The 279,159-nt window shown below is 43.7% G+C and overlaps 25 protein-coding genes and 1 long non-coding RNA gene across 73 annotated transcripts in view; 12 read left to right on the plus strand and 14 right to left on the minus strand.

The window, feature by feature from the left end:
• Positions 1–858, minus strand: part of elavl3 (ELAV like neuron-specific RNA binding protein 3) — a 17,979-nt gene extending 17,121 nt beyond the window's left edge. For 3 of the 11 annotated variants that reach the window (XM_035616501.2, XM_035616497.2, XM_035616495.2), the window contains exon 1: positions 344–854. In XM_035616501.2, the coding sequence (XP_035472394.1) occupies positions 344–352 (9 nt within the window). In that variant the 5' untranslated portion in view covers positions 353–854. Of the gene's footprint in view, positions 1–343 lie in introns of all 11 variants that reach the window. The other 8 variants (XM_035616503.2, XM_035616500.2, XM_035616506.2 and 5 more) reach the window with 4 other exon arrangements.
• A 7,931-nt stretch (positions 859–8,789) lies between these two features.
• LOC118289408 (dedicator of cytokinesis protein 7) lies at positions 8,790–33,706 on the plus strand. 7 transcript variants are annotated; one of them, XM_035616390.2, is made up of 50 exons: positions 8,790–9,028; positions 11,295–11,382; positions 12,285–12,463; positions 12,710–12,778; positions 12,931–13,057; positions 13,517–13,729; positions 14,468–14,553; positions 14,671–14,737; positions 15,006–15,155; positions 15,252–15,332; positions 15,560–15,716; positions 16,157–16,287; positions 16,524–16,617; positions 16,740–16,902; positions 20,081–20,198; positions 20,801–20,871; positions 20,955–21,093; positions 21,232–21,333; positions 21,442–21,528; positions 21,979–22,210; positions 22,304–22,468; positions 22,687–22,859; positions 23,588–23,689; positions 24,040–24,126; positions 24,551–24,646; positions 24,786–24,926; positions 25,134–25,247; positions 25,370–25,540; positions 25,765–25,904; positions 26,031–26,200; positions 26,304–26,455; positions 26,757–26,939; positions 27,139–27,265; positions 27,371–27,455; positions 27,584–27,680; positions 27,786–27,920; positions 28,069–28,221; positions 28,371–28,529; positions 28,622–28,722; positions 28,809–29,001; positions 29,188–29,331; positions 29,474–29,605; positions 29,703–29,717; positions 30,185–30,310; positions 30,401–30,490; positions 30,588–30,824; positions 30,913–31,056; positions 31,229–31,335; positions 31,434–31,607; positions 32,338–33,706. In XM_035616390.2, the coding sequence occupies exons 1-50, from the start codon at positions 8,979–8,981 to the stop codon at positions 32,378–32,380; spliced, it is 6,360 nt and encodes a 2,119-aa protein (XP_035472283.2). In that variant the 5' UTR covers positions 8,790–8,978; the 3' UTR covers positions 32,381–33,706. The 7 variants fall into 7 exon arrangements, with proteins under 7 accessions (XP_035472283.2, XP_035472280.2, XP_035472284.2 ...); XM_035616387.2 differs by having other exon boundaries at positions 27,139–27,455; XM_035616391.2 differs by lacking the exon at positions 24,040–24,126.
• On the minus strand, positions 17,333–19,293 carry angptl8 (angiopoietin like 8). Of its 2 annotated transcripts, none has more exons than XM_035616413.2 (4): positions 18,791–19,293; positions 18,119–18,268; positions 17,824–17,934; positions 17,333–17,722 (listed from the first exon to the last, which is right to left on the minus strand). In XM_035616413.2, exons 1-4 carry the CDS (start codon positions 19,094–19,096, stop codon positions 17,705–17,707), a joined length of 585 nt encoding a protein of 194 aa, XP_035472306.1. In that variant the 5' UTR covers positions 19,097–19,293; the 3' UTR covers positions 17,333–17,704. The 2 variants fall into 2 exon arrangements, 1 of the variants encoding a protein (XP_035472306.1); XR_004786064.2 differs by having other exon boundaries at positions 17,694–17,722; positions 18,096–18,268.
• Positions 33,707–35,104: 1,398 nt separating the features above from the next.
• Positions 35,105–52,550, plus strand: kank2 (KN motif and ankyrin repeat domains 2). 5 transcript variants are annotated; one of them, XM_035616396.2, is made up of 14 exons: positions 35,488–35,614; positions 36,568–36,664; positions 42,070–42,156; positions 45,098–45,180; positions 45,475–46,860; positions 47,067–47,276; positions 47,368–47,473; positions 48,054–48,635; positions 48,723–48,810; positions 49,178–49,397; positions 49,856–49,998; positions 50,150–50,350; positions 50,452–50,550; positions 50,937–52,550. In XM_035616396.2, the coding sequence occupies exons 4-14, from the start codon at positions 45,144–45,146 to the stop codon at positions 50,991–50,993; spliced, it is 3,129 nt and encodes a 1,042-aa protein (XP_035472289.2). In that variant the 5' UTR covers positions 35,488–35,614; positions 36,568–36,664; positions 42,070–42,156; positions 45,098–45,143; the 3' UTR covers positions 50,994–52,550. The 5 variants fall into 5 exon arrangements, with proteins under 5 accessions (XP_035472290.2, XP_035472289.2, XP_035472288.2 ...); XM_035616397.2 differs by lacking the exons at positions 35,488–35,614; positions 36,568–36,664 and adding an exon at positions 35,105–35,391; XM_035616395.2 differs by lacking the exon at positions 36,568–36,664 and having other exon boundaries at positions 35,492–35,614.
• Positions 52,551–54,487: 1,937 nt separating this feature from the next.
• LOC118289420 (hemoglobin embryonic subunit alpha) lies at positions 54,488–55,327 on the plus strand. Its single transcript, XM_035616419.2, has 3 exons — positions 54,488–54,648; positions 54,748–54,955; positions 55,111–55,327. Exons 1-3 carry the CDS (start codon positions 54,551–54,553, stop codon positions 55,237–55,239), a joined length of 435 nt encoding a protein of 144 aa, XP_035472312.1. The 5' UTR covers positions 54,488–54,550; the 3' UTR covers positions 55,240–55,327.
• Positions 55,328–56,498: 1,171 nt separating this feature from the next.
• LOC118289421 (hemoglobin embryonic subunit alpha) lies at positions 56,499–57,359 on the minus strand. The gene is made up of 3 exons (XM_035616420.2): positions 57,208–57,359; positions 56,902–57,109; positions 56,499–56,715 (listed from the first exon to the last, which is right to left on the minus strand). Exons 1-3 carry the CDS (start codon positions 57,303–57,305, stop codon positions 56,587–56,589), a joined length of 435 nt encoding a protein of 144 aa, XP_035472313.1. The 5' UTR covers positions 57,306–57,359; the 3' UTR covers positions 56,499–56,586.
• A 1,612-nt stretch (positions 57,360–58,971) lies between these two features.
• LOC118289418 (hemoglobin subunit beta-2) lies at positions 58,972–59,803 on the minus strand. Its single transcript, XM_035616417.2, has 3 exons — positions 59,644–59,803; positions 59,329–59,551; positions 58,972–59,218 (listed from the first exon to the last, which is right to left on the minus strand). Exons 1-3 carry the CDS (start codon positions 59,733–59,735, stop codon positions 59,090–59,092), a joined length of 444 nt encoding a protein of 147 aa, XP_035472310.2. The 5' UTR covers positions 59,736–59,803; the 3' UTR covers positions 58,972–59,089.
• A 2,916-nt stretch (positions 59,804–62,719) lies between these two features.
• Positions 62,720–63,521, minus strand: LOC118289417 (hemoglobin subunit beta-2). The gene is made up of 3 exons (XM_035616416.2): positions 63,366–63,521; positions 63,051–63,273; positions 62,720–62,939 (listed from the first exon to the last, which is right to left on the minus strand). Exons 1-3 carry the CDS (start codon positions 63,455–63,457, stop codon positions 62,811–62,813), a joined length of 444 nt encoding a protein of 147 aa, XP_035472309.1. The 5' UTR covers positions 63,458–63,521; the 3' UTR covers positions 62,720–62,810.
• A 5,695-nt stretch (positions 63,522–69,216) lies between these two features.
• LOC118289419 (hemoglobin embryonic subunit alpha) lies at positions 69,217–70,375 on the plus strand. Its single transcript, XM_035616418.2, has 3 exons — positions 69,217–69,379; positions 69,462–69,669; positions 70,141–70,375. The coding sequence occupies exons 1-3, from the start codon at positions 69,282–69,284 to the stop codon at positions 70,267–70,269; spliced, it is 435 nt and encodes a 144-aa protein (XP_035472311.1). The 5' UTR covers positions 69,217–69,281; the 3' UTR covers positions 70,270–70,375.
• Positions 70,376–72,389: 2,014 nt separating this feature from the next.
• On the minus strand, positions 72,390–73,252 carry LOC118289416 (hemoglobin subunit beta-2). The gene is made up of 3 exons (XM_035616414.2): positions 73,092–73,252; positions 72,767–72,989; positions 72,390–72,660 (listed from the first exon to the last, which is right to left on the minus strand). Exons 1-3 carry the CDS (start codon positions 73,181–73,183, stop codon positions 72,532–72,534), a joined length of 444 nt encoding a protein of 147 aa, XP_035472307.2. The 5' UTR covers positions 73,184–73,252; the 3' UTR covers positions 72,390–72,531.
• A 1,029-nt stretch (positions 73,253–74,281) lies between these two features.
• On the plus strand, positions 74,282–86,907 carry nprl3 (NPR3-like, GATOR1 complex subunit). 7 transcript variants are annotated; one of them, XM_035616404.2, is made up of 16 exons: positions 74,282–74,392; positions 75,904–76,019; positions 76,667–76,901; positions 77,719–77,788; positions 78,972–79,010; positions 79,750–79,882; positions 81,075–81,149; positions 82,145–82,298; positions 82,451–82,532; positions 82,889–83,026; positions 83,849–84,005; positions 84,569–84,675; positions 84,864–84,993; positions 85,671–85,860; positions 85,955–86,147; positions 86,526–86,907. In XM_035616404.2, exons 2-16 carry the CDS (start codon positions 76,017–76,019, stop codon positions 86,689–86,691), a joined length of 1,872 nt encoding a protein of 623 aa, XP_035472297.1. In that variant the 5' UTR covers positions 74,282–74,392; positions 75,904–76,016; the 3' UTR covers positions 86,692–86,907. The 7 variants fall into 7 exon arrangements, with proteins under 7 accessions (XP_035472297.1, XP_035472296.1, XP_035472295.1 ...); XM_035616403.2 differs by having other exon boundaries at positions 74,291–74,426; XM_035616402.2 differs by having other exon boundaries at positions 74,316–75,679.
• Positions 86,908–87,155: 248 nt separating this feature from the next.
• Positions 87,156–89,478, minus strand: mpg (N-methylpurine DNA glycosylase). The gene is made up of 3 exons (XM_035616410.1): positions 89,120–89,478; positions 88,322–88,526; positions 87,156–88,048 (listed from the first exon to the last, which is right to left on the minus strand). Exons 1-3 carry the CDS (start codon positions 89,378–89,380, stop codon positions 87,594–87,596), a joined length of 921 nt encoding a protein of 306 aa, XP_035472303.1. The 5' UTR covers positions 89,381–89,478; the 3' UTR covers positions 87,156–87,593.
• A 181-nt stretch (positions 89,479–89,659) lies between these two features.
• On the plus strand, positions 89,660–96,811 carry LOC118289422. Its single transcript, XR_004786065.2, has 4 exons — positions 89,660–90,252; positions 93,107–93,318; positions 93,415–93,456; positions 95,600–96,811. It is a non-coding gene; the product is annotated as an uncharacterized LOC118289422 (long non-coding RNA).
• A 267-nt stretch (positions 96,812–97,078) lies between these two features.
• Positions 97,079–123,772, plus strand: rhbdf1a (rhomboid 5 homolog 1a (Drosophila)). Of its 2 annotated transcripts, XM_035616400.2 has the most exons (19): positions 97,079–97,586; positions 114,920–115,064; positions 115,172–115,311; positions 115,939–116,046; positions 117,437–117,650; positions 117,740–117,946; positions 118,041–118,163; positions 118,266–118,429; positions 118,794–119,045; positions 119,141–119,252; positions 119,373–119,447; positions 119,740–119,901; positions 120,029–120,129; positions 120,238–120,301; positions 120,800–120,894; positions 120,985–121,060; positions 121,283–121,383; positions 122,396–122,549; positions 122,710–123,772. In XM_035616400.2, exons 2-19 carry the CDS (start codon positions 114,948–114,950, stop codon positions 123,127–123,129), a joined length of 2,685 nt encoding a protein of 894 aa, XP_035472293.1. In that variant the 5' UTR covers positions 97,079–97,586; positions 114,920–114,947; the 3' UTR covers positions 123,130–123,772. The 2 variants fall into 2 exon arrangements, with proteins under 2 accessions (XP_035472293.1, XP_035472294.1); XM_035616401.2 differs by lacking the exon at positions 115,939–116,046 and having other exon boundaries at positions 97,084–97,586.
• A 52-nt stretch (positions 123,773–123,824) lies between these two features.
• On the minus strand, positions 123,825–129,877 carry aanat2 (arylalkylamine N-acetyltransferase 2). The gene is made up of 3 exons (XM_035616412.2): positions 125,263–129,877; positions 124,878–125,032; positions 123,825–124,780 (listed from the first exon to the last, which is right to left on the minus strand). The coding sequence occupies exons 1-3, from the start codon at positions 125,426–125,428 to the stop codon at positions 124,475–124,477; spliced, it is 627 nt and encodes a 208-aa protein (XP_035472305.1). The 5' UTR covers positions 125,429–129,877; the 3' UTR covers positions 123,825–124,474.
• Positions 129,878–129,921: 44 nt separating this feature from the next.
• mgrn1b (mahogunin, ring finger 1b) lies at positions 129,922–137,341 on the minus strand. Of its 2 annotated transcripts, XM_035616434.2 has the most exons (17): positions 136,957–137,341; positions 135,857–135,975; positions 135,610–135,698; positions 135,333–135,479; positions 134,608–134,725; positions 134,297–134,363; positions 134,067–134,110; positions 133,923–133,970; positions 133,364–133,432; positions 133,099–133,258; positions 132,895–133,004; positions 132,121–132,335; positions 131,899–132,010; positions 131,758–131,803; positions 131,552–131,656; positions 131,160–131,205; positions 129,922–130,896 (listed from the first exon to the last, which is right to left on the minus strand). In XM_035616434.2, exons 1-16 carry the CDS (start codon positions 137,042–137,044, stop codon positions 131,165–131,167), a joined length of 1,578 nt encoding a protein of 525 aa, XP_035472327.2. In that variant the 5' UTR covers positions 137,045–137,341; the 3' UTR covers positions 129,922–130,896; positions 131,160–131,164. The 2 variants fall into 2 exon arrangements, with proteins under 2 accessions (XP_035472327.2, XP_035472326.2); XM_035616433.2 differs by lacking the exon at positions 131,160–131,205 and having other exon boundaries at positions 136,957–137,340.
• Positions 137,342–138,967: 1,626 nt separating this feature from the next.
• cdip1 (cell death-inducing p53 target 1) lies at positions 138,968–145,099 on the plus strand. Of its 3 annotated transcripts, none has more exons than XM_035616445.2 (6): positions 138,968–139,106; positions 139,993–140,037; positions 140,907–141,061; positions 141,861–142,010; positions 142,224–142,500; positions 143,034–145,099. In XM_035616445.2, the coding sequence occupies exons 3-6, from the start codon at positions 140,986–140,988 to the stop codon at positions 143,143–143,145; spliced, it is 615 nt and encodes a 204-aa protein (XP_035472338.1). In that variant the 5' UTR covers positions 138,968–139,106; positions 139,993–140,037; positions 140,907–140,985; the 3' UTR covers positions 143,146–145,099. The 3 variants fall into 3 exon arrangements, with proteins under 3 accessions (XP_035472338.1, XP_035472340.1, XP_035472339.1); XM_035616447.2 differs by having other exon boundaries at positions 138,971–139,106; positions 141,864–142,010; XM_035616446.2 differs by lacking the exon at positions 138,968–139,106 and adding an exon at positions 139,407–139,512.
• On the minus strand, positions 144,944–146,916 carry polr3k (polymerase (RNA) III (DNA directed) polypeptide K). The gene is made up of 3 exons (XM_035616448.2): positions 146,648–146,916; positions 146,466–146,553; positions 144,944–145,401 (listed from the first exon to the last, which is right to left on the minus strand). Exons 1-3 carry the CDS (start codon positions 146,756–146,758, stop codon positions 145,274–145,276), a joined length of 327 nt encoding a protein of 108 aa, XP_035472341.1. The 5' UTR covers positions 146,759–146,916; the 3' UTR covers positions 144,944–145,273.
• Positions 146,917–147,099: 183 nt separating this feature from the next.
• Positions 147,100–148,832, plus strand: snrnp25 (small nuclear ribonucleoprotein 25). The gene is made up of 5 exons (XM_035616439.2): positions 147,100–147,460; positions 147,839–147,929; positions 148,027–148,132; positions 148,266–148,340; positions 148,440–148,832. The coding sequence occupies exons 1-5, from the start codon at positions 147,116–147,118 to the stop codon at positions 148,495–148,497; spliced, it is 675 nt and encodes a 224-aa protein (XP_035472332.2). The 5' UTR covers positions 147,100–147,115; the 3' UTR covers positions 148,498–148,832.
• An 80-nt stretch (positions 148,833–148,912) lies between these two features.
• On the plus strand, positions 148,913–151,431 carry litaf (lipopolysaccharide-induced TNF factor). 4 transcript variants are annotated; one of them, XM_035616442.2, is made up of 6 exons: positions 148,913–149,020; positions 149,274–149,445; positions 149,618–149,752; positions 150,317–150,412; positions 150,893–151,085; positions 151,191–151,431. In XM_035616442.2, the coding sequence occupies exons 2-5, from the start codon at positions 149,304–149,306 to the stop codon at positions 151,069–151,071; spliced, it is 552 nt and encodes a 183-aa protein (XP_035472335.1). In that variant the 5' UTR covers positions 148,913–149,020; positions 149,274–149,303; the 3' UTR covers positions 151,072–151,085; positions 151,191–151,431. The 4 variants fall into 4 exon arrangements, with proteins under 4 accessions (XP_035472335.1, XP_035472333.1, XP_035472336.1 ...); XM_035616440.2 differs by having other exon boundaries at positions 150,893–151,040; XM_035616443.2 differs by lacking the exon at positions 150,317–150,412 and having other exon boundaries at positions 150,893–151,040.
• A 244-nt stretch (positions 151,432–151,675) lies between these two features.
• mrtfbb (myocardin related transcription factor Bb) lies at positions 151,676–215,951 on the minus strand. Of its 10 annotated transcripts, XM_035616423.2 has the most exons (19): positions 215,833–215,938; positions 215,576–215,621; positions 209,860–209,901; positions 208,867–208,924; positions 175,143–175,312; positions 165,366–165,489; positions 162,450–162,515; positions 159,099–159,154; positions 158,924–158,999; positions 158,569–158,742; positions 158,075–158,250; positions 157,696–157,842; positions 156,583–156,839; positions 156,054–156,186; positions 155,058–155,957; positions 154,142–154,249; positions 153,865–153,987; positions 153,705–153,765; positions 151,676–153,619 (listed from the first exon to the last, which is right to left on the minus strand). In XM_035616423.2, exons 5-19 carry the CDS (start codon positions 175,260–175,262, stop codon positions 153,171–153,173), a joined length of 2,970 nt encoding a protein of 989 aa, XP_035472316.2. In that variant the 5' UTR covers positions 175,263–175,312; positions 208,867–208,924; positions 209,860–209,901; positions 215,576–215,621; positions 215,833–215,938; the 3' UTR covers positions 151,676–153,170. The 10 variants fall into 10 exon arrangements, with proteins under 10 accessions (XP_035472316.2, XP_035472318.2, XP_035472317.2 ...); XM_035616425.2 differs by having other exon boundaries at positions 165,381–165,489; positions 215,576–215,951; XM_035616424.2 differs by having other exon boundaries at positions 158,569–158,730; positions 215,576–215,951.
• Positions 185,884–201,851, plus strand: shisa9b (shisa family member 9b). 2 transcript variants are annotated; one of them, XM_035616438.2, is made up of 4 exons: positions 185,884–188,944; positions 190,380–190,486; positions 197,445–197,585; positions 199,174–201,851. In XM_035616438.2, exons 1-4 carry the CDS (start codon positions 188,361–188,363, stop codon positions 199,551–199,553), a joined length of 1,212 nt encoding a protein of 403 aa, XP_035472331.1. In that variant the 5' UTR covers positions 185,884–188,360; the 3' UTR covers positions 199,554–201,851. The 2 variants fall into 2 exon arrangements, with proteins under 2 accessions (XP_035472331.1, XP_035472329.1); XM_035616436.2 differs by having other exon boundaries at positions 186,653–188,944; positions 199,171–201,851.
• On the plus strand, positions 212,535–214,994 carry igfals (insulin-like growth factor binding protein, acid labile subunit). The gene is made up of 2 exons (XM_035616432.2): positions 212,535–212,683; positions 212,814–214,994. Exon 2 carries the CDS (start codon positions 212,819–212,821, stop codon positions 214,550–214,552), a length of 1,734 nt encoding a protein of 577 aa, XP_035472325.1. The 5' UTR covers positions 212,535–212,683; positions 212,814–212,818; the 3' UTR covers positions 214,553–214,994.
• A 2,801-nt stretch (positions 215,952–218,752) lies between the features above and the next one.
• unkl (unk like zinc finger) lies at positions 218,753–234,072 on the minus strand. Of its 3 annotated transcripts, XM_035614910.2 has the most exons (16): positions 233,916–234,072; positions 233,027–233,236; positions 230,551–230,727; positions 229,862–229,995; positions 229,588–229,723; positions 229,374–229,491; positions 229,093–229,177; positions 228,548–228,714; positions 227,927–228,115; positions 226,763–226,813; positions 226,467–226,644; positions 226,277–226,366; positions 225,924–226,160; positions 225,545–225,732; positions 224,904–225,161; positions 218,753–224,718 (listed from the first exon to the last, which is right to left on the minus strand). In XM_035614910.2, exons 1-16 carry the CDS (start codon positions 233,978–233,980, stop codon positions 224,563–224,565), a joined length of 2,439 nt encoding a protein of 812 aa, XP_035470803.1. In that variant the 5' UTR covers positions 233,981–234,072; the 3' UTR covers positions 218,753–224,562. The 3 variants fall into 3 exon arrangements, with proteins under 3 accessions (XP_035470803.1, XP_035470805.1, XP_035470804.1); XM_035614912.2 differs by lacking the exon at positions 227,927–228,115; XM_035614911.1 differs by having other exon boundaries at positions 224,622–225,161.
• Positions 234,073–237,535: 3,463 nt separating this feature from the next.
• gper1 (G protein-coupled estrogen receptor 1) lies at positions 237,536–240,130 on the minus strand. Its single transcript, XM_035615300.2, has one exon. The coding sequence runs from the start codon at positions 239,597–239,599 to the stop codon at positions 238,493–238,495; it is 1,107 nt and encodes a 368-aa protein (XP_035471193.1). The 5' UTR covers positions 239,600–240,130; the 3' UTR covers positions 237,536–238,492.
• A 7,727-nt stretch (positions 240,131–247,857) lies between these two features.
• Positions 247,858–259,156, minus strand: gpr146 (G protein-coupled receptor 146). 2 transcript variants are annotated; one of them, XM_035615641.2, is made up of 3 exons: positions 258,985–259,133; positions 258,737–258,829; positions 247,858–252,263 (listed from the first exon to the last, which is right to left on the minus strand). In XM_035615641.2, exon 3 carries the CDS (start codon positions 252,220–252,222, stop codon positions 251,221–251,223), a length of 1,002 nt encoding a protein of 333 aa, XP_035471534.2. In that variant the 5' UTR covers positions 252,223–252,263; positions 258,737–258,829; positions 258,985–259,133; the 3' UTR covers positions 247,858–251,220. The 2 variants fall into 2 exon arrangements, 1 of the variants encoding a protein (XP_035471534.2); XR_004785983.2 differs by lacking the exon at positions 247,858–252,263 and adding an exon at positions 255,411–257,508 and having other exon boundaries at positions 258,737–259,156.
• Between the last annotated feature and the right edge of the window lie 20,003 nt (positions 259,157–279,159).

Consider the following 279,159-nt stretch of genomic DNA (forward strand, 5'->3'; position numbering starts at 1 on the left):
AGCACAGCCGGCATGGCGCATCACTCAGTATGAGATTGCTAATTGCCACTATTGATCGTTAATCTCATCATAATAATATGGCATTGCATGTTTGGATACTGATCCCCAAAGCTCCTGTATGTTTTGGTATGTGGTCACAGCCACGGAGCTTTTATTTAAAAAATACATTCATCTCCACCAAAGGTATATCAGTCAGGATGATGTGAAATAAATCTGTGTGTGACAGTACCACACATGTCATTTACAACACATCCCTCACAAAAGGACTGATGTACAGTGTGGGCATACTGCTGCTACAACATCCTCCTCCTCTCACACATAAGAGAAATAGAGTCATACGTACAGTAACCATTCTTGACGTACAATGTAAGAAATCTAGGTCCTTCCTTGAACTGGTCTCGAAGCTCGTACGGCGGCGGCGCTCTCGGTGCTCTTCGGCCTTTTATATGTTACACGGCCCCTTGTCTTCTGACAGGAGTCCAAATGAAAAGGGGGGGAAAAAAAAAAGAAAAAAAGGAAAAAAATACAATCTTTGTCAGGGAATCTCAGCCCACTGAGATTGTAGGTGTCCTCTATAGGATGAAAATGAGGAGAAAGGGGGTTTTCTGCTGGCTGACGGTGAGGGAGAGCGTTCTCTCCGAGTGGCGTGGGCGACGGTTCAGAAAAAAAGAGAAGCAGTGATCCTCAGCAGGGTGTGTCCAGGGGAGGGTGTTCTGGTTCTGCTGTTTGTGTGTGTAATTCCCTGCTCCTCTCGCAGTCTCCTTCTGTGCCTCTGCTGCAATGTTCTTCTTTTATGCGTCCTCCTGGCTGGCAGAGCACGCCGCTGATTGGCTAATTGTGCAGGGAGGGTACTACATGGCAGCCATTGCAATGCGCTGCTCTCCCATTATCCCCTTCAGGAGAGATCACCCAGAGCCCCCCCCCCCCCCCCCCCCCCCTCCTCCTCCTTTCCCTTTTCCATCCCTGCCCTTCCATGTCTCCACTCCCTCCTTCTCGCTGCCCTTCCTTTCTTCCTGCCCCCCTCTTCACACACACATGCAGAGCAGAGTGAATAGGGCTCCACCTGCACTCTCAGAACAGATGGGTGCAGCAGAAGACAGTGGACTTGTCTCTTATTCCCCACTCTTTGCACTCACTTCTCCCTTCCTTTCTATGACATTCTCCTTTTTAGGGCCAGGTTTGAAACCATAGCAAACAACTTCACTCCCTCGGTCTTTTGTCTTTGAGAATAAAAGCGTTTTTTATGAGCGTAGGCCTTTCTGAGTCCACGTCCTTCGCCAGTAATCACAGAATGATGATTATTGTCAGTGTGGTAAAAAGGGCCCATAACTTGGTGTGAATTGTGACTAAATCCAAAGTATCAAATGCATAATAATAAGACCAATGGGGGGGTTGATTTCTGGACCTCTCGTGTGCAAGGCAGATGGCTAGCCATATAGGGTCAGGTGCAGACATGAGAATAACAAATTAGATGCCCCCTGAATAAATTCATGTCCATTCAATGAAAAGTTGAGAGAGGTTGTAGCTGTAAGCAGGCCATGCTGAACGACGACTCCTCCCGGTTTCATGAACAGAAACCACGGCAGTGATTTTTGTCTCACTTTACGACATCCCAGTATCCTCTTCCCGAGGAGTTTCTCTTCCCTGCCTGCCCACTTCCTGCTGCTGCCTCCTGTGTCCATAGCTGTGTGGTGAGTGCTCACTGAGACATGCTGTTTGGGCTCATCTATAATGCATCCCCTGCCCCGGGACATCATGTGTGACAAATGACCTATTTCTGCGCAGACCCCCATAGGGCCCTTGACCTGGGGGGGTGGGGGTGCATGCAAGTATACGTAAATCAGTGTACGTTTGTTTATTTGTGTGTCTGTCTGTCTGGGGTTGCTGCTCATGTGAGGAAGCGAGTTGGCGAAAAAAGGGACATGCTCTGTGTCGGATTAAATGATGTGTGTGTGTGTTGTTTTCTTCTTTATTGTCGGTGAGTGGACAAATGGTGCTGATGTGAGCCCTCCTGCTAATACTGTCAGCTCCTCTGCTCTGCTCTCCCCAACTGACCTTGACGAGTCCTCAGACGTCTCTGGCTGTAAGGGATAATGGTGCGAGTGAGGAAACTGTTTGCATTATTGACACTGGTCCCTTGCCTCTGATGGATGTTATTGTATAATCAGATGAAGATATAGTGCAGGACACAAAAGTAACACATTTCCTCCATTCTGTCTTTTATTGTTTCTCCCACCCGATCACTCTTGTGTGCCCTCTCTTCCTCGCCGTCGTTGTCCTGCAGCTCTGCTCCAGTCAGATTCTGATCGTGGGCCCTGTCTGATATTTTACATAATTGCCTTACATAAGTAGCAAGCTCGACTCAGAGCTTGGATGATATTAGCGGGGATGAATATTGCATGAGGAAAGCACTCGTTAAGCGTTAATAAGAGGATAGAGATGGAGCCCCACTGTCAGTCTGTCTTAACCCCGCCCCCACCGTTCTGTCGAGCAGTGACTCAACGCAGCCTGGACACGTTGGAGCCTTTGAGTCAGTTTGTTAGAGAGGGAGGACGAGTGTTTCCGTGTGCGTGCCCATGTGTGTGTGCGCGCGTGTATGTGTACGAGATTCGGTCATTAGGTGCTTGTGTTTTTTCCTGCTTTGTTTGCCGAATAAAAGCGGCTCTCCTAACACAAAGGCGCCCAGGTCTGTCAACTGACTGCAGCCCCACTTACAGTTCACACTTAATGTGAATAAATGGGCTTAATTGTGGCCCCTCATTAAAGCCCCGGTTAGTGGCACCGCAGCTGAATCCTCCCTGTGGGTAAGAGGGCATTTGAAGCGCCTACTGCACGTTACTGAATCAAAAGGATCAAGCATTTGGTTGTTGCTTAAAAGCCTTTTTGTTATTCTATTGATTGTTTTCCTATTCTTAAGGGTTCCTCCACGACTTGTGATTAGGAGTCTTGGTGCAAGGGACCTTTTGTCTTGGCATATCGTGGAATGCTCCTTGATGCCAGAGGGATGAACTGCCAGAGGCGACACCGTGCACTGCTACCTGTACAATTATCCCAGGAAAATATTTCAAAAGGATGCTAGATGGTGCACATATTTTAGACATCAAACCTTCAATTTTATCCATTGAGTTCCCATAAAATCCACATGCCAGCAGTGTTTGTATTTCCAATTTATTATTTATTTGATTCAAAATCTCGTAAATTGCAAAAAACCTTTAGGTCTGAATTCCTCAGCCTCATCTCTATTATATCCGTAGTCTTACGTCAAAGTGAATGCCTGTTGCCATTGCCCTGCGGTAAGGTAGTGGCCTGTGAGTGTGGCAGAGAGAGAGAGGGAGGGAGGGAGGGAGAAGGAAAGAGAAGGAAAGAGAGAGAGTGTGTGACACTATGACAGTGTATCTGGGGGATGGGCAGGATGAATCAGCCTCAGGTCTGGTTAATTCAGTGGTCTCTCCACCGGGCCTGGCTCTTGGCACTTCAGGGTTTCGTGGTGGCGGCGGCAGCGAAGCAGTTATTGCTTTCAGGAAAGCATCCAAGATTAAATCAGACTCTTTTTAAAGGGACATTTGTTGATAAAGGCAACTGGCCTAATTCAACCCTTTTATGTACGATTTTGGCAATTTTTCTTGAGGTCTTCCTCATGGGTTCACTCTTGCACTCTCTTTTTTTCTCTATATCGTTCTCCTCTCCCTCCGCCTGTCTGGATGTGTTGTCTCTTGGCTATTATTAGAGTAGACAGGCTGGTGGGAGGAAGTCTCTGAAGTAGACGGTCTTGTCATCTTTTTATTTATGGATTATATTCTGCTTCCCGTGTGCCTGTTTAATTCTTTGTGTGCGATTATCTGTATCTGTTTGTATTTGTTTATCGCAGAACAGAATATTTCGAAACCTCTCGGTCAGCATCTTGATCCCCGCCTTGTTTTTTGATTAAAGGTTATTACGTTGTCACAGAATAATATTGATAATATTATCTGGGGCGTCACCGGGTCCTGTGGCATTGAAGTGGGGTGAAGCAGGACTAGCGTCCCTTGCAGAGACCATGTTTTTACTCCATACCTTTTTAAATATAAAGCTGTGGTTATTAATCTTTCATTTTGTCCTGTCTGAGTTGGTATCAAGGGACAGACCTTAAATACACAAAGCTCTTAGACATTCTCTTTGTTTTTCTCTCGCTCCTTCTCCTGCCGCTTTCTTTCTATCCGACACGACAGAAACACACACAAGTGACAGACACAAAACGAAGAGATGAGGTGCATTCACTTCATGAGATGATGTACTGTATGACTGTTCCCGTAACGCTGAGCTGTTTTTAGCTTTATGAACCGTGCCTGACTTTTAATGAACAGTTTTTAAAAAAAGAAACAAGCACACACGCACCAACCTGAAATGTTCTCACTGTACTTTGATGTAGATTGTTCTGTATTCACTTGACAGAGGAAAAACTGGATTATTAGATAGATAACATTGGCTCTCCAAAGGGAATATAATAATGTTTCCCTGAAAAAAACTAGGTTTAGGCATTGCACTCTATATTCTCCCCCTCCATCTTCCTCCATCCTCCTCTCCTCTTTCAATCTCTTGCTCTCTCTCCCTGTAGTCCAGCTCTCTCCCCCGTCACGGCCCTCCCCAGTTTCAGTAATAGGAGACTTGAAATCAATAGCACATTAGTCTGGCCGGAAACTCTTGTGGAATTAAATATGAATGACTGAGATTGCAGCTCTACCTGCTGCTGAGAGAGATGCATGATGGCTCTTGGGGATGTGGGATTTTTTTTATTTCATTTAAAAAAAAATTCATTCCTCCCTCCAGTAAACAGTCAGGCCATTTTGTGCTGTTCCTACAGCTGACCGGATCACTGGACTACCTTGTTTTGCCAGCGATTAGCGTGCAGCTCTGTGGACTTTGATGGGCATTGTTCGGGTTTGTCATTTCGTCCTCGGCACTGAACAGTGACCAGTCCGATAACATAATTTGATGGAGCAAATGTGATCGTGGACGTCACAAAGCCGCGACAGCTCAGGAGGCAAGAAGAATCAACCGGCCACACCCAATCCACCAAACGGAGCAGCAGCAACATTTGAATATGAAAGAGCCCTCTGGTTATTAGCAGATTGAATCTGACTTTTTCCCCCCAACATTTCCTCCAAATACAATATGTGCCTTTCTCTTTCATTAAGCGCTCATGCTGGAACTTTTTACATGCAAATTTCGTGACTTGGTCGGCTTCCATTTTCATTAACTGGTTCACCGTGTACAGTGGAAAATTTTCTTTTACAATACTGTGTGGCTTAAAAGCATAATCTGCAAGGTGGTTGGAAAGTGCTGGCTGGTGGGAGGAATGTAACATGAGACAGAAAGCCACTGTGTGTGCTTCTGGGAATTGGTAGAGGCCTGGGCACCAGTAAGCTAATACACATGGATGATATAGAGGTAGATGTATTTGCGAGCTATATTTCATCCCATCAGAGATGAAACGGTTTGTGACAGATGGAGTGATATTGTTCCCCTGCACGGCCCATGAGTGCGGCCCCTCCTGTTTTCCCTCCCTGACAGATGTAGGGGGAGGACCACAGTGCACTCTTCTTTCTTTCAATTGATTTGGGTGCTTGAACCCTTAGGGACTGCAGGTTGGTGTTGGGGTGGGGGTGGTCGTAATGGCGATGGGGGTTTTAGTAATTTCCTGCAGCAAAGAACGTGTAAAAAAAAGTGTAAAGTAAGTGCTATAAAGATGTCATAAACATATTATATGAATATATCTGCATTTCATTTTTTCTAAACGGTGGTTACGGCACTGATCGGAGCTCGGAGGGAATATTTCCATAAATCCGGGTTAGTGAGTTGCAGCAACGCAGTAATCCATGCATGAAATGTAGGCAAAGGAGAAAGTGTGGCTGTTTTTTTTGTTTTGTTTGATTAGCTGAAATCGTTTCAAGGGCAGTGGAGAGGTGGACACTTTGAGCTGCAGGTTGGTGTGTTTTGGCACAATTAAGCAGATTTTGAGTGACTCAGCAGTCATATACCCCCCTCCCCCCGCCGCACACACACACACACACACCTGCCAAACCTCTGACTGTAGGATCAACACTGTAGCAGATGTGGCCTGTTGCTGCAACTCACTCTCTGTCCCTGGAGGGTAAAGGTCAAACCAGGGGTTGAGGTCGAAGCAGACATCCTCTTGAAGATGCTACATGTGGATGCTTTGAGGGAAACAAACAAATGAGCATCTGCCTGCCCCTTGTGTCGGACACCGCAACAGGACAGACAGGAGAATTGGCGTTATTGATTACAATGTTCGGTCTGGTGTAATTCCTTGACAAGCAAGATTTTTAAAAACCTATGCATTTATTTTTATACACAAACTTTTGTATCATATTAAATAACTCATAAAAGCTTCATGTTTCATCTCTCTTTTTTCTTCCCCTTTTAAATGATTATCCCATATGACATTGCCCCCCTTACCCCTCTTTTTGGTAATTGTTTTTCCTTTATCTGAAAGACAGATTGTCCTTCCTTTTTAGGACTTAATGTTGTTAAAGTTTGTTCTGCTGGCGGGGTAATGTCCTGGAAGCAGACCCCGGTAAAAAAAAAAAAAAAAAGTGGTTAATGATTTTAATAGGACTCCCTGGTGGGGTGGGATAGAGAGGGGATGTGCCCTGGCCACGGGCGCGTGGCGGCGAAGCAGGTGGATGACGGGCAGCTGAGTAGTGGGCTCAGGGGGGAGGGGGCATCCATTTTGGAGGACTCTTGGGGTTGAGAGAAACCCTGAAAAAAAGGCAACCCCATCTGGAACTGAGGTGGGGGTTCTTGTGTGAAAGAGATCTAGTGGGTGGTGTCTGACACTCTCTCTTTTGTTCTTTGGTAACACAGCAGTGATGGTGGTGGTGGTGGGGGCTCTGGGTGCCGTGGGGGCTGGGCGCTCAAACAATAGTGCCGATCTAGGAATTGAAAGCCTTCGATGAACAGAAAGGCAAGGAAGCAGGCAGGGAAGGTGCGGACAGAAGGATAAAGCCGGCATGGGTTCAGCCCACTTCTAGTACGTGGGCTTTCCAACTATGCAAGGACACTTCAATGTCACTCAAACGTTTACACAGTATGTCTGCTCAATAAAAATGTATTTTGAAATGTCTGTAGTAGATATTTAGAAACATATTTCTACAGGTTAGCGTGATTGGATATGTCTGAGATGTATGTAAATATGAACGTCGGGAGGAGAACGATTTTTATTTTTCATTTCTAAACAAATCAATTATGGAGAGCACCGCTGTGCAATGAATTAGAATTTACTGAACCTTGGAGCAGCAGCGAAAGAACAATGAGGTTTTCTGGCTTGGTGGTGGTGATGGTGGTGGTTTGCGTATATAGGGGGAAAGAGCTGGAGAGCGTGAGCTTCATTTATTTTCATTAGCAGTGTCTACGGGCCAGACCCTTGCCTGCTGCGAGCTCCGATGCTACTCTGACTGCTGCTCCATGCATAAACATACATCCCCGAGACGTCTGTCCTTGCTCCGGCTACAGCCAAGCCTCTGTCATTCAAGGTTAATTTTTCCTCCATCTCCCCTCGCTCTCCATTTTTCAACACCCCTCCTATACTATTCACGCCATTCATCAGCCATCTCGCAGAGGACGCCCCGCGTACCTGCAGCAGCTCTCCAGGGTGCTGAATAGGATGACAGTGGGCTAGAAGGAGTGAGCGGTGGGAGGGAGGGAGGGAGGGCTGCAGCAGCAGCTAGAATGGCCGTATTAATTCTCCTTGGTAGGCATGGGGGATGATTGCAGGCAGGGAGGTGTGGAACAATAAAATAAACTGAAGTCCTCCTTTAGTGTCATTGACGTTGTCGTTCTACATCTAACCCTTACTGGACAGAGAGTGGACCATGTCAAATGTACTGTTATTTGCTTGATTCCTCCTTAAAAAATAATCCATAGCAGCCCCTTTTTTAGTTAGTTTGTTTGACAAATATATCATATTTAATGTATCAATGGGCTCACTGATGTGGCCCGGCATAGACGGCTGTAGCTATTTCTCATCTCCTTGTGGAGGTCAAATTTGAAGACTGAATTTCAAACAATCACTGATGAGCCAAGGCTTTTCTTCCTTTTTCCAATCGTGGTGAACAGCCCCACCTGCTGGTGCAGTCTCAGTGCAGCATGCTAACTAAGAGATTCGATATTGTGCCTGCAGACCCTGCCCCCCCCCCCCCCCCCCCCCCCCCCAAAAAAGACAATAAACTTGGCATTAACATCAGCAACGTCCTTGTGAAATGAAAAACGTGGACCTGAGAGATTTAAAATCATGTCCCACTCGAATAGTTTTCATGCAAATTGTGTATAAAGAAGTGAACTCTTAATCCAAGATGTGTTAAGGGAATGAAACTTCTTGGGCCTGCTTCCTAAATTTTTACACAGAAGTGAAACCCTAAACTGAAGTGGATGTGCCGCTGTTATCGAGCCGCTGTGAACCGGTCAGGTGAGTTTTTTTTTTCCGTGAACAGATGGTGGAAGTGGCCACTTATAGCGGGGGGGGGCAAAAGAAAGACCGGAAGTAGAGCGATCTTCATCTAAATTAAATCGAAAAACAACACCACCATCTTTGTTTGAAACTATTAAAACATCTATAATATGTCACAGTGGATTATATTATTGAGTTCCATGTTGTACCGTTACGTATAATCTAAGAGATGAATTATATGGAAAACAAACTGGTGGTTTTATTTTGAAGTTTAACCGGATGCAGTACAAGGCCTCGTGACCAGCTCGTGACCGCCTTGACGCTCACCGAAAGGCTAGGTTCCAACAGCAGCTCCCGGCCGCTAGGAGGAACAAGGAGGGATCCGTGCCCGGTCCCAGCGTGGAGAAGGAAGCGGCGTCCGCATCAATACACACACACACACACACACAAGACGGGACGGAGCCGCGGCACAGCGGGGGGAGAGAGTGCTTTCACTTGACATCGAAGACTTTCCTCACATGGGGGACGAGAAATGACATCGACCGCCAGCGAGAGGAGGGCGTTTGCCCACAAAATCAACCGGTGAGAAGTTATTGTTTAACGGCTGCACTTGTGTAAGTGTGTGTGTGTGTGTGTGAGTGACCGACCGGACGCTTGGTGGTGCGTGTGTGTATACTTGTATGTATTTAGCCTGTTAGCTAGGTCTCCTATCGTACGGTAACGATAAACCGGTTCGTGTAAACACACTGTGATGCGCGGCGGGAGCGGAACAAAAGTTTTCCGAAGCACTCTCTCTTCTTCTTCGTCGTCTCTCTCCTCCTTCTTCTTCTTCTTCTTCTTCTTCTCTCTCTTTACACGTTGACGAGTTCGTTGGCCTGTTTGTGTTTTTGTTTGCCTCATGGTAGCGTCGAGAGAGAGAGAGAGAGAGAGAGAGAGAGAGAGAGAGCGCTTCGTCGTCACCGACAATGATTGAGCAGCAGCTACTTTTAGGATAACACCGAGGCTTAGTGGCTAACCCCGCCCGGCCGAGGCGAGGTGTGTGACAGCGAGTCAAAAAGACGCCAGTGACTCAAAGTGACACGCGGGATGTTTCTGTTCCTGTGCGAACGCCTCGCAGCATGAAGGTAGTAACCTGTCGCCACATGTTCCAAACTGGTTCTCCCTCTCCCTGCACGAACAGGTGCACAAAGCAGTGGCGTGGACTCGAAATCCGGGACAAAATAGGATTCTTATGAGATTCCTGATGGAATCGTCGAAGCAGGTGACGTCCGTCAACCTGAACTGGCTCCTGGAATAACGCTCTCACTGCGCGTGCGCGCGTGTGTCTGCGTGTGTTTGTGTTTCCAAGAGCCAGTTCAGGTTGGTGAATCTATTTCGTCCCAGATTTCAGTTTATTATTATACATTATTTTAAGAATTTATTTTATCCAAACTGGCGAATCTATTTCGTCCCAGATTTCAGTTTATTATTATACATTATTTTAAGAATTTATTTTATCCAAACCACAATTATTATTACTATTATTTTTTTTTTTTAAACAGTTCATTTTGATTTTCAGGAATCAGCTTAGCCTTGCGACTCCAGAGGCGTGTGAGAAAACAAACAGAGATTCTCATCATGGACCTACGAGTGGATATGTTGCCACCTCGGTCAAAACTTTTGCTTGAAACATATCAACATTGGGGTTATTATGAACCCGGTCGGGGGTGGCTTTGTTTTTGTTGTTTCATTAATAACCAATAGCATCTCCACTCGCTTCATTAAACAGCTGCTGCCTTCCCCAAGTCCTGTCTTTCCTCTCTTTAGTGGGACCCAGGCCATTGTTTAGTGCCGGATGCAGGAAAAGGGTGGGAAGTGGTGTTCTGGCCGTTGCGCCTGCAGTCGATAGCCTTTTCCTGTTTTAAATGGGAGGTATGCAGATCTGCAAAAAAAACTCCACCATCTTCGGTGACTGTACCGTTGGCTCATAGATTAAACATGCAACGCTTTTCAAAGAAGGTTGTGTCATCCTGAGGAACCTGAGAAGTCTCGCTATATTTCACAGAGATGGGAAGAAGAGAGCAGAGGTTTTCTCTGAATTACAGTCTTCAGGCATGAACCATAGCTATGTAATCATAAGTACCATGGTTTGAGGAATGCTTAAGCCTTTGCAGCTGTGTATATGAGAGAAACTGACATTTTGTGGTACAAGAGGAGCAGCTGCTGGCTGTGTGGGGATTGTATAGTTTTTTTCCCCCTGCATTGTCTGTCTTTAAGCCTCCCATTTGCCGTTAGTCCATAATGGCCATGGACATAGCTCTGGCTCCGTGCCTGCTCCATGGAGCCAGCTCGCCACCACCTCTCTGTGAGATCCGCTCACGCTCAAGTCCCTATTCAGAGCAGCTGCCGGCCGTTAGCATCGCTAACCAGCTCTAGAAGCTGAACGCTGTATTGTAGGAGGAGGAAGAGGAGGGATTCGTAGATTGTATAGGCATCTCTCTAGGTTGAGCCTTGTGCAGACGGAGCAAGGATGCATCAACTCTGAATCTGAGAAATGTAAATGAGTGAGCGAGCGGCTGAGTGTAGAACTGAAAAAGTGTTTCGTTTATACAAATTCCTCTTGTATTATATTAATTAAAATTTGCCCTCGTGTTTCTGCCAGCGATTTTAGTCCTGGGAATCCGTACTTAAATGGAGTATGCAGATCATGGCATGATATCAGATTCATCAAATGAGACCATTATATTTTGAATCTGAAACATACCCCATCTTGACATTAGTTTAACAGCTATTTGCCATGTGTCTTATATGTGCTGTTGTTCTGTTTCACCATCTCACCTATCTTTTTTTGTGTCTCTCTCTTGCTCAGGACGGTTGCTGCAGAGGTCAGAAAACAAGTGTCCAGAGACTACGGCTCTCCTCAGCTGTCCAAGAAACGAGGCGGCGCACACCACCCTGTGAGTCACCCTGTGTTTAACTGGCCTGAGTTTCAGTCAAGCCAGCAGGTTCAAAGCGCCAATTAGCGAGGACAGGAGTGGATGGGTGGTACCTCCTGTGGGTTAGGTTTACGTTTTAGATGCAAGTAATGCAGTTGAGTGCAGCTTAGCAACATGATATACCTGCTGGTGCTCACCTGTGCTGTTTTCCTGCCAGGTCGCGTTTCTGCATGGATGCCCACCCAAAATAGATTAACGGATAGTTAAAAAAGATGCTGTGTTTGGGAAAAAATTCTGTTGTCACGATGCAATAATGGCGGACAGCCTTTTAATTAGTCCAGCGATGTATGAATACGGTTATGGAGTCTGCTGTGACCCAAGAACCCCCGAGAAACCAGACACATGCTGGGGAATGGACTGTGTTTACTCAATTGTCTTTACTATCGACTATGTCATTTGTTAAACTATTATTTATGTAGATGCTTCAGTGGCCTCATGTACAGCATGTGACTGATTATTAATGGTGGGGGCAGATATTGGTTTGGCTGCCTATAAACCCAAAAAGGGAAGGTACATCTATTTATTAGAACAGGAACCTCAAAACAAATTATTATCAACCTAACACATCGTTCAAACACAAAATTAATTTTATCCATCGGTATCTGGTGAATATGTAGCTGTAGATTGTGAACGTTTTGTAAAAAAAAAAAAAATTGTGAGCGTTATAATCCCTAATTAAAATACTTGACAAAGAAAAGATTTGTGTATTTAGTTTTGACACAAATACCTTTTCACACTATGTGTTTTACATCAAATAGAAATACCATGAATTCTTTATCGGTCTATCCCAACAGCGTCTTGTCTCCTCTCATTCCGGCCATGTCACAGTCAGTGGTACATAATATTTTAATGTTGATTGACAGTTGCCGCTGACAGAGGTGGCCGAGCCTGTGGACTTTGAGGAGTATGTGAGCAGCCATGCTCCCGGGGTGGAGCCTGGCCCCCTCCGACAGCTAATGGAGTTCCCTCAGGACGACCTGGAGCTCCTCCAGCTGGACAAAGAGTGCACTACACTGGAGCCCCCACTGCCTGAGGAGGAGGAGTAAGTCCAGCTGCCGACGGCCGACAAAACCCCTCGCACTGTAACACACACACACACACACACACACACACACACATCCCTTCTATGCTCTTTACACTACCACACAGACACAGAGGACTAATATTACTGTAATGGAGGACAAACATCCCTACAGATAGGAACAAAGCCTTTCCTCTCTGTGACACTGAATGAACATAAATATTAAAGGCATGCTTTGCTCAATTATTAATGTGTTTTTCTGTGTAGCTCCCTGGATCCCAGAGTGAGAGATGCCTTGGCAGTCTACACAGATGACTGGCTCGTCATCCAAAGAAAGTAAGTGGTGTCAGTTGTGATACCAGTTGAATTAACCCAGTTTTTCATCTATTATTGAATTATGTGCACCAGTTTTCCCTGTTCACTAATCACATGATTTACAGTTACATTATTACTGTGACGATGTTTTTTCAAAAACTTTTTTCTTGTAGGTATCAGCGCTACAGCACCACATACAGCCCTCAAAACTCTGAGCGACAGAGGGAGAGGCAGCGAGGGCTGGTCAAACAGACCTTTGAACTGGACGAGGCTGCCGCCACCGAGCGCCAGGATGACCAGGTAGCTGACGGTGGTATTCAAAGCGCTCGTTGTGGCCATTCAGTCATTTTAGGTTTCTTTATATTTTCCTGATCTGCTTTACAAACAGTCGCCAGGAGTAAAAGTTTTACATTTTTTTCACATGGCCTGAAGTTCCAATCATTTAATACCTGCACAAAGATATGGATGCAATAGCCAGTCAATGAAGCATGTGTCTCATCATGATGGGGGAAGGCAGTCTGACTCATGTAGTATATTATGAGTATAATCTTAAATTGGTCATATGGAGAATGAGTAATGGAATAATGGATATTCCTAGTCCATTATCCATTGCACATTCTCCACATGAGTCATATTAAATATGTAATGGTAGTAAGGTAATGGCATCTGGAACAATTTGTTCTCATCTTTCAAAACATCTTTGCATAGAGATGGGGAAAAAAAGTAATGATCTCATCCCCCCCCTCGTATGTGTTTCAGGATGACGCAAAGCGGCGGTCAGTTAGCCTTGACGAGACCCCTCGGGGCAGCTGGGCCTCCAGCATCTTTGACCTGAAGAACTCCTCCCCCGACGCCCTCCTGCCGTCCGTGCTGGAGCGCGCAGCCGCTGAGGACATGGACCGCCGCAACACGGAGGCGCGCCTGCAGGGGCGCCACAGCGACCTGCTCGGCCTCTACCCTCCCCCCGATGAGGTTCGTGGTGAAACATCTGTATTGGGCTCTTTTGTGGAACAGTGTTGAAGTAATAAACCTGTGACTTTATGGTGTCAGTTACTGCTTTTTGTGATTCTTGATAATTTGTTTGTATTAGAAAATACAGTTACGCCACTTATTAGGTGAGTCAGGTAATTGTCTTGCCCATAATCTATTAATAATGATAATGAACATTTGCATTTCCTCTAAAGCCCTGATGTGTAAGCTTTTATCAAAATCAAGGGGAAAGTATGTTTTTAATAGGAACATATTCTGGTACACCGGCAGTGACGCATTTAAAAATAATTGTTTTAAATAAGTTTTTTTTATTGTAGTTTATGTTTGCAGCAATAACCATTATGGTTTAAACTACTAAAATATGAGTATGAATATGAGTTTTCAATAAATCGTTTGCAACTTAATCTCAGAGCTCACTGCTTAATTCTGCAACCAGTGGAACACTGGTGGACATGTAGGTAGATTCAGTTGCCATTAGCTTCCGCTCTGAGTCGCATCATTGAATTTCCCGTGAAGTGAATTGTCCTTTATTGTGTGGAAAACCAGCCCCTTTTGAAATGTTTGCCTTTCTTTCCTCTTTTCATCACTCCATCCTTCTTTATATCTATGCGCGCACACACACACACACCATTGCTTCCTCTGCTGCCACGTTGCCATGGCATCTGTGTAAATGTTATGCTTGTGTATGTGTTGTACATGGCCTTGGTGTCTGTGTTGCAGGATGAAGCTGTGGAGAGATGCTCTGTTCCTGAAGTGCCCAAGGAACATTGTGGCCAGAGGATCATGGTCAAGTGTCTGTCTCTGAAGTGAGTAACACTTGGATCATAACGAACATTTATGTCTTCATGCTCTGCTTGATTGTCAGAAGACGCTCCTGATGCTTTCCATGTCTGACATCCACTGTGTATTTTGTATTTTTTCAGGTTTGAAATAGAAATCGAGCCAATATTTGGAACACTTGCCCTCTATGATGTCAAGGAAAAGAAAAAGGTATTTCAAACGTTAATAGGGCAAATTTTTTTTATTTGGTACAATGAGTATTCCTCCAAAGGCTTTCATCCTGTAAAAACCACTTACGTTATGCTGAGCTCATGCTTGGCTAATTGAATTTCTCCTCATCTCAAAATGGCCTAAGTGGTCTTGCGGTTTAGATCACTGAGTCATAACTGAATCAAAATCCCTTAACGTGCATTTCCATTATTGTCTTTCCTTCCCCTCCCTCTGTTGCTTCCCGCTTATCTCAATCTCCCTCCTACAGATCTCCGAGAATTTCTACTTTGACCTGAACTCGGATCAGATGAAAGGGCTGCTCAAAACCCACACACCTCACACAGCCATATCTACACTGGCCCGCTCTGCCATTTTCTCCATCACATATCCTTCTGCCGATATCTTCTTGGTCATCAAGGTACAGAATAATCTCACAACGTTGATGGTGATTCACTTTCCCTGCTTATAGTTAATATAATGTCTGCGCAACCATGTGCTATGTACTATATTTCAGCTCGAGAAAGTCCTTCAGCAAGGAGACATCGGAGAGTGCTGTGAACCCTACATGGTCATGAAAGAATCCGATTCCACCAAGGTAATGGAGCCAACATTTGTTTGAAATTGTTGCAATGGTCAGGGTCTGCAGCCCGTGTGCACGTGGGACCTTTTTACTTGTCTAGTCACAAGCATTTCTCAATCCTGTCTGTTTAGCTGCAATATTTACCATCCCCTTTCACCCCTCTTTTGGCTACTGCAGATATTTCAAACTGTAATCTGTGATTTTGATTTCATCACATCTTGTTCACCCTTGTCCCACTCCAGCACAAGGAGAAGCTGGACAAGCTGCGTCTGCAGGCGGAGCAGTCTTGCAGTCGTCTCGGTTGCTTTCGCATGCCTTTCGCCTGGACCGCCATTCACCTTCTCAACATCGTCAGCAGTGTGGGGGGGCTGGATCGGTCAGACCCGGACTCAGACTCTGGTACCGCTGACACAACGTGTTCTCTGTATCATGCAATCCCACACGTGCACATACACGCTGAGGCCTGGCTGATACTGGATTTTTTGGGGCGATGCCAATATCAGTTTTAGGGAGTAAAAAAAGAAAAAAATCACCTGATATATTTTATATTATATAAACAGTGAGCTGGTCGGTTGTTGGTCCATTTGTAGTAGAGATGATCGGTTTTGTCTTTTGCAAATGAACTTTAAATTTGATACAATTTTTTTTTTACCATATCTAACTGATCCCAAAAATATTTTTCTGGATAAATTTTTTTTTTCCCATATCAGTGAATATCGGATGTCACACTGATATGTCTGTGATAGGCAGCTCTTGTACACACTGTTTTCTATTATTAAAGTGAGAAAAGTATTGAATAATACAGGCCTCTCTAATATTAAGATATTTCTTGTTACCAGAGCGAAAAGGTCATGGAACATGGAATGAGAGGAAGAAGAAGGGGTTCGAGCGGATGAGTGTCGGGGATGACATGTGTAACTTTGCCACTTTCCGACCAGCTACGCTCACTGTCACCAACTTCTTCAAGCAGGTCAGTCTCTGTCGAAATAATCTGGGGACACAACTGACTGACATATTTATTGAATGATTTATAAATCTAGGATGGACTTCTTAAAAACAACAGCTGTGAACACAAATCACAGCAACAAAAATTCAACCGCTGCCATTATGATGTTGTGTATTTTACTAGAGACAGTAGTTATATTATTCTCTATTGAAAGTTTTGTTATCCCATTGCAAACTCTGCTCCGACTTGTGTGCATGAAGGAGGGGGACAGACTAAGCGATGAGGACCTTTACAAGTACCTGGCAGATATGCGGCGACCGTCGTCCGTTCTGCGGAGACTGAGACCTGTCACAGGTGAGCATGACGTTATCGTGTCAGTAAAGAAAAAAGAATATATACAAATGTGTATGGATGATTACCCTTAATCCTTTGTGTTGGTTTCTTGTTGTGTGCCCTTGACTGATTTTGTCCCTCAGCCCAGTTGAAGATCGACATCTCTCCAGCTCCGGACTTGCCTCATTACTGCCTGTCACCGGAGCTGCTTCATGTCAAACCTTACCCTGACCTGCGCGTTCGCCCGACCAAAGAGGTGCAGGAGTTCCCTGCTCGCTACGTGTACACTCCACACACCACCTACAGGTGAGCGTTCTCCTATCAAAGGCACACGCACGCACGCACGCACACACAATGTAAGTGGGCCCATAGATCAAATATATATCCACCCTGTCACTGCATTACTGACTCACAGTGTTTATTTTGTCTAAAGGTTCTAAATTCCTAATTCAAACACATCTTCATTGTTTTTGTAAAATGTTTAAAATCTAAAAATACAAAAGCAAGCCATTATAGGTCTAATAATTTAATATGTTTATTTGAATGGCATTTTCATAAAATAAGTTTACCAAATACAACAAAAAGACAGGAAAAAATATTGCAGTGGGTACAGCTAAAACCAATACAGTCTAATGAAGCAGTTCAAAATAAAAAGTAAATCTGTCCTTGGTGAAGGTCGTGATCTTCAGTTTTTTGCTAGAATTGTTTGAGAGGTGTTGATTAAGCTGTGTGGTCCTTTTTGAGAATGTAATATGCGGTGTTATTTAGTTTTTTTTTTCATTGTAGATAGACCCGTGAATATAACGCAATACAAAAAGTTGACTCCCAAACACTAGCTGAATATTAAAATATTTTATATTAACTTTTGTGGAAGAACTGCTGTATTATACTGGAAGAGTGATATGATCCTTATCAACTGCCTGCTGAGTGTACATGGCAGCAATGAAAACAAGGACATAATCATAGCAAAAAACAATATTTTCTTGTCATACAGTATATATAGCAGGGTTGAAGGGAGTGCAGTGAAGTTCCAGAGTTGAGATCCATGTGGTCTTGTCTCATTCAGAGCTGCATAGAGTGGGAGACCTCAGTGGTGAATCTCAGAAAACTATGTCATAGCTTCACTCTGGAAAAAGGAGATGAAATTGTAAATTTGAAATTGTAAACGTAAAAAAAACAAAAACTCAAAAGGTTAAAACAACCAAAGTTTGTAGCAAGTTTTCTCACCATGCTCTGCAGTTTGGAGAGCTGCTCATTCTGCGTCTCAATATTCTCTTTGTGGAACTGGGTCAAATAGTGTAAACCTTTCAAGACGTCGGAGTGCTCCTCCGCTCGCTCCTAAAAAATAACAAAAGAACAGGAAGTTAAAGTAAGTTTAAGTAACCTATTTATTGCGTAAATCAGCGACCGCTGTTCAGATATGCAAAGTTTGTCTAGGTGCCTCTGCAGTAACCAAAAGCGAACGTTGGCAGGCTGGTGTGACAGCGACGGTGACGGACCTTGAAGTTCAGCTTTCAGTTACCTGCAGCTCTTTGATGCTGGTGGGTACGGCGTTGTTGAGATGCATCTCCAACCTCCTCACTTTTGTTTTGAGCTCCGCCTCTTCCTGCTCCACGCTGGCCAGCCAGTCCTTAGTCATCATGGTCTGAGCTTGTTGCTTGGCCATCTGGGCCTGTCAAAAGAGCATGTGCCAAGATTATCCTCCTTCCCCTCCACCAATGATCCCCAGTGCAGCTGGCAGCTGTCTGCCCCAAGAGTGTAACACGCGGCCTTTTAACGACACTCTCGCTCTCTCTCAGATAAAAGAGTTTGATTAATCCATATACATCAGAAAAAATGAATCAAAGGGATAATACGATGTTCGTAGGTCTCAGGAAAGTGTGAGGTCCCTAAGCACTGAATAGTTACTTAGGCATTTATGTAGATATGTTACAGGCATTGCTTTGTTGTTGTGTTTTTTTCAAATCAACAAAGACCTGTTTGACCTCATGTCTGTTCAGCTGTATTCACAGATAAACACAGGAGTTTAATCTCAGAGGGACACAGGGGCAGCGTGTCCCTCTGAGATTAAACTCGCCCCTGCCTGTTGTGGATTCAGTTTTGTAGTTTGACTGGATTTCTCAGCAGTTATCTCTCTCGTAAAGGCACACAGGAGTGAAGTCAGTTGTTTACATATTTTCTCGCTTTTTCTTACCTGAAGCAGCCGTATCACGTCTTTCATCTGTTTCTCCACCTCGGCAGCCTGCTCAGTCTGCTTCCCAAGTGTTTGCAGAGTCCCCTCGTGGCTCTTCAGCATTTTGCTGATTTTCGCCATCTTTGCCGCAGTCGTTTCATAAGCGTAATTGAGGGATTCGCTGAACTGTACAACGCCGAACATCAGCACGTTGACCTCTTCCTGTGGTGCAGCCTTGTCCTGTGTCTTGCCGGTCTTCGGAAGCGGACCTGCATGGGCTGCTCTCAAACCCCCCGCGACACAAAGCAAGCACAGGCTCCAGTTCATCTTGATAACACTTGACGCTTAGAAGCTGACTGAAGTCGAGTGATCCGTTTCACTCGGTTATTTGATTGCTTTTCCAGCAATTTAGTTTGTTGAGGAAAGAAGGTTTGTTTGATCTAAAATGTCCCAAATGAGAAAGGAAAGTCGTAAAATAGTTATTTGTCTATCACAGCTGTGCAGAAGTTAGCATCATCAGAATAGCCCCGGGATGATGAAATTGTCGGTGGTCACTGTGCCTTTATATTGGATGTGTACATGCAACACCTTGGTAAAACATTAGCTCAGCTGTGGTTCGATCTCAGGTCTCGTCTGTGGCCTTAGTCTCAGTGACCTTGCCTTGAAGTTTAACCCCTGAGATGTGTCATGTAGGTCACATGTGACATGCAAAACAATATTTGTAGCACTCTCGTCTTTGGTACAGAGAACGTACGCTTTCCATCGAGCATTATAACAATATGTGCATTTAATGCCATTTCAAATATGTGTGATTTTTGTCGTGGGCTCTTGCCATGTGGGTACAATCAGCTGTTTCAAAATATGATCAAAGTTACCTCGAATGTTTGACTTGGAAACAAGTAAAGGTGATAGTTCAGAACTGGGCCACACGCTTCCCATCCGCAAACACTAAATTCAATATATTTTCTTTCCGAGCAATGAAAATTTTATATTTTTTGTGTAGACTTTCAGGAATGATGTGTGAAACCTTCAAAGAGACCCCCAAATGTTGTTCCTTTAGCTCCTCCATGGCGTTGCAGTTTTTTTTTCTTATTACCAATTAAGCCAACTTTGGTTACAGATTAAAACATGACATAGTACAGCCGCAGTAAAAAAAACATGACTGGTGGAGGAAGCAACTGACATGAAGCTGTTGAAGAAAAAGCAACATTTTCTAAATGAATCATTCAGTGCAAGGCTCACATGCAGTTTGGCACCAAAAGGCCTATGAATGGGACGTTAATCTGCTCCTTGCATCTTTTTGCCTTTCAGGAATCTGCTATATGTTTACCCGCAAACTCTGAACTTCAGCAGTCGCCAGGGTTCAGTGAGGAACATCGCTGTGAAGGTTCAGTTCATGGCAGCAGAGGACCCCAGTCAAGCTTTGCCGGTGAGTCACAGTCAGTGATAATCAGGCGACGAGACTGCGGCACTCTCAGGAAAATGAAATTCCAGTCACAAAGACGCAGCTTGAGGCAGTGAAATACTATATGACATCTTCTTGGAAGAATGAACTTCTTCAGAGCGGCATATTATGTGAGCTACAGAGTTGGCGAGGCAAGTCTTGTTACATTTGGGGGGATCCACAGTAAATCTCTTGTGTCCAAACTCTGATTTATTTTCATTCACTGACTCACAAATTGTTGATGCAGAGTATCTGCTATTTGCGTAACATGTACCTCAAAGGAACAGATGAAATATGCCTGTGTAAAAAGCTTTTTTGGTTTATGTTAGATTTTATTAAGGTAAGAATTAATTGCACATTTTTAAAAGCAAAAGGTCTTTGGAGATTCTTTTAGTCTGAAAATGGACAATAACAAAGTGCAAAGTGGTTTATTTACAAAGTGAACAACACTCAGCAAAGTGCTGAAAACATTGACGCAAGTGAAACTCCTTAAATGATTGATCAGACTGCTGCAGTAATGTGTTGATGACATCCTCCTCTTGGTCCTGGTACAACTGTGTTTATTCTATGTATGTCATTTTGACCAGGTCATCTTCGGAAAGTCGAGCTGCGCCGAGTTCATGAACGAGGCGTACACGCCCGTCATCTACCATAACAAGTAAGCCTCGGTCATCTGCTGACCCTCCACTGGTCTTTCTTTCACAGTGTCTTCTGTGTAAACATTGTGTTTAACTCCCGAAGGTCCCCCGAGTTCTACGAGGAGATGAAGATGAAGATTCCTGCCAATCTGACAGACAACCACCATCTGCTGTTCACCTTCTACCACATCAGCTGCCAGCCCAAACAGAACACTCCTCTGGAGACCCCTGTGGGCTACACTGTAAGCACGTTCCCTTAGCCGGCCCACTTTTAACACGTCCGCCCACACACACACGCACACACACACTCTCACTTGTTTGAATGCTCCTTCTGTTGTGTTGCCGTCGGTAAGTGAACCCGTGTCTCTTTCTGCCTGCAGTGGATCCCTCTGATGCAGCATGGCCGACTGCGCACAGGCTCCTTCAGTCTTCCCGTCTCCGTGGAGAAGCCTCCACCTAGCTACTCTGTTCTCACTCCTGACGTAAGTGTTTCTTCAAAAGCGACTGTGTGTATATAAATGTGCCTGCCATCACCCTCTACCTGTGATGTGACTGAGTGTTAAATGAGTTGGATTGTCACTCCATGGCAGGTTCAGCTCCCGGGCATGAAGTGGGTGGATAATCACAAAGGAGTGTTCAATGTCGAGGTGACAGCGGCCTCCTCGGTTCACACTCAGGTACGTGAGTATGTTTTTCACACACTGAGAACCATTGTAATGAGGCTGGTGTTACTTGGAGAGGTCTGATAATTAGAATAATAAGCATCGGCATTTATAGTTTTCATAATGTCAATGCCCATAGTTTTTCCTGAGGATAGAACACTGACAACTAAGAGTTCCTTAGATACCTTTTAGTTTCTCCATAGTCTGCAATATGCACGACAGCTTTGTATTCTTTATATACAGGTTATACGTATACATATACACTCGTATATCCTTATTTTTCATGATTTAAAAGTGTATTACAGTGTCTGCAGGTTCACATATACTATGAGCAGTGCCTGGATATCATTTCTCACGCTATATTCAATAAAACCCCTGGGTCTTTGTCCTAAAAGTCTTCTGGAGTATGAAAACCAGTGCTGCCAAACTGAAATTCACCGAGCTCACTTTGGTTGCACCGTCTAGGACCCACACCTGGACAAGTTCTTCACTCTCGTGTACGTTCTGGAGGAGTACTCCTTCCCCTTCCGCCTGAAGGACGTCATCATCACCGAGGCAAACATGGAGGGAGAGTTGAAGGCCAGCATGGCCGCGCTCAGAGGGGCTCTGTTGGACACTTGTGTCAGGTTTTTACACCAGCTGCTCAACAAGCTCATTCAGCTCATCGTGTACCCGCCGGTCATCGCGGGCCAAATTGGTGAGTGAGTTAATTGCTAATAGCTAATGCTATGATGGTTATTCGTTGAGACTGAAGTTTAAATTCCCGCCTAATGCTACTCCCGATCTGCAGTGAACCTGGGCCGCGCTGCCTTCGAAACTATGGCCTTGTTGGTCAACCAGATGCACAAAAACCTGGAGGGGATCCAGGATCAGCACGGCCGCAACAACCTGCTGGTGTCCTACATCCACTACTGCTTCCGCCTGCCCACCGCCGAACCTACAATTTCCCCGACAGGTGAGTCCCCAGATTAAACTGTACAACATGTACACAATGCTAAAACTAAGATTTTACAGTGGTTTGATTTTGGCCAAATTATTTACATTTAATTTTATGCAAGCGGCATAACATTTGTGTTTAACCCCCGCGATTGTTGTGGTGACAAGGTTATCATTAGACCACTTGGCAGTCAGTTTGATTTACTAACATCTCTTTTCCTTCCCTCTCATGAGTAGGAGGCCCCCAGTCGTACGAGATGCCTATGCAGTACGCCACCTTATCGAGGGCAACAGCCCGCCCGAGCAGTCTCCATCTGTCCCGCTCCAAGAGTATCAGCAACTCCAACCCCGACCTGGCCAGCACGCCAGTTTCACCCGATGAAGAGGTGCAAAGGATCATTGGCAACAAGGTCAGTTGACTTTGGAAATGTGTGGAATGTATTACAGCTATATACAGCAGTTACTGCAGTTAGTGTGTACGCACCAATTTATTGGATCTAACTTGTATTCAAATCAGTTGTTGAATTTGTGAAAGTAATGGAGATCGATGTTGCTTGTTATGGGGATTGGGATTCATTTTCTTCCTTATCACATAAAGAAGAGACAGTTGCCCAAATTTTATGTTATAACGCTTTACAGTAGTCCTTGTTTATCCAATATCAATCTATTATGTTGTTGTAATGAACCCGCTGCCCTGCCTTGTTTCATCTCTTGACTGAAAATTGTGCCAACAGCTAATGATGCTGCTGAGGTCAAAGATGCAATTATGCTTTGTTCCGCTGTCCCTTGTGATTCGTACAAAACTCCCCGCCCTTCCTTTATTCTCCCCCCACTGCTGCTGTAGCTTCACTTTTCACATCCCTTAATTTCGTTTCCTCCCCAAAAATTTCGCTCCCAAGTAATCTCCTGTATGGTAATTATCTTCCCTTTACTCACTGTGCCCTTGGCTCCTCCCGCTCTATGTCTGCTTGTGTGTGTGTGTGTGTGTGTGTGTGTGTGTGTGTGTGTGTGTGTGTGTGTGTGTGTGTGTGTGTGTGTGTGTGTGTGTGTGTGTGTGTGTGTGTGTGTGTGTGTGTGTGTGTGTGTGTGTGTGTGTGTGTGTGTGTTTTGTGTGTGTGTTTCCGGTGGCTTATGGCAGGGCATTGACCGCTCCCACTCCTGGGTAAACTCTGCTTATGCCCCTGGGGGCTCCAGATCTGTGCTACGTCGGAACCCCAACTCCAGCTGTGAGCTCAAGCAGGTGCCAAATCCCTCTTCCTCCTCCTCTACCTCCTCACCTTCATCAGCTCCACCTCTATCCCGAACCTTCTCTGATTAACTCTTGGTGCATCTTGGTCTGCCTGTCACTCTGCGAGCCATATCCAACCTCCAACCTTTTTATGACACGTTGTTCGTCCGTCGTTTGCCATTCATCTTCTCACCGCCGCTTAACAGAACATCTGTTTTGTTTAAAATGACACAATCATTTGCCCGGGGCTCTGCAGATTTCGCAGAGAGTTCTCTCGCCACCCGTCCTTTTCCATTCATCCATTTTCACGTCACTTTGTCCTCCATGTCTTGTGTGTTCACCTCACCATCACTCCGTGTCAGGCAAACGACCGCGGCTGCAATCGCATGTCTGCCTATCTGGACAGCGTGGCCTTGTTTTCAGTTCCCACAAGGCAGATTATCAAGAAGGTAAAACTGGCATCTACTATAACAAACCGTAAAAACTGGTCATCTTAATGAACTAACATGTTTCAGTGTCCTAACATTCATCAGTTTTCAATATCATCAACATAATCAACATTCTTAACATCATAACATTTGTGTCAATGAGTAGTTTAACACTGAATTTCTTGATACCCTTACACTGAATAGATTGTAATGTGTTATAATGTGTTAAATTGATTTTTACTATCAGTTCTTAAACTTATTTTAATTCAGTTTGTATCTTGGGCCTCAATAACTATCAAAGAACTGCACAATGATCTTTACAAACCTCAATTGCGGATCACAGCTTTCACCCTGCAACAACAAACACAATTTTAATCTTAATAGCTCATATAGACATTGTTTCCTCGTATTACCTAAAACTCGGTCGGTGTTGGTTCCTGTCTAGCTGCTCCACGAGGAGCTGGCGTTGCAGTGGGTGGTCAGCACCAGCACAGTGAGGGAAGCGGCGCTGCAGCAGGCCTGGTTTTTCTTCCAGCTTATGGTCAGTATACCACACACTCTCAACAGTCAAAATTCTACATATCACACAAAATCCAAAGCAACTACCATTATCATTGCAGCAAATGCAACATTTTCCTGTGTGACCACCAACCTTTTTTTTGTTGGATCCTCTCCTGCAGACAAAGAGCATGACCCATCACTTATTCCTGACCTCGAAACTGGACATTCCCAGGCGTCAGCGTTTCCCTGACCGCTTCGTGGATGATATTGCTGCACTTGTGTGTGCCATCAGCGCAGACATTGCCAGCCGACACCAGAAGGTGCGCAGCCCACAAGACTGGCAGGAGTTGATTTGTTTTGTATTGGCCAATAAAAGATGACTGTGTTTTTAAATGTTTCTCAAAAACAAAGTTGCCTGACCTTTTCCTCAATGCTTGACCCGTATTACAATAGTAGTACTAAAGTCAGTGATTTCCTTTTTGTCTGATTATATTTCTGTCACATGAACGCCTCATCCTCTCTCTCAGGATGTGGAACTTGTGGAGAGGTTAAACAGCAGTCTGGCCTTCTTCCTGAATGACCTGCTGTCTCTGGTGGACCGGGGCTTTGTGTTCAACCTCATCCGTTCCTACCACAAACAGGTGCCCTAATATTCCTCTCCATGTTTTCCTGTAACATCAAATGCTTTAAATCCCAGTGTGAATCCCACACGTATTTCAAAACCACTTTTCGCAGACTCAAAACAAACTTGTGTGCTCTGCAGATTGCCAACAAGCTCCACACGGCGCAAAACCCCAGCTCTCTGAACGCACTGAGGATGGACTTCACTCGCATCGTCTGCAGCCACGAGCACTACGTCGTCCTCAACCTGCCGTGCTCAACTCTCAGCCCTCCGGCCTCCCCCTCCCCCTCAACTTCCTCCACCACCTCACAGGTGAAAACCCCCCACAAATTCATCTTTGAAGCTGTGTTAATGAACTTTATTTTCATGTGTCATATCATAGGGAGGATATACCTGTTGTTTTCTTTCCTGCTGTTTCTTTTGGTTATTTAGGGAAAGATCATCTGGCAAGGCACAAAAATGTAATTTTACTGACTTTATTCCAATCTTCTGTTACCCCCCTGTTATTCTTTCATCCCTCCGCTCTCCATCTGTAGAGTTCAGCATTTTCCAGTATGGTGCAAGACCAAGGTGTGGCCACCATGTTTGAGCTCTCCGTCCCTTTCCGCCAGCAGCACTTCCTGTCTGGCTTGCTGCTTAGTGAACTCTCTCTAATCCTCGACCCGGAAGGAGAAGGGTGCGTTGTTATTGGCTTATATCCCCCTAGGGATCGTCAGACATGACCTCTGTAATACTGTTTAGCAGAAAGTTGAAGTGCACAGGCCAAAAGCACACTGATATATTTTTCTTTTTTCCCCCGCAGGGTATTCTTCCTCCACAAAAAGGCCATTTGCGCCATTCACTCCCTGCTCTGCAGCCACGATGCAGACTCTCGCTACAGTGACCCTCAGGTCCGAGCCCACATAGCTCAACTCTACTTGCCCCTCCTCCCCATCGTCATGGAGACGTTACATCAGCTCCACGACTTCTTAGGTATGATAGTCCACTAACATTTACTATCCACCTCCTCGAGATCCTCTGTGTTTTATTTCCAACATTATTGCACCTGAGAGAACTTTTCATTACTTCTTTGTAGACTCTTCGCCTGCTCGGGCCCGCCATGCCTCAGCCCACGCTGATGATGCTGACCCAGACGGTAGCAACACTATCAGTCAGTCTGTTGCCATGGCGATTGCCGGCTCCCCTTTGCCGCATGCCAAAGCCAACGCATTTGCGCTTCCCACAGTGGTGAGTGATAGCGGCAGGGGTCAGGCTGTTTCCCCCCCTGGGCCCTACAGATTGACAGGTTGCAGATCCGCCTCTGTGTGGGAGACTGCTGCCGCGGTTTGACAGACGGCCGCTCTCGCCTTTCTGTAACTCCACACCAACGCTCATTCAAAGACTATTTGCATTCTTCCTGTGTTTTTCTTATTTCCTCAAGTACAACTGCTAATCTCAGCCTGTAGGTGGCCCTCTGTTCATTTTCTCAACAACAGCCATTAATCAGTCTTGAAGACTGGCACTGAGTTCGTATGTTTGTCTTTATAAGGCCGGGCGTCAGTCCAGCTCGCTGTCCGCCGAGTGTAGCAGGACTTTGCTGGTGTGTTTCCTGTGGGTACTGAAGAATGCCGATGCAGCTCTCCTGGAGCGCTGGGTTTCTGATTTGTCTGTGTTGCAAATCAACCGCCTGCTGGATTTGCTGCATCTCTGTCTGTCCTGCTTTGAATACAAGGTACTGCCACTACTGTGTATATGTCATCACTGATATTTAATGGACTTGTGAGTACATCTTCACGAATTTGTCAGGTCTTGTTTCAAAAACATTTACAGTCTCTGATTATCAGTACTCCTTTACAGTTCACTGGACATTTTCGATGACTTGGCATTTGCTTTAATTATCCCTAACCTGTAATGTTTGATAATCACTGTAGGGAAAGAAGTCTCTGGAGAGGATCAACAGCCTAACATTTAAAAAGTCACAGGACATGAAGGCCCGACTGGAAGAGGCCATACTGGGCACCATCGGGGCTCGTCAGGAGATGGTCCGCCGCTGCAGAGGTATGTTGTATGAGAGCATATCAGTGTGTGTGTCAGTAGCTCAGTCTTTGTTCGAGGTGTTTACTCATCTGTGTTCATGGAAATTTCATCGGTTTACTCTTCCAGAAAGAAGTCCCTATGGCAGCCAAGAGAACGTTAGGTGGAGGAAGAACGTCACTCACTGGAGACAAAACACAGACAGAGTCGATAAGTATGTAATTAACATTAGTTGCATTAGTTATATAGGATACTCAGAATCTCAGACCTGAAGAAAAATAACAAAGAACTGGTTAAAACCAGTGCTAAGATGCGATATTTGTAAAATACCATATATTACAGGACTAAAGCTGAGGTGGAGCAGGAGTCCGTGGTGGATGGAAACTTGGCTACTGAGGCCTCTCTGATCGTTCTGGACACACTGGAGATCGTAGTGAAGGTAAAACGCTGGAAGAAAAAACATCAGTGTGCAAAATGAAAAGTCACTTGACAAAGTGTTCGCCCCCTGTAATGTGTTTATTTTTTCTACTCTGTCCTCTTTCAGACTGTGGTGGCATCAGAGCTGAAGGAAAGTGTTCTAGGTGGGGTGTTGAGAGTGCTGCTCCACAGCATGGCAGGCAACCAGAGCGCCCTCTTCCTGCAGCACTGCTTCATTACACAGAGGGCTCTGGTTTTCAAGGCAAGTACAGTTTGAAATGAGTGTCTCCATTAAAGTTTCCTCTTGTGTTATTACCCTTTTTAAACATTGTGCAAAAAATACAATAAAGGGTACTTAAAATATATTTGTAAAGAGTATACAATGTGAGACACAGTGTTTTTGTAAGTAGTTCCCAGAGATGCTGTTTGAAGAAGACACCGAGCTTTGTGCGGACCTGTGCCTGCGTCTCCTTCGTCACTGCAGCAGTAGCGTCGGCTCAGTCAGAAGTCATGCCTCCGCCTCGCTTTACCTGCTCATGAGGCAAAACTTTGAGATCGGAAATGTGAGTTTAGACATTGTTTTGAATTACAAATGCTTCTGGCATTGATAGGGACATTCCATAACAATGATGGATCAACAGAACACACACATGATGTTTATAGCGTGGATAGAATTGGCCACAATCTGTCCCGTTTCTCTCCTTTGCACCAGAACTTTGCACGGGTGAAGATGCAGGTCACCATGTCTCTGTCTTCCCTGGTGGGAACATCGCAGAACTTCAATGAAGAGCATCTTCGCCGGTCACTCAAGACTATCCTAACATACGCCGAAGAGGACTTGGAGCTGCGTGACACGCCCTTCCCAGAGCAGGTACGCAACAGCCATCACGCTGCCTGCACATCGTCCAGGTGTGGAACTGCCAGGTTCTACTAATGTGCTGTGTTCCACTTTTGAAACCGCAGGTCCAGGATCTGGTGTTCAACCTGCACATGATTCTTACCGACACTGTGAAGATGAAAGAGCATCAGCAGGATCCAGAGATGCTCATTGACTTAATGTACAGGTACGGGGACGCCCCAGACTGGCATATTAAAAAAAAAAATGATAAAGATTCATGACTGAAACCTAACCTTTCATTTTGAACTTCAGGATCGCTAAGGGCTACCAGAACTCACCGGACCTGCGTCTCACGTGGCTCCAGAACATGGCAGGGAAACACTCTGAGAGAGGTAACCATGCCGAGGCCGCCCACTGTCTGGTCCACAGCGCCGCACTGGTGGCAGAATATCTCAACATGCTGGAGGATTGTCGCTACCTGCCAATTGGTTGTGTCACATTTCAGGTCAGTGCCTGCATGTTTAATTTGGTGACTCATGTTACTATAAACTACACTTGTGGGCTGCAGTTTGGCAGAATGAGATGAGGTTGTCCCAAATCTGTGGCACCGAGACTCAAGTCTGCGATCGTTCGAAAGAAGCACATACAAAGGTTGTTCTGATTATTCTGATTCCTCCGTTTTTCCACTCAGAACATTTCGTCCAACGTGCTGGAGGAGTCGGCAGTATCTGACGACGTCCTGTCTCCAGAGGAGGAGGGGATCTGCGCTGGCAAGTACTTCAGCGAGTCTGGCCTGGTGGGCCTCCTGGAGCAGGCAGCTGCGTCTTTTAACATGGTACGACTCACATTCTCCAACCGCACGCTCACAGGCTGCATGTTAACACGGCGCAAAGTTACAGCATTACTGTGGCTGAGGGAGTGTTGTGTGATCGAGTGGTATGTGTCGAACTGGCCTTCCATTGTGCTGTGAACCCCAGGCAGCCATGTACGAGGCCATAAATGAAGTGTACAAGATTCTGCTGCCCATCCACGAAGCCAACAGGGACTTCAAAAAGCTGGCAACTGTCCACGGAAAGCTGCAGGACGCCTTCAACAAAGTCTACAACCAAGTGAGTTAACGGCGTGATCTTAAAACCAGCAGCAATTATCTGCGCTGTTAAAAAATAACCTTTATCCTAATTCCTTTCTCGTGTGCTTCTCTTCCAGAGTTCAGGATGGGAGGTAACGCACTCATTTGTCAAATTTACTATGTTTACTGTAAAAGTGTATCCAGCGATTCCTTTTATTTTGTATTTACAATGTTTTCTTTCCTCCCCGCTGCCTGTTCTCTTCTGCCCTCCTGTGTGAATGACATATCCCTGGTGAGTGAATCAAAACTTTCTTGAGTTGAACCGCTGTTACAAAACTTTCCTTTTTTCCACCCTACTACTGAGAATCAACAGCCTAAATACAGTATATATTTTTCTTTTCCTACAAAATGTGTTCTTTTGTTGCTAAACCATTTTAACAGAGTAAAATCTCAGAAAAAAAATCTATGAAGTCCACAACCTTAAAAGACAAGTTATCACAAGCTGTTCATCTGCATTATTTTTTTTGTCCTGTTCTTCTGTTAACACATGAGTTGTGTCACCATTTTGCCCCTGCACTCTTTACTAATCTCACCTTTTCATCCCTTTTTCAGTGTTCAGAGAATGTTCGGTACCTACTTCCGTGTTGGTTTCTACGGCTGCCGTTTCGGAGACCTGGACGAGCAAGAGTTTGTGTACAAAGAGCCATCAATCACCAAATTAGCCGAGATCTCCCACAGACTCGAGGCACGTGAACGCGTCTCGATGCCAACAAATGGTTTAATGAGTGATTTATGAGAAGCGCACGTTTGAAGATGATCTGTTTTTTCTGCTCAGGAGTTTTACTCTGAGAAGTTCGGGGATGAGGTGGTTGAAATTATCAAGGACTCCAGCCCGGTTGACAGAACCAAACTGGATCCCAACAAGGTAACTTCATACAAATATATGTGACTCAATAACAATTTAACTGTACAAATCTTTCAACAGGCATAACTACGTACTGACATGTCTGCATTTGTTTAAGGCCTACCTCCAGATCACCTACGTCGAGCCGTACTTTGACACATACGAGCTGAAGGAAAGAATCACCTACTTTGACAAGAACTACAACCTGCGTACCTTCATGTACTGTACGCCCTTCACCCTGGACGGCCGAGCCCACGGTGACCTGCACGATCAGTACAAGCGCAAAACCACTCTGACGACGTCTCATGCCTTCCCTTACATCAAGACTCGCATCAATGTTATGCACAAGGAGGAGGTGGGTGTTGTGTTGGTTTTTTTGTTGGTCAGTTACCATAACAAATGTAGGAGGTCAAGAAGATACGACTTTCTGTTTTGTTCTCCAGATCATTCTCGTCCCCATGGAGGTGGCGATTGAGGACATGCAGAAAAAGACTCAGGAGCTCGCCTTTGCAACAAACCAAGACCCTCCGGACTCCAAAATGCTGCAGATGGTGTTGCAGGGCTCTGTGGGAACCACAGTCAACCAGGTGTCTGTTTTAATGTGTTTATATCCTTTAAACAAACACAGGGTGGACACCTATACTTCCTCCCCCTCGCTGGAATATTAACCCCATCAGAAGGGGGTGAAAGTCTGGATCAGTGTTTTGAGTAGTGACTGACATTCCTGAGCAGATGTGTAACAGGTTCTCTCCCCTGCAGGGCCCCCTTGAGGTGGCGCAGGTCTTTCTTTCTGACATTCCCAATGACCCAAAGCTGTTCCGACATCACAACAAACTGCGCCTCTGCTTTAAAGACTTCACCAAGAGGTGACGACACACGCCACAGCCCAGACGCCGACTGCCATGTGACTAATAAAAACAAATCCCCCAACCGCTCGGTGTCTCCTCTTCTCTTTGTCGTGCAGGTGTGAGGATGCCCTGAGGAAGAATAAAGCCCTGATTGGCCCAGATCAGAAGGAGTACCACAGGGAGCTGGAGAGGAACTACAATAAGCTGAAAGAAGCTCTGGGTCCTCTCATCAACCGCAAGATCCCCCAGCTATACAGAACCCTGCCAGCTCAGACTACGCAAACACAACGGTAACATGAGACACACACACACACACACGCCTACGCACAGAGACACACAAAATGAGCTCATGCTGCTTCTCAAAGGCCATCAAACCAACACAAAAGAAACATTAAACCGAACGTCATTTCCCTTCAAGTCATAGATTCATACAATCTGCGGCTCATCGTTAATGTCTGTCATGTTTCTCAGTCGTTTTTACATTAATTGATTAAAGAAAGTTGGTGCACTTGGAAGTGTTTCATCCTGTTCGACAATGGAAACCATCATCATCTGTTTTTTTGTTTTCGTCCGCTTTTGGCACCAGCTCCGTTTGAATCTCAGTGTCTGTGAACCGCTGGTTCCTAATCAGAAACAGTGCCACAGTTGGCTGCACCTGCCACAGCAGTGATTCAATACTAAGAAAGAATAACTTTGATCTTCTGAAAGAATTGAAAGTATTCAAGTTCAGTTGCTTTTTGAGCTCATGAAAATTGACACTGAATCAGATGGACAGACGGTTTGACCTCATTCTTACTCTTTTAAAGAAAATACAAGAAAAAAATACATTATTCACTGTAACTCCTTCCCTCCCTGGGTCAAGTAAATTTGGAATTGTCAAATTATTGATAAATCAAAAAAATGGATGCTTAAACTCACTGCACCTCAGTTAGTTTTGCAGATTTGCTAACACACTTATGAAAAATCAACCAAACCAAAGCACTTCAAAGTTTATCATCGTCTCGCTTCTGTCTCCTTCAGGAACTCCTACAGTAGGTCCAGTCTCCGGAGGGTCGACTGCTGATGCGCAGGAAACTGGAAAACAACACAGAATAACAAGCTTTGGAAACTAGTACCATCTCCCCCCGTCTGTCCCCCCTCCCCCCACTGCACTGTGCACCAATTGTCGCACTCACCGTCCTCTTCCTCGTAGATCCCGTAATTTTACCCACCCACCGACCCCGGCCACCCAGTCATGCCATAATCCCCCCACCAAACACACACAGACTTGTCACTTCTCTCCCATCTCCCCACTCTCACACCTCTGTAGGAGAAGACCCCGGCTGTTTATGCAGGGAGGTTATCTGCACTGTAAACATGGTCTTTTTAGAGCAAAGCTCTGACCAAGTCTCCTCACTGACGACCCAAAGTAATCGCTCTGAGCCTGAGCTGGTTTTAACTTAAGTTTTTTTTTTTACAGGACTAGACCTGCCAAACACATTCTGCATCCAAATCTTTAGCGGGTTTGTTCGTGCGTTTATGTGTTTCTCTGTTTCTTCTAGTCTAATTTCCTTTTGCATTGTCTGTTTTGTGTCCTGGCCTTATTTAAATTTAGAGATTAAGAGATTCTTCTTCTTCTTCTTCTTCTTCTTCTTCCAAACTCAGCCTGGTAGCCGTCACTGCCAGACTTATTAAAAAAGTCCCAGGGAGTTTTCTTATGTTATCAACAGACCAAATAACTGACATTCCTCCTTCCTCAAGTCGTCACATTAATCTTCCCATCTCTCGTTATAAGAATTCATTATAGAGAGGAGGTGGGATCATCGTGTCCAGACTCAGGTCTCAGTTTCAGCCTGAGTCCGAGGGGGGGAATTCCTCTAACAGTAGCAAAAGAGGAAAGCAAGAAAAGGCATTTACAGATGTTTAAATGTATTGGGGTTTTGTTTTTTTAAACTGTGAAATTCTCTTGTAATGCACTGCAGTCACATCAGATGTTTGTCACAGAAGCACTGCCCCTCAGCCAGGCCACTGTCTCCTCACTGTCTCCCTGCAGTACAGTCTGATTACTGCACACATACTGTGTCTGTGGAGTTTAAGGCAGGCCGCGTTCCAACATCCTGTCAAAAAACACTCCACACGTCTTACATACGTGTCCACCCCCCTGGATCTGGAAGATTTATATTCATTGTAGCCATTTCTAACTACTGTATATTATATTGCACTATTGTAGTACTACGAACTGCGGCACATTTAACACTGTAACTACTAGAAAATCTGTGCTTTTGTTATTTTTTACGAATGCTGGAAATTGTTTTTTTTAACCAGTTAAATGAGAATTTTTTTTTATTTATTTTACACTGTCCCCCTTTATTTTTTATTACAGCATTCTATTAAATTTCTCTTCCTACGACTCTGGTCAGCTTTTGTTTCGTGGGGCTACGGATCTAAAGGTGAGACGCCGCAAACACGTGGTCTCTTGTTATTGCTGATGGAAGAAGATTAGAGACGATGTGTAATGGTTCCATTATGGCTTCAGTCTATTCTCAACAGTGATTTTATACTGTATCACATGATATGGTAAGTCAGTGTTTAATATTATAATGGTTTATTATGACTACATAATATTGTAGTTATCTTTTCAGCAGAGACAAGTCTAGTCTTGGAAATATTTTTGTGAGTATCATATATTTCAACACAAAACAAAGATGCAACAACAACAAATAACTCGGTCTTATAGTAAAGATATTTGAAGCAAAGATTTTTGCCTCTAGTCATATTTTCAAGTGCAGCTCATTGTATTATTTTTAATCCTGCAGTTAACTATGTGAAGGAACCGGTGACTTGTGATTTCACTGATCACTTCACCGTTAACTTATCGCCTTTAGCGAAACGTGACAACACGCAGCTTAAATAACCTCTGCACTTTGATACTTGATGTTCGATCACATTCGCCTCCTACATTTTTTCACAGACCCGAACCGTTCACTATTGGATCTATTCGATCCAGATGTCTTCCAACCTCCGTATCGTCCGTCCAATTTCCTGTGGTGGCAGTGGGATGATCCACGCTGTAGCCCTGCAGTGTTTATGTAATTTACCAGAATGAATCCCCTTGTGTTTTACAATTGGGTACTTTTCACAACTACTTGCAGCTTTTCAGAGCTGAAGACGTTGTCAGTTAGCAACAATTGCTAAATAACAGTTTCTCTGCAGATGAAATTGCACAACAAACTGCTCTACGGTCACAGCAGCTCCACACTGGTGAGAATATGAACGAAAAAACACAAAGCAGAAACTTTTGTCTGTATGAAACAAAGATTTTGAAACGGTACAGAATGTTCCATGAAATATGTGGATATTCTGGCCAGAATGACAAGGTATGTAGTTAAAGGGGCAGTTAGTGATTTTGGAGAAAGCTTGTCACTCTTTTCCTTTTGCAAATTTACAGCTCTGGCTCGGCTGCGAACCCGCAACCTCCTTCATGGGAAGTCCGCCGCACTAACCACTAGGCCCAAACCGCGGAGTTGCAATGCCAACACGTTTCTTAAGGTGTGGACGAGGGATTTTTACAAACTCACATTGTTGCTTGGTGCGGTCCGCACCATTTTCTGTTGTTTTCAATTTACAGAACCTGGGCTGCACACACAAAAGCGACAGTTTACGGACGGTAAGGAAATATTCTCAGATTTTTTTTTACAAAACGTGTATTTCTTTAGAATTATTATAGAACTTATTCCCCCTTTAATGTCTGTGTTTGAGCTCTTCTCTGTTGTTTTTCCTTGAAAGTTCCTGAAGGTCCTTAAATGTCCTTTGAGTTCTACTCGGTATGTGGAAGAATCTTTGAATGCTCCTTTTGAAAGACCTTATCATTTCTGGTAGGGTCTATGGTCCTTGCAGGCTATTCCCTTGGAAGTCCTTGAAGGTCATTCGCAGGCCTTGAATTGAGAACATGGATGTCCACAAGGACCAACCTCGCACAAATGGTCGGCCTTTGGTTCAACATCCCCTGGGCAGCACCAGGAACTTGTGTGGAACCACAAGTCCTCTGTCAGCACTGGGTCCTTGAATGGCCTTGAAGAAGGCCCCGTGTTGCAGGTCAGTGGAGAAGCAGGGTCCTGACGTGTGTGTGTGTGTGTATAGAGTGGTGTGTGTGTAGAGTGGTGTGTGTGTGATCCCGGCCGGGCCTCGTGGCCGCTGGCCCTTTAAGAGGAGCGGGAGGAGGCGCGGAGCGGAGCATCTCGGCTGCGGTGTGTTTTTGTGTCTCTGTCAGTGAGCGCTCCTGGGGCCGAGGCGGCTGAACGGATTTTCCAGAGGGCAGGTAAGAACGGCTTTAAAAAAAAAAAGAAGAAATTTAAAAAAAAAAAAAAAAGAGGGAGAAGAAAGTCGCAGCTCCTCCGTGTCGGACGAGGCGCCTTCTTCTCGTGAGTGGGACTTCTTTTGTGAGGCGTCGGTCCTGCCCATTCCCCCTCCTCCTCCTCCCGGTCCTCTCCCTCCGAAGTAACGGCTCCCCTATCCCCCCCCGAACCGACCCCATCTCCGGCTCATGTTCATATTTCTGCTTATTAGTCGCGTTTTCTTCTCGTCCCTCCTGTATTCCTTTGCGTCCAGGGGGGATGTCGCGTGTCCGAGGCTCACGGTCGCTCCCCCGGTGCGTGTCTTTTTGTTTTTTTTGTTCAGAGCATCATCGGAGGCTCAGGGAGCGACGATAACGGAAAAACACCCTTTTGTTATTACAGCAATAATAATACTCAGACTAATTCTATTGCATCTCAAATTGTCTCTGTCCTGCTGCAGGGTGCGAATTCATTACGATTATTGTGAAGCCTTTATTTCCCTGGCTTTTAATTCTCATCACACAGGGACATTGCTGTGCAAGTATTCCTGTACAATTCATAGCTTGCAGTTATTTTCCTCATTTATTTGGCTGTTTTCTTCACGATCTAAACTTTTACTTGACAAAAGCTGCACTTTCAGTGTCACAGGTTGCATTGCCACATTTCTAAACTCTGCCTCTGTTTGCCCTTTATTTATGAAAACTTTCCCATAAACATATAAATCTATTACAGCAATGCAACCATTTTGAATTTAATGAAAGCAAGAAAAGAGAGCAATCGAGTGAAAAGCTCTGCTGAGGACTGTGTGAGGACTCCGGGGAGAGGGTGGGTCTGTGTGCATTCTGCAAGTTTTCATTAGTTCCAGATGTTCATCAGCCTTTTTTTCTGCTCTGCTGCTCTTTGCCCCCTTCACGTTTGCTCGCCTCGCCGCTCGGAGCTGGTCAGTGGTCACTCGGGGTGGAGTTTAATGTCCCCAGATGAGGATGGATGAGGTCTGACGGAGTTGTGTGTCAGCAGGGCAGATCAGGAGGAAGGTAAACAAAACTAAAATTCACATAAAGCACCCTTTTTTTTTATTGGCAATACTGATTTTCTTTAATAGAACATATTAGTGGGGTCCTAATAGGGGGGAAATATAGGGATAAATGAATGTTTGTTTCTTCCTCCCTGGAATGTTTTTGACTCTGCGTGACAGGACGTCTCATGATGTGTGTGTGTGTGTGTGTGGCAGACTCATCCAGATTCATCAGTAAACACATCAGATGTTCTTTTGCTGAGGGGACGGGCAGAACTTGGCAGGATGTGGGGGGGTCGGGGGGTGTAGTCATCGGCCCGTTTGCACCGCATCGTACAATACACCACTGTCCTGCTGTTGTGTAATGGGGCTGCTGCTGCTGCTGCTGCTCGTGTATTAAATCACCTCTTCAGCCGAATGGCCAGAGATTGTAGCAGCTGCATGGCACTAAATATGGGCTCATGTCATTGCCCGTTGCCTGGGCGGCCTGGAGTCTGTGGCTCCAGTTATTCGTCCCCCCGGGCTTTTTAAAGTATGTCCTCATATTTAATCCTCCAGTTGCAACCATAACTGCCGCGGCTGTAAAGTTACACCTGCACCTCTCAACAATGGTTTTTGAGAACAGAAACTCAACATTACGACCTAAGGAGGAGTCATGGCGGGGCTCGCTGTAATCGTTTTTTTCCGGGTGGATCTCACAAACTGGCGACTGTATAACTCCTCGCTGTTTTTGAGATCTGGCGATTGTCGGTGTAATAACAGTGAAAGCCGACTCTTCCTCTTTGGGACCCCTGGAATCCCATCACAGACCCCTGGGAGCCCCCCCCCCAATGGGCTGCAAGCTTTTTGGGAATTCCTAATCAGGTTTGTCTGCAGCTGGACCCTTTTTTTTTCTTCTTTTTTTTTTACAATTTAGTTTTTTTTCTTCTCTCCCCTGAGCTGGAATGTGATTTGTCTCATCACACCCCTGCATTTGGACGCAGGGGTGCTGCGGTGGAATGCGAGGGGTTATAAACCCCATTTGCACACTGGGCCACACGCCGGGGCATTTAAATGGTTCAGCGAGGCTAATGAAATTACACCCTGAAGCCTGCATGAGACTGTCTGTCACTGTCCAACTCCAGATTAGCTATTTGGGACAGTTTCACTGCACGATGAATTATCTGTTCTGTTCAAAACAATCATTCTGATTTAATTAAAACGACAACAAAGACATTAGGGGTTTCATTAGTTGAAATGAGGGACGATTAGCGATCAAAGCATCTGCCCCCCAAAACGTCGCTAATGAGCTTTTTTCACTGTACATGCACGCAGGGTTGTGTTTCTTCTCATTGTGTAAACACATTCCGGTCATACAGGAGCAAAAGCCTGAATATTTTGTTGTTGTTTTTCCCAAATCGGGCCGTAAACACACACTTTTCACACAATCACAACAGCATTTTAAGATAATTAAACAAAAAGGCTTTGAATGAGACGGGGATTCGTCTGTAGGGCAGGGATGCACATATGGCTAAGTATTATTGTATTGTACAGTATTATCAGCCTGATTTGGTCGGAACAGTGGGGGTTAATTATCTGGGGTTAATTCTCCAGCTTAACCATATTGAAGGGGGAACCAGTGAAGTAATGGTTTCAGTGAACATATGGTCTAATCAAGTTTTTGGAGTTCTAGAGACAGTAATTCATTATCTGCCTGAATAATCTGACTTGATCTCCTTTAATAGATTATTCACTCAGAAAGAGCAAGGCGGACTGTTCCCTCTAGAAACGCAACACAAACAAAGTTGGAGCAGTCCGTGATATGGACGTTTTTCTCCGCCTGTGTTGTTGTCTTTTTTGATCATCTGCTCTCCTCGAATCAGGAAGTAATTGGTGAGACCCCCAGAGAGGGAACCACTTAACTAGATCGCCGCCGCCTCAGTGGGATTACTTCCTCTGTTCCGCCGCTCCGCCGGCCGCTCGGCACCACAACACAGCACACACACGCTGACCCCGGGCCTTTGACCCCGACACCGCTGCCCCGACCACGGGCTCTCAAACCAGCACATCTGACTGGATGTCTGGACTTCGTCTTCCTCCCCTCGCAGACCCCGGAGTCTCCTCTTCAAACTGTGCAGCAGTTCGGCCTCTCAGCTTGGCATCACTCTTAATCCCCACCTCCACAAGCGAACAGGAATTTTCTCCCAAATGCCCCCCTCCCTTCTTTTTTTTTGTCTCTTTTTTTCCGGTGCCGCTCCTTGCCGCTCGGTCCCACCCTCGCTCAGTTTCCTGTCGGAGGTCAGCACAATGACCAATAGCAGACCGGCGAGTGTTTACTCTGCTCCTGTTCCAGGGGTAATGTGAGCTCCCCGGCCCCTCCCTTTGGCCGTACTCTAGGCTGCTCCGGCCCAGAGCCGTCCGCTCCTCCATACCACCGCTCCTTAATGTAAAAAACAGGGCTTTTTTTCCCTGATGTGCCGCGAACCCTGTGAGGAGACGTCCCGTTGGGTTAAGATTGGTCCTGACGTTTAAAACCCCAAATTAGTGAAAAACCACACGTCCCGCCCGCAACACAAGAACTCACTGTGTTTACCATGTTGATGTGAGGTCATCTGGCATCTCGCTACACACGATGATGAAGGGCCCCCCCCCCCCCCGTCTGTCTCATCGCGCGATGACGTGCACAGCCCAGCCACTTTACGCTCGGTGACAAATGGCCGTTGTTACATCTACACTTAGCGTTGTGAAGCTCTTCAGAAGAGAAAATTCGGTGTAATTTTTGCCTGATATATTATTCATTCAGGACCAGTTGGCTGAATGAAGCCATCTGTGTGCTGCAGAGTGAGGAGGAGGAGGAGGAGGACAAAGAAGTCTTCGTAGAAAGAGCAACAACAGTGTCTCCTGTCGTGATCTTAATGTAACATTTCAAACTCTTGTGCACGTCTATATATAAGGCTTTTGTGGCTTGTCACTCCCAGGGAGGAAAAAAAACGAAACCCTCTGAACAACAATCGGCCTTTTTTTAAGTTGGACACAGTGCTGCTCCTCGATTGTCGGCCTATTTTTGGGGGGAGTGGAATGCACAAATGATGGTAATCTTCGAGGTGGAGCCCTTTGAGATTATGAGAAAAGGTCCTTTTTGAAACTCGATTCACTCATTTTCTGGTTTCCTTCCAGCTCTGACAGGAGCAGACTCCGCTCTGATGTCAGCGGCAGGATTCGCGGTGATTCATAACTGGTCGCAGTTCAAAATCGGAGAACAGTCACGGTCCTCTCATTCGAGAAGTTTCCATCTAAAACTCTCAGCAGCATTTATTTTTTTCTTCTCCCCCCCTCCACTTGGAGTTTTGCCTTTCTTTCCTCACATTCCCACTCTTTTTTGCCCCCTCCCACCCCCAGCCCCCCTCATACTGTACTGCTCTCCGCTGCTCTATCCTTCTCCCCCTGCTCCCTTTATTTCTTCCTCATTTACGCTCTCCCTTCTCCCTGTTACTCTTTCTCCTGGGCTGGGAGGAAGTGACCGGGTTGTTTCTGGATCCCCGGGGAATAGAGAGATGGAGCTCCCTTTCCTGTAACCCTTTCTTCGTCAGACCACCGCCACATATATCATCTCTGTTTTGCAACGTCACTTAGCCTGGTTTGATGTGAGTAGCACATGCGCCGGCAACGCTGCATGATTTCTTTTGGCGGCTTTTGTTTGCTCAGAGCTTACATCAGAAAAAGATGCAGTTCGTCATCGGACCGTTAAGTTGACTCTGCTAACGAATCCAGAAAGTGTTTCATCACACTGTCAAGATTTATCATCGCGAAGACAGACTATTTAATAACGGCTAAATCGCTCGTCTTTCACATCATCGGTGCCCTCGCCTCAATAAATCAACTTAAAAGCTACAGCTATGTTTGTTGATCCAGTGGGAGTCTTCGGGCCCGGGACAGTGTGTTGGCGCGTTGCGGGATCCGTGTGTTTTCATCTGCGCCGTGTGGGAGTCGGCGGGAGTTCAAGTTGTCTCCTGTAATGTTTGGCATTTGTCTTGCACAAGTATTCGCCTTCTGCAGCGACACAGTGCTCGGCTCACCGTCTTTAATCCCGTCCCGTCCTTTCGAGAGGGATTTCGTGGCATCGATGTGTACGTTTTCGATAATCTGACAGGCCTGTCTTTCGTGTTGTATATGTTTTTGTTCTGTATCTTGCATCATTAGTTGCGCAGATAACAAGTCGTTCCGGAGCCTCGGGCACTTGAGGAATCTGTAGACATCAACGCTGCTCCTTGTGTTTCCAGGTTCCGTCAGTGTGCGGGTCCTTAACAGCACTTCGTCAACTGTTTGTTTGTTTTGAGGCAAATTTCCTTGCCACACAGTCACACACACACCGCCCCCCCCCCCCCCCCCCCCCCTCTCTCTCTCTCTCTCTCTGAGATGCCCCTCCTTGCTTTATATATTAGAACCAGCTGTGGAGCTGGAGGCTGAATGAATGGCTCTTTGTGATTTGGCTATCGTTCCAGTCTAAAAGGTCTGTTCCCCCAACCCCCCACCCCGCTCGCCCCTCCACACTCTGTGATATTGGCATGACAACAATATGAAACAATGCACCGAAGCAACAGCACGTCTTGTTATGATTTTATGCAAAGGTTACAGTGTTGTTGCTCTCTTAAGAATGCGAGACCCTCCCAACAAAATGTCCTCCGCGCTCCACGAGTCAGCCTGACTCTGATCAGCCGGAGCTGAGGCATGAGAATCGGCAGACGCCGTCACACAGCTTGTCTGGCCGACGTGTAGTACAGTGCAGTGCACACTGCACAAGCTGCGAGTGTGCGTCGTCCATGGAGGGAACACATTATAAGGCTCATCAAATCAGTCTAGCCTCAAGTCTTAACAGGTGATGTGTGCAAATTGTGGCTGTTCCCACCAAACTGGCGGGCGTGTGTCAGTGTGTGCCAATTTACTTGGGAGGCAAGACAAACACAAAACATTGCCCAATCAAACGACAGGGAGGCTCCCGCAGCCTTGGGTTGATTAGAGAGCCTCGAATTAGAGAAAGGAACGACTCGAAGGGAAAGTCTGCGGGAAAGCTGGGAGAGGAGGAGCATTGGGTTGGTCTTCGCCCAGGTCGCACTACGAGGAGGTCAGAGAGTCACTGGCATCGCGTGGGGGTATATTCTTCACATCCGGTCCGTCAGTCAAAACCATGGAATGTTTTTGAAATGTTTTTCTCCGGCTCTTGCAGCCGGTGTTTATAGTCTCGCGGGGGGCCGCCCTTTCGCAAACCTGTCATAAGTCCGTCTTTGTCAACAGACCTACACACCTCTCACCAATGGATTTTACCGACGCCCCCCGGATGACTACATGTCTAGATGTCTTCCTTTGTTGTCACGCGATTTGCTTTTTTTTCTTCTGTGCTGCAAACTGTGACAGTCAAAGTTTGAGTTTCCTTTTGTTTCCCCACAGGTGCTGCCTGTAACCGTGCAAGAAAAGGAAGGCAGAGAGCGAGGAGCCCGGGGAGGAGAGATCCCGTCCTCGCAGGGCAAGCAGCTGGTATGAAGCGGAAAATAAAACCCATCTTTTCCTAATTCACAAACCATTCCCAACCTCGAGCAGGATAGCAATCACCGAAGGCTGAGAGAGCGTCAGTAAGCCAGCGGTGGAAAAATATCCATAAATATCGTCTCTGGCTGGTGGGGATGAATGGTATTTCTGACTTGAGCAATGCCGCGGTCTAATCCTTTGTAATGGCAATAATAATTAGGTGACCCAATGAATTGTAGCAATGAGTTTGATGAACGCGGGTGAACCGACCTCGAAATGAAGCCGGGCAATTTAAAATCAATCTCCGGGGGTGGTCTCCATCCTCTGATGCGCCAAAGACACAGGAATCTACAGTGTATACACGCTGTAAATCCACATTTTTAATCCCTCCAGATACCATCGTGCAAAAGTGAAGGCTGTACATGAAATGAACCTGAAGCTTTATCTGTTTATCAGCTGCCGCCAGAGGTCAAAGGAGCTGCTGTCTAGTGCAGTTTTTCTCTTGTGACATCTTAACAGGACATACTGCAGACGTGTAATTTGTGCTGGATGACCTGCATCTTACCCCCCGAGGGTTGTCTTAGTCTTAATGGCAGGGAACGGAGGGAGTAGGCCAGGCGATGTTAACTTCCCTTAGTATGGTATGCAGCTGTATCTGGACGTGGGGAAGGAAGGGGGGGGGGGGCGGGCAGCAGCCGAAATGGGTGCAAGGCATTTGTCTCGGATGAGGCTGCGGCCAGGGAGAGTTCGAACGGAAGAATGGCGGCGTGGCGCTGGGTGAAGGGCGCACACTGGTCTCTGTTCAGACGTCGTCTCAAAGGCACTCTGTTTGCGAGCGAGCGAGGTCGACCCACTCCACCACACACTCACATGCTCACTTGCTAACACATCTGAAACACGCAGTGAGCCGCCGTCGGGAGAAGCAGATGTTGAGGCCTGGTGGCGAGGGTGTTTTCGGGGGGGGGGGGGGGGGGGGGAGGAATGGCGCGCTGAGCGGCAACAAGGAGGGAAAGAGGCATTACACAGTAGAGAATAATGCGCGAGGTTGAGAGTGAGGATTTTATTTGAAGAAGTAGAAAAGAGGAAATCGAGTGGACCGTGACATCCGTCATGTCTGCGTTTGCTGGGAAGGTCGGCTGCCAGACTGCAGACTCTAATTATATCTCATCAACTGTCCCCTGTCAGCGCTGTCCTCCACCCTCCTGTGTGCACACACATACACACACACACACACACACACACACACACCCCCACCCACCCATCGCTGTCCCTGCTCTCACTTTCTCACACATGAAGTCATACCCACGCGGCACTGTACGGCACATAATCAGTCTCACACTTTCATTCCGTACTGGAAATAAACAGGCTCTCACACTGTGCCATGACGGCAGCGAGCCAAAAGTTGCTCGAGTTGCTGTTAATTCTTTCTTTCATGAAATTAATCCATATAAACGTCGCGATGACAGAGCGCTCTTCACATCTTCAAGATTCACGCAGCTCTCCCTTTCTTTCTTTCTTTCTTTCTTTCTTTTTTAATTTAATGTAATTGTTCTAATCTCTTGTGTTTAGCCTCCATGTAAATTTGTCATACAATTGACTTCTTGGACATCTGATAAATTCCGTCTGTGTCAGCTGCAATATATTTTGGCCTCTATCAGATTAAATTTAACATTGGAATCCTTTCATTCTATCTCCGAGCAATGATGCATTTCAATTTGGTTAATTTTGATGTGGCAGGGTCAGTGAGTGTGTGGTAATCTTGGTATGAGAGGGTGACGAAGGGACACAGATAAGGGGAAGTCACACAGAGACCTTAAACTGACTCCAGTACTTCAGAAATACCAAGTCAATTTAGTCAGTGTTTCCAAATGTCCTACTTTTCACAAATGAGCAAGCAGTGACCAGGGTCACAAGATGGAGAGAGAGAGAGAGAGAGAGAGAAGAGGAAGCAGCCTCGGACCAAAGAGGACTGCGTATGTCCCAAATAAAAGGCAAAGTTTGAGGTTTGCAGTCCAGACTTCTGATCTCAGGCCTTTAAAGTCCCTGACGATGCTCAACTGGCCAAAATCTGTGGACGGCTTAAACATTACGTCCCCGAGTTCCCACAAAGTGATGACCTAGAAAGTTAATCTTTTCCAAGCAGACACAAACGCCGCCGTTGTGGGCTCGACGACATCACTGGTTTCTCTCTGTGGGAGGAGGGAGAAGAACAATCTTTTTGTTTTTTGAATAGTTCAAATTGAAGTATTTTGTCGGCGGCTCACTGCGCTTTCTCTGTCGAAGTAACGAGCAAGTGAGTGTGGAGAGAAAGAGAGAGACAGTGACCCGCTGAAACCTCCTGATCGTCAGCTGATGTCGGGAGGGGGGAGAAAGCCCCAGAATAAAGCATAAAGAGAGAACAAATGGAGGAGGGGGGGAAGTGAGATGTTGAGAAAGCGAGGGAGAGAGAGTGTGTCTGTAAAAACCAGATTCGAGAGGCGAAGTCGACGTGCACAGATGATTCCTAATAAGGTTGTAACTGGCAGTCTCAAACCTCTGTCCTGGAGTTAGCTGCCAGGAAACTTCTTCTCTCAAGGCTAAGAAAAGAAACAAACACACAATTGACTGTGACCCGCTACACGCCGAAAAATGAGCGGATAAAATTAGAAAAGGGAAGGCGGGCGGGCGGGTGAAAGTAGTGAAAGAAATATTAAAACTATTTCTGATCCGTGATACGAGAAGTACAATATGGACAACAAGAGCGATAGTTTATGGCTCGGGTAGGAGCTCCCGTCTGTCCTTACAGTATGTCCACATGAACGCTGATCTTATCAGGATTCTGGTGGCTTTTCACAATCATGTGTTAGTAACTTCAGTCTTTTTATAGCCGCAAGAAAATCTACTTGTTGTTCTTTTTAGAAAATCTTTTGTATGCTCGTTCATAATTTCAAAAATGAATCTGTCTCCACAGGTGAGAGTTGGTGGATGACTGTTTGAGAACCCGCCGCAGGCTCATCATGGCTCAGGTGCTGCATATGGACCCCGGCTTCCCAGGTGCAGCAACTTCACATTCTCCCTATTAATGCAGTTATTCTAAAACAATTCATTGTTTGGATTTAAACTGTCAAGACAACTCGTAAAATAACGCCACAGTTGTGATATCCCAACGCTCACAAAGTCGGGTTATAGTGAACTGCACTGGTCCACTTTGGGCCTAATTTGGAGATTGTTTCAGAGCACAAACATAAATACACAGTGGCCCAGAGTTAATGCCATTTTCTAAAGTCTGAGCCCAAGATTAGACGCAGATTTCCGTTTGTTTAAAGTTGATTTCCTTCCCCCCCTCAGGGAAACTCAACCCACCTGCTCCCGCTTCCCTGCACGGCAAAGAACAGGAGGCGCCCTACTCAGTGGAGACCCCCTATGGCTACCGGCTGGACCTAGACTTCCTCAAATATGTTAACGACATAGAGAAGGGAAATACTATAAAGCGGGTGCCTATCCAGCGTCGGCCACGCTATGGCTCCCTGCCCCGTGGCTATGGCTATGCCGGCTCCTGGTGGACGTCCACGGAGTCCCTGTGTTCCAACACCAGCATGGACAGCCGGCACTCCTCCTTCTCCTACTGTGCTCCGGGCTTCCACACGTCTCAGAGGCCCAGCTTCAGCACGGCCCGGGTGGAGAAGACCCTGTTGGATGCACGCAGGAAGCTGGAAGAGGAGAAAGAGGGGCGTCGATTCTCCAACCTGGGCAGCATGCACAGCAGCGTGGCAGGCTCCAACACCTCCATCAGCAGTGCACACAGCTACAACCGGGCCCATGGTGGAGGTGGATCCTTTACCCCAATGAGTTCTGGCCTCTCCACCCCGGTGACCCCAACCCCAGCCCACTTGCAGCATGTCAGGGAGCAGATGGCGTCAGCCCTGAGGAAGATTAGGGAGCTTGAGGAGCAGGTGAAGACCATACCTGTGCTCCAGGTGAAAATCTCTGTGCTGCAGGAGGAGAAACGGCAGCTCAGCGTCCAGCTGAAGAGCCAAAAGTTCCTGGGCCACACTCTTGGTTTCAACCGCGGCCGCTCCCGAGGGGAGCTTTATATCGACATCCCCGAAGAAGAACTGAGCAGTGGAGCTAAAGGCAGCAACAAGCCAGCAGGGCCACTGTCCCCCACCACGCCCGAGGGCTCCAAACAAGACTCGGGGTGTGAGATTGAGGACACGGTAATTGTGGGTGGAACCCGACCGGATGCGAAGCGGGAGGTGCGCACCATCGGAGTGGGACCGGAGAACTCGAGGGGCAGTCGTCAGGTGGGAGTCGGGGTTCGGGAGGAGGACCTGGGGCTGCTGCCGGAGACGGAGGCGCTCAAGAATCAAGTGGGTCAACTTGAGGGCAAGCTAAAGTGGACAACGCAGGAGCTGGAGGCTGCGCAGCAGCAGCAGCAGCAGCAGGCAGCAGCAGTCCAGAAAACTCCTCAGGCAGAGCATCCGGTCATGGCCACCAGCGTGGGCTGGCAGGGGCCGCAAGGCTGCAGCCTGCACACTCTGGTCAGCTTCACGCAGCAGCCCCAACAGAGGGAACAGAGAACTGTGGGAATCCAGGTGTACACACTGGAGCAGCCGACTGTTGTGGAGGTGGGGACTCTGCTCCGGGCAGAGACCTGCAGCTCCCCCGCCCTTCAACCCGCCGGTGGAGTTTCGGAGGGCTACCACACAGGACAAGCTGAAGGTCTGGATTCAGGTGATAGTCTATGACCAAGTATACAGAGTTAACAGTTTGTTACTTAAAGCTGGGCAGTCTAATGCAGCCCAACGCATTTATGAAACATCTTTATTGACTGTGTCAATTTGGACCCGATGTTGTCTGTCCTCTTGAAAGTAAATTTGAACGAACAAAACCTTAGAAACGATTCTTGATTTATCTTGTGTCTTCTTTCTGTCTCGCAGACGTTCCGGTTGAGTTGCCGATCGCCGTCAGCTCCAAGCAGGTGCGCGATGTCCTGAAGAGCGAGTTGTCCACCTCGGTACCTGTGGCTAATCCGGCCATCGCGGTTGGCACGTCCATTAATCAGATCGGCTTGATGCATTCTCAAGGAGGAGAGACGCACCTGCACACAAACACAGTGGCCGTCCAGTCACAAGAAGGCCCCAAGACGGGTAACTGGAATTGTTACTATCATTCTAACTTGTTTTAATGACATGACATTGTTCCGGCTGTATGTGTGATTACTGGTGTTCTTTTTTCCAGCCTCGTCCCCTCAGTCCCTGAGGTCCATTATGAAGCGGAAGGCAGAAGGGGAACCAGGTTCTCCCTCCACGAAGAAAAACCTACAATTCATTGGCGTCAATGGAGGGTAAGTGTCAGTGATTGCAGACCACCAGTCAGTCATTTCCATCCACTTAGTGCTGTGGCAGGCAGGCACCCGTCCCTGGTAATAGTGTTTCACACATAAGCCGCTTTCAGACATGCACGGAAGTCCGGACACTTTCCTGAACTTTACCAACACATTTTCCGACACAAATGTCCGAAAAAAAGGCTCCTTTTCTTGAGCTTTTCCCGCCAGCACCCTAGTAAAACTTCTGAGTGAGCCCGTGTGAGAATACAGCAGGAAAATCTCCCTGGAAGATTCCCGGCAAGTGAGTTGGCGCTCTGCCCAGCCGCCACCCCTCGCCAGGATATTCCAGAAGTGTTCCTGCTGTTTTGAACGCGGCTGACCTGGACAATCTTCCACTGTGTTCTTCATATGAAAAAGGAAAAGTGCGGACCCAATTTTCCTGACATTTTTTGAAGGAGTTCTTGTCTGAAGACAGCGACACAGTCTGTTCTACCTAAGCGTGAGAGTTAAAAAGCAGAAATGTATTTCCTGCTTAAAATACAAGTCTGAGTTGCAAAGAGTTTTGAGTTCGACTTTGAAACGTATTCTTTCCTTGCAGTTACGAATCCACGTCGTCGGACGACAGCAGCAGCGAGAGCTCCGACGAGGCGAGTGACTCTAGTGAATATCACGAAGCCAGAGAAAAACTACCCGAATCTTCGGCCCTGCACCAGCAAGCGGCCCTCGCCAGGGTCTCACTGCCCCAAGAAAGCAACAGCGTACCTCAGCAGGCCGCCGCCAATCTGCCAGCCGTCGTGACAGGAACGCAGCACACTCCCAGCCAGTCTGCGACCGTGGACGCGAGTCTGCCGGACAAAGTCCCCCAGTCACCAGCAACGGATTCTGTTGTGCAAAAATGTGCCTCGCATGAGCCGCCAGCAAACTCCTCTGCCCCTGGAGAGGAAAAGCACACAGTCACACTGGAGATCACCTCCGCACCATCAAGCGCCGGATCCTCGTCTGAGCAAAGCTCCACAAAGTCGCTGGTGTCCTGCTCGCCGTCGCCGTGTGTCACTAACACCGCTGAGCAGCAACACGTCGTCCAGGCGGAAACAACCGCCCTCTCCGGCCAGTCGCAGTCGAAGCCAGCGGCTGAGAGCAGCACGAGCGACACTGCCACCGCGTCAGGCAAACAAGTCAGGTAAGCATACACACAGTTTAAACGCACAGTCTCAAGCTATCTGGGAGCGACAGTCTCTGACTGCGTTTGTTTCCTCGTCTCCCTCAGACTGGAGCTGAGCGACGCCCTGATGTCGGCGCTGAGCGCCCTGCAGAAAGCCCTCGGGGAGCCCAACGCCTTCAGTCAACAGGGAGCAGTGGGTGTTTCAATTTATTTATAACTTCATTTCACCGAGACAACTCACTATCAGAATCAATGCTCTCAATCCATATGAATGTCCTCCTTTAAAAGAACAACAAGGAGCAGGACTAAACAGAAACAGTACTGATCGATTTATCTTCCGGTGCACATCAATCATCATGAACTCTGCCCTGACTCGAACAACAGGGGGGATTGTTTTGAACCATGTGACCTTTGAACTGGAGGTTCTAGGTATCTGTCAGATGTGTGCAGTCCTAGAAGAGCAACTAGCACGTTTCCTGCATGATTCTTCCTCCGTGTCTTTATGAGTGTCTCCAGTGTTCGTGTGTCTCTTAAGTGTCCTCATTGTGTCTGTATCCCAGAGGGCGGCCTACACCACCGTGCTGCAGGAGTGGCTGCGCGTGTCCTGTCACAAAGCTGCGGACACGGCCGCGGTCAAGGCCCACATGGACGCCTTCACCTCGACCTCCCCTCAGCTGCTGCAGTTCGTGATCAACATGGCGGACGGCAACGGCAACACGGCGCTCCACTACACCGTCTCCCACTCCAACTTCCCCGTGGTGAAGCTGTTGCTGGAAACCGGTGAGCTGTGTGTGTGTGTGTGTGTGTGTGTGTGTGTGTGTGTGTGTGTGTGTGTGTGTGTGTGTGTGTGTGTGTGTGTGTGTGTGTGTGTGTGTGTGTGTGTGTGTGTGTGTGTGTGTGTGTGTGTGTGTGTGTGTGTGTGTGTGTGTGTGTGTGTGTGTGTGTGTGTGTGTGTGTGTGTGTGTGTGTTGTGTGCACAAGAAAATAAGTATTTAGGGAGAAATCGGAATGATAGAAATTAGAAAACAAAAGACTGATTGAAAGAGGCAACAGGCCGAAAAGTTGTCTATTTCCCTAAGACCATAAAGGTGACTAAGTTGTGGTATGTTGTCTTTGTTTTCCTACATTTAAAAAAACAATACAACTTTTCATAATTAATGATAAATTATCAGCCAGCTCTAAATAAGATCAGATCTGTTGTGTCATCTATCACACCGATCTCCCTGTGCACCTGACAGGCCTGTGTAATGCTGACAAGCAGAACAAGGCGGGCTACACCGCCATCATGCTGACGGCTCTGGCCGCCTTCCACTCTGACAGTGACCTCCAAACCGTCCTGCAGCTGCTGCGCACGGGGGACGTCAACGCCAAGGCCAGCCAGGTGTGTGTGCGCCCTCTACTGCTCACTGGTGTTAACTGCACCTCTACACACAAAAAAATCTAAACCCGTTTCAGAGCTGGAATGATGCTCACGGCAGCGTGTGAATAAATGACGGTTGATCATTTTTGTTTTCAATGATGGGCGCCTGTAGGCCGGACAGACCGCACTGATGCTAGCGGTCAGCCACGGCCGAGGGGACATGGTGCGGGCACTGCTGTCCTGCGGGGCACAGGTCAACATCCGCGACGACGACGGCTCCACGGCGCTCATGTGTGCGTGCGAACACGGCCATGTGGACATTGTGCGTCAGCTGCTGTCTGTGCCGGGCTGTGATGCCACTCTCACCGATAACGTAAGCATAGTATTATCCCCTGTCTATGTTTCCTTGTCTTTTTTTTTTTTTTTTGGACACCATCATCTGACTACAGTCATTTTGTTGTTGTTTTTCTACAGGACGGCAGCACCGCGCTGTCCATTGCCCTGGAGGCCAGCCAGAATGACATCGCTGTGCTTCTGTACGCTCACCTCAACTTTGCAAAGCCTCCTTCCCCTGTGAGTTTTCCTCGTACACACTTATCAAAAGTGACATTTTTTATCATTTAAACTAGCCACTTTGTGCCAACATTCAACAGTGAGGGGAATGTTTTAAGGAAGAGGAAGAGAGAGTCTCCACAAATGTGTCCATGTTACAATGTAATGCAGCCAAATTACTTCTTTTGCTTTAAAGGTAGTGGGAGGGAGGGTTATTCTAGGAAATGTAGGAAATCACAAACTGTAGAAGAGAGTGTAGATGATGCAAAGTAAAAGAAAATAGATAATCTGCGCAAATTGCTGGAAGAGACTTAACATCCGAAATGTAATGCATAAATGTATCTGCACGTGGAACAGTTCATTCTAACACCTTGGTTTTTCCTTTTTCTTTTTAAAACTTTGTTTAGGTTTCACCTAAGTCTCCTCTCTTGGGTTCCTCGCCGCCTTCCGGTGAAACAAAATAAGCCACGCCCCCTTCTGTGGCTGACAGTCGTTCCACAGCCAACCACTGCAACTGCTCATATTACAGTGTGATCTTTCTCTCCCATTGTGTAATTAAGAAAGACATTGTGTGCGTGCGCGTGTTTCCACCCTCCATAATTTAAGTTCAAGATAACGTGCAGATCATTTCGTGACAGCTTGCACCATTATTATCTGTTGGGGGTTTTTTTGTACACCGTGATCTTTTTTGTTTGGATGAAACACAGTGCTGGATGAAAACATGGTTTTCTTGTGTGGTACAATCTGAAAAGTAAACGTGTAAAGTTCATATGTAAACATCAGCGCAGTCCGGCAACAATCCAGTTGTCAACACTGCTTTTAGTGGCACTTACCAGTCGAAACTGTTCACCAAAATCACACTATACAGTTCATTATACACTCGTTTTTTAATTCATACAAATCTCACATCCGTTGCTTTAAAAGAGCAATATTTTGTCATTGTAATATCGACAATGGTTGTTTCACAGTAGCATCGTTATGTGTGTGTGTGTGTGTGTGTGTGTGTGTGTGTGTGACCTTCACTGTCATTTGGAATAGCAAGCCACCCCTCTCATAGATAAGTGTCCTTGCATCAACTAGCTCATTGGTGCTTCAAAAATATCATACGGGAAAACACCAATTCAACAATATATCAATATTTATACACAAGATTTATTCACGCAAGAGTATTTTTGATATAGATTTTGTTTTTAGTCCGACTCAATTCGGGACCTCCGACGATCAAGATTTTTTATTTCCCAAGCAATAGTTTACTTATGACACATTTTTTATGACAAAATTTATTTTCTGTGTCCACCACATTTTTCCAAAGATGTTTCTCTCCTACCAGCTCTGTGACACTGTATGTTGTGGTAATAACGTTAACGCAGGCCGAGAACGATGTAGAAGAAGAAGAGACATAGTCAAGTGTTAATCTCTGAAGGCTAGGGTACTATGGTCTTTGTAGTTTTTTAATGAGTGAAGGTTTATAGGATGGTTGTAAAGAAAGGTTTGGGGTGTATCTGTGTTAATAATATTCTGTTCTTAAAAGATTTAGCGAGACTTTGTCGAGAAGCGACTGAAAGGCGCCGGGGAAGCCACCTCTGGCGTGGTGAAATTTGTCAGGGAAACAGAAAGTGACTGATTGGGGTCTTAATAAGGATGTTCTGTGTAAGATATGAATTTCAAAAATAATATATGTCAATATTAACTGCCTAAAAATCAAATTCTTTGAACTAAAGTGCGTAGGCTATTGATGTCAAAAATTTCTATTACTTTTTAAAGTTTTTTTTCTCTCCACAATTTTCATATTCACTTTGAAGGAAATCAATTTTTTTATATAAACTTTCAAGTTTTTTTAATTTAAGTATATATCTTTTTTTATACATATAGAATTTCTAAGCGCACGCCTACTCAATGTAATCACACAGCTCTTCAGTTTATGTTTTTATGAAGGTTTATCAAAAAATTTGCATTTGTGTTTCTTCTCTTCTAATTGGTGCGTGTTCTTTTGGAAAAAATAATAAATGTGGACCACACTGTTTCTATTGCATTTATTCAGTGATGCTTTTGATTGCATGAAAATTGCCACTGGTAATGGAAAAACATGGTAAAAAAGAATAATAATTATATATATGTACACACATTTCCACAGCTTTTAAAGTATTTGAAGTATACTTTGCAGTGCATGTTGGAGAAAGTCCTCTAGAGGGCGCTCCAACACAAACTGTTGGCTATATGTTCTTCATTCTCCAGCACATCCCTGGTTGTGGAGCAACACTGAGCACTGTTGTATTACTAGTTAAGATCCATCAGAATCATCATTGGGCCTAAAACCATCCAAACGGTCTTAGCTGTAGTAGCCTGTTTAACTCTGTCTGCACTTAATGTACTCCATGTGTTCCCATGACATTGAGAATAGGCGTCACATGGTGGTAGTTTGTTATTGTCCGTATTTTTTTAAAGTGTCTCAACAGGTCGATGTCTCCTCGTGAGGTTTGTGGCCGGATGCGATCATAGATGCAAACAAGCCGGTTCGATGTCTCTCAAGCGACTTCTACTGGAAGAGTAAGTAACATCTTGAAGGCTTCACGTGGGATTTTTGGTCACACACAATAAAAACAGTCATTAACTAACCTTGGTTGTGTATGGGGCTTGTAAAATATTGTGTATGGGGCTAAAATCTCCATCCATTTGGATCCACACCAATTTAACCTAAACAAACTGAACTTAGTGTGGTATTGTGCATATCTGTCAGTCAAACATTAAATAAAACAAGTAAGACTGACATTTATGTAATAGTTCTAATGAACTCAATGTGTTTTAAATACATAAGAACCAGATTTATATATTTATAATCAATAAATCCAATTTGTTAAAAGATGATTAAGTTTAAAATCACCTGAGTTTATTAGTTCATATATATATATATGTATTGTGTGTGTGTGTGTGTGTGTGTGTGTGTGTGTGTGTGTGTGTGTGTGTGTGTGTGTGTGTGTGTAAGTGTAATAATCACTTTGAACAATCTCTAAGAAACAAAAAACGTGTGACAGCTCCAGCTGCAGTCCTCAGACAGCTGCTTGTCTTCGGGAGGAGTCGGTGAGATAACATACCTCTGTAAGACGTGACATCAGCTGTAGGTTACACCCACCAGCAGCCAATCAAAACTGAGATGGTTATTTTCAATTTTCTATCATACACAAAAAAAAGTTCCACTCGCTGCAGCTCTGACCGTCACTCACACAAATCTGACAGTGTCTCCAAGTGTTGAATCATCATTTCACTCATTTTCCCCTCACATTAGCTCTTATTGTCTACCCCGATCATGACCACTGTGGAGCGGGTAAATTCAAACCACATGGACGACGAAATGAAATGGTCATAACTGACAGTCGGTTTATTTTCATGTGGAATAATGAGCTCTGCATCCAGTGTGTGAATGAACCTCATGAGAAGTTCAGCAGCTTAATTACACTCGACAGATCAGATAAACTGGAAGAAAGAAAGAAAAAAGAACAAACTTATCTGTCCCTTCGTGGATCCAGCTCACAGCTGCAGTGCAGTGGCTCAGATAAGCCCTATAGAAACTCACCATGCGTTAGCAGAAAACTGAAAATAACTTTACTCATCTCAAGAGGAAATTCCTAACTTATATCATGTCTATTATTATTACAGAGCTTTAAACTTTTCTTGAATTAGGCCTGCTTGGTCTCGATATAGATGCTAGTTTTAGATATATATGGGTTCTTTTAAATTTGTCATACCTGATAATAAACTACAATCATTAAAATAACCTATATGCCAGTTATTGCAATTTTTTTTTTTTGCCTGTAATCATACTGTCAAAAGGTTTTGAGGTTTTGTCCCAGGGCCATCTTGGTAAGATTTTTTTCTTATCTCATGCGAGCTGCAAGCCATCACTCGGACCGCCTCGTGCAGCCCATCCTGGAGGTGGTCCCGGGTGTGCCTGCGCTCTGTCTCCAGTATAAAACCCCCTCGCGGTTTGAGCTCATCACAGCAAACAAGTCAAACCACAGGCAAGATGACCAGTCTCACCGTCAAGGACAAGGAAACAGTCAAGGCCTTCTGGGCCAAAGTGTCTGGAAAGTCGGAGGACATCGGCAAAGATGCTCTGGCCAGGTAAGGCACACACATCTCAGAACATCGTGTCCGACCTGCTCCAACAATGACTGTTTGAATTTCATTTAATTCATTCACTTGTGTTTTTCTCACCCACAGGATGCTGATCGTGTACCCGCAGACCAAGACTTACTTCGCCCACTGGAAGGACATGAGCCCCAACTCTGCCTCAGCGAAGAAGCACGGCATCACCGTCATGGGTGGCGTCGCTGACGCTGTGACCAAAATCGACGACCTGAAGGCAGGTCTGCTGAACCTGAGTGAGCTGCACGCCTTCACCCTGAGAGTGGACCCGGCCAACTTCAAGGTGCACAGCCAAAGCCTGTAGTTTATGTGGAGCACAGTTTGACTCTGTATACTTAACTGAAGTTCCTACATGGAGCATAGGAATACGTTAGCTGTGATCCAAAATCCCCATACATGCTACAAATGTGTCATTATTCTTCTGTTTCTTTTCCACAGATCCTCTCCCACAACATCCTTGTGGTCATGGCCATCATGTTCCCCAAGGACTTCACCCCTGAGGTCCACGTGTCTATGGACAAGTTCCTTGCTGCTCTGGCTCTGGCCCTGGCCGAGAAATACAGATAAACATCAGGGAGAAGATGACGGAGACTGCAGCATGAGCTTCATTTGCACAATGAATAATAAAATGCATGAATGCAGAAACGCAAAAAAACCTGTCTTTTCCTCTGATTCTTTTGGGATGATTTGTGTCATATGAGGGTTAGGGTTAGAACAGTCATATAGTGACAATATCCTAATCGGTTAATAGCTCCACAGAAGCCGTTACGGAAAAAATTAACAGACTATTTTTCTACTTCTTATATATATATATATATATATATATATATATAATTATATTTGTGTATATATTAGTATTTCTTTTTTTCTTAGTTTGATAAGAATCAAGTTTACACTGGTACCTCACCTGTAGCCAAGGAAACAAACAAATATTTACGTACACTGGAGGACAAAATCTATCAGCTTCTCCCACCTACTAGTCTTTTATATGTTGTTTTGCCTTTGACAATATTATTCTTAATAACATTAGTAGTAGTAGTAGTAGTAGGAGTAGGCTATTATTATTAATAATAAAATTATTAATATAATTAGGGCCTTAGCTCCACTGACAAAGTCAGAGCGAAGACCCATTGTATTTGAAGGAAATATAATTGTTGTTATTATTAGTTGTAGTAGTAGTTGTACAATTATGAATTCAAAATCCTAATTCCTGGCTGGATACAATTGTCACTTTCTGCTCATGAGTTACTGGCGTTTTTGATGAAACAAATGACTGACGCCTCATTTATTAATATTCTGCTGAAAATATCTCATTAAACCTTGTTTTTGTGTTTCAGATCAAGATGTGTACTCAGAAAAAGATGAAAAGGTTCTATGTTTTCAATCGCTTCTGTTTTCCAAAGTCTTCAAAAATATTGTGAGGGGAAACTGCAAAAAATTATTCAGTGATTCATCTGCCAATTATTTTGTCACTTAATGTTTTTTTTTAATGAAGTGTCCGTCATACATTTCCCATTTCCGATGACGTCTTCAAATGTATTTTTTGTTGGACCAGCTGTTCAGTTTACAATGATATCAAACAGAGAAAACCAGATTGTTCTAATACTGAAGAAACTTGCAACCAAAGAATGTTTTTAATAGTTGACAGTTAGTCTTTTGCCTATTGACTAATGGATTTACTGCAAAGAAGTTGCAGTTCTGTTTAGTGTAAAATTTGATTGGCTTGTTTTAAAGTCTTTGTGGTACTATATGACTGTTCTGACACGTCATCTGTCGGCTACTCATATGACACAAATCATCCCAAAAGAATCAGAGGAAAAGACAGGTTTTTTTGCGTTTCTGCATTCATGCATTTTATTATTCATTGTGCAAATGAAGCTCATGCTGCAGTCTCCGTCATCTTCTCCCTGATGTTTATCTGTATTTCTCGGCCAGGGCCAGAGCCAGAGCAGCAAGGAACTTGTCCATAGACACGTGGACCTCAGGGGTGAAGTCGTTGGGGAACATGATGGCCATGACCACAAGGATGTTGTGGGAGAGGATCTGTGGAAAAGAAACAGAAGAATAATGACACATTTGTAGCATGTATGGTGATTTTAGATCACAGCTAACGTATTCCAATGCTCCATGTAGGACCTTCAGTTAAGTATACAGAGGAACAGTGTTTTGTACAATCATGGTAAACTGTCAAACTGTGCTCCACATAAACTACAGGCTTTGGCTGTGCACCTTGAAGTTGGCCGGGTCCACTCTCAGGGTGAAGGCGTGCAGCTCACTCAGGTTCAGCAGACCTGCCTTCAGGTCGTCGATTTTGGTCACAGCGTCAGCGACGCCACCCATGACGGTGATGCCGTGCTTCTTCGCTGAGGCAGAGTTGGGGCTCATGTCCTTCCAGTGGGCGAAGTAAGTCTTGGTCTGCGGGTACACGATCAGCATCCTGTGGGTGAGAAAAACACAAGTGAATGAATAAATGAAATTCAAGCCGTCATTGTTGGAGCAGGTCGGACACGATGTTCTGAGATGTGTGTGCCTTACCTGGCCAGAGCATCTTTGCCGATGTCCTCTGACTTTCCAGACACTTTGGCCCAGAAGGCCTTGACTGTTTCCTTGTCCTTGACGGTGAGACTGGTCATCTTGCCTGTGGTTTGACTTGTTTGCTGTGATGAGCTCAAACCGCGAGGGGGTTTTATACTGGAGACAGAGCGCAGGCACACCCGGGACCACCTCCAGGATGGGCTGCACGAGGCGGTCCGAGTGATGGCTTGCAGCTCGCATGAGATAAGAAAAAAACAATCTTCCCAAGATGGCCCTGGGACAAAATCTCACATTATTATACATTATACATTATAGGCTATTTTAATGACTGTAGTTTATTATCAGAGGTGACAGACTTTAAAAATAATTCAAACAAGCAGAGACCATGTGACGAGTGAAGTTATTTTCTGTTTTCATGCTAACGCATGGTGAGTTTCTATAGGGCTTATCTGAGCCGCTGCACTGCAGCTGTGAGGTGGATCCACCGAGGAACAGATAAGCGTTGTCTTTCTTCTTCTTCTCCCAGTTTATCTGATGTCTATTTTAAATAGGCTGGTGTACTTCGCTGGAAACACTCAGAATCTGTTCTTTGTGTTGAAACACATTAAAACCACACAAAAAATATAGAAAATGTTTAAATAAAGATACACTTCTTATTGATTATGATCGTAGGCTTAAGTGCAGAGTCTTTAACCATAACTTCACCGAAACAATGTTGAAGATCTTTTCTGTTATTTCAGCATCATGGGAAAATTAATCTCTAACATATTTGCTGTTCAATTTAAGTGTAGTAAAAATGAACACCAGTTTACACTGGTACATCACCTATTGCCTAGGAAACAGCCACATAATCACACTGGAGTCAGAAACTGACAAAACTTTCACGTACTTTATATATGTTGTTTAATAAGTAATAATAACAACAAAAACAACATTATTGCTGTTATTATTATCATTATTATCAGTAGAAGTAGTAGATAGAAGATAGATAAAAAGCCTTTATTGTCATTGTACAATAGAAAAACAGTACAACTAAACTATAGGTGCTCCTCTTCTTTTATTTTTATTTTAGTTAAAAATCTGACAAAAGATACAACTAATAATACAAAACAGAATAAATAATTTCAAATAGAAGAGTGGTTTCTGATAAGTTACTGCACAAAATGAATATTGCTATTTAAATTATGTGATTATGTATGTCAATATATCATTGTAGTAATAGAAGTTGGCCATTATTATTATTTTTTTATTGTTATTAATATTACATAATCATGTCATGGAGGGATACAGTTGTCAATTGTTCCTGTACTCCTGCGTTATTGGCATTCTGAATGCAACAAATGTCTGATGACTAAAAGGGAGTTAATTTATTAATATCCTATTCATTAATTCATCCGCCGATTATTTTGTGGATCAGTCTTTTATTATGAAGTGTCAGGAGAGATCTTCAAATGTGAGGTTTTGTTGGACCAGCTCTTCAGTTAACAATGATATAAAACAGAAAGAAACAGGTAGTTCTCACACTGGTGAACCTGGAACCAAAGAATGTTTGGAATCAAAAAAAAACCCCAAAACGATTAAGTAATGATCGACAACCATAGTCTAATATCGATTAACCGTATAGTTGCAGTTCTGTTGAGTGTAAAGTCTCTGTTCATCAGCCCTGATGTACCTGACATTCAGTCTTTTATGGTTTTAATCTCGAATGCATTATTTCTCATGCTCACAATTATTTTGAGTATAATCACAAGACAGACAAAAACGTTTTCATGTGCTTATTGTTTTATTTGCTTCTGAGACAAGGAACAACGAGCCTCTGAACAAATGATCAGCATGTGATGTTCTTCTCTTCTTCTTCTTCTGCAGCAGCAGCAGCAGCTCTCTAGTGGTACTGTCTTCCCAGGGAGGAGACCACCACGGCCAGGAACTTCTGGAAAGCAGCCTGCACATCACCGGTGAAGTCTGAACCCATGCGAGAGGCGACCACGATGGTCAGGCAGTCGGCCAGCAGCTGCAACACAAACACAACCACAAGAGGAGGAATCAGAACGAGGGAGTGAGGCGTTCACAGAAAAAAAAAAACCCAGAGTCCTCAGCTCCAGCATCTCCACGGCCTCGCACCTTGAAGTTGTCGGGGTCCACGTGCAGTTTCTCGGAGTGCAGCACGCTCAGCTCGGCGTAGGTGTCCTTGATGTTGTCGATGTTCTTCACGGCCCGGTCCAGACCGTGGACGATCGTCTTCCCGTGAACCGCGACCATCGGGTTCTGGATGATGGCGGAGGCGTTGTAGAGGTTTCCGAAGTTTCCGAAGTACCTCTGGGTCCAGGGGTAGACGACCAGACACCTGAGGGGAACACGTCAAACGCAACAGTGTCACGGAGAGACTAGTACTAGGACTCGGAGTGGAAACAGTGCAGGATGAGAAGTAAGCCTCACCTGGCGAGAGTAGCGGGGCCCACGTCTTCATAGTCCAACTTGGCGAAGATGTCCTGGATGGTGGCCCGCTCGAAGTCTGTCCATTCAACCATCTTGTCGGCTCTGGGTTTGTGCGTGTCAGTGACTCTGGTGATCACCGAGAGCAGAAGGCAACTTATAAAGCAACCCCGCCACCGGGCCCAGAGGCGGGCGGTGGGATGGGCGGTGGGCCGGACAATGTGTTGTGTCGTGGATTTGAAACAGTGAAAAGATAAGGGTCTCTCTGCACCTCTTAGATTGTTTTCGAGGAAAGAGTCGTCGTAGCCATGCGGGCCCCCCAACGCAGCCACGCCATCCAGCAAAGTCACTGCAAAAAGACCCACAATGGTTTCTATACACATCAGTGGGGAAACCCACGTGTGTGCTTCAAGGGAATTTATTGCGTAACATGATCACAATAGTTCCTGCAGCTTATCAAAAGGCGATCAATTCAAATGATCACAATATGACACGTCCACATTTGTCATCAGTCCTCTGTAAAAACTGAATCCTGTCCATCATTGTGATGGACAGCCAAGTGCTCCCACATCCCGGGACGTCCCAGGTTCGGCACCTCAGACAGCGGCCTGTTTATTGATCACAGAAGATAAATAATTAAGGCTATGATCAGCTGGCCTGGACAGAGAGCTAAATGCAGCACTTGGCTCCACTGACAGTCTTCAGTTTTTATCTCTTCTCAGCATGCAGCCTATTTTTAGCTGCAGCTTCAAATACACTCACACATGAATGGAGAGAAAATACAACAAAAAAAACAATAGAGGAAACGTTGCCCCGTTGTGAAAGTCAACATGATGCACATTGCTCTCCTTAATACTGTAATATTGGCCTGTATCAAAATGCTTTGTTTTCACAGCGGCTCAAAAGATGTCCATTGTGAAATAGATACAATAGTTTGACTTTTTTTTTTGTGGTGCAATCAACTTGTATGGAGGAGATGCTGAATTAAGAGATAAAATGTTGACCATAGACATCTTGAAGTCTGCGTTACACCAATGATCAAATTAGAAATCTGTCTTTAAACTTTTTTATACTTCTCTCGAATTCCCACAAGACATTCCAAAATGTACAATATTAAAGACAACTGACAAATCTAATTGATAATAGCAATGTAGAAAGCATAAGTGAATAACATAAAATGATCAATGGAATAGATAAATAAAATATGGCAGCCTCAGGACCAGGAGGCTGAGGGGACTATCTCTTCTACACTGTAAATCCCAACTTTCTTACTCACTTTGACAGTTTATTGGAAACGGCCTGAACACAAATCTTTTAGTTTAGCAGTAACATTAAAGTTCACCTGACAAAAAAAATATATATATTTAATATGTTCAGCACAACTCTACCACACTTGTTGCAAATATCTTCTTTCTCATTTAAAGTGAACCCAAATGTGTCATATCAGTAAAAAAGAAAGTGAGTACTTGTCATATGGACAGAAAAGCATTGAGTATGAACATTTACAACCCTTTTTTTCTTGTTTATTCAGCTATTGAAATATATGAAAAAGTGCACAATGTATATGTTAACACAGTGTCTTATTAATTGGACTTTATTCACCTAATGAATTTAATAAACTTAACTAAAAGAAATCTGAAATTGTTGACTCAACATGACAAAAATGTGTCAAGCTCATTTTGGGTCGAGTTCACATAAAGTTTGAGTCATTTTGACAAGTCCAGATCATTTGTGTGCACTTATCAATAACATGTAATGTCATGGATGGATCAGGGTTTACAGTGATATGTTCAACTCCCAGGAGGCTGCAGGGTCACTCTTTTTAATGTGACTCCAGAATTTGATGGATCTTTTTTGAAAACTTAGATGTAAAGAATATTGGCCCATAGTTCAGAGCCCTGCATGCAGAGTTTGCGCAGATGTTTCTCTCTCTCTCTCTCTCTCTCTCTCTTACTCTCTCTCACTCTCACACACACACACACACACACACCCCCAAAATACTCATGTTCCAATACAGTGTTGAGATCAGCTGATTGAATGGAACACAGAGGACCCAACCCACAGATGAGATGTCAGAACAGTCCTGATACCACAAAGACTTCAAAAACAAGCACGTCACATTTTACAATTGAACAGAATTGCAGAACTAGACAGAATTACTATGGTTTATCGATTATTTTTGATTGTTAATCATCACATAAACGTATCAAGTAATTCTCTATTAAGTCAAAACTAGCTTATAAGAAAACAATACAAATTAAAATGATAATCTCTCCGGACTATTTCGGATATATCTGTATCACACATCATTTGATAAATTAACATAATTTACAATTGTTTATTTTATATATATATATATATATATATATATATATATATATATATATATATATACATATATATTATATTTTCCCAATATTTTTATAATTTAACAAGAAATGGGATATACACGTATTAGAAACGTATTAGTTTTAAAATAAAAATATTTATAGAGGATACTAGGCTATATACGTTGTGATTAATGTAATTATTTTTTTTAATCACAGTTATTAGGACCAACCGGTGACAAAGCGACTGTTCCATTAATTTAGGAACAAGGTGTTTGAAGATGTGTCGATGTCTCCGCAAGTAAGATGATACAGGAGAAACTGTGTATTATTAATTATTGTATACCTTGTTTTATAATAAATACACCATATTATTATTTATTTTTGTGTTTAACTGTTTTGCTAATTTCTACTAAAAATATGTTTAAATCCGGTCGATACATGAATAAACAATATCTCGTTTTGTGTTTTTTTGTTGTGTTTCCGTCGTTATTTGAAACAATTTTATTTGAATACCTTTTGATAATATTGTTATTCGATACTCTAATGCTATGCATTGCATGTTATGCAATGTTATACTCTAATGTTACGCAATATTGTTATTCGATACTCTAATGTCATGCATTCGTTTTTACATTTCATAAACAATCTAGTTCACAGTTATCTTTTCTTTTCTTTCTTTTTTGGTTATTATTATTCCAGTATTGTGATTTAGCAGCACAGCGTAGTTGAACACCATCACAGACAACATGTTTAATGTGGTTATTGTTTCTTTTTTATTTCTGAGTCAGAAACAAAGAGCCTGTGATCTTCTTCTTCTTCTTCTGCAGCAGCAGCAGCTCTCTAGTGGTACTGTCTTCCCAGGGAGGAGACCACCACGGCCAGGAACTTCTGGAAAGCAGCCTGCACATCACCGGTGAAGTCTGAACCCATGCGAGAGGCGACCACGATGGTCAGGCAGTCGGCCAGCAGCTGCAACACAAACACAACCACAAGAGGAGGAATCAGAACGAGGGAGTGAGGCGTTCACAGAAAAAAAAACAACCCAGAGTCCTCAGCTCCAGCATCTCCACGGCCTCGCACCTTGAAGTTGTCGGGGTCCACGTGCAGTTTCTCGGAGTGCAGCACGCTCAGCTCGGCGTAGGTGTCCTTGATGTTGTCGATGTTCTTCACGGCCCGGTCCAGACCGTGGACGATCGTCTTCCCGTGAACCGCGACCATCGGGTTCTGGATGATGGCGGAGGCGTTGTAGAGGTTTCCGAAGTTTCCGAAGTACCTCTGGGTCCAGGGGTAGACGACCAGACACCTGAGGGGAACACGTCAAACGCAACAGTGTCACGGAGAGACTAGTACTAGGACTCGGAGTGGAAACAGTGCAGGATGAGAAGTAAGCCTCACCTGGCGAGAGTAGCGGGGCCCACGTCTTCATAGTCCAACTTGGCGAAGATGTCCTGGATGGTGGCGCGCTCGAAGTCTGTCCATTCAACCATCTTGTCGGCTCTGGGTTTGTGCGTGTCAGTGACTCTGGTGATCACCGAGAGCAGAGGCAACTTATAAAGCAACCCCGCCACGGGTGGGATGGGCGGTGGGCCGGACAATGGGTTGTGTTATCTGCACAGCTGCACGGTCCTGTCTGAGAAAGATCTTCTGGAACATCAGAGTCGACAAATGTAACCACTTATTCCGCAGTTTGTAGCACACTGCGCACAATTCTCTTGTTGTCTCATTCGAATTATAAGTCAATGCCTTTATTTTAATACTTTTTTTGTCTTTTCTGGCTCATGTCGCTCCTGACGTGGCCAAACATCTGTGTGGTGCGTAAATGTTTTTTTTTTATTGGCCCCGTGATTATTTCAGCGTATGTGACATCTCCCCTCGTGAATTCTAATTTCTCTCCGTCTCATGTGCTGCCTTATTGTCCATCGGCAAAAGCAGCAGATAAATCAAAAGCAGCTACATCTCTGTGCAAGACCAGGTTGCCAGAGTGTTGTCCCAAACCCCCTTTGGGAGTTTATGAACTAATTTCATTTGTTTGGGAATATTCACCTCCAAAGCAGTATCGTTTGAAATAAGGGGCATTAGCGTTCTTGTCACGGTCTTGTGTCAAAATTTACAAGGTGCATGCATCGCTGGATATATATTTGTGTTTAACTAAATTGCAATTATACTATAAGAGATTAACAACACGATGTTAATCTCTTGCACATGCATAGTATTGAAACAGTACATAATTGAATCGTACAGAGAGCATATATATATATATATATATATATATATATATATATATATATATATATATATATATATATATATATATATATATATATATATATATGTAGCGTGGCATTGTTATAGTTTATGATGGTTATAGTCCATTAACTCTGGAGGTGGGAGAGGGGTTGAGCGGACTGCACCGCCCCCTGCTGACAAGCGGCCGTAACTGCAAGAAAGTTTCCACATCTGGGTGTGGCGCTGTTGTATGGTAAAATAGTGTAAAATATGGATTTTTAAAAAATCAACGTTGCTTCTGCACAACATTTTAACATAACGTCATCATGTAGGCTTTTCTCTCAGCAGCCCCAACTTTGACTGACTTCCAATGTGCCTGTTATAATCTGTGGCTCAAAAACGACCAATAAAAATAGACCCTCCACGACCTAAACAGATCCAAACTGTTCATCCATACTTACCAGACTTTAAAAAAACAGGGTGGAGCCTCGAAGGCTGCATAAAAGCATCATGGCTACAATTGAATAGCTTTGGGAAAAATAGTTTTTTTGACAGATGTGACCAAGAGAAACTTTGATGTTTACTTTTTAATGGTTTTTATTGTATACATCCACTTAATATCCAATGCAGCCATCCTTGGAAACCCAAAGGTTGCCCATGCAGCTTGGTTCAACAGTAAAGGGTGGGCTGGAAAATGCTGTGAAGAACATGGATAACTTCAAAAACACTTATACTTGATGTGTGATGCACCCCAAGAAGGCTCTGACTCTGCCTGTTCTCAGTCTTCATGGATGTGCATGATTTGTTCCCTTAATACAACCCTGTCTGTCTTTTTGCATGTTTTTTTAGCTTCTTGCTGAATGTTTGGCTGCCTGCTTTGGCCCGTCTGTCTTCATCGCTGACTTCCAGGAGGCCTGTCAGAAGTTTCCTGGCAGTGGTCGCCGTCTCCATCCTGGGCAAACAGTACCAGTGAGTCTCTGGAGACATAGTTCCTCAAATAAGTGCAGCGTGTCCAACAAGTGAAATTCTGCCTTGTCACTATTGCCAAATCCACGGAATAAAACTTAACTTGAATGCATCTTTGTGTGTGTGTGTGTGTGTGTGTGTGTGTGTGTGTGTGTGTGTGTGTGTGTGTGTGTGTGTGTGTGTGTGTGTGTGTGTGTGTGTGTGTGTGTGTGTGTGTGTGTGTGTGTGTGTGTGTCTGTGTCTGTGTGTAAAAGTTAGAAACAATTTTTTAGATTTTTCTTGTAAAAATATACATTAATCACTACAAAAAATTTTGTACTCAATTTTGTGTTTGTAGGTTTGAAGATCCAGGTAATAACTGACCTGTCTGCAGTACTTCCCACATGAGTGACCCTTTCATGTACTTCAGGAAGTAAAAATGTAGCCTACCTGTGTGTTTCTTTCATAACTAATTTATTATTCACAACTTCTCTGTTGATGTTTTCTATTGAGTCTCATACCAGGCCAGGAGACCAACAGATCCATTGAGGATGTCATACATAAAGCAGCACGGTGTCACATCAGGTCTTTCAGCTGGTGGATGCAGAGACCTCCTCAGCTCAGGTGAGTCATTTCACAGGTATAACTCTAATGCACCAGTAGTGTACCACTATATTATACTGGCTGAGTACAATTGTCTTTGGTTTCCAATGCAAACTCATCATGATGTTTTGCTCAGAAGACTTGTCACTTCACACCCCTTCCAGTCAGTGGGATGCGTGTCCCGCTTCAGCCTTAATTGACCATCATATCCACTGAGGAAACACTGGTTACGCGGTTCTGAGACATTTACACGGAGGAAAAATCTATGAAAGCACTTGACACACTGATGGCCAACACTGTTTGTTACAATAGACGATGTTAAAAAACACACACAAGTTGGAGCTTTTGATACAAGTACATCTCCCATCCAGAGATTTATTAAAGTGTGTCCTTATATGATCTGATACTCAGCAAAAGGTCCAAACAAACTACAAAAATTTCCCTTAACACCAATAATTTGGTGAATTTGTGACATCGGGCTGAGATTCAGTTGTTGTATTACTTAATATACAGTACAGCAGTACTCTTTACTTTAAGTTAGTTAAGGACAGATGAGAAGCAGTGTCAGGTGTATGGATGCAGTAAAAGGCTGGAGACAAGCGGTGGGTTCACAGTTTTATTGTCTTGGGGGTAGATGATAAGGAGGCAGGTTTGTAGGTGCAGATTATAAAAGGAACACGATGACAAAGGAGCCTTTTTTCCCTTTGGAAAAAATCAACACAACTTTCCATTAAATATTTTTTCAGTCATGTGCTGGAGTTGCAGTATGAGGCCACTGCTGCTTCTTCCATCTTTTCTTTTATTCCCAGTAATGGTTCATCATGCTGTTGCCTTATGTAACCTGAATCATTATACCGCCATGGAAGAGCAGAACACACCGTCGGACAAATGATGGTGGGTGAAGACGCAGGCGTTTTGCAGCTCCACTAGGGGGCGCTCCAACACCATCATTTGATCGTGTTCCTTTCCTGTCTTGAGATTGCTTTTAGCAATGAAAAGTGCTCTATAAATATAATGTATTATTATTATTATTATTATTATTATTATTATCATATGAGGCCAAGTAGCCTGTGGTTTGTTCTCGTGATCCATGGGGGTTTAAAACTGAACACTGTCAACATGCAATAACTTCTTGTCATATAAATTACACGTAAAAAAAAAAATTGTTTCTGTTTCATACTTTAAACGTATAAGCAATTGACAGCGTGATGAAAACAAAAAAAAAACTACATCTAACTTCATATGGCAGCAGCCTCTGTATCATAGCTCCAACTCTGATCTGTTTGTCGATTTCATTGGGTCCCAGCCCGACAAACAGTTGTTTCTGAATTCTCACTGATCGCTGCCAAAATGCAAATCTGGGTGCGAGGCTCGACAGCGTCCCTGCCAGCAGTGCTGTCGTCATAAAGCAGAGAAATCATATGCACATTTGACGATAGGCAGCAGAAATCACACTTTCACGTCAAGGAAATAGGAAATTTAGTTCAAAAAGAAACACAGTCCACTTCGCAAAACACAACAATATTCCAAAACGAAACTTGGAAACATAATTTGGTAAATATATGTTTTGTTATATTTGTCAGCAACGGTGTGGCTTTAAGTGGGAGGTTTAAAAAAAAACGTCTGAGGGTATAATTTCAATGTGTTGTGAGGGGATATGTACAAATACACCGGTAAATGAAAATATATCTCTTGGAGACATGTAAATAACTTAGTAGCATGATTGCGTAAAAATGTCTTTTGTATTTTACCTGGCAACGCTGAGAGCTCCATTGAACATCTGCAGTGACGCGTCTCTCCTTGCAACGTGGTTGTTTTTCTTTCTTGTGTGTGTGTGTATGTGTCTGTGTGTGTGTGTGTGTGTGTGTGTGTGTGTGTGTGTCTGTGTCTGTGTGTGTGTGTGTGTGTGTGTGTCCAGATGTGAACCCTGCTCGTTTCTCGCCCTCGTCCCTTCAGTCTCCACCCGAGTGGCTGCCGACCCGAAGTGACACTGTGTGTGAGCACAAGGCGGCAGCACCTGAAACTTCTCTTATTTGTACTTTTCATCTATTAATATATGTGACTTATGGATCAGACATCAACACCCCAGTGGTCCCCAGCCATTATAGATGGCTCCGATGAAGTGACACAGTCAGCTGGCCACAATTTCAACCACACGACATCAGCCATTTCGCAACTCTCTTGCTGCACATACAGTATATTGTCCTAAAAACGACCTCGTCCCCCTCCGGGGGGGTCCGCCCTCCGAGGGCGCCTGTCCTCGTCCTGATAAGCCCCACACACACCCAGCGTGTATTGGCTGCGAGCTTCACCGCAGATGACCCTGCTGCTCGTCAGGTCGCTGTTGAACCAAATCCATCAGTATTAATCCCCCGAGCCTATAGATTTTAAAAATCAGAAAGAATGGACCGTCACACATTGTTCTCATTGAGTAGATTCAGTGTTTCATTTACACGTATGCTCGTCACATTTGTGCATAATTTTGTTTTGCTGTGAATGTGGGTTTATTATATTTTGGTGCTGTAAACAATGAAAAGGCTTCTACTGTAAAGGAAAAGTCCAAAATAAGATCATTTTCAAAAAACACTTTTTAATCTGTGGGTTGGAGTTGAGGCATTAAACTGTATTTTTTTGCAAACACTAGTTTAGGGTCTTGTCAAAAAGCTCACAAAGCCTGTGGAAACAAATCTGAAACAGTTGTTGGGTATACAGGAGCCCATATTGTTTACTATGTTGTCATATGAAAGAGGGAAAGAATCTGTGGTCGTAAGTGTGTGAAAAGAATAAAAAATATTGACTGAATTTGAAAAATTCATAATATTTCGAGAAAAAGAAAAGAAACACCTGCCTCCACAAAAGAGACACTTTCCTCCAAGTCAGCGTTTATCTGTCCGCGAAAATGTCTGACACTCATGGTAACGTGGTGCTGATGAGCCAACGGATTAAATCTTTAGTTACTTGTGGAACCATATACTAAAATACAACGTAACAAGATGCTCCAACAACCCTCGTTTAACGCAAGCGACAGGCTGATCCTCTAAAACGACACGTAGCTAAAAAATAAAAATTCTTGTAATATTTTGGCCCTTTTTTTTCGAAGTCACAGGTTGGTTTTCCCCTCGTTGTTTACTGACCGGTTAATACAAAATAAAAAAAATAAACTATTTTAACTTTCATATTGTCTAATGTTCATTTTTACAATTTGTCATGATGCCTTTCATATCTTATAAAAAAAGGGAATGTTTAAGTTTGAAACCTTCATTTTATTCACTCCACGAGTTGGATACAAATTATTTGCAAATTACTTACGTAGAACCATGTGTGTGTGTGTGTGTGTGTGTGTGTGTGTGTGTGTTATCTCATGCGAGCTGCACCGCATCATTTTTTGGATCACGTCCAAGGTCTGAATGCCACGCAGCCTATCACGGAGGTGGGCCGGGTGTGCCCCATGTCGCGTATCATATATAAAAACCCCTGCGCGGTCTGGGCTGATCACGGAATTCAACTTCCACCAAACAACCACCCGAACCAGACAAGATGACCAGTCTCACCGCCAAGGACAAGGACGCCGTCAGGGCCTTCTGGTCCAAAGTGGCCCCCAAGGCGGAGGACATCGGCAGCGATGCTCTGTCCAGGTAATCCAGGCGTATTCTATCCATTTTCTATCGCATTTTTTTTTTTTATTGCCTCCACTCACTAACACTTATTACCCCGCAGGATGCTGGTGGTGTACCCGCAGACCAAGACCTACTTCACCCACTGGAAGGACCTGAGCCCCGGCTCAGCCCCGGTGAGGAAGCACGGGAAAACCGTGATGCGCGGCGTCGCCGAGGCTGTGGCCAAAATCGACGACCTGAAGGCAGGTCTGCTGGAACTGAGCGAGCTGCACGCCTTCACCCTGAGAGTGGACCCGGCCAACTTCAAGGTAGCCGTCGCTAAAGAGGATTATAGTGTCTCTCTTTTTTTTATGTTAGGTTTCTGCAGTAGATGCAACTGTAGCAGACTTCATTTGAAGTGTTGGACCCAAACTAAAAGTGTTTCCAGTCCAGTCTTCATCCACATGACCTGTATGTAACGATGCTGTGTAAACTAGATGATAATGTTAGGTTCGTATTGCAGAAAAACCGGCGCCATAACAGTCAGATATTATGCTGAACTTCAGGCGTTTCTCAAAACATCTGAACATCCAGTGCGCCTGCGCAGACGCACCCAAGCGTCTTCACGTTCACTGTCCATGGTGCTGAAATGATCTTGAGCCAATTTGAGCGAAGTGAACCTTGTCACAAATTTAAAAATACGCAGGGGGGCCTTTTATGATTCATTTATTGAAAAGAACATCACTTGTGGATCTGCATTGTAAGGAACATGTCATCATTATTTCCCTTTTTCTTCGCAGATTCTCTCCCACAACATCCTCGTGGTCTTAGCCATCATGTTCCCCAAGGACTTCAGCCCTGAGGTCCATGTGGCCATGGACAAGTTCCTGGCTGCCCTGGCCCGTGCCCTGTCTGAGAAGTACCGGTAAACTGCTGGCGAACAAGTGCAGGATGACGGATGACGGATGGCGAACAGCAGCGTGGTCGTGGATAATCTCTGTCAATCTGATCAAATGAATAAATGATCAAAAACTATCAATCTGTCTGTGTGTGTGTTGGGGTGAATTTCTCTCTCTTGCCGAGATGGTGTCATGTCAGGTTAACAGCAAGTTTAGAGTAATTCAATTTAAAAATACAATTTCAAAACTATTCACCAAAGAAAAAAAGAAAATAACTGTTTTTTTCAAACAATGTTTTAAATGTTTCAAAAACACACTGCAGTTATAAACGTGGTTGGTAACATTTTATCTATACAGAAGACAGTTAAAGAATCCACATAAAACACACTCATCTACATAAAAAACACATTAATTCACATAAAACACATTCATCCACATAAAACACATTTATTCACATAAAACACATTCATCCACATAAAGCAAGATGAATCTAATGAACTGTGCCCCTGCGACACATCATAACACAACAAATACACTAATGCATAACAATATATTGTAGCTAACACACTTTATAAGTTCTATGTTCTGTAGTTTGTAGCCTCAATACTCAAGTCAAATATCAAATATCACAATATATTCAACGTTTCATTTGAGTAACATAATCAACATTACATTCTTCTCATTATACACAATGGCCACCAAACAATTATTTAAATTATTATTATTATATTATTATTGTTATGAAAATAATAATTGCAAGTTCATGTCAGGTAACGTGAGGTAAAGATGAGTTGAAATTTAAACAACACATGTCAGCAATATTTGAACATCAATATTGTTAAAACATTATATTATAATAACCATTACAACAACAAAATAATATAAAAATTAAATAATAATAATAATAACTCTGCACGGTGGTGTAGTGGTTAGCACCTTCGCCTCACAGCAAGAAGGTTCTGGGTTCGAAGGTGTGAATGTGAGAGTGAATGGTTGTCCGTCTCTGTATGTGGCCCTGTGATAGGCTGGCGTCCTGTCCAGGGTGTACCCCGCCTCTCGCCCAATGTTAGCTGGGATTGGCTCCAGCGCCCCCCGCGACCCTTAAATGGATAAAGCGGTAGACGATGAATGAATGAATGAATAATAATAATAATAATAATAACAATGTCAGGTTAACAGCTGTTAAGTGGAATAAAAATTTGAACACCACATATCAACAATATTTGAACAACAATACTACTATTACTACTACTACTGCTACTATTACAACTACTACTATAAAAATAATAATAATGTCAGGTTAACAGCTGTTAAGTGGAATAAAAATTTGAACACCACATATCAACAATATTTGAACAACAATACTACTATTACTACTACTACTGCTACTATTACAACTACTACTATAAAAATAATAATAATGTCAGGTTAACAGCTGTTAAGTGTAATAAAAATTGAACAACCCACATCAACAATATTTGAACATCAATACTACTACTACTACTAATAATAATAATAATAATAATAATATATTGGTTGTGAATGTGCAATGTCAGATGTGAAAAATTAAAACGTTTAGTTTCGGTCAACAACTCTTCATATTCTGAATGATCTCAAATTCAGATGTAACCAAGCAGATTTCTATTGGACAATATCATCCACCAGTGTTACCATTATTATATCATCCTGAGCTGTTTGTGGTCTCTGTGCTAAATTCCATCTTTTTGCAATGAATGTTTAGGGTGAAAATTAAGTAAATAAACGGTTGTGTTGTATATCAACACAAGGAAGTCATAAAACCCAGTAACCAAAACTTGTGTATATTTCATTTTAACTTTAAGTACTAGTTCTTCTTCTGTATTTCAAATGGAGTTGCCAGAAATATCACAATAATGGCTTAAATTAATGAAACATCATATTATAATATTGTGAAATTGGACATTCTGCATAATGAGTCCTCATGAGCCCCTATTTCGACCATTCATACTGATGATGACACTAATCCTCAACGTCCTTTGGCTTAAGTGATATTTTCAATGTAAGAATTTTACTTCAAATCTTCCGCACGAGAACAAGACTTTCACAATATCATTCTCATGAGTTCAGTCCGATTTGACCATATGCACAAACTGGGAACAACAAACAACATGTTGACGATGCCCTTGATTTGTTTTATTCAGTAGCACTTTAGAGGCATGAGGTTTAAAGAAAAATGAAAGGAGATAAAAAGGAGAACATCCTGTGATCTTCTTCTTCTTCTTCTTCTTCTTCTTCTTCTGCAGCAGCAGCTCTCTAGTGGTACTGTCTTCCCAGGGAGGAGACCACCACGGCCAGGAACTTCTGGAAAGCAGCCTGCACATCACCGGTGAAGTCTGAACCCATGCGAGAGGCGACCACGATGGTCAGGCAGTCGGCCAGCAGCTGCAACACAAACACAACATAGGAATTAGAAAAGCCAACGCAAAAAACCAATGGTGCGGCGTTATGGGGATTATCACTGAGGACTATATATATTTATTTTTTTTACCCTGAAGTTGTCGGGGTCCACGTGCAGTTTCTCGGAGTGCAGCAGGCTCAGCTCGGCGTAGGTGTCCTTGATGTTGTCCATGTTCTTCACGGCCCGGTCCAGACCGTGCAGCACGACCTTCCCGTGATTGATCACGTTCTCGTTGGAGGTGATGGCCTCGGCGTTGTAGAGGTTGCCAAAGTTGCCGAAATACCTCTGAGTCCAGGGGTAGACGACCAGGCACCTGCAGGAAACATGGAGAAACATGCAAAAGTGTGTCACAGAAATGCACGATTTTTTCAATTTTTTTTTTTTAAATCAAGGAGAATTGGCCTTCATGTCTCACCGGGAAAGAGCCGCGGGCCCCACGAGCTCATAGTCCATCTTGGAGAACAAGTTCTGGATGGTGGCGCGCTCGAAGTCTGTCCATTCAACCATGTTGCCGGTTCAAAGGTTTGTTCCACTTGTCATGCGTGTTTCGGTGCCGGGTGCAACTTTTTAAAGAACCGCTTCACCCCTCCCTTAAAATGTACGATTGGATGGGTCATGGAAGTGGGCTGAACCGTAATTATTGCTGCACGGATTTGCGTAAACGATAAGGGGAGGAAGAACCTGCACTGCGTAGATTGCGCCTGAAACTGACTATTACGATGACGGACTGTTCAAATTTCCAATGAGCAGCTGGTCTGATATGATAAATTAATGATTTGAAGTTTGAAAAAGACCCGCGGGTTGACAGTGCAACGAATAACGGGGACAGATGTGAATTGAACACACACACACACACACACACACACACACACACACACAAATTAACCCATTTTGAATTTTCCCTTTTACTCAGTTAAGACGCAGTATTCAGATTTATCTCAAATTTAGATTCGATCACAAGAAACTTTATTTGACAGTATTATCCATCAGCATTATTACCCAACGTGAGCTGTTCGTTGGTCTCTGTGCTAAATCTACCTTTTTGCAATAAACAAATTAGGCCGGAACTAAAGTAATTAAGCGGTGGTGTGGTTAGTCTAACCACATCAAAAACCCAGAGTGTTCACCATAGACTGCAGTGTTCACCCAATAAAGTCGTTAACCCAATAGAGGGCGCTCATATACATCAGGGAGCTCCTGGTCTCACCAAGGTTCTGTATCATCCAAATTAAAATCACAACAGATAGACAGATGCCTTTGTTCGAGCTCAATTTAGCCAATGCATTTATCAGAAAGTTCTCTGACTGCAGATATATAGTGAAGCCATACACATTTCTACTAAAATGCGTGAATTGGTCATTTGAAGTCATTGTAATCACTCATAATAAAGGTCCCGTTTTATGGCCCTGCTACATCTGTATTTAACATTACGCAAGCATTGGAGGGATTCCGCCGCCCTGACATCAATACGGAGCTCGTTGCACCATTGAGGTGCCAGGACAGAAAACAGGCGGGATTTAGAAGAGCGGTGGCTGCCAGCATTTCGCAGTGAGGGAGTGGCAAGGCGTTTGGCAGTGGTAGAATGAGTGGGCGGGCTGGGGCGGGCGAAGTTTGACCATGTTCTGGTTGTAGGAAGGGCCTTAACCATTCGCAGCATGGTAGGCGAGTACCAGTGCCTCGAATCGGATTCGAGCTGCCACCGGCAGCCAGTGCAGGGTGAGGAGGAATGGTGCGGTGTGGGAGAATTTGGGTAGGTTGAAGACCAAACGAGCCGCTGCGTTCTGGATGAGCTGCAGAGGTCGGATGGCACATGCCGGCAGACCAGCTAGGAGTGAGTTGCAGTAGTCCAGGCGAGAGATGACAAGAGCCTGCACCAGTACCTGCGTCACACAGGGAGAGTGCCTTGCCTGAGACTCCCAGTTGTTGGAGGGTGGAGAGGAGGATCTGGTCGTTCACAGTGTCAAAAGCTGCTGAGAGGTCGAGCAGGATGACCACAGAGGAGAGGGAGGCTGCCCTAGCTGTGTGGAGTTCCTCTGTGACAGCTAGGAGGGCAGTCTCTGTTGAGTGTCCTGCCTTGAATCATGACTGGTGGGGGTCAAGAAGGTTGTTCTGGTGGAGATATGTAGAAAGTTGAAACAAGACAGCACGTTCCAGAGTTTTGGAAAGAAATGGAAGAAGAGAGACAGGTCTAAAGTTTCTCATGTCAGAAGGGTCGAGTGTAGGTTTCTTTAAGAGAGGGTTCACTCTTGCTGCTTTGAGAGCACTTGGGAAGGGACCTGTTGACAGAGAGGTGTTGAATAGACGGGTGAGGAAGGGAAGGAGATCAGGAGCAATAGACTGAAGAAGGTGGGAGGGAAAAGGGTCAAGAGGGCCTGTGGTGGGGCGGTGGGAGGTGAGCAAGGATAGAACCTCACTGGGAGGTAGTGGTGAAAAAGCAACTAGAGAAGGAGATGAGGAGGGTGAAGGAGAGGCAGTGTCAGTAAGGGGGTCGGGAAATGAGGAGCGAATGGTGTCTATCTTTTCTGCAAAGCAGTTTACAAAGTCGCTTGGGCAGAGGGAGGAGGGAGGTGGGAGAGCGGGAGGGTCGAGGAGGGAGGAGAAGATGGAAAAAAAATGTTGGGGTTGGAGAAGGAGGACTGAATTTTAGATTCAAAGAAAGATTTTTTTAGCAGCTGATCAGGAAGTAGAGAAGGAGGAAAGAAGATATTTTCTAGGCAAGAAGATCCTCGTGGCATTTGGAGTTTTGCCATTGTCGCTCAGCTGCTCGCAGGGAGGTTCTGTGAGACCGTACTGACTCAGATAACCACGGAGCTGGAGGGGTGAGGCGAGCCCGCCGAGAGGTGAATGGACAGAGGGAGTCCAGGGAAGAGGCCAAGGTGGAGAGAAGAGTGTCTGTGGCAGAGTCAGGGGAAAGGAGTGAGAAGGAGTCGGCTGAGGGGAGAGCAGATGGGAAAGATGAGGCGAGAGAGGAGCGAGAGAGGGAACGAAGGTTGCTGCGGACAGGTACAGTATGAGTGGAAGAGGGAGGGTCAGGAGTTAGAGAGAGGGGAAGAGAGTAAGTTATGAAGAAGTGGTCATAGAGATTTAACATTTACATCAACATTTAAGGTTTGACTTTGACTTTCCTCTTTGATAAAGCTTGTTCAGGTGAGTCCCGAACCATCTCTTTGCTGCAAGTGGAACTCCCATCATCTCTCTCTCTCTCTCTCTCTCAAATTCAAATTCAGCATTATTGGCATGGGAAACAGAACAGAACATCACAAGGACTGGACCAGACTTTCACTGACATTGCACTTTCTGAAGGCAGGGAAGATGTGGCCTGAATGTCAAGGGTCGGGATATGGTTAGTATTGAATTTAATTTTTTATTTTTTATGTATCACTGCATATTGGTCCTCTGATGGGCTGGGGACATGACAGGTCACCCGGGATTGGCTCCAGCCTCCCGGTATAGATAATTGATGAATGGATGATGGATTATTATTCAACAGTGCAGGTATATGATACCAAACACATGCCGAAAGCCTCCATGTCCAAATCACATCGACAAGTAGCTCTACAGGCTCAAGGTTCGCAACCAGCCGACGCGCCATCTAGCGGATATAATGCAACACGGGTATTTATCAGAAAGTGTTAAAACTCTGAACTAAACTCATCTTTTTCAACATGAGCCAAAATACAAGATATTTACTTTTAATTTATTGGCAATTTAAATGCAAAAAAGCTGAGATAAACAGATAGAAAGCACTGACTGTTGTTGCAGCTGGGGGGAGGAACGTTGTAGCTGCCGCCTCTGTTCCAGTCGAACATTTTCCAATGTGACACACAACAACTGTATTGGTACATTAACGAGTGTTAGGGAGGAATTCATTGCCAGACCTCTGAGTTAAAACCAGTTATTGTGTATTTTGTCAGTGTCCGGTTCCTGAGAGTGGTAAATATTAATACAAGTTCCACTTACAACACGCTAACTTCCACTGTTCGATCGCAGACGCCGCCTGCGGCCGACTTCGCCGTGTCGGATGCTAAGATGATGCTAAACCCGTCCGCCCGGCTGCCGGACGACCGACGGTCCATGTACAGCCAGTCCCACCACAGCGTGTACAGGAGCGGCGACAGAACCAGCCCCATCAGCGTCATCCTGGTGAGCTCCGGCAGCCGCGGGAACAAGCTGCTCTTCCGGTACCCCTTCCAGAGGGCGGCGGACTGTCCGGCGTCTGTCACGGGTAGGTCGCAGCGTCCCCCCCAGAGTCCCTCAGTCAGTCACAAGTTGGGAAGTCATCCAGGCGTTGTTCAGCGGAGCCAGATCGTACAGCGGCTGAACATCATAGTAAACACCTCACACCGATGCATATTGTCTTTATAAAGTATACAAGTGGCATATTTTGAATGGGACTATAGTCAATTTGGGGGATTTGAAGCAACTATGGCGATTCTAATCAGTATGTGCTCGTTCCTTTTTGCACATGTTGTGATTTTTGTGAGTTCAGTATGACCTACTACAGTGCTGTGCAAAAGTTTGATGCACTAAAAGTTAAGCAGAACGAATCAAATAAGAAACTTGTTCTTGTGCGGTATTGTGTGACCGATCAGATTCTGTCTGTGCCTTAAACCTTTGGATAGTGCTGCTGCGTGAATTCATTCAATTTGACTGTTACTTCAAAATTAGCGTCTTTCCTCGTGTCCTTTTTTTTGTCCGCCCGATATGAAACAAACAAACAACTCTCTGTGTGCCTGAGGCTTGACAATGACCAATTGAAGTCTCATGACTCACAAGATAACTTGGAGTCGTGCACAGTGTGGCTGACAGTGGTTGCTCGAATCTCTGTACATCAACAACAACAACCTTGTAAAACCACATAAGCAAAGAGCAACAGTAGCAGACCCCCCCTACCAACCCCGACAAAGACCCTTAATGACAACAAACGCCTCATGCCACAAAACAGTCAGATAAACAGTCTAACTAAGTGGTTCTTTAACTAATGTTTTCTTTCCCCAGTTTGCTTAACCCTGTGAACTAATCCTATTATTTCTGTCCACAAGCAAAACAACGAAGTCCATATGCACTGAACACAACCGGTGAGGGTCTTGAAGATCAGGATGGTGATTCAAGGTATTTTTTTGTGTGTTCTTCATCGATTATTAATGTTTTTATACATTTATTATAATAAACACGAATGCAGCCCATTCACAGATCCACATGAGCTTCTTACTTTTACTACGTTTTTCCTCCTTGTTTTTTTTCCAAGAAGAATTGAGGAGCGAACCCATGGTAGATTTGGCCCATGTGGTTGAGTCTTGTATAGCTGGCACCACAAAACATTGCTTTATCACCTCACCATGTGTTCAAACTTTATCATAGCCCAAGAATGTTTGCTGAAATTAACTGGTGAAAAAAAGAACATGCTGATAAACAAGTTCATGCACTGGATTGTTTAACACACAACAGGCTTTTTTCAAAGCTAAACATGAATGCTGGGGCAAGTAACTGTCCATCATAGAGTCACAGATATTACAAACAGGAAGTGGAAGTAGATATTAAAAAATTTAAAATAAATAAATTAATATATATATATATAGGATGTGTGCAGTGCTGCATCATTTCATCGTTTTTCTTGTTCATCCTGTTCATCCACTGAGGAAAAGAAGGAAGTGGGAAAAGGATGAAGCAGTTTGGTCATGAGTCATGCAGACAAAGTGGAGCACTTTTTTCACGATGAGTCGCTGAGACAGACATCGTAGAAAACAAGAACTTGACGAAATTTGCAAACAACTCAAACTCAAATCTCTGTTCACACTCGCAGTGATGTTGAAGTCTCTTTCTGTGAAATACAACAGTGTCCTGACAGAGAACTGCTGGTCAGTCGTTGGTTGGGTGGAACTACTAGGTCACGGTGTTGTGAAAAGCAGCCACGCATGAGCAGTTAAACTCCTTCAGACTTTAAACAGTTTAGCTCACCAGGCATCAGCAGGACAAAGCTGAAACAACACCTTGAAATGTTGTGTTTTTTGCTCTCTGCTCAATTTTTTTAACATTACCCCAACACTGGTTTCACTTAAAACAGGCTTTCGTGAAGTGTACTTCAGTTTAGCAGGTATATTCGTATACTTGGACAGGGTCAACTGGTAGTTTGCTTGAATCAACATGCAGACCAGCACTTTCACAGTATCACGTTTGTTTGTTTGTTAGGGTTTTATTTTGATGTCCATTTCAATGCATTCAGCCCAACTGTGTGTTGCATTTTCCCTTTTGTTTGCTTTTTTTCTTCTTTTTTATGGCCCAATTCCCATTTCAGGGAACAATCTCCACTAACTGACGAACAGTTGGTAGCCGGGTAAGACCAAATCATTCTAAACCACCTCTCCTCCGCTTAGATCACCCCTGTCTTTTTTTCTTCTTTTTTTTACCCCCTTCTTTCCTATTTCGTGTCCTATATGGATCCCCAACCCTAATCTAGAAGAAGAAAAACCCTTGTATATTGTCTGTAGCAGATCCAGTGAATCAGTGTTTGGTTAAATTGGGATTTCAGTGTTGGTTTTCTCTGTACTGTGTGTCTTGGTGGAAAAGAAAAATTCAACAGTTTAAAACTATATAATTTATAAATATAATTTATTTCTAGCAGTATAAAACGAAATACAAATGACACTAAAGAAAATACAAAACATTCCTCTCAATTTTTGTTGGTGGGGTAAGTCTATAGTGTGTTTAATTTTTCCTCTGGAAGTCGACGTCTTGATTTTTTAATCCCTTTGATCGCAGCATGAGTTACTTAAGTCAAACCAGCATGAGTCTCTCACATTCTCCATTCATACGGCGACTTCACTATTTTGGAGAGTTTCTTCTCCTTTTCTCCTCTCCAGTAGCCACACAAGCTTTTTTTAATTTATGGATTACATTACAGGCAGATGCATCTGATTAACTTAACCCCTCTCATACACAGGAATATGAAGGAACATAAATAAACTGAGCCAATTGAAACCTTCTCACTTGTCCCCTGCTGTTTCTGTGCCGTAGCCTCACTTCCAACCTTGAACTTCTCTCTCTGATTGGGTCCGTTCTTCCTTTTCCTTAAGGTTCTCTGACATCATCCTCGCCACCATCCTGGCCACCAAGTCTGATATTTGTGGGAAGAAGTTTGAACTCAAGATAGACAATGTTCGGTTTGTGGGTCACCCGACTCTCCTCCAGCATCCTCCCATTATTCAGGTAGGAAAACAAATGAAGCCTGATGAAAGGATGTTGTCATTCTTTGAACTTGTTCAGGTATTTTCTTCTGGTCAAACAGCTTGTTTCCTTTGTTATGAAAATCCAACATAATATCATGGATTCAATAGTATTTCTGCATATACTGTAGATTGCATTTTGATAAATTGTCACTGTTATATGGTTGTAATTAATAGGGAAAACTATCAATAGTTATAATAAACCGTATGATACATATGTGATTGAAAATATAAATTTAAAACATCAAAAAAATCCATCTTAAATACAGTTAATGTGTCTTGCCATCTGGCCTTGATGAGGCTGTAAGGCCGTTTCTCACTTGGCAGATCGGTCTTAACCGCAGCAACGCCCCCTGCTGACAGTTCTTTTCAGTCCGATGATTCACTGCCCGTGTTGCAAAGATAAAAGGTATTTCACAGGGGCTTTTGAGGCAATGACAAAAAAAAGAAGAAAAAAAAAAGAAAAGTTCAATTACATATTCTGCTTTAAATTGCATTTGTGAAAAAAAACCAGGATAAACGTACAACTTGATTAAATAGTTTCTGTCAACACTTGCACAGTCTCAACAAAAATGGATCGCAATCACAAAGGTTGATTTAATGATGGACTATTACTACTGCTACTACTACTATTACTCGGTTGCATATCATTGTACTGTTAATCAATATATATGATTACCCTTGTGCTAATGCTAACTAATGCAGTCTAACAAAGCAAATTAATGCTAAATCTTATGAACGTGAAAATTTCCACTGAGGGAGGCTTGTTTTGAAACTTTTTTGAGAGGTGTTGTTTTAACTTTATGATCTGTTTTGTAGTATGCAGTTTGGGGTACTGTTAAAATTGTATTGTTATTTTGTCGATTTATATCATTTATAACAGTAATGGTATGATAAGAAACAGAAAACCTCTCTGCACAATGTAATACAGGTCACCTCCAAAATGACCATGTGGTTAAATAATTTAAATGATTAAAATAAATTCTTAAATAGATTTTTTGCAGGACTGTAATAAACTGCATTTAGTTGTTGTTAGGTGTCCCTAATAAACTGACAACAGAGAGAATTTGTGCATTGAACAATTTTTAAAAATTTTATTTACATTTTGCTCATATTATTATAAGCCTTGTTTATTGTATGCATCATTTTTTTTTAAATGTCTTCTTTCCGTGTAGGTTTCTAAATCAGATCCTTCGCCTAAGAGAGAGATGCCCACCATGATCTTGTTTAATGTGGTGTTTGCACTAAGGGTATGAAAAGACTGTTGATATTATAGTGCTTTCATGGTTTGTGTGTTTAGCACCTAAATGGTCTTTTGTATAAATTAAACAATAAATAACACAACTTAAAATTGACATATTTATTTTGAATGATGGCACAATTATGCCAGCTGACTGTGGGTGGGACATGTACATTGTGTGTTCTGGTAATCTGTGTTGGGCGTGTGTGAGTGATAATATTCCAGTATACGCTATCTGTGTGTGCCGGGGAACTCAAAGGGGAGGAGGGGCCAATTTACTCTTAGCTTAATCATGCTGGTTGACAAGGCACAGCCTGTTCCTGCCCAATGCTGAGTCACTGTACGTAGTAAGTTTCAGTAAAGCCGAAGTGGGGCAGGAAACGTCGAGTCATGCTTTGTCAATGATATCTGCCTAGTAACTGAGGTGGGTGTGGGTCTACTTTTCATAGATGATAACATAAGATTTAATTATTCCGTTTTGAATTAATTCACTGTTCAAACTTGTATGCAATTAAATTATTTAATGTTCTTGTACATGTGCATTCGTTTAGTTTTTACTTTTTTATTGTCAATCTATAATTTAAAACACCATTTAAACACCACCACTACATTTTAGAAATACAACAGAGATGAGCCAAAAAGTTTTTAGAAAATAGAAATATCTCAATAAAAATCCATAATAACACAAGAAGCTTAACAGTGGCGAAAGTTATTTCAAAGCTTTTGTATTGGATTGCATAAAAATGACAATGAATTAATTATACTTTAAAAAAGGTCCTGCATCTTTAAGTGTGTTACATGCTGAGACCTTTTATGTCACATAAAGGCCCATGTACGGTTTACAGTCCACCGACTGCTCATGTTTGACTGCTAAAAATTCAAGCATAGATAGAAGTATTGTAGTAGCATGTAGTATTATAGGAAATCACTCAGTTGCATACATACAACTGACATGTTTTGCTGTTTTTTTAATATTTGCTCCCTCTCACCTTTTTGCCTCCACAGGCGAACGCTGACCCCTCGGTCATCAGCTGCATGCACAACCTGTCGCGCCGCATCGCGATTGCTCTGCAGCACGAGGAGCGCCGCTGCCAGTACCTGACCAGAGAGGCCAAACTGATGCTCGCCGTCCAGGACGAGATCACCACCACGACTGAGTGTGAGAAACACACTTCTCACGCTTCAGACCTTACAGCGAATTCACTGCTCTGCCTCAGTAAAACTATATAACTTTATAGAGTTCTGTGTAAATAATGCCTCATTTATTGTTATTGTATTATTGTCTAACTGTTTTTCCTTTCTTGACGACAGCCGATGGAAGCCCCCAGTCCCCTTTTAGACAAATTCTTCCTAAATGTAAGCTAGCCAGGGACCTGAAGGAAGCTTATGACAGGTGTGTGATGAGGCACATTGATTCCCTCTTCTTTCTTACCATGAATAACATTTATTGTCCATATAGCTGATATTGATTGTACACAGCTATCATAGTGCAAGATGTACTTCTGCCCAGCAACTGATGTTTGTACCCTGGAATCCACAGTCTCATTGGTTTGTTAAAAATGGCATGTTTTGCAAAAATGGGCTCTTTTTATAATAATCACATTTTTATAACAGATTGTTTTACAATTTGCCAGGAAATAGTTATCTCACATGTTCATTATTATCTCACATATTTAAAATGTTAGAAAAATATGGCAACTGATTTATTTAACAAACGCATTGTTAATGGTGATATTAATGTTTTGTCAGCCTTTGTACAACTGGTGTGGTGCGACTACACATTAACAACTGGTTGGAGGTGAGCTTCTGTTTACCGCACAAGATCCACAGGATCGGTGGCAACCACATACCCCCTGAGGCATTAGAGCGCAGCCTTAAGGCTATAAGGTGTGTTTTTAATCTCAGAATGTTTTTTTAGTAATTATGCCTTATATTTGATTATCACAAGAGTAATCCGTTCATGGGAGGGCTGTTTCTACACTCTTGGTTGAAGCTGTTAAAAAAACAAAAAACCCTCGGCAACACCACAGTCAGCAGTTACAATCTATGGTACTAAAAAAAGGCATATCACTACCAACCACAGACACTCCACCCAGCAGCCCATTTCTTTGAGCACAGGCACATATCAAGTGTTATACCAGATGATACATTTTCTAATCTAATATTCAAATGAATTGCCACCTTTAAATTTACTTTGTAGTGAGTTTATAGCATTGACACTTAGTTTTACTGTAGTTTCCTTCTTTTCTGCCCTCAAATGCAGCACCGTGGTGTTAATTTGTTAATCTGAATCTGAATGTGAAAGTTGAATATATGAAGTTGATGTGGTTAAAGGAAAAAGAACGGTAAAGAACATAAACTCATGACACTCAGACAAAGCAAACGGCGTTACCAGTGATATTTATCCATCAGTTTATGTCAAAATATTGCATCTTTTACTGCTTTTTTTGTGAACTCCAGCACTCTGACTTACTATTTAATGTCTTCAGAAAACTGTGGGCCCACACTGCCACCTATTGTTTCTTCAGCATAGCTACATCAGAGTTGTGATCAGCCTCTACCTCTCCTTTCAATTCCTTTTTGTGCTCTTACATAAACTTTGTTGTTCTCTTCATCGGGTGGCACTAAATCTTATTTCTGTCTTGATAACCAAAGAGGAGATGTGTTAAATTCAGAGGCTGTGTGTCATATGTTGTTTGATTCTCCCAGACCCTACCACGCCCTGTTGCTGCTGGAAAGTGAGAAGGCCCTGTTGAGCCAGCTTCCCCTGGACTGCTCGCCTGCGATGGTGCGCCTCATCAAGACCTGCTCAGCGGTGAAAAACCTGCAGCAGCTCGCCCAGGACGCTGACCTGGCCTTACTTCAGGTGCAGAACAGTCACACAATTACGTTACATTCATTTAGCTGACGTTTTTTGTCCAAAGTGACTTACAATAAGTGCATAAAATATTCCCCAAAGAGTGAAAGAATCAAGAGAGTACACAAACATTTATCAAACAGGCAAAAACAGCTTAAATTCCTCCATTTTAGATTTATTACAATTTAATTTTTCTACCTTTGAAAAAAAAATGGAAGCACTTATTCATTATTAAGAAAATATTTATAACAATGTACAACATAATATATTTAGTTTTTGTATTATATTTTTAAACATGGTCTTTTATATGCATTACATAAAAGGTCATTTTTACATGTAGCACTTGTATTTGAGGTTACTGTGTTCACGGTGTCTCCATCTTGTGGAGAATATATGTACATTCAGAGAAAATCCCATTAAAGAGTTCTCATGTGTAGTAAGAGGTTATTTTCCATCAACATCTTTTTTTTTGTGGTTCAGATGCTCCTGTTTAGTTGCTGTTATTTCACATTACTGATGTTTTTTTTACAAAAATATTTCCCCCCCTCCCCCATATTTTCCCACACCGCCAGATCTTTCAAATCGCTGCCCACTTGGTCTATTGGGGCAAAGCGATCATCATCTACCCGCTGTGCGAGAACAACGTGTACATGCTGTCTCCTCATGCCAACATCAGCCTGTGAGTGTCTGATGTGTGTGAGCCACAGTTGGCTCCTTTGGTTAATACACAGCTGAGGATATGATAATAGTCATATTGCTTAGCACAGCCCTTTGATATCTCATATATATACTGGTCTCAAAAACATGTCTAAATTATTATTATTATTGTGTTAGTGGACATCTCATGTTCCATCTCTCCCTGTACAGATACTCGCCGCTGGCCGAGCAGTTTGCTCAGCAGTTTCCTGGTCATGATCTGCCAACCATGTTAGCCAAGTTCTCACTGCCTGTCTCACTGGCTGAGTTCAGAAACCCCCTGGAGGCTCCTGCACAGGAGGTGGGATTATTGGTGTTTTAAAAAACTGTGGGGGGGAATATATATATATATATATATATATATATATATAAATATATACATTTGTTACAGTGGACTGTGAGAGAAGTCAGATACTGACTGATATTTATGCATGTTTTATACCCAAAAGAAGAACAGAACTCTGGCTTTCTTCAAACTGAACCTGAACAAAGTGAAAGTACTTGGAAACACTTGTAATTAATAAAGCCTGTCCCATGTTTGAAGAATTATTTTTTAGATTTAAGAAGAATTAACTGTCCAAAAAAATTTATATTTTTGCTGAAATATTTTTGCAAACAAATGAAATTAGTTTCCCAGTGATTCCATAGTATTTAAAGGGTTATTCCGAATTCAGGTGGTGTATTATAAGGACAGGACAATCAGGTGATCGTCTCTGACCCATCTTATTTTGGAAGAGCTGCTTGAGCATCGGGGATGAATTATAAATGGCACAGGGACATCAGCTCCCGCGTCTGCATCCTCCATTTTTTATGAGAACAAGATCAGAGCCGTGGCTCGTTCTTGCGGCTCTATTTTGGGAGACTGATTTAAAACACAATTGACCTGGTTGGGCACGCGAGCGTGTTCGGCCTCACTTGTCCGACGTTAGTCCTCCGCTCAGCTCGTAACGCAGTTTGCTGCCCCCTGCTCCTGAACAGGCCCAGCTGATCCAGATGGTAGTGTGGATGCTTCAGCGGCGCCTGCTGATCCAGCTGCACACCTACGTCTGCTTGCTGGTACCGCCCAGCGAGGACGAGCCCGGGCTGAGGGATGAAGACCTCCCGCTGGCCGCCAGAGTAGGAGGCCGGAGTCTCAGCACGCCTAGTGCCCTCAGCTTCGGTTCCCCAAGTATGTCCTCTCTCCGCTCACCTCTCCGCCTCTGTTCTCACAGGCGTAACGGTTAATATATAATTTAACCATCAGTGTGTCTGTGTTTGTGTAGCCAGCAGTGATGACATGACCCTCACTAGTCCCAGTATGGACAACTCTAGTGCAGAGCTGCTGCCTGGTGGAGACTCTCCACTAAACAAGCGGATGACCGAGACGCTGCTCGCCAGCCTGTCGGAGAACGAGAGGCAGGTCATTCTCAACATCCCTGCCGCACAAAATCCAGAGGATCTGCGGATGTTTGCCCGGTAATTAAACCCGCCTCTAACATTTGTATATTCTGTATCCTTATCGTTTTATTTTGCTTTTGCTCTTTTGCAGACAGATGAAGGGATGGGATAGGTCTTAGTGAGGATCCAGTGACAGATTTTTATGAATCACTTCAATGTCTCTCAGGAAATAAGATGATATTTGTGCAATGAGTTATTTCAACTGTATTTTCTGAAATATTGAGCTGAGAGGAGATTGAAAATGAGATGTCTTTAGGCAGCAACAATCAGGGAATCAGTGCAGCCGACTGCACAGTAATGAAAAACGTCACCAGAGCTGTGACAGTCTTGTCTCATGGTTGATTTACCAAGCTAATGATCCAGAAGAATGACCCGTGTTGTGTCAACTGCTTTCAGGCTGCTGCACTATTTCCGCGGACATCATCACCTGGAAGAGATCATGTACAACGAGAACATGAGGCGCTCACAGCTCAAGACGCTGTTCGACAAGTTCCGAAGTGTCCTTGTGGTGACCAACCACGAGGATCCCATTATCTCCATCTTTCAGTCACCCATGGAGTAAGTGGGACGGAGACGGCGTCAGCTCTCACCGACTGGAAAAACGCGTCGGTCTGAATGCAGTTAAATAGCCTTCAGTGCCACAACAGTTTCAAAATCTGATTACACTGTGGTTGCATTAACGTGTGCAGATTTACAAAATGTAGAAAGTGTTTTTATCTCTATGAGCCAAATGTTTTGTTTACAATATTAAATTATTTTGTACATATCAGAAAAAAAAGGGTTCACTGTGAATATTTGAAAGATAGATGAGGTGTCGGATCATCTGCACTGACCACAGAGGGGCACGCTGAGTAATGATCATTCCAGACGTCCAGCCACCTTCTTCCTACCAGGAATCCCAGAGGTGGGGAGAGAACGACGGCAAAGGAAAAGGGAAGACTCCAAACATGAGATGATCTGTTTTTGCTTTGAGGGAAGCGGAGCGTTCCAAACATCTGTGAAATCACTGAGTCACAGAGAGGAGAATTGCCTAAGTATGAATGTTTATTAAAAAACACAGATGGAAGACCGAGAACAAAAGGGATTTAAGAGAGTAAAAATATGTTTCAGAACAGATTTTTTTTATAGGTACCGATAAATGGAGTCTTACTTGCTGCTTTAAGTGCTAACCGATTACCTTACAGTAAAACTTTGCATCAGCAACATAAATACACTGTGAACATTAGTAGCATCTCCTAAAATGGATGATAAACATTTAGAATGTAGAACCTCAGTCAGACAGTTTTTTTCTACCATTTTGAACTACAAGATCAAGATGATATAACAGAGTTATTCATTTTATATGTGTAAGAAGACGTGTATCCCAACAAAGCAAACTGAAAAAATGTGCAAGATTTTATCCTGACTAACTGGTGAAGTCTACAAAGGGAACAGATGGCAGAGTAGTTTTCAGGAATATTCTTGTTAAGTCCCTTTGACATCGTTTTGTCCCGTGTCAGGCTGCTGCACATCTGAGGGACTTAAATCATTCATTACATTTCCATACTGCTGCCGTCGCTCCGCCTCTTTATTCACGACGCTAACACAGGGGTGCCCGCGGAGGTAAAACCGCCACGGCTTCTTGGCCCATTCGCCGTGGGACTCGATTCCAATGCGCGACGCTGATACTACGTCGTGGGGTTCTGCCCAACTCGCGTTTGGTTCCCTCTCCAGCCACACCTCTGGATCTGAGGCCAGGTCTCTACGGTCAAAGCAGCGGGGTATACTGAGAGCTTGGCACAGCTTCGCAGGCCCGTTGCAGAGCTCTCTGTCCTTAAGTTGTCGGGCTCCCTCTTTCCGTTGGGCTGCCCTCAGCTGCCTCATGACGGACTGACCCTGCAGAGCCTCGGCGGAGCGCAGCAGCACGGCAGCACCGTCCCCTGTGACAAACGGCACACAATATGCATCAGTCAGCAATGCTCCACTCCATCTCCTTTCTCTTGACCTTTACCCACTGCCAATAGAAAACACAAGCCCACTATCGATTTAATGTCATATTCATGATAAAGACTTGAGAACCGTAAACAAAAAAAAGGCTTTATAACCTTTTTTCTGTTTGCATGCATCAATAGATAAATATGGTTGTCAGAAATAACACAACAAGAGGCAGGCATTTTATCTTTAAGGTCATCTCTAAAGGGTGATGCTTTTACCTTCACTGGACACGTTCATACAGAGGTAGATGCCATAAATCGGATACACATATATTGTGCCCGGCTTCATGAACATGGCAGTGTTCCTTTGTGTGCGTCTGCCTCCAGCTGAGTGCGACGCCCGGTCCTCCCCTCCCAGGTACGCTTCAGTTTCCACTACTCTCCCTCGCAGCTCAGCTCCGTCTGCACACCTGCGGACCAGCACCTGCAGGGACAAGGGGCAAGGACTTTTTTTTCCCCTGTCATTAGTCAATTAATTGATTTAAAGTCAATTAAAGAAGGATTACACATGGAAGATACTGAGATTGCACTGACAAAAATATTGAAAAAAAACCTGGGAGCAGTATTAGTCACGTTTTTATTATTAGTATTCATATAAATATTAACTACATGAAAATCAAATGTCTAATTTGTCGTATGTAGTAGTACAATCCCAGTACATGGGATTTTTTATTTTTATTTTAATAATGAATATCCATTCAAAATTGAAGATAACACTAACAACCAAAAAAACCCAGTTGTGTCCTATTTCCGTAGGGCAATAATATGATTCGGCATTGGTCAGGAGACAGTGCGTCCGTTGACATGGTGGTAGCAATTCAAAACAATGCAGTTACATTCTATTCCAACGGGACATTTGTTGACGGTCCCTAAGTGAACTCCCCGTGGTGACGGGCGTGGCTCGGAGGGGAGTCGGATATCCAACCTAAAACGTACTTCACAGCGGTTACCGAAAGTACATCGCTTTGATAAAATCAGTGTGAAAGTTAAATGCGGGTGCGGAGGCAGCAGTGTCACCTTTCCGAGGAAAGCTTTGGCCAAGCTGATGCACGGCTGCTTGAAAAACTCCTCTCCCAGTCTGTGCTGCCGCAGCAGCTCGGTCTCGGTGAAATAACGACTTCTCTCCGTCTCGGCACGTGAATTGTTGTTGTTTTCACACCGAGCGGGCTCCGTCACCTCGTCCGTCAGTTTCACATTCGACTGATTATTACGTTTGTTTACTTGTTCGGCTGCTTCCGCTGCCATTGTTGCTGGCATCTTTCTTTTTCTCCCTGCCATAACGCTTAAATAAGTTTGTAAACTCGTACTGTAACAATTTAACTGAGTCGTGTAGCCGTTGGAACTGGAGCTTAGCAACCAGGAAGTAAAATGACTGTTCAGAATTTCTTAAAGGAACCGCGCGCCCTTTGTTCCACCGGGAGGACATGAAATCAGTGTAATGTTAAAGCTACAGTGTGTAAAAAGACCTTTTTCACAGAAATTCATTATATTGTCCATAACTGTTTTCTTATATGTATAAGCACCTGCAACAAAGAACCAATGCTTTTTTGTCAACTTTGAATGAGTTAAATATAGTTACATGAGGTGGACCCGACCTCCGTGTCAGTCGCCATTGTTTGCTACGTCATGTTGAATACGGTTGTTGCACAAAACGGTCCAGAATACGACGTGTTAGCGTTAAATTTTTAGTGCTTATACGACAGGAAATGAAATCAGTGGTGCGCCACCAGAAAGTGTCCCCTGTTGGTTTCTCAGTTGGTTGCGGTTTGCAACTTTACCACCAGATGCCGCCAGAAAATTACACACATTAAGTTACAATTTTGTTTTTCCTGTTCAGGATTTCTTCTCTCCTGACTGAGAAGAAAGAATTACTTTATGGTTTTTTTCTCTTTTCTTCCACACAATCCCTCACACATGACTTTTGCAGTCCAAAGTTTTTCTCTTCCTGCTGGCACACAACAACTATACACTTTGCTGCTCGGTGAAACCTCCCAACAAGTGACCTTTTTTTTTTTCCTTCCGCTCGTCTTATCTTTTCAGCCTCATTTAAAAAAAACAGTCCTCTCTAATAAGAAGTTATAAATAGAGCTGGTGTGCTCATGCCTGCCTGTGCCCAGGAAGTGGACGGCGCCAGTTTGGCCCCGGGCTCTGTGAGTACCCATGTGGCTCTCTGGAAGACTAACTGTGTGTGGCATGGGTCGTGCCACAGGCGACAATTTCACGAGGGGGGGGATATACAAAAACAAGTTTGCTGAGCTGTTCTTGTTTGGAAGAACTGTGAGCTCACGACTGCATGAACTAACTCGTATAAGAATGGAGCCGTAAACTGATAGATGGAACATATAGTAAATGAACGATGAGTAGATTTAGTAATGTATGTTTGAAATATACAATGGAACATTCTTCTTTCAATATGTCTTCATTTACGTGTTTAGCTGTAGATGAAAGATTATGGCACAGGAGTAAAAGGAGAAAAAAAAAGCAAACGTTCCTGTGGTGAACCTGCTGAGTGTTTTTTAGCTGCAGCTAGAGCTCTGGAAGTTCAACAGATCTATTTCAGGAGTACTTTAAAGGGGCTTCCTTCCTTCCTTTCCAAATGTTTTGACCTGCAGTTAAAGCTTTTTTCGTCTGTTGATTGACTTCATCAGTGTCCGCCAACTGCGTCTGTTGGGATGGTGGATTTGTTCTTACTGTCTGTTCCTTTCTGCAGCTTTACTCTTGAATGCACAATGACCATTTCCCACGCCTGCGTGGGACCTTCTCTTGTTGTTGTGATGTTCTACAGCCTTGTTTTTTCTGCCTGCTGGACTAAGTACTCTTCTCCAGAAACGCCTGAGCTTTTTGCAGCAGCAGATGCAGCAGCATGAGTTCGACATTTCTGTCTAAAGTGTGACTGGGCGTTTTCTCTTGCGGCTTTGCAGCCTTTTTTCAAATAGTCTGTAATAGTTTTATCAGATGGAAGCACTCTGCGAATGATTTGATGAATTTTACTGATGAAAAAAGTAACATTACAAATTAGGTATTCAGGTTAGCAGAGCGCACCAACATTACATTACACGAGAGACCACAAGAAAGATTGCACAAGGAATTAGATTGTGTGGAACCACAGTTTTTGAAATTACTTTTGTATTGACAATTATATTCAAATATATTTTATATCACATCGCATGTAATAGTGTATGTCAGATAATGATAATTTTATCCAAAATAAAATCTGTGTAGTCAAAAATATACCATGATAAATTAGGAAGGAAAAAAAGCATTTTAAATACTCCAAATATTATGCTAATGATAAGGCTTATACTAAGTATTGTGCTGGGAATATTCATAATTCTGTAAAGGATCAATTTGAAAGAAGAAAAAATAGAAGGACGGATTGAAATACTACTAAAAATATTCTCCCCCACCACAGATGCCTGAGGCCCTGTGGTGGTCAGATCATTGGAGAGGTGCCAGATAGTGTAGCATACTTGTGTGTGTGTGTGTGTGTGTGTGTGTGTGTGTGTGTGTGTGTGTGTGTGTGTGTTTGTGTGTGTGTTTGTGTGCATGTGCATTGCAGAAACAGGTGAAGGGCACACGTCCTTGGACTGAGGGTAAGCTGATCCACTGCATCGACATTAAAAAAGTGCCATAAAAATTCCTAGTCCAAATATTTGCGTAGCTAGTAACTAGGTCTCATTGCACCTTTTCTATGCTACAGTACCTCTCATCACCTCCTTTTGTGATGGCACAATTTTGCAGAAGTTTCTCCAAAAAAAAAAACTACTGTGGGATCTGAGTTGATGTATCGCTGATGTAAACACATGACAAAAATTGTGTGGTAATTATGGACTGGCTTGACTGAGCCTGTTCAGCAGAGCAGCCCTGGCAGGGGGCTGTTGACTTTGCCGCGACCGGTTGACTGATGAAGGCCATTGTTTGCTCTGACTTGTGTTTCCGCCGCCTGTCGGCGGTGACGGCGAGGTCTGGGGCCGGGCGAGTTTTTCATTGTCGCTGCCACAGATGATGTCATGCAGCCACAACACTCAACACTGCACTCCCGATCAATTCCTGCAGCCACCTGAGCGAAAGTGACGCCAAACGCTCATCTGTGTGCGCAGATGGATGAGCAGAATGCAGGCAGACTAAAAATATCTTACTGCACCACCAAGAATCATATTAAGAACAAGGGTTGATCTGTAATCGTGTTATATCCGCTTGTGTCCGTGTATATTTGTTTTGGATGATTATTTTCAAAAGGTTTATGTAAAAATAAGAATTCACACAGAGACATGTTCTGGTTTGATTTAACTCAACATTAATTTGTTGATATATATATATATATATATATATATATATATATATATATATATATATATATATATATATATATATGTATATATATATATATGTATATATGTGTGTGTGCTGTAGTTCCACTACAGTGACAGACTTGGCACTACTATCTTTGGTTTTTATTTCACGTGACTAAAATGGGCCGACCACAATAATGTCTCTACTTCGTCCTGACTTTGTTTTCTGATATCTTAGGTCTGAATAGCAGTTCCCCTCAGTGCAGAGACACAGATTGTATTAGAAAATCTAAATGCTTTTCCTGAGTAAACAGGCACAGTAGAGAAAAGATCAACATTTTATGTATGTATTGATTTTTCCTAAAGCTTTATTCGTTGGCCTTTTCTTGATGATTGATTTGGTAGCAAACCATTTTCTGTCTCAGACAGAGATGGGAGTCACGGTTTACAAGAAGGACATCCCTTGTCTTGTCCTAAACACACTCAGCAAACAATTAGTGGTAAAACTGTTGACATGACCTCTTGTCCTGTCCTGATCATCATATTTATAGCGACTTAGCAAATTCTCATTCCAGTACCAGGTGTGGCAGTAAACAGTTTCTGTTGCCATGTAAGAGTCTTTTTCACCATGAATTGCTGCATTCTTACTGTTTTTTCTTATCTTGTATTATTTTCTTTCATCCATTCTCTCTTCTATCATTTTCCTTCCAAGGACCGCATGTCTGGGGAGAAAAAGCAGAAAGATCGGCTTTCAGATGCTCCTTCAAATACCAACACCGGATATCAGCCCACGGTATCGTCTTTCAGGAAACCAGGCCAGTAGCATCTGAGACTGCGATCATTTTTTTTGTGACAAGTAACATTCACTTAGATGAAAGAAGAAGGAGGCTTCTTTCTCACCAAGCCAGTCGGCGCCAGAACCTGGTAGACATCTGCATCCTTGGGGTTTTTGTGGGGATTCATTTATGAATTGCTTGAACATGATTGATTCATGTGTCACCTTTCTTGTTTGCTGCACAGGTGAGACCCAGCTCACACACCTGCACAACTGAGACGTGACAGGTTAGTGACTTCTGTGAGTATGTGCACACACCCCAGAGGATTTCAAAGTTTCCCCTTTTGTTAATGTACATCACATTTCCGGCTTTTCGTCAGTGTGAGCTGAATTATAGAAAATGAGCAATGTTTCACTTTGATCTTCGTCTATTCTGCACAGATACATTTGAGAATAACAAAACTCTGCAGAATTTTATTGTTAAGCCTATAAAGTGCAGTCAACACACAAAGATAAATGAGGGAGTCAGTGGCAGTTTGAAGGCTGTGTTAGTAGATCATTAAAAGACACAACAAAAAAAAGCTGTTTAGTTAATCGATTGAGCTCGCACCGAAATCTCTGGTCCCCTGACCTTTCTCTGACAACTCTGATAGCAGCCACCTTGTCTCAGATCACACCTGTAGCTCTCAGAGGACACACCCATCGGGCCGGGCAGGGAGGGAGGGTAGGATTTTGCCAACCTAATCACAAAAACAAGGGATTATAATTCTGCTCAGCATGACCACACGGTGAAAATACTTCCTCCCCCCTTTCATTCCTGTGGTATTTTTGCAGAAGCGGGTTTGCCTTTTGCCAGCGTGTGGTCCATCATTGAATGAAAGCCAGCATGCACCGTATTATGAATCCATGACTGCACCTCCGCTCGGGTACTGACTGTGTGTGATCGGCGCTAAGAGCAAACGCATCCTGTTTGACCCTGGATTAAATTTATGTTGTCGTTCGGGTGTATAAAACTTTGAGGGGCCATTAGCGAATCGATTTTTTGTTGTTGTGGCAAAATCAATAAACACGGAGAAGCAACCTGAGATTGACATGCTCGCACTCGCTTTTTAAAACAGCGTGTGGCTTCTTCTGTCGATGTGGTACACCACGTCTCTCTCACGTATGAAAAAAAACCTCCTCCGCCTGGTTGAAGGAGAGGAAACCGTTTATGGACCGTCTGACGACGTCCTTTCGGTCGAACATTTCCCTTGAACTCAACCCTTTTATCTGCGTCTGATTGATGGGGAGTCAGGGGCCCTCGGGCGCTCCCACAACCTCCTGCGTCCTTTTCTAAAACGCTGCCTCTGCCCCAGCTTCAACCCTCCTCAGTCCCAGGGGAGAGTTCACCATTAACTACCGCGACTTTGTGGTATATCAATCAGAGGGACACTGAACGGGCTGTACACACCTGGGTATATATGTAAAAGACTTGATGAAGACCGATAAAACCTCGTTCCTGTGGTGGAAATTCTACCTGATGCCTAATTTAGGAGCGTGTCTCTGAATAAGCTCGATTTGCAGCGCGGCCATCGGTCACGCTGGCAGGGATGAAGCCCAGGGGTGCGAGACGGAGACGAGACTCGAGCTGAGAGGAAACTCCTGAACTCCTCACAAGAACAGTCGTGACACATGACGACTGTTTGTCTGCTGCGTATTTCAGAGGTTGGTCGAGAAAAAAAGGGTTCTTGCAATACATTTCTCTGAAGGGAGGAAGGCGGCTGGTCAAACCTATTCCTGGGGCCACAAACAGGCAAAGTCAAGTAATACAAGTGATATATCTTCAGGAAAAGTATTGTTTCAGAAAATTCATTTTAAAGACCCTCCAGTTGAAATTGCCGCAAATCAATGTACCAATGGGAAGTTGCTGAATTTGCAGGGCTCAAGCAAATTACAAGATTTAGAATATTTCCATTTCATGCTACTTTACATTTCTCTTCCACAACTTACTATAGGTTACTTTTGAGTCCACTACGTTTATTTGACATTTTGCAGATCACGATTATAAATAACCTACAAAGCATGTGATATTGCACTTAAAAGTATAATGCACTGATACAGATGAAACTGCTCAAGGGTATGAAATATAGTTAATATTGGCTCAACATTCAAACACCAGGCTTAAAAAAATCAATGACATAAGATCCTGAAAGTGGACAGTCTGCATATAAGTATACTTAGTAGTTTGGTTCTTTGACAGAAGTAAAATTGTGAATGCAGGTTTTCTTTCAATGCAATTGAGTTTCTTTTTTAGTTCATCTGCTTTTCTGTAGATCTGCAAAATAAAATAAAAAGTGCTCAGCTGCTTTTATGATCCCTTGTTCCAGAAACACAAACAAATCCCCTGCTCTGTCAGCATGAAAACGACACCGTGTTATGTCTTCCTCTTAGATTAATAGCAGAAAGACACTGGTCTGCCACACTCACGGAGAAAGCACATCAAAAGAACAAGCCATGAGGGAGACGTTTTTATTTTCCAACAGGAACCAGAGCCCCTCGTGCCCTGAAACCTCATCTGAGGAAAGCCGTGTACATGGTGCCCCATGTCAGCGCCTCAGAAACCCCTCCGCTTCCTAACATCCATCTCGCTCCTGGAGAATATTCCCATGGTGCATCTGAGCTTTCACTGAAACTCTGATGGAATGCACCAAAATGGTCTTTTCATTAGACGGAGCAGCAGCAGCAGCAGCAGCAGCGTGTATTACCTGATGCAGAAGAGGAGCTCTGGTGAAAATCTCAGATGTGATTGTATAAAGTAACAAAGTGATTTAGAAGTTCCCAATTTTTGCAGTCTTATTTTTATGGGTGTATTAAATGACAACCAGGTCTGCCGTCGTTTACAGAATTCTTGACAAACAAAAGGGGCAGCAGTGAACACAGATGTGCACACACAGTGTTCCACCGTACCGACCCAAACCCCAGACTCGTGTTATATGTGAATGAATTTCTAAGATTTATCTAATTGTCAAAAGTCACAGTTTCTTCTTTTTTCTCCCAGTAAAAAAAGCAGAAGTGTATAATTTTGCTGATTACATGATACTGATATCATGTGATGTCGTGGTTATTGCCGAGTCATGTGGCAACATTTCACAGTTTGTCCATAAATGGAGAAAAAAATGGGAAGGTTCATGTGGTGCATGTTGTGTATTTGTTCAGTTCCATATTCCATTTATCCAAATATTTCATGGAGGCACACTGAAAAAAAAGCACTGGTGACCCCTGTGACCTCAAATGAGCCAAGAGTTGTTTTTTTTATCTGAACAGTTTGTGCTCACGCACATACAAATTGTGAATTAATTACATTTCTGTGTTTGTATGTGTACAAATATACACATATATTCTCCCAAGCTTTGATTTTGCGCGTGTAGTTTGTCAAGAAACGTACTAACGAATCAAATAAGAAATCTGTGAAAGTCATATTCATCAAGTGATTTGAATGTAAACCTCAGAACTTCTAGGAAACCAAATCAGCTGCATTACAGGCAAATTATTAATAGCCTGTATATATAGTTTTATTTTAATATATTTTCCCCATACAAATATGTAATTTTAAAAAAAGTTTAAACTACAATGACATTTGATGAGTTGTGTTTATCCTCTCATTCGTCCCACTTGAGAAAGATCCTACATTCTAATATCATCATTATTATTATTATCATTACTGTCTAATGAATAAACATTTACCCTGTAGTTTCCTCTCCGGTCATGCCTCAGTGTTGCCCGGTTCCAGTCCCGGGACCCTCTGGCTCAGAATATCGCTTAGTCACCGCCGGTGAACCGGGAGACACAGCGCCCCCCTGTGGACACAGCGATTGGTCGGGTCGCTCCTGACGGGGCTTTGCCTCCTCGCCTCCACTCCGAGTCCAGGGCGGGGCTGACTCTCCGGCGAAGTGAATTGGGGCTACAACAACCGGCAGGGGTGTAAACTTACCCCGGGTGGACCCATGGAGCAGTGTGGGAACGCGCTGTCCGTAGGTGGGGAGCAGAGAACCGGACGCGCCTCGGCCACATCCACATCCCGCACTGCCTCGGCTGCTGCCGCCGCTGCCGCCGCCGCCGCCGGTGGTGCGCTCAGGAGAGGGCAGATTTAAAACCCCACCACGGCACCGGGCTCGGCTTCAAAAAGAAGAAGAAGAAGCAGAAGAAGGAGAAGGAGAAGAAAAAAAAAAACCCCATCTGCGGGGTGGAAGGGAAATAATAAGAAGAAGCGCGTCGGTGTGTCCCTGCGCTGTCAGGAGGATGTGACCGATCACTCATCTGCTGCCTGGAGAGAAATAAACCTGTGAATCCGGATTTATTTTTTTTAATTTTTGATATCCCCCCCCAGTACACACAGACACACCGCTGGAGATCATCTGAGCCGCTTGTTATAATAAGGGTAAGTTGGATCATTATTTCGTGGTCGGCCACACGGAAGGAAGCGCACGCGCGTCGCGAGCGCGGAGGATAATAAACGTGCTCGTGTTCTGATCGACTGAATAACCGGTCGGTCGGTCGACAGGTCGACAGACAGGTCGACAGACAGGTCGACACGGGAAACCGTCAGGCACACAGTGTGAACTTAGTCAGCAGAGGTTTCGGCTGCAGGCAGCTGTGCCATTTGTAGTGGCGTTTTGTCCTGTGGGGTAAAATTTAAAATGCATGTGTGTTAATTGGTTGTTGGCCCAGGCACCCTTTTAAATAAGTGTGACATCCTCTACTACACATTCAAGAAGTGGAACGAATGAGGTGTGAACTCGTGAGCGTCTTTGCGTCCAGTTTGAAAGGCTGACGAGCTAAATGACTTTTATTTTAAGGTCAATAACTTTGTCTGAGATCGTTTTTAAATCAGAGCCACATGAGCCGGAAGGTTCGACGGCCCCACTGTCTCCTGGGGCTGGAGGAGGATGGAGGACCGCACTGCCTAACGGAGGAATGCACCTACAATGACTCAATGCTGTTGGATGATCATGCGAACACATGGAGTCACACCACGACCTCAGTCGTCATCCTCCTCTTCAATCCTCCCCAATCACACATGTTTATGCCACAGTGTCTGTGACAAATAAGAGCGTGACACAATTCCTTCCCCCCCCCCTTTGTCTTTAGACTATACTATCCAAGTGTTCCATAGAGAGGCGATGTATGGTTGACAAGAGCAGCACATTCTTCCTCGGATCTTTGTTTTTTCCTCTGAATGACTCAAAGTGACTCAAAGGGGGCCCAAATTCCACAAAGTCGTACGCCACCTACACGTCTCCAGGTTTGACTCATCAGACCTTCGGCCGGCTCCAGGACAACAGCAGCAGCAGCAGCCTCGTATATTAACAGACCTCAGGCGTGTTGACATGGGAGGGGTTTACGCGCCAGAGTGTCCCACGAAAACCTGGGCAGACCGAGGTGAAACCGCAGCCGCACTGTATTAGAAACTGCTGAGTTATTTTGGCAGACGGGACATGGGAGCACATGGCCTGGTTTGTGTGCCCAGTGCTCCTGAAACCTTATCACAGGGAGGGGGGGGGATCGCGGCTCAGGGTGATGTAATCACACTGATAAAGCAAGGGCCCCGGTGTGTGATAGTGGCGGTCATGCTCTTCCCCCTGTATCTCCTCCAGCTGGACCCCTGGGAGAATCCTCCCGACGTGTGGATGTTTACGTGGGTACATGATAGTTGGAGGGCGCCGGGAGCACAGCTCTGCCGAGGCAGGTGCACCATCCAGGCCGGCCCTTTGGTTACTGCCTGGTATGTGGGTTTTGCAAGGGGGGTGTGCTGAGGGCCCCACGCTGTAGTCATGCCTGCATTACTCATGGCGCGGTGTCTGTCTGTCTGTCTGTCAGTCTGGCCAAGTGCACAGTCCTTGTACAACTGCTTCATGGTGCTTGCCCTTCAAAAGAGCAGTGTTTTTTATTTCACGCTCCGTGATCAAATGATGAACATTGGCTCCCTGGAGTTTCTTCACGAGATCTCTTTCCTACACGTCTGTCTAATCGCCTCAAGACGATGCCTCTGCACCAGCGAACACGGTTGTTGAGTCCAGAAAGGTTGCTCTTTGTAGACGTGAGGCTCTGCCGATGAGATGACGCAGTCTTCCGCACGCACACAAAGCCGCCATAGACTTTCCTGGAACAAGTAATCTTCCTGTACACTCTCTCTGTGATGGCCGGTCATTTTCTCCAGTGTCTGGACAGACTTCTGTCTGCGCTCCGATGAAACGAGCGTCACCGAGCTGAACTGTTCCATGTGTGCCGAGCACATGCTTCTCCAAAATAACCTCAGGCTGTTTCATCAGCAAAAACACATCGAATATTCGCAACCTTGAAAATCCTGAAGTTTACTGAGCGTGTGGGAGAAATACTAAATATTAGGATGATGGTAGTAGCTGCAATATTAAGTCCTGCTATAAGTTTGTATGTAAGCTTATTTCTCAGAAGGAATCTATTAATATATTGGTATCCATCATTAGGATAATATGGTGCTTTTACATTTTCATTCAAACCTTTCATATTCTGTTGGGCCATAATTTTCCCTTCAGTAAGTTTAAATATCACTTAATATTATACATCTGCCTTCTCCGACTCTTCACTCAGCCCAAACGATTCTAGCTTTTAGAGAAATATTCAGTTCAAATCGTGTTTAAACAAATATTATCTGATCAAATCACGTCAATTCAAATACAAGCCCTGTCTGACATCGAGTCGAAATCAAAATGAGATTGGAGAGAGGAGGCAGTGGAAACTGGTGAAGCTGTTATACGTTCATCTGGTTTTGAAATGTATTTTCAAATATATTTTATGTGAATAGAATGTCTATATATATATAACGGACGTAGTCACCGGGTCCGGAACATGAAGCCAAGCTCTCACCCATGCCCCACTCCCCCCCCGCTCCTCCAAGTAATGGTCACTTCTGGTTTCCAAAAACCAAGATGGCGCTCGCCAAAATTCTAAACTCCTGGCTTCAGAACGGCAGTTCACGAACCAATGGGTGATGTCACGGTGGGTTGTCACTTGGTTGTTGTGTCCCGAGCAGGAAACTGCGATTGGTTGTTGTTGTCGTCACGACAACCGTGGCAGCACAAAGCGCCAGACATGCCCACGGTCAAGCATTAAAGCGACGCGCTCAACGTGAGTGCTTCATTATATTCCCTCTACCTAAAGTTCCACTGAAGATGTATGGTGTCTTCGGATACTCATTTCAAATATAATTCTGAGCTTGTCTACTCAGTTGAAATGGTGGACATTTTTTAACAACGTGTCAGCAAAAATCTTAATGACTTTAAGTATCATGAAATGAATTATCTATCGGTGTGGGACTGTCATGTATCCGTCATCGCAGGCGGCATCGGCTCAGGTCAAGCATGTGAACCAACTCGTTCTGCTGCCTTACAGACAATACACCACGCTGCCCTGCGAAAATACATTGTCTACGACTGCTCCCACAAGTGAGCTCAAGCAACACACCGGCATGAAAGGCACGTCGGGTACGGTTTCACATGTGCCGGATGGTTGCGAGCGAGCCCACCGGCAGCGTTTGATCTAGTCCCCGCCGGTCTACTCGCTCGGCTCGCACCTTCCCCGACTTTAATGTGGTTCCGGTTTTTGAGTTGAGTTGTCAGCAGCCGGAACAGTGATTTTATTCCTCGCATGTCAAATAATGTGGCATCTTGTGGGAAAAACAGAAGTCGCGTTGTGTGTCTCTCCCCAACGGTGTCTGCCGTGCACGTGCAATAGAGGAATGTCTGCCTCGTCAGTGAAGGAAGTAGAAAAACAAAACAAGAAAACATGTGCTGGTTGCGGTGCATTGATTTTAATTATGCGGGAAAGTGTGGTGTTTGCTTGTGCAGGGCCCTCACCTCAAAACTGCTTGTTTGTCCATGTGGAAGAGCGGGACACTGGGCACCGCACTTATCCCAGAGTGCTTCCCTCGTTTGACGGCCTGGGCGTGTGACTCACAGCCGCCGCATCCAGTTGTTTCCGTCCCATGACATGTCGTCGGTGGCACGACGCCGCGGCAGCCGTGTCGGTGAAGTCAGTCGTGATGTAATGCCGTGCTGCAGCAGCGGGGGCTATTTCAGGTCCACCTCCCTGCCTCCGAGGCCTACGTCTGCCAGCATGCCACCCTGCCCTTCTCCCAGTCGGCACCTCGTTTGTCATGTGCCAGACAGCCGTACGTGAACCGGCATTCACAGAATTCACTAGGAAACCTTTGGTGCACACGGGTCCGCGGCAAAGTTGGAGGCGCGACTCATTTGAAAATATGGGTTACTGTGAATTGTTTTTCAGTTGTTTGCTTGAAGCCACCGTTGGACTGTAGCAGAGATGTAAACATCCAATTTGGATTTTGGTAGCTACAGGGTGTTTTTTGGTCCCACAGCTTGTGTTCCCACTGACATGGTGTCTGCGGCTGGTTAACCTCGGGGCAAAGCTCATTTTCAGGGCTGTGGGAATGCTGCGCGGTTTTTCCCAGAAGCTCCGCGATGAGCTCTCAGCGATGGCTCCTTGAACTTTGATCTTCCCTCTGCAGTGCGAAGAGCTCTCGGGGGGGGGGGGGGGGGGGCGGGCGTGGCCGCAGATATAACCCAATAAATATCTTCTCGTACCTGGCGCCTCGGGACAGAAACATACAGCGTGTGTCAGGTATGTTGCAATTGCGTAGTCCTGACGGTGTGAAATCCCTTGACAGAAGATTTTATGTCAAAGCTCACACGGGGCTGTGTTACAGCAGCAGCAGCAGCGGCGGCTTGTGAAAAGCCAGTGCACTAAAGCACTAGTGTGTGCATATGATTTACTTTATTACCTGCTCCTGCTTGTGCGTCAGAGGGACGACTTCGTAAGCAATGTAAAGGTTTCTAAAAAGACAGGTTGTTCATTTCAGTCATCATGGAGAAATATTTTTTTCTCAATGCAGCAGTTTGTTACAACATTGCTGAAACTACTTTTTCATTTTAAAACACATCAATGCTGCTACGTTCACCCCTGCCGTTCACACTACTCTGCCGTTTTCCAGCGCCTTTTGGTTTGAAAACTCCGGGGGAGCGTTGTACTGTGGACGGGCAAAAAGGGGGACGTGTGGAAACGCCACTCCACTTCCCGATGGGTTCTTATTGGTCACGACTCGACTACCTTACTCAATTTAAGTAGCAATTCAGCCTCGTCGTTGGGTCAAGAAAAGAAATCCCTTGCTGCTCCTACTGTTAACCATTTTTGTTTCTAGTTTGTATAGTATTTTCTGTAACTAAGCAACCAAATGCAGAGTGGACAATCTGCTTCCTGTTTGCGTCGATACGCGCATGCCCAGTGTGCGTGAACGGCCACACTCAGGCATGTGAGTGTGGACAAGGATTAAAATACTGATGCAGAGCTGAAACACTTGTGTGTACGGAGATTGTTCGGTTTTAAAAATGCAAACGTAGTGCTGGTATGGATGCAGTTGTTTTTCTGTGTGACGTTCAACACCATGGAAGTCGGCAGTGTAACGCGTGCACCACAGGCCTCACATCGCTGTAACGGCGGCACTGTGTAGCAGTAGTGTCTGTTTACTTTTTCCTCAGACCATTGTCAGGCCAGGGGACCGGCTCAAGGAACACCCTGACTGATACTGTATCTCAGCACTGTTACAGCGGCGATGATAGTGCAGTTTTAAATAGGATCGCCGGCCCGCTCCACTTCTCCCCGCCGCCCCTCTATCTTTGGCACAGTCACAGTCGTCATGCCCCGAGGCTGTGAATCCTCATTGTGTACCAGACTGCTACACTCAAGTTGACTGCTCCCTGAATGGAGCTGCACGCCCACACACACACACACACGCACACACACACAGTTATATCTGGACAGTTTCAACGGTCCCACCAACATCACATACCATGCACCAAACTCACTCCAGCAGCTTTCCCAGAAACGAGGGTGTGTTTTGGCCTCCTCTGTGACTTGTCTCCAGCTGGCTCTTTCGGGAGAGGTGGATCCAAGTCGGTGTGCGTGAATGCTCCTCTTGTTTCTGACTTGAACTTGAACCCTTTTTAGTTTTCAAATGCCGACGCTGACCGGGTCACCAAAATATGCCAACGGTGCAACAGACGCAATAGATTTCAGTCAAATCTGACGGGCCGTGTCGGATGTTTGTCAGTCAGGCTGATTGAAGTGGCGTCGAGCCAGGCACCGTTGGCATATTTGAACAAGTACCTGATCCTGTTACTCTCAACTTTCCTTTTCTACTGCCGCTGCCTGCCCCGCGCTCGTGCCAACTTTCCCCTCCCATCTGCCAGCTGACGGGGATCGTAAGTTCCTCGTGCCATGGGAAAATGATGTGAAACCTCTCGTTTACGGGGCCCAGTTGATCACGCCCAGCCATAGTGGAGGCATCCCGCTCGAAGCCTAATGTGTGGCGAAGGCATATTTGCTTACACGGGGGCGAAAACAAACATGAAAAGTAATGCAAATCAGAAGTCATTTATTCCTGGAGCCTGTCGGGGGTTTGCACTCCCGCTCTGGGACTCGACAGTGTTATTTTTATATGTACACTCTCTCATCTTGTTTGAATCAGACATTCAGTCTCCTCACCAATGTTTTTATTCCACGATCGTTTGTCGCTCCTGCATGACAATGTCAAACCACGAGCAGAGGGAGGAAGCGTCCCTACGTGTGTGTGTGTGTGTGTGTGTGTGTGTGTGTGTGTGTGTGTGTGTGTGTGTGTGCTCTGTGACCTGGGGGGAAAAATTGACTTCATTTCCAAAGACAAAGAGTCTGTGTGTTTTCTTGTCACATCAGGAGTGAGGACCCCCCCCCCCTCGCTGGACCTGGGCCTGTCCCAGAGGACCTGCCCCAGCCTTCCCAGTTTTCCTGTGCCTTTGTTGGGAGTTTTCCACAGATCTCTCGGTCCAGCTGCATGGCTTCATTCTTCCTCCTTCCTGCCCCTTAATCCTCACTTTTACACCTCCCTTGGTCGCAGCCCGGAGACCCCGGCTCCAGCTCTGGGTTCCCCCCCCCCTCACTCGATCAGAGGAACCTGTCCATCAGACAGATGATTCAATGGTTAAAGATAGCAGCGTTGGCTATAGGGAAAGTTTAAAAGGAGTGAAATTACACTGAAATTCTATTTTTCCCACACTTAAAATCTTTAATGATTATTATTATTATTATTATTGTAAAATGGATGAAGTTACATTCCATGTATTTTTGCTGCTTCTTTTGTGGATTTGTTGACCTTCAAAGCAGCTATTTACAGTAGCACGTACAGAGTAACATGAATGTTCTGTTTTCCTGTCTTTGATTAGCAGTCATAGAAATGCTGCTGACCCGATGTGAGTGATTCTCACACTCGGACAGACACAGAGACCCAAAATCTCACCTCGTATTTGTCCGGACTATGTTGTTCACAGCCTTTGCTAAAAACGGCATGTGACGAACATTTGTCTTGCACCACAGTGACGGGGTAACTGTCAGACTCACCGATGTCCCCTCTGGGTCGGATGTGAGAGAAAACACACACATAGTTGATTTTTGTTCCTTTTTCACACAGTATAGTTTCAGCAGAGGTGTCTGTTGTAGTTGATGTATGTGGGGGTTGATCTGTGTGTGTTTTTCCCACCACGTGCAGCAGTGGGAACCAGAGCTGCTGTGAAAAGCACTTATCTGTTGGTCAAACCAATTCATCTGCCCAACTTTTTTTCAACTTCATTTTAATGTTGGTTCTCTATCAGCCGCCTATTTGCCTGTGACACAGATCAAAGAGATTCAAATATGGGAGCGTTATGAAAATAACCTAGCTGTTGTGTGTGTGCGGGGAAAATAAATTGTCTCCCCTCCCTCCAACTCCAGAGGGACTAGAAAAACTAACTAGGTCTCTGTGGATGTTGCCTCTGCAACAATAGAATAAAACCCTCCTTCCTGAACAGAATCAAGTTGTAACGTCATCCCAATCTCTTTCTGTGCGACAGCTGATACTTGAAGCTGAAGGTGTTTTGGTGCAGAAAGGCGTGCATGCGCACATATATTCACAAACCGCAGTGTCGAAAAATCAACATGGTCGATCAATAATCTATATTCTGGGCTGTTTTGCGGGTCTGCGCATCTTTCAAGGAGATATTTTCTGAAATAATTCCAATGTGTGAGAGGAAATGTTTAACAGATTAAAAGGGGGAAAAGAAAACTCAATTAGACCTTGCCATGAAGGTTGAGTCAATCTATGAAAAATACATGATCATATTACTATCAAAGTAGAGGGTCATTCATAGTGTAAGAATAAATGAGTTGACCATTCAAATATTCCATTATTAGATTGAATGATTAATATCCAGCCTCTCTTGTTCGGACAGGTTTACTTTACTGCGCTTTTGGGAAGATTTAGCAGCAATTGTGGACATGAAAGGCCGACGGCTCTGGGGCAGTAATAGAAGAAGAGGGGTTTTCCAACCTGCTCAGTCCACTTTGATCAATTTCGAGATAGAAAAACAACAACCCCGTCCTCTCGTGGTTCGTTAATTGTTTTCTTTCCTCGAAAAGTTATATTTTAATATTCACGTTATGTGGACCTTGGTGTTTTTGGAAAAGCTCTTGAAATTTGTCCCTTTAGTTTTGTCTCTGTAGTGCCTGTCGTGGATTACGTCACGGCTTGGGAAGCTAAATTTGAAAGCAATGGTGTGATTAAGAAGGAATTCGGGATCATTAATTCATTTCTTATCGCTTTTGGAAAGCACGTTAAGCTCCAATTTGGGGGTTGACTTTGTGTCAAGAAAGGCTCGACAGCCTCCAATCTCTCCTTTGCTGAAATCCATGCTAATTTGGCTAATTCCCATTGTCCCACAGCTACAAGCCCCACTTCAATCTTTTTTTCCTCAAAACGATGTGTCACCTGGAGAGGGGCGACAGGCCTCGGTCAGACAGGGCCCGTTATATTCGCCCGCGCGGTGACGTGTGCCTCGCCCGTGGCCAGAGATGGGATGTGTGTATTTGCATGGGCCGTGTGTGGTTGTGTTCCTGTGTGCATGTGAGCAAGAGTGCGTTGTTGTGCGAGAATGCGCTCGGTCTGCGGTGTGTTTCCTGCCTTCTTTTTAGCACGTCTCCCCTTCCTCTGCTCTCTGCGCTTCCTTCCCGCCAGCGCTCCTCGGTGAAACAAGCGGTAATCTGACCTCTCTCTTCGCTGGTGGTCGTCCCCCCCCCCAGAAAGAGGATGTGACAGGACAGAGGCGACGATGGCTCTCCTCTTCCTTTGTGAAGTATTTTTAAACCTGTTGATTGATTACATCACAAAGACGGACCTGAAGAGCTGTAATAGAAGTGACACAACACAACCTGAGGCCTTCCCTCTCCAGCTTTCGCCCGCGAACTATGCACTCCTCTGCTGCACAGAGTTAACTCTATTATCTTAGTTGGGAATTTGCTTAGTGCACCGTTTCCATTGATGGAGGAATGAAAACTTCAGCCTGCTTCTTTTTTTTCTTCTTTTTTTTTTCTGACTACGATCGGGCTGCACAAACAGCCTTGTTCCGCCCGGTCCACATCGGGGCCCCACAATGCAGCCTTTTGTCGTCTTGATTCAGGCTGATATCGTGGTGGAAACTATTTAGATGGGGATCACATGTTGTTGGGACGCGCTGTATGCGCGATTCTCCTCTTACTTAACGAGAGAATGTCAACCCTCCCGGAGACAATACGGTGCTTGTTTGCAGTCCTCAGGACACATTCGGGAGGCCTGGGATCTGCGAGGAAAGACGGCCCTGCTCCCCTTTTGTTGTCCGAAGTAGAGCCTCGTATTATTAGATTGTAAGTTGTTAGACTTTGCATCAAAGCGGGGCGGGTCGAGGGGTGAGAAACACACCGCCGTCCTGTCAGTCTTCTGACTCTGATTAACCAGTGTGAATAGAGATGCTTAACTTTCGTATTGCTTATAATTTTCTTCTAGTTTACACAACCCTTGACTGATTTCGAAATTTAATACGGAGATTAAAAGTGTTTCCATGGTTCGGAAAATAAGTTCTTTACCTGGAATTGTGAACCCTCTCTTGTCATTTTAAAATCAGTTTTCACAGAAGAATGTCATGGCTCTCTAACATGTGCTTTTGATTTGTCATAATCCATTTTGTTGCCATTGACTCCCTCCAGCATGTTTCTGTGCTGTAGTCTGTTTTCTACATGTGTTTCAGTATGTTTTTTTTGTGTTATCTGTTAATAGATGAAACCTTTTTATTTCATTGCTGCCCATTTGGACTCCATAGACAGAAGAGATATTGTATCTCAGTGGGAGTTTCCTGGATAAATAAAGGATAGATCACAAAAAGGGCTTTTAGATTCCTGAGACACTATTTCATTATCTGCAAAATTAGAAACTTTGTGATAAACACTAGTAATCTAACTATATTTATTTCATTTGTAATATGCGGACACATGTTTGGCCTTATGTAATTGGCTCTCAAAAGATAAACTTACTAGACATCAAGATCCACCTCAAAGCCAGATGTGTGCAGCAGCTTTGTTTTTATTTGTTTGTTTTTTTATTTTAAACATCTGCCACAGTCTTTTTCTAGGCTGCGAGGTTACAGGACGGGGCCTCTGGAGTATACCACAGTCTCGTTGAATTTCATTAACTGCCCTCAACACGCAGCTCCACCAGGCCCCCGAGCGTTTTTCCCTGTCTGTCATGCACGTACACTTTCTTTTTTTTTAATGTAGACTCCCGGTGTCGGGAGTTGTACGGTGGGTTTTCAGGAGCTGCCGGATTTCCCCTGGATTTCTGTCACTGTGAGATCTCGTCGCAGGGTTCGGCCGGAGAAAATCTGACGATAAAGCGTCTACGGCAAACCAACAAACAAAAAAGAGAAAGGTTTCAGGTCTGGCGGCTGGAGTTCCCCAAAAACAAACAAATTATCAACAGCTGTATTATTAGTGGTGAGGTGAGGTGGTCACAGGAATATACGCACACAAATCTCCTGTTATGTATAAAACCTTATCTAATTGTCTCGGAGGGTGAGGCGTGCTTATTTATAGCCTGGCTTCAAGGGAGTTTTTACCCTCAGCTGCTTCCTCAAGATTAGAAGCCCAAGCACAACTCTGGACTGGGATATGATACAGATTCACTTAGTGAGCCTCACTTATTCCGCTGATGTGAGGGACGGGCCTTTTTGCCGTCTCCTTTGTCGCGAGCTGAACCAGACATCGTGTTAACAATGCTGAGAAGAGAGTCGCCTCGGCTGCGGGGGCCCCGCGCCGTGTGCACAGAAGCTCCAGTAGGAAGCGTGTTGTCAATAATTCACCTTTGCAGAACGCCTAAATAATTCAGGGCGTTGGATTAGCTATGCGTGTAATAATGTTTCACCTGTGTTTCAAAAGGGGGGAAAAAAACAACTGATACTCCGTTTGTACGCACGCCGACATTGAAGTAATTATATGTCTTGGTGTCTGTGCACTGTTTTCCCCGTCTCACCTCTTCCTTCATATTGATTTCCTGTGCAGGATATTGCTGCACGAGGAAAAGTCATCGGTGTCTTGTGCTGATAAAACAACCAAATGCAATTTTCTGGGACCTGCATTCGCCTGGCAATATGTGTGATGTAAGGCTTTTGTGGAGGGAGATGGGAAGGAGCGCAGGCGCCGATGATGGCGGACACAGATATTGGCTCTTGCACAGAGATAAGTGGACACATCCAGTTCTATGAAGCTTGTTTGATGCACACACAGGCTCCTGAGAGGGGTTGTCACGTTTGCTTCTCTGTCAGAGCGCAGCCCGCCCGCCGCCGCCCAGAGATCTGGAGCCGGATTGGTCTTTGCGTTTGTCTACACTTTCGCACGGACGTACATTTGCAATCGAGTTCTAAAAATACACCACATGCACGCTGCCTGCTGTTAGAGGACCGTTTATACTTTCATGAGCTATTCCTATCTCTGGCACTCGATCCTGTCATTTGGTAAACACTGTTATGACAGTGAGGGAGCCTGATGCAAATCAGTCACTCCGGACCAAAACCACCGAGACTAAACGGTTAATACTCTGTTGTAAAATCCGCCCCGAGTGCTGACAACCTGAGCTAAAGACTTGTGGAACACCATGCTCCACCCTTCTTGGCTGGGCCTAACCTCCATGCCTACCGTCAGCCGCCCATCATGCCTGCCCCGCAGCCCTCCGTGACACTCGATCTCTGGGTCAGCTGCAACGGATATTTCTGATGTATCCGTGTGTGTGTGTGTTTTTAATGTCGTAAGGGCTGGTATGGTATGACAGCCCGTCACATGGGTAGGGTCAATTCAGATGACGCCAGCTCTCCTGGCGTTGCACTTCACTCCGTGGCCTGCGGCCGTGTTTTCTTCCCTGTGAGACTGGTGGAAAGGGAGACAGGGAGAGCTGAGAGGCTTGAGGCCCGGACTGTTCTGTGGCCACATCTCAGTGTCGTTGTTGTCGAGGAGCAATGTGTGTGTGGAAGGGTCGCACTGTTTTCATCGTTGCCAGAGCGGCCAAAAAAGAAGAGACACATAATCGAAATGCTCTAATTCCCTCCTTTGTTATATCATCCACGACCGTTGCAGTCACCTTGTATTAATGCCTGCGCTGCAGTATGACACGTTTATTTATAGTTGCCTGTTTCTCTTCTGTGTTTCTGTTCTCCTCACCCGAATGAAAATCAGTCGCTTTTGCAGTTATACGAGGGACACACAAACACACACACACACAAACAACCTGCTATATAAAGATCAGAAGCGTCTCTGTGCTAGTTGATTCGCAGATGGGCCTCAGATGTCAGTATAGTAATGACAGAACACACATGCCTGCGGTGTTATTAAGAACAAGTGATTCATGTTTACATTACACAGCAAGGTGAACCGCTAGAGCTGCTGCTTCTTCACATTGTTTCCCAAATGCCTCCACCCACACTCACAAAAGAAGACTATGCAATCATGACTTTCTGCTCATGATTACGAAATCCCATTTTTGGGAACCCAACACGGTATGTTGAGGTTGATTTCACAACAGCAACATCGAGTGTGTCTGCAGCGTTTCATTTGAGAGAATGTCTGATTCGGTCTGTTACTATTGAGGAGAGAATGTGTGTTAGTCTGAGAATAAGTTCGGAGAGCGACTGCCTGAATAGCTTTGTTTCCCTCCATTGTTTCCAGTGTCAAGCCTCGGCTCGAGCGAGGAGAGAGACCGAAGGAACAATGGGCAGTAGGAGCACTTCTAGTGGATGACAAACTGTTAAAGCATGAGGGAAAAACCAAACGCAACCTGTTTGTGTCATCAGGTTTTAAGGAAAAACAGCATCCGGAGCCTGTTTGGATAACACTCAATCATAGTGACTCGACACTCGATATTGAAAAAGCTTTTCGAATACGCGTGAAAATGTTTGGGCCGCACTGCGGTGATCATTTCGAGCCAAAGCGGTCGGAGAGTTGACCTGCGGTACACGCGGCATCAGCGCGCAGGAGAGAGAAGGCCTGAGGCCGGGAAGCGCTGAAAGCTCTCAAGAATGAGGTATCCCAGATTTAATGAGGTCACCCGTCGTGGTTGCCAGGCGGCGAGTCGTCTTTTCCACTGTCCACCACCCTGCCTCTGCGATCCCAGCCCCGGGAGCAAGCAGGGCCCTACTTGGCCGGGGCCACCTGAGGCTCTGTCAGCCTCAATGACACAGCCCTGTCAGCCGCCCTCGGTGCGGCTGCAGCTCCCGCCCACTGTCGAGCGGCGCACACAGCAGTAGAGTACACACAGTACCCGGAAACCGGCCAGCTCCTTGTCCGTAATGGTTAGACCTCGTGTGGTTTCCTGCTCTGCCATTTCAGCTTGGTTCAGTTTCAGCCGGGGATCTTGAGGAATGTGGGCACGGCATTCGCCTTGAGATTAAAGAACTGGCCCTGGACAGAGAAAAAGATTTCAAAAAATGCACAAATATTTCACATGACTCGCCCTGAAATGTTTAATTAATTCATTGGGTTTTTTTTTCTTATCTAAAAGTGCTGATATGGCACAGCCATGTGCACATGGATGGATATTTTAAACGAGGCAGCTGCAGCCGGTCTGATGCTGACGGCTCCAATATAAAAGAGGCCGTAGCCAGATTGATGTTTTATTTATGATGACTGACAAACAGGAGGCCGAAGCTCTCTCGCAAAACCTCGTGTGCGTATGAGCGGCCCCAGAAATCTAGTTTCACACTAAGTACAAATTTTCAAGAAGTAAGAACGGCCCCCACCCCACAAGCCCGAGCTATTTTCACCAGCTCTTTCAGCGTTTTCAAGGTGGCACTTAGGGAGCCGTTCACGGAGCCCGTCTCCTGTTTGACTTTAAGCCTCACCTGTGACGGCTGGGGCCTCTGTTGTCATAAGCCTGCGCCTCTCTCTGCATGACTGGAGGCCATTTACCAGGTGATTATGTCAAATGATGGCATAGAAAACTTCATTCGGCTCGAGTTTGCACGCGGGACATAGTACAATAGACAGCAGCTCTCCAGACAGAGGGAGTGCGGGTTATGCTTGTCATCCCCAGTAATTATAGGGCCTGCTGGACATCCCTGCACCTGGAGAGACACCAGCTTGTCCTCTGTGTTTTGTCCGCCTGTCTGTCCTCCTCCCCCTCAAGATAAATGGCTGGGAGGGTTAGGATGAAAGACAACTCATGCACTGCAGGATTGTCATGGGTGATGGAGTGGGAAGTGTTAGTTTCCCACAAGGGAACCAAAACGATAGCAGGAAGCCAATCGTGCGAGGCGCAGTGCAAAGCTATATGGGTGTGGGTGTTTTCCCTCTTTAGATGTGAATCTTGAAGTCCAAACAAATGTGAAAAAAACAAAACCGAAAAAAAACTTGATTAAATCGTGGTAGTCTGAAGAATGTGAGCCTCAAATCAGAGCTGGGTATGTAAACACTGTGGGAAACTATTACACGCTTCGCATCGTCGCCATACGACGTGCAAAAGGCACAATCGCCTTGAGAACGAGATAAGATATGATGGTGCCTGGGAGCCGGTCAGGTTTATTAGTTTTAATAGAATTGTCTTGTCTCACTAAGCTATTGCTTGAAGACTGTTTTTTTACTGTCAAGCTTGACCATGAACAGATAACGTGCACTGTCATGGGAGGGCTAATCCTCCAGCCTGGATCAATGCCAAAACACAGGACTCAATCAGCTCTCCTTCCCCCGAGGATATCGGCCTCTGTAGGACTTCCGGCCTGCGAAGCCCCCGTCTCTCTCCGACAGAGAGCAGCCTTAGAGTTTCTACCTCTCCCCTGCGCATGGATTTTCTGGTCATCACTCACTGGTGAGATGACTGACATTTTCGAGCGCTCCCTCACAGTGAGAAATGAGTCGGTGGCCGTCGTGGCTGTGGCTACGCCAACTGTTCCATCTCCTGAGACTGGAGTCCCGGGGCCCGTGCCAGTTCAGCTGCCATGTTGTCTTTGGAGGAGGACGAGAGAGAGAGAGAGAGAGAGAGAGAGAGACCGAGGGAGACAGACTTCCCAGGCACTTGGCTTGGCCGTCTTTTTTTAAACTTTTATGTGTCTTCTTGTGTGTGGGATACAGATGTTCAGTAACGATAACGACTATGGGGTCTCGCTTTAATTTAAAGTCAGATATTCCAGCCAAAGTCTCTCTTCATTTACATAGTTTTCAATGTTTTTTTTTTTACAAATCTATGTCGGTTTAATCTGACAAGTGAGTAGAGAACAGGGAGGAAGCATTGAGCTGTAATCGCTTGTAAAAAGTCAATCACATGCGAGTAAGAACGAGATGAGTGGGAGACGGTAGGCAGGGGAAAAAAAGCCGAAAAGCAGGAACAATGGGAGTTGTTTAGTGTGCTTGCCTTGCACTCATCGCTTCTTCATTCTGTGGAGGCAGAGCAGCAGTGACAGGGCGTTGCAGCGTTGAAGCAGGAAAAACCAAAGCTCGTGCAATCAAGCAATGTTCAGTCTGCTGTTTCAGTTCAGATCCAGTCCCCGATCTGCCCCGTGTCAGGAGCCTCGCTGTTTGTGCTGGTGGTGAAAGTAATTAAATGTCGGCTGTTGCAGCCCGGGGCAAGAGAGAGAGAGAGATGGCCGTTGTGGCAGCAGTTTGAGTTGTGCACCGAGGCGCCGGTGTCACATTTGCATTTCCCAAATGTTAGTAGCCAGTCAGTCTGAGAGAGAGAGACGAAATCTGTGAGGATTATTCAGTGGGGGCGGGGATGACTCTTTTGACTTTTTAATTTTTTTTTTCAAGCGATAAAATATAAATCACGAGTGAAGTCATCCTGTCACCAAAAAAATGTGGGTCAAATAGACTTCAGAGCGTGACTTGGCACTGGCTTTGGTCCTGTCTGCTTTTTGCTAATCTGGTGTCACAGGCCAGACAATGTCACCGGAGGTCAAACAACATTCATTATGAAAGCTGAATAGGTGAACAAGTCCAAATCCTTCCAGACCAGTGAATAGGCTGTAGTAACAATCACAATGCAGACTGCTGCAGGGTAAACATCCCCTTTTAATCTTCTGCTTCTTGTAGCATCGTCTCAGTAGTTTGTCTATCGTGGCAGAAATGTTGCCGTGGACCAATGTCCTTCTGCGAACCCGTTAATTGAGAAATAGCTGTCAGCCAAGGCGGAGAACCGTGTTTAAATATTAACACCCCCGGCTCCGTGGTTTCCCTTCCGTCGCTCTCTGCTGCGATGCACCGACGACGCTTCCCATCATCACTCGGGCTGAAACAGAAGCCAGCGGTGTGTCAAAATGGCAACACGAGGCAGATGTGGTCGGAGGACTGTTTCTTTCAAGGAGCCGGAGCTGTAACCAGAGAAGCGAAGGACGTGACCCCGCATGGCCGCTCGAAGCTCCGAACCTCAGATGTGTCTTAATGACTACGTGCGACCATGTGATTTGAGGCCTTTTGAATGCATCAGATAGGAAAAGGACTGGAAAGGGATTTGTCAATTTTTTTTGTTTTTGTAACAGCCATTATGCTCGTTTACACATCTGCAATTTGCGATTAACATTCCTCTTGTCTGCAGGATGAAATATTGCTCCCATTGAATCATGCATGCATAACTATGCACAGAGAGATTCTACCAGATCATTTGAAGTGAAACTCATGAGTGTGTGTACAGGTTAAGGAGTTCAGACTTTTGCCTGGGAATGATTGGGAACTAAGAGAGCGACAGGAAATGAACCAGCAGGCCCAGAGAAGTGAGGTTAGACGGTGGGACAATAAAAAATGAAGGGCTGGTGATCACAAGGCTGCAGCTGCGGCCTGGCTGCGTGTGCGTGTGACGCTGACGTTTACTGTGCACCTCCTGTGGTCGTCGGGCCGCGTCATGGGAATTCACGCGCAGTCATTAGACTCTGATAAATGGCGGCTGGAAGCAAGGGGCAACTTTCAACCACAGAGAGGCATTAACTTTAATTGTCAACTGTAGAATTAAGGGATTATTTTTAAGACTGAAAACTTCCTCACTCTGCAGCTCAAGTATTTACTGCTTTTTTTTTTTTTTTTAAACGGCTCTGTGAAGTGTTTTGGGGAAGCGCTTAACAGCTGTGGACTGTTTCTCCGTGGTTTCCCCTTGACTTTCTAATGAACAGAAATATGTGAACGCCCTTGCAGGAATCGGCTAAGGGGCCTTAGCTCCCTCTTGTGAAACAATTTTGCAGCACAAATCATTGTAATCGTCGCGTTGATAGCTGCAAAAATAACATTAGGTTTTGATCACGTGCGTTTAACGACACATACTTGGGAAGACATGTGATTTTAAACTCATCGTTATAACACAATCTCTTTTTCTCTGTGTAGCTGGCAGGCCCGGGGTGGGACAGACAACATGGCTGAACCACGGCGGGAGAGCACCAGCAGCCTGCAGAGGAAGAAACCTCCATGGCTCCGACTGGACATTCCCACGGCTCAGATGTCACTGGACGAGCCTCCCACTTTTGTTCAGGTGCTCTCTCTCTCTCTCTCTCTCTCTCTCTCGCTGAGTACCTTTAAGTCATTTTTGTCATGACTTTCACTTTTTCCTCTTTTGGTTTCGTGTCGTCTCCCGCGTAGCCGATGAAGAGGCAGGGGTTCCTGCGCAGCATCAGCATGCCAGTGGAGACGTCCCACCTCCAGTCCCCACCCCGCGACCTCTTCGACACCCGGCGGCCTGTCTTGCAACGCCAGTCATCCATCACTCAGACCATAAAGAGGTAAAGGCAAGCTGGCGCGGTACACTGGCTTGATTTAATACATTGACATCTCGATGTGATGTGTGGGAAAGAGCGTGAACTCATTCAATATCTCAAGCATTGGGATTATGACATGAGGAACTTCACGTCTCTTTGGCCGTGTTGGCTCGCGCGTAGTGTTGTGACAGGGTCGACAGCAGTGTGTGTCGTGAGTTTGCAGATTGCGGGAGTAAAAGGCAGTGTGATATAAGCAGCACACGCCCGTATGAGATTCACGAGCTGCAGTTAAATGGCGGCCTGTGTCCCACTGCATGTAAACAAGAATAACTTTTCCATATGTCTACTGTGTTTCTGCTTTCCTGACCTCTTTTTACCAGTTGCATGGCCGTTTCTGATTAACAACCTCAGTGTCATCCGCCTGACAGTGACTTTCCTAATGTTGTAAATCTCGATGAAAAACAATCTGCCTTGCTCTCTCTCTCTCTCTCCCTCTCTCTCTCTCTCTCTCTCTGCACGATGGCTACGGCACTGTCCAGCTGCACCTTTTCCCTCTCACTGCCATGATGTTGTCTTTTCTCTTTTTTCCTTCCTTGTCTTCCCCTTCTGTCCCTGCTCGCCTCCCTCTGGCCCTGCGCTGCCTGGTCACAGCAGCAGAAGGGTGCACTTTGAGCGGATTAACACGGTGCCTATTAAGGGCCAGCGAGCGGCTCGCCGCAGCACCAGGAAGCACCACTCGCTCTCCAGGACCCTGCTCAGGTACGGCAGGATGTTAGGGTCAGGATGAGCGGTCGGTGGGTGTTTGCTCACTTGTTTGCAATGAGAAGCGAAAAAAGTGAGTGAGTATTTCTCTACGGATGTTCAGCTCACAGTATTAATTCTGATTTGTTTCACACGAGAAGATTTACAGGAATTGTAGTTGTTTTTTTCCCGCGGGCTCCCGCAGCTGTGAGTCACACGTCATTACTTGAAAGATTTCTTTCTCTTTTTTTTTTTTTTTTTTAATTAGCCAGGATCCGAAACCAAAAGCTGTCATTTCCCTGTTACAACTTCCTCTTAGCTTCTGGGCCACAGTAACGGCCGCGCCTGAAGGAGGAGGAGGAGGAGGAGGGGTCACTCATTTCCTTACACATCTGTCAAACAGCATTCAACGCAAAAGAAATGTGCTGCCTCTGAGCTGTACTTGTCTCAGGGCCTCTTTAGTGGACACAAACCATACTCGTATGAACCAAGGTTCTTGAGGGCCGTGTCCACTGGTGCACGTGCTAGAATAATACCTGTTTCGATTATGTCACCGACACACGCTTTGAAAACCAGAGGACCAGACAATCGACGAGGTTCATTGACTGCGAGAACGAGCGAGCCGAGCGAGAAATAGATTCTCACCTAATACGCTGAACGTTCACTCGGCAGCTGCCAATTAGTGAGAAGAAGAAGAAGAAGAAGAAAAAAACCAGCTCGCTCGCCTGGATTTTCCTTTGAAGAATGTTTCCACTTCCACTTCCTGGCCTCGGGGCGCAGTAACATTGTTTGCTCTGGTACTTATTAGGCTCCAACTACCAACAACGTGGCCGCATGTGTATTCATCAAGGTTTAAGTGGGGGGGGGGGGGGGGCAGAGCGAGGTGGCGAATAAAAGAGTTAAAAAAAACACAGAAAGATCCTCATTCGCCGTGTTAATTGGATTTGGAGGCTGGCTCGTGTCAGTTTAAGATTAAGGGAACGTCTGAATAAGATGGATTTTATTTTTCCAGCGCCAGGACGACAGTAATCCTCTCTTTCTTTCAGCGTTTTGGCTTCGGGGTGCGAGCGTGAAAAAAAGATTGTGTGACTTGACAAGCCTGAACATGCCCAGGCATATTCCCTTTACTGCCCCTATTACATACACTATCTATGGCACTTTTTAACTTCCTGGGGAGTGCGGGCTTATCAGACTCTTGCATGTTTGCCGACCTCCCCCTCCATATACGGCGGACCTTCACAGGGTCATCAATGAGTGCCTCTTTATATTTCCTTTTTCAAGTTTCGCCGTGCCAGATAGGGTTTCACCGCCGCTGAGGCATAAAAAGCAAAAGTCTGAGAGCACGCCCCCTTGCTGCGCGTGAGTGTCGTGACCCAGAACTGAACGTGTCGGTGTTTGTGGCCGTTAGGGGAACGGCGGACTGGTTTGGCGTCAGCAAGGACGGCGACGCCACCCAGAAATGGCAGAGGAAAAGCCTGCGCCATTGCAGCCTGCGCTACGGGAAGCTGAAGCCGCAGGTGATCCGGGAGATGGACCTGCCGAGCCAGGACAACATCTCCTTGACCAGCACCGAGACCCCGCCTCCTCTCTACGTCCCCTCGTCACAGCATGGCATGCAAAAGGCGAGGAAGCAGTGAGAAATCCTTCCAGAATCGTGCATAGTGATATCCTGCCCCTTTCTAACTGCCACTTGTAACCCGCCGGTCCCCAGATTGTGGACCCGTTGGCGCGGGGGCGAGCCTTCCGTATGGTGGAGGAGGTGGACGGCTACAGCGTGCCTCACACCCCCATCACCCCCGGAGCCGCCTCCCTCTGCTCCTTCACCAGCTCCCGCTCAGGTCTCAACCGACTGCCTCGCCGGCGTAAGAGGGAGTCCGTGGCAAAGATGAGCTTCCGGGCTGCAGCGGCTCTGGTCAAGGTGAGCGAGAGGTAAATGTAGTCAAGTGACGACAATGTACCGAATCACAGCTTGTAGGAATAACACGTGTACGTGACGAATGTGTGTTCCTCAGGGGCGCTCGTTACGGGAGAGCACTCTGCGGCGGGCCCAAAGACGAAGCTTTACCCCTGCCAGCTTCATGGAGGAAGACGTGGTGGACTTTGCCGATGAACTGGACACGTCCTTCTTCGCCAGAGTAAGGCAGGAAGAACAACAATGCCGTTTTGCTGTCGTTACTCTGTTGAATTTAGATTTTTTTTTCTACTCACAATTTTCTTTCCACTGTCCTTTCTTCCAGGATATCCTCATGCAGGAGGAGCTGTCCACGTACGCAGACGAGGTGTTCGAGTCGCCGTCTGAGGCGGCCATGAAAGAGGCGGAGCCCAGCGGCACGAAGGATGAAATGGAGCTGACAGGCAGTGCCCTAGATAAGACGGAGCTGGAGAGAAGTCACCTCATGCTGTGAGTTTACTGTGCAAACGTGGCCACGGTGTCCCTTATTCAAGCTGCGTTGATACAAACGCTCTTTAAAATAATCCGAATCGGACAAAGTTTATTGAGTCCCGAAGGGGAACTGCTTTGTTAGAACTACTCAACAGGCAGAAGGAGAACAGTTTTCCAGTCGGATTTGCACATATTATCATATTATTATTGATCTCATTGGTGATGTAGCCAGACGAGGCCTTTTAACTCTTAAAAGTGATCCAATCTACTTCAAAAGTCCCAGATAATGGAAGAGATGATCCACGAAACCACGAGCTTATCCTCTTATTTCTTCATGGTAAGACTTAATGAACCTCTCTTTCCTCTGTTTCCCCTCCTCCAGACCTCTGGAGCGAGGGTGGCGCAAAGCCAAAGAAGGAACCCCAGGACCGCCGAAGGTGCCCTTGCGACAGGAAGTGGTGAGCGTCAACGGCCAGCGGCGCGGCCAGCGCATCGTTGTACCCGTCAAGAAGCTTTTTGCCCGAGAGAAGAGGCCGTACGGGCTGGGCATGGTGGGGAAGCTCACCAACCGCACCTACCGCAAGCGCATCGACAGCTACGTCAAGCGGCAGATAGAGGACATGGACGACCACAGGTGCCGCACCACTCCGCGTATCTGACTGATGAGCTCAGTGATGAGTGCTGCAGTTCGGTGTTTTTCTGAAGTACACGCTCTCTCTCTTTCCCCAGGCCTTTTTTTACGTACTGGATCACCGTTGTCCACTTGCTCATCACTATCTTGGCTGTATGCATCTACGGTATCGCACCGGTGGGCTTCTCCCAGCACGAGACGGTTGATTCTGTGAGTCTGGCCTCAGCCGTGATGAACGTTTCGACACGTCAACGCATCACATTTGCACCTCGTTGCTCTTCCCGGGTCTAATTTTGACTCTTTGTGATTTGCCCTTGTCTCCCCGTGAAGGTTTTAAGAAACAAAGGCGTGTATGAAAATGTCAAGTTTGTGCAGCAGGAGAACTTCTGGATCGGGCCGGGTTCGGTAAGCGCTCTTCTCTTGCATCCTGCTTTTTCCGACATTCGCTCTGACAGCGAAAAAACCTCCGCCAAGGCGAACACCCCGGATCCGCCCATTTATCCGGACCCGCTCCAAAATGTAACTGCCTCTCGCTCGGTTCATGCCCCCATCCCTCCGTAAAATTCCAAAGAATTTGTTGCTGTAGCTTTTGAGTGATGCTGCTGACAGACGGACACAATCCCCTTGGCGGAGGTAATAAACATGTCAATGCCCTTTAAAATAAACACTGCATTTCATTCTATCTATCCACTGTTAGGAATACCTGATCCACTTGGGGGCCAAATATTCTCCGTGCATGCGGCAGGACAAACAGGTGCATGAACTTATCAGGGAAAAGAGAGCTATTGAACGCAACTCTGCCTGCTGTGTGCGGAACGATCGCTCTGGCTGTGTCCAGACCTCAGAGGAGGAATGCTCGGTCTGTAAACAAATCCTATTTTTTTTCTTCTTGGTTTGTTTTGTGTTCCTTGACCTTTATAATTCGAATACAGGACGAAGCTGTGGGCAGTTTTTTAATCCCCTCTCCTTTGCGGTTTTATTTTTAGAGTACTCTGGCTGTGTGGGTGAAGTGGCCGAGACATTCCAGCGCTCCCCAGTTAGATGATAAAAACAGACAGTATGGCTCCGTTTGCCATCAGGACCCAAGGTTAGTCGCACTAGAAGTTGCTCCATTTCTAGTTTATAAGGCATAAATCACCTGACATCCGTTGGTCGTGTGTGGTCATGTTGTTGTTTTTCCTTTTCATTACATTAGGATATGTCTAGAGCCTGCCTCGGTCTCCCCTCACGATTGGCCGGATGACATCACCAAGTGGCCAGTGAGTACAAGACACGAGGAGACTCAAACCTGTAGATCATCATGTTGCCAGAGAAGTTGGTTCACACGTCAAGCTTTGTAGAGATCAGACCGAGGCGTTTAAAAAACTGCACCGTTAATAAACGTCCAAAAAAAAAAATACATGGGTTTTACATTGCAAATACATTGCACTAACATTTGAGAATTTGAGATTGGGTGATGGAAAAAATGTCAATCTCCTTCTGGTAGGTAAGGATAGTCTTCTTTCTCCATTAAACTCCACTGGTACATTGTTTTCTGAATAAAGCACACTGCCTTATTGGTTGTACAGAGAAATCGAAGGCATGAATCTCAATTTGAATGCAAATCAGCGATGTGATGTTCAGACACCACATGAGCGTGTATGCCGCGTTTCACATTTTTGCCTGCAGATGTTATTGCCACCAATGCTACAATATCAAGCATCCTGTTGGGATCAAACTTGAAGGATTGACTTTTGCTCCTCTGCTCCGGCGTTTAGATTTGCACCAGGTACAACACAGGGAACCACACCAACCTGCCTCACATAGACTGTACCATCACAGGCCGACCCTGCTGCATCGGAACCAAAGGGAGGTGAGGAGACACATTTGTCCTGGACTAGTCTGAAACATGATGCGTGTGGCCAGTTTACACGATTACTAATCGCTGCTTGTGTCCTGCAAGGTGTGAGATCACATCCCGGGAATATTGTACCTTCATGAACGGCTACTTTCACGAGGAGGCTACTCTCTGCTCTCAAGTAAGCATCTCCCTCCTTAGGACGCACAAATTAGACTTTTCATTTTCTAACGGGGATAAAATGGGGGGAAGTGCCAATCTTTTAACCCAGTGTACTGTTTTGTGCACATCTCTCTTGGGCTCTGTCTTCATTTGCATGTTATTTGTGATCTTTGTGGGCGTTTGTAGTTTCAGTATGACTGATGGGCCTTAATGAATATGCTTCTCCTCTGCCTTCCTTCAGGTGCACTGCATGGATGATGTCTGTGGCCTGTTGCCTTTCCTCAACCCCGAGATCCCAGATCAGTTTTACCGGCTCTGGCTCTCTCTTTTCCTGCACGCTGGGTGAGTCAGTAGCTCTCAGGGACCTTAAGAAAATGAGAACATATGTGAATAATACAGCAAAAATAAACTGACAAAGAAGATGGTATCGCATAAAAAAGAGATCTTTTAAATCTCAGCGTGTAAAGCATTTACCACCCAGTAGTGCAAGTGATAATAAAATCATGCCTGCCACAGGCACAGTTTTGCTGCCGAGCTCCGTCTGTGAATCCGTCACGGCTACATTTAAAGAGCTGAAAGTAAGTCTGCTGTGTCTCAGTCCTGCGGGCTCCATCAGTTTTTTCACAGGATGTGTTATGAGGAACAGGATGTTTAGAAGATCAGAATCGGGGTCGAGTTTATGTTTGTCACATACGCGGTTATTGACACCAGTTTGTCAGCAACTCTCCGTGTAAGTCGAGATAAAGAGCCATTCAGCAAATATGCAAAAGACAAAGAATATATAAAGATAAAAAAAAACTGATAGTGAAAGTTGCATATAGTGACTTAGCAGAGGGTCCACATATAACATATGATATACGACATTTATATAGAAAAACAATGGCAGTATCAAATATAATGTTGGGTAGCAATGTCCTACTATACAGTATATAACTGTAAACAACTAAGCAAAAGAGACTTTACATGTGAATCACCTCACATCAGCACAAAACGTCCACACGCCAATAAATAAAGGAAATGCATGCTGATGAAAACATTCATCACTTGCAGTTCCACTCTATAAATATCAGAGTGACAGCAGCACTTTGTTGTAGTTCGTAGCCGTCAGTCAGTCAGTTTAAAGAGCTGACCTCACCGTTAAGAGGAGCAGTGCTTCGTCTTCCCCGCCGTCTCTTATCTGTCTCCTGGGTAATTAAACAAAGTGCCTTCGCTACACGAACTCATTAAGCTTCCGTCGAGATGGAGTTTGACTTTGTCGACGGGCAAAGTCGGATTACCTCGCACGCACCTAAAAAAAAACTCTGTCACACTGCACACACACGTGAGCACGTTGTCCACATCTGCCCCCCCCCAGGATCCTTCACTGCCTGGTGTCGGTAGCGTTCCAGATGACCATCCTGAGGGACCTGGAGAAGCTGGCGGGCTGGCTGCGCATCTCGATCATTTACATCATCAGTGGCATCACCGGCAACTTGGCTTCGGCCATCTTCCTGCCCTACAGAGCAGAGGTGATGACCCGCTAAATCCCCCAAGCAACAGAAAATTTATCGCGGCCTGATCATCCACACCACACTATGCAGAGTACTTTTTAAATCGTCGTCATAAGTGTTTCGACACATTTTCTGGCGTTTTCTCTGGCTCACGTCTCCCTTATTATCTTCATCTCAGGTGGGTCCCGCTGGCTCTCAGTTCGGGATCTTGGCCTGCCTGTTTGTGGAGTTGTTTCAGAGCTGGCAGATCTTGGCCCAGCCCTGGAGGGCCTTCACCAAGCTGCTGTGCGTGGTGCTCTTCCTCTTTGCCTTCGGACTGCTGCCCTGGATCGACAACTTTGCCCACATCTGCGGCTTCATCTCTGGCTTCTTCCTGTCCTTCGCCTTCCTGCCCTACATCAGCTTCGGCCGCATGGACCTGTACCGCAAGCGCTGCCAGATCATCGTCTTCCTGCTGGTGTTCGTCGGCCTCTTCTCCGGCCTCGTGGTGCTCTTCTACGTCTACCCGATCAAGTGTGACTGGTGCGAGCTGCTCACCTGCATCCCTTTCACGGACAAGTTCTGCGGGAAGTACGACCTCAACGCTCACCTCCACTGAAGTGCGGACAGCGTGAGCTCAACAGGAGGGCGACAGGTCAAAACGGATGATAATCAGCTGTGGTGCGTCTCCACTCTGCTCCTGTGTGGCTGGAGACTGTCTCCCCCCCTTTCTGTGAACTATGACAATATGCTTGTGTTGTTTGTTTTTTTACTCTTTGTCCTTATGAATACCTATGCCACTTCTTTTAATCACCTCCCAATTGTCTGGCAGTCATCGTCACCCCTTCACTGTCCAGTGAAACAAAGGTATGGCACTTCTGAACCTCAACAAAGCTCCCAGCTGCCTCTTTACACGTCAGGCGGGAATCAAAGAAACCAGCGCTGGTACAGAGAACAGAAATATTTGGTTTTTTTACACACACAATCACACTCCGGACATAGATTTGTATTATTATTCAGGCAACTTCATACAGAAGCAGGGAAACTGAAATATTGATACCTTTGGTGCCTTGTTGATTAATGTACCAACTACTGCCATATTTTTGTTACGTTATGCTGAGCACTCGAATGTTTTTCTTTGATTTTGTGTATTGCTTCTCGAGAAGTGATGATTGTTCTGAACACGGTAGTGTTTTAGCTACCTGCCTACTCACATGTAACTGAAAACAACAGTAAAAAGAAAATAATATCTACGGATGAAACCGTCTGCGACTCTCTCTCTGTCTCTCTCAATCACCAAAAAAACCCTTTTTGAAGATTAAAAAGATTTTAATCACATTAAGCAACAGGGAAACAAACAGAACATTTCTGCTACCATCTTTTTCCAGTAAACAATCAAATCATTATTAATTGCTGCATGATCAATATATAGATCCTCAAATGACTCTATATTACAATAATAACACTGTATTCATCACTTTTTATATGGTTTACAAAAATAGAACAGTATTCATACCACAACTCAAGATTTGATGGATTTATATGGTTGTTTTTTTAAATAATTGCCTTGGTTAGATTACACACCATGAAATGCTATTGATTAGACAGATGATAAACTAATGGGAAAACAATTTAAATCTTTCAATGCTGATATGCTACTGATGACAACAGGAATTTGATTTCTGATTATTAGTCTGTAAAGTCACTGGCTTCATTTTTCTTGCACGAAGAAGTGAATCCACTCTCTGTCCCGTCTCGGCCTCACACAGTCCTCACTCCTTGGGCCAAGTGGGTCAAACTGACATGAGGACGCTGAACCCAGTCCGATGGTGTTCACTGGTGCTGTGCTTCTTCTGTCTGTCCATCTGTCAGATGTGTTCTCTGTAATCTTTTCTGCCCTGAGTCCATGTAAGTGGTGAGTAAGTCGGAGTGTAAGGGGAGGGCGGGGGCCTGGGACTGAGGGACTAGCAGCCGCTGTTCCGTCTGGCGTACGCCTGCCCGCCGACCGTGTACTCCATCTCGTGGAACTGCATGTTGGACACAGAGATGGCCGACGGCCCTTTCTCCTTGAAGCCGGCCTTGAGGTAGAAGGGCACCAGGAAGTCCTCGCAGATCAGCAGAGCTCGCCGGAGGCCCGGCACGCAGCGCAGGTACTGCAAGTAGCGCCACAGGAGGATGGAGCCCTTGCCCTGCTGGCGACAGTGACGGTGCACCGACAGCACGTGGATGTGCACAGAAGGGGAGTTCGGGACGTGGTGGGTCATGGCCTCCTGGAGGAGAGGGGTTGAACAGAAGCATTAATGACGCCAAAAAACACAATGAGAACAGAAGTGAATAATCTGTAGTTTGGCATCTTGTATTGCGTACTTGTGAAAGCCTCTCCTTGTCCCAGCCAGAGCCGATGATGAAGGCTACGAGCTGTCCCTCCTCAAACCAACCCAACGACAGCTCGGGGCACTGACTCAGGAAGTTAAGCACCTCATCCAGGATGAGCGGACACTCTCCAGACACAGAGACAAACGCTGGGGAGGGTGGAAAGAACCAGTTCATACAGTGGGTCATGTCCTGGAACTAAAAATGATGAAAGAAAATGTTTCCCTTTCAAATTAGAGCTGAGTCCACAAACAAAAGTTTATATTTCCCCAATTGAAAGTGTTCAATTTATCTAATACACGTGGAAAAATCTGTCAAGATTGTGAAAACACACATCACGTTAGTTTTACTGTGTAGGTTTTCCAGGACATGGACTCACCCTCTCTCTCGATCTCAAACACACTGATGGCGTCCTGCGGCGTGAGGTTCCGGAACTCGCTGGCGGGGAGCGTGTGTCGTCTCTGCTGCAGAGGGCTGACCACTCTGACCGCCGCCCTCAGGGAGAAGGGCTTGAGGAACGGTGAGCCGCTGACCTGCTGTGCCATGATTATTATATCTCAGAACTCTTTTGTTTATAGGTCTTCTTCTTCTTCTATTCCCAGCTTTTTGTAATAGAATTTCAGCTCTAGACGAGTGCAGTCAAAGCCAAGAAAAGAACTCTCCCCTGTCCTCTGGTTAGTCCTCACAGCTCGGACTGCAGGAGAGATGCTGACCTTTGTGTCCCTCCTGCTCTTTTTGTCGTCCTCCTCCTCCTCTGTCTCTCTGATCTCATAATGTGAAGTGGTCACCTCAAAGTAGGTTAGCTGTCTGTCTGTGCACGTGTCTCCAAAGTCTCTAAATCCCCTTCCCTCAAATGATTGACATATATGGTTCTGGGGGGTGGAGGGTAGTGGAGGGTAGTGGAGGGTAGTGGGGGGGGTGTGGGGTTCTAAACAACCCAGGTCAGAGATGGACAATTAGAATTACATTGTGTAGGTTTTAATTAGACACAAATCTCAAATACCGTCATAATAGGATAGTTACAGTAATAGTTTGTATATCTCCCTAACCAAAAATTAAGAAAATCTTTGGTGTTTTTTCGTTATTATATTTTTTTCCCCTTTGGTGAGTATCTTTTGGTGTAGATGAGATTTTACGCCAGGTCAAACAAGAGTAGTACAAGGAGTCTAATTATATCACTGCACATCTGTCAACGCAGTTGTCCAGATGTGATGTGATAGGTATGGATTAAGATTTACCTAGCACGTGTGCTATAAAATGTGCACTGCATGTTTTCACAGATCAAGGGCATGTGGGCTAATTGAACTGTTCCAAGTGTGTGTGTGTGGGGGGGGGGGCTTTGTGTGGATTGCTGTTGGGATGATTTCATGCCTCAAAGAGGTTTAGCACAGACTAATTAGATGAGAGAGCACTTGCCTGACTGGCCCTGAGGTAAACCTATTTACACAGACTGTTATGCATCTGCAAATACACAAAGCAAACAAACAGAGAAAAGCTCATCTGTTCTCAAATGGTTTTACCATTTTTGTGTCTTGTGACCAAACAGGATTCAATCCACAATCACTCCACTCTCAATATTGCTTTTTGTCGCCTTAAAAGATCAAAAACAAAATAGAACTGTTTTAAGGATTATTTGTCTCATCCCACTGCCCCATTCTGGCCTCCCCCTACCGCGATGAACGGGAAATCTCCTTTATTTTGAGCCATCGGCTACGTCACCTGGGCCGCTGACCAATCACGGACACGACAAACATCTCCACCTGTGAGGTCGTCAGACGTTGGAGGCGAGCGCGTTCACACAGAGTCGTCCAGTAGATGAAACTGACCTTTAATGACCTGCAACTCTGTCAGTCTGTGTGGCCTGAGGGGGGCGGGATGGTGCGGGCGGTCTGTGAAATAATTCCTCGTGGCCTCTTAAATCTTAAAAGGATCTTTAAAAGGATGAGGTTAAATTTTGAGAATCCCACAAACATATTTCAGCTTTTTCAGACAAGCTAATAAATTTAAGAAGAGTTCACGAAAGGAGCTCGAGCCTGGGAATGCGGCGTATGAGAGTTCTAACTTTATATGCATGCAGTACAAACTCACCCTCTGACCTTCTCTATGTAAAAGTGCCATGGACCCTCATCTCATTTACAGCATGTGTGTGTGTGTGTGTGTGTGTGTGTGTGTGTGTGTGTGTGTGTGTGTGTGTGTGTGTGTACGTACACTCGCACGCATATTCTCCAAGTGTATTATGTTTTTATAGGTCGAGCTTGAGGCCACAGTGTAACTGAATCCTTATTAAACTTTACCCGGGTGGCGTACACCTGTCGGTCCAGCTGAGAGAGCAGAGAGCAGCATGTTAATCATTACCCCAGAGGAATGTCACTTTGTTTGAAATATGAAACAGCTTTACGCAGATTTTTAAAGTGTCGCTGGAAAATTCATCCTAAAGTGAACCACCCCGGGCATCAGCTGGCCAGTGCAATGTACAGTATGTGTTGCTTCACGTGCAATAAACTAGAACATGTACATGTGTGTACTTTCTCCAAATGAGACCAGCTGGTCATGATCGCACATACCACGTTTCTACAATGTTTACAAAGCATCTCCGATGTAAACCAAGTAACATCTGAGCACAAAAGTACAAAATCTGAATTAATGCACTAAGATTTGGTGCTTTCATACTTTTATAAGGTTTTTGAATTAACAGTAGTTGCTGTATTAACTTTTATTTGAATTTAGTTGGAATTCTAACACTTTAAATGTTGTCATAAACCATAAGAGTAAAAGGTGTGCAACAGTGTTTTTGCATGCACAACTGTGTGTGTGTGTGTGCGTGTGTGTGTGTGTGTGTGTGTGTGTTTGTGTGTGTTTGTGTGTGTAAGTATTCATCCACTTGCCTCTGAGTCAGCTCTAGTTAATTTGTTGACAGTGCAGGTTGTTCTGTTTTATCCTTCAGCCTTCTTCTGCCAGAGGTGGTTTATTCAACAGCAGCAGCAGCGGCTCTGCTCCCAGATGCACACAACACTGAGGGACACTCCTTACGTCATTGATACAATTTAAATAACAGCATGAAGCTGTAGTTTGACAAAAAAAATGCATGTTTTTTCACACACACAAGACAAGACAGTAATAATAATCAGAAAGTGGCAGGTCCCTCGTGTCCTTTCAGGTGGAATAAGTGAAACAGCAGTTAATGGTTCATGTATTTGTTGTAAATAAAACCACAGTTGAACCAAATTTCACAGGGCAGTTATGTTGCCATCTTGTCCAGCAGAGGGAAGTGTTTACCCTGATAGAAGACTTGTGCCTGCACTCAAGTTTTCCACTTTAAATGACGGACATTCGTAGTTTTGTCTGTCAAAAAAGGAGAATAATGTTATCACGGGGCCTTTCCAGGATACACACACACATATTGTAATAATTTTCTTCATTTCAGAAACATCAGCTGTCAGCTTTCAGGTTTGGCAAAAATATCTTTAAATCTTTTGTTCATAAACCGCCTACAAAGATTTTGGCTTTAAGTGTTCTATAGAAACTCATTAAAATTACAATGTGGGGACTTTTAAAATAATAATAATTTTGCATTCTTTGAGTTACTTTTAAATTATTGCACATCACACACATTGAGCTTCTTCATAACATGTTCTACATTACCTTGACATACTTTTCTCCCTTAAACTCATAAAGCATTTCATCAACATTTACCTCACATTACAGCGACCTGTGAAGTCATCACAGTTACGCTGACTAGTTATGGGTAAGATGATTAATATCATCTAGATAATAGTTAATTTCTTGTTGATCTGACAGCAATGTCTGGCATGTGTATTATTAGTGTAATTTGCAGACAAAAAAATAGAGAAACACTGGAATCAAAAAACAAACGGTAGTTGGAAGTACTAAGTCTTTGTTCTTTATTGTTATTACACATGCTGCTATACACACGAGGAGAGACTGCTATTGATTTTACACAGAGCCACAAACCACCTACTGTGGAGTTTTTCCTGGATACCAGGTCAATAGTGGTCAGAACAAGAACAGGAAGGCACAGTGTCAAGTTGAAATGGCACAGAAGAGGAAGGGGGGGGGGGGGGGTCAAGACAAAATAACCAATTGTTCACTTTAAAGCCGTGAGACGTTTTTAAATGCCAACGAATCCACATGCAAGTTCTAGTCCAAATTATTAAAATGCAACGTTTTGCATCTGTTGCGTTGGGTCTTTTCCTTCTTGTCGAACGTACAGAAAAGAGAATCCACTTGAAACTAAACACTTGAGATTAAATGCATAATTGATAAATGGTCATAATGTAGTAAAATGAACAGTTCAATTTAATATTGCTCAATAACAAGATACAACTTTTTTTCCCCAGTAGCATGAAGTTTGTGATAGAGAGAGAAAAAAATGGCTCTGTACAATCGGCATCAAAAATCCTGTTGACGGGCAGAAAACGGTTTATGTACTGTAGCATTTAGTAGAACACTAATGTCCAATGCGCCAAGCAGGCGGCCATATCAGCTCAAGGCACATAGATGTATATGCATGGCGCTACACATACAGGACCAGCGTGAGTTAAAGGCGTTGCAGCCACACAAACACCGTGACCCGCTTTTTTTTTTTGCAGCTACATCACATAAGCCAACACGGGGCGTTGCCACCAAAAAAAGAGAGGACTGTACAGATTTGCCACATCTACTACGAAAACATTTACCGTGCCACACTCAGTGAGCACACGCACACTAGCTGGAGCATCTACGCTTGTTGCAGGCTATAACTATCTTTGAGTTCAGCTGTTAGGATGCAAATGTGTAGTTCTCATCATGTAATTCTTAGATAATGTGCATGTTTAATGAATATAATTCCATTAATTCAATATCAGGACTCTAGAGCTGCAACAATTAATCGATTATAATCGATTACTAAATTAATCGCCAACTATTTTGATAATCGATTTATCGGTTCAAGTAGTTTTTATGAAAAAAAAAGTCAAAATTCTCTGATTTCAGCTTCTTAAATGTGAATATTTTCTGGTTTCTTTGCTCCTCTATGACAGAAAACTAAATATATTTGGTGTGTGGGAAAAACAATCTTAATTTTTTTCACAATTTGATAACATTTTATGGACCAAACAACTAATCGATTCGTCGATTATGAAAATAATCGTTAGTTGCAGCCCTACAGGACTCCCCCACTCTCCCCTATATAATATGCAAGTATACATAGGATTCTAGTACAGTTTTGATACATAGATATCACATAATTTTGAAATAATAGAACACGACGTTAAGAAGAATGAAACTGACGTCATCATAAACTCTCGTTAGAAGGAATGGATTATAAAGGAGTGCAAAATCACTTCAAATGAACACACGTACGTGAGTAATATGCTCTCGAATGTCTGCTCGGAACCCAAAATGCTCGTCTGAACTGGAAAAAAAATGGGCTCTCGAGTCATTACTGCGATCCACTGATGAATACAACATCAAAACACAAAGTGTTATTATATAAATCTGTCTGAATTTAGTGTCAAGAAAACAAGTTAATTCAAAGGAAGTGTGCTTAAAAGCTTCAAAGCACTTCACTACCACCATGAGAGGTAGTGAAATATTATCTGGGATCCACATGACTAGACCACAACTCTGCCACAAGGGACAACATCTGACAGTTAATGAAATGTTTAAAGTAAGGTTCCAAGAGCATCTTTGCACGAGTCAAATTTCTTTTCTAATGTCAGAGACGTTGATGGAATTAACACGGTCCTCCCTTGGTCCTGGTGAACCTTACTTTTGATGACTCTGTGACCGCAGACGCAAGAGACTGAGCTAGGGCTGTGAAAAGGAACAGGGGGACTGGGTGATCCTTGTAAAGCATAAACCTGTTGTGATGGATGAAAGGGGAAACGTCCGGATCAGAGTCACGGGTCGAGATGCTCATCCTCCATGTGAAGGCTGCTCGTGGGACACAGGAGGGGCTGGCTGGAGCAGTTTGTGCTCTGACTTTTCAGGCTTTCCGTTGACTCGGACGACCCTGGAGAGCATTGAGCAATAGATGAGCAAACATGGCTCAATGTGAAATATCTAGACAGACTTCACACATAAGAAACTGTGCTTATTCTTCATATTCTAAAGCCTTGGCTGCATAAAAAACTGGCACATCGCAGCTAATGCACTCAATAATACCCGCTGGATCCTTTTTTTTCTAGCTGCGACAAACAATAGAGAATGTATCCACGGAGAACAGGGTTCAGTGGAGCTCGTACATGGCGAGGCAGAGCGGACAGGAAAACCTACCGCAGTTATTCCTCCATACCAATAGAGCAGGAATCAGGACCTAGAGCTGCCCAACGTGAGGCGGTACAGAGGGATAAGACGACGGGGAACAGGAGAGGAGTGTTAGGAAACAGAAAGAAGCACAAGAGCACTCAGGTTAGATGAAAAAGCACAGAGAATTTACAGCCAGTATTGGATTAAAGAAGAAAGACATTAGGCTGGAGTACCAGAGCAGAGATTGATCAACTAGAAAAAGAGTCAGAAATAGGAGCTGCAGTTGGTGCTTGAACTGATTTTCCTCTAATCCGTCATAATAAAGGTCTAATGCCAGTTCTTTTTCTTATCTTTCATTGCTTTCCTGTTTGCATTGAGCCTTTTTTTTATTATATGTTCCAGTTAGGAGGATTTTTCACCTGGCAGAGACAGGTCTCCTGCTGGGTCGCTCTCTGTTTTGGTCAAGCATCTGTGCTCGCTGCTGCAGTCCTGCAGGATGTCTCCACCCGCATGCATCCTGTCCTCTGGATCACCCGGGACAGCGAGAAGAAGAACAGCGTCAACGGTGTCACACGAACAACATAGTTGACTGTTTTTTACAGAGCAGCAAAAAGAGGAAACTCACCGTCGTCTGGAGACAGGGACTCTGCGACGTCCTCGGTTGCTGTGGCCTGGAAGAGAGAAGAGAAAGATCTTAACTTTTTTTAAAGTTCTTGTCTGCAGAAAAGTCAAAGTTTAAATGTCAGACAGTGACGTGGCGTCATACGTCTGTGGGGGCGGGGTTGCTGGACAGCATCGTGTGTGGCTGAGCGTCAGACATCTCAGACAGCTTCTCCTCATCCTCCTCCTGGATGGGAGAAGACGGAGACCTAAGGGTGCTGAAGGGGAGAAGGGACAAGACAAAAATATGAACAAATACATAAAGTAGAAGTCAGATAACTAACCTGATAAAATACAGTAATGATTTCCCCCCCCATTGTGCCATTACCTGTCAGGTGACTTGCTGACTTTGCTTTTCTGCAGACTCCCATCACTTAGATGCTCTGGGGAGCTCAGCTGTCGGCTTTCACCACCCAAACCCCCGGAGAAGTTGATGTCATCGTACAGCGGTGCAGTCGGGATGGCAGGAGATACCGACCGCAGACCGTTCAGAGCTTCCAGCAGTGAGATGGGCTCAAAGCCGGGAGGCACCGAGTCTGTGCCCTGCAGACACACACACACACACACACACACACACACACACACACGCATACACACACACAGGCTGGTGGTGATGATGCATGCTAACTAGACACTGAATGTGAAAAGGATTCAAAGATATCAGTCAAAGATTAACTATTACCAGATAGAATCAGATCTCCAACTCTTAATCTGTGCTTTTACCCTTACCATGTCTGTCCAGGCACAGAGGATCGGACCAAATGTGAAAATATGATCACAATCTCCCCTTCTGTTCCCAAGTTTTTTTGGCAAAGTGAATTTGACCTTTTGGATATAAAATCTCATTACTTCCACGTTTTATGAGTGACCAGTGATCTTTGTCATCTGACCACCAAAATCGAATCAGTTCAAATATATACATTTTGTTTTTCAACCATGTTTTGTGGAAGAAGTTTTTGGCTCCTGCTTCCCAAAGCCTCTCAACACGATCCTGCTGCTGCCCTCAGATTATTACAGGGAAGTGTTGAATTACACATAACATTGCAACTTGCTGCTCAATAAATGTTTTGAACAAATCTAGATCACATATTATGAGACTTACCGAGTGCTCGTCGTGGTCCATAGTCTGAGCCAGAACAGGGCTGAAAGACACAGGAGAAAGAGCTCCAGGCTTTTTCCTCACAGCTCTGATCTGCAGGAGGGCTCTAAACGCTGGGTGGAGGAACACCAGGTCAAATTAAGCACAACGATTAAAGCTATTTTATTATGTTGAACTTTAAAGTTGTTTGAATGCAACACTTCTCACGCAGTCTGCAGATGGGACAGTTGTTGGCCTGGTAACGCAGGGTGTCTGCGCAGGAGTTGCAGAGACACAGATGTCTGCAGGGCAGGATGAGCGTGTCCCGCAGGTCGGACAGACAGACGACACACTCGTTGCTGTTATCGCTGTTCTCATCGTCGGATGGCTGGAAGAAGAGAAATTAAATCATACGCTGTAAAAATAAAAACATGGCCGAACATTTACAGCCTTGTGATTTAGGTATGAGGGACAGTAAGTTGTTCACTGAAACCTTGGTTTCTTGGTTGTTTTTGTTCTCAATCCCATAAATCTCCTGTAAGAGGTAGCTCACGCGGTCCACCTAAAAGATAGAGAAAAATAAAAATAGAATGATACACAATGAGTGTTTTTCCAGTATATTTGATATAAAAAAACCACTGTAATGTCTGAGATTAAGAACAAAACTAAAATCACACATGTACAATTACTTTGAGCGCCTTATTATTTACATTCAATGTCTACTTAAAGTTACCACCAGACTCCCAGGGGTCTCGGCACAGTCTTTCAAAAGTTGTAGATGGTATAAGGATCAAAACAGAATGCAGCCGAAATACTATAAATATTTATATTTCTTTAAGAGCGATCGTCCTGCACTGTTTCCAGAAAGTCTTCCTTCACCTGCCTTGTGTTGCATCACCAACATGCTGTTTGTTTAAAAAATCTAAGGCAGAATATAGGTAGATCAGACTTCAATTCCCAGACTGTGATAAAATACATTTCCCTTTGAATTCCCAATAACTTGCTGAATACTCAAAATGTTAATAGTGAAATAAGAATATTTGTAAACCTACAATTTGTTTCTGCTTCAGAGGCTTGACGGAGAAACTGCCATCAACGTGCTGGAGGTAAAAAAAACAAAACAAACAATTTTTAAGCTCATAAAATTTGTTTTATACATATTTAAATTATTCACATTTATGCAGATGTATACTTACTCTTTCAAAGGCTGCCAAAAGTACGTGAGCATGTCCAAGGCAATCTGGAAAAAAGATAAAAAAGGTTAATGCAAAGTTGACCCAATTAGTATTTACAATTAAACTTTTAAGTTTGACATTTTCAGTGAATCACCTTGCAACTACTGAGCTGCTATTTTATTTTACATTTGTCTGACAGTCTCGGTAGAAAGTATTATTGTTTTGATTGTTATGCAGCAGTTGTGACTTACCGTCTCCTTCATCAACTACAGCCTGGATAACCATGGGAAACACTCCTCGGTCGAGGTCAAAGTTCAGCTTTAAGGGAAAAAATAAATATATTTTAATTCCAATGAAGTGTAATTGTAAACAGAGGACAGGGGCCTTCAGAATATCTGTGAGTAACAAGTCAACCGTCTTGATGATAGTCTCATCTCCAGACCTCTGGCAAAACCTCAGTATGTAGAAGATGTTTACTGACATAAAACTAAAAAAAGCCCATTCATGTTTGTGATGCGTGTCCCAGCAACAAACTCCACTAACTAAAGCTGCAGATACTCACATCTTCCTCTTTCCAGTCGCTGAAATCGATTTTGAAAGACGGCATGGAGAACTGTTGGCTCACCCCTCGCTTGTAATGTACAGTTTCAGAGACCATTGATGGATCCTTTGGGCTGTACCTACATACAGTATATCACAGAAAACAAGGGTCAGTGTGCAGGAAGATGAAGCCTGAATCTATCAGTGTGGAAAGCCTAACGAGATCTGAAGTGATCAATAATTTGTGTCTCTGGACAAAATCGAAAATAGCAGAAAAACTGAAAAATCGCAGCATTTCGAAAATCCAGAAAAATGAATCATCATTCAGCCTCATCATATACGATTACTTCAGTACAGAGTATTACTTTCATCTTGTTCTAAGTCTTATCTGCAGTATCCATGGTGACTGGTGGTTGCTAAGAACCCACCGTATCTATTCTAGTCTTTTTGCTCTAAGGCTCAAATCTCACTACACATATAAAAGAGAGTTCAAGTGTTATAAACCTAACGATGCTGTGCTGATATTTATATGAGTCAAATTTTAACAACCATCATTTCATTAACAGATACAGGTGCCCTATTTTATATTTAACTCACACAAGAGTCATTAATGGATTTAAATATGTCATTTATATTCCATGAATAACAGAGCAGATACGATTCAGATCTTGTAATTTATACATTTTGTGCTACAATAGAGCTGTGTGAGATTTAGCGACATAAAAGAAAGACAATTTAAATTCTTACACTGCCATCCCATTGGAGAACTCCTCAAATGCCTGGCAGTAGAGGGTGATGGCCACTCGAGCATCAGCATCGAAGGTGAACTCCACACCGTACTGAACCTTGGGTTTTTCACCCTCCTCCACTGGTGCGTCCGAGTCATCTTTATACCTGGAATCGAGAGGTTTGACAGGCATTGCTAAGAGATCGACACATTGGAAAACTCTTGTCCTTAATATTGTTTTTGGTTTTTTTTACTTTTACTGCAATTTGTATCATAATACTGCATCACTATATTTACCTGACCAAACGCAGAGAGTCCTTTCTGATGTTGACCAGACTCCTCAGGGTTTTCACAGGCTCGTGGGGTGCAGGCGTCACATATGGAAACTGGCGAAATAAATGAAAGCATTAATCATGTGACTTGAAACTAGCAACATTGTTTATTTAATGCCATTACTGACAATAAATGTGGAACTACTGCATTGTAGCTTTGCAACTGTGGAAAATATGCAACAACCGGGTTGAAGAAAAACAACAGTGTTCACCTGCACTGGCCTATTTCCAAGAAAATTCAGGTCCATGTTTTCTCCAAAGAGGTATCCCTCTGGATGTGGTGTGTCGAATTTCTCTCCTCCCATGAAGAAGTGACTCGCAAAATAATTCCCTGAGGACGAGAGAGAAAAAATATGAATAATGAAGGCGTGAGTGCGAGCATTGGACTGCTCATTTTTCTTTCCTACACTTATTGTTATTTTGTACATTTCATTCAAAAAGGGACCTCTGCCTGTGTCCTTGTAAACAATAACTCTCTTTACATGCAGTTACTTCAAGTTGTCCATCCGTAAAAATAAAAAGGTTTAGCTGCACAATGCCAAGTGAAGTTCTTGATTCTTTAACAAAACGGTTTATAATTTATCTACAGAAAAAAAATGGGTTGTTTGACATAACATAAAACTGGGGTACATTTATCAGTCTCAGCCCCATGCTAATGTTTAACATCACCCAACACCCAGACCGGACAGCCCCTAGAAAACGACCTCAACCAATCACATTCAACATTACATCTCTGAACAGAGTAATAGTTTTACCATCCATACACTTGGAAACAGGACTTCCAGCAACTTCATTATCACCGTATCAATCCTCAAAGATGTAGACTGGTATGGAGAGGATTATGAATGACAATAAAATGCCTGATGGTTTTTATTGGTTTTGAAACTGAGTCAGACTTCTTGGTCTCACATCCAATATACCCGTCCCCACACTGTGTTTATACTGTCTGAAAATATCATAACAACAAGGTGAAAGTGTCATTAACAACTCAAGGCTACAACATCACCATCAAACATACATCTGTTTGGCTTCGTGTGATTTGATGACAATGCTGTAATAATCTAATAATAAGCATCTGCAACCATCACAACATATTCTGAGTCACGTGTGACCCCCCTGAAGAAACACAGACACATTAACATGCGTCCATGCGTTTCCAGCCTCCATCTAACTGTGCAGCAGTTGGTAATAAAGTAATTACAACTTGACTTGATGGGATTAGATGCTCAGCAGCTCGATACAAGTTCTCGCTTTACTCGATCCATGTATGTGTAGATTCAGAATCCAGCCAAGCCAACTGTCGATCACTTACCAGATTTGGGTGGGAATCGATAGGCCGAGTTGGCCTGGATATCGATGTCCTCGACACCAGCGATTCTGCGACTCAGCACGGAGCCCATCTTTCACTGCTGGATCGCCGTTGTTAGCAAGGGTGGGCTAGCAGCCTGGCGGCTAGCGACGCGACGGCGCGTCTAATTAGCTTTGCCTTCTGGAGTACACGGACGCCAAAATGAAAAAGACAACATCGACGGACAACACACGCTTTTGTTAATTTAACATTTTATGCGTTTTTAGTTTTTGTCGCTGGCTATGCTGTGAATGCTAACAGGAAACGGCTAGTGACACTGGACGAGCTGTTGTTTTGACCGAGCTGGGCTAAGGTAGCACGGATGGACTCGACCTGATTGGCTGTCTCCAAGCGTTCCGAGACACGGAGCTGAAAGATCCGCCCTTACTCTGCCTCTGATTGGTTAGCCCCGATATTGTTCACTTACTGTAACCAATCAACAATCTTTATGACTGAGCTTTAGCCAATCAGAGGCAGAGTTAGGGCGGGTCTTTTCCCACCTATTGTGAGAATAATATAACATGGGTTTTATGCACCATGGTTTTATGATACATCCAAGGTGTCAAGTTATGGAGTTAGAGTTTTATCTTATCCAGTCCTACCCAAGGCTAAAGTGAATTTTAAATGACATCTATCCATCCAACCATTTCTTGCACGAGATATTTAATTGGGATAACAATTCTTGTGGAATCTGTGAGAGGGATATTGAGACCATAGAGCATGTTTTCTTCCAGTGTGAAGCTGTGCAAGACTTTTGGACTGCATTTCAAAATTGGCTTTGTTCCAAGGATATATCACCGAACCCTTCTTTTATCTTGTTTTGTACTCTGTAGCACTTTGAGATTGCTTTTAGCAATGAAAAGTGCTCTATAAATTAAATGTATTATTATTATTATAATGTAATGTCAATTAAAACGGGAGTGTTGGTGAAGGAGAAAAACTTGCACTTCTTTATTAACAATTTGATTTTATTGAGAAAGCATTTTATCCACAAATTCATATATCTAAAAGTGAAACCCCACCTCAATGGATGGAAGGATGATCTAATTTCATTCACAAAGTCTCTTCGATATATGACGAACAAAAATGCCCTGAAACTTTCTGCCTTACTTGACTTGATTACATCAACAGAATAAGACTCTCACATTTTATCTTTTATGTTTCGTCTGTTTGTTTATTTTCTGTTTATTATATACTGTTATGAAGACAGAGTATGTACTATAAGATATTTCTTTGTGCGAAATTAAGTTCGTATAATGAGTATAAAAGTAATGGAGCAGAGTTGAATCAACCTTAAAGAATACATGAATTAACAGCTATTCTTACAGGGTACCAATATATTAAAGGTATCCATAACCAATAAGTTCTGTCGAAATAAAGGAGATTCAACTGTGGAATTATTGAAATATATGATTCATCCGATTAAACTTCACAGCGCCAATAAGCACACAAATTACTCAAATAAACTTAAGCAATACAAAATAATGCAACAAAAACGTAATGTGGAAAGTAACTGCGATTATGTTTCTTCACTTCACTTTCTGGAACCGGTGTCCTGTTCATAGACTGTGGTCCTGTTCGTAGCGACAGACTTCAGGCTCACTGCTCCAGTACCACGCAAACAACGGCGGGTCGGTGGCTGCCGCCACAAACAAGTGGCAGCTGCGACCGCAGGTCAAGTGGCGGAAACCGGAAAAGCCACATCTGACTGCCGCAGCCACTATTTACGCCTGCTGTCTCTCCTAATCAGGTCAAATGTGATACATTCAAATATACATTATTTTTCATAAATACTCGTTGACTTTACAATATAATATTAAACGTGCAGCTTAAATAAAAAAAGGTATTGAATTAAAACCAAGTGACGTGTTTTATGGAAGAAATATAAATATTACAACCTTTTTTTTTTTTTTTCAATCTTAGTGTCTCTTTTGGGGGTGTGTGATGATTTTTTTTTTTTTATTGTCACATTTTTCTTATTAAAGTGATTTTCGTGTGGATGACAATCACCGACGTGAGGAGTTAATCTGTCTCGGCGGATGTTGCTGCGGCTGCTAACGTCAAACAAACTTCACTCACGCCGCGGGCAGGTTGCGTTTCTCTCCCAGAACCAGGTAATAATGCGACTCTCACCTCAACGGGCCGCCGCCGCATCTTTCACCGAGTCGTGACCGACAACCAGCGCTACCGACATTCGCTCGGTTGACGTGCAACGTTGCTTTGTTTTCGTCGTTAAGTCAGTTGTCGTCCGCACACAGCCTTGGCGACGCTAGCTGGCTAGCAAGCTAGCTAGCGCTTAGCTAACGACCCGTAGAGAGGAGCATGCTGCGCTGTGGCTGCGCTGACGAAACACAACCTCACTGGCGGAGTACAAACAAAACAACTCTCTACAAGTCGGTTACCAACGCGTCACCAAGAGAGAGACAGAGAGACAACGGGAGAGAAATGATCGCGCGCCTGCCAGTCAGCTAACACCGCTAACAGCTAACGTCGCTCCGCGCTTATCTACCGTTAGCAAAGGTGTCAGTCAACGTTGATGATGATGATAATAAGACAATTCATGTCCGATACTTGTTCTGGATATTGTGTCTTGACAACTGCGCTTTGCTGCCGCTGGCCTCGATGACGCAACGGAGTTATTCGCGGGTAGTTGTGCAAAGAAGCGTTGAGCTGGATTATCTGGTTAAGGGTTTAAAGGAAAAAACGCCAGCTAGCATTAGCGAGCTAGCAGGTTAGCCGAGGAGCGTCAGCGCCAAAAGCCTCCCAGTAATATCCGACACATTGTTTTTTTGTAACGTCTCGTAATCTGTGATGTTGTTTGTTTCATGAGTTTTATTTACATCGTGCTCAGGGGGCACTTCTGTTGGGACTGAAGAAATGGTGTTTCAGTTTTAGAAAGACAGATAGTCTTTCTCCAGTGATTTATATATTATTATTATTATTATTATTATTATTGCCATACTTATTTGTGATGTTTGGCCTTTTTTCTTCAAATTCCAGATTGCCAGACTCCAGGTGGAATATTTCTTTTCTCGGTAGTACCAGGTGAACATTTTTTCTTCTTCTCGTCAACAAGTCCTTTCTGAATGCACGAAAAGTTGCACTTATATCAATGTCTTGTGTTGTTTTTTAGTGAGCATTAATCTCACACTATACATAACTCATCATAAATAACCAGAGAGAGACAACAACACTTGTAAAACTGCGATGTTGAAATCACACTCCTGTTTCATAACTACAGGACTTCTAGAAGTTGGATAAACAGTTGAACCTTTGTTTACAGTATTAACATATATATATATATACGGAATCTACACACACGTGTAGATTCCCTTCTAACACACTACACACTTTGTACAATTCCTTTCCTTGTCCAACCCATGAAAACAGTAACTGGAAGAACCTCAGTCTATTTCCTGTAAATACCATTTGCTTTTGAAAACCATTTTTTGAGTCTTAGGACAAGCTGTTACACAGTGCTCTGAATAATAGTGCAGTGGCCTGTTACTACGAAGCAAGTTCAACACAAGTCCGTATGATATCAACCTTGTTTTGAGAAAAAAATGTTTTATTTGCGATATCATTGAGAAATACTACACAACCCGCAATCCTTAAGTGAATGTTCACCATTTTATAAATAACGGGCAGTGAGCTACAATCAACCAGGCCAACGAACGAACGAACCTTAATACCATCAATCAGTGTTTGAATCACAGAACTGCTAAAAAGTCTTCTGTTTTTCACTCATTCTAAAACTTGGTACATCAGCAGACGGTTACACCAAGTACCTCATTAGCCTCTCTGACTGTCGCTGGAACAATTTGTTACTTGGGAGAAGCTTGTGTCAGAGAGTAATGAGCCATGGGACTCAAACTGTGCATCTCTTCTTTTCTTTTTTTTTTTAAATCTCACAGAGTGAAGGACTTTCACTCAGGAGAGTTGTGAGAGGAGCTCCGTGTTCATCCCCTCTCCCTGTCCAGACATCCGGCCAGTATGTCCAGTGATCCTCCTCCTCCGTACCCCGGAGGTCCCAGTGCCCCGCTCATGGAGGAGAAGAACGGACAACCTGGTAATAATGCAAAGTGTGCAGGATTGTGAGAAATTTTAATAAGCGCTGAGTATTTTTGTTTACTTGATTGTGTGTGAAATCAATTGAAAGTACAGTTTAGGCTGCTTTTCTTTGTTTAGCCCTAACTCCACAAAACTAACACTAGAAAGAAATACGATCTGCTCATTTTATCTCCAGTGTGCTTGTTATGATTTTCAGTCATCCAGTGTGGCAAGTTAATAGTTAGTATTTGGTTTCATCTTTCATCTCGTTACTCCGTGAAATTCATGTTTCAGATAACAGGTCTAACAACAAACTGCCACACTTTATTTTATTTTTTTGTAAATTAGGAGTTTTGCTCCATCAAATCACGATCTGCAATTTAATTACTGAGTAAACCCGTCACCACGGAGCCATAAAATAGTCCCAGCATTAGTTTAACAAAAATGAATTCTCATTCACCTATACCAGAACTCTCATGGAGAAGAGTTTTGAGCACACTGTGATATTCAAGCACTAGCCAGTGCGAACTGTGACTAGTTGGAGTTTGGTTTCATGTTGTAAACTGAGACTGGAATTTTAAACCAAGTTTCAAACACCGTGCAGCAGTGATCTCTGCAAACTGCTCTCATTATATTAATGTCACATTTGCAGGTATCATAAAGCAGGTTGACTGAATCTATTCCACATCACCAATTAATACTAATAACTCCATAGGTATTTGTGTATCTACTTAGATATAAGATGGAGCATTGTAGTGTGAATTCTTTCCATTCATTGACTATTAAATAACATATTTCTTCTGTCACCTTTGCCGAAGCAGTTCCTGTAAGAACTGCTCCTCTTCAGGGACAGCCGTTGCCTCCAGACTACGGTCCTCCGCCCTACGAGGCCACACAGCCAGGCTTCCTGCCCCCACATGTCCCTGGAGAAGGGCCGATGCCCATGCCGATACTGATGTCACCACAAGGTGTGTTGCAGACAGTGTGCATATATGAATTTACACATACATAATCAAAACAAGCTTACAGAAAGACTGTTGTGTGTTTACTCACTTTTTAACTTGATCCAACCACACCGGAGAAAAACGTTAATGTTAAAATCATGTATCAGATGTTCAAATGTTGTGCAAGACAATGTTTTTTCTTGTTCAAATTTGTAACCTGTATACTTCTTCTGACAGCTGGCCCCTACCCGCTGCCTCCCGGTCACTTTCCTCACCCGATGCCAGGACACATGGGGCCCGGCCCCAGTCAATTTGTCCACATGGGGGGTCACACGGCAACCGTCCTAGCTCCCCCAGGAGCCGCCACCACCGTGACCGTACTGCAGGGGGAAATGTTCCAGACCTCACCGGTGCAGACCGTGTGTCCGCACTGTCAACAGGCGATCGTCACCCGCATCTCCCACGATGTCGGCCTCATGAACACACTCTTCTGCCTCTTCTGCTTCTTCGTGGGGTACGTAGGGAACAGCTCAGAAAAGCTGTCAACTAAAATGTGTTTGTGTGGATCTGCTTAATAAAATATGACAGCAGGCCTTACAGTTAATACACATGGCTCCTTTAACCGGGTGGATGAAGTTGGGCTTTCCAGAGTTTAAAGAAAAAGAAATGTCTGTAAAATAACCACGTCTTAATTGTCTTGTTGCTTTAGCACTGATTGTCAAATGCCTGAATGGTGACCTCTTGGTACAAGTTGATAGATTATACTTTATGTTGGAGAATTTTTTATTTTTTTTTTAGATTTAAATGTCCCGGTACGTTAGTTCACACACACACGGCCTTGTTCCCTGCAAACCGGCTACATGCAAAGCGATTGCTACCGTTTATGGTGACACATGCAAATGAAATGGGGATTGTGGGAGCCCTGTCTCTAAACACAGGGCAGATACACTGCTGTCACAGAAATTACACCAACGTGCTCTTGATTCCATCGTATTCGAACAATTTTTTTGAATTTATTTAAATATTTCCTCTCTTCCTCATTTTCAGGTGTGATCTAGGCTGCTGCTTGATTCCCTGTCTGATCGACGACCTCAAGGATGTGACACACACCTGCCCGTACTGTAAGGGCTACATTTACACATACAAGCGTATATGCTAACCACCGACAGCAGTATGCCACAGATATGTGTACATGCACACACACATAAAGTTCCTCCTGCTGGTAGTGAGAGCCCCCCCTCCCCAACTCCCCCTCCTCCATTTTGCAAAGTGTTGTCGCCCTCTTAATTGTGAGTGTAGTTTTCTGATTACTTCAGAATATTTACTGTACATAATCTTTTAGCATCATTTTTTTCTTCTTTTCTTTCATGTACAAACATGCATTTGAAATGTGCAAAATCTCCCACTTGACCACACAGGTCATGATTATAGGGAACTAAAACTTTGATTCAGAGAAAGGAACTTTGGTGCATCTGATCCTGTTTGGAAACCTGGGAGAATGTTACACGTGCAAATGGAAAGAAAAAGAAAAGAAAAAATCGATGGATACACAGCCTCAGCTAGAGAACTGTGAAAATGGTCACTTTAATTATTTGAATTCATCTGTAAATCTTACTCGGAAGCAAAGCATGTTGATATCCAACATGCTGGGTAAACATTATTATTATTACCTTGTTTTTTATTTACTTCAAATATTTTATCCACTTTATCTTGAGAACTGTATTCTAACAGAACACTTTTTTCCCTTTTTATTGTGAATGCGAGCAAATTAACTGACCATTTTATACAGGCTGGTGACAAATTAAAAGAAAACCCATCAAACACAAGTGTCTCCAAAAGCCGTTGGGCCCCTTTGTGGCACCTTGGCACAGGAGCTACAAACCATTCCTCTAAAAGATCGTCCCTCTTCTTGGTGTTTTGATGACAGTGGTGGACTTTGCTGGTGCAACACGTCTCCCACAGATGTTTAATTGGTTTGGGATGAGGAGAATGTGAAGGCTATAGCTTGTGATTCTCCTTCTCCATCTAGTGACGCCTTGCAACCGATGGTCAGAAGCAAATTTTTCAGGTTTCCCCCCTTAATTTGTCACCAGTCTAAATTTGCTTGTTTGGGAAAATACCTGAGATGTATGTTACTTGCTGTATTATTTAAGAATCCTCTGGGCTCCAGTGAGCGATTTCCAGTTGAACCGTTGAATGTGAAATGCCCCTCTGTCCACGCTGTTCTTATTTCTGAGAATAAAGCCAACTTTTTTGCACTTTAAGTTGAAATTCACATTTCCCTGCCCACCCACCCCCCACAACGGATTCATAAAAATAATGAACTTATGAAATGTAATTTCCAGTGGATCATTTTCACTGGAGCGGTGAACTCCACCACACATGCACTTATTCAGACTATAATAGGATTAAACTAGAGATAGCAGACAAGAGTATCGTTAGGAGACAATGCATGACCTCCGTAATCTATATCCTTTGGCCACATGTTTCCATCTCCTCACCGATTCAGCTGGTGGGGTTTTTGCTGCCAGAGTAAAAACAAGTAGCTAGTTTAAAACAGAAATAAGAACAACTGGTGCCACCACACATCACATCACCCTCCTAATATGCCTTCAGCCCTTTAGGAATACCTGCATTGCTCAGACGCATGTTAGATGACACACACAGATGTCTGTTGACTACGTGTAATTAGAAAAAAAAAGTAATATCTCTAGGGATAAGTTACAAACAAATGACTCATCAAAAAGGATTTTTTGGATCCACTGAGTTAATACAAACAATGAAAGGACCATTGTTCCACCAACGCATGAATAATCTGCCGCTCACTGAGCGCAGTGTGTCTGCATGAGTCACACGTCAAAATGAAGAATTATTCTCACTGTCTTGTTTCTTTGACTGTAATTTATTTTATTTTTTTGAGGCTAGCTTAGCTGTGCAAGAAGGTCCACTCTGAGATGAAGGATTGCATTGAACTTTTAATACGAAGTACTGTATGCCATTGTTGTGGATAATGCTGGTCTACATTGCTCTCTAAATGTCTGTGATATGTATAACAAAAAATAGTTTGACTGTTGTATACAGGTAATATTTTATCAATAAAAATCTGAATATGATTTATTTTCCCCCCCCGTTGTAACTCATTTAAATGTTCCTTTAGATTTGAACAAACTTGAAAAAAAAAGGATTTACATAACCACCAGAGCATGTTGCTAATAAATAAAGGCAAAAAAAAAGACTCGATGCCATTTGGCCATGAACCACATGAGAATGTTCAAAGTGTAAAAGTGTCAATCTCTCCATCGGTGTCCACACTGGATGTGGCAGCATTTGTAGAAAGTCGTCATGGGTTCATCTGCCGATCGGGTCTGAATCTGCATGAAATATGCCCGAGGGTGTCCGCACTTGGGACAGGTTTCTGAAAACAAGACAAATGTGAAGTGTCACTCTCGAATCACAAGGACGGCTGGTTACAGAGCAGTCATTTGGTTCATAGTTTAAAAACACATTATGAAGGAGAAATCATGCCTCGAACAAGATTCCACATTAAAATCTGTGTGCGCAGCCTTTAGAAATAGCTCATTAAGTTTCATTTCTGCTGTCACTAAACTAAAGGGTCCAACTGTTCTGTACAGATTTTACAAAGCCTAAGATCGTTGCAGTATTACAAAAATTCTACATACACCATTAATTTGATTTGTTAGATGATAAAAACAAAATAATCATCTGTTGATCTGTGGAGTTGATGAAATGAAGTCAATAAAAACAAAACGCTGCACACCGTCAGAAATAATTGATTAGAATTTCATATTTTATGTCTTTTGATCAATTTGACAGTCAAACTTGAAGTTGGCAGATAATATTGGCCAATACGAGCCTTCCACAGACATTGATATCTTGCATTTGTGTTGACCAATGTGCACAGATATGAATTTTTTTTATTTTACAGAGTAAACAATGCAGCAATCATGTACATTTATATTTATGTTTATTTTCTCACTCAAGTTCTACATATTTGGTAGGATTTGTGTTTTCTCTTTATTTATAGTTATAATAAAGTGTATGGTGAAACTGTAAAATAGCAAGTCTCAATTACATTACTTTGTCACAAGGGTTTGATAACATCTTAGGAATCATTGCCTTCTTGGGGGGAATATACGCTATATATAGAGATGGTATGTTGTATGGCAATTTCAGCATCAGCCCCCAAAAATCCACAATCGGTCAGCTAAGTATCTAAATTTTTGATTTAGGAGTTTTCATCCACTCCCAGACTGACATGCAAGAAAATTGCCTCCATTTTCTTTAGTTCTTTTCACTTTAGAAATGATAAATCATCACACACGTGCACACCCCGTTTTTCCACATGGAGTTGATCTTAGTAGAATCAGTTGTCCTGTTACTCTACTGTGATGTAGAGGCAGGAGCACTGGGGGGTTCGTGTTGACAGACAACAGTTGACCGGATGTTAGTGTCACTCACCAGGAGTCGAGTCCACGTTCTCCCAGGCCGCAGCTCCACCGAGGACATCGTCCACCTCCTTCAACTTGGGATACTTCCTGTAGTTCACCTGCACGCAAAGACAGCACAAACAGAATAATTAATAATCCTTCAATTCCACCTGTATAAGACACAAGGAGCCACTTGTCCAACACGAGACTCACCTTCCTCGTGATGTTGTGCACGTAGGGACAAGTGTTGCAGGCGAACCTCATGCACTTCTGTCCCTCCTCGACGATCAACACGTTCCCACAGGTCGGACAGAAGAGGAGCATGTTAGCCCAGAAACAAATATGTAAATATGTGCGTATTCAGCTTCGACATGAATCAAAAACTCGATATAACGACGGTGCTTTCACTCGGACAGACTGTTCACATTAGCCGCTGGGAAGTTTGTCGCATGAGGAGCAAACCGGAAGAGGCGCTGAGGAAAACAGGAGCTCACTTTTTTTAAAGCTCGGCGGGAAACAAAATATAAAGACGGGGGGAATACAGAGAAAAGGGTGTAGTTATGTATCAAAACACATCCAGAAATTATACAATTGTTAAATGAGAATTATTAACTCGAATAACTGGCCGTTTTACGAAACTATTAAGCAGTGTCTTTGAATTTACCCCCACTAAAAGGAACCATGGTTACCGAGCAACGGCATCCCTCCGGTATGCGATTTGCACTGCACGCGTTGTTTGTGTACTGGCATGGAAGTTTAATTCATTGGTGTTTCGTGGATCTGAGTGTCTTTAAAGAGGAACTGCTGCTGCTGCTGCTGCTGGTGATGGAGCAGCAGAGTCAGGACACTGCTGGAGGAGCACAGTCTGTGAAGGAGGAGGAGGAGGAGACCCTGGCAGACGAGGCAGCTCCGGGTTCAGAGGAGGAAGACGACGAGTCGCTTCCTCACTCGGAGGTCCTGGATATTTTCGAGGAGGGACTGGCTCGACTCGTGCAGGACCCTTTACTCTGTGACCTGCCGATACAGGTGCTTTTTAAAATTTAAATTCATAGTTTTCATTATATACAAACAGATTTTGAAGATATGGGTGAAATCCTCAGGTGCATGTTTTGTTTGATAAACAAGGGACAAATACTTAAATCTGAGAAGCCAGAACAAAATAACATTTTGAATTTTTTTTGATGATAAAATGACTCGAATTGTTGATGAATTATCAAAACTGTTGGAAATTGGTTTTCTCTCATCAATGAATTGAATAATAACTTCAGCACTAGCTGCAATTTATGCAGAGGAACTTTTCTAATCACATCCACATGACTGAGTGTCATCTTTTATTGAAAGATCTCACTGGTAGACAGAAGAAAATATTCTTCTGAATATTTCTGAAACTGCGTTTTTTTCCAGGTGACTCTGGAGGAGGTCAATTCTCAAATAGCGTTGGAGTACGGCCAGGCGATGACCGTGAGGGTCTTAAAGGCGGATGGTGAAATCATGCGTAAGTGTTAATGGGGGAAGATCACTAGACAATTTTGTAGTTGTACTGTTATCATTCATTTTGACCAAAAATGTATGTTATTTTTTCTCCCTATAAGCCATAGTGGTGGTGCAAAATGCTACTGTCCTTGACCTGAAGAAAGCCATTCGCAGATTCATGGAGCTCAAACAGCAACGTGAAGGTGGAGTGAAACATGTTAGCTGGTAAGCACGCACGCACACACACACACACACACACACACACACACACACACACACACACACACACACACACACACACACACACACACACACAGGGATTCAAATGTTTTAAAACTTCCCTTCTCTTATTCTACAGGAGATATGTTTGGAGAACATATCTTTTAGTATTTCAGGGGGAAAAGCTTGAAGACGACAAGATGAGGCTTAAAGAGTGAGTGTATGAACTCATCACTTCATATAACATTATCATCAACAACAGAGTTTGAACATTTTTTTCCCTGTACCTTTATTTTTCTTCCTGTATCTTCAGCTACGGGATCAGGAACAGGGATGAAGTGACGTTCATGAAGAGACTGAGGAAAAAGTGAAATGTCACAACCAACATTTGTCACGTCAAAAAACCCACAAACACTCTAGTTCCGGCGGTGTGCACTGGTTCACCAGTTCCTCAGACTTGAAATGATTTTGACAAAGTATTCATGAGAATTCAACTTGTTTTATTATTAGTTTATGGAGCGGTCATGTTGGGAATAATCTTTGTAAACTCCCGCATATTCAGACACACACTTTTACAAACCGAGCTGTTTATTTTAAAAGAGGCTAAATGTAAATACAATATCTGGATGCTAAGCCTCAAGTTATAATGTGATTTTTGTATACATGTCTGCAAATATTAAAATAAACAACAGTATTTTTTATTTTATCTTCTGTGTAATTGTGTTTCACTTGGAGCTCGCATATCAAAGAGAGCATTTTCTAGACGGGGGCAGTCATAAATTAGACGATTTGAATATTTCCTGATAGGAGTGAACAGTACTCACAGAGTTATAGTGTTAACCTAGTTTGAATGTTTCATGTACAGGATACACCGGGAGCGGCTGAGGAAGATAGGTAACATGCATGATTTCTTTACTATATTATATTCTCTTTAATAAGGTTTAAATGAGACTTAATGAAAGTAGTCGTTAGGATGTTTGAGTAATGTTTGAGCTGCTTACAGTGAAGTTGTGAGTACAGTTACAAGCACTGGACTTGAGATATGTTGTTTCAGTGTTACTTTGAAAATAAATTCCCGCATTTTTATCTAAATACATTTTAAAATATTGTTTTTTGTGCTTTTGCTGGCTCAACAAATCAACAACAGTTCCGCCCTGCAGTCTTGTCCGGATTCATCATGACTTCTCCGGACAGCGATCTGAGCAATACATCGACAAAACTGAAAGATGTTTCACTCGCAAGCCAACAGCTTCTGGAGAGGAAAAAATTCCAGTGCGTGTTTCAGGAATTAAAGAAACGCGTCGAGTTCGGACGAACAGGTGACACATCGACCACGACACCTCTGATAAAAAAAAATGAGAAGATATTTTGGGATTTGACAATAAAGTAGTTAAATCTTTTGCATATTACAGATTTCACCAAAAATAGTTATTCCCCAGTGCCTCTGCTGTCTTCTGTGTGCATGAGTGTGTTGTAATTTTCCTCCGCCAGAGGAAGCAGCTTCAAATCAGCACAAGAGTGATGCCATCGATGACAAACTGGAACAACGCTCTGAAAGACAGGCTGAACTCCAAAAAAGCCACGACACCGTCCTCAGGGACAGCGAGAAGAAGACCAGCATAAAAAGTGAGTCCCAATTTCCCTGTGGCAGATCATTACTCCGTCACACGTGAGTCACCGTTTGTCAAAGAGGATGATTTCAAAGTACTGCTGTTGGTTTACAAAGCACTGAATGGTTTGGGGCCAAAATACGTTTCTGATCTTCTGCTTTGCTACGAACCATCCAGACGTCTCAGATCGTCTGGGACACGTCTTCTGTCGGTCCCCAGAGTCAGAACCGAACACAGAGAGGCAGCTTTCAGTTTCTATGCTCCACAGATCCGGGACAAACTCCCAGCAAACCGCAGGTCTGCTGCGACTCTCAGTTCTTTTAAATCAAGACTGAAGACTTTTTCTGTTTCTTGTACTGCACTGCAACTTTTTATCACCTGTCTTATTCTACTTTAGCATGTTTTTATTTTCTCTTTTATTGATTGTATTTTAATGTCATTTTATGTTTCCCATTCCCAATGCTTTCAATGTTTTTATGTAAGGCACTTTGAATCGCCTTGTTGTTGAAATGGGTTACACAAATAAACTTGCCTTGCCTCTTGTGACCACTTTATAGCTTCTTCTTCTTCTTTGTAAAAGAGGTTTCGTTCGAATCCTGTGAAAAGATTGAGCCTCGTGGTCAACCTGTTTCTGCCCCCGAAATTCTCTATATCGAGCCTCCGCCTCTTACCCCCGGTGAGAGACATTTCATTTGTTCAATCCTGTGCAATAGCAATGCACACATTACATTTATATGAAAATAAATATATAAACTCCAACTTGCTGCAGTCACATCTTGTGAGAACAAGGTGCAGGAACATCTGGGTCTGTATCAGGCTGTTTATCATTTTTTTTTAGCTTCATCTAAGCTTCACCTTGCCCTGATAACGCTTGGAAACTCACTATTTATTTGCTGGAGTGAAGATCACATGATATTTGACATCCATTAGTCTTATGTACCTTCATAAACGAAGGAGCAGTGAGTCTCAGTGCATTCCCTCACAATACTCCAAATTCACTTCAATTTATTCATCTTTTGCATTATCAAAGTTTTTGAATGCACAGCCTAAACTTTTGTTTCTATTTCTGTACGTTTAAGGAGATAGTTAATGAACGTTTTTTTTTTTTTTTTTTTTAAATGATATAACAATCACTAAAGTTTTCTTCCCTTCACAGCTCCAAAGGTGATTCTGGATGTGGAAAACCTCCCACCGTGTCCGTGCAGGACACAGTGCCCAGAGTGTCGTCAGTACATCATGACGGAGACTTTCAGCTCCATCAGCAGTGTCACCTGGCTGTTGTGTTTCATAACAGCGGGGATCGGGTATGAAACCGTCCCCCTTCGTTCCCGGTGAATTATTCACCCGAGGTGTATATAACCAGCTGACCCAGACGGGGGTCTTCTTCTACTTGTGCAGCCACTGGCTGACATATGCGTCCGTTTTATTTTCTTTTCCTGTTTTCCGTTTTGCAGATGCATGGCTGGTTGTTGCCTCCTTCCCTTCTGCATCGATCAGTTCAAATCCATCACTCACAGGTGTCCAAAGTGTCGCACGTTGATTACAACCATCAAACGGCTCTGAGAGAAAAGAATGAGGGGGACACTGGACATCACCTAATGAGGAAGTTATATTTCATTTCTCTTGTGCTTATTGACTTCTGTATGTAATCGTGAATCATATTACATTTTTTATATTAAATTTTTTTCCCCTACATGATTTTATTGGGATTTATTTTATTGAGATGTTATTGAACTTGTGTAAATGTCCAGTGAGCTAAGTCTATTTATTTGGATCCATGTCAAAATTCTTTCTTGGCCCAGGTCCCATCCTTCCACCAAGTTTCGTGGAAATCCGTAAAATCTGGAAAATGTGCATCATCTTGTTGACAATAAAAACAAACAAACAAACAAATGCACGGGGTGAAAGCATAACCTCCTTGACGGAGGTAATTAAAGCCTTTTCTTGTACAGTTTTCTTTTTTAATGACAAGTACTAAAAGGTAAAGGGCATACTGCAGATGCTCACATAGGCTGAAATAATCTCTGTATTTACATAACAACTCATACATTTTTCTTATAAAGAACAACGCAAATAGACAAGGTGTTAAACATGTGCTGTACAAACTACGACATTCAAAATGTCTCTTGCTGTCGAGTTTATACGAATTTGAGTAAAGACAAAATATATTTCTCATTCCAGCACACGATCTGTAGAAGGTTGACGTTTGACATCACAGATGTGGTTTGTGCAGAGGCGATGCAAAATAACAACAGGCTTCATATTCATCTTTGGCAATTTGCTAAAAAAAAACAAACAACAGATGTGGCCAGCAGGTGTCACTATAATATCAATCCACTGAAATGCATGAAGGGTATTTCGGTATAAAGCGAGTTAACACTGGATCATACTCATGAATACTGCTATTTTGCTGGAGGTTGTGTCAGTACCAAACCAAAAATATTACAAAACCTGTAAAAGTCTCAAAGATCAGGCTTCCAAATACATACAATATTATACACTGTGTACAGATGCACACGTCCTTATCTCTCATGATAGTAGAACCAGATTCGACTGACTGTAAAAAAACAAACACTTGTCAGAGATGCTTGATATTTGGCAGCTGTGTGTGTTCACAATCTGTTTTGACAGTAAGGGCAGTTTCAGCCGTTATTGCGGTCAACACAACCACGTACATTCACAAAGATCAGAGGACAAACGAGAGACGAGATTGATAACAAGGCAGCGGTATGTTTTTTAAAAAAAAGTAGAAGTTACTTCCACCGTCAGCTAAGCTTACAAGTACCAGTCGAAAGCACGAGGGCTTCAATAGCTTCAAAAGAAGCGATGCGACGACTTCTTGAATGACGCTGCGTGATTAAATTATTACTGAACAGAGTGATCGAGCTGCCCAAACCTCCAACAGCTCTTTTCTTCCCTCATGGAAACAAAACAATTCGTCCCTTCAATGATTCAAAACCAATCAAATGGCCCGACAGGTGTAAGAGTTCACCAGAACAGCACAAACACAGATGTACGTGACTTTATTTCTATGATACAACCAGTTTTTATTCGGATTAACTGAGAGGACAAAGTGCAAATCTGACATACGAAGAGTCTGGACCCAGAATGCAGAGCAGCACTCCTCCTAACCTGCTACAGAAAATGTCTCCTACATCTGTGCAAAGCTTCTCCTGCAGTTCAGTTACCGTCTGAAGCGTCTGACTCTTTTCCCTCGACCTTTTCCCAAACCTGTCCAACTCCAAATCAAACTTTCCTCCGCGTCCACTCGTCCGAATGACTTCCCTTTTTTTCTATTGTTTTTGTGCACAGTTACACGAGTAAATGTGCTGTTTGATTACAAATTCAATGCGGTATATGGATTACATGTGAGTAATACGTTGATTTATAGTGAAAACACACCAGTTTATGCATTTGGCATTACCTCATTTCCATCAACACAGTTCATCGGCGTCCAGGAAGTCGGAGGAGAAGACGCCCACTGACGTCACAGACATGTCCAAAGGGTTCACGCCCTCCGCTGGCACGGACAGTGTGAGGTCCAGCCAGTCCATGTTGTCCATGTTGGCGCTGTGCATGCTGAAAGCCGAGGGCGGCGTGTTGTCGGTAAAGTCCACGTCCATGGCGACGATGGGCGAGTGTAACTCCTCAATCAGCTTCAGTGTTTGTGGCCCGGCGTCGGTGCCCAGCGTGCAGTCCAGGAGGGAGTCCAGCGCTGCCACGCCGGGGGAAGGTTCGAGGGGCGCCGTGGGCACCTGGGCCACTTGGACCACGGGGGGAGGGCGGGATAGGACCATGTTGACGGGAAGGGTGGTCACGCTGGCTGTCACGGGCAGCGGCTTGTCTTGGCTGGGATGATCATGTTTGATGAAGGGGGAGATCTCTGGAATAACAAGAAAAAGGTGTGAAAATACCCCAAATCAACTCATTATCTTGTCCCAATAATAAAAAAAAAAAGTATTTCTCACCACCGCTCTCAATCAACACATCGAATAGATCATCCATCTGCTGGCTGGCTGCAGTGGGACCCTGCAGAAGAATGATGAGCAGCAAATGTTTCTGTAGCCACGGTGACAGCTAAAGAATCAACTCTAAACAATACACTTCATTGTCACTTTCCTTACTCACCTGAACAGCTGTTATCATGCTGCGTGTCTGCTTGACTGCGTCCTCGTAGCGGGGCGGGTCTTTACACTTCGACACGTGGTTCGTGAATGTTGTCTGCAGCACAATGGGCGGTGCGGTGGGAGACTGTTCAACAGGAAGAGAGAGAAAACAGTCCATTACAATAAAATGAAAAACAGGATGTATCTAGTAAAAAATGCAGTTCACAAACTACAAAGTGAATAAACAAGGACTCAGCGCTTTTCTTTACACGAGAAGAGACTTAACGGTCCTCCTCTACCTTATTAGGTCCATTAGGGATGGGCTTGTTAGCGGCGGGTCCCGCAGGACAACCGCTCGCTGGGAATGTGCCGAGTAAGCCATGTGCTGCGGTGTCCATCGTCCACGTCTGCAGAGAGAAAAGAGACAAAGTCGGCAGGGGAGGCGTGCATTAATAAGTGCATTAAGGCAAATCAATGTGGGCGAAAGGCTTTCTGCAACATGTACGGAAAAGTAGTGCAGTGCAACACACACAACCTGTGGGTGGCTACTTCTGTTTAAGTAACCGAGAAGCAGAGTGGAAGCAGTAAGGGAAGATTGCTCTTGATCACCTGCCTTTAAGAAAAAATAAGTTAAAAAATCGAAATTGTGTCGTGCCCTCTTCAGCTGAGAGGCGTCACCATATTTCAGCCCTGCTCGTGACGACACTTTCTTGCAGCGCAACTCTCGAGCGCTTGCATTTGCGTCGAGCTGCGGTTTCTGTAGCTAACCCAGGCGGAGGGCAGCGAGGGCACTACACTCAGCCATCACTCAGGACCTGCCCCGCTCGCCCATGTTTCCACAGGCCTCCCTTTTGATGTGAGTGGAGGATTTCAGCCGCACAACCCAGGCCTGTTATTATCGTGGCAACCAGGGAAGATGTATTACCCATATGGTAGCGTGCAATTGATTGTTAAAAGAGAAAAAGCACATGATACGTGATATATCAGGCGGTGCCATCGAAAACATTGCACCGCGTATATGTATGATGATGTGCGACCGAACGAGAATCCTTGGCGAAGAAAAACAAATTTATAATTTCAGGTGACGTACATACAAATCAGGTTTGTATAATTTTAAAGGAATCGAAAACTACCACAACATCACAGCTGATAGTGATGACTCATAAGGAGACATACCGAGGCAGTCTGCACCGGCATACGTGTGTTTTTTCTTACCTTTGCCAGTGGCGGAGAGTGAGCGCTGCAATTCTGCTGCAAAGCTGCGGAGGCCTCTGTTTTCTGTGGCACCTGTCCAGAGGTCTGGACGAGGCCTGGGCCGGTGCCGCCGCTCACAGCGGTGTGTAATTTGAGGCAGTTGGCCGGGAGCTGGATGGCGGCGACTGCTGAGGCGGGAAGTGATGCGGGCAGGAGGATCTGCACTCCGGCCTGGACGGACTGCAGTGCCTCGGGCTGCTTGATGGTCCGATGGCTGCTGATGAATTGATTCGGCGGAGCAAAGTGGCTCGGATCCGCCGCCGCCTCCTCCTCCTGCTTGACCAACGCGGGCTGACTGGGGAAGCTGCAGGGAGTGGAGCAGTTTGAGGGCGACCCGTTCTCCTCTTTGACCTGGACGGGAGCAAGGGGGCTGAGCCGAGGGGGAGAGTCTCCCTGCTGACTCCTCTTCTCCACCTCCAGCTGCATCTTCAGCTCCTCCACCAGCCTCTGCTCCTGCTCCAGCTTCCTCATCAGCTCCTCGATCTGACGCTCCTTCTCGTGCAGACGTTTGTCCTTTTCAGAGTCCTTCCCGAGGGACCACGTCTCTGTGGGAAGCTCCTCCTGTGGAGCTCTCTGAGGGGAGCTCATGGATGTTGGAGACAGAGCATCTGAAAGATTCGCCGGACTGTCTGCCATACCACTGTCCTCGATGCCCAGACTGGACACCTTGGAGGCCACAGGGGACACGGGCGGGGTAAACCTTATGTTTTCACACTGTGAGGCTGTTGTTTCCACAGCAGCAGCAGCAGCAGTTTGGATAGTGGAGGTCTCCTGATACACCTTCAGCCTCTCTATCAGATCCGTCTTAGTCCCAGACACGGGCAGAGATCTGCGTTTAAGTTCCAGTTTGAGCTCGGCAACCTGCAGAAACAATAGATTATCATAGAACATCTCTCACATCTTCGCTTGGGCTCATCTGCAGCATGCACGAGGTGCATTTAGTCATAACCGCATTACCTTCATCTCATCCAGATTAGCTGGTAAGTGATCCAGCTTGCGGGTCCTCTGAATGCGGCGGGGCTGCGCGGGGACGGACGCGGCGTTTCCACTCAGACCACTGCAACAGCTGGTTTGTACCTCGGTTGTTGGCCTGTTGTGATAAGATGTAAGAGAGAAAGGGAGTACAGAGTTTGAACTACTGCCATTTTTCACAATTAACAGCTTCCGCGTAGGAAACACAGCGGGGCCGGAAATGTCAAGTTTTTGAGACAAACAGCAGCTGCGGTCAAACAGTTGAGGCCAGTGAGCTTCATGATGGCTAAAAATCAGGTGTGAGCATTTTGTTGAATGTGTGGAAAAAACTGAACTCTGGAAAGAAGGAACATTTGTACATTGGGGTTCTTTCAGCAGCTTTATATTGAGTAATGAACGCACCAATTAACAGCATTGAAGGCTTTACAGAAAAAGGCAGACTGTATGTCTTAGCAAAATCTATTTGTGGCTGTTTAAAAAAGAAGAAGGCCCATGTTGCCGATTGAAGCCATACTTTACTGTGGCAGGCAGGACAGCCGGGTAGTTGTACTGCTGCTGCTGCTGCTGCTGCTGGCTTAAGATCTGGAGCTGCAGGAACTGCTGCTGCTGCTGCAGGAGGCGGGCGTAGGTCGAGTCCATCGGCAACTCGTTGAGCTCCTGCTTCTGGTCCGGGGGTATGTACTGGTGGTACTTCAACTTTTTCACCCATGGTTTTGCCTCTTTGCCCTTTTTGCCGCGGCTTTTGTCGCCGGGTTGCTTGGGCAGGCTTTGCTGTGAGAGCACAACACGACAAAGACAAGGGGACATGTAAAATCTGAAGGACAATATTTATCAGGGAATACAGTTAGCCAGTAACACTGCAAGACTTGGAAGTAGCTTGAAGCGGCGAGGCGGGACATTGTTCTTGCACCCGATGAGAACTGCAGGATGAGGAAATGTGTAATGGAAATGTGACCCTTATTGTTGTACCACCTGCAAATTGCAGGATGCATATGAAAATGGCTTGGCTCGAGAGCAGCGGGTTATGACTATGAAACCAGAAACTCTAGTTGCAAGCACACACCCTCAAATTTGCCCGAATCCATTCCCCTGTTGTATTCCAAGGGAGGGAGAGTTCATCTTATGCTCAGGCAGCGGATAGCTGGATTATAATAAACGCACAAGTTATTGCTTCACCACTGCCCTTTGATTTTTGGCTTCGGTTTTACACACAGCCCGAGTGAGGAAGGTCAGCCCGTCGTTAGACCCCAACTGAAGACAACGTGTGGCTGGCACATATTTAAATATCAAGGACTTTAACCCCCATGTTGTTTCTTGGACAGCGTTTGACTTGGCTGAATTTCAGTTCACCCCTACACAGATCGTCACATTCAGAGTGATGAAACACAGGCTCCGTGTATTCTGACATTGTATCAGGCCACATCACATTTCCAAAGAAAACAAAAAAGAAACACACAAGTCAATAAATCAGAGAGACAGAGAGCCAGAGACCAGAGGTCAGTTTCTTGTCAGCTGGGTATAAACTAAATGAACTCATCCTTTACGGATAACAAATCACTGCTACTTAAGTTTAAGAAGACTTTAAAAGGACTTCTGGCCAAACTAGAAACTGTTTAAGAAAACTCACCTTGACAAGAACCGGCCCCGCGTGGATGCTGGGCACAACTGTGGCGATCGGCTGAGGTGGACATGCTTGTGGGCTGCTATGTTGCTCATTGACAGGGACGAGAGTGACAAAATCTGACGTGGACTGTGAGTTAGATGGCGGGGAGTGCTGAGTAAAAGAAGAAAGAAAATAATACATTATACATTGTGTGTGCATGCAGTAAACAAAGTTATAGTGGGTCTAAAAATGTTATTCTTCCTCATATGAGAAACTTCACTAGGTTCCAAAGCAGTGTCCAACCTTCCTGAACATTAAAACTTCCTCATCATGTTAAGACTCTGGACTAGAAAATATAAAAGGCATGTTTTAAGGATTGAAATGGTTCACGGTTTTGGTTTACCTGTACGGGAGAGTTTAACTGAGAGGAAGGTGCAGTGGCCTCCGTCTCTCTCAGAGACGTTGAGGTGGAGCTGGGAGTTTCCTGGCTGGACGGCTGCTCTGGTGATAAGGCCTCACTGCTGTCCTCCTCATCAAAGCTGTAAACATCTGGCGCCTTAGAGTAGTTTGCCTTTGAACCTATGAGGCCAACATCGAACATAAACAAGTACAGCGTATTCATTTTTCAAAAGGATAAAAGAAAACTGGAAAAAACATTGGTCAAAATTTAAGCACTGTGAAAGTACAACTGAGACTGTACAGTAAAGTAAACAGAACAAGTGTCTGTGCCAGGTTTGAGAAAAAAATTACATAAATGAACCTGATAATGTACGTAATGCTACAGTGCTGGCTTGTGTAAAAGTGATGAATTTCTTTGTGGTGAACGTGGCACCAAAGTGGGCTAAAAAAACAAAGACTCAGGTGTTCTAACAGGGAAGGATATGATGAAGTATCTACCGTCGATGACCTCTTCAGCAGCAGAGTCCACGGGCAGGATGTTCTTCTCCACCAGCTCCATTGCTCCAGGTCGGTGGGCGATCTTCTCGTTGAGATCGTCGGTCAGTCTGGCCCTCTTCAGCTTCATCTGTGTGGCCTGCAGGCAGGCCTCGGCCTGCGACTCTGATGAAGACACTGAGGATCGTTAGCTGAGTGTGATCTGCGCGGCATCAGTCGACTGCTTTATCAGCAGGGCCTCACAAAAACATTTATCTGCTTATAACTTGTAAAACAAAACAAGACGGATGAATAACCGCCGCTCGTCTTCCTTATCCAAATGCCACTAACCAGTAAGAACACACAGGAGGATGATTACCTTGCAGGATGTGCATACGGACCAGCTCCGATCGCTCGGGTCGGCTGCAGAGCTTGTGCTTTAAGAAGTTCCCAGTCTTGATGAGAAAATAATACAGAGACATCATTTTTAGATGGAGATCAACAGAGACATGATCAGCTGCGGTGTTGATGATGTAATCAAGCTCGCGTCTTACCTTGGCTCGCTCCAGGCTGCGAATCTGCTCGTGAAAGGCAGCAGGTGTTTTCAGAGCTGTGAGAAGATAAATGAAAATAATGAATAAACAAAATTCATACATGTTCTCGCTCACACAAGCAAAGTGTTACCTCATTTTTAAAATAATTCATTTCTGCGTTGAGTTTCCCTTTGCCTGTTTCTGCTGTTATGACGGCGTAGCTTTAATTCAGTGATGATGTCCAGTTGACATTTAGACAGATTTAAAAATCATAGGCATTTAGCAGCAAATAGGCAAATAAGTCCTAATTACTTAATAACCATATGAATTTGGCCTGAAACAAAATGAGAGAATACACAAATCAATACAAACAACAACAAAGTGACAGGCTTCATTACAGCATTTCTTTTGTGTTGTCTGTAATATTGTCAAAAGTTTGTGTTGGCTTACTACTGTAAGACCTACTACTGTACCTGCCCCCCCCCCCGTTTATCTGGCATCTGCTATGGTTTGTCCTTAAGAAACCACACCTTCATGCAGGGTCTCTTAATATATATCAACCAGTCTCTAACTTTCCATTCTTTTCAGGAGTAGTATTCGGAAGAGTTGTGTCTCCGCAGCTTGTAGTCCACATATTTCACAGTAATCTTAGTGAAACTTTTTCAATCTGCTTTCAGGGCCTGGGCCTCCACTGGACTTACTAAAATGGTAAAAGTGCCTCTGCTTACTATGGATTCAGATTCCACCTCTGGGCTTCTCTCACTTGATCTCAGTGCAGCTTTTTATACCATAGATCTCTGCATACCCCTCCACCGACTGGAAAAACAATTTGGTGTCTCTGGCCGGGCTCTCACGTGGTTAAAGTCTTACTTATCTTGAAGAACAGTGTTTCCTGCAATAATGCAACGTGACGTGAAATGGGGAGTGGCCCAGGGCTCTGTACTTGACCCTCTGCTTTTCTATCTTTTCTCTGTTTATATTTCCCCTCTTGGCCAGATTATACGCAGCCATGGAATGAATTTCCACGCTTCACACTGATGACACATGGCAGATTTGCCATGTAAAAGCTGATGAGCACAAATTATCAAATTCGAGGCCTGCTCGTGTGCTGCACAAAGCTGGATGTCAAAGAATTTTCTGCGCAGATAAAACGCAGATGCTGACAGGAACCCTCTACTGCTGTGTGATTTTTCAAAGTATGACAGCCAGGGAACCGTGGTGGTATGTTTGATTCTACCCTCTCTTTTGTCAAGACCAACCTTTAATCACCAATGAAACATGGCCTTTCTCTTTTTATGAAAGATGCCAAGACCTCAATTAATTCTTCTGTCATCCACGTTGTATTATTATAAAGTTTGGTTTTCACGCCTGCCACGTCATATTACTAAAAGTATTCCAATGGTTCAAAATGCAGCAAGATTACTGTTAACTTTCTGATAGCCACTGCATCATTTCCCTCAAGCACATGATCGTCCAGGCCCTGTGTCAATGTCTCTACCCCTCCCTGTTCTCACTCAGACTGGACCATGTGCCGCCCTGGGACCTCTCTCCCTCTCCTGGCTGTCCGTGCCTCATTCCAGATGTTTTGGATCTGGATCTTCATCCTCCATGAGTCTGCCTCACTCCTTCAGTGTGTTTGTTTCCTTCTACTAGACATGTGAATGATGTGCATGGTTTTGCCTCTTGTATATTTGTTTGGTGTCAGCATGTGGAATTTGTTCAATGTCCTCCCACATCATATAATTGATGTTACCATCTATGATGTTGTCACGCTGAATGTACATCATTTAAATCTATTTTGTTGCCTCTTTGCACACGACTTCTATTGCATATCCGTCTGTCCTGGAGAAGTCATCCCTCCTCTCTTGCTCTTTCTGAGGTTTCTTCCTTTTATGTGTTTTTTGGGGGGAGTTTTTTCGTCCCCTAAGGACAGTGGGTGTCGTAATACTGTACAAATTGTCAAGCCCCTTGACGCAAATTTGTGATTTGTGATATTGAGCAATATAAGTAAAAATTCCACCTGACTTGACTCGACTTTCTGCACTCTTTCCGAATATAGCGCGATCCGTTTTCTGCGTCATTATTTTCATGTGTTTTGTCTTTGTTCTGCATGAGTGTGACATTAATAATAAACAGAAGCTCATGGGAGTCCAACAGGAAGTGTCAGCTTTACTGATTCAAGCAGAGAGGAGATTGCACCATGCCGAGAGTCACTCTTTGATCTCTCGGAATAAACTCTGCTGCTTTGGGCGAGGGTCTGGCTCGCTGGCTAGTCACCTCCTCTATGATGAGCACTGTTTGCTTTAAGGACACTATGGCTGGGGGGGCGCTCTGAAGGAGTGTGTCAGAGGAGCAAAAGAAAAACATTCCTTCCCGTCACCTAAATCTCGGCGCATACCTGCCATAAGCCTGTAAGTGTGGGAGTAGCAGGGGGCTTTAGAGGAGAGTAGTCTGGGAGGTTTGTGTGCAGGCCGTGCCACAGGCTGACCTCCAGTGAAGGCTCAGTCCCTGACTCATTTGGCTGCGTGGTGCCATAGAGGAGCTGAAAAACGGGACAGCAGGAGACTTCACAAGAGTGAACAGGACACGTCTTTTTTTTCCTTCCCAGCTATCAGCACGATTCTGTCACAGTCTTTTATTAGGTGTTCTCTAAAACACAATGCTCACACGGGGGAAGTAGCACAGGGACCGAGTCTGCTCCACTTCGTGACATCAAAGGCTGAATGGTATTAAAGATGGAGCCGGTCCTTTCTGGTTTGGCACTGGTGTGCTGCTCGGTGGCTTATCTGTGTTAGATCCTTTCTGTCATTTTCATCATTGACTTCAACTTTCAGGAGGAGAGGAACAAACCTCACACTTTACAGAACAAATGTGCAGATAATGTAATTATTCTGTTTACAAGACTCGTCAAAACAACATTTCCAACTGGAGGGCTGTGTGATGTTCATGGTCTAAGGAAGAAGGAGTCGTAAAAACTGAGTCCAGTGGACTGAGAGCATATGGATCCTTCATATTTAGAAGTCGGATCCTCGTGTGCCTCCCTGGGTGATAAGGTAGCGGGCGACTGCACAAAGTCTGATGTGCTGACTAATGAGTTTTTAATTCCTCGAAACAAAAATATCACAAAAGTTGTTAACTTTCTGCACGAGCACTCAAAGAGCTGTAAAACTCATCTCCTTCTTCCTTGAACTTATTGTTCAAGTGAGAGCAACAAAATATTAGTAAGAGGGGAAGAAGCCCACCCTGGCTTCAGGGCATGCCGGTTCCTTTCTTTGTGGTTGTTTCCACACTGTACTGTAGTTGCCAATCCGCTAACCTGTTTTTCAGAGTGTGAGGTAATTAGTTTTGTCAATGTGTGATGCGAATACTCACGCGGCATGATGCCTTGCTCCACAAGCTGCTCCCGAGTCCTCCTCTGCTGCAGACAGAGCTGGAGGACTGTGAGGGCGCAGAGACACACAGGTCACAGTTGAACTTTCACCATTCAGAGACCAACTCTGCTGCAACAACAACAATGCACAACCACGTTTTTAAACTGTGAAACCTGCCAGACGACGGATGAAACAGAGCTCTTATTATTTCCCCACGCCAGAGGCTGAACAGTGAAGCCTGTTCACCGCCACAGACATCCCGTTCACTTCCTGTATGGTTTTTTAACTGGGGTTGTTAAAAGTATCGCACATTTTTACAACAGCGAGACCCGCCGTGCAATTGGCTGAGAGTTATCCCAGAACAGGGTCAATATCTCTGTGTGGGATGCAAATGCATTTCGGGAATCAAACAAAGCACAGTGCGGAACACAAAGGGATAAAAGAGGGATTAACATCGGAGCTGCAGTCACGATAACGAGCAAAACTGGAGACGGTTATGACGCCAGGAGAGCCGAGTGAGTTGTGTCTATTTAATAACTTGTTTTTAGAAATGTAATCTTGCTTTGGACGAATAAGCAGTGATCCATTATGTTCCTGTGGAACATCAAAGATGCGTCTATCTTCCAGCAGAGATTGTTGAGTCTTGTACTGTACATGTCCTCGGTCGTCAGCGTTGTTTTCACATCAATGTAAACTGTGGTAAGATCCCAGTTTAAACATTGATAAACACGTAAGCGTGGACATGTTATTCCAGTAGAATAACACGCCTCCGTGCACAAGAAACAGTTTGAGGAGAAAGGTGATGGGTGATGGTGACGAATGAGGCGGCGGCGGGGGGTGCATGAGGCCCTTATCGTCACCGCTGTAGTGGCTTATATAGATCCACTCAGTGGCTCGGGGGGGAAACAGCTATTCCCACTCACACACAAACACACACACTCCCACACACACACACCAGACCTGCTCAACTCTCCTGGGAACGACGCTGCGTCTGAACAGGCCTCTGTGACTCACTCTAGCAAAAATAAACTGGGCAGCTGTGAGAACAAGGCCTGGGAACCATGAAATTTGGGGGTAGTTAAGGGGGTGGGATCTCCCGCTGTAGTGCCGAGCGGAGGGGACGATCACGGGCTTCCGCTGGTGGCAGCAGAACCCAGAGTGACAAGAGCCGGGGCAAAGGGGTGGGAGGCAAACTCCATTCTCACAGCGGCCCATCAACTCCGGGGACGGAGAGCGCAGCGTGCCTCGCCCCCGCCTGCTCCGTTTTCCTACTGCGAGCCAGGGGGGTTGTGATCAGCCCGAGACAGATCATACCTGGAGATTGTAAAAAATTGCCATCGGTTTGTCTCAATATTTATATCCACTGTGACTCGCCAGAGAGTGCTACAGGCAAGAAAATTTATGAGTGCATATTGCTGCGTATCGATACCATCAGACGGCTGCCTGCCAGCGCCACAAGGGAATGCAGAGTTTAATTTGATCGTCAGTATGGGGGTACACCTCATGGCCCGGGGTCCTCCCTCACTGAGATGTGTCATCTCAACCTGAACCCTGGCTCACCTCCCCGTGATGTAAACTGGCTCCGCTCTCCTGCTCACCAGCAGCGCGTAAACAGAGGTTTGCGGAGAAGCACAGAGCGAGGACTCTGAAATCCTTGTCTCCTGATGTAATCTTTAATCTCAGACCCATGTTGTTCGCAGCAAATCAGCCCGGAGGGTCTCACATCACTCTTTTTTTTATTTTATTTTATTTGACTGTGTCTAGCACTGTGTCCATACAGAGAGTCCCTGGCCAGACAGAGTTGAATTTAGTCAAGCAACAGACTGACACTGGGTTATGTCGACTTTGTTGTTATAAATATTAAAGTTAACTTAAAGAAAATAGCATACCCCGTCATCTTTTGCTTATTCAAAGGATATATAAACATATCCACTTACTAAAGCTGACAGACATTTTAACCATTACATGTTACAACCATGTAATGGTTGTTACATAATGCCAGAGAATGTATGGAAGGGAAATGTGATTATTTATTACTGTATAAAAATATCACTGTAAAGCACTTATATAACGCTAAGAATTTGAGCCTGGTGGTTTAATTTTTTGTCTGGTTTTAGTTTGGGAAAGAAAGAGTTCTATTTCGTCGAGTCCAAAATAATTATTTGATGAATTTCAACAAACTGTTATACATGTGAATCACATGTATAACATCTCATGATGGCTGTGACGGATATAAATTAACATTTTTCTTGTTTCTTGTATGATATTTTGTCATGTGAGTGTTGTTATCCATCCTTTTACAGGAGCGTACAATTGTACAATCATCTCTTTCGTAGGCTGCAAAACAAATACTGCATCTCAACATGAACCTGTCATTGATTTTGGTGGCTGGTAAATATTATATAGAACCTAAACACCAGTGACATTGTTCTCTATCACTGAAAGACAAGTTATGTATACGTGATGGATACACAGAAGAAAGATAAAAAAACATAAATTCAAATAAGCGGCATATCTGTGTCGTTCATTTAATTTGAATGAAGCTCACTGTGTGAGAACACAGCTCATTACAGCAGTGACTTTGTGCTTATATTATGTGACAGTGTAAGCGTGAGCACTGAACCAATATTTGTTCTCCCCTAAATCTCTCTCTGACTTGGACTGTTATTGTAGGACATGTTTGATTGATCATCCATCAGAGTGGATGATGCTTGGCATGAGTCAACGTGATGAGCTTTACTGTTGCCCTGTCATTTCCGGTTCGGGCTGCATCTACGTCACCCCACCCCCCCGCCACTGCTGCCACCATCAGTAAAGAATAACAAGAGCAATGAAACTTGCCAACTTATTGGTAACATTCAACTAAAACAAAATGAGAGGCATGCGGATTAGACGAAGAAAAGACAAGGAAAGGCACCTGATTTGAATTTACCCCTGCAGATGGAAGGGGTCTCCACATCAAGGCAGGCCATGGAGGACAGTGCTGGTTCGCTTGGCGGCCAGGTCTGGAGTCCCATGGAGTGATGAGGCCAGTGGAGAACCTGGGGGGGAGTCAGGGAGAGAAAAGACGCGGCTCTGAGCTAACGGCAGCTGGCTCGCAGAGCTGCTCTCGGTCCCTCCTCTCTGGCTCTCGTCTGCGCTGGCCTCAGTGGAGAAAGTGTGTGTGTGTGTGTGTGTGTAAGTGTGCGTGAGTGCTCAGTCAGCGTCAGGAGGAGGGAACATGAGCAGCGCTGCTCGTGTTAACCCTCTGCAGGTCACTCTGAGCTGCTCACAGAGGATTCGACAGAAAACCCCGGGGAACTTTTGATTATTTTGTGAATATCTCATAATAATCAAATTCACTCAGCAGGGGCCCAAACAACCAATACGTCGATAAAAACAAGCTGCCGGGGGATTTTCAGTGGGCACCTCTCCATGAGAAACAGTGTGTGTGTGTTTGTGTGTTATTGTTTTTCCTCCATAAATTTTTGTAGCATTAAATAACAATGACAGGAACAAACACACTCACGTCCTCAGGGGCATAGAAGCTTATCTTTTAACATGTTTCAATGATAAGTTATGGATTTGGGATGATACAGTGGAGTCATTATTGCTTTCCATTACATCACTGATGTTTAACCAATTGTGGCTGTTGCATTCATTCCAGAGGGACAATTAAAAACAATGTGATGAGAAAATGACAAACTGAACAGAAGGTGGGTAAAGATTCAAAGAGAAGGACAAAAGCGCAGTGGCCTAAACAAAAAAACATGCGTAGTCGTGGATGGCATTCATGACTAACAGGAAATGAGATAAGCCGGAATTACGCTAATTGTGGTGGTTAGAAAATATGTCAAAGCTACAGAGCAGGCATTATTATTGTCCCGCTAAGGATCTGATGTGAAGGTGAAGCTGCAGGACGCCCTCAAACCTCCCGGCTGTTCCCCGTGATGTGGCCTGAACAGGACAACGCATGCTGGGGACGACTGGACTGGGCTGAATTAATAATGTTCACTTGTGGGATCGGGAAGTATGCGAGTCAAACATCATCGGGACAGGGGGAAAGTGACTGGGACCAGTAGAGTCAGGCGCAATGTGCCTTGACAGCTCACCGCTGAGACTGAATAATGGTGAACGGGGAAAAAAATTAATAATATGGGAGCGTAGTTGGAGCAGGAAGAATGTGGAAAAACATCTAGTGCTATGTCACACCGTCTGTATACACACGGAATTCCACCGAGTTCACACTTCATCAGTGTGCTGGACGCAGAAGTGAAACAATTAATATCATGAATACCTCACGAACACACCTGCGTTGTCAAAATCCAAACTTCTCTCTCTCCTGCGCCACGGTCTGCTCTCACATTCCCACAGCAGTCAGGAACAATGCTGTTTCTCATCGCCGCAAACAATTTAAAAGTCTGATCTCTTGTCTTACACCGCGAGGAAGCTTCTATTAACTCAAGATGTTTTCCATTCACATTAAAAACATATATTCAAATTAAAAAAAAGGCTACATTAGGCCTATATTCAAATCATCACTTTCATTTATGATCTACAGTTTAGAATTGAACATCTTATCACTTTAACTACTTTAACTGCACTGACTGTGATTAAAAGCCATTTCAGCTGGATGATTATCACTCTCATTACATTATTACATCCATCTGCTTCCCACTGGCCTTTTGTTTTCACTATCTCGCGAATGTATAATTACTCATTTAAGAGTCGAGCGAAAACATATGAGTTTGCAGCTGCAGTCACGAAGCAGCATGTTGATCGCGGCGCAGGTTTCTTTTGCGTCGAGGAAAGATTGCACTCGGTGCACGCGAGAGAAAGTTATGCTTATTTTCACACCGTAGTTCGATTCATTCGGTCCAAACTGAGGAAGAAAAAAATGTTTGAATGTTTTTGCCTTTTGGTTTTGATGCAGTTTATATTCGCAGCTGCATGAAGACACATGCTAGTTGTTATTAAAACACACACACAGTATCATAAATGAATCAGCACCATAGCTGCGGGGGGGCCCCACAGAGACTGCTTATGTATAGGGCCCAGAATTTGGTGCTACACCCCTGCTCTTGGTGACTGTTGTCCTGTATAATCATATCCTAATGGCTTTTGTATTTTTATCACCAAGAGCTGAAAAAGATGTGTGATTTTACGTTAGAAGGTACTTGCTATATGTTTTGCCTACTTTTAAATGAGCAAGTTACAACGACACGGCCTTAAGGTGGATTAAAAAGGGGTTTAGTTTTGAATTGCTGCTAAAAATCACTGATCTACTGTCATAAAAATGATGTGGTTTGTCCATTCGCTTTCATTGCACCCCATAAAGAACGCACCACACCAACTGAGACCCCCAAATTTTGAGGGCAGGTTTGGTTGTTTGGTTTTATTCTGACATAAAACAACCTACATCAGCCCAAATAGATTTGATGCAAAAGTCTTTTTGTGCACATGGGGTTAAAATGCAGATCAATTTCAATGTGTATTCGGGGCTACATGACAACATAGCCAATTATCAATAATGCTGAAATACAATTATACAATTTTGAGGTAGAGAGACAGAGAAAAAGAAGGAAGGCGGTGATTTCACTTATGTTTTATCACCACTGAAGGACAGAAAATTCTCCAAAATACGTAAGTAGTAAAGCTGAATAACCATGATTAACCAATTTTCCAACTGGAAAATTAGTTAATCATGGTTATTCGGCTTTATCCACAGGCTCCCAACCATGGCTTTAAGTGCCCTAGATCTTCAAGTTAATTCAGGGGGAAACAACGCGTCATTATTACGCCAATATACTTCACCTGAGAGTTCCTAAAAATATCAATACAGATCCCCTCACACTTTTTGTCTCATATAAAAGAAATTTATCTTCTTCTTAAATCAACTTGACATCATGTTAAAGACTTGACTGCAATATTTCTTCCAAAAATGCCTTAGTCACATTTTTAATAATTAATTCTAAACAATTGTAACACTAAGAGATGAATATTATCAGATTTTGTAGTGAAGAGTGATGTTGTCCTGCAAAAATAACCTCACACATGACGAATCCATTTTTCCACGGAAAGAATTTGATTTAACAACTAAATTCTGATTATGTTTTGGCTTCAAAGGCGATTCTGATCTGATTCCTGACTTTGTTCCACAAACACAGTTTGTTTTCCCACAGTGTCCTTGCTCTTACATGGTCAACGAGAAGTACGTCTCCGAACTCTGATGTTTTGGTCACTGATTCTGCTGCATTAAGGTCGACGAGGGGTTTATCGGCGATAACGCATGACTCACACGCACAAAAATGGTAAAGGATAAACATGGGAGCGATCAGAAGTCTGTCCTTCACATCGCAGCACATCCTGTTATCGAGCGAACGTTATTTGACGTAGCCTGTTTCTGTGCTCAGTGACAGTGGGATGGATCGTTTCAGAAGAAACCATAAAACCCCGGATGACTCAGGACTCTGTAGATTCCCGAGGCCATGCTCATCTCAACCATTAGCTCAGTGAAACGATTTCCTGATGAGGAGCAGCCTTTGACAATGGCTCCTTTTCCATGATGAGGAGTTCACATTTGACTGAATATTTACAGAAGTCTGGTAGCAATTAAAGTTGTGAAGTACAATACAATGAACTGCCATTGGGTAGTAAAAACCTAAAAATGAGGAAAAGGGGCTTCAGTGCTGGGTGTCCGGTGCGGGGTTGTCGGAATTGGCAATTTGTAACATGAGCCTTGAATCTCAGTCGGGAACGATGCCAGCAGCCCCCATACTCTCACCCCCACTGCTTCATGTTTACACATCACACGTACTTTATGCATGTTTCAGTACAAACCATCAAGGCTGTGACACTTAGAACATACAGATTTGGATTTTAGGCTGGTTTGATTTCACTGAAGATATTCCGTAGCTTAACTGCAGCCATTTAAATTTATTGCTCTACATCACTACGCAACCAAGACCGCAGCGTTTCCTCTCAGACACACAGCAGCTTGTGATGTTTAGCTTCCCCCCCCCCCCCCCCCCCCCACCCACTGTAAAAAAGAAAGCAAACTAACATTTTTGCTACTACAGTTAACCATTACTAAATTAAGTCCATGCTCCTCTGGTCCTTCAATTTCGAAGTGAGGAAGTCGGATTATGAGATTCGAGCTTCACAGCTATACATTTAAAGCTAGTATGCTTTACGTTTATACAAAGTTCATGAATTCCTGCGAGATGAGCTGATGGTTTCTTGTGATCTGGCTTAAATTGCCGAACCCCATGGTGGTTTACAAAAGCACATTCTTCAGAGGAACTTGCTGGTCTCTCCTGATCAATGATCAGGGAAGTTATTGCCATTTGTTCTTCGCTTCAGGGCATCAGCTGGACGGACTCAAAAGGAACCAAAGTATATTTTTGTTCCTCTGCCTGCTGAGCCCTTCAACCGCTCGGCTGCAGGTATTGTTACACTGTGGGACTGTTATAACATGCTGAGTCATTTGATTAATTGAATCATTTTCGGTTGATCAAATCTAAATACATTGTGACAAAAGTCTGATCAAAGTCCTATTACATTTCTATTTTATTCCCATTCGTTCAAAGTCCAAAACCCAGAGATACTCATCCACCACCGTGCCGCCCTAAAGACATTCAGTTGACTACAGTATAATATGCCGTTAGATAAAGAAAAGGAGCAAATCCTCCAATGCAGGAAGCTAGAACCTGAAATTATTTAGTATCTTCCAACCCCTACTATTTTTGCTCAACAAATGAATGAAACGATCAATCAATTATCAAAGTAAAAATCCAATATTGATCAATATTTGATTAATGAAGCAATCATTTTGTCTCTACTGACTTTAAGAAGATTGGATTCGTGCTAGCCGGAGTTGTCTTGTGTTGTAAAACTACAGCATTGTGAGCCTGATGTGACATAGTGACGTTAAGATGACTGAACTTATAAAAACCATAGCCATACAACACATTCGCTCCAATCCGAAAACGTTTATCTCGTCCCATTCAAGGACGATTCAGCTGACTAAGATGTGATGCTACTACTCTCTGTGATATTCCAGTGCTATGATGCCACATCGACACAATATTATGGAGCAATATCAACAATGCAGTCACACTTCACATCCTGTGTTTATTGTCCAACTATATTTGCTTTTTCATGACAGTTCACTGGAGCACGAGTGATTCTTGTGGGATATTTCCTAAGGATGAAAATAAACTTTGTATGCCCCAAACAAAAGCCCATTAATATAAATGTCAGTCCGCAATGTTTCCTTTGGTTATTTTTTTTTTTTACCAGTGATATCATAGAGTGAAGGTTTGTGCCGACATGGTGTCCCGGTGAGAAAGTGCACGAGATCCTGACAATCTCATTAGACTCTTGCCAAACCCCCCCCCTCCCCCCGCCAGATAGTCTTTCTTAAACATCAAAGCTGTTCATTAACATCAAGTCCCATGTGGGGCTTCGAACTAACACACAGACTCAGATTTGACGGAGTCTTGCTCAGCTTACGTTTGCTCACGGTGCAGCCGAGGGTCAAGGTCAAACCAAATTTTGTGGAAAAAAACCCCACATTGAGTTGAGCTTCGACCGCATCAGGAGAACACCACCAGAGGTCAAAAACAATCCTTAAAGACCTTAAGCCGATTTCAAACCGCCACTTAAAGGCTCCGGGGGTAACCCTGTCCTCTGCCGATGGTGCCTGCTGATGGGCGCACCGTAATCAAGTTCAGGTGCACCATGATGAGGGAGTCATCTATTTCAGCTCACATAGGTATTTCCTATGAAACCCAGACTATGTCAAATTCCTCGTGGATTTTCACAGTGCTGGTTCCAGAAGGAATCCCAGGGAAGGTCTGGATAAGAGGCACATTATAAGTAATCTCGGCGCAGGTATGGACGGCGCATAGCCCCCCCCCGCCCCTTCCATAACACACACACTCCTGGCTCACTCGGAGCCAAGACGTCAGACCGAATAATATCGATCTGAGTTTAGCCGGCACGTTTCCTGTGCATGTGCTGCGATGCCAAAGACAGGTGTTTGGTTTAATCAAAGTATGAATCTGTTAATCAAACACTCTTTCCAAGTATCAGATGTTGGCTTGTGGATGAGTGATTGCAGGGTTCCAAAGCGCTGACATTTCAGAGGAGAGTTATTTATCAGGGTTGTAAAACGTCTGGGAGGCAGCCACGGCATTGTCTTCCACAGAGGAACAAACTTAGAAGGTGTTTTTAATGATGGGACGCAAGTCAAAAATGTTCTGCGTGCTGGCTGGTGCCTGAACAACAGCCTTTAAATGGATAGGAACACAGAAAGCATTTGATTCAAATCATAAATACGGTGCAGAGAGATAATGCCCGTGTTGAAAAAAGAAGCTGCGGTAAAAACTGGATATTCATTTTCACACGGGAGTCTCCACAACACGCGCTGCAATCACATCCCATGAAGGCTTCTGCAGATGGTGGGAAAGCCGGAGGAAAATCCCTGTAGGCCTCCAGTTTTGCTTTGAAGCTGTGCTACATGCAGCTGCCACCAGAGTCCCAAGAAAAGAAGAAGAAGAAAAAAAGGCCGACCTGCGGCAGCTCTGGCCGCATTAACATCATCACCAAAAGCAACTAATTGCACACACTTACCAAAAAACAAACATTTTCGCAACTGCCCACAGGAAATGACGCTCGAGCATGAGCATCAACACAGGAATAATCGCATGTCATTTGCGCAGTATTTGCATCAACAAGGGTAATCAAAGGCTTACATTCTTTCCCACGTTTTGATATGGGCAAACATTGACACTGTCAGTTTGACCAATTGTTTCACCGAGATTAATAGTCAGTCGACATTTACGACGGTTGATAGGGAAGCGGAGCTTTGCAGACACCGCTTTTCCATGACATCCAAAATACCAGCGTAAGTGACGGAGACCTAAGTACCAATCTGTGACTGATATGCAATGATGCAATACATTCAGACGACAAGAGTGAGTCACACCACAGCGTCAGATGGATGAATTTACTGTGAATTTCAACTTGTGGTATTGTATTGGGAAACATCTACTTGTGGCTTATAGCTCATATTTCTTAACTTGTACAGCTTTAAGTGGTTAAAACAGCGTAGATCTTATCTGTCAACTTTTCTGCCAAAGTCTCCACGTCACTGACTGAATCCAGTAAAATTGTCCTAATTCCAATATATCTACAGTACAGACGCTGTATTACAGTGGCTATGGATAATTTTATGTGTATATACAGTATGTATCCCATTGTTACTGTGTAGCACTTTTCTATATAGTTGGCTGTGAAATAATCACAGAAAAAACAAAACGAAAAAATTATCAATTTCCTCCTTTCCTTGACTCAATCAGCTAATAATATCAAAAATGTTTATACACCCCCTCCCACAATTACCTTTCTAGTCTGTGACAGTAAATGACATCCAGATTTACACATTTATTCGTAAAACTCTCTCTCTGTGACTTGTTCAATCCCACTGTACAGAGGTTGCCGGACAAAGCCATTATTCAAACTGCTCAGAATAATGGGAAACACATCACATCCAGAGTGTTTTCAGTGGGAGACTCCTGCAGCTCCACTGCTACAGGAAGTCACTCCTGCCCACTGCTGTGGAAGGTAACAATGACTCTCCTCTGCCGGGAGAGGAGACTTTGACATGTTAAACGCACATAGATTTTTTTACATACGAATTGTATTTTATTCTATTTATTTCATCTAGTTGCATAGTAGTTTATGTATGTGTATATATATATATATATATATATATATATAGATGTATAGCTGTAAATACTTTGTGTGATCTATGCTGTTGCTGCTGTAACACCACAAGTTCAGCTGTCGTGACAGGGGTTGATCGCATCATCGAAAAAAAAGTGTAAAAGTGTTGAAATGAACAATGTGTCCGCGGCTGTAAAGAACAGAAGAAAGTCATGTTTTAATAGAGGCAGAACTAAAAAAAAACGCCGCCATTGAAAACAACTCGGCACTACAAAGCAGGAACAGTCTATGCCTCTAAAAATAGATGGTTGTGTGTAGACGGAAGAAGCAGCTGGAGTGGGCGGGTGGATGTGTGTGTGTGTACGTATGTGTGTGTGTGTGTGTGTGTGTGTGTGTGTGTGTGTTTGTGGGGTCTGTTTTGTGTCTGGGGTATAAGGGTATCCCCCACAATCTGTACAGTACATCACGTAAGAAAAACAAAATGCTACAACTGCAGCAAAGGGCTGGGCGACTCATTCACACTTCCCCCTCTAACATTCCCTGATTTCAACAACCATAACTTTCCCACAAGTCTAATTAACCCTCAAGTGGCTGTTACACACAACATGCCCCCCGCCTCTCCTCTCGTCCTGGTAGGACCCAGCCAGCAGTAGAGCTTGGCAGGGGGGCATTTACTGGTCAGCCACAGACAGAAATAACCTCTTATTTGCTCACTGGCATGCTGTAACTCACGGTGTTGTTCAGTGTGAGCGCCTCAGTTAGTGGGTTTTTATGTGGATGGAAGCTCTGGAAAACAGAAAACAGACGCAGAGAGCTTATAATCGTTAATTCAAAACTAACACGACTGTTCCCGAATGATCAAATGTGGAAACGGTCGCCTGTGTTGTTGTTTGTTGTTACGTGTCCACATCTGGTGAGAACTGATGAAGCAAGATGGCGGAGATTAGTGCGATGAGTACTTTTTAATTCTTGGATACTTGAAATCTACCTTAAGTAGCTTGTGTAGATTTCTGCATGCGGGTGGCCGGACTGAATAGTGGACTGCTCAGCCACAGTATGTTATACTGCAATTGTAATGCAATCACAGGACCCTCAGCTCTGCTGACTCAGAGGAAAAATCTTCTTAAGATATAGTTTTCACGTGCACGTATGCGCTTTCAATTCAAATGGCATTAACAGAAAAACCTCCACGCTGGTGCGGTGATCTCATCAGAAAAAATGAAAGTTTGTGAAGTGTGAAAAAAAAGCCGTTATTCTAAATCACTGTTAATGCACCACCAGACATAACACAGAGGTCCTGCGCCAACATTTGGGACCACAAAACTTTTCCATGCCTGGGTAGAAAGTGAAAAAGCATCGAGGAGTCGATGTGCAGCTGAAACACATTGGAGCCAATTGGCTGAATTTTAATTTTAGGAGCAATATTCCGGTGTGCAAGATATCCTCCCAGGTTTCCGAAATCTGCAGCTTTGAAAGTTTTCTTCCTTAACTCTCTGAAGAAATACACTCTCCGGCGGTATGCATATCATTTTTGTGTGCGCACAGAAAAAGATCAGGAATAACATTTTGTTCCTTGGAATAACATGTAGTAACAACAGTGTAACCATGGCCTTGGCCCCGAGAGGGACGGACAGTCAGAGCAGGAGGCTGTGTGACTGAGGCTAAAGACCACAAGGGAAACGTTAAGTGCTCCATAAATCCCAGTGATATAAAGTGTGTTGAACAATGTGTAATGAAGGCTGTACACTAAAGGTGACACGTGGTCAAATAAAAATCCCACGTGGTCCTCAGCCGAGGAGCTGTGGTACAAAAACGAAGGAATACTGATGCAGAAAGACGCATTACACTGAGCTGAAAATGAAAAGCTGACCCAAGGCCTCCCCCCTGTTTTGTGTCTGTCTCATGTGCTACCTCTATTCAACTACTGTCATCTCCCTGCCACTGATCTGCTTCCTGACGCTGCGATGGGAAACGGTGAAGTTACCCTGATTACGGACATTTCCTTCCTCCACCGTTCACAGCAATGCCTGGAATGGCTGCAGTATTTACTCAGGCCCGGGGGCAGTAAACTGCAGATCCCACACCCACATGGCATATGCATCATGAGCTAGAAAGGCCAAGGGTTCCTGGGAGAGTAGGTCGTCTTGATCCAGACTGAAGAAGAAAAAAAAAAGATATTAGCTTGCAAAGAGACATGATGTAATTAGATACTCTGGTCAGGTTGGTTGGTTATTTAAAACGTTTGTGTTATGTTTGAATTATATCTGCAGTGGGACCCACCAAAGGACCCTGTAACTCTGTCGCAGCACTATGTCTTGGGGGGGAACTCCCCTAAAGTTTTTTCCCAGCTGGGGACAACTATGTTTGTGTCCGACATGGTTTCTATACCCACTTGTTGTGGTGTCCGGCTTGAAAAACAAAGGGTTTTAAAAGCACCTCTGAGACCTGTGAGTATTAACCTATGAACATACCCCTCACTTTTAATTATAAGATGTCAGATATTCTCCTTACATTTAGGCTGCACTCAACGGGCAAAACAAAGGACCTGGCAAACGCAAGAAATATTTTTTTGCGTTCGTACGTTTTGAATTGTCACAAAATAGAACGTCTTGTATCGCTGGACATAATTAGATAAAAAAAACAAAAAAACTGAACTGTATATCTATATCACCATGAGTGTGCCCAGCTCTTGTGATCTAATTATGTTCAGCACTACAAGCTGTTCCACATTCCTCGTGAGTCGCTCTCCAGAGGGGGGCACTGAAACGCTTGTTTTCCTTCTTTGTTTGTGACGCAATCTAACATGGTCAAGTTTTTATGTACAGGCATATCAGTACTAATGAACAAATGCATATTCCACCACCTAATGATGATTGGCTGTATTATCATTGTACTGTATCTGAGGAGTAGGGGTCACTGTATTGAATTGAAAAAGTTTGGAACAATTTCTCGTTTTGCATCTCCTGATTCTGATTCCTTGGCCCCGACTTTTGACATTCACAAAAAATATTTGACCCTCTACCTTGGCAATAAGAAAAACATAACTTACAAAAAACATAACTCACGCACATGTTGATGTTTGACTTTTTTTTAATATAAATTATTGTACCAAGGTAGATTTAAGTCATTTTTTATTCATACATTTTTTTAAGGAAAAAATCAATAATAATAATCTTGCAAAACGAAAGAATTTGAAAGGATCTTATTTTTTGAATTACACTGCCATCTAGTGTAGTAAAACAGGACAACTCATACATTTATCAAAACAGTGTAATTCAACAGGTTTTCTTCCTTTTCAAACAGTAGAGTTCAGAAAGTTAACATCCCTGCCCTGTTATTACTCACAATGTATAAGTCTCAAAAATACATCTGTCACACATTTAATGAGGAACAAAAAGCACCTGTAGCCTGTGCTACGTAAACCATCACAAATACTATAAGTGGATATAAATATGTAAATAAGTGAAAAAGTCAGTAAATGGAAAAACACTTTTTTTAAAAAATTAGTATGATGAGCAATCATATAACATCACCTGCCTGGCGGTGGAAAGTATCTGATAAACACTGGACTGTCGTCCAAAAGATGGAAGAATACATTTTCCAGCTCTGGAGTTTCTGTCTGCTCAACATCTTTGGCCGATTGTTACTCAAAAATATTCTACATCGCATTTTGCAAACCAAAATTTCTTGGACCAGGATTAGTTGAACTAAACTGGGAGATCTGTGTCTATATAGGAAACAACCAATAAAGATTCAGGCATTGCATTCAGTATTTCACCGACACTAAAATAAATCCCGCTTTTCTTTATGCACAAGAGGGAAAGGAAAAACAAAAAGCCAAAAGGGATGCATTTGTTTTTTTTTTAAATATAGTAAAATTTGGCTTTTAAGGAGCCAATCTTCCCTCAAGTAAACCTGAAGTATTTATCCACAAATAATAAACCCATAAACTGGTTTAAATAAGCAAATGAACATGAAGATTAAATTGAATGCCTCCTTACCTTTTTTTCGAGAATGTAATTAAAGACACAAGGGGGCAGTGAAGTCTTTAAGAACTGCAGTTTGCCAGTTGGCTCCTTTGGATCTGGGAGGTTAAATTTATATCTCGAGTGTTGCATCAGTGCCACACAGAGATAATTTTAAAATTGATTCAGTCCATTTGCCCCCCCCATCAGCTCGGTCCCAAATATAGAGCCGAGCATGAAGCTACAGGAGTGTGATTATATTAGTCAGTGATTCGCTCCCTCAGAGGCGAATCGTTGGCCCGAGTCCATCATGATTCCGCAGGACGTTATCTGCTCGAAAATGTCCAGCTATATTAAAATAACGGCTGCTGAGGTACCCATGTACCAGGATAACTCAATTTAATTTTACATCCACATTTTTTTCACTCATTTCAATATATTATCTCTATGAAGTATGAAGGGGTAGGATAAAAAGAAAATGTTATACAATCTGAAGGCCATATTTTATTTATGTCAGCACAAATCCCAAACCTTTCAGAGGGGGAATATAAAAACTGGGGAATGGACATTAGTGCCTCTCTGCACAATATGCTGCTAAGCATAAGGTTATAGGTTGTAGGCGTACGGTTAAGGTGCTTTGGTGCCACCTGCAGGCAAAATGTCATCAAATTTGCAGTAATATTTTACAAATAACACATTTCCAGACTGCTCGAAATAACCAAACCAAACCAAAACAACTGGAAGAAATTTGTAGGGAATTTGTAAACTGGCACAATTGGTTGTAGAGCCACATAAAAGACTAAACTTAATCCTGGGCATGTGAGTGGTGATCTCTAGTTTTGAAGATAAACACAATCTTTGCTCATTTGATATATATCAGCTCTTTACTTGCAGCAAACAAACCACAAGTCTACAGTTAAGTCTTCATATGAGACAAATTTTTATCAGGAAATGCTGAAAAATGTAATTGCATGGGCATATTGTGTTTTCAGCCTTTTTCTAGGCACATTTATATTGCTAAACCCAAACTTAGTTAGGACATGAATCATATATTAGTTTGAAATAACCAACAGTCATCCATTGGTACTGTGATTTTCTAAAAGTGAAGTCTTGAGCGAATGAGTGACCTGATTAGAGTCATTTCATTTTCGAAACGTGATGTTGCTCTCAGCGTGGCTGAGAGTTGAGTCCTCCGAGTCGGCAGCAGTGATTAAAGCCGATACAAATAAATCACCCTCGACTTGACACTCATTGGATGTAAATGTCAGAACAATTTGAGAGGTGCGACACTCGTTTGGCAAAAACTTCACTGGAGCCACAGAGATTACTGAGCACTATCTTCTGGAAAAGCATGACATTTGCTTAAAAATAAAAAATGAAAAAAAGATAAGACTTGAAGGGTTGATATGAAATCTCCTTGGGTACAGTTGCTGAGAAGCTTATTACCCTTTTTTCTCTTTTCTTTCCATCTATGACATTTTATGGTTGTTCATTTCTCTCCCACAATAACCCGACTTCGACACAAAAAAAACTAAAAAACAAGGCAAAACAATCCTACACCACCGCAGAATAGAATAGAGAATCTGTCTGAAAAATAAAAGGAAAAGGGAAGAAAGTCGCATAATCTGAACTATACTGTACAAGAATCTTACATTATCTCCTGAGGAAATTACAAAATATAAAAAATTATGCAATGTTAAGGTAAGTGATAAAATGTTTTAATGGGATCCTCACTACAATTAATCATTTTGTGTGTATCAAATGTCAGAAAATGAAAATAACTAATTACACATATATAACTAATTACACTAACTAACTAATTACATTTATATATATCAATAATGCTATGAACGTATTTGGGCAGAGGGAAAGACGTGGAGAGATGTCTTACTTGGGGAAAATACATTTGCGGAGAGTCAGAGAACAGAATATCTGTCTATCGTGGCAGATGTGAAAAAAAATGCTCTGACAGGATCTCAGGCGGATAAATGCGCAATTTGCTGAAAAAAAAAAAGGCAAAGTCAATTGTCAAAACAATTGCTGCCGAACCGTGTTTTGAAATGCAGTGGCAGTGTCACCAACTCATTGAAAGTAATATACGTACGTCAAAATTAGTGATACATTTTTTTTTTACGTTCAGTTGAAACACATCTGGGTTCATTGTGTGTTAATGTGACTGCCCACGGCGGAGGAGTATTTGCAGATGATGACTGGCTGGACCGACCCGAGACTTTCCCTCAAAGGTCAAATTTAGCCCCAATTTGATTGGAGTAACCCAGCCAAGTGTCTGCTATCTGTGTGTGTGAGTGTGTGGGTGTGTGTGTGTGTGAGTGTGTGTCCCTGCCAAATTCTCCCAGAGTGCACGTTAGGGAGATCAGCTTTGCTCCAGTAAAAATCTGTGGGCCCAAAATAGGCCTGATCGAAGAATAGTGTTTCATGTTACACTGCACAGGAGACCCATGCAGCTCGAGCTCTCACCGCTGTCCTCCCCACTTCTCCAGACTGAGGTCTCCACATCTTACAGGACACCAGTCAAGGTCACATCATCAACACAACACTACACGGGCAGAGAACAGGGAAACGCAATGAAGCAGGCATCAACTAAGAGATTAATCAAACTACATAAGTGTTTATTTTGTTAATATGATTTAGCTCTTAAATGATTTGGCTCTTACTTTCTGAGACATGAATGTTCTTACAAAAGTTTATTTTTCATCTCTAAACTGTGAGTCATAAACAACTCGGTCCCTTGAGCAACACATTGTTTATTTATATATATAAAATGAGACATTCCAAATGTGAATCTGCCGCTCAATGCTTGTGCTTTGAAAGCCACTAAGCCACAAGCACTGCAAAGAAAGTAAGGGGCGTCCTGTGGGCTGGCTCACCTGGGAGCGGACTGGACGGACATTCAAACAGTTGAGTTAAATTCTCTGGGACATGTGCCAAGGCGCGCAGCCCAGTTCTGGATATCTCGTCTGTGGCAGGTCCACAGTTCCACCACCCCCTTCCCCCCCGACTCCTTCCCTTCAAGCTGCTAATGTTCCCATCAACAAAAGCATTACACCCCCAGACCCACATATCTAGGTCTCTCAGACATAATGCATCGCCTGCAGCAAGATTGTTTTTGAAAGGTAAGGTGACTTGTCAATGACGTCTGGAAAATAACCACCGACAGCTGTGATTCCTTATGGTACGGTTGGAGTACACGTTTTTTTTGTTCTACTAAAATTTCAGATAAGTGGCAGTCGCATGTAACTTTTATATCATGGGTTTGTATCCATTCATCCATTAGATTTGTAGACTTTCTTATATGCTTTGGGGGTCGCGGGGCTGGAGCCAATGGAGCCGGCTGACATGCGGTGAGAGGCGGATTACAGCCATGATGACAAGTCGCCAGACTATCACAGGGCTGACATATAGAGACTGTCAAGATGGATGACGGGACAGCTTCCCAAAAGGGAACCCAAAACATCTTGATCGCCCCCTGGTGGCTGGCTGCAGTATATGTCATAAACCCCGCCTCCTCCATTTTAGTGAAAGGGCCAAACTAAAAAGTCACACTTCTCAACTAATATTTTTTAGTCTGGTTTTAATAGACTGACTCGCGATTGGTCGAGCATGTGAATCGGCAGAACCTTGATTTCGCTACTCATCACCAGGGAAACTGCTAGCTTGAATCTGTCTACAGTCAAACAAAATCTCTCCCACTATCCACGCTAAAGCTCACCAATTAACACGTTAAATATAGATATCGCTTGTTTGATCCTACGACAAAAACAATAACTGTGAAAAAACTATTTGCTGTTGTACAGGTGTTTATGTGACGGGCTATTTCCTGACCGTGGCCAGTGACTTGCTGCAGTCTCCGCAGGTTGCCTGGCAACTGCTCAGAGCCCAAAAAATAGATGAGCACATAACCTCATGTTAATCAGTGAACTGTCACATTTACACTTTGGTTTTCTTTTTGCAGATTGACCAAACAAAAATAGCTGAGCTTTAGGCAAATTTTGTTGCAGACTCCTGAGCCTGAGTCCTTATGCTTAGCTACGCTAACTGTATGCTGGCTGTAGCCTTATATTTAAAGGATGGATTAGACAGTGGTATTGATTTTCTCATCTGACTCACTGACAGTTAGTGTTTCAGTGTATTTCCCTTAAAATGTCAAACTTTAAATTTGGTACATATTAGGCTGTACTCAAATTATATACAATCATGGTATTGTATAACTGACAGTTTAACAAACATTTTGAAGCTGTAAGACCAGCATGTTAAGTGTGATTTGCAAGATGATGTGTACCGCAATGCACGATGATGGGATTCAGGAGGAAGAAAAAAACAACAACAGGGAGTGGAAGAAGCTCCTCTGCTACAGACAGACTGAAGCAGCCAGACAAGCTTTTACTCCCAGTGGTCAGGAGGCTCATTATCCCCAGTGAAGCTCACACAGTTCCAGGAGAAGTGAACTCTCATCCCGCCATAATGAGCCTGGCATTCCACTAGAGACTTTGGCATGACGCCGGCCAACTTGGAGCGAGGCAGCCACCCTGTTGCTCTGCAGCTGACGGAGGGAAATGAGCGGGAGCCTCTGACGGCGCCCTGAATGGGCTGCTGGGAGTCTACCGTCAGACAGCGCTGCCTCCACTGCTCTCTGCGGAGCAGGGGGAAACCGACTCTCAACACACAACAACAAGACTCTCTTCTTTTAAGGCTTTTCTCTGACTTAGTCAAATGCTGGGTAGTTGTTGAATTTCTCACAGATTGTAAGAAATAAAATGGGACAGTGAAACATCTCTGTTTCACGCCTCTTAATTTGTTCTTTTTGTATATAATCCATCACACTCCCCAGATATTAAATATTCATCAGATACCTTTTTTTGTACAATGGCAGGCCCCGGTGATCACACCATCAGCCTACCCCTTCTTTTTATGTTTTCACTTCAGATTTTTTATCATTATTAGGAAACAAAGTACACTGATTTTAATATTTTGTTTTTTAGTTAAAGCATGTTCAGTATTTTCCTTTGAGCAATACAATGTTTAGAATGATGTTTATAATGCAGATAAGATGTGCAAATTTCAATAGTTCTGTATTTTTTCTTGTATTTGTGTTTTCATTTTATCTATAGTTAGTTATAATTTATGGTTAACCTGTAAAACTCAATCCTCAATTGCATCACTTTGCCATAAGGGTATGATAAAGACATCTTGGGAATCATCATCTTGTGTTTTCTGTATAAGAGACATACAGCACAAATTCACTGATTTACAGTTGGCTAAAATGAGAAAAACCCGAGAGACGAGAGGCGCAATGAGAAGAGACACATTTCTAAAATAGCCATCTTTACAGAAATAACAAAAACGTCCAGAAGTTTCTCCTCCAATTCTCTTTTAACAAAAGCTTTAAACTCTGAGAAGAGTTTGAAGTCCTTCCGGGGGCTATTTCCAGCTACAGAGGACTCAGCTATTATGAAGTCTGTCTTACTGGTCTTTGTCAGAATAATAAGCAGACATACCTGCAGGTACGTCAGTGACCAAACACTTCAGCAAAGTTTTGCCGTCTCCGTGTCGGAGAGGATCTTTTCCTGTGTAACAGAGCCGCCCCTCTTTGGCACGGAGAGTTACCAACAGTTTGTGATTCATGTGACAATTTCAAAAGTGCTGAAGATAAAAAAAAAAAAAATATGCATACCATTTACAACATCAGAAACATCACGAGACGTTGAACACTAATCTGCTTAGGACAGCGTGCGAAATGCAAAGCTCTGCCATACTCTGGCTATATGGACGTTTTCAAAAGCTCCTCTCTCTCTCACGACGAGAAAGTATATCATGACAACACAAAAGGTCACTTGATCTCAAACCGTCTCAACTGGGCGCGTAACTAATGAGATTTTCGTTCAGCTTCTTTCTGCTTTGATCGGATTGGGCTACAAAAAACTCAAATTATGCCTTTTCTCCGCTGCATAGTTTGAAATCACTGGCGACACAAAGAGCAATGAGCTGTCTGGGAAATAGGCCACTTGGACAGCAGTGAGTGACTTACATGACGATGAATCAAGTTCAGAATGACGCTGCTTTTTCAAACGGATATTTACGTTTTTTAATTTAATAGCTTGAGCAAAACTGAAACTTACTAACAATACATCCCAGGGCAGTAACAATCTTGAGAAAGGCAGTTTCCAGTAGAGTAGTGACCTTGAAGCTCACACTAATGTATCTCTTATTTTCCATCTGCAGTAAATCTCAAAGTAATATCCTGCAGCCGTAGTGCCAGGTCATGAAATACTTAGTACAGTACAGTGTGCGATCAGGTCTGCCTCACTCATGGTCATCCTGGCTATTTTTTTTCCGTTGCCATGACAACATTTCTCTGCACCGCTCTGCCACTTGATTGTGCGGAAAATGAACAAAAAGACAAAGGGAAAGATGTCAGACGGCGAGATTGAACAAAGACGAACAGTCAGCGCTGACTGGCCTACTTTGTCTCCAATTTATTTAAAGGCTCCGCTTGATGTATTTGAGATGTTGCATATCTCACCAATTTTAGTCTCAGCGTTCGCAGCTATGTATAGTCCTGAGAAAATGTGTTACTCCATCTCAAGTGCCAATCTTTCACTGTCATCATGCATTAATACAACAACCGCATGGTGTGAAACAACAGGTTTGGTTTTAAAAGGCTGATGTGGAGGTGCCAAAACCATTTCATGGCACAAACGCTCGTGTGCTGTCGGCTGCACTTCACGGTGCAACCTTCAAATTTTAGACAGACTCGTTGGGTCACTGTTTCCCCGCCCAGTGTCCTCTAACACTTCTTATAAGTAGGACAAGGAAAAATGAAAACAAGCACACTGGCTATTCACCAAGGCCCACTCCGGCTCCAAAAGCCCAAGGGAAAGCTTACAGCTTTTTGAACCAGTAAGAATTCATCAACAGTCCTCAGCACCCGCTCTCCTGAGGAGGAAGGAGGAGAAGTTGAATATGAAGGTCTGGGCCCGTGTTTATCAAGCAGGTAAGAGCCCAGTCGCTATGAATTTTTGAGGGTTGCTGTCAATACTGCTATCCGGGAGTAGAACATTTCGGATACCTATATATCGGCCGATGTAAACATAAAGAAAAATTGGCAATGATTCATAAGATGTCATTATCCCACGCGTATGACAAAGACATGTAATTGAGGCTTGATATTTTAGTTTTTTTCTATCGGCGCATCTCTGCTAACATAAACGCAGAAACCGATATATGTCTGTGTATATAAGGCTATAGGAACAACCGATTTTAAGATAAGACTTAAAACACAAAACCTCAATTCAGAGGCACAATGTGCATGTTTGTTTCTTACAAGTCGTCATAACTCTTCGTACCAGTGGTTCGGTGCACAATTTTGTGTGATTGCTTCATGAGATAAAAACTGATAATATTCAGCACAATGGTATAAAGGTCACAGCTTAATGTCCTTAATCACAATCTAGCTGGAAGCGGGGTATTGTTTTCACCCGTGTGTGTGTGTGTGTGTGTGTGTGTGTGTGTGTGTGTGTGTGTGTGTGTGTGTGTGTTCAACAATGCATTGACAGTTTTTCGCCAAAATTGCTCGGAACATTACCAGCTAGATCTAGATCAAAAAAATAGTCTGAACTCCACGAGTAATAGGACCAGAGAGACCATCTAAAGATTCAATTTCTCAGACAATTACCCCCCATCATATGATATATGATAATTGACGTCATGAAAGTCATGAAAATGACATTGTGCATAAGTCAAAAGTGCATTTTTCGCGGCATCTCTGCATCCTATTGGCACTTTAGTAAGCAATAAGAGTAGAGACAAAATCAACATCTTGTTTAGATTAACCTATAATTATTCATCATCATATGGTATGAATGACATCATGACAATATATAAAAAGTTAGCGTTGCCTGATTGGGGTATATACAGAGCGCAGGGTATGTATCGCCACTTTGCTTTTCATTTGACCCTTTTATCAGTGTTTGCTGCGGGTTGCAGTCTACTTTACTGCATTTGCTGACCCACATGGTTCGTGGCATTTTACTGCTGCCATCTGTCGATCAGTGGAATAGTATGGATCTGGCAGCAGCAATGTATGCATCACCTGTGTGCTAATGTATGTGCAAAAACAAAATGAGGACCCACATAAACATTGCATTATCGGTGGTTAAATAACACAGCGTACCTTTAAAATAAAGACCATGTTAGGAAAATGTACACACCAAGTTTAGTTAGGAAGGAAGAAGAAGATCTTTTCTCTGTGCTGCCTCATATTAGAACAATGAGCAGTTCATCCGATATCAAGAGAATCTGGACATGAAAAGAAACCGCCGCGATGAGAGCGTCAAAAACGTCATGTACATTTTTTGTTTGTGTGTGTCTCACTTTGAAGTGGAAAGCTTCCAGCAATGAAGAACTCCAGCTGTGAGCAGAGGCCGTAACACCAGGGTCACGTGACAAAAGACTGTCTGCCTGACAGCCACTGCTTCACACGGGTCTCACACGCTTTTTCGGCGCTGCAAACGTTTCACTGTTGTGACTTAAATCTCAACAAATCTTCAAACGTGGGGGTCGTTCTGACCAGAAAATGCCTGAAATTGAGGAATGTTATGCCACAAAGACATTGACAGTATTGAACAGCGGTCCTCCGGCCCGCCACAGGAATAATAAAAACAACGAACGAGTTCAGAATGGGGAAGACGCTAATGGCACGGAAAGAAAATTAGATCTGCTGTTGGATAAAAGCCTCATAATTTCTCATTTTGTCATGGTAGTACACAGAGACTACAACACACTCAATGTACAAACTTCATTTTAGAAGTTAAAAAGCAAGTTAATTTTTTCCCGAAAAAAGCCATCTGAGAAAGTGTATAGATTGCCTCTTTTAGTCGGACTAAGTTTTGGTCCGGTGGTCAAGCATGATAGGTGTTAATGCGCCCATTGAAATGTAATTTTAGTGACTTAAATACATTGTATGTGCAATGATATAGAATAGTTCTCATTTGAATACTTTCCATATTAGCAATGTAATCCTAAGACACGTTTTCCACCCTCTTCAGCACACAAGGCACATTATGTTTCTGTCTCAGGCGTGATCCAGACCGTGTAACAGACGCATTGCTCAAACGTAACAGAAAAGGGATTAAATTAAAACTCCCCACTGTGTAAGCATTTACTTAGGCTCTCTCTCTCTCTCTCTCCCGGTCTGAGCAGATGGACAACACTCTCGTCTGCCCACCTGCTCCATCCCGAAGAATGGCTCAGTATGACGTGTTCCACAAAACCACACACAAAAAAAAAGTGCCCAAAGGAGTCATGCAGTTGTCGTGCGGCAGCCCTGTTGCACAAAATCGGGAAATTTACACTCGTATGCATTTGATTATTGTGGTCTCGGTTTCTGCTCCAAAAAAATGACCTTGACAGAGGAAGTTCTTTAATAAGATGCTGGTTATTTTCCTTGTCGCACCATGTGCTTTTCATACATAATATTCATAATTTACTACAACGAGAAATAAAAATGAACACATTCACACACAAAACAGTAATAACACAACAGACACTAAATGATACAGACTCAGAGAAAACTACTGGGATTTGAGAATAAGATAAAGGATATTTGGGACTGCTTTTAAAACTCGGTTTGTTGTTTTTCTCTCAGTTTAAAAAAAAAATATCATCCTCATAATGATGCTGAAAACCCAACGCATAGTAATATAAAAAAAGCAGTGATGACAGGGCATCAATATTACTGATCATTATGAAAATACCAAGAGCAAAAAAACGATGATGTGTGTGTGTCACTCTGCATTCATGCACATTTTGAAAGTTTTCAGTCCGGAGATTATCCGCTTCTAATAAAGCTTTAGTGGTTCGGCTTTAAAGGAAAAGCTAAAGTTTCATCCCTGGGGACTGTGCACACTATTTATAGGTGGAACTTTAAAGATGCATCAAGACGAGACAAGTAAAACCTCCCCTGACGGCCAATTGTAAATAAAACTCGTCTCTTATGGCTAAGATGATTCGACATCAAACAAAAAAAGGAGTGAGATTTCTCAAGTGAAAGATGGTAAGCCTCCAATCACTGATCATAATTTTAGATGAAAAGATTTTCTCTAAAAATAATCTGCCAACTAGCTTCTTTTTTTCCCCAGATCAATGCTTGTCAAGGACCCTTCATAATATTTTTGTGTTTGTATACGATCAGTAATTAATAGCTGAGGTTACATAGTGCAGTGTCTGTCGCATGACATGAACACTGGAATACTGTAGGTTTTATCAAAACATAATTTAAATCACAAAGTTTACATGCACAATTATTAAGAGCAGTAATAACATTCAGGCTGGATTTTGACTTACAAGAGTTATTCCTTCAACAAACAACAATGAGACTCTTTTTGTTGTTTATTCAAACTGGGCAGAGAACCAGACCGAGTACATTTGAAATTATGTAATGTTGTATTTTGTGTTTGTGTTCCTGTCCGCCGTTATTTGATTTGATCGTGTTTGATCGCTTTCCTAAAGCCAGAGCAGGCGCCAGTTAAAACACAATTCACAGCCCAAATCTACTGTCTTAACACTTGTAAATCATAAGAATAAAAAAGAACCTCTCAGTTCCTCTGCTCAGAGCAAATAACACTGGCTGAGTTTAAAAACGGTTAATTGTTTCCTCCCATGTGAAGACAATGCTAATGTAAACAAGTGTTAACAGCATCATTTCGTTTTTAGCAGTTTTCTGGCACCTGTGGTCAAATCAGCAGGTTCCAATTCTGTTTTAAATCTAGCTGGTGGGGTGATGTGGATCTTTACAGGTGATGTTAAGACTAAACCACAATCTAATACATGTCTGTAAAGGGGTTGTAATTGGAGTTTTTGCAGCAGGCAGTCTCTCTCTCTCCCTCCCTCTCATTGGCTCTCTCTCTCTCTCTCTCTCCCCCTGAGTCCCTCGCTCGTCGGGGTCTGTTCCACTCGGTCTGAGACTGGCTCTGTGGAGTGAAGCGGTCCCGGAGGTGTCCGGCAACGCGCCGGTGATGCTTCTCCACTCGAACTAGTTACTACTCTACTTTGTCCTTTGGAAAGTGCGTGGTCTGCCTTTGCACACTTGTTTTTTTTTTTCTTCTCTCTCTCTCCCAAGGAATAGAGAAGTGCGCGCCTGCGCCGCACTTTTACGCACGGCAGTTGGAATCGGCCTCATTCCCTTTACGCATGGCTGCGGCTCCTCGTCTCCACGGGAGATGCCGCCGGGCCTACGGGAGCGTGTCGGCGCGCCGAGGGCGGAGTACAAAGTGAGCACGATGCGGGGCACCGGGCTGCTGCTCGGCTACCTCCTGGCGAAAGTCGCGGTGTGCGCCGCGGAGGGCGGCGAGCCGGCGCGGGGGGCCGCCGCCGCCGACGACGACTTCATGATCATGACCCCGTTCAACGAGTCGACGGGGGCGGGGAGCGCGGCGACGGAGGGGCCGCACACGGAGGACAAGTGCCGCGGCTACTACGACGTGATGGGCCAGTGGGACCCGCCGTTCGTGTGCCGGACGGGCAGCTACCTGTACTGCTGCGGCACCTGTGGCTTCCGGTTCTGCTGCGCGTTCAAGAGCTCCCGGCTGGACCAGACCAACTGCAAGAACTACGACACGCCGCCGTGGATGATGACCGGCAAGCCCCCGCCGAAGGTGGACGTGGCGCTGGAGTCGGCGAAGGACAAGACGAACCTCATCGTGTACGTGATCTGCGGGGTCGTGGCCATCATTGCGCTCGTAGGGATTTTCACCAAGCTCGGCTTGGAGAAGACGCAGCGTCCGCACAGAGACAACATGTCCAGGTGGGTGCTCGTTCGACCAACATCGAGTCATTTCAACTATATCGTCACACTAATTTAAAACCAGCATCTTTAATCTGACTTTGTGTTTCGGCGCCAAAAAAGTATGATTTTTTTTTTGTTCTTCCCAAAAAAACTAGTAACCCATCTGTGGGGAACATTACGAGAATCCTTTTCATGCCAAAGTCTCAAAGCAACAAGTTATTTTGTTGATAGAACCAATCAAACAAAGTTCCTGTTTAACTCGAAGCACATTTATTAAAAGTAAAACAACAAATGTTGACAAGAATACCTGGGAGGTGATGAACTTGCATCACAAAGTTCAGAGAGCTCAGTTTCAAATAAACCCCTGGACATAGGCTGTGTCTCACATTCAGTGCACTATGCCAATGGGGCCCTCAAGACACCGTCTTGGCTACGTATCGGAAGGGGAGGGACCACACACGCGTTCAAACTTGACCCGCTCCGATATCCAAGCCTGGCGCAGCCAGACTAATACTCAAATGCGTATTCGTCTGGGACCTCTCAGTTCATTTTCAATTTCCAAGAGGGCGATACCAACGGACGCAGACCAAAATGCCTCCAGACGCAATTGGATAGACGTACCGACCAGTGAGAGCAACGAATCACATGACGTCTGTTTTGAGCGACGCGAAAATGTCAACACAATTGAGCGTGCAGGGAGGAGATGCCTGTGATGATTGTGCCGTTCTTGAGGGACAAATTTGAAAATGTCGGGTACTTTCAGTCAAATTCTCGTTCGTCAGCCGCAGCCTTGGTTGTTTACAAAATTTATGTTATAAGCCCCGCCCATTATCAGATAATCGGTTGTGATTGGACCGCCAAGATTCCGGCCGGAGGGAAATCCCTTCCCAACGGAGGGGATCCAGAGCTCGAGTCTGCCAGAGCAAATGAAATGAGCTCCGAGAATTCGTCTGGGTCCCAGGCCACTGACTTCCATGTTGCGGGAAACGCACAAAATGATGACGTAGAGATGATCTCCTCAGGGTTATGACCGTTTGGGGTTGACACTTTTCAAGCAGAAAAGTGAATTTTGAAAGATGTGCAGGGACGCTTTAACGAGAAATTGCGGGGTTCCTGTGGGAGTTGGGATATCTCAGCTGCTGTTTTTTAATTTTGTTTTAATTAGATTTTTCTCTCGTCTCTTGTGAGTCTGCCTAATTCATTGCAAGTGCAAAACCAAATCCCAGAAGTAAACCGTGGATTGCTGTACAAATGTGCGAGAGACACTGGTTTGTGTCCCTTCTACTAACAGTCAAAGGTGTTTTCTGTTCACGATAAACTCCATCCTCCCCTCAACCTCGACCAAGCACAGAAATGGGTACTTCCTTTAGGCACTGACAAACCATATACTGTTTTTAGAAATCTGTGGTGCTGTGATTATTTACTCCCTGAGATTTCTCTTTTTCCTCTCCAGGGCTCTTGCCCACGTGATCCGCCACCCAGCGTCCGAACACACGGACGACATCGGACTGGGCCATCACTACGAGAACATACAAACCAGAGTCACAGTTAACAGTCTCCGTAAGTACCGTTACTGTACGTCAGCAGCACACGGCGAGGATCACGACTACACACACATTCACACCAGAGAGTAGTTTGCTTCAGAGTTTATCTGGACCAGTGTATCTATTCACTTCTAGCCGCTGCAATCTGTTTTCACGAAAAACGGCAACTTAAATCCCCCCCCCCGCTTTATTTCTCTCTACAACAAATATAAATCGAATATTGTCCCTACACATTTGCTTGCCTACCCTGAATTAGCTCTGGAACTGGAAGTGTGGAGAAAAGATCCGTCCAAAAATCCTGCAGGCTAGTGGAGTAATTAGTCATGGCCTCAGCAATCACTTAAAATACACACTAATTACCAGCGACAACCCAGAGCTTTCTTTTCTCCCCCAGTACTTACCGCGTGTTTGACACCCTCATTCTCCCATTCATCAGCATCAACTCCTTCACACGCCCACACAGATGCTCGTACACAGAAAAGTTCCCTATTGACGCTAAACCGGTTTACTGCCTTGACAGCTACAGTGAATGAAGGTCTCTCTGCCTGTCCCCCCCCCCCCCAAAAGGGTTTTACAGTCAAGCTGCATTTTTGGTGGCTGTATCCCTAATTCCCCAAAAAAAAAAGTCAATTCAAAACTCTTTGTCTTGTGTGAGGATGAAGTCTCCTGATATCAATTAGGATTAATAACAGCACATCACATCCGTAGAAGCCGAGGAGGCACTAAAATTATTATTAATCGAGCCGGGGAAAGTCTTTGTGATCTAGTTACAGTGTAAAAAAATATGACAATAAATCCTTAATGCAGATGCTTCTCAAGATGGTTGATCCGAGGCAGATGCCAATAAATATCAGGGATTATCTTGCGTCGATGAAGAGTGCAGTGCGCGATTTCACTGATTAGTCTGGAAGGATTTCTAATTAGCCAAAAAACATCTGGTGTAATCTGTATTTGGAACGAAAAACCCAGCCTGTTCTTTGGCACACGCGGATTATCTCCGCCAGGCTTTAGCGACACAAATATGTTAGTGCTTTCACAACGGGCGGACTTTGTCGGTAACTGATCTACATGAATCAAGTGCATGTGTTTATTAAAAATGGACAAAAATAAGTCCAAGAAAGTTACAGACGGAACAAATAAGTTCTTCTTCAAGCCAAACGTTATGCACAATGAGAAGGTGACAAAAAATAGTTCAGTCCAATTAAGCGAGCGATCCCAAAAATACTGTCGCAATAATCCAGGGAACAGTTTATCACTTGGTTACAGAATGATTATATAAACAGACACCTCAGTTAATGACAGCACACTTGCAGTCGACAGTTTTCTACCTGCCGTTTAGCTTGTTGCTAAATAGGGTCTTTCAACACGTCTGACATTTCAGCGTCTCATTATATTTTCTACAAATATTACTTCAGCTAGAAATTCGATTCAACTTAAAAATCAGAAGTAACCTAAAAAACAGAGAGGTATTATATTTTAAGATTTAGATATCTTTTTCATTTTAGCTGAGGTGATCTTCTTTTCTTTGACTCCCCTACATACCAGCTGAGGTGAGGCGTCAGCTCTGACATGAAAATAATTAATCATTCTAAAATCAGAGCGCTCTCATTCTTACCTTGCCTCCTCACAGAATAATTATCAGTTAATTAAAAACCAGCCAACACACGAGACAGGTAGGATTGAGTGTGGGAAAAAAAAATTCTGTATGCTTTCTTTACAATATTCTCCTTTAAAAAAACAGTATGACATTGTGAGGAACATAATTCAATAAAGTAACGCTCTGACGTTATTCATGGTTGCCCCACATGCACATTGTGAAGATCTATGTAACACAAAACGTGGGTGGACACTAAGAAACTTAAGTGTGTCCGGATTTAAAAATCCCGTATTCCCTGCTACACCCTGGGGTAAATGAAAGACAACAATCAATGATGCGGAGAAGATAACACAACCTTACTGTACTATAATACATGTGCAGGCACTAAATCTATTAAAAGGTTAAGCGATTACATAAAAAAGTGAGACTGAATTGCTTTGAAAATGTGCGCGTTATCGCACCCAACCCACTGCCTCAGGAAATAGCACTACATACCTGATGATAATTGCATATCAAGTTTTAATTTGAGCCCGTGTTAATCTGCAAAATGACTACAAATGAGCAATGTGAAGGGAATCTTTGTAACCCTGCAATTAAACACAAGATACTAGTATTAATATACTTGCAAAGAAATGTTTACACCTTATAGCGAATTCATACATGTACTGTACTTGCATTCACCTCAATCATACAGTGTATATTCTCTGGTGCAGTACTGGGGTATCAACCATATACTGTATATGATATAAAGACGGAGGACTTGACAGCTCCCAAAAGTGAAGCCAGAACATCTTGATCGCCCCCTGGGGGCTGTCTGCAATATGGGTCATTTTAGTCAAATACATTTTTTTGACTAAAAGTCTCTTTAAATTTTTTCCAAAGATGGTTTCTGACATTTTAGGTAGAACTACTCGTATCGATGTATGGCCAAGTGTTCATTTTTAGAGTAAGTTTGTTTTTAATTAGTTATTTGATAATGCTGTGATCGACAGCTGAGATTGACTCGCGATTGGTAAAGCATGTGTATCGCCAGGACCTCGATACCTCGGCTCGACTCCACGATCACCTCTGCGCAGACTCTGGCTCGACATGACATCACCAGCAACAGTTTTTTTGGAATATTTTGGCATCATGTTTTTGGAAGGAAGTGGAGACGCATCGTCCTTCCTCATTTACGTTCAGAATAGGAGGATCCACATGTTGGAAGATTACTTCTGCTTCGGAACACCCCCAGACAAGCACTGTGTCTGTCTAATTTCTTTTAATTTAGAATAAATATTTGCTACTTCATCCATGTATTTTTCTATTGAAGAAAGTGGGTGTAGCTTTTCTTTTTACTTTGTGACCTTGGGCACTGAGATCCAGGGCAAAGTGTGTCTGGCTGCCGAATCTTACAGGGAGGGTTTTTGGAGGGAGGGATTCTGTGTAACGGAGCTGGCAACCGCACAGGGATGATGGCTCTTTGCTTGACAGCAATCCTCTCAGGGTTACAAGAGGTGAGGTGATTTTTTTTTTGCCACACGAATCCATCCTGTCCTCTCCAGCTGTGCCTTCTAGTGGCAGGTGTGACTATGCCCCAGCTATAATAATCACTATATAACGGATACTGGTGAAGCAGTGATTGAAATGCTCCAGAGGGAGCCCCCTGCTCCTCATCTGTCGGCTGTCAGAGATAACCAAAAATCCGTTCGACTGGGCAATGGGCTCTCGCTCCCCTCAAGACACCAGTAGTACAGATTGTGTGAGCTGGGTCTCTTTGGTCACCATCGCTATCATGTCGTCCATGTCCTTCTGGCCATGTCCTGCGTATTTGGGGCAATAGTGGAGTGTGGCCTCTTTTTGCTCCAGGCAGTCAGCCAGAGCGTACAAAGTCCCAGCTCACTGCCAACACTCCACCGGTCCATGACAGTCCATTTCCTCGCTGCCAGATAGAAATGTATTTCAGCTGCATTTCCTCTGACAGCAGCTGAGAAATCGCGACCAAATGTGGAGTCTACCTATGGATTAATTCTCCGCCTGCCATACACTTCACTCTGAACTGTCTCTTCAAACCTTTAAGGAGATAATTGCAATCTTACAGGACAGAGAGCTAAAGAATATTTGGATGGAGACACATGAGTTGTTTTGGTTCAATTCTTAACAGTTTGTGAAATTAGAAAGTAACTATGGTAGAGGTTGTCAATTATACATTTTTGACAGATACAGTGGGACCATGGCCAATTAAAAACATCCTTTATCTAGTTCAGTCAAGTTGCTGTTAACAACAAAGTAAAGTAAAAGGAATAAATGGTCTTAATTGTATTTTGTCATAATATACGGATGATTTTTTGAGCTATGGCCTTGACCTTTGACCACCAAAATCTATCCTCGAGTCCAAGGAAAAGTTTGAGCCAAATTTGAAGACACTTCCTCAACTTGTTCACATTCACTAGGCCAAAAACGTGTTTTGTAGGATCACGAACCATCAAAATCAAGTCAGTTGGTCTTTGAGTCGAAGGAAAGGTTTCTTTGGAGAAAAAAAGAAAGAAATCCCTCACCGCAATCATGGGATACCACTTTCAAGAGACACAACACAACAACAAAACATGTTTTGGGCAAGTGGCAACCCACCATGACGTGACCCATCGGTTTTTGAACCACCATGTTCAAGCGTTTATATAGCATTTTGGTCATTGCTATGTTGTTTATAAAAAAATCCCAGAAGTAACCATATTTGGAGGACGGGGGGTGGGCCTGACTGAGAGATCCTCCACTACACATCCACCTGTTTTACTCTTAATGAAAAAAAGAAATTGGGTTGTTAAGAGTTTCAGGAGACTGGCAGATGGCACGATATTGACTCGGAGAGAACAGAATATTTTCCATCACTAACTTGAAAGTAGGCTGTCTGTAAATAAGAGCGCCCTTCTCCTTGTACCATTTATTTCAGGGCATACAGCTCCCAAAATACTTGCTTAAATCTTTTATGAGTTCCAGGGAACGTGTCTGTGTCTGGAGTGTTAACTCGCATATTTCCCGCAACACAACCATGGAAGTCTTTAACCTTACAAGTCTCCAGAAGTGGCCTACTTTCTTCCACCGGCTGGCGTGAAAGCTGCGACAGTACAAGCGCAAGTGACACTCCCGTCGACACAAAAGTCAGACGAACATTAAAGAGGGATAAACAACTACAAACATCAGCGCGTCGGTTCACACTGATGTTGGCATCCTGAAAATAGCAAAGCTGCACCAGATGTTGGCAAAAGTATTGTCCCTGTTTGTTAACTTCAGTGAAATCTATTCCCATCCTAGACTATGTGTTCATATTTCCTAATAACTAACATTGGGGTAGAAAGCAGGGCGTGTCTTTATGATCATTTAGTTTTAATGGTTTCTACTTTTAAGGGGAAACCCTGAGTTTGACCTTGAAATGGATGATAACCGTCAGATGGTGTAGCTTACAAACTATCTCCCCAGTGGATAGCTCAAATAACGAGGACATCCAAATTGTTTTCCCGTGGTGGAATGAGCTTATCAGACAGAAAACAGCACAGGGATAAATTTGATATCTGCTCTTCTTCGTGTTGTCTTCAACAGACGTGTACATGGAAAACTGTGTTAAAAGTTTATCACTATACAAGTTTTTTTTTTATTTAAATGGAAGTAAATTTAAAGTATCCTATGGAAGCAGAAGATGGAATTTGGCTTTCATCTCAAACGAGACCACACTGACTGAGAGCCAGTGAGCATGGCCCAGTTGCAGTGAAGTGTGTGAAACTGAAACAGGTCAACAGGCTCAGAAAGGAACCCGGCAAAGTAACACAGATGGATTTGATTCAGACGTTTGCCTCTGGGTTTTTGATAATTTGATCGTGTTTTGTTAGCAGCAGCCAAATGTCATCAGCCACAACTAAAAAACCAGTGGTCAGAAACTATTCTGCAGCACACGAACCGTGTGGAGCACCTGAGGAACACGTTTTTTTTGTAGATTTAAAGGATTTAATGAGGTTTCATGGAGGCCACTTCATCACCGAGTTTAATAAGTTATCTTTTCCCGTGAAAGTGCTGCGCTGTCTTTCTTACCGACTCCAGCTGTTAATAAGGCTTAAAACTGGAAAACAAAGGAGCCTGTTATGAAAGAAATCCTCATCTTAAGGAGAACACAGTCGCAGCATGAGTCTTTCCCTACCTTAGGTGACCTCCAAATCTGATCCCGCTCATTACACCGCCCCCACTCGCCGAGGTGTGGTGAAGAGGAAGGAATAGCCGAAGCCGACCTCTGCATCGCTTCACGAGACAGCATCGATAATTTGAGACTTTCCAGATTAATTAGCACATTAATAACAGTTCTTGCTGACCAGTGGGGAATAAGAGCCTAATTAACCTATTTTCAGTATTAATGATCTGTTTTTTTTTTTAATCATGGAACACGGACTAGACGACTGCGACATTTCAGTTTATGAAGTTTGTGAACTTTAACCATCAACAACGGCAGCGGGAAAAGATGACACCAGTGCTGATGACAGAGGAATAATGATGGGCCCCCTCCTCTGAGCAAGGTCTCCGTTAAAAGGAAACCATTTGAATCATGACAAATATCCGGTTTACTTCACTTCAATGGCATTTTGTGAATCTGTGACAGGTCAAACATGTCTGCACCATGGACAGTAGATAAAGATGGACAACGGCATTTACCTTCCTCCCACTACGCGCTGGTGACATCACTGTGAGCGAGAGTCGCACGCAGAAGTGATCGTGGAGTGGAGCCACGTGGCGGTATCAAGGTCCAGTAGATACATACGCTAAAACAACCAACCTGCCAAGTTCAACACGTTTGTAGAAACTTCTGCAACAATGTCGGGACGAACTCTCTGAAAAAAATATTGGATTTTCCATTGTAGAGATAATGCCACAAGATTTTTGTTTTCATTGATTCTTTATTTGTTCTGTGCACCGACTCTGTTCTGAACAGTCTCGTCGCCTTGTGAATTCATACTCTCCTCCAGTGTCCTCCGATCTGAACGGGGAGAAGACACTCTGAACATCTGTTGGCTCTGTCGTGCCAGTAGGCAGGGGGCCAGTCTATTTGCTGTGCACCCCTTAATTTACCAGATGTCTACTGTAGGATAAATACAGTTTTACAAAAGGGCAGTCATGACTCTCCAGCTGGGTCCCCACAGAAAGCCTACTTGAGGGAAAGTGACTATACCAAGTTAGTCATCCTATACTCACATGCAATCTGTCCAAATGATCTACATCCTGGGAATTCAACACCTATATTTAACCTTTGTCGATCCCTAAATTAAAAAGAAAAATATGAATTGCTTTTTCACATGCTTGTACTTGACAGCAGCGTCTGAATTCCTGCGTCAACGACTTGTGTTTTCCCCTCCTTTAGATAGCAGCCAGATGAACAACATTGTCCAAACGTCGACGTTGATCGCTCAGCCGTACCCGCCCGTGGGTCAGATCACCAGCCCCTACGAGCAACAGAAGCCTGTCAAGGATCTCAACAAGTACGCCACGCTCAAGGCTGTGGGTAAGACGCTGCTCTCGCTGAAACCACGATGATGAGGAACTAGTTAGCGTTCGCCATTTGATCGGATTAGGGAGCTCATCACATCCAAATAAAACTTGCATAATTAATCAGGGTTTTTCCCAGGCTTTTTTTTCTTATTTTAGTTCCTGCTAAATCAAATATGGACACTGTAGTGCCGACCATTGTTTCAATAGAAAATAACCTGTTATCAAAATGATCTGATTCACTGCCATCTCTCCCTTTTTAGTTATCTTGAAATTATGTAAGACAATATGCATTCAGGGTTTTATTTCTGATCAGTTTCATGATCACATACAGCAAGATCCCTGTATATGCAGCACAAAGGTTGTTAGAAATGTACTTTTGAAAACTTCACTTTTTCTTTAGTTGGTTTGAATCTCCGTCAAATATCTAGGTGACAGAAATCGTTGTTGGTTAATCCACAGTCCATCAATGCTCACCGTGAGGGGAACGGACAGTTTATTTATAGATGCAGGTTGGTTGTTTTTTTCTCATGTACTAATTTTAAAAAGTCTGCAGCCAGAGCCTGGACTCGCTGCATTTGACCAGAAAAAAAAAGAAAAAAAGGAAATAAGAGCAAATTGCAAAAAAGTCCCACAAAACTAAAGGGAGCTACATTTTTTTTATATATTCTATGAATTGTTTAAGTCTTAAGTCTTTGTAAAAATATGTAAATCATAAGATAAAATGGATTCTGCAGTGTAGAATATGAAAGGTACCCCTCGTACGTACATTATAATGATATTGGATTGCCCACCTAATATAAGCCTTACCAGAATTAGAATTTCTTAGCACTATTCAACTTAGACTTGATTAATAAAAAAAGAATCCTACCTAATTAACATTCCACTACTTTTCATATTGATTACTGCTTGTTCTCCTAATATGAACAGAGGAAAAAAAAATCCCCCAAAAATAGAAGAAATAAGCATCAAAGCGGTATTTGTGGATCTGCATTTGATGCTATTCATCACAGAGGAACGGGAGTCTTCATATAGACACTACCTGTGTCAATTGGCTGCTATGGAACCAATGAATAATATATAAATGCGTGTAGTAGGTCCAATCACAGGAAAACAGCTCGCTCTCTTTGTGATTCACTGGAGCAGCTGAAAGCCTCGCCGCTGCTAATCCGCTGAAGTGCCGTCAAACAAACCGATCATTAGGGAAAATAAAAATAGAGCAAATCTTAGCTAATGAGACTGGGGACAGGAGACAATCAGGAGCAATCAAAACACAAATGAGTCGGGGCGTGGTGGTGGTGGGAAGCAACTGTACAGTGCACTGAGAGCCACGTGAGCCCCTGTGTTAATCTACCTGCACTGATGGTGGAGTTTACTGCAGTAGCTGCTGTAAAGGAGAGATATGCTGCTCATCAACATCACTCGGAAGGTCTGAAATTAGTATAGAACAACAAAGACTGACACTGAAGATTTGGATGCTCTGGCTCAATTGGTGCTGAAGTCAATGTTTCCCTACATCGTCTGTGTCAGGAGCAATGACTAACGAAGAGAAATTGACCGAAAAAAACCCCCATCATGTTGTGTATTTGTGTATTTGTTAGCAGAGAATGCCAATGACGGCTTCTACAGCAACCGTCGGCAACTGATCGAGATGACATCCAAGGGCAGCCTTCCAATGGAAGCTGTGGACATGGAGCCGGAGCCGAGCAATCCCTACAGCCCGCCCAGACAGCTGTCCGCAAAGCAGAACGAACACAAATACAAAAGCCCCAAGAGCCACAGCTCCCATTCGCTGATCTACTGCTCCAGCACAGTTGCCAGCCCGGCGATACTAAGATCCTGGGACGGCAAGGACGCGTCGGGACTCCGCCAGAGCTACGGCCCAAAGAAACTCTGCATCGTGGAGAAGGAGCTGCACACCACTCGCTACATGCCGCCACAACCATACTTTGTCACCAACAGCAAGACAGAGGTGACAGTATGAGGTATTGTCTAAAACACCGGGCTTAAACGGAGTCTGGATTTTAAAAAGACAAGAAACTGTTGACCGAGCATGGTTTTGCAATAAAGCAGCATAGGCTGCTGTGTGTGTGCAGTTGTGCATGTAACGGGCAGCATTAAAGACGCCACCTTAAGGTGAAGTGTGCTGTAACAGAACTCGGTAGAAATCACTGTGCCCCAGGAAGGCACAGTGATGAATATATTGTCATCAATATTCATATATTCCAAGTGCTCAGGCACAAAAGCTAAATATATAACTTGTATCGGTGATGAGACGCGTGACACACACTGTACAGTAACAGTCAATAATCAACCAAGATGTCAAAGGAAAGGAAAAATTGTGTGGGTGGTTCAGGAGATAGAGCGGGTCGTCGACTAACCAGAGGGTCGGAGGTTCGATCCCGAGCTCCTCCAGTCTGCGTGACCAAGAATCCTGTTGTTCAGACACTGCATTCATCGGATGTATGTGTGAATGGGGGAATGTGACTTGTACTGTCAAGCGTTTTGAGAGGTCGATCAAAACAGAAAAGCGCAATATAAAAATACAGTCCCTTTAATCTAATTTAAATTAGATTGTCTAATGTAATGTCAACTTGTCTTTGGTTGATTGGATATAAATGACATGCTTTACTAGACAATTTAAAGATAATATTTGGAAAACGGTTGCAGTTTAAAGAATAAATGAATCCATTCATCCAATAAATACGTTGTCCAACATTAACCTTTTGGCTAACTGATAAATTTTGGAAAAAATTACCTGAAATTTTTGAACCAGTCAAAGTATTTGTTCCTTTTTTACTTATTTGAAATTAATTACTTTTCAGTATGCAACACAAGTGACTGTGAATAAGTTAAGAGGATGAGTAACATTATTGGAGCTCATCATGTACAACTGAGTATTAGGGGCACTAAAAAGGGAAAAAATAAATAAATCTGAGAGTTCCCAATATTACGACAATAAAGTCCTACAACAAAATTCTTAATCTGTTGTATCAGGACTTTGAAAAGATTGTGCAAGATATTCCCTCCATTCAATAGAAACAAACAGTCTTGGAGGAAATTGCTGCGTTTATTTTTTTCTCTGAAAGTATTATGAATTTTTCATCATTATATTACAACGTTATTAATGCAATATTATTACATTTTTTCATTAAATTACGACGTTGTGCTCGGAATATTATGTTATTTTTAATATGGCCCTAATATTCTGCCGCAATCATTCCCTGTGACTTACCCGTGACTTAAGTGAGAAGTGTATTAATTCAAGAATAAGAGATGTACCTGATTATTCGGGTTCATTTACAAAATATAGACATTTTAGTCTTTGAAAGTGTGAAAACTTAACTTTAACTTGAGATCTGTTTAAATTCTGTGAATGTAGTGTCACTGCAGACGTCTCACTTTGAAGGGACACTTGCTAATCCATTCAAACCAGGTCACTGCCAGCAGACTCCTACTAATACATGCATTTCTATGATAACTAGAAGAAGAAGTAGCTGCAGATGGTGGAAACAGTGTTGTATTGGTGTAATTGTGCCTCTTATCATTACCAGCATGTGGGTGATTATCCTAGAGTATACTGTATAGGAAGCCCCAGTATTAGAATGGTGATTAGGGTCTTATTTTTAGTAATTCATCACGCGCCCAAAACAAAAGTAATATTTAGATGGTTGGCTCACTTAAATGTTTGAAACCAAGGTGATTTTAATAATTTTTTAATCTCACCTGTAATGACTGTTATCTGGTCAGAAACGTCCGTTGTCTGAGGTTAATGAACTTTTGTTAGGATGAATCTAAAGATGTGAAGCAAAGTAAAAATGTTCGTGTTTCTTTTAATCTGTTATATAAATAAATGGGTCCTGAATTAGAACGACTGACCACAGCAACCCTACAATACAACAATATGTACCTGCTGTTCTGTTAATATGCCAGAAATCCTAATGTTTTTGATCAAAACTTTTTGTTAAAATCCCAAATGACATACAAAAACTGAGAGCTAAAGAAACTTGCACCGATTCCCCAGCCAAGAAATATAAAAGGGACACGCACGCCGGCCTGCAAGTCTTACTCATGCGGTTGATTATTTCGAGCAGCTGAGGACAAGCTGAGTGGGAAGTGGCAGTTGTTAGTATAAAGTTTTATTTATATGTTCTCAATGTCCAAGAAGTCTTACAAAACAAAAAAATACATAACAACGGCAGACTGTCGTATTTTGGTAGCTGTTAGTCAACATTTTCAAAAATATGTATATTTGGTGCACTAAAATGTCTTTTCTCATAAATAATGAATTGTCTCGGTGTTTATTTCACATTTATATGAAATTGGTTATCCAAACACACCTGAGATTAATTATTTACGCAGACAATATTGTACATTTGTTTTGTGAAGACAAGTTGTTTTAACTGAAATCACTGTTATTAAGCTACAATATACCATATTCACACACAAAGGTCTAGTGTAATAATAATGTGTGTAATATGTGTTAGCATTGCAACATCCAGTAGTGACACCACAGCAGTAATCTTATATTTTGGATTAAGATTAAAACCTGTGATCACAAATGCAGTTCACTGTGATTGCTACCGATTCTCTGTATCACTGTTGGCTCACTATCTGATTACTCAATTGCGCTAATGAGTGTGATTATGTGTCTTTATGTACATACATTACAAATTGATTCCCCGTTAAACACATTTACAACCTCTGTGTTGGAAAGTTCAACTCCTCCATTTATCGTTTTAGCGTTTTAAATGTTTTCCACATGTTCTTTGTGCAGTAAAAAAATATAATCCGCATGTTGAACAGTGTCCTGCAGAAACCTTCGCTCTCTGCACAATGCCTCTTTTGCCACACGGAATTATATGAAAAATGCAGATATTCTATTTCAGTTTTTGTGGTACTTTCAAATAGTTTCATCGCAGCCTTTGGAAAAAATCCAAGGTTCATGAAACATTTTCTTGATGTGGAAAACCTCTACAGCTGACTTTTCTGTAAGATAGTGCATGGCAACTGTTTTCATGTGCTAGATATTACAGTGTAGCCTACTGTACCTTGAACAAGAGAAATGCTTATTGGCATTGAGCAACTGTAGCACAATGTTCGTGAGACTACGTTTCACATTCCAACTGACAGGTGAGAAGAAAAAAGTCAGTAAATCTTGTACAGCTTTCAAGCATTTCGTAAATTATTCAACTGACGTACCTCCTACTTCTAACTAAAAAAGAATAATTTGGCTGATGATAGGGTGACGAGTGAGAAGCTCTCTTGTTGTTTTTCCTCCTTTTTTAAACCCTGACTCTCTCCGGTTCTACTGGCTGCCCCCACAACACCACACCAGATGGTGTCACAACACCGCGGACGAGTGCAGCCAAAGGAACCTCGTCCATATATCATACGTGACGTTCATGGGACTTTCAGTTTCGTGACGTTCAGTTGTGACCCGGCTATTAAGTGGCTGTCATTATACTGTCTAGATTCAAATAATGTTTTAATATCCCTCTCTTTCCCAGACTTTTTTGTAAAAAAGCAATTTCCTTGATTTATCATTTGACCACTTTTCTTTCTTTTCTAAAATATTTGATTCCATCTTTGTAACATAACTGGAAAAACATTGTCTATTAAACTTTGAAAACTTCATACACTTGCTTGTTTCGTGTAAAGTTCTGCATGGACTCGAATCCATCTCCTTCAAATGACCATGTCCTTTTAGTCAACTGCCAAGTCTGGTTTAAAATGTGTTTGGTGTCTGGGATTGGCTCCAGCCGCCTTGAAGGATAAAGCGGTGTAGATTATGGATTGATGGATTGATTAAGAGAAAAGAATGATTACTTTGTTCGTCTGGAGCATGTTTCCTTAACTTGTTGCAGCAGTGTAAAAATGCTTACTATGTGCTAAAAATATATGTCTATCTATTTTTACTTTTGTGCTGAAAAGACAGCCTGGCTCAGTAAAGAGGGGAAAAAAGAAATCAACAACTTTAACATAGAACAGCTGATGTTGTGCAGGTTGTTCAAGTGCAACAGTTGACCACGGCCTCACATTCCCACTCATTCGGTCCCAAGCACCAGGAGTTGTACGCACATCGACTTCCTCATTGTTGCCTCACAACGGAGCGAGAGGCATTTCTTGAGGGAGCTGCCACTTTCATGGGAAACGCTCAATACTTTCTTACCTGTTAAGGTCTGGACAAATAAAAGGAGCTGAATTGAACTTAAACCACCTAATGCGACGTGTAACACTGGAAAAGTATTAGCACCCAGTTTCACAACCAATTCAGCTCATACATCCAAACATACACTCCTCACAGAGATGTAAGAATTTGCTTTTCACTCTACTTGTTTCGATCCTCGTTTCCGGACCCGTCACTGCAGATCTCTCCTGTTTACAGTCTGCGATCAGAACCGGAGTCTGAACACGCCTCTAGGAGCACTGTCATTTTCTTGAAAACGCCGGGAGACCTTCTTCTTAATTAGCAAATGATGTTTCCTACCACCAGGGTGGTTCCCTCTGGAAATTAAATCAGCACAATAACCTAATTCAGTCAGACAGAGAGGGCTGCGGACATGGTCCTGGTGCGTGAAAAATCTTTATCCCACAGCAGCAACGTGGAAATGAAAAAAAAAACATGGATTATCTTCACTGTGGTGCTCACATCTAATTCAGCACAACATAAACAAATATGTTTCCAAAAATGCTCCCAATTCAATTCAAATGAGAGTTTTGTATAATCGAGGTGACAGAGGATATAAGTTAAGGAAAAGGTCCGGACCTCAGTTTATGTCTTAATACAAACGATTTTTGAATTCTGTGGCAAAAAAAAAGTCCTGGTAAAGGATGACATCTTTAATTCAACACACTTTTTTCATTAGTACTTGCATTAATGTGCACTTTCTACTTCAAACAAAAGCAATGAATGAACAGATAAAGTTGAATTGAAATAAGAGATGAGTAAGCAGCAGTTCTATTCAGACCCACAGCTGCAGTAAATGGAGTTGTAAACTCCCAGAACCATTCATACACACACACTATCTAAACTAACACCATGAACCTTGTCTGCACCACCACTTCCAATAATTCACCACCTTAACGTCAGTCTCACCAACAACAGACGAACTGAACAGCTGACTGAGTCTGCTGGTGTGAAAAAGACCTGCTCGAAGGCTCAGGAGGGAATTCATCAGCAAATAGACTTTATATCATATATAATAGTGTCCTATTAAAAAACTCATTACATCCTCAAATCTAACACTTTTTATAGATGCCCTCACAAACAATGGTGCATGTACTTTATGCATACATCCGACAAAGACGGACTATATGCCAATGAAAATAGGAGAATAATAAATAAGAGCAGAGCACTGGAGTGACGAGCTGTTCCTGACATGGAAACCTGGACTGTGACGGGCAGTGGTTCCTGCTACAGACACTTTATTCACGTACTGCTGCCTATAAGAAATAATAATAACTTTCCCATTAAATTTGAGCCATCATCCAAGATAATGAGGGACACTTCAGCATTTCCCTGGCAAACTGCTGCTGCAGACTCATATCATTACAGGTATCCGGAGAGAAGCAGCAGCAGCCACTGTCAAGACGGGACCACAGTCGTACTCAAAAACGACGTGTTATAATTAATTTTAGTACCTTTGGGCTAAGATTCAGTTTCAGGATTTTGGAGTGAACTGGACAATTTATCTTGCTGTCAGAGAACTTATAGCTGGAAAATATATAATGAACAAATATTCTGACCAACAAACACTGTGCTGTACGTCATGTATCCTTTCTCTAAATAACAAAGCTACACTCTACACAGGGAACTATGTTCATTTTAAAAGTGGAGGCGACATCAATGCTCATGCTTTCCACTGTACCGCAGTCAAACTTAGATGGTTACTAAGGGAGCAAATTCCCTTTTCATAAATACACATCAGCGGGGCTTGAATGGACTGTCAATGCTCCAAATTAATCCATTCCCCAGAGCCATCGCCAGCTAACAAAGCCCAGATCGTTGTGCGGCCACAAAAGCAAGTGAAGCGGCTTGGAGCGAAAATCTGAGAGCTTCTGAAAGGAGGCACACCGAGATTAGGAAATGTGGAGCTCCTCGGAGAGGAAGCCCCCTTCCTCCTGCATCGAGGCAGGGAAGAAAGGTCATCGTGTTATTTGGGGATAGTGGCTGGTTTCCCAGGTTAAAAGTCGGTGACACGCCGATTATCCTCAAATGTATCATCGCTGCAAAACATTCACTTTGAGGAAGTTTGATACAACTCGGGCTGATATGTCTTTGACACAGAGAATATGACTTTCAGTTCGATTCCACCTCAAAAGTTTTGGTTTAATCTAAACATCGCGATTCCCTGCTCTTTTTGTGATGAGATCATATATACCTCAGAGATCACAGACTGTAGAAGCAATTTGTTGATTTCTATCAAACTTGACTAAACTCTCTGTGAAATATTTTTCAGTTTATCATGAAGCCAAGTGCGAGCTTTCCTGCTTTGGGTGTTTCAGATGATGTGGCCACTGTCACATTGCTCAAGTGTCTCAAATTATCACTAAGCAGATCAGTGAGGCGGTCATTTTGCCAGATGGGTCATGAGTCTACAGTGACTCTTCTATTTACCAAGTGTTTTCTCCAGTGTGGCCTTAAGACCCACCTACAGGCGAGGGAGTAACTTTTCATTTAAACTGAATGAACATCTAATTGCTAACTTTGCACCACATTATGGACTCTCTCACCAAAAGTTGCCCACAAGAGTTTTGGCTTCAGCAAGTAGGAAGCTTGCAAATATAAACGACGATGATGAGAGCAAATGTAAATGTGAAATGATTGTGGATATTAGCGACCGACAGAGTGAAGAGCGAAGCTCAGTTTGACCACAGTTAATCAGGAAATGTCATGCAGGCTTAGTGATGGCATAGCTGATGATATGTAAAATCAGGGTTTTAATAAAGCTCAGTGATTTTCAGATACTTGGGTAACCTTAGCGACATGAGAAAATTAGACCGTTCTATCAGTTTATAAAGTTTAATTTTTTTTTACAAAAAACCCCCAAGCTTAACCAGGTAGATTCCCAGATGGCCTTAAAATCACCATATAATGCATCAATTTCATTCCCCTCTTTATTCTCTTGTCAGTAGTTTCTTTTTTGTTCACTGAATGATGACAGTCATTCAAGTCGCAGACTTGGCTCATCATTTTCCTGCCTCTTTGTGGTCGGAGATACTGGCTGCAACTCTTTATCTCATTAATTTTTTTCACTTCCATTCTGTCTCTCCCCTTTGCTTTGCCGTCCTCTGAAAAGTCCTCACAAGAACCCGGTTTAATCACAAAGTCTCATCATACGTGCCACTGTCCTGTGGACCCAAGGCTTTTGTCAGTGTGAGACTTTATGAAACCGGGCAGAATTCAACACACTAATCCATTATTATTTACACATTTAGGGAGGCCTTGGACATACTTTTAGGAACGAAATACGCACAAGAGAAAATAATGTCCCTACATTGTTCATTAAATAGCAGGACAGATAAAACAAAAGCCCAAATAAAAGATGGAGATAGAATGAGGCAGCCTCATCTCTCGCCACAGGAACACAACAGTGGACAGTGTTAATAATGAATTAATCGAACATCCATCGCAAATTCTGACGGGAGAACAAACTCATCTGAAGAAGAGTAAACCAGACAGAACTAGAATGGCACTCAGTGGAGTGCTTACCTCCGCCAAGGTCTAATAGACCCCTTAAATTCAATCAATCAGTTGCCTAAATATGCCCGACTTCTTTTAATTTAGATCCATTAATTAATCCTTTGGATATCTGCGAAAATAAAAAAATAAAAAAGAGCCTTATATTGCAATATTAAAGTGTTCCAGACTTCCACCAAGTGTCTGGGAAATCTGCTCAGTACTTTTAATGTAATCCAGACCAAGTGAATTAGTGAAAATGTCACAAAAAACGCCTCGCAAAACATCTTGAAATGTTTCAGAAAAATTATTTTGAACAATTCCTGGATCCAACTAAATCCATTAGTATTACTGATTAGTATTTGTAATCCTGCTGACACTGTAACAACCAAACCAGAAAACATAACCTCCTTGTCGGAGGTAAAAAATACCCCCCAACAAAAACCTGATACTTTGTTCAGCTGCTGCGGCTCAGTGATGAAAGATCCAAAAAGATCTGTAGGGAGGGCAATGCTACTACATGCAATATCCTCGGGTGTGGTTTTGTTAGGTGAGACAATGAAAAAGTTCATCACCATTCAAGGACTCTAACTACAGTAAAGCCTCGTCAAATTGATATGCGTGTGCTAGAATCAGCGTCTAAGAAAAGGGAACTATTAAAATATTCCCCACATCCCACAGGCACAGTGTTATTTTTTAGTATTGACCTACACTTTTGTCCACATTTATTCGTTCTACTGCACTTAATGTGGAACAGGACCCCCGGGCGACAGTTTGAAAACCCTTTCAACCATTTCCCTCACCTTGCAAAGACAACACATTTTTTCTTTTTTTTACCTGTGTGAACTTGAATCAACTGGGTCACCTTAGAATAAAGTGTCTTGACGAATTGGGTTAGGTATTATTTATTTGCATGATAAATAATATGCACGACCTGACAGGCACGATGTGCTTCATCTGTAGGATCTACACGCTGCCCTACTTTTTTTTTTCGTAATCTTAAACGATTGCTCTGTAGAAATAAAAGATGAACAATAACATTCACTGAGATACAAAGAAAAGCTAGTTTCCTGCTTTTCAAAACTATGCATTGATCCCAGAGAGATATTTCAAATACAATCACAAAGTTGTAAGAACTAAACAACTTGGGATGTTTTTCCAAGACTCGCTCTTTAGGGATTGTAAGAAACTTAAATCATGACAACTGCCACCAACATTAACTCACACTTCCCCGAGCTGCAGAGGAAATTTAATTCACACCCTTCGTAATGACAGTTAATGTGTCGAGTTTAATATGCAGCACTTGTCGGCCATTTTTTGCGTCAACCTACACAAAGACACAAAATAACAAAAAAGTAGAGGTATAGCAAACAATAAACAAACCTCTAATTGTGTCCTTCAGTTGAAAGGTTCGTCATGCTGAGGTCATTTGAAATATAATGTATAAACGAATGAGGGATGTAAAAGAGGCTTTGGATTTTCTGAGTTTCTCCTTGGATTCGCCAGCTGCTCTTCTTTCATCCTCTGAATGGGATCCAGGTCCCCCTGATTCAAAGCCTGGCAGCCGATTCAGACGGACTTTGGTGCGCGTTTGTTTGCGTGTAGTGTCTCTCACCTTGTCCTCCTGCAGCCCCTCTGGAAGTCGACATTGTCTGGACGATTTCAAGGTCATTCTGCAAAGTTAAAAGTGTTGTCAGTGTTTGCGGATGCACTGGATGAGAGATAGTGCATTCGTTTGGCTGTCAGAATAATCAGAAAAAATGAGTTTCTGACAGGGAAAATTTGCATGAACGCCACCCCAAGTCGGAACAACAACTCTGAAAACTTTGGTACGCTAGTTGCCGACGTCATGTACAGAAACATGGCGGGAAAACAAGACTGTTTGGTTGATGGTTAAAAACTTTTGATCAATGGTGCAAATGTAAGTATTGTATATGTAATTTGTAATGAGGTATTAAGTTGTAAAGGTTTATTACTGTCCACATAGAGTGACTTAGATTAGTAGGAAAAAAATATTTATTATTATCTTCATGCTTGTCATACCTGAAACGTACATACAAAGTATTTTCAGTGCATACACTCATACACTCACTTTAAAAAAATGTATTAACCGTATATTGTCTTGTTGCATGTTTTAATGTTATTGCAGCGGTGCGGTTCCCACACTCAGCTGGAAAAAACTAAACGACTTAATTGGGTCATCAGCTGCAATGATCTGCTCTCGTCACAATGATCGCAGCCGATTAAGGAACAGTGGATCTGGCACCTTCCAGATGTCGAGACGAACCCGCCGGATTCCGCCGGGAGAGTTGACGGCGAGCTATGAGGGGTATTAATAGCCACCGCAGGAGGGCTCAGGGTCTTTGGCTGTCAGATGGTCGAGGTGGCACTGGGGTACAGGAAAGCGCTCAACGGGTGAAAGGCCCCTCAACAGCCCTGTTCTGAAACTGTGTCCATGAAACGAGACATGTCCATCCTTTTGTTCAGATTTAATTTGCTGCGAGTCCAAATTTCTACCAGATGATGGCAGCGTTGACTGAGCCCATTTGTCATTCAGTGAGAAAAGTTGTTGTTTGCATTGCAATTGAATCTAACCTTTTCAACTTACCTTTCTTGGCTGGGAAAGATGCACTGTTGCTCCCTTGAGCCTCTGTGGGGAAAAAGAAAACAACTTAATTAAATTAAGTCTCTCCACTTAGTAATAGTCGAGAACAACAAAAAAGAGTTTCATCCTTTAACCACCAACTGTCTCAGCGAGTCTCTCCTTAAGTCTGCCTCCTGTGGCGGACTTAAGGAGTCCCACAGCAACAGCACAGGAGGACCAATCTGTTGCTTTATGGTTTTATCTGTTATACAGCTACTTCTTCCCGAGGTTCAGTTAACTGCATTCGGCTGCTGGCTGCAATGTACTTGCGAGCATTGTGTAATGTGACCACACACGTGTAATGTGGGCTTCACTTGGGATTGTACTGTGTTGTTTCAATATCGTTGCCTTACAGAAAGAAAGTAGGAAATACCTCCGTTGATCTTTTCAGCACTGGTGTTATCATGCTGCATCAAGCTTCATCAAGAGAATTGGAAAGGTTGTATGGTTTCAAAGGTGAACCTGCTCTGACCGTAAATTGTGTGCAAATACAAAAAAAGGGCACTAATGTACAGTTTATGTTTTAATGGACTTGTATGGACGTGAGTGCCTGCCTTGGCATTACATGTCAAGAGTTCTCTGGCATTTAAATGCAGTGCAGTGGGGGGACAAGGCAGTATCAAGGGCTACGACACTGATCAGTATGCAATCCATCCAAGTCAGATTGACATCATGCCTTTCAGGCCTGTGCACCACTGCTGAGGGAAGCACACAATCTATCCTGGATTATTGGAGAAAATGATCCTTCCTGAAGCAAGGCGCAGGGCCACTCAAGCATTTTCAGCCACAGCGGCAGGCTCTGTCTCTGACTATTAAGACTGGTCTCCTCCACTCAGGAAGCCCGCAGCAAGTGAAAAACCTAGAAACCTTTTGTGCCTGGTTGAGTGCTGGGGAAGGAGCCAATTAGAGGTGTTTGTCAGGGGAGCAACAATCATGAAACAACTCACCAAGACATCCATTCGGTATGGTGATGGTGTTGGTGAAATGTTTTGATATTAATTTTACGAAGTAGAATCGTATGCATTAACCAAAGACATCAAGCAAAATGAGAGCTACAGCTCCAAAGTATCACCTGGCAAGATTGATCTCATTAAATGAGCTCAACCCTTCTGTTCATCTCTATCTTAACTGCACTGAACAGTTTCCTTTAGATGCTGAGGAGACTTATTCAGACAAGAGGACAGCAGCGCTCTCTGCTGGCAGGAGAAATAAAAACTTTCAGACAATCACACGTATCAATTGAACTGAGATTGACTTGTTGGTGGGTCAAACTGGTTTTATGTTCTGTGCTGTGCTGTTAATTTGCTGTTGATTGCGAGTTCAAAACATATGGGGACATATTTCGTATATCCTGATCTTGCACATTTACATTTACATGTCTAATACAATTAAAAATAAATTAAGTAAAGAACATGAGAAGTGAGTTTTATCATAAACAATGTTGAAATGAATGCTGTGGTAATGACAATGAGTCTGCAAATAAACTTGGGCCATATTTATTGTACTGTTTAATACATTCAAAGATTTAAATATAAAGACTATAAATACTAATCTGTTTAGATTTTAATTCGAATGGTAATAAAATTGCAGGACACATCATAATTTGTCTGTGTGGAACTATTTAATAAATAAAAATGAGAACTACCCTTTACTATTTCTATTAAACAACTAGATCGTATGCTACTGAAGAAGCGAAGGTTGCGCTGTGCATACGAACTCTGCTACCTGATGAAATTTACCTTATTCATTTGCTACAGTCTTGGAACACAATGTTGAGTGGCAGACAAACAAACTTAGAGGATGAGTCGACCATAATGTGTTTTCTTCATACTGTTCTGCAAGTTAATTAAAGAAATTCATTTGCAAGCACAGTGTTATCTGGTGTTGGTTGTCCTTTACCGCATGATGAGTTCATGGTTGTCTAAAAAGGACCCAGATACCAAGAAAGAGAGTAAACAGAAAGTTAGTCATTACAGTAATCGACCTCTGGAACTGGCCACATTTTGCACTGTCAAATAAAGCGAATATAACAGAAATGGCGCTGGCATAATGATTTTTTTCTTACATACAGCTGTCGTCATCGTACAGACAGGTGCACACACTTTTATTCTATTTTATTCAAACATAACATGGAGTTGTGGCAAGGGAGATGGTTGAATCAATATTTCATAAGGTATTTTTAAATGAAACCATGTCAAATACTAATTTGACATGGTTAAGTTTAACCAAAAAAAGGGAAAAGTCAAGGGTCAAGTGCACTGGGTTCATTTAATCTTTTACAGTACACGCACTCAGTTACAGGACCCCAACTTCAGTAAACACCAAAGGCCACTTCCCTATAATACCTTATTAGGTTGACAATACTGTAGGTGTGAAATATAATAAGAATAAATGGGTTACATGTACACTTGAGAGATTCTTTTTAAGTACCATTAAAATCTATCTACTGTACAAGGAAATAAAAAAGTATATTTTTTAGATTTTATAGACGTCATTGTCATCCAAACACCAGGTTACGGATTTGACAATATTATCGTTGACATTGGTGAATTTAAAGTTGAAGGTAAAGTTAATTATTGTTAAAGAATAAGAGGAAACTGAGAAAAACTTGAAAACGTATTTGCAACATAAAGCACAAGTGTAATGGAAATGAACGGGTTAATTGTACACATTCCCTGCACGTGACTCTTTTCAGACTTTCCATTCAGCATACAAACAATTGCACAAGCTTCAGTCATTCACCATTTCGCAGCTTGTCCACCTTAAATCAAGAGCTCTCACATTCAAGGTAAGCGATTTATTTTAGACCTTAAAGCATGAAAACATTTAAAACTTCAAAAGACTGCAGTTCTAAGAACATCCTTCTGTATTCTGTAGTGAATGCACTGAGTATTTATATTTTGACATTCTATCCACAGCTGTTATGCACACCATTGTGCTGTTGGTGCTGTGGATACTGGGGACATCACTGGTGTTGCCAGACCCGGACACAGCCGGAGAGAAGGCGACTGAAGAGCCGATTCCCTGCTCTAAGGGATGCACCTGCCTGCACGATGACTACAGCTTGGAGCTCAACATGTACTGCAGCGCGCGCAACTTCACCCAAGTCCTGACCGACATGCCCACATCCACTCACTCTCTCTGGCTCGATGGCAACTTGTTCACCTCGCTGCCGGCGGTGTCCTTTAAGGATCTTACCAACCTGAACTTTTTGAATCTGCAGAGTGGCCAGCTGGTGACAGTTGACCTTCAAGCTTTCAAAGGACTTAAATCGCTAGCACACATTCACCTTGAGCGAAATTTAATCCGTGCGTTGCCAGGTACACTCTTCCTAAATACACCTAACCTTGCTTCACTTAGTCTGCACAACAACCAGCTGACACGCATTGAGGAGAGGCTGTTTGCAGGGCTCTCGCAAATGTGGCTTCTCAACCTGGGGTGGAACTCCATCGCAGTCTTACCGGAGACAGCTTTCCATGACCTGCAAGGTCTACGAGAGCTCATTCTCGCAGGGAACAGACTCGCTTACTTGCAGCCGCAGCTTTTCCAAAATCTTGTTGAGCTAAAAGAGTTGGATCTAACTGGAAATTACCTCAAGGTCATCAAAGCTAATGTGTTTGTTAAACTCACTAAACTTCAAAAGTTGTACCTGGCCCAGAATCAGATTTCGACAGTGGTACCCAGAGCCTTCGCAGGTATGAAGTCGCTCCGGTGGCTGGATCTCACAAACAACAGACTGACTTCTCTGCATGACGACACTTTCTTGGGCCTGCACAGCCTGCATGTCCTGCGTCTCTCCAACAACTCTATCAGCGGAATAAGGCCCAGAACTTTCCGTGATCTGCAGTACCTAGAGGAACTACGGCTCAGCTACAACAAGATCCGAGCCCTGGGGGAGAGGATCTTTGAAGGGCTCGGTCACCTGGAGGTTTTGGAGCTAGAACACAACCAAGTGCAGGAAGCACAAGTGGGCAGTTTCACAGGCCTGTCTCACGTGGCTGTCATCAACCTGTCCGGAAGCTGCTTCCACACTCTGCCAGACCAAGTATTCAAAGGTCTGTCAAAGATCCACAGCCTTCACCTGGACAGAGGCTGCCTAACAAGGATCACATCTCAAGCTTTCGCTGGACTCTCTGGTCTGAGGAGGCTTTTCTTGCAGCACAACAACATCACCGTGGTGGAACGCCAGAGCTTTGTAGATCTGGTGGGCCTACTGGGACTGGACATGAGTTTTAACAAGTTGGAGGTTCTCACAACCAACACATTCTCCGGCCTCAAGAATTTGGAGTACTTGCTGTTGTCCAACAACGACTGTCGACAGTTTTTGCAGAATGGCACCAAACAGCTACTTCCGAGGCTGCGCTATCTGGACCTGAGAGCTAACGCCTTCACCAGCATGGTCCCGGATTTCCCAGAGAACATGGAAAAACTTTTGCTGTCTGGGAACCGATGGAAATGTGACTGCAGCACCCTCCCACTCAGAAACTACAGCTTGAGGAATCCATTGGTGATACCTCGGCAAGTGGAGACCCACGCAGAGGGTGAAGAGCCTGACACGACCATCACCATTTACAACAACATTACGTGCATCAGCCCACCACGTCTGGCTGGTCAGGACCTACGGGACATTGATAACGAAGTCTACCAAAGCTGCTAAGCAGCCACATAAAGTCATGTTCAGAGAATGTGTTGATACACAGCACAGAATATTAAAAAAAACGGTTAACTGTAATACTTTTAACAATATGAACTCCCTCAGTTTCTGATTTCAAGACGATTTTCAAGATAAATTGTTGTCATCTGTAGCCTGTGTAAATCTGTAAATTTCAGATGTGAAGGCGGCAAAGAATTATCATCAATGAAAAGACCGAACAAACCACATTTCCTTCGCCAAAGCTTAATGGACGTGAATGTTTAATTGTGGGAGTCGTGTGACGACAGCCGGTAACTCATCACCTCTCTGCAGAAAACGACACAAAGAATGCTTTGAGATAACTGGGTTTACACTGACATGAGCGAGGCTACAAAGAGTCTAGTATGTGTGTACCCGTGCGGGGTTGCTTGGTCTAGAGGAGACATTAATAAATGGTGAATTCAAATGTGATCATATTTTTCAAGTGAAATACTTCGAATCAACAACTTGACTCTGCAGTCATGCCCTTGAAAAATAGCAAAGTCACTTGACAATGTGGAAGCACTTTTCATCGCTGTGGCCATGAGCACCGAGGGCCAATAAAAATGGAGTCAGAAAAAACAATAAGTTGAAGAGGCATCCACCTTATCCAAAACTGAGAGCAACGAACTGAAATGCCACACGTTACTAACATTTCAAGTTTAAAAGCCATTGAGCTATAACTCACTGTATTTAGTTATGTATTTCACTGGCCTGGATGGGTTCTTGCAGGAGCAAATATATTACACACTTCAGACACTAAAAAAATAAATGTCTACAAGTGTGTTGTAGTGTGTGTGTGTGTGTGTGTGTGTGTGTGTGTGTGTGTGTGTGTCTGTGTGTGTAAGTGTGTGTGTGTGTAAGTGTAAATTGGTGTCTGTCACTTTAAGAGATGCTGAGAAATTGCCTTACAAATGCAATAAAAAAAAGTCCACAAAAAAATTTACTAACTACATACTACATAATACATCAATGAATAAAACACAAAAAAGAGAGTAAAGTTTCTACCTGGATAGGAGCGGAACAGGTCAAACCTGCGTCGTCGACACAGCACCTGTAAAAAGGTAAGTCACTTTAGCACAACAGCTAGCAAGCTAGCTGGCTTAGCATGCCGTGCCGGCGGAACAGGTTTTATACTGATGATTTACGGCCTGCTGAGCTAAAGCTAACACTGCCATATGTTGCTATCGCTCATGAACAGCCACTGTAGAAGTTCTGTCGCCTACTCGTTTCTTTTTGTTTTGTGCCAGGTGTAAAACACTCACTTCACGCGGCTTCAGTTTGTCGCGATATTTCCAAGCAGCACTTGAAGGCAACATTGTTGACGAGGCACTTGCGTGCACGCGCTCTGGCTGCTGCTGCACCTGCACGCGGAAGCTTTCTGTTGCCAACGGTAACAAGGAGCCTCTTCATCAGTATGCTTTTTCTTTCTTCCTAAAATGTGCTGACGTCTTAAAACCTAACTGTCGATAGCTTTTTCTACTACTATGACTACTACTTAACACCTGGCAGATTTTTCTTATTAACATTACAGTGTGAGGGTGAAGAGGTTATCAGCATTTATCTGTTCCTGAGGGTCTCTGAAGACCTGGACAGTTTTGTTAACAGATGATGCTGAACTGGAGATTGGATAATAATAATAATAATAATAATAATAATAATAATAATAATAATAATAATAATCATAATCATAAATCGTGGTACTAGCTATTGTCTGAACCTCAAAACAAATAATACCAGCTTTCTCCATCAGAAAACACAAGAGATTGTGCTAAAAAAAGAAGAAAAAAAGAATAGTCTTCATAATCAGTTACCCTCACTTTTTTTCTTTTTCAGTGATGTGCCTTCGGATGAGAGTTGGTGACAGCCTGTTCAATTATAAGCAGATCATCTGCCATTGTGCTACAACCAAAGGTAATATAACTCTATAACTATAACTGTCACAAGGGGGGGAGGACTGGATGGGATCCATATTTAATTTCTTAACTGTCACCTTTACTGTCCTGAGGGAAATTATGTTCGCACAGTGTGGATGAAGGATTTTTCCCAGAGTGGAGCTCCTAATCCCTCTCTCTCTCCTGCTCAGCTGACATGCTCCTCGTGGTGTCGCCTGTTGCGGCCTCCATGACTGAAGATGCCTCAGTCTGACGGGGGCTGCGGAGGCTACTGCGCTCGAAACTCCCCAACCAGCAGGTAAAAGCTACAACCTGCTCAGCCAGAGGTCAGAGATTAAGAAGGAGGCTGTGCTGGAATATTATCACATCCTATTTTCCAGCTCCTCCACCATGAACAGTACAGTAAAGGAAACAACAACACATTTCGTCTTGTACTTCTGTCTTGACCTTTTCATTGCAGCCTTAAAATCTATGTCAAAAGTCTTGATACAATTCAGAAAGGGAGCAGGTGGTGATCGCGAGCCTGTGTGTGTGGGAAGGACATGGGCCAAGGCCCCAGCCTCCTACACAGAGTGCTGACAGACGGGACAGAAGGTGGGTGAAGTTCAGCCATAGTTCCAAGAACACGGCCTGTTTCTGGGTTTTGGAACTGGAGGCGGCAGCAAACAAACAAAATACACACAGCAGTCGATACACGTGAATGAATGAACAAATTAACGAGCACTGGAATGACTCATCGCCAGAACTCTCTTAATGTAGCCCTAATATGTTATGTTTAAATGTGGGTTTTTTTTTAAATTTATGTTTTAGGTGATGATGCAAGCTACTTGGGCTTGAAGTGGCTGCCAGCACCGACTGGACTTCCAGCCCAGGAGATGAGTCCTTAGGAGGCGGGAGAGCAGCTCTGCCACGGCAGCCAGAACAGTCTGGTTTCCTCTACCGGCCCTAGAGTTTTTGCTCTCAGACGGATGGATGCTTTCATCTTCACTGCAAAAGCTCCTACCGCACGATTACCCCGGAAACCTGAGCGTCCCAACGTCACCTGCACCTGAAATGCATGCCTCGAGACAAGCTTCCCTCTTCTTCTTTGACCATGAGAGGATTCCTGCTAGTGCTATAGAAAACATGCAATCAGATACCAAGTCTTGAGTGAAATCTCTTGAGGGATGCTCCAGTGCTTTTGAGTATTTGTGAGGATCGCATCATTTCTTCTTCTCTTGTCCACAGACCCCAGCACACGCCCACTACTGAAGGTCCATCCTCAGAACTGCAGTACAAAAAAACAAACGTTTGTTTAAAAAAGAGAAACAACTCGATCTGAAATAGTATTTCAGTTGGTGTAGTGATTCTACAAGAGGGGGAAACAACACAGAACATCATTTTCATTTGTAAGTTGTAATATGCCAGATAAGTGTCACAATGCTGAAATGTTTCTGTACTTGTACCTGATAAAAGACAGATGTTCTGTGTTTCCCCTTTCGGATACTCGGACCCTTTAGCCCCTGTGACCCAGGAAACTCCAAATGCATCAGGCCCAAATGGAGGATTGGATTACTTGTTTGGTTTTATTTGCACGGAAATAAATTATCTTCTTTAAAAAAACAAAACCAGATGTATCGTGGTAAACTGAAGATCTTCTAGGCTATGGCCTCTATTCTGGTAACATTAGCATCTTCATGACTACTGCGCTACGTTAAAGTCTTAACGTTAAAGTCAAAGCATTTAACAGTGCATGGTTCAATCATTTATTAATGGCTCCCTTTGAATTATTCAATCATTTATTGGGACTTTGGCAGCGACCGTTCTGGAAAAGGTTATTGAAATATGACTCAGTTCCAGGTAACCTTCGTAAAAAAAAGGTGCGGGAAACTGATGTCCTGTTTGGCTCGTCTACTGGTACCAGGGTCCCTGATACACAGTCCTATCTGGCAGACAACCTGTCTGCTGATAGCCTTGAATGCCCCACGGGCTTTGACAGGTGCCATCCCAGCTGGAGATGCTGGGAACGGCTGCCGAGGTCAGGCTGCCATCTGGTGGCAGGGAGGATGAGCGCACTCGGTAACGAGCAGAGGAATATGACATATTGCAGAGACACTGGCCATTGTGCCATGGAATTCACGTTATCCAAAAAATAATCAGCATCAGAAGGTGTCTGCTCTGAAAAATACTTTTTTAAATAATGTCTATTGTTCCACTTTCAGTTAATCTAATTTCTTCATGCCATCATAAAGCAAATACATGCTCACCCTTTCCCCCTCATCTGGTTTTGAGACAAAAAGTATTCACACGCTTTGGATGAAAAATTATTTTAATTTTCAAGATGATAAAAATAATTCTGTGAACTCTGTAAACCATTGCATAACTGTAGTGTAACAGATTTAACAAGTGTTAACAAACTAGTAATACACTACAGAAAGTATGCAGTAGACAATCCTTAATGTACAAAAGAAAAATCTAGTATTCTATAAGACTTGCACCGATTTTTGTGTTCACAACACACACAAAAAAATCAATATACCAACAGAATCATTTCTACGATTTTCAGTAGAGAATTTCCTACATATTCATATAGCTTTGTCACAAAATAAGGGACTTATTTCTTAATCTATCTATAAATTATGTCTAAACCCACTGACATTAATAAACCCATGAAATGCAGTTTCCTCGCATATAACACATTTTTCTAATAAATCACCGCATCGCCCTGAGAAAAATACATTTCTTTCCTTATATTTCCTCATTGTGCTGACAGATAGAAAACTTGCATTCGTTTTAGTTCTAATAAATTTTATTGAATAGCAGTTCACAACTAGATGCTACATCATAATGAATTAACTGTGCTCCGTAATATCCAGTAACCCACTCATTGAATATCTAATTTAGAACAATACATTCAATATTTCAGGGCTTCAAAAGTTAAAATAACATTTCTAATGAAATTATCTGAAACGTATATGGAACGACTGGTTCCACAGTCAGATCATTTAGTATTTTCCTTAATTTGAACAGCTTCATAACATCAAACTCATATACATGTACAAGATTGCATAAATCTTCAGGCTCCATTTTCGTAAGTATTAAAAAAGAAAGAAAAAAAGACGACAACAACAACTAACAATAATGCAAAATAGATTCAACTATTCCAACGCAGAGCATAATGATACATCTATTACAGTTCATTTACAAGATTCTTCCTATTTGGTGCTTTTCTCACTAACAATTGAGTTGGGGTTTTTTGGTGCCAAATAGCTAATTGATATCAAAACGTTGTACTCAGTGGTTATGTATTGCTACATTTTCTTAAATCTTATGGCAAATACAGACTGAGATAGAGAATTATCAGTCAATTAAAGTGGCCCGAATGCAGAAGATCACTTAGCAATCACAATGTGGTCCACAAAAAAACGTTGTAAGGCACTGAAATTTTGATTCCAATCGAACATGTTGTGTTTTATCATCTGAGCGAGAACAAAATGGCGTCTCAGAGAAATGTTCTCGTTACCAATTGACATTGTGTGATTATTGAAAAAGGCACAGATGTACTTCAAAGTGTAATTGGTCCTTTGGACATAAATTTAACGAATCTGAACAATGCAAAGAAGTGTAAGCTGTGCTAAACCAAGTGGATGTTTAGTTTCTTTTTCTTTTGGAAAACTTGATTTGGGGTAAGTAGACCACTTTAAGAGATCAAGGGGCCAACAACATATTTTCATGAGAACAATTCATTCAAATTTAATTATGTCTGTATCTGCCATTGATGACTTTTCCACAATCATAAACTCTCCAAAAAAACAAAAACAAATTGGACCACAATTTTCAGCAATGGAAAAAAAAAAGAAGAAAATAAGTCAGGTAAAAAGAAAGCACCTTACAGTCGGGCCTATCATAACACCGTATAATGCATAAACGTCAACTTCCAAAAGTGATTGAGATTATCTAGTTAAGCAAAGTCAGACAGATTGAACTTCAGAACGGTGCAGTACTGAAGCTCGTATGGCCACTTCAGAAGCACAAATGTCATTCACCCCTTCGACATTCCTTCACTGTAGACAACGATTAAACGAACACCGAGTCCCCGCTTCAGGTCAGCAATGTGTGCGAGCCGCTGTTGCACAAGTCTGCCATAAACGTCGATGTATACTCAACACAAAAACAGAAATGTACAAATAATACACATGTTTGTGAGGATCTGACCCATGCATTTTTGATCTTATGTGTGTATCAACTCACTGGAGCTAACATAAGATAGAAAAACAATGCCATTAATTACTGTTAAGGAACCACACATCTATTTAAGGTACTAGGTGATAAAAAAAAATCTAATTTTAGGTTTCTTACTGAAATAAAAGTAACGATGTAATGTAGTAAGAAAAAAATAATGAAATAACGATAGTAAAGGTCTTTGGTAAAAACTGCAAAATTGGGCTTTAAATCCATTAATGTTGTAAGTAAAACCCATTGGCAAGAGGATATTCTGTCCTACTGAATGAAATATTAAAGCAAAAATACAGAATCCCTGCCACTCTCAATACGACACTCATTTTCATCTGCATAATCTCGGTGCTCTGACCTGCCTTTTAAAAAAAAAAAACTTGTTCACAACCACCAATTCCATAGCAATTATTTGAAATTCTGTTTCAAGGACTTTTTTTCCCTTTTTGGACAGCTACTCGAACACCACTTTGGTTCATTTTTGGATTTTTCACACAAGACATCATTAATTTAGTCGAATTCACAGGTTAAAACAAAAAAGACCAGAGGGGACCCTGTGAAATGAGCTGCACCGTACACCAGTGTATGCAGGGGACAAATCCAACAAAAATACATTTACCATCAATCAATTAAAAAACAAAAAAAGGGACAATCTACAGTAGAGTAGAGGTATGTGACATCATTCTAAGTCATTTAAAAAAGAACTGAAACTTTGACTTAAATGGATTTTACAAATGGGAACAAATTTAAATCTAATAAGGTTTGAGTCAATTAAATGCAGAAGACAGATTATTTTTATAGTTTCTGAAATCTGACCTGTTGATGCACAATAACATTCAAACATCTAGATGTGTAACTAGAAAATTACATTAATACCTTTTCCAGTAGCAGCGAAGCTCACATAACTTATTAAGCCTTTTTACTACACTAAAAATAAGTCATTACAAATATTATGGCAGTGTGACACAGTGCAGACTTTTTTTTTACTTTTTCTTTTTGTAGCTGGTTAATATATCGCATAACATGCAATACCAGAAGTGTTTAGCCTGCCTTTTTATGCTGAAATATTATCATGAAAATGCTAAAATACCATAACCTTTCTCTCGACAATTTTTCCTCTGAGTTGCTTAAATTTTCATTTATGTTAATGTAAACAATGTATTTTTCCCATATTCATAAGTAGCAAAAGGTGTACCTGGAAATAAATGATTTTCTATTGAATTTAAAGCAAGAATAAAAAGATTTTTTTTCTAAACACAGTAGAAGGTCATTTCAATTAGACGAACCTAAGCACAAATCCTATATGCAAAAAATCAAAACTTACACGTCAACGACAGAATTCTTCATTCGCTGCAGAATTATTACAGTAAATCTAAATGCAAGTTACCCGACAGGTTTAACAAGCATTTTGTATGTGTTGCAATACAATGTCACGTGTTCTACGTTTGCATACTCCCAAAAACTTTAAATTGAAAAAACCTAATTTCAAAAAGACTGAAGCTGCATCGAAAGAGCACCACGACCTAGGAATGAGTGGGGGGCAAGGAGGGAGCGAGGGAGGGAGAAGGAAGGCAAGTTGATATATATATATATATATTTTAAATTGAAGTCAGGACACCGGTACTGACAACGTTTGTTCTCAATTATTTGGGATTGGCCAATTACACTGGCGTATGTTTATATGTATACATATATATATACATACACATATAGTCATACACATTTCACTGCTTCTGCAAATGTTAAACGACAAATTTTGTAGAAACCTGCGCACAAGCTTCAACTGACTTGCGTTTGCTCTGAAAATTCGATACATTTTCCTTTTTCAACCGAGGCAAGGCACTTTAGAGTTAGAGGCCGATATGTTCTAGACAAAGTCGAGAGGCTAGATTCCTACAAAAATCTTCATCTCAGGCTTTTAGCAATTACAATACATGCTTCTCTAACAGCTAGGCTAAATATATATATATATATATATATATATATATATATGTATATATATGTATATATATATGTATATATATGTATGTATATATATATATATATATATATATATATATATATATATATATATATATATGTCTACAAAACAAAACTAACTGATTGAATAACAGCCTTAACATGTAGCATTGTGCCTTATTGATATTACAGCTGCTGGTTATGCCTAGAAATGCATTTTTAAATTTGCACTTATTTGATTGATTTTTTTTTTATAAATCTAACTATGAAAAGTAGAAACTATTAAGTACTTTTTTCCTACGAAATCTTAGTAATATGTAGAACCATGCCATGATATAACAATAGGAAACATGAAATATTCAAATGATGTTTCACAGTACACACGCAGACGTTGCTTCAGACATTAGCTTATATAGAAAAAAAGTATAAAACAAACAAACAAACAAAAAAGACACGAAAAACCTACAAAGCAGCTTAAAGCAAAAATTCTATATACCCTTTAATAAAGTCCCAGGTCAACAAAGTGCTTTTAATAAGAAATCAAACTTCTTCAGAAAGTTGGTCAGAAATAATGATGTTTGACTGGTCGCATTCAAGGGGCAGTGAGCGATTCTAAAGCAATATATGTTTTGCAAAAAAAAATCTGCGAATATTTCCTCGCAGTCCGCGAGCTGTTGGTTCTGTGCGAGTGTCCAAAAAACAACAACAATATAGCGATACGAGCTCTCTCCGAAATCGCTTACTGCCCCTTCAAATGTTCATGAAAAATTAGGGGTCTAACAAAACGCGGCTTTGCTTAAAATAGGACGAGCACGAGTTGCTGTTTACTTGGTTATTGATCTAAGTCACTGCTGCTGATTCATAGACAAGGGTCTTTGTTCAGCACTGATTACACTTTACAAATCTGCATATCAAGTCTCTACTGTTAGACAACTGTTAGTTTTTATTTTGGGGTTTTTCCATTTAATGCAGAACATCACCGGACTAGCTTACCAGTGAACTCACTGTTTCCTTTCAGAAAGTTTCTATTATTTACATTATGATTTCCTTGCAGTCGAGATCCTAACCTGAAATTGGACCAGTTATCATGGCAATTGTTTTTATCTGCGATTCTGTCAAATCTGATCCATTGACCCACAGAGGACAAAAATTGAATTAGGAATTTGTAACTTTTTCCTCTCAGAATGAACTTAAGATATTCCAACATGTGACAGTCAGATATGTATATATTTTTTTAAATATGCATTTTAAAACTCTGCTATATCCATTTTCATGTAAAATCTAAGTTTTCAAAGAATCTGTATTGAACATATTTATTAAAACCTTTTATTGGCTTCATACACATTTGCACTGGATTTGTCTGAAAGTGTTTTAAGTGCATTAACAATCTATAAACAACAAGACACCAGAAGTACAAACTCACAATCATCAATGCATTTTTGTATTAAGCGTTTAAGTGTATTGGTCCTGTTTGCATTTTATTTATTAGTAATTCACTTTAAGAGCATGTCAGGTCAGCAATGTGTTTTGTGTTTGGTCAAAATGTATTTATAGTACAGTGGAAACCAAATGTAAAACAATCTGGGCTCAAGATTTTTGTCCTTTAGAGTGTCTATGTCATGACAGAGGATTTGAGAAAGGGCACTGCAAGGTAATTTAATTTTCTCATTCGAGTGCATGGGTTTCCGAAAGAGAACGCTAACTGGTCGTCACATAAAATGAGCAAAAGGCTACACCGATTGAATTACCCTGTAAAGGATCTGATCTCAAATACCATTTGTTACGTCAGTCAAACATCATTGTTGTTTCTAAATGAATTAAATCACTGTATGAAACAGAAATTGCTATTTAGAAAGTGTACTGTAATATCTATTAGTAGTTTTTCAAAAGGGCTAATTCTTTTTAAATAGTACCTCCAGTAGTTGTATATCACCACTTCAGTATTTTCGTTCTACAGTAGGGACATTCTGTTTTACTAGGCGCACAGTTCTCACATAGTACATAATGTTGGCAAGGCTGCAGGACAATGCAACGATCATGCTTTTGGCAAACTATACATTTCTTTGACTGAAGCTGATATATTACCTGTTGGGGGGAAGAAAAGAGCGAATATCAGCCGCAACTTAGGGAAAGTACAGTTCATGCAGACTTATCAAATAAGCATGCTTGATGGCAAAACCTAGATTTGAATGGCGGTTTGAGAGAGACCATTTTTAAAAACTATGGAGGTGCTACAAATGAAATGCGTTGTACGATCTAGTCTTTCTTACCCCGTCTATAAGGTCTAGGTCATTACGCAGCTGACTCTGGAGGGAGTGAAGCTTTGACAAGGGGAGCTGCTCCAGCTCGCCGTAGCTACGCAGGAGAGGCGCCCCGGGGCTGCGACAGAGCACATCAAAGTCCCCTTGGAGCTCTTTCAGCTTGCGCTCCGTTTCCTCCCATTTCTGTTCCGCCAACTGCCGTTCCGCCTCGGCCGCTTTCGCTTGTTCCTTTGCTTCGCGGGCTTCTTTCTGGCACGCTTCGCAGGCCTGGAACAAAGTGAATAGGCCTTAAGATTAGGAAAAACAAATCACGCTTTCGAGGAAAAGGTTAATCAGTCTTTTTTCAGACATGCACAAAAGTTTTCCTGAAATTTTCCAGAGATGCTGTATTCTGGGAACGCAAATGTTTGCAAATGGTGCTCCTGACATTTTCTGGAACCTTTCCTGCCAACCCCCCTAGTAAAATTTCTGGAAAATGTCCATGTGAGCCCATATTAGAATACAGCTGGAAAATCTTCATAAAAAAACATGGGCGTGTTGATGACTGTAAACAAAATGCTTTTGCTGCTTTCCGCAGCATTTCCCAGAGTTCGTGTCTGAAAATAGCTTACGACGTGTATTTGCAACCGGAGTTCGTTCAAAACACTGACTTGTTTGACTTGATGCCAGGCCTCCTCCCATTGTTTGATCTTCCTCTTGGCATCGTCCAGCTCTCTGAAGAGGCGGGTCAGATCGGCGCCGCTGGTCGTGGAGGTTAGGCTGCTGAAAACTGGAGACGGACTCGGGGAGAAGCTGCCACTGACAAAGTCCCAAATGTTGCTGGCTCCTCCATTTAAGCCTGGGTGAGTGATGTCACAAGAGCGGAGCATAAAAGTTAACGGTTAGCTATGGTCAATACTTCAACTAAAAAAGTGAATATTATTAAACGGAGAAGTTATGCAATATGGCTAGAAAGTCTCGGAGATTAACATCTGAAGCCACATTCTTTCCTTCTCACTTGAAGTGAGACGTCTGATGCTATCGGCTTACCCAAAGAGTTCTGGGAGGAGGAGGTTGGCGTTCCCAGGAGGCCATGCTCTTGTTTGGCCAACATGTTTGAATGTTGATTCTGCTGCGATGCCCCCGCGGACAGGAGGGACTGCGACAGGGACTGGGAAAAGGAGCTCAGCGGGGAGGTGGAGAGGGATGACGAAGAATTAAACGAGGACGATCGTGCCAGGGAGCCGGGAATGTTAACAGGAGCTGATCCGACGAGTACCCTTTGATCTGCAGGGAGAAAATACTGATGATGCTTTCAAAATAATTTACAATCACCTCATAATGAGACTGTTTGTGATTGAACGGTCGCACTGAAGGTGCTCTGACAAACTTGGGGTCCTTACTCGCCATCCCGACACTGTTGTCTTGCTCCTCGAACTCCTTATCGAGAGACGCGACATTAATGTCACTGAAGTTGAGATCCAGCGCAGATCCTGAGGGAAAACAAAAACACATCTGACTGACAATTGACAAAAACCAGAGTGGGATCGAGTCAGCCCAACCGGCTTAGCATCGGTTTTTACGTGCACTTACCGATGACGGACTCCACCGTGTTGCTCCCTGGATAGAAAGGAGTGGCTTTTGCATTCATGGTTGATAAGGTGGTGGGTGAAGAGCTGTCTGAGCCAATACTGGAGGCCAAGCTGGACGTTATGCTGGAGGTGAAGCTTGATGCCAAGGGGTTCACCGCAGAGAATACAGTATTGTGTGTCTGAAAATGGGAGAACAGAAGGTGTTTGTTGTCAATTATCATGTAGGTGTTCGAACTAAATAAATAGTTTTTTTAAATGACATAATATCATCATAAAGAAACCCATTAAAACACAAACCTGTTTTTCTTGGTCCATCAATTTGTGGTCCACCTGCCCCTTGTTCTTAATCTAAAAAAATGATTAAAAAAACAACAAAACAGCACATTACAGAGACATTAATGGAAATTCAACATCAAGTTAAAATCACTTGAAGGCATTTTCACTTTCCCACAAGGATCTAGCTGTGACTCACTCATTAAAAACTGCTCTTGTTGTTGTGATTATTTATGTGGTAACAGTCTGCTGAATTACATCCAATCAGCATCAGAGGTGTGTAAACTGATGCCTCTTGGAACCCTTACGAACATATTGCCTTTGATTACAGTATGTCCTGAACATTTTACTATGAGTGGGCGGCATCTTGCTCTAATTACAACATCAGAATGCGGTGAAAGCAAACTAAGGAATTTTTACTGCAGAGCAACAAATACTCCTGGGTCTGTGTGAGTGTGAAAATACTTTTAGGTCGTCTGCTGGTAAGACTGGAAAAAAAAAACTGATTCTAAATATATTCAGCAGACTTTTCAAAACATTTTTCCCAAGACAAATCACCCTGGTATTAACTACTTAATACTTTATAAATCCTTGATAGGGTGCATATTTCAAGAATTTTCTCACCACCGCAGTCATCACACCAATTCTACACACACTCAATCTGCATTATTTAACAGGTATCAAATCAATACATGTTTTCTTAAGACCAATGGTGTGCTCACACCAAATGGGAAGCAAATTTTTTGCACAATGAGTTTACATACAAAGTAAATGCAATGACTGACAAAGCGAATGACACAATACCGATAACAATAAAAAGAAGTGAAATTTGCTTCACTCGCTCGGGTTGAAATATTTGAACTTAGCGAAAGCCAATTGGCGTTGAGATTCTCCCGATGTCACTGACGTCCATTACAAAGTAAATGGGCGAATATTCGTTAGGCCAAACTTGCGACAGTAATGTGACGCAAAAAACTTGCTTTGTTTTTGGTGTGAACGCACTGTTAGACCTCAGAACAATTCATGGGACATTGACTCAGTGATGAAACTAAAATGTAAGGCAAATAATGAAGGAAAAATTAATAAAACTATTTTTTTTTTGTAAGTGACAATGATACAATGAGTGTCAGGCCCTACGCTGTCAGTGTGTTGCATTGGTCCTGAAGCTGTAGAAAGCAGTATGTGTACCTGGTCCTCACGTTCAAAGCCCAGAGCTCTAGGATATTTTGACGTCAGAGGTGAGATACTGGACGTGGTGGACTCTGAACATAAACTATTGTGTGTTAAGGATTTGCGCCTGTTGATGGATCCCACTGGGGATAACAAACTGTAGCTTCCCGAGCTTGGCGTTACAGTGCCGCTATTAGAACATGACACCTGAGAAAGAGAAACCCACATGATCTTAATAAAAAGCAATGGTCAAAACAATAAAAATTAAATTAAACCATATATCATGAACGGGCTATGAAGGTGATGGCTGCTGAGATAGGACTAACAATAAATGATGACCGCTTTCAATGAGAAGTTGCATCTGTTCTTTTAAAATAATGTGTTAATGAAATGTAAAACGGTAAAAGAAAATGGTAATGATGACTCAACATGCCTACAGAAAAAAATGAGACTGTGGTCAACAATATGTTGACAAGTAAAAGGCTAGTTTGCATCAGCTCAATTGTTATTCAGCTGATTTCTGGTTTGGACATTTCCTTAAAACAGTAAGAACTGTGTCTCCTCTTGAACACCAGCACTTAAATCGATTCTGAGAATTGACCGACTGAGGGGCCTGCTGTAACAACAGAGGAAACTTACACTTCCTACTTGTCCGTTGCTACTGGTTGCGCTGGTGGTGGAGCTTCCTCCACTGTTCCACTCGCTGACTGGACACTCCGGATACTGCGGACAGCCGAGCTGGGACTGTGAACTCGACTGCATCGCTGTGAGTAGTGAGCTCATGGTCTCCTCTGTGGAGGGAATTCCTGGGAGTTTTTTTTTAAAGAAGGATGAATATCAAACTGTGGTCTGTAACAGCCAATATCCACTGACATCAACGTTTCTTATGGCTGTGATGAAATCAATGAGAAACTCAAAAAAGTGACAAATGTTACCAAACAGTTTGTACATTTAACACCACAAACAGTTTCCAGTAAAAAGCAAGTATTAGCGTGCAAGTTAGTATTTATTTGTGTTGTAGATTAAATGCCTCTAATCAAAATGATATGAATGAATGAAAAAAAGGAAAGTGAATTTCTTTAGTATGATATGTGAATCGGCTTTAGCTTTATCTTTCCTATCATGTTTCAATAAATCAACTAAATTTTTTTTTTTTTTAAATGCAACAGTAGACTTTTTCTTACTTTCCACATGTGCGAATGCACAAAAAGGTCCCCTGGGGCAGTATCCAGTTTGTCGCATATCATTGCATTTGGTAGATTTGTAGATCTTGGGAGAAAAAACAAAAACAAACCACGATCCATTGAGATACAGAATGAAGCCTGCTCATGGTAAAAAAAAAAGAATTGACCACTGGGTTACATCAGTGAAACCTCAAATACAATACAGTTCCCTCAGCGAAAATTAAAATATAATATTGGAACTTTTATAATAAGCAATGGTGAATGTGACATCCGTCACTCACCTCTGGGTGAAACTGCTGTTCGGTGCGAGAGTGACAATACTGGCAACTGTCTCCACTGTCGCACTTCGAGGGCTCGCCCCATTCATCCCCATGTTTCACGTTTGGGCAAGGAGTTGACCTGCCACGTTGCGCACAGGACCAGAACTATTAACACCCTGCTGTTAGAGAACTTGATACAATTTGTTATTGCAAAGTAAGCGGAGTCGCATCTCACCTGTATTTGAACTTTCGTGGATTTCGTCTTCGGTCTCTACTGTTGTGGTAGTGGGGGCAAGCATAACCCTGTCTGCATAGTCTTGGGGGCTTTGTGCACTGATCTGTTTTATAATTGGCTAAAACGAAGTTGGTATCTGCAATAAAAGCACACAGCGCAAAAATGTTAACGCCGATTTTCATTTCATTTAGCAGAACATAAACGATTTACTCCCATATGATAACATGTGGTTGGTTTGGCCCTGAATGAAACCATCACCATTTGAAGATCTCACCTTGCCACCGAGGGTCTTCGGTCAGCGTTTTCTCAATCATTGCCTGGCTGGCTAATACACCAGGTTGCAAATCAGGGATGCCTTCCCCAGATCCCAGCTGTCCATTTTGAAGGGCCTCTTGTGCTTGAATTTCTCTGCATGAAGAACAATGAATTTAATTTTGTTATTCCTTGTGCAGCAGAAACAAGAAGACATCGGTTCAATGCCCTAAACCTTGGATGCTTGTTGTCTAAAACATAAAATATATAGATATCTCAATATCTAAATACTAAGGTGATAAATACAAAGCACAAGACGCCTTATACTTGACTATCTGAAACATTCTGTTTCTAAACATTAGTTATAGGTCGGGTTAACATTCGTGACGATATATCTCACACACCAGGAAATAAAATCTAAATGATAATAATTTATCAATTTAACTCCTGAATTTTCATTGCACTGAACAATTTGCTCCAGAATTTCTTTGTTTTTACTAGCAGGTGTTTGTATATTTAATTTTTGCATCCTAGCCTTAAAAACCAAGGTACAAACCAAATAGTGACCCTGGCAACCCATTACACCCCCTGCAATCCCATTATCTGTTTACATTATGTCTAAATTGGCTGATCGATTCACTCCATTGTGAGGCTTGTGAGTGAAAGTTTGGCAGGGAGAAAAGAGAGACAACTTTTCGCTGTGTACGTCACCTGATATCATAGACCGGAGGTCGGAGATCATGTGGCCCGTGAGCAAAAGCACAGTGGAGGCCATTCTTCACACAATGCCCCCGAGCATCCGTCTCGTGGATACAAGTGCCCGTCTTGTAATAGCGTAGATGGTACTTGCGCTCTGTGTCACCAGTGGTCCGGTGCAAATATGGACAGCTGAGGAAGCAAGAACACAGCTTTGAAATATTTCAGCCTATGTGACAAAAGGATTTTGGCATCGCATCAAATGTTTCATATGACAAGATGATATGGGCTCATACAAACAGGAGAACACTGCACTGACATGAAAGGTTTCAACAAACTGCATTAAAATGGGCTGATTCCTAGTTGCACACATTTTTAATATTCAATTGTGATTGCAGGGCTGAAACGCCAGCAATGCCTCGAAAAATGTTTCACCAATAAGGCTTCTGAATAAAGCAAATTTTCCCTTTGTTGAGTAGCAACAGTTGCTATAGCAACACATAAGGTCATACAGATATAGTTTCCATTGGCAGAGGAGGAATTGTAAGGATTGTTATTTCTTTCTTTCTTTATTTCTATGTGGGGATCAATTAACTGCTGCACACACAGAGGGGCTACAATCTTTATATTAAAGGGGGGATGCCATCAAGCCTTTGTAGACAGTTAATCAATAGTTATGAAAACGCTTGACTCCCCAAAGCTCCTAGCCGTTCACAAAATCTTATTTTCCTGTCATGACAAGAGTTTTAAAAAATGCTACGCACAAAACTGTTGAGGCTGTCTGCTCATATATTGAAAAAAATGGGGAAATGCTTTTTTTTTTTTTTTTTTAAGTGAAGCTCAATTAGAAAATGTTGCATAAAATACAACATTACAACAAGCTGAAAACTGTAGCACTCATGAACAGAATGCTGGAGGGCAGATCCGACCTGTCACTTGGCCAATCTCAAAGGGAAATTGGTTGCGGTCTTGCCAACTAAAGGGTGAGACGTTAAAGTTGATGCATACTCCACATAGAGAATGTAATGTGCTGCCAAAAAAAGCTGCAACGTCCCACTTCAGACGGGAACTGAGGGATAAATACTGCTTACCATGCAACTACCACCAATAAATACTTATTTTCCTCTGTGAATAAATAAGTAAGGGTAAAATAACAGAATCACTCGGCAGTGTGCAATAAAATTGGATTACAACAAACACACAACCCATTGTTGGTGGCCATATTCAAATAACAAGCTCTCAAAAATTTGGCTTTGATATCCTGAGTGACAGTTTATGACCTGAGCTAATTTGCACATATATAGAGAGATACAGCAATTAGCTGGTTGACAGAGGAATGTTATTTGTGTATTTGGATAATCTTATGTCTATATTTAGCTGTTTTAAACAATTAATGACTAATATTGGCTAGTTCTGACCACACGAATGTGAAGATTTCACAGGTTATGCGATTTATGCCAATCCTCAACTGCTTGCACTGTTGCCTGGACAAGACAAAACATTTGAATACGTTTCAAAAGGGATGATTGAAATTATAACGGGACAGTTTTTATCTCATGTTCATTTTATAAACAAAATAGTGGGGAGACAAATCAACAATAATGACATTAATCATTAGTTGCAGCCCTTAAACATGTGGCATGAAACAGAGTTTGCTTGCCACAAAAAGCGGGTGGTAAAAAAATAATTAAAAGCAAAACCCGGAGGTTTTCTCAATGTCCTGCAAACCTCATCTATCTCACAACAGATGCTCTTTGATGGTAATACATATTAACACAATGAAAAAGTGCAATGTTTTTTATCCGGAGCCCGACCGATATATCAGTTGGCCAATAACATCACAGCGCTTATGTTTCCCATTATGCACTGATATGAAAACTTTTGTTTTACAGAACAAACAATGCAGAAAAGTTGAGCATTTCTGTTTAATATGTGTAAAAAAAAATTGAAAGTTTGTTAGCTTCATTTAAGTTCTATATATTGGCATTTGTGTGTTTCTTTTTACTTATGGTGGTTACTGATTAAGCTTATGACTAAAGTGAAAAAATATCAATCCTCAATGTCTGTACACTTTGTTGTAAGGGTTTGATAGTGACATCTTAGGAATCACTGCCAAATATGTTTTTAACAGACATTATCAGTGTTGGAATTTGTTTGCGCCCTAATATCACGCGTGTCATCATCAGCTGCCCAAAATCCATATTGGCCTGGCTTCTAGTTTCATCTCTGTAAAACTAAAGTACAACAACACTCACAAAGAAACCACACATTTCCCCTCCAAATCAAAACAGACCAAAAGCCATTTCAGGTCGAACCACCCATCCACCACTATCCTGATGAGCTGCGTGCAATATTAAAAAAAGGGTATTGTTATAGTAAACTTGTCAGGGGGTGTGAGCAGCCTTCTGTCAGCAGCTCTGCGTCACGACTCACTGACCCCCCCCCCCCCCCCCCCCCCCCCCCCCCCCCCGAGAGGCTGCGGGAGACTCACTCGTCTCCATCGGGGCAGATGCCGGTGGTCTCGTCGTACTTCGTGCAGTACACGTCGGGGCTGTAGTTGAACGTGCCGTCCCTCCTGCGGATGGGTCGCCGCCGCCGCTGGTTGAGAAAGTGCCAGTGGAAGCACGTGAAGGGCCGGTGCTGCGTGCACTTGTGCTGGAGGAACAACGGACACTGCTCCGTCCTGAACTCCTTCAAGTATCTGCTGGGGGGGAAAGGGGGCGGGGGGGAAGGCGACACGTTAGTGTGGAGCGATGGGCAGACGAAGGCAAAGACGGAAGTTCGCGCTGCGGGGCTTCTCTGCATTTTTTGGGTCACGAACGTTAGCTCGCTATCCACGGAGGAGACTACGCAGGTTTTTCGACGTAGCGCCCGTTAGGAGCACGTGAGCGTACGTCCAGATATGTGCGTAGCGAAGGGGGAACTCAAAATAAGGCCGAGGCTCTTTACGAGCGGACTGGTTAGCGAGTTCCTGGCTAATCTGGTTTTTTTTGTTTTTCAGTTTTTTTTCCCCAGCAGCGCGAGTTGACGGCGCAACGTTCAACGGCGCTTTCGCTCGACAAACAAACTCCGCGCAACACTTGTCAACAACGCCCCCCGACAGCGAGTGAGTGGCGCGGCCAGCGGCCGTGCTTCCCCCCCCCCGCGTCGGGGGCTGGTGTGGTTCGCGTGCGGTCGCAGTGTTTTCGCTGTGTTAGGAGTCACAAAGCCAGGAAAAGCACCATGTTTTCAACACACACACACACACACACGCGCGCGAGAGTTATGGAACGCGGCGAATTGCAAAGCGCGCGAGGCCGCCGACGCGGCTCTTTGTGGGGGTTTTTCTCGACAGCGAGCGGCTTGTGCCGTGTCTGCCGCCGCGCGGAGGCTTTACTCACGTATAGTGGGTCGGTTTCTCGGTTTGAGGAGACGCGTTGGCCGCCGTTTTCGAAACCGACGGCATTTTCAGTCAAAACAATGAAGTGCGCATGCGCCGGGATCTGTTGCTCGCTCGCTCGCGTGCGTGCACGTATGCGTCCACCCCGCACCGCCTTGCGCGCGCTGCAGGGGCCGAACGGTGACGCAGGGGGCGCTGTTGAGGCGGAGAGGCGGGATGCAGCTTTTATTGTGTCCGATGATGTAGTGTGCTTTGATATTTTGACTTTAAAGAACAAAACAATATTTGGAAAAACGTCAAGACATATTATTTCAAATGTCCTTGAACGTTACACCTCAGGTTACACAGTGCAATATAACTAATTTCCCTGTGAAACTGAACTTTGTTTTCATGTTTATATATAATGTACCTACCTCTGTTTTTGTTATACTCTTTTTTAAAACATTATTTTAATTATTAACTATTCTTTTGTCTGCTTCTTTTTTATTCAATTGCAGTTTATAAAGATTATTTACATCTTAGGGCCTACGGGGCTGTGGCCAGGTTTTTAAAAAGAAAATACAGATGCCCCATCCTTTTTTTTAAGATGCAACCAAAAAAAAATTCTATTGTTGTTTCTGTCTTTTGGGTATGTTCTTAAAACTTTGTTGTGGCATGTTCTCTTTCTTTCTGTTGAATTAAAGAAAATCAACAAATTGAAAAAGAAATTCATCATCCTAAACCGGTGTCACATATGCAGTCTCATTAGTAGCATTGTTAAGATGGAAAACAAAAATGTATTTATTTATTTTATGCCGATGGTATACTCACATTTAAATTGTCACACACACTCATGCCTACATCAACAAAAATGTTATTTTTGTGATTAACTTAAGTTATTATACCAAGAAACAAAACAAAAAACTATATGAGGACATGTCTGTGTCCTCAAAGGTCTATATGTTATGTTATACTGGTCTCTAATTAATAACAATATACAACAGTGCAAAACGTTAACATATTGCATCCTAATTTAGACACTGAGGCATCTATGGGTGAATCCGACATGGATTTGAACACCTCACTTGTGAAAATCACAGATAAAGCTATTGAAGGTGATGGAGTAAGTGTGTGGTGGTGGTGGTGGAGGTGGGAGAAGTCTCATGTCTCCCCCATGTGAGACACTTACAGGTGGTCATGTTGCCTTCACTTCCAGGAAATAATGTGAGAGGAGTAGGCTATTATGTGACTTTTACAGCCATAGCACATTATTTGATAATGCATTTTAGTGTTGGTGACAAAATCATTTTTAGGTGTTGGAGCTCACCTTTCTTTTTGTTGTAGTCTTTTGCCGATGCCTGTCTTTAGGTTTCGGTGTTAATAATTCATATGCGTATGTACATATACAACATATTGGCAGCAGGCAATTTGACGGGATCTGCCTCATCATTACTGAAGCATGCCAAACTCCTCTGATTCTGGAAAGCTAATCTGTTCTATTTAGCTCCTTTTTTTCCCATAAGGGTTTTAATTTACAAATGCAATTATACGTCTAATCCATTATTCAGCTGCCAGGGTCCACTGAGTGCATTTGCTTGTAATTATGCATAAGCCTGCTCTACCCAGTTGTAATTACTTTGACATGCCCCATCCACGATGCCCAGTATACCTTTGTTACGTAAGAAAACGTGTTGGTCACCTTTATGTTGAATTACATGTTACTAATCTTAAGGCATATCCAGCCCAACATGATTCACAAATTTTTGTATTTATGCTATTCATCTTGACTGACTCATACACTCAATATTGTGAAGTATCATCCAGAGGAAGTATTGTGGATGTAAGCAAGGGGTAAAAGTCCCACCCTTTTTTCCTTTCTGTGACGTCAGTCACCACAAACCTTTGACCTTACTCAGTAGCCTCAGCTGTACACACAGTCCACTGTCATCCTCTTCTCACAGCATCTCCCTCTCTCTGTGTGTTTGTCTGTGTGTAAATGTGTGTGTGTGTGTGTGTGTGTGTGTGTATGTGTAATGTAAAGATGATCCTTTCCCTGTCCCTCAGGTTTGAACTCTGAGGGTCTCGGCTCTGGTGTCTAGGTGTTGCTTGTTTGTATCAGTGAACTTGACCGCTCTCATTGCATTGTTACTCACCTTTCTTTCTGTCTTGGTCACTCTGTGGCCGGTTCTGTTAACAGAAGATTTCAGTCTAAATCCACACGCAAAATACAAACACACAATCTGTCCTTGGCTGAGAGGTATTGCGCATTGATAAGGATGTTGGAAATGAAACTTGTGTATAGGAAACATCATGCGAAATAATCTTTAGTAACATGTACCACAACAAGTTTTGCATTTTTTTGCAGACCTCTAATAAACAATCACTCAAATGTGCGCTGCTTTCCCAGGCTGCAGGCTCAGTTACAGCTGAAATAACAGTTTGTGGTTTGGACTCCTGTTCTTCCCAGTCACGCCATTATCTCTATCGACTCATGCACAAACACAGCACAGGCCCACCACAGGCTGGCAATACACAGATCTTATATAAACCGACGAACGAGCTTCAAACCTTGGTGTGGCCGCGTTTCTGTGCTCTTTGAGTCCATACTAAACAAAGCCTCTGTGTCTTTAACATCCCTAATGCACAGAACCTGTTGTACATGATACTGTACAGTGATTTGGTTTTGCAAAAAAAACAAATGACAACCTTTTGGGACCCTGTTCTATTCCAGCGTAGACAGATAAGCACTATTGAATTGACAGAAGATAGTGCAATATTACAGAAAAATAATTAGTTCGTCCTGATAGGGTCAACAAACCACAATGCTGTAAAACTTTATGACAGGTTTCAGAGAACCTCTCCTCTGAGGCCTATGCAATTCCAAAATTTTTGCACTGCTCCCATGTAGCCTGGTGATGTGCATTACATTAACGTGTGGTGTGGATGTGCTGATGAGCGTCTTTGTTCTGCCAAATGCAACTAAATCATATTGCGTTGACATACTTAAAGAGAGTCCACATGTCCAGTGATGGCTTTGTGGATGTGTCTGATGTCATTTGTTTGATTTCAGTTTTTATTCTTGTGATTAAAAAAAAAAAAAGTAGATAAAAATAGGCCAAAAATGTGCAGATAAAGAATGTTGCAGGCCCATTTCTTATGCCTATACGTTTCGCCAATGTTGTCTATCAGCGTAATGTTAAGACGGCGAATGAACGGAAGATTGAAGCGGCTTCACCTTATCATCATTGAATGATGTGTTTACCCACTCTCATCCCCTCCAGGCAAAAACAACACCTGCCTCTTTGCTCTATCATCACACTAACGGGAACTGACAGGTGGGGTAATAACTCATCCATGTTTGAAATGAGCACTCACTGATTCCCGCATTACCCCCAACATATCAATCTCACAAAAACTGTGTCATATATATATATATATATATATATATATATATATATATATATATATATATATATATATATATATATATATATATATATATATATATATATATACATATAAATATATAACTCATCTCACAATTTGACTTTGACCAGAATGTTCAGAACAACAAGTAAGAAATGAAGGGTGCAGCTACATTACCTGTTATCTATTCCATACTGTATTTGAAGTCGACAACTTTCACTTTATATTTCTAGAAAATGTGACATTTTCTTTATTCCTTAAAAAATAAAAACAAATACATTTGTGAACATTTGTTTGCATTGTCCTCTGATTGTTTGGTTTTCATGTAATGCCATTTTCTTTTCCATTACAAGAAAAAAGGGGGTAACTGAAAAGTACAAAGAAACTGGTTTTGTATATTATTTGAAGAGGTGCAATGAGAAGCAGGTCAGTTTGTTCCTTAACTGTGGGATCCTACATTTTTAAAGACGTGTTTCTGCTTTGATACTCGACTTTTATTTCTATCATCATTTTGTTGATATGGATTGCAAGTATGTTTTGAGTATCTGGAAAAATATATTTCTTATCATCATATGGATTCAAACTGAAATCACCTTTCTCTTGCATCTGGAATCGACTGCCTCATTGGATTTTATATGATGCAGTATTTCCTATATAAGCATGTTGATGCAGCTGTGATGCAGCCTTTGCTATTTCTACCACACACCCAGAAAACGTTCTGGAAGATTTGTATCCGAGTTCACCCATGTAAAATGTTCCATTATTGTCTGTCTTTCACACTGTTACACTGTTCTCTTCACCTATCCATCAGTTACCACAGGCTGGGGAGGGAATAACACACCGAATCCAATTCAAGAAAACAGTCCAACATGCAGATAAACATGGAAAATCACTTTAAGTACTGTATGTGTGCATTGTTGTCTACTTCGAAAGATACACACATCAAGTCATTTTCAATCCTCTGAGTGCACATTCCCGGTGCTTTTGTGTTTTTGTTCAGAAAGTGAGCAGGTGGACTGAGATACTGGTACAATAATGAGGCAAAGCTAATCAACAGTTGAAAGAAAGCTGAGGTAATGTTTCACCCTAGTTGATATGAAGATTCTTTTTTCTTTTTTTTTAAAGCATATTTTGTGGATTTGGTTTCAAAACAATTGTCCCTCCTCTTAGCGGTCACACCTCTGACACCACACTCCTGACCGGGAGGTGTAAATCAAGGCTGTGGCGGCAGAAGCGGTTCACCACCGACCAGCTGGCCTTCTGCTTGATGAAGAGACGCAGCTTGTCTCTGAAGGTTTCGCCTAGAAAACTGTAGATAATGGGGTTGAGGCAGCTGTTGGAGAAAGCTGCCAGGTTAACAATGTGCCCCGCGAGCGGATAGTCATGCCACAGGGTGGTAGCAGTCCTCTGCGACGGGTCAGCTGTGCCCTGCAGCAGCTGGATGCTGATGAAGACGTTCTCTGGCAGCCAGCAGATGAAGAACACCAGCACCACCACCACGATCATGCGCAGGGCCTTCTGCCGCCGTGGCCACAATCCACGGTGCTTCTGGGACCTCATGAGGATGCGTCCGATCAGAGAGTAGCACAGACCAATGATGGTGAAGGGCACCAGAAAGCCAATGGTCACCTCCAGCCACTGGATCTCAAAGACGTTGGCAAAGCAAAAGTGCACCTCGCCCCTGTGCTGGGTCTGCACAATGGTGAAGGGGAGCAGGGTGGCCAGGATGGAGGCCATCCAGATGAGGCCACAGCTGAGCTTGGCGTGCTGCATAGTCCTCAGTGGGCTGCTGCTCATGGAGTTAGCCAAGGCGATGTAGCGGTCAAAGCTCATCCACGTGAGAAAGAAGATGCTGCTGTACATGTTGACCTGCAGGAAAAGGGACATGAAGGTGCAGAGGACGGCGTAGTCGTAATACTTCTCGTTCAGATTGAAGACCTCGATGAGGGAATCGGCCACCAGGATGAGGTCAGCCACCGCCAGGTTGACAAAGTAGAGGTCGGGGATGGTCATCTTCTCTCGGTGGTTCAGGTTCACCACTAGGATTAGAATGTTGCCAATAAATCCAATGGGGAAAAGGAGGATTGTGTACAGACAGGAAAGGAAGAGACCAATTGTGTAAGATTGGTATTTGTCTGAGTGTTCAATCAGGTCCGTGGTGTTGTATTCATATGAAGAGTTCAGTCGTTCTGTCCTGTTAACGAATATCCAGACCAAAGCAGTTGTCTGCACTTCCATACTGACTGCGGTTGGACCGTCTTGAATCATCATAGGCCACATGTAAATCACCTGTAGCTGCTACATCATCAGACCGTGCTGGTTCCCACTTATGTCTCTTTAAAGGGCAAATCATCTATGCTGCGTTGACATGCTGACACAAGTCAGGTGAGCGGGGCAAAAACAACTACGGCTTGTTTGACCCCATGCTGTCGTCAAGGCTCAACTAGCAAAATATTCCAGACACTCGAGGGAAGCACCTCCATGTCTCAAAAACAACGTTGTCCTTTTTTAATCTGAGGACTCGCATTGTTCTCCACTGTACCAAACCGTTGGCCTGAGCATTAAAAAAGGTGGTTTTCCTTCTCCTCTTTTGAGTCATACGATTTGAGCGGTGCTTTGTCTCTCCAAGTACACGAGCATCTTTATTCAGCGAGCCTTGGCCAGAGACGCTACTGCTGTGACACCTGAGCTGTGGAGACGAGAGAGGGAGAAGAAGAAGAAGAAGAAGAAGAAGAAAACAGATGATGAAAGACACTATTAGGTGTAAAGACTTGAAAAGCAACAAACAGCATTCATGTTGTATACAATATCAAATTAAACTGCAAAAGCAGCATTGTACATGTCTGTAAATCGGCTAAAATCTTAAGTACGGAACCAATGTGTCGACTTTTTGGTTTTTTCTACTGCGGCTCAAAATGGATGGCACACACTATGTAAGCACATTAACATTCAAACCTCAGACTTAAACAGATGCATTGAAATCCCTTCTTAGAAATCCTCAGCCAATCTGAGCTCACTCATACCAGACTTGATGACTATTAATTGCTGGGAGGGGGGGGGGGGGGAAATATTTGCCTTTAAAATTTAACAAACCTCTGAATCTCTGCGTTTGTGTGTTGTTGGCTCCAGTCGACACACACCACCCTCATTATTTTGAATGTATGTATCAGATAAATATATGAACTATCCCGCTTGGTTGACCATCAGGAGGCCCCCAAAATCCCCGACTTTCCCTGGTTGTAGAAAGACTGTGCTTTTGTCGGCAAACACGACTGACACACACTCCCAGACCTTTGAGTTTTACTCCGACCAGAGTAAACAGTTTGCAATATTAATGCTTTCTCATTAAGAACAGTCTTCACGGCAGTAGTTCAGCACATGTACAACATAAGTACATGTGGATAAAATCATGTATAGACAAGAAAATATTACAGACAAAATGTCTACTGTATATATTCGTCTTATCTTGAAGACATGCATCTCAACTACCCTTTTGTAATACTCTTGGATATTTTGGAACAGAATTAAATACTTTCAAAAACAGTTATTTTTGTTCTGAGCATGTTCAAATTTTTAAATATATTTATTCTTTTCTTTTTAAACCAATGTCTGAGAGATCATGTAAACATTCTCTCTGACAAACTACAGTCAGCCATCACAGACATGTAATGGAAGATGATAAAGCTTCATGAAGGATCATCCAACCGGATTCACAAAACATGAGGGAATGCCACAAAACAAAATGCAACAGATGCCACATTAACTGTAAAGTGATAAATAAGTCCATAAGATTGAATGTATCAGCCTTAATTTTACTGTTGACCGTCCTTGTTCTAATTACAAACGAAAAAAAGACATAGAGCACAACATCATAATCACAGCACAAGCACTTACTTGGGAAAATGTGGGATTTGTTGCTCCTCCATGCTTGTCTGGTGCTTGAAGTCAGAGAGCCAGCGGTTCCTAAGTCCCATGTCCGAGCTTCTCTTCTGCACCACCTGCTGTTTGGCCCAACCCTGTCTGGACAAGGAGAGGAGGGCGGGAGAGACAGAGACGCAAGAGATGATCTGTCACCCAAGCATTGTCACCGTGCTCCATCACATTCCCTTTTCTGTGCCTCTTTCCTTTTTCTGTGTGTGTGTGTGTGTGTGTGTGTGCTGTTTGTGAGTCGAGGTGGCCACTGAGCGTCTGCAAAGATCCCAAGACCCGAACTGCCCCGATGGCGATTTCAAAAGACGAAAGGAAAGAAAAGTTTGGACAGTAAAGACGAACCCGGTTGTGTTGTTATGGAAACCTCTTCTTTTTCCTTTTTTTTTGCTGTACAGTATTTGTTCACCTGGTTTATGTGCCTCCTACTCTTGAGGGCCGTGTAAACACACTGCACACAGAAGCTTTCTCAGTTTTTCCATCAATATGTTGGTAAAATAGTTTTCCTACTCATCTGTATCAATTATTGATTTCCCACATACAACGAGACACTCGAAGCCTTGCTCATTTAATGTTCATTCTCAATGTTACAATTACGTTTAGGTTCAGGCTGAGAAAGCTGAGTGAGCCTTCACTCTCAATAAGAGGGAAACAGAACAGGCCCTTTGCTCCTGGGCAAGGAGTAACATGAACATAATTTGAACTAATCTATGTGTCCAAATTGTGACTATGGAGACTATTTGATATGTTGGTGGCTAGTGTAGTGATTCTCTGGATGGATAAACTGCAGATGCCTTCAATAATTACAGACATACAATGACCATCTGTTACAAAAAAAGCTTTATGATAGGGTTGATTTAATTGATTCCTTCATAATCTACTGAGATAACAGGCCTCTTATTTACGGCAACATATTAGTATGCAGCTGCAAAGAGGAAATATCTTTGTCATCCTCATTATAAAATTGGGTTTGTGTTCCGTGACAGTGACATGTTGAGTTTGCCTCCAAAAGACAGAAAGAAAAAAAAAAAAGACTAGGAGTTTCTCACAAGGTTGGGAAGGTCACTTCATCCAGACACAGCCAGAGGGGAGAGAAAAGCCAAGGCCAAGGCTGGAGCCCTGCCCGGACGGATGGGGTTGCAGCTACGACTTCAGGGTTTATGAATGTGACACGAGCAACAATCGAGAGCCAGCGGAGTGAGTGTCACATGTACATGAGCACCACACTTTTGCTCATACCAAATAATATCAAACTGGTATGTCTATTACTTCATAAAATGTTGATAAGTGAAGTGATACCCGCTACCCGCCAGGACTCTGAAGCGTGCAGGAAAGAGCAGAGCAGATCCCTCCCACCCCGGACACAAACTTTTTGAAATGCTCCCCTCATCAACAAGGCCCGGGACCCCCACTGACACCTCCCTTCCTTCCCCATGGACATAACACGTTATATTAACGTAATCCGCCACACACACATTTCACCTGTGACCCCGATATTTATTGTAAATTCATTGTAAATAGTGTGAATTTGATTTGATTTGATATTATTTTATTCTATATTCTTTTTCTAATTCTGTGTATATATGTTGACTGCTAAATGCACCTTAATAACACCAAAAAAAATCCTTGTATGTAACCTGTTACTTACATGGCAATAAAACTGATTCTGATTCTGATTCTGGAACAGAAAGACAACTCCGATGCTCCCCTACAGGTGCTGTATATCTAGTAAACCCTTGCAACCATACATTCAACATGTCAATGTTGTGCTAATGTAGTATTTAGCAAGCCTGCATGCCCACAGTCCCAACATATTGTTGTTGTTGCATGTTTTGGTTGAGCTATAATCATGTTTTGTGGCCTACAGTAGACAAACTGGGACTAGGCAATCCCTTTCTAAGGGGGTTTGCTGGTGACGAAACCATGTTGTGTTGACCTCCACATCATGCGTGGATGGTCCAGTCCTGTTTGTGGTTGTTTTTAATGCTGTTGATGCTCACAGGTATAGCTCTCAGGACATGTGGCGAGCAAGGCAAAGGAGGACTGAGAGTGGGAAAACTGTTGTGTGGAGTGAGTCAGTGACTTAAAGGATCACAATCTCCGGAAAAGTCGAGTCGTTGAAGCATTTAAGAATAAAGGGGGCTTCATCGCGGGGAAGCAGAGTGCCTCCTGCTGTTTTGAGTGCAGATGGCACCCAGCCTCACGTCTTGGAGACACTGAGGTTGGCAGCCAGGAAATGGAGCAGCGGAGCAGCAGCGATGGTCCGAAGGAGCAGACGGGGTCAGTCCGGCAGCTGGTGGCCCTGCTGGGACAAACAAGTTGGTCGTTTTTTTTTGACAGGAGAGGGGACAGACGAGAACAATTTCTGCGGGTTGGAAGCAAGCGGGGTTTTTTTTTGTCGTTTTTTAGAAAGTCAGCTCAGTGGCCGAGACAGAGAAAGGGAAGAGAAGAAAGTTCAAGAGGTCATATAGAAAGTTAGACTCGAGCGATAATTCACATGACTTCACACACGTAAGTGGAAAGTGGGGATGTACAGTAGAGATCAGTCCAGCGTGCATATTGCATATTCACCTGCACAGTGATGACATGAAATATGACCGAGATGATGAAGTGTTACTCAAATTAAGGGAGCACCGAAGATAGATCTTACGACACATTCAGTCAAATATACAATACTGTATGTGATTATGTGACACCAAGGACTTATTTCTCATGAAAGACACAAAGGAGGCCAGAGAGAGGAGTTGGGACTTTTACAGAGTCCAGGATTTCTGCAGGTTAGAAAGGTCGTCCACGGAAACTGATTAAGAAAGGGTAACATAAGGTTAAGTAAACAGTGAGCCTCGTCTGGACAATGTACTTTTCTAAGAGTGGAGCTGGAATTATGTTTGAAAAGAGAGGTTGGTATAAACCACTTGAAGAAATAGTTCAATGTGCTGCAGCATAAGAGAAAAATACTCATAGTGATTGTTTGTTCTGTTTTCTGTCTTTTTTCTGTCAGATTTTATCCAGCACATCATCTCCTATCTTCCAGTCTAGACTCAGCTTTGGCATTTTTCATGATCTCTGTGCTCTGAATTTAAATACTGGGCTTCAGCTACTTCCTCCGTGTGACCTTTTTCCAACGACATCAATTTGCTCAGGGCGGTGAGAGAGGATGCAGTCCCTGTCCACGACCACTGGGGGGCCCACTTGGCATAAACAGTGAATCATGTTCGGGCAAGATGAAGGAAAATCACAATGCACAAGCTCTGGATGAGGGAAATGACTGATGTGGTCATGAGGCTGGTTTTCTGCACCGAAAAAATAACACGCGCGGGGTGAAAACATTGATGTGAATCTCTGCCTCTAAGACTTTCAAAGAGGCCGAGGGGTAAATAATCAAATTGTACGGCGAATGACAGGGATAATCCAACCGTTCCCTTGGTCTCGGTCTTGTTATTATCATAGCCATGGAATCCTTCCATAAGTGTAAAAACATACTATTACAATAACTTTATTGTTTTCGAGTAAGAAAAGGGAGGAACGACGAGACTTCCCACCCAGTCACATCTAATGAACGAGACAACATTACCAGGGTTATTAATGGCAAGTTGCGGGGTTTAACTGCTTGTGGTTGGGGGAGTGAAAGTGGGAGGTCCAATGTGGGAGGGAGGGTACAACACCCCCATCTGCCTCCACTTACCAGTCTCATGTGCTTCTGGCTCCAGCCCACCATCCACCGCAGCCACAACCGCAACCTCGAGATGGAACATCCTGCACAGTCCAGCTCCTCTGCACAGCGTCCAGGGCCGTGTTTGATATTAAGCTGATGCTGGGATTTTATTGTTAGTGTTTTTAACATTTTCTTTTTCTTTTCTTTTTTATTCTCTGCTCTCCTTTTGGAAGAGCGCCAGCCAAGAGGTGCAGGGAGGGAAGGAAGGGTGGATTGCTTTCCCAAGCATCGGCCCTGGTCCACTTGCATCCCCGAGACCTGAAGTCACGTTGTGGGTCTTCCTCAACAACAATCAGTTCAAATGTTTTGAACCTGTTTTTATCAGCGTCACTACTCCCGGTGGTCTTTTCTGTTTGATCCCATCGTACCTTCCTCGCATTTAAGAACTTCCCCTCCTCCCTTTTCCTGTGTTTACTGAGGACGAAAATCCGGTGCTCTTTGATTTCTGTTGCACAAATTTATTTCATGAACATTGTCCATTTTCTACTAAAACCCGCTAAATGTTGTTCCCCTCTTTACATCTTCGCAGGCCACGTGTGAGGAAAACTGCGGTGTTCCAGGGGTTGTGTGTGAATTCTGGTCGACAGCCAGGTAAAACATTCGAGGCCGCAAGCCAACTGTTCTCACTACATAGGTGGTCTGCTGTTCGACGGTGTGTGTGTGTGTGTGTGTGTGTGTGTGTGTGTGTGTGTGTGCGACTGGAGTTGACCCTCATACTTTGGGTCGGGCTTGAACCTCAAAAGGAGAAAAACAACATTAAGCCTAATGTAGCGTATTAAAAACTGTGCTATGTCAGCGTTACCCTGATCCCCCGACAGAGTACGCTTCTCACACCGTGAGAAGAGGAAAACAGTGGTGAGACATCGAGTATGACACACAGATCAGTTTGAGATGCTCAGTTTCATTGCATTATTGCTAAAATTGTGTTAAAAAAAAAAAGTTAATTAGATAAATTCATTTTACTTATGTTTATTATTCAGTTAGGGGGTTAGGGAATATGTAGACATAAGGACTTGCTTTAATGTGATGTCGTCTTTGAATATTGTCTTTTTATACAGATATGTGACCTGAAAAGCGTATTATTGTTGGAATGCTGATTTTAATTGTCTGCGATTTGTATGTTTTTGTGAAAGCACTTTGTGAAGCCACTTCTGAAAGGTGCTGTATAAATACAATTATGATTCATTTTTACAAATAAGACTGCAGTTAGCTTAGCTCAGAGGAAACCGCTAGCTTGACTCCAACGGTTGCCTGGCAACTGCTTTGGACATAAACCTCCATGGAAATGACGAGGCTTTTTTTTAAAGTTCCGGGTGAAACTGATTCGATTTCACGTGCGAATCAGTTTCATTTCAAGATGCCGCAGGGTTTTTCTCTCACGAGAGCAGCCGACGAGTCGAGCCCTCACCGAAGGTCAAAGGATGTGTGTTTGAATGTCGGTTGACTCCCACCCACTGAAAGATATCGAGAACAAATTAGTGTTGGAGACTGTGAGACGCGGGGGAGGGGGAGGGGAGGTCACGCAGGGGTCACCGAGAAGGAAAGTTTCCTGTTCGCACATTTCTTTCTTCTTTGAAGCTGGTATTGATGTGCTGCTTGCTGATGTACTGTATGCATCCAATGAAGACGTCTTGAACTCCTAGACTCTAGATTTCCCTTTTGCTGATGGACGAAGTTTCCAATTAGCTGCTGTCCAGACACGGGAGTCATAACTTTGTCGAAATGTCGACCGGAAAGCAGCGTATTCCCCCCCCCACAATATTGAACCGCAGTAGTGCGCCGCAGCAGAAACCAGTCGCGAACACAAACACGGGCGCGTGGAACATTTTCACTCATGTTTGTTTCTGTTCCCCTGAAGGGACATCCGTCCAATGTTTACCCAGTTCAGTTTTTTGGTCTCTACCAAATGCGGAGGGGAAATATCCGGCTCTTCGTCGCCATAACGGCACGTTACGCACACGTACGCGCCCAAGTTCCCATTTGCTATCTTGGAGACTCTTATGAGGGTCTGTGCTTCTCTTCCTCTTCCTCTTCCTCTCTTCCATGCCCCGCTTGTGTCAAGTGGGACATGGAGCTGAGTGGTGAAGCGCACATTCTTGAGGGCCCCCTTCCTGAAAGTTGGTACCTTACGTGGTCCGTTACCTTTTGAGACTTCTGTCATTATTTTCCTCTTGCATCACTGACTTCCTGCTCTTTAAAAAAACTAAAGAAACAACACACGAACACACTATAAATTGACTACGCGAGTGAGCGATCTCACTGATGGACCGTGTCTTTTCTGTGTGTTCTTCGCTTGAGCCAACAGCGTCGAGTCGCTCACAGCGCCCTTGAAACTCTGGTCCTCAGAGGGGGGGAAACCATGACAACCGTGTTCAATTCACTCCATTATCATATCGTTTCCAGATGAAGTACATATAATGCAAGACTTCCCCTTTCCTCCTGCTGGACCTATCACGTGTGGCTCTGGAGATTGAGTTAATACATAAACTATGTTGCAGTACATTGTTGTTATTGTTGTAGTTTCTTGTCTGTAAAAAAAAAAAGAAAAAATGAACGGCGGCCCATAGTTTGCATTCTGCCGACTGAACCTTGGCCGTTTGTTGAGCCTTAATTGTAACTCGTTACACAAAAACGTCATCTCTTTTTTTCCCGCAGGCGGCTCTGTGCGCAGCTCCGCTATCAGATGCAGCCAACACAACATTGTTTTCATTGTGAACAGCGGCAGTAATGGACTGTGGGACCCACCGAGGACAAAACAATTCCCCCAAGGCCCGATGCGCTGCTACGCTTCCCAGTCTGAGTGTCACGGTTAAAAGGGCCGAGTGGAGAAAATAAAACAGCAACTCTGCCGCCAACGGTGTGGCGAGCAGGAGAAACGGAAGCGGCGACATCCATGTTTGGTTTATTGTTTTAATCAGTCTTTGACACAGTTGAATAGATCACTTACAGAATCTAGATATATATATCTCTCAGAAAAAAAAAATACTGTGGTGTTGTTTTTCTTTTGAAAGGAGCATGGTGCCCCCCTGTACAATATATACACATTACATTTACACTCGCATACGCAGTCACAAAAGTGCCACATCAGAAAGTGGACTCATCCGGACCCTTGAGGTGTTCTGCCGTTCAAACAGCCAGAATTCTCCGGCATACATTCGAAAACTCGAGAACTTTGAAGGGGTGTTTTCACACTCGGGCCTGTTTCGGCAATCGGACTCAACTCTGTGATTATCACTCCAATTTCCTTGCAATGATGTGGAGAGCACGGCCCCTCTGAAACAACAAACCAAACCCAGACAAGACACGCAGGCAGACAGAGCTCTCGTCAGAGTTGGGTGTGATTTGAAACCCTCTCTGATCAAGCTCCGTTTGCCCGTTGTGAATATCGTGCAGTCAGTCAATTTTGCGGTGGCTGCTAATTATTACCTCAACCACGAGGTATTTATCTGAGGTCACTTTGCGAGATATTTCAAAAAACGGTGTGGTGGCTTTTAGTGGAATTTGGTGAAAAGTTAGAGCATACATTAAAAAACTGGTTAGAATCGGAAGTTGAAAGCCAGGCTATCTTGACATACCTGCGTTCATTCTTAAGGGTTTGGTGTCATTGTGTCCAAATTTCCCTAAAGGTGGCGCTGCAGCGACACGGTGCAGTTAAATGGTCCTAACTTTAAATTCAGCTTTTCTCCAAAAATCACCACGATTGTCACTCACTGTCTGTCGTTTGACTCAGACTGAAACTCCCGAAACCTATTAAACCTCTTCTTCATCAAAATGACACCTTTTTTTGAAAGTCTCCAGTGTGACGTGTTTTCGTGACATTACAGTAAGACTGAGTTTTTTTATCCGTGTTTCCGCCATAAAAATACCAATGGAAAACATGCTCGTGTCAAATAATGATTAAATAGGAAACATTCTGTTCGCTATAATTCAAGTGTTACATTTGGACCTATTGGTTAAATAATAGACCAACTGAAGGAGTGATGCTTGAATATGGACCGTTACACGTGTCCTACTGTTTGACTCCCAACCTTCAATGAACAGTAAGCATTTGGACTTTGAACTGAGTTCAAATAATGATTAACTGTGTCACAATACTAGATTTTTTTCTTTTAAATGGGGCAATAGATACTGTAGCGCAAAATGTAAACACAGCTTCAGTGGAAAACAAACACTTCCTGCTGACTGATTATGAATACACGTAAATGTTGTCGGGGCTATGGAGCAGAAAATAAATTAATGGGACTGTAGCAGAATCCTAGAGACAAAATATTCCTGGCATGTGGGATGTTTGAAAAAAATAAATAGTATGTGTGCATGTGCTTATACAGTATAATCTTAATGATAACTTCATATATGTATGACGAGCATTAAATCACTGTCCAAACCTTGACATTTCTACAGCCAAAGCCAAGCACAGTTGTTTACCCGAAGACGTCAATTTCAAAGTTATTTACCGTTTGTCGTTGTCTGTGAGTGGGAGTTACAGTAACGGTAACACCTGGCTGGTGTGTCTGTTCACAGGATGATTGATAAACTGGCCCCTCTTCATTCTGAAAAACAAATTGAAAATACAACCAGATTGATGCAGTGATGCACAGACCTCAGGCAAGAAACATAACTGGGGGTTAATCTCTATTAAGTGTTGTCCTTTCACTTAGAGGCCAAGTAGCGTGGCCAATAACCTGCACCTTGCATCGACGCAGCTGAGCAGCATTACAGTTCAAACTCTCCCCCCGCGTCAAACGCGCTGTTTGCAGGTGCTTGGCAGGCGAGTCTTTCACACTTTAGTTTTATTGGATGGTGACCCAGTCCGGCTGCATATTTCCCAAAACATCCCAACCAATCGTTAAGAGTGCGCGGCATTCAGGGAATGCACATTCCGCCTCCTCGGGGTCCCCACTGACCCCGCGTGACACTCGCAACATGCATGACTCGCGCGGAGCCAAAACACGCACTCAGCGAATCGCCAAGTGAGCCGAGGCCGTGCGAGGCGGTTTTGAAGTGCGTGTGGTTCAAACAGGTGGTGTGATTTCAGCAGAGATCACGAGAGGTATACCGGTTACGTCTGAACCCTGAATGCGAGCTTCACATAAGCATTTCCGTGTAGATCTGTGTGACTTCGTGGTGACGGTGGTGGTGGTGGTGTGTGTGTGTGTGTGTGTGTGTACTATTTATCTTCTCCTACTTGTTGTGGAGCTTGACATTTGCAAGAATAATCTCTTCCTGCCTCAAAACTCTCAAATCTACAACGTCTCTTCAGACCAGCACCTACTGATAGCTACAGGGTAGCGCTGGTGTCAATAAAGAAAAAAATGAAGCTACAATAATCCAGTATTGTTGTACTTGTACACCTTTGAAATGCAAAAAAAAAAATGTTACGCCGAAATCCCTCTCCGCACGTTTAAGTGAAAGGACAATTCTGCTCTGCAAAGGCAGAGCTGTCCTCTCATTTCAGTGATCGAGGGCCTCTAGCTCCAGGGTAGCAGACAGTGCTGTTCACCGGCGGCGCCGAGTGTTGCGCTTTGAAATGTTCACACGCACACGCACACACACACACACACACACACACACACACACACACACACACACACACACACACACACACACACACAATGTGAGTTCATTAGCTGTGGTGGGTCGCTGATTCACGCGCCACCATCCATCAACGCAGGAGTTTTCTCTTTAGAAACTAAATAGCTTGGCAATCTCTTGATGATTAAAGTTTATAGCTGGCTGGTTCTGTGTGTGTGTGTTTGTGTGTGTGGGGATAGTGCTGGAGGGAAAAGGCTAAGATTAAAAAAAAAATAAAAATCACATCTGATAGCATATTTGAGACTTTACAGTGAAATTCAGGCAGTCATGCACTCGCACACTTGTCAGCACCAAACCACTGAACGCAGAAAAACATCCGGCGCAAAGGCGTAGTGATTGGAAGTCCCTCGCAAACAGGATAGTTTGTCAGTGTTATTGGCTGATGGCGCTCAAATTTACTGCCCTGAAAGTAGAAGCCCAGGTATCTTAGTGGAGAGCTCTACTCTGTGATGGGAAATAACAGCACTTAGTGGTTTTTTTGCTCCGGTAGATCAGATCAAGTTTTTGGATGGTGACAGGGAATTCCACAGGCGGCTCCTAACACAGTCCAGAGCAGCGAGGGAGCCCGGCGAGATAGTGGCTCTGCAGAGGGTGGAGGGGCGGGTGGAGTAAGTGCCGGCTCGGCCATGAGGAGGGAACGGGGGAGTGGGAGGGGGCGTCGCCGGTCTCACGTCACCACCCGCTGCACTGTCGAGTGTTCGTGAGGGCACGACTGGTCTCCGCAGCGCAGCCTCCTGAGCAGCCGCCGGAGCTTGTTGGAGAAGTTTTTGTTCATCTGCCTGTACATGAGCGGCATGGCGAAACTGCTGGAGAACGCCAGCAGCTTGGACACGAACCTCAAGAAGTAATAGGTAGGTAGGTAATATGCGCTGCTAACGTAGCCCGGCGCCCCAGCCACAGTGTGCACCAACAGGGTCATGTAGTACGGGGTCCACAGTACGAACTGCACACAGACCGAGGCCAGCAGCAGCCTGTGGATGGATGGGTCCAACCGAGCGGAGTCCTGATCCAGAGGCGTGGACTCCTTTCGGATGCGCAGGATGAGCACAAAGGCGTAAAGGACGGCCACGGCTGGGACCACGTAGCCGATGAACATCATGATGGCGTCGGCCGCCTCCTTGTTCTGCATTTTCGAGCACTCCACCATCTTGGTGGAGATGTGGTTGCACACGTAGAAGAGCAGCGAGGAGAAGCTGGTGAGCACCGCGCCGCCCCAGATGAACCCGCACACATGTTTGGTGTTGTACACGCTGGACATGTACGTGCGCGGCAGCGCCCGCTCTATGTAGTAGTCCAGACTGAGCAGCGTGGTGGAGTACATGATGACCAGCGACGAGATGTTGAAGAGGATGAGCAGGGTGATGTAGACCTCGTTGTTGTACTCCCACGCGTGCCAGCGGGTGAAGGTGGAGCTCAGCAGCTCCACGGGCGCCACCAGGTTGAGCACGATGCCCGCGATGGCCATGTTGACGAAGTAGACGTCCGGCATGGTCATGGACACCTTGTTGGAGAGGTTGACCACGACCAGCAGCACGTTGTAGCACAGGCCCAGCGGGAAGCACACCAGGAGGTAGATGAGGGAGAAGACTGACAGGATGAGGCCAAAGTCCTGGCAGAGCCGGAGGTCCACGCTGGCGTCCGTCGCATTGTAAACCATGCAGATCCACATCGCTGGGCTCTGACACCGGTCACGCTCTCTCAACAGGTCGACTGCGGGAAGGGAGAAGTTTAGTTAGTGCACTGATGGCAAACGTCCAAAAAAATGCAGAAGTACTCTAATCAGAGGTGGAGGATGCTGACAAAATCATAATGATGTTTTAGTATTTTTCATTATTAAAAATAAAGCAATGATTTGTGTCGGATTGATGTGGCTTTGATCACCAATCAGTTTCATAACTGTTCAAAACATCAAACCGTGTACTGTATATGCCATTGTGTGTGTTCCTGTAATTCAGCCTTGGAGGTCATGTGGAAAAATAGAAATATCACAATCATGACAAAAAAAAAAAATCACGTTGGAGAACTCATGTGGACATTTTATGTAGAAGTCTATGTGTGTGTGTGTGCTCTCTGTACTTTGCCTGGCTGCAGGATTCAATCCTGCCTGTTATTGGTTTCTGTGCTCGACAGAAGAGCGAGCGAGGTCTTGACACACAAACACGTCAGCCACGGCTCGGCTATTATGTCCCGGGTAACGCTGTTAATTTCACTCCACTGCATCTGACTGGCCGAGTACGAACGCCTCACAATGTCGCTGCCACAGAGTTTCAGCCGCTAGCTCGGCCCCCAAAACCCACCGTTTCTTCCCTCGTCGAGAGCCAAATGAGGCCCTTGTCCTGAAGGAAGAATACAAAACTGTGTTTGTTTCACGCCTCTGCAAGATTTCTCTGCCTCTCTCTATCTCTGTGTCTCTGCCGCAGTCACGTGCAGGGCCACCGCCGCCTGCATTAGAGCCGCCCTTGTGCTTTGCACACGGTCAAGTGGCAAGATAAAGAGGAACACCGCTTTGGTGCCCTTACTCTGAGTAAAAGCATTTGCACCTTCTGTTCAGGTTACTGCCAAAGTTGACCAGGGGGTTGAGCATGTGGTGATGGGTAGATTTACAAAGAGTGAAATGTGAAGCAGGCTTCTTGGCGAGGGAGGTCAGTGAGGGCCGAGCCGAGGGGCTGGCAGTTCAGGGCAAGGTCAAAGAAAAACGACCAGGCGCACCTCAGGAGCCTTTTGTGTGTCAAGGCTGCTGGGGGCTGCGAGATCTCAAACAGTTATGTAACGCTCTCTTTGCATAATTTACTCAGGTCATTTTAAATGAATTATTCAAATTTCTTTGGTCAAGGAAAGGGAAGATGACAGCGTTGCGACGATCAGTCACCCAAGAGGCTTCATTTCCTCAGTGACTCATTCTCAAGAACTGCTTCGAAAAAGAAAGTGAAAAAATTCACAAGAACATAGATGTCGTCAATCTTTGCTGAATTTTCTGGAAACCCCCCCCCCCACACACACACACACAAGAAAAACAAACCAAACAATACGCTGGAAGGAAGGCAGTTTTGTTTTCCTGGAGGGTGAGCAACGATGCCAGTAAAGGGGAAACATTCCTCCGTTCACTTACGTAACTCCACTACAGAGGGACTGTTTTGGCCTTATGCCGCAGACACAGACGCACAAGGGCCCAGTCCCTCCTCTATACTACTCCGATCGGCTGTAATGACACTATAGTGGCGGCTGGAGCTCAGAGCTGGACTGGAGCGGGATCAGGAGGAAGGAAGTGTAGTGTTACTCTTGACAGAAAAGAAAAAGGAAAAGAAGAAAAACTGTCAATCCCAGAAAGGGAGCACTGGTCGGCCCCTCTTGTAAACAATGTCTCTCTGACATTAGCAGCAAGGTGACTCGTTGACTAAAGAACAGACAAAAGCACATAATCACACATAATCTGATTTGAAGAGAAGTCGGTTCTCCCTTCACAACCTTCAACCACCTCTCATCACCTAAAGAGAAAATGACTTGAGGAGACGTTGGCCATTATTAAAGGGAGCTCGGGGCTTTGCGGTCGGCCGTCCCCATTCATTAGCACCTGCTGTATACAGACATGTCAGCCACCCTTTCATTATCACGTTGGCTCACTGTGCAGCTTCCGACAGCTGAAGGGCATCTCATAGTTCTGCATATGAAGGAGTTTATATGAATGGGGTTCTGGTGAGTGTTTAATTACTGTTAAACTGCAGCCGGGGTTCGTTTCCAACGACGTCTGAACACGCAGATTCGCCCGAAATCGAGACTTCACACCAAGTATGACAGACGCTCGCTAAGCTGTAACTGAATCAAGCCTCCTTTTCTGTTTCTTGAGTTCCTGTTTCCTGTGCCTGCAACCGACGAGATAAGCGTCGTATCTGATTCACGAGCTCGACAGCGACAGAACAGTGATGTAGCACAGACAAAGAGCACCACATGGCCTTTTTAATGCATACTGGATTGAAGGTAAATAGTGGAAACGGAAAACCTTAAGGCATAAATTTGATATTATTTACACCTATTTTGTTTCACGCTTCACGACTGACGAACCATCGGTCCCTTTTATGCTTAAAGATAATTAACGCTCCACCCGGATTTCACTCATTAAACATTGGAGAAACAAGTCAAGGCATAGTTGCCACTTTTAGCCAACACCTGGTAGATAGGATATAGATAGCTAGCTAGCTAAGTATGTAGGTAGGTAGGTACTGTAGGTAGATAGGTACTTTGGGTAGGTAGGTGGGTACTGTAGGTAGATGGGTACTTCAGGTAGGTAGGTAGGTACTATAGGTAGATAGGTACAGTAGGTAGATAGGTACTTTAGGTAGGTAGGTACTGTAGGTAGATAGGTACTGTAGGAAGATAGGTACTTTAGGTAGGTAGGTAGGTACTGTAGGTAGATAGGTACTTTAGGCAGGTAGGTAGGTAGGTACTGTAGGTAGATAGGTACTTTAGGTAGGTAGGTAGGTAGGTACTGTAGGTAGATAGGTACTTTAGGTAGGTAGGTACTGTAGGTAGATGGGTACTTTAGGTAGGTAGGTAGGTACTATAGGTAGATAGGTACAGTAGGTAGATAGGTACTTTAGGTAGGTAGGTAGGTACTGTAGGTAGATAGGTACTGTAGGTAGATAGGTACTTTAGGTAGGTAGGTAGGTACTGTAGGTAGATAGGTACTTTAGGTAGGTAGGTAGGTAGGTAGGTAGGTACTGTAGGTAGATAGGTACTTTAGGTAGGTAGGTAGGTAGGTACTGTAGGTAGATAGGTACGTTAGGTAGGTACTGTAGGTAGATAGGTACTTTAGGTAGGTAGGTAGGTAGGTAGGTGGGTACTGTAGGTAGATAGGTACTTTAGGTAGGCAGGTACTGTAAGTAGGTAGGTACTGCAGGTAGTCAGGGACTGTAGGTAGATAGGTAGGTAGATAGATGTACTTTAAATGTCCAAATTATGGTGTTACAGCAGCAAGGCACCCAACACACCAAGTTTAAGGAACATAAATATAAAGGATGTACATACTATTTGTGCAAGTATGTACAATTATTAACGTGTAACTGCACAATTGCTGTATATATACATATATTTAAAGTGTGTTTTATATTTCAAATCAGGTTAACCTTGTAAACAACCACCACTATTAGATTGTGCCTCTACTCTCAACAACTTGTACTCTTGCTCTTGTCAAAGTCATTGCACTTTCGCTCTGCACATTTTTTGCCAGCAGCCTGTGATAATGAAATCTCTAGTTTTCCACTCAGCTGAGGGAGAAAAAGAAAAAATACAGGGGAGGTGGAAGAAAATGTCTACCCCTGACTTGGAGGCGCCACACACACAGTCGCACACACAGTATATGAGCGATGTCAGTTTTAATTCAAAGTAATGAGCACCATTACAGTTGTCAAGACAACAGATGGGCGGTGAGAAGGTAAGAGACGCCCCATTCACATGGGCAAAACAACAGGCTGTTTTTATTTTTTATTACAGCATGCATAATAACAAAAGCATGAGGAATTCATAGTTGTATCATTGCCTTTCTTTTCAAGTGCATAAATCAGTTTTTATAGTTTATCAGGTATATAAACATTGCTGTCGTTGTTACTGAAATAATCTATCATAAAGGAATAAGAAAAATAGCAGTATAGTTGCAGGTCTTGCAGCTACGTACAAAATACTGGTATGTCCTGATATTAAGAGATGTCAGATGAAAATGTTTTTCTCTTTTGTGGATTGTTTTTGGTCCTGTTGCCCAGTCCTGTTACCCTCTATTAATTATGCACACAGACATTTGTACACATCTTTTATTGTAGGTTTTCATATGAGATAATAAAACCTAGGGGGAAGATGGTTGCTCCTCTTAAAGGTACGTCAAGTAAAGCTACATGAGAGAATATAAGCCCATGACTTTGACTGCAGTCACAGACTGGGTTAAACCCCGTCTGAACTTTTTGCGCCACTCCATGTCAGATGCAGTTAAGTTGAATACTCCCAGGGGGGGAGGCCCTGCTTCAGCATGCTCTCAGCCCTACCAAACACGATCTCGCACGAGTGACGCCGCCCACATGCTTTGACGTCTCCGCGTTTTGCGGCCAGATATCACGGGCCCGATGGGAGTAGTGTGACATACTGGGCCCACACCCCTCATATACCCTTACTGGAATTTACAGGCGCTTCTCAGAAAAGTACTGAGTGATGTCACATGATTCGCTGCTCATGTCTGCGGCAGTGCGCCGTGGAGCAGCAGCCGAAGCACAACAGAAAGAATATATGATCGCACAAGATCACACATCGTGACATTTTGTTGGGCGGAATCTTCTGGCACTTCATAATATGTAATTCAAAACCTGCCTAAAAAAACACAAGACTACCTCACTGCTGCATGAGAGGCCAATAAGATGTGAATCACTCATTTACAGACGATCCTAAATCTCTCCTGCATGGTTTTGGTGATCTCCTCAGCTGCCTATTATTCTTGGAAAGTGAACCGTTAACTAAGAGCATGGAGCTGGGATCTGGCGCCAGGTGTAAATACATAACATTTAGCAAAATCAAAAAAAATACTAGGCTCTCAGTGGTTATTAAAATACCTGACACTGACTCAGATTCTGTTTTACATAACGCAGAACTTTTTTTCCAAAACATCAGTAGTCCCAACTGGCCTGACACGCAGTCACAGTGGGGCAACACAGATCAAGCATCTACCTGTTCGGCACTAAAAGCTGCCACTCTACAAATCAACACCAACAGAAAAAAGTCCAAACTTTTGATGATTTGGTTCACTCGCAGCTGCTGCACAGAGGACGTGATGATGCAACTGTACATCACATTTGCTTTGGAAAACGGGTATTTCCTCACATCATTCACAAACTCGAGTAACGGACTTTGGGTCAAGCGCGAGTCACGGACGCTATAGGCAGAGAGGCCCCCTCCTCCTCAGCTCCTTTCCGGCAACACGCTGTCACAGGCATCAACACAAGAGTCAGAGTTCAACGGTCAGCACAAAGCAGGCTTACTGTCATTAAGCGCACCACACACACACACACACACACACACACACACAGACAAACACACACACACACACACACACACACACACACACAGACAGACACACACACACACACACCCTCTCTCTCCCACAAAAACAAGTGCAAAGCCAATAACTCAAGAAGCATTTCATTTGGTGAGAGGAGGAAAGACTTACACTCTGAGCACTCAAACAGCAAGTCACTCAGCTTATTATTACCACAAAGTCAGATGGATGTAAATGGCTGTCATACATATTAACATATAACATCTCATTATTACTAGTGCTGCATCGTCTTCATTATAGCCAGGATCTGAATAATGACAGTGATGATGCACATAAACATCTGTTATTAAAAAGTGTCTTGGAAAAAAGCTTCATTCATCAAATCAAAGATGTCTAGTAGTGTCGAAAAACCACTTGGTGAAAAAAGAAAACTCGATGTGTTCAAGTATCTTTGAATCAAATATTGGTATTAACACTTCTGAATCATGAGATACTCATCACTCATCAGTGGCCGGAAAAGTCGATCATCTGTAATAAACATCAACAGACTGCACCGGGGTGGTGACATCCCGTTAGGTGGGCACAGTCTGCCTCAACTTACAAAAAAAATGAAAAAATGTAAAACAACTTTAATTTTGAATTAGTCACGGAGGAGCTTTTTTTGACCTCAGAATTTTACCTGACACAACTTGAAGACACCTGATCCCGTGAGAAAACGTCTTCAGGTGCTGCCATAGAACCGTGAAGGTTGGGAAAACAATACAGCAGCTTCCCAGGCTCTATTATTGTTATTATTATTATTATTATTATTATTATTATTATGGTGGTGGACACATTGTCTCTCCATCACGGAGCAGATCGTGGATCGCTGTCACCATCACATTCTACAATTTCTGCGACTATTTGTCGGGCAAAAAAACCCCTGAAGCCCCCTCTGACTCAGACTCTGTCCTCCTCCTCCGCAGCGCGTAAAAGTTCAAACCTTTTCACACCTTTTTTTCTTCTTCTGTAAAAGCTGCTGTGATATTCACTGCAATAAAACAACAACAACAACAACAATCCTTTTTTCTCTTTCTGCAGAAACAGAACTGTTTGTCGGAGAGAGAGAGAGAGAGAGAGAGAGAGAGAGAGAGAGAGAAGCGCGTAAACTCACCAGATACGCACGGACTTGGCTCGGGGACAAACCTACGGAGGCATCGGGTCCGGATGAAGCGTTTCCACGGGCATTCTGTCTCAGTCGCTGCGTCTGACAAACAGACATCCTCAATTCAATTCATAAATAGAAATGAAATGGGAAACACGCGCGTCCAGCCCCCCCACCAGCCCCCCAACGAAAACGACGCGCGGCGACAGAATTAAAACCGCGCAACGTTTCGCCGCATTTCTTTTCTCTCCGCTCACTTCGCTTCACTTCATCTTTCAACTTTCCGGGACGAGGAGGCTTGTTCTGCAGAAGGGGGCCGTCCGTCGCAGACTTTACTACTGCTGCCGGAGCCGCGGAGCCCCGCACTGTGTACACACGTGACCCTCCCCCACCTCGCCGCAGCTCCACGGTCGCGAGGCCCCGAATGGGACCGGTTCTCTGCTCTGATTGGACGAGGGGGGGCCGGGCGGGGAGGTGGGGACCGAGGGGGTAGACCCACCCTATCCCCGCCCCCCCCCCCCGGCCCCCCCCTCACCCATAAACACTCAAACCCTGCCTCCTCCTGTAAACTCTTGCTGCAGGGGTGGTAGGTTATTCATAGACATCTCTATCATAGGAAAGACAAATGTTTCAACAATCACTTAAACAATGATTTTTTTTTTTGCTTTTTCTTTTTCAGTCTGTTTGTAGAAAAAAAAACAACCTTTAGATATAAACACTCACTGTATTCAAAACAAATGGATGTAGACTCGGTCCGGGAAGCCAGTGCTTCAAACCTGTATTCTCTGGAATGACCAGCAGAGGGCGACTCCCCTGGTCGCAAATATACATGTCAGACTTTCTATAGAAGGTCTATGAGGAAAGTACCCCATTTCTCACGTGAATTATAAAGTACACATTTTCCTGAGGAGTTTATCGTCTCAGGCGCTACAGTTTCAAGTCTTTGTCCATACAGCAGGATGTTCATTTATTCAAATTTTGGTCCCATTCAGAGTCAAAGAGATGATAGAGCGCGGTTTGTTTGTGTGTTTGTGTGTGATTGACAGCTTATACCTTCCAATCGGTGCATGGTTACAGGTGTGGGTGGACGAGCTCTCAGTCAGGCACAGGCACACACACCCCGCTCTTCCAAACATGGTTACTTCTCGCTTTATAAAACCAAGACGGTGCCGGCCGAAATACTGAACTCGAGGCTTCGTGCGGCATTTTGAATGGGCGGCGTCACGGGCAGGTGCAAATGTCATGTTGCTGTGTCCTCTTCCACTGTGGCGGTTCATCTTAGGCAAACGCTTTTTTGTGGAACAAACCTTCGTTTACCTAGCATAACCTGTCTCTGGGGCCTTCAGACCCACTTTGACCCTGCATTTAAAAAAAACGAAATGACAAAAAAACAGCGCCCTCGCCACAGTGGCCAATCAAGCACATGCAAGTGCACATTCACTGACTATTGCCATTTGCCTTTTATACCTTAGGAAAGAACCAGATTTTTCCAAGGCTGTAAAATCATGTCTCAGGGCTCAGTATTTTGTGACTGATTTACCTCCCAAACTCATGCATTTATTACTCAAACTCCCCCCGGGTTGTATTTCACCGTCTCACTAGTGCCGTGCAGTGAAACAACACACCCCCAGCAGAGCAGACCTCCCCTATTTTTAAAAATGCAGGACTGCTTGGTTTGCATGCCTGCTAACCATAACTTAACCACAGACCTATAGGGCAGCGCCACAGGAAACACATTTGGATAAACACAAATAAAACAGGGAGAGGAAAAGCACTTTCTCAATATGTCACTTATTTTTTGCCTGTACAGGCAAACTTTGTGCAAGACAAATCAGCATATGACAGATTAGTCATGATGCAGAGCTGAGTCAGTCATCGCGCTGAGGGAGGTGTGCATATGCATTTCAAAATCCACACCCGATTTTCTGTAAAAGCTAACCTGATGAAGACATGCTATTTCGTTACAGAAAGAATCTAAAATGGCGTTGAAAACAGGAGCAATTGGACTTGTTTGTAGATTCTTTAGGATTCTGAGCAGGTCCAGTTTCTCCTGATTCAACGGCCTTTTGGATTAACTATGACCTGGATGAATGAGAATCTCCACAGACATCTTTCTTTTGGAGAAATGTGAACTGAGTTTAGGAGCCGATGTGAACATCAGTTGATTTATGGCCTTAATATATTTTCTATATTCATTCCTCAACGGGGAATAGAGGGAAGGCAGCGTCCACCGAGATTTCAACTCGGATCGCTGGAGTCAGAGTCCAGAGTGCCAACCGTTACACCATGGAACCTCTGGTAGATGTAGAAGTTTCATCCTTACTTCGCGGCAAATGTGTTTGAATTTGACTCTGGCACAGAATTTGACACTTGCATATTCTGCACAGTCCATGCTTGTAGAAGACAAATCAGTGCAAACTTAATATTCACAATTTGGTGAAACATAATAATAATAATTATGTTTCACCAAAGCACTTTTCATTGCTAAAAGCAATCTCATGGAACATCGAACATGGATATATTGTCCGCGGTCCTGCTTGTCTTCTTGAACAAGCAAAGTCCCTGTCACTCAAAATGAAAGAAAAATATTATCACTCGTCATGTCTGATGACACATCAACACTAGCAGATGAGTGGTGATTTTCTTCTCTGATAAACATATTAATGAGGAAAAAAAGGAAAAGTTTCAACTGAATAAATATTGCATATACAAGAATGATGAAAAGCCTGTGTGTTTTTTTCTATTGGAGTCTTTAATTGTGCAGCTGGAAGTTTGCTAAAAAGATTAAGGATTATGATGTACAGTAAATTCTTCACAGTTTTATAATAGCCTATCATAATCCCGACACGGGGATGTGTGTGCTACAGCAGATGATTTAAAAGTATTAAATGCCTCTTGTTTAAACAGAAGCTGATTTCACCACGGACTCCACTGATACACGATAATGAGCCAAGTTAGTAAATAATTCACACCACCTAAAGGGTACAGTGTTTTATGACCAAACTCACGTATTAGGTATCAGGTAAATGTCATGTTTGTGTATTTTCAGTTATTGCATTTGTCAATGGAAACCTATAGAGTCAGAGATAAGACCGGCACACGCGGCGTGGTAACATCAGGTTCTAATCAATTCTTCTCCGTGCACAGATCCGTCCCTTAATTTCCTGCTCGGCCCTGAGGTGAGACCCCTGAAAGGCCACAGTGTTAAAAGAAACCCGGAGGTAAAATGCCCCCAAAAAACGTCGTCATGCAAGGAATGGATTAGTTCTTGGCCAGTGATGGAAATTGAAAACAGCGCTGAAAGATAGTTGGAAATGCACAGTTTTTCAAAAACGAAATGCCTCTCCATGGCTCAGTGAGGCTTTACAGAGAGTTGGACACGAGTCATGTGCCACTTTGAAAGAGCTGAAGTAGAAATACTGAAATACTACTGATGATAGTTATGATGATTATTATAATAATTCAAGAGCAGGATATTTCACTGATCTTTTATTTAAGAGTTGGCGTAACCATGTGTCTAGTTCGCAGGATGAATGTATCTAAAGAAACGTCTGTCCTCTGCAATGTCTCCAAAAAGCACAACATCAGTATGAAAATTCAACCTATTTCAAGAGAAAGATTCTTTTGCAATAATAGGTCGCCACAACATGGCAGTCATTTTCACTGAGGTATGTTTGACGAGGGTGAAAGGCGCCACTCACAATGCATGGACGGTGTGACATACACGCAGATACAAATATCACTTTTTTAGCATCCACCAGGCTCAGAAAACATCAAATGGGCCAGTAAGACAGTACGCACAATAAGAGGTGAAGTACACCTGGGGTCAGTGCTCCTTGGTGTGCGTTGCATTTTTCGTGGCTTTGACTCAAGTATTGCATCGTAAGACAAAAGCCAGAATGCAGAGAAGAGGCGAGTCGGACAAAATAAGCAGCAGATGCCGCAGTTTGATGACCAGATGGAAAATCACTGCAGCGAGCAAAATGAAATATCTCCGAGTCCCAGTGATACGAAGAATTTTCTCTTTCCTTGCCAGTCGACCTTGATCTCCTGTCTTTTCATCTCTCGGTTGGAACTGACTGAGGTGCAGCAGGGGGAGCAGCACGCGCAGGTTCGCTGCTCATTGCGAGGACAGGCATCGCCATGGCGACGCAGATTAAAACTGTTGCCGTAATGAATTACTCGTCCATTGTGTTTACTCATCAGATACGACATTTGAAGGCCATCGCCACCGTTCCGACTCTGTCGCGTGGCATGAGGAATACAAAGCGGTTGACGATGCAAGTATCACTTTCTGTCATGGAATGTACATTAAATATGACAATGAACATGGTGAGATGGTAAGCAACAGGAAACTTTTCATCAGTTAAGCGTCTCAGTCTAAGTCACTTTTAAGAGACAGTTTGGAGTTAATTCAATAATCCCTCACGTATAATCTTCAGAGTTCCACTACATAAGTCCAATAATTCTGTATATGCTTACGTGGAGCTGTGAGGTTTTCCTTCATCCTCTGTGACATTCAGGTAGCCCCCTGTGCCCCTGTGGCATGTCTGGAGGCTTTGTTATTGTTAATTGATAGACTGTTGTTTGTCATATCAATATAACAGTTTATTGAGGCTGCTTTTCATGGCTGTGCCTGTGATGTGGTCAGTTACTGCAGCAGCGGGGAGTGAGTGTTTGTGTTCGAGGCCCAGTCCGAGGACTAAATCACAGTTTATCCCCAATCAAGCTCGGGGAAATCTGCTTCTATTCTGGGACGCCACCGTAAAGCTCTGGTCTGCATTTACTCTCCCTTAAAGACTTTAGGGCGCATGACGACACATGGCTCGTCTTGCAAATGAAAGTCAGCGCTCGGCCTCAGTCGCCCCCCCCCCCCCCCCCCCTTCCGGATGCATATCAGCTGTCTGCGCAGTCACTCTGGCACCAGATAGCCACAGACACGTAATGTCCAATGATAACGATTGAACCGCAGTGTCTGCGGGTGAACTGCAATTCTGAAAAAAAATATACATAATCAGGCTACGACACTCTTTGCTTGACCTATGTCAGTACGCTGTGACCTTTTCACATTAGCATAGACACCTCAATTACCTAAAACAAATATATATGTTTTAATGTGGAGAATTACACGCACTCACACTTACAAACACCGCAGCAGTGAAGCAAATGCGGTGCACGTGCCGTTGAGCCCAGGGGCCTGGGAGTGCACATTAAGCTCATTAAGTCTGCGGTGGAGATTACAGTGTGTTGACCAGGCACCGGCATGCGGCGGCTGGGACGTCTCCTCATTTCTCAGGGAGGCGGGGAGGAAAATGGATGCACGCGGAGGAGAGGCCGACTCTCGCATTGCCTCATTAATATATGAAGTTGGAGACTGATGTGACGTAAGACGATGTAAAAAGTGGCCGCGACAATCCCAAACAAGTTCATGACATAAACATGAGTACACAAAACCTACCGCTTGTTGTCGTTTGGCTGTCACGACTGGGTCGGCACCACGCTGTGGCCTGTCATCCTGTCGGGCGCCTTCCTGGAAAGAAAAAGGCTTTCCCCCGTGGCAAGATGCGTCTGTGTCACCAGGCTCGACGTGTGTGCTGTATCCAGTGATGTAACATTAACTGTGAACATAAATAAGGAAAAAAAAATACATATAGATATATTATATATGAGAAAGATAGTGTTGCTGTGGAGCATGGACGGAAGAGCAGCAGAGGCTGGATTAATATAACACTGCGTAAGCTCGTCTCCTAAGCTGGTTTCTGTGTGCGTTTCCCTGCTTGGACAAATGATGCTTTGGAAAAAAGAGTTTTTTGTGATGATGAATTTTGATATTCCACTCCCATCTGTCTGTCTGTCCGTCCGCCCGCCCCCCCCGAGATTCATTAACCTTTGGGCTTTGCAAGCTGAAAAGTATTTGCAAGCTGAAAAGTATAATGTCATAAGCAGTGGTGGGTTTTTTTTTCTTCAGCCCTGGACCCCAGTCTCCCCCCCCCCCCCCCCCTCTTTTTTTATACTGAAACAGGCAGCGTGACTTGGCAGAAAATAGCAAACGGCACATCTGCTAAACTGGAGTAACTCCTTGTAGTCGGACTACAGCAGAAAGAGTGCCACTATCCCTGCTCATGTAGAACCTGCTATGTACACACAGACACGCTGGGCCATCGCACAGGCACAATGTGAGCCGAGTCTTACTGCTGCATAAATCAGGATCGCCCCCGACCCCGTGGACACCAACATGCAGATATGATGACACCCTGCAGTACAGAGCGGCAGCGAGGCCTGCATAGCTTAGTGACATTCCAGGAGTAAGTGAAGAGGACAGTTAATGTTTGGGTTGTGGGGTCGCCGGCTCACTGGGGCGGTGGTGAACAACACGCGGACCCCCCCTCTCCTCTGCTATCTGCCCGTCCCTGGCGAGAAGAATGAGCTCCGACCCTCAGGTCAACCTTGTAATGTATCCTTTTCAATAACATCCACCTCCGCCCCGATGCTTGAACAGTAGTGTTATGGCACGTTCCTCGGATTTTCTCTGTCCCTCATGGGAAATTTATCCGTTGCCGTTTTGCCACAGAATACGGGAGTCCAAATAAAGGCCGGCTCGCATGATGCCTTCACTGTAAACACAGTCCAGGAGATTGCGGGTGGCCACCGTCGGGAGTGTGAGTCAAGTCTCTCGCTGGCAAAGGGATGATCGCCGGGATTTTTGTAGCGGCTGCTGGATCGTCTACTGTATAGATGTACGCATAAGCTTTATCATCATCATCATCATCATCATCATTCGAGGTGTTTTGCAGCTCACCGTCGTGTTTCGTGCCTCTTAAAATCCACTGAAAACTTCTCTGGTGGTTTCTTTTTGGCGTCAGTGTCAAACACTCGTTTTACGGAAGTGTATTAACAAGTGCTCGTTCAAAACATGCCTGTCTGGAACCAGAAACACAGGTTACATACTCAGAGCTTGTCTTCACCATTAGGCAAGTTAGCAAAATGGCCGCGGGCCTCAATTTCCAAATTGGCAAATGAGTCAATATAAGTCATATTTATATATCTTTTTTGTATTTTCGGTTATATACATACTTATTGCTTTTTTAAATGTCTTCCTATATTCTTCTATCCACTTTGCTGCTGTAATGTCCAAATTTCCCCATTGTGGGACGAATAAAGGCACGTCTTATCTTATCTTGTCTCATCTTAGTCGCGTAATCTGACATACGCAGCGAGCATTGGGCAGCAAAGAAGAGTTTGGCCGTCGGTTAACAAAATAAAACAAAATACATACCCTGAACATGTGATTTTATAAGTGAAATCATTTGTACAATAGGGAAGAATGAAATCATTTCATTACTGCATTCATGTAGGACCAATATCGCACATTTGGGCTTAGTCCCATTAAACTCCACAGTCCTTTTTCAGCTGTTTGCTTTCATTCGAGTTCTTACCAGCGTCTGGGGGAGGCCATGCAAATCCTCTTGCCACCTAATCTAGTTGAGAATTTATTGAGGAGTTTAAAAACTTTTTGTCGGACAACGGCCCTAATTTTTTTCCTCGAGTCCTCAGGACATCTCTCCCTGTTTCGCTGTTTGTCCGAGCGGGGCAGTGAGGATAGCAGCGGGGGACACTCCCGCCTCGCGGGCGGCCCGTAAACCGAGATTATTCCGCTGTTTGGTTCGGCCAGATGCGGCCGCGCCGCCGCATGGCCGCTGTCTGGCCCTGATGAGCAGATCTAAGGGGGATTAGTGGGCTGTTGTGGTGGACTGGCAAGAACAGCGGGAGGCTGTCCACACACAGCTGTGTGTGTTTGTGCGTTTCATAATGCTCTGGCCTCTGGCCTGTCCCTGGGCGTCCGGCTCCAGCCCCGAACCACCCTTCCCTCCCGCTGACCTCACAGTTCAGGGAGCTCCTGGAACCGCGGGCAGCGGGAACGCGGCCGTTTCTGGAACGCCGTGAGAGAGGCGCTCACACAGAGGCGGGAAAAATGTTGTCCGCTCTTATTCTCGCTCTGTTCAATGGCCACAGTTGTTTGGGATTTTGAGAAATATTTCAGTCGACCATCGTCACACAGATTCAGAGTGTCCTTTCAGTTGGTCGACCGTATCAGCCTCTTCTGAGGCAATGCAGTACTGAGAGTTCACTGAAACAATGGGTCAGTGTTGGCGGCGATCAAATAATCCATTCACGCGGAAACAAATCCTTGTTTGGGCCTGGAGAAACCGCCTCCCGGCGTGCCGGTACACCCCAGCGGCGCAGACAATGGCCTCTGCGCAGGTGATGCGGCCAAGTTGTGTCCTCTCAGCGACTGCGGTCGTATTTCAAGTCGCCCGGCAGCAGCCGCTGTTAGTTTCTATTTACAGAAAACAATCCCCGAGGACCAACAGTTGCTGGACTACATCAGATGATAAATGTCTCGTCTCGACGAACCAGCACGGGAGAAAGAAAAGAGAGGAAAACGTCCCTGGAGGAATGTGTAAAACACAGCGCAGCAGTTATTATTGGAATGTGCATATGTTGGAGACTACAGCGTAATCCAAATGGGTCATGTCCTCACGGAAAGGTGGAGAAACCAAATTCAGTTTGTGGATTTTGTGGAGTTGCTGGACGACTTGGCCTGACCCTGACGTTTAACCTTGACCATATAATTATATATATATATTATATTATTACAGAAAACTCCCTTACAAACGAGAAAAGAAGTGTATTTATCGAGGTTAGAAACTTGGTTGGAAGCACATTTCCACAACAAAGGCAATTATGTTTTTGATCAAATATGAAAGGCATGGAAAAGTGAAGGCAGCATAGGAGAGAAAAAAAGTGTTTGGAACAAAATTTAAACGAGTCAAACAGAGAATTTGATGAATAAACAAATGATAATAATTAAGGTGGTGGCAAACAGGAAAGTCTTGTGTTTGCTTTCACCGAACTATACACTACACCACTGACACAGAATCCAGCAGAAACTTCCCCTCCAAGACGTCTGGTCCAGTTTCTTTGTCGACAACAGATTTTTTTTCGTTTCCTGACGCGGGCCCACGTTGTTCTCTTCGCCCTTATTCGCTCTACAACACTCTCTTTCCCCTCAAAGACTCTCCCAATAAATCGGAAAGTGGAGCGGTCAGGAGAGATTTTCACGGTCCCTCCAAACTTTCTTCTTTTTCTTTCTAGGAGGCCTCCGTGCGCACGCAGCATCGCTGACAACTGTTTGGATTCTTGTGTGTCTTTCCTCTCTCTCTCTCTCTCTCTCTCTCTCTCTCTGTGTGTGTGTGTGTGTTTGTTTGATGTCGTGGTTTGGCTGTCCTCTAAAGCATTCATTTTCAGAGCGGTTACTCTGGGCCTCGTTCTGACTCGCTGGCTGTCTGCCTACACCCGGTGGTTTACCATCCACTACAACAACTGCCTGTGCGTGCGTGCGTGTGTGTGTGTGTGTGTGTGTGTGTGTGTGTGCGTGTTTGTACAGTATTTATTTTTGTGCACAAATACTGTACATCCCAATATAGACTAAACATATATAGACTATATGTGTTGTTCTATCTGCAAACGGAGACGTGTTTAGTCTGGAAGGGTGAACCGTGAACACGGGCCCCTGCGACACCTACAGCCAGGGCCGCACGCAACCTCCGTGTCAGCTGACGTTTTCCAGCTCCGCTCGTCGTCCGGAAGCATGCAGAACATTTCTAGTCGCCTCACGAGCCTCTTAATGGAAGACTGCTCGTGTAAGAGCAGAGTTGTATCTTGATATGAGGGTTTTCCCGTACTCTTTTGTCAGATAAAGTTAACCCCTGCTGCACTTCCTCGATGCCCGCCGGGACCAGATCAACCTTTACAGAGGAAGAAGCCTGTAAAATCCTTGTATCTGTAACAGGAGGGCCCCGATACACGGGAGGAGGAAACTGTCTGTACTGGTTTGATGCTCTTCATTACTGGAAGAGAACTTCGCAGCTGTGTAGAAAATTGTGAATGCATTTTTGTGAATCGATCATCTGCAGTACATCATCTGAAATCTCAAATATGTATTTTATGTTATATCTCAGATAGTATTAAGGCTCATTCATGCTGCCTCAGGAAAAAAAAAGGATTTGTCCGTTTCAAACGATTCAAACCGTCAGTAGCCACGTGTCCATTACGTTGGCCAGGTTGCAATGTGAAAGTAAACCACCAGGGGGCATCGTAAAAGTCGCGCGTTGCTGAGAACAAAATGGCGATTGCGGAAGCGGTTCTGATAATATACATCTTAAAGCCCTTTTTGGTCCTCGTGTAATAATGCTTGTCAAACCTCATGTTTTCAGGACAACCTAGGCAATCAGAATATATATGCTTCAGTGATATCACTGTGAATATATAAATGGTTATCTGAGCGTAAAGACGAAAGAAAAAGGAAAACAAAGTCTACGAAAAGCCACTGAGTCTTCTGAAAGGGCCACGATCGCACGGACGCCCTGCCTGGAACGGCGCAAGTGTTCGCTTCCCGTCGAAACAAACCGTAAGTTCATGCCATGAACCGATCAAACGTTATGAGGACTTTTACAACATGACGCATTTTTCATCGGGCTCAGTGGTTAAAGTGGCAGCGTTGTAAAAGGTGGTGGTAGTCTCTCCTCAGAAAGTTCCGCCATGGTAGAAATGTTTTCCTCGTGTCCTGTGGTCATCTCTCTCTCTCTCGAGCTATCGGTGAAACTGCCCCCTCACGCCTTGCGGTGCCACTGCTCACTTTCGTCCTGTCCGAAAGATTTCAAAAGACGTGCACAGGCATGGCCCAAATGAGCGCCGAGGGCAGACGCGGGGCGTCGTCCGTCTACGTATATATATCTGTGTCTAAAGTTGAGCATAGATGAGCCTTCGGGCTTCGTCGACATGCTGACACGACGACAAAAACCACGCGGCCATTACAAAAAGCCAGAACACAGCTTTGGCCAGAAATGGAAGCAATCACTGTAACAACTTCTGATGTTTCGGGAACGGTCTGTTTTCTCTTGGACATAGGCGCATTGTTTACCAACAATAGTGTCCTCTTTCATTGTGCATGTGCAGCGCCTGGAGGGCAGTTCAAGCAATTTTCAGAGTAACCGAACAAGAGCCGGGCAGGAAGTGTGCAGGCATTGACTGGAAGACAGAGAGGAAGTGAACAAGTGCTGTGAACCCTTTGAATCGAGAGGGAGACGGAGAGAGAGAGAGAGAGAGAGAGAGAGAGAGAGAAAAGGAGAGCCCCTGGCCTTTCTGGCCTTTCTAGCTCTTGATCTGCGAACGAAGTTTGTCCCGGCCGCATCGCCGCTCTGCCATGGCCTCTCTGAAGCGTGGAGGGTCGAATCGGCAGCGGATGTGTGTACAAGGCAATGGAAGACAGCAGGGGAGGAAACACTGCCGATCTTTATGGGCCATAAACAGGACATTTGTCTTCTGGCTGATGGACGCACGTAAACCCTCGGTGTGATTTAGTTACACTTAGGAATCCGAGTGAGTGTCCGGGGGAAGCCTGACGTCAGCAGGTCCTTTTGGACTTCTGGTGATGCAGAGATGAGAAAACACAGAAGCTGAAAAGCCCCCTCTCGGTATCTCTGCGATCTCTCAGTCATTGACCCGTGTGTGTGCTTAAGCATTTGAAACCCTCTGTGTTCTACTTTGTGATCAAAGAAGAGGCGGTTTTTCAGGCGAGGGACAGTTGGTGGCACCTTCACGGTGGATATATGTGCCTCCTGCTGCAGCTCTTAATGGAGCAGAACACCTCCCCCGCCCCCACCTTCCTGGTTTAACTCCTTCCCCTCACATAGGCCTCTTCTGCCTTTATCAAGCCCGATGAGAATTGGCTGTGGGGCCCCTTCATCAGATTACCCTGCGACTGATAAGGCCCTTGACTGGACTCCCTCTGAGTGGGGCCTTCCTTTATGGTAATGGGTCACAAACACTCATGTAGACAGTCTCCAAAAAAGAGCTCTGGGTGGCGAACCAGTTTCAATGGACTTGGAAAATATGTTGTTGCCAGATGAGGTTAACACCAAATTTCCAGACCGTTCATATCTGAAAACACCTCTAGTGGTGCTCGACAGAGTTTCCAGTCTTTGTGCTAAGCTAAGAGACAACTCTCTGCCGTCTGTTGCGTCATGTTCACATGAACCTGGCAGAAGAAGAAAAAGGATTTTTCCAGATGTGCTTTCCACGTGAGAGAATTGTGCAAGAGTAAAAGAGATGCGGCATTGTTTCAGCCACAACCTTGACAAAAATGTCACCTGCTGATGGCTGTTTTGGGTTAATGCAGCCAGGCCCATGTGGATTTCTGCAGAGGCAACTTCCTTCTGCATCCATGTACTACATGCAAGGTCCACATGTGTTCTGATGTGGTTAGGGCTTGTGTTGTAGCTCCGCCACGAGATCAGGCCCCCGAAAAAACAACCCCAAAAAAAAGCCACGATTTCTCAGAGATTTATCTTTCAACACCCTTGCGGTGCACCGAATGGCAGCCGGCGGGGGGGTTCTTACATCAACCAGCCATTTGTAGGAAATAAAGCCGCAGAACAGTACCACATGTTCCACAGTCACATGAGGTATACACCGGCTCGAGACTGTTCGCGCAGCAACTGCTCAAGTCGAGATTTCTAGATGGGGCAAAAAATATACTGTATGATATGAAAGGAATAATGACATTGCATTTTTTTTTCCCCCACCTCTTTCCCTCCATCGGCCTCTGCCAGCGCTTACAGCCATAAAACCAGTCAGATGAAAACCCGGCCATACTTCACGTATGCCACTGTGCCCACAATGTCAATTTGCTGCAACTGAAACAGGTGAAACCAGTTCAACGACAAACTTCCATCAGAAATACCTTAACATGGTACAAGATCCATTATAATGTCAGAATAAATAACGTTCCCAGAGTTTCTTTCCCTCTGCATTTCTTGCATTTACATTTGTACCATTTCCTTTGCATAGAATCAAAGCACCGTTTGTGTAATAGATGGAAGCTGCTTTCGATTCGGATTTTTCTTCCACCACTTTTTTTTCCCGAATAATACCAAGATTTCTCCGGCCGGACGACGACACAAAGGGGATTTTCTTTTCGTCGTATGAAAAGCAGCTTCAAAGAGTTGCCATTTTCTTCGCTCCGGGATTACGCCAATGAATGACTGCAGAGCTCAGAGAGTATCAAAACTACACGCGCGCGAAAGTCCATTGATCTCGCTCTGATGCAAAATCCTACGCTTGACTGGCCACGTGAGATCTCCCCGTGCAGCGGGAAGCTAAGGGGCCGCGCTAGGACCCAAAGAAAAAAATCCAAATGAAAACATCTGCCGCGTGCGCTCGACGTCTGCCGGAGGTCCTTGCCGCCACCTGTTCCGACAACAGAAGTGAAAGACGAGGATTGAAACTTCACGGAGATTTTTCTGAGGGTTCAAAAAGAATGGATAGTATTATTTTCCTCTTTTTGAAGACCGGGGAACTGCACTTTTAGAGAGAGAGAGGGGGGCGTGGCGGCTCAAAATTGAGGAGGGAGGACAAATAGATGTGAAACGATGGTGAACAAAAACAATCCCAGCGTGGAGATTGCGTGGGTTTTTCTGCTCAAAATGGCGCGTACAAGATGAATCATTGGCTTAGACAAGTACACAACCCTGCTTTGACTCACATGAGGTTACAAAAAGGGGAAGGGGAGACCACGTTAGCCCCTCTGGAACACTCATATTTGCTATTAAATCATCATCTCGGCCGCAGGGGGGAAAAACTTTGGTCAGGACGCCTCCAGCCACAACGCGGAAGGACTGATGATATGTGGACACTGTGAGTAGAAAAAGGGCTGATGCGGTGGGCTGTTGTCATTATTGTGTGGCCACAAAGAGTCTGATGCCACAACACCCAGACGACAAAGGGTTCTGTGAACTGTGGCGTTATACGCCAGAATCTGGCCCCTAAACCAACGGCGAACAATCGACATCTAGAGCCGATATTTTGGTTCCTCCATCCATATACACTATCAACACTTATTTCAGATCTTACGTTAAAAAAAGAAGAAAAGAAAAGTGTGCAACAATTTGTTGGAGGCCTGGTTGAACCCGATCCTTGTCAACTCACCGAGTAAAACGTTAGTCATGTCGTGAAAATGTCGCGTTCTTTAAAGGCTACGTAATAGGGGCATACGTTTTATGAAACATGAGTTTACGGTACAACTTTTCTTGTTGTTTGATAAATTCGGAAGTTTTGCGCAGTGGATCATAGGCGTAGTTCAGTAGTAGCACCCTGCAAATTTAGGAGCTAAAAAAGGCTGCATTGGCCGGCAGTGTGCAGGGAGGACACTGAAACTGGGTGTCGTTTCCTCTTTATGACATATTCATTCCAGAATTATGGTCCGAGCCCCGGACGCAGCCACGTAAGTGCCTCTAGTGGGAGTAGCTCAGGCGAGACACTGTTCGGTATGACCCAGACCTCAACGAACCAAACTTGGGATGGTAGCCTCTGTAGCTTCCATCCAACAGACAAATGTTTAAATTCTGCCATGGGGGGACAAGCTGATTTCATTCGTCGTTCCAGAGGTTTTCATCGGCTTCACAAAAGAAGCAGTTTGAATCCTATCGATCTTTCCCTTTTTCGAACAGTGACATTTCCCGGTTTAGGTGTTACGAGACGTCAGAAGAACAAAAAAACGGAGCGGCTGATCCGCGCAACCGGTGAAAGACGATGGCAAACAAAAACACACATTGGCGGTGCTGTTTTCAGAGTGGTGCTGTCAGCATGGCGCCGCGTGCCTCCCTCCCTCCCTCCCTCTCTCTCTCCCCCCCCCCCCCTCTTCTCGTACACAGTGGGCCTTTCAGCTGCCCCCTCTCTGGGCCCCCTTTCCTCCCCAAAGCCCTCCTACTCGCTATTGTTCTTGTGGTCGGTGCTTTGTTCGAGGCCTCCTCTTATCAGCTCGGCAGCCTCCGACTGCCGAGCAGTCGGAGGCAGCCTCCTCTCTGACTTTCTCAGCTCTGCTCCCTGAAAATGAAAAGAGAAAACAAACATGCAATATCCAAGGTAAAAGTAAACAGAAGTCGTGTCTGTCTCCTTCCATCACGTATCACCATCCGCCCTCCACTCCCCGGGGCATTCCCTCCGCTCTCTGCCCTGTTTATTGGCCCTGTTTGATGCACTGTGGGAGGTTTGCGTGGAGGTAGAGCCGAGGTGGCCGCCCCTCGTCCGGGACGCTTGTTTTATGGGAAGTCTGCGTTCACCCGCGCAGACTCTCGCCGACGGTCAGAGCGTTGGCCATGTGCCGACCTCCCTCTCCCACACGGAGCCGGAAACAAGACATCGCCGGAGCGTGATCCATTGTTCCTGGCGTGCACGTTATTCATGTATTGCGGGTGGTAGAGGCGTTCACTGTGTGTGAGGTCATGCAGAGGTGGGACTCCGTGTTCATGGCCCACACATGGGGGAGCTCGGACGGGATCGGCGGCCCACTGGGGCGTCATTGCACATTTCCTTCACACCCCCAAAAGAAACACATGGCCCTGTGGTGCAAACGGAGAACATGCCTCGCCTCCTCTCGTCCCGCGACACAAAAGACAGTTTGACTGCAAAGAAAACCCTCGCCGCAAAGTTCTCCAAACTCCGTTCATTGTACCGGGGGACGTCTTGAACTCGAATCGCTCCGCAGCAGCTGCGCAAGGAGAACCAGACTCTTCGGGCTCAAGCGGCTTGTGTGAGAGAGCCTGAATGAAAACCCGGGGCCTCCCTGTGCTTTCAGTCAGATAAGAAGACTTCTTCCCTGAGCATTCCGCCGCCACCGCCGCTGCTGCACACAAGACAGATCTGATCTGCCCTGGATATCTGTGGGCCCCTGCGGTGGCAGCGGGTGCAAGGACGCACGTTGTTTTCTAGCAAACGCTGCGGAAGCCTTTTTTCGCTCACTTGCACCTGACTGGATCGCGCAGGAATGCGATGCAATCAGCCTTCATTTACTGCTCATGAGAGGCCACCCAGTTGGGCTGCAGTCAGTCGCTGCCTCTGCATGTTGAAAGGATCCACACGTGTACGTAATCTCTTATGGTCGTAAGAGTACATTTTGTCCGCCCGGCGGTCGTGTGTGCTTAACTTCCTGCTCGTCGTAAAAAAAAGTGAGGAAAATCCCTCATCACGACAAACCACGTGCATCACCTCACAATACATAGGCCTTATCGAGGTGTTGATAAATCACCGTGGATCTTTCATTTCGGAGCTTTGGTGGGGGTTAATGCTCTCCGCTGGGACGCGCGGGAAGACAAGGTATCATTATATTTAAAAACCCTCTGGGGGCATTCCTGGATTTTCTACACCTGGGTGCATTAAATTCAAAGCAGTAAATGTGAAAGAAAAAACAAAAAAGAGGCAGAAAACAGAGATTTACATCGTAGCATCAGACAGAGAGTCATCACCTCCGTTGAACTGCGTAGCAATTTACAGCAGGATCATATCACTGCAGTTTATCACATTTGGAATTAGATAAATAACTAAATATCGTGAAACTTAATAATCGGGTAGAACCCTTTAAGTCATGCTGTGCAGCAAAACCTTGTTCCAGCAAAAAACATATTTTATTTTCGAACAGAGATCCGGAAGATATTGAAATACGTGTTTCCTTCCATCTCTATCATTGTGGGAAGTATAAAAACCTTCCTCCTGCCTTCATCAGTTTACACCATACACGCTTGAAAATAGCTAAAATAATAATAATCCTCCAGTGATTTCTATTTGTACTGTAAAATGACCAAGCATGTAAAAATGCTTGGTCATTTCACTGTAAGATGCTGATTTCCATGTGCCCGACCCAAATATACAAACCTTTTTCTCTGTTCTTCAGAAGTCACACATTTGTTTTTTTTTACCTGCTTTAATCACAAACTATTTCTGTTTGTGCTGTTGCACGTCCGGGGTTTTGCCTGATGGATTAAATTGTCACGGGAAGTGTTTCCATCCCATTAATATGGAACGTCATTACGTTAGGCATCGCTAGTTTTTTCTGTCTCCAGATTTAGACCTTCTATAAATAATACTTCATTATGTCTAATGACTTGTTTACTGGTTTTGGCTCGACGCAGAGTTTGATGTATGAGTCCTTAAACTGCACTTTAAACTACACTGTAGCTCAGCCGGTGGGTAGAGATTCATGAAGCAGATTATTTCATAAATAATCTCTGAAGCACCCCCCCCCCCACAAAAAAAAAGCAAGGTTTACTATTTCAAAAGATTGTCCTCATAGGCTGTAAAACACGTGTTTGATAATAATTAAAAGTTTGGATTTCTGAAATGCGTGCGTATATCCTGACAATGTATTGAGTCGTTAAATGTGGAGCTGGTGTGAATCCCGACATGGAAGCAAATATGAAAGACGAGAACGAGTTTGGGATGCAAATGCAGATACAGCAGGGGTTCTTATGTGGTGCGTTCCAAAGTACAATGAACCCGAGAATGAATCCTCGCTTCAAAGAGCAGAGCATTCCGGGGCAAACGGCTGGATTTTCCTGTTGTGTAACATCCATGGGGTGTTTCCGAGGATTTGAGCGAAAGGGAGGCTGTGTTTGTTTGGGCTGGCTGGGCAGATTTGTGTGGGTGAATGCACTTGATCTAAAGTACAGCCTGCCTGTCCGTGCACTGACTGCATGCGTTCGGGTGTCACGCATGAAGCAAACCTCGATTGGGAAATCTCACTCCACATTACACATTGCATCGTGCTGGAGTGGAGCTATGGATGGGGTCTTCATCGCCTGACTCTCAGAAGAAGTTTCCTCTTCCTTGCGGTTTGTCAGATTCTTTTTGGCACAGACCGACAGATCACTCCAATATCCCTTACACCAAACCCACGATGACAGGCGGCTGCGCTGCCGTCACGAGAGCCAGCCGCGTTGTTGGTGGAAGCCGGTCAGGAGCGCGGGGTGAGACAGAGCCGGCGTTGCCAAATAGCAGGCATCTGGATTGAGTTTCACCCCGCTCGGGCCGTGTCCTCAGCAGATGGCCCGCGCCAAACAAGCAACGCGGCACTGATTGGAACCAGAGGGGCGGCCCCTCACACTCACAGTACGTGCAGTGCACCCACTTCGTGCGCGCCTGTCAAGTAATCATTTTAGTAACACGCACTTCAGGGAGAAAAGGCCCCACCCGCACACCGCTCCGTGGCTGACGCAGGCAAAGCTTCATCTACTGTCAACGCGAGCGATGACTGATTGGCAGCGATTCTTTGTGTCTGTGTTAACTTCCTGCAGAAAAACTGAAAGTGAGGATTTGATACGTAATTACGTTTTTTTTTTAAATTTATTTATTTCATTGTGGGTAGGCAATTATGCGGCCAGTTTTTTTTGCACGTCAGCAAATGGGATTTGGGGGGCCGAGGTGGCGTTGTGTAAACAGTTGAGCGGAGCCAGCTTTGCAGGGGGAACATCTTCATGGAGCTCGCCAGTGAGGACAAAAACAAGTACAAGTGCGACACAGGAGTGAGACGTCACCTCGCCGCGGCCGCGGGCCCGGCGCCTCACAGTATTCCCTCCTCTTCATCCGGACTGAGTGCACCCTCGAATTACCAGGCATTAGCTGCTGGAGGGGGGGGGGGGGGGGGGGGGGGGGGGGGGGCTCACATTGAGCTACTGTTCGGCTGCAATACAGGATGGCAGGTTCTTTAGAAAAAGCTCACCGCATGATGTCCACATGATACAAATACACACTGCAGCGCTGTAGCCCACAATGGCCGCAGACTTCACTGGCTGTGTGGCAGCTTGACGAGAGCGGGCCGAGTGCTGGCAGCTGCCACGGTGGTCCCGGGGACCATGCGACGACATCCATCAGGCTTTGAGCCGACTAAAGGAGGCTGAATGTGGGATTTTGGCCAAAGCCCGGCCGGGTGTAGAGGCAATGTCGAGGGCCACACAGTTTGCTCCGTGCCACGGTGCCACCTTCAATTTGTTTGTCTGTCCCTCCGATTGCAATCGTTGTTCTCTCCCGACACACTCGCACTCGGGCGCAACGGCATTGAAGGCCGGGTCCTCCCCCGTGGAGACATGCACAGCGCTGGAGGTTGAGTTTGTTGTCTTTTTTTTTTAAATCGCTGCGATTTTCAAGTGGCTTAAGTGGTCATACATGTTTAGCTGAGGATGTTTATTTATGCGCAGATGTCATAGCTGAAGGAATGTAGTGGAAACAACAGGACTATTTAAAGGAGTGGCTGTCGCAATGCAAAGCGGGTTGGTCAGTGCTTGAGTATACATGCGTTTGCTTGCATAGTTTCACAAATGTACAACACGCAGTCTTCCTTGGGTCTCGAGCTCGGCTAAATCCAAATGAGGGAGAGTCGTGTGCAGAGGCTCTCTGGCGAAGTGTCATTTCTGAAAGAGGTTCTCAAAGTTAAAGTCAAGATCAGAGGCGACGCTGAAATAAAACACGGGACAGCTGAGCCAATGGTGGAACGCTGTGTGTGCGTCGACAGAACGGTGGGATAACATTTTAACAGCTGCTCCTGTCCTGAAAAAACACAACTTTATAGTGCCCACACACACACACACACACACACACACACACACACACACACACACACACACACACACACACACACACACACACTCCCAATGTGCGCTGTGCACAGCACTGTTGACGTACCAGACCTGCTGGAGGCGGGAGTGGCGGTGTTTGGCCGGACGCAGGCTTTGTCGGGGGAATGATGATGTGACTTACGCGAGGGCCTGGGGGGCACGGGAGAGGGGGCCGGCGTCGCACGCTGTTCCCTCGGACTCGCACACTGTGCCCACCGGCCCTGTGGCCACAGAGCTCTGCCTCTTTCCCGTTTTTCTCTGTTTGCTCACTCTTATTCCCTTCAGGGAGCATTCCTCCAGCCCATTCCCACAGCCCCCATGCGAGGGTCCGGCTCGAACGGAGACGGAGAGCACTCCCACCTACACTGAACTTTGACTGGGCAGAATTTATGGCATTTTTCAACTTGGATGCAACGCTCCCACATTTATCCAGTGCGCGTGAAAAGCTGTGCTCTGGGCTATGCCATTTGTTCTAAAGAAAAGGCTACTCGTATTGGAAAGGGCAAGCTGTAAGATAATCATGTAAATATGAATGTCACTATCGATCTAACCATCCTTATCTTTGCAGTAGAGTGTACATGATGATATTCCCGGAAAAAGATGCAGAAAAAAGTTTCTGTTGATGAAAATCTCCCGTTTCCCATCGCTGCTGTGTCACATTAAAAGCAATTAACTGGCTAAAGTTGACTTTTATTGTGAAGTAGTCACAGAAAATGCACCTTGACACTTGACGCTATTGTTCAACGGTAGTTTTTTGGCATTTTTGGTTCAGTTTGAAACATCGAAGGGACTACTGGAACAAGAAGGCGCAGCCACATGGCGACACAAGGCTGCACACCTCCAACTTCCCAGGGAAGTAACCGCCTCCTTTCACTGCCCCCAGCATTCTGGGGCCTGTAGCATTAAAACCAAATTTGCTGTTATCAC

Source organism: Scophthalmus maximus, chromosome 17 (genome assembly GCF_022379125.1).
Source record: "Scophthalmus maximus strain ysfricsl-2021 chromosome 17, ASM2237912v1, whole genome shotgun sequence".
In the NCBI taxonomy this organism is placed as follows: domain Eukaryota; kingdom Metazoa; phylum Chordata; class Actinopteri; order Pleuronectiformes; family Scophthalmidae; genus Scophthalmus; species Scophthalmus maximus.

Coding starts and splice junctions, on each gene's coding strand:
- LOC118289418 (XM_035616417.2), bottom strand. CDS start 59,735: ATGGTTGAATGGACAGACTTCGAGCGGGCCACCATCCAGGACATCTTC. Junction 59,552..59,643: donor GGCCCCGCTACTCTCGCCAG/GTGAGGCTTACT, acceptor TGTTCCCCTCAG/GTGTCTGGTCGTCTACCCCT. Junction 59,219..59,328: donor TGGACCCCGACAACTTCAAG/GTGCGAGGCCGT, acceptor TTTGTGTTGCAG/CTGCTGGCCGACTGCCTGAC.
- nprl3 (XM_035616404.2), top strand. Junction 76,902..77,718: donor CTGTCCGGCGTCTGTCACGG/GTAGGTCGCAGC, acceptor TCTGTCCACAAG/CAAAACAACGAAGTCCATAT. Junction 79,883..81,074: donor AGCATCCTCCCATTATTCAG/GTAGGAAAACAA, acceptor CTTTCCGTGTAG/GTTTCTAAATCAGATCCTTC.
- shisa9b (XM_035616436.2), top strand. CDS start 188,361: ATGCCGCCGGGCCTACGGGAGCGTGTCGGCGCGCCGAGGGCGGAGTAC. Junction 188,945..190,379: donor CACAGAGACAACATGTCCAG/GTGGGTGCTCGT, acceptor TTTCCTCTCCAG/GGCTCTTGCCCACGTGATCC. Junction 190,487..197,444: donor AGTCACAGTTAACAGTCTCC/GTAAGTACCGTT, acceptor CCCCTCCTTTAG/ATAGCAGCCAGATGAACAAC.
- rhbdf1a (XM_035616400.2), top strand. CDS start 114,948: ATGGCTGAACCACGGCGGGAGAGCACCAGCAGCCTGCAGAGGAAGAAA. Junction 119,253..119,372: donor AGCACGAGACGGTTGATTCT/GTGAGTCTGGCC, acceptor CTCCCCGTGAAG/GTTTTAAGAAACAAAGGCGT. Junction 119,902..120,028: donor CCTCAGAGGAGGAATGCTCG/GTCTGTAAACAA, acceptor TTTTATTTTTAG/AGTACTCTGGCTGTGTGGGT.
- LOC118289416 (XM_035616414.2), bottom strand. CDS start 73,183: ATGGTTGAATGGACAGACTTCGAGCGCGCCACCATCCAGAACTTGTTC. Junction 72,990..73,091: donor GGGCCCGCGGCTCTTTCCCG/GTGAGACATGAA, acceptor TGTTTCCTGCAG/GTGCCTGGTCGTCTACCCCT. Junction 72,661..72,766: donor TGGACCCCGACAACTTCAGG/GTAAAAAAAATA, acceptor TTTGTGTTGCAG/CTGCTGGCCGACTGCCTGAC.
- unkl (XM_035614910.2), bottom strand. CDS start 233,980: ATGCCGTCGGTTTCGAAAACGGCGGCCAACGCGTCTCCTCAAACCGAG. Junction 228,715..229,092: donor TGCATTCGCACATGTGGAAA/GTAAGAAAAAGT, acceptor AAAAACTCCCAG/GAATTCCCTCCACAGAGGAG. Junction 225,162..225,544: donor CCTGGCATCAAGTCAAACAA/GTCAGTGTTTTG, acceptor ACTTTGTTCCAG/GCCTGCGAAGCGTGCCAGAA.
- aanat2 (XM_035616412.2), bottom strand. CDS start 125,428: ATGGCACAGCAGGTCAGCGGCTCACCGTTCCTCAAGCCCTTCTCCCTG. Junction 125,033..125,262: donor GTTTGAGATCGAGAGAGAGG/GTGAGTCCATGT, acceptor CACCCTCCCCAG/CGTTTGTCTCTGTGTCTGGA. Junction 124,781..124,877: donor ACAAGGAGAGGCTTTCACAA/GTACGCAATACA, acceptor CCTCTCCTCCAG/GAGGCCATGACCCACCACGT.
- mpg (XM_035616410.1), bottom strand. CDS start 89,380: ATGGCAGGGAGAAAAAGAAAGATGCCAGCAACAATGGCAGCGGAAGCA. Junction 88,527..89,119: donor CCAAAGCTTTCCTCGGAAAG/GTGACACTGCTG, acceptor TTGTCCCTGCAG/GTGCTGGTCCGCAGGTGTGC. Junction 88,049..88,321: donor TATGAACGTGTCCAGTGAAG/GTAAAAGCATCA, acceptor CGTTTGTCACAG/GGGACGGTGCTGCCGTGCTG.
- gper1 (XM_035615300.2), bottom strand. CDS start 239,599: ATGTGGCCTATGATGATTCAAGACGGTCCAACCGCAGTCAGTATGGAA.
- mgrn1b (XM_035616433.2), bottom strand. CDS start 137,044: ATGGGCTCCGTGCTGAGTCGCAGAATCGCTGGTGTCGAGGACATCGAT. Junction 134,364..134,607: donor GCGACTGGAAAGAGGAAGAT/GTGAGTATCTGC, acceptor TTTCCCTTAAAG/CTGAACTTTGACCTCGACCG. Junction 134,111..134,296: donor TGTAGTTGATGAAGGAGACG/GTAAGTCACAAC, acceptor TCTTTTTTCCAG/ATTGCCTTGGACATGCTCAC.
- polr3k (XM_035616448.2), bottom strand. CDS start 146,758: ATGCTCCTCTTCTGTCCGACCTGTGGGAACGTGTTGATCGTCGAGGAG. Junction 146,554..146,647: donor TGCACAACATCACGAGGAAG/GTGAGTCTCGTG, acceptor CTTTGCGTGCAG/GTGAACTACAGGAAGTATCC. Junction 145,402..146,465: donor GAACGTGGACTCGACTCCTG/GTGAGTGACACT, acceptor TCTTGTTTTCAG/AAACCTGTCCCAAGTGCGGA.
- LOC118289421 (XM_035616420.2), bottom strand. CDS start 57,305: ATGACCAGTCTCACCGTCAAGGACAAGGAAACAGTCAAGGCCTTCTGG. Junction 57,110..57,207: donor GGCAAAGATGCTCTGGCCAG/GTAAGGCACACA, acceptor TCTCACCCACAG/GATGCTGATCGTGTACCCGC. Junction 56,716..56,901: donor TGGACCCGGCCAACTTCAAG/GTGCACAGCCAA, acceptor TCTTTTCCACAG/ATCCTCTCCCACAACATCCT.
- mrtfbb (XM_035616422.2), bottom strand. CDS start 175,262: ATGATGCATATGCCATGTGGGTGTGGGATCTGCAGTTTACTGCCCCCG. Junction 156,187..156,582: donor GTCCTGCCTGCCACAGTAAA/GTATGGCTTCAA, acceptor TTATCACAACAG/GCCAACAACCGAGGTACAAA. Junction 153,988..154,141: donor TCCCTAATGGACCTAATAAG/GTAGAGGAGGAC, acceptor CCTGTTGAACAG/TCTCCCACCGCACCGCCCAT.
- kank2 (XM_035616397.2), top strand. CDS start 45,144: ATGGCTCAGGTGCTGCATATGGACCCCGGCTTCCCAG. Junction 46,861..47,066: donor AGCTGAAGGTCTGGATTCAG/GTGATAGTCTAT, acceptor TCTGTCTCGCAG/ACGTTCCGGTTGAGTTGCCG. Junction 47,277..47,367: donor ACAAGAAGGCCCCAAGACGG/GTAACTGGAATT, acceptor TCTTTTTTCCAG/CCTCGTCCCCTCAGTCCCTG.
- litaf (XM_035616440.2), top strand. CDS start 149,304: ATGACTTCTCCGGACAGCGATCTGAGCAATACATCGACAAAACTGAAA. Junction 149,753..150,316: donor GAAGAAGACCAGCATAAAAA/GTGAGTCCCAAT, acceptor TCTTTGTAAAAG/AGGTTTCGTTCGAATCCTGT. Junction 151,041..151,190: donor TTCATAACAGCGGGGATCGG/GTATGAAACCGT, acceptor TCCGTTTTGCAG/ATGCATGGCTGGTTGTTGCC.
- LOC118289417 (XM_035616416.2), bottom strand. CDS start 63,457: ATGGTTGAATGGACAGACTTCGAGCGCGCCACCATCCAGGACATCTTC. Junction 63,274..63,365: donor GGCCCCGCTACTCTCGCCAG/GTGAGGCTTACT, acceptor TGTTCCCCTCAG/GTGTCTGGTCGTCTACCCCT. Junction 62,940..63,050: donor TGGACCCCGACAACTTCAAG/GTGCGAGGCCGT, acceptor TTTGTGTTGCAG/CTGCTGGCCGACTGCCTGAC.
- angptl8 (XM_035616413.2), bottom strand. CDS start 19,096: ATGAACTGGAGCCTGTGCTTGCTTTGTGTCGCGGGGGGTTTGAGAGCA. Junction 18,269..18,790: donor ACGTGATACGGCTGCTTCAG/GTAAGAAAAAGC, acceptor CTCTTTTGACAG/GCCCAGATGGCCAAGCAACA. Junction 17,935..18,118: donor CCAGCATCAAAGAGCTGCAG/GTAACTGAAAGC, acceptor GTTATTTTTTAG/GAGCGAGCGGAGGAGCACTC.
- gpr146 (XM_035615641.2), bottom strand. CDS start 252,222: ATGTGGATCTGCATGGTTTACAATGCGACGGACGCCAGCGTGGACCTC.
- snrnp25 (XM_035616439.2), top strand. CDS start 147,116: ATGGTTACCGAGCAACGGCATCCCTCCGGTATGCGATTTGCACTGCAC. Junction 148,133..148,265: donor GGAGTGAAACATGTTAGCTG/GTAAGCACGCAC, acceptor CTTATTCTACAG/GAGATATGTTTGGAGAACAT. Junction 148,341..148,439: donor GACAAGATGAGGCTTAAAGA/GTGAGTGTATGA, acceptor CTGTATCTTCAG/CTACGGGATCAGGAACAGGG.
- cdip1 (XM_035616445.2), top strand. CDS start 140,986: ATGTCCAGTGATCCTCCTCCTCCGTACCCCGGAGGTCCCAGTGCCCCG. Junction 142,011..142,223: donor GATACTGATGTCACCACAAG/GTGTGTTGCAGA, acceptor TTCTTCTGACAG/CTGGCCCCTACCCGCTGCCT. Junction 142,501..143,033: donor CTCTTCTGCTTCTTCGTGGG/GTACGTAGGGAA, acceptor CCTCATTTTCAG/GTGTGATCTAGGCTGCTGCT.
- LOC118289420 (XM_035616419.2), top strand. CDS start 54,551: ATGACCAGTCTCACCGTCAAGGACAAGGAAACAGTCAAGGCCTTCTGG. Junction 54,649..54,747: donor GGCAAAGATGCTCTGGCCAG/GTAAGGCACACA, acceptor TCTCACCCACAG/GATGCTGATCGTGTACCCGC. Junction 54,956..55,110: donor TGGACCCGGCCAACTTCAAG/GTGCACAGCCAA, acceptor TCTTTTCCACAG/ATCCTCTCCCACAACATCCT.
- igfals (XM_035616432.2), top strand. CDS start 212,819: ATGCACACCATTGTGCTGTTGGTGCTGTGGATACTGGGGACATCACTG.
- LOC118289408 (XM_035616387.2), top strand. CDS start 8,979: ATGACATCGACCGCCAGCGAGAGGAGGGCGTTTGCCCACAAAATCAAC. Junction 20,199..20,800: donor ACCCCAGTCAAGCTTTGCCG/GTGAGTCACAGT, acceptor CATTTTGACCAG/GTCATCTTCGGAAAGTCGAG. Junction 26,940..27,138: donor TGTCCTGCTTTGAATACAAG/GTACTGCCACTA, acceptor TAATCACTGTAG/GGAAAGAAGTCTCTGGAGAG.
- LOC118289419 (XM_035616418.2), top strand. CDS start 69,282: ATGACCAGTCTCACCGCCAAGGACAAGGACGCCGTCAGGGCCTTCTGG. Junction 69,380..69,461: donor GGCAGCGATGCTCTGTCCAG/GTAATCCAGGCG, acceptor ATTACCCCGCAG/GATGCTGGTGGTGTACCCGC. Junction 69,670..70,140: donor TGGACCCGGCCAACTTCAAG/GTAGCCGTCGCT, acceptor TTTTCTTCGCAG/ATTCTCTCCCACAACATCCT.